Source organism: Corvus cornix, chromosome 5 (genome assembly GCF_000738735.6).
Source record: "Corvus cornix cornix isolate S_Up_H32 chromosome 5, ASM73873v5, whole genome shotgun sequence".
NCBI classification, from domain to species: domain Eukaryota; kingdom Metazoa; phylum Chordata; class Aves; order Passeriformes; family Corvidae; genus Corvus; species Corvus cornix.
In genome coordinates, this window is record NC_046335.1 from 47385241 (window position 1) to 47610765 (window position 225525).

General features: G+C 48.4%; 8 protein-coding genes and 2 long non-coding RNA genes across 37 annotated transcripts; 5 read left to right on the forward strand and 5 right to left on the reverse strand.

Moving 5' to 3' along the window:
- Nucleotides 1–1924: 1924 nt before the first annotated feature.
- On the reverse strand, nucleotides 1925–12759 carry IFITM10 (interferon induced transmembrane protein 10). The gene is made up of 3 exons (XM_010397903.3): nucleotides 12674–12759; nucleotides 11275–11689; nucleotides 1925–2826 (listed from the first exon to the last, which is right to left on the reverse strand). Exons 1-3 carry the CDS (start codon nucleotides 12697–12699, stop codon nucleotides 2677–2679), a joined length of 591 nt encoding a protein of 196 aa, XP_010396205.1. The 5' UTR covers nucleotides 12700–12759; the 3' UTR covers nucleotides 1925–2676.
- A 4276-nt stretch (nucleotides 12760–17035) lies between these two features.
- Nucleotides 17036–32997, reverse strand: CTSD (cathepsin D). Its single transcript, XM_039552233.1, has 9 exons — nucleotides 32644–32997; nucleotides 32046–32202; nucleotides 29585–29708; nucleotides 27838–27956; nucleotides 24064–24263; nucleotides 22799–22921; nucleotides 21505–21649; nucleotides 20462–20560; nucleotides 17036–19807 (listed from the first exon to the last, which is right to left on the reverse strand). Exons 1-9 carry the CDS (start codon nucleotides 32703–32705, stop codon nucleotides 19646–19648), a joined length of 1191 nt encoding a protein of 396 aa, XP_039408167.1. The 5' UTR covers nucleotides 32706–32997; the 3' UTR covers nucleotides 17036–19645.
- An 8299-nt stretch (nucleotides 32998–41296) lies between these two features.
- On the reverse strand, nucleotides 41297–51911 carry LOC104688024 (cytosolic 5'-nucleotidase 1A-like). Of its 3 annotated transcripts, XM_019285497.2 has the most exons (9): nucleotides 51826–51911; nucleotides 48583–49004; nucleotides 47196–47254; nucleotides 46358–46525; nucleotides 45863–45992; nucleotides 45227–45349; nucleotides 43970–44148; nucleotides 43094–43435; nucleotides 41297–41563 (listed from the first exon to the last, which is right to left on the reverse strand). In XM_019285497.2, exons 3-8 carry the CDS (start codon nucleotides 47238–47240, stop codon nucleotides 43133–43135), a joined length of 948 nt encoding a protein of 315 aa, XP_019141042.1. In that variant the 5' UTR covers nucleotides 47241–47254; nucleotides 48583–49004; nucleotides 51826–51911; the 3' UTR covers nucleotides 41297–41563; nucleotides 43094–43132. The 3 variants fall into 3 exon arrangements, with proteins under 3 accessions (XP_019141042.1, XP_010395692.1, XP_010395767.1); XM_010397390.3 differs by lacking the exon at nucleotides 41297–41563 and having other exon boundaries at nucleotides 42678–43435; XM_010397465.3 differs by lacking the exons at nucleotides 41297–41563; nucleotides 48583–49004 and having other exon boundaries at nucleotides 42678–43435; nucleotides 51826–51909.
- On the forward strand, nucleotides 50944–55885 carry SYT8 (synaptotagmin 8). Its single transcript, XM_010397573.4, has 9 exons — nucleotides 50944–51124; nucleotides 52624–52746; nucleotides 53111–53268; nucleotides 53414–53509; nucleotides 53743–53910; nucleotides 54145–54312; nucleotides 54508–54625; nucleotides 55019–55152; nucleotides 55241–55885. Exons 2-9 carry the CDS (start codon nucleotides 52641–52643, stop codon nucleotides 55472–55474), a joined length of 1182 nt encoding a protein of 393 aa, XP_010395875.3. The 5' UTR covers nucleotides 50944–51124; nucleotides 52624–52640; the 3' UTR covers nucleotides 55475–55885.
- Nucleotides 55886–65143: 9258 nt separating this feature from the next.
- TNNI2 (troponin I2, fast skeletal type) lies at nucleotides 65144–70759 on the forward strand. Its single transcript, XM_010397278.3, has 8 exons — nucleotides 65144–65252; nucleotides 66959–66988; nucleotides 67175–67181; nucleotides 68946–68987; nucleotides 69276–69404; nucleotides 69788–69877; nucleotides 69991–70167; nucleotides 70484–70759. The coding sequence occupies exons 2-8, from the start codon at nucleotides 66981–66983 to the stop codon at nucleotides 70580–70582; spliced, it is 552 nt and encodes a 183-aa protein (XP_010395580.1). The 5' UTR covers nucleotides 65144–65252; nucleotides 66959–66980; the 3' UTR covers nucleotides 70583–70759.
- A 667-nt stretch (nucleotides 70760–71426) lies between these two features.
- LSP1 (lymphocyte specific protein 1) lies at nucleotides 71427–120081 on the forward strand. Of its 2 annotated transcripts, none has more exons than XM_010397159.4 (11): nucleotides 71427–71575; nucleotides 96225–96377; nucleotides 98542–98631; nucleotides 101853–102036; nucleotides 103004–103135; nucleotides 106289–106332; nucleotides 106505–106586; nucleotides 106953–107093; nucleotides 107880–107960; nucleotides 108835–108949; nucleotides 118694–120081. In XM_010397159.4, the coding sequence occupies exons 1-10, from the start codon at nucleotides 71496–71498 to the stop codon at nucleotides 108922–108924; spliced, it is 1077 nt and encodes a 358-aa protein (XP_010395461.1). In that variant the 5' UTR covers nucleotides 71427–71495; the 3' UTR covers nucleotides 108925–108949; nucleotides 118694–120081. The 2 variants fall into 2 exon arrangements, with proteins under 2 accessions (XP_010395461.1, XP_039408195.1); XM_039552261.1 differs by lacking the exon at nucleotides 71427–71575 and adding an exon at nucleotides 83323–83491.
- LOC109144132 lies at nucleotides 78917–84672 on the reverse strand. Its single transcript, XR_002044674.3, has 3 exons — nucleotides 83810–84672; nucleotides 83648–83718; nucleotides 78917–82985 (listed from the first exon to the last, which is right to left on the reverse strand). It is a non-coding gene; the product is annotated as an uncharacterized LOC109144132 (long non-coding RNA).
- On the reverse strand, nucleotides 114603–129577 carry LOC120410041. Its single transcript, XR_005601960.1, has 3 exons — nucleotides 129413–129577; nucleotides 123613–123748; nucleotides 114603–114672 (listed from the first exon to the last, which is right to left on the reverse strand). It is a non-coding gene; the product is annotated as an uncharacterized LOC120410041 (long non-coding RNA).
- A 967-nt stretch (nucleotides 129578–130544) lies between these two features.
- On the forward strand, nucleotides 130545–161534 carry TNNT3 (troponin T3, fast skeletal type). Of its 25 annotated transcripts, none has more exons than XM_039552264.1 (18): nucleotides 130547–130711; nucleotides 135445–135479; nucleotides 136593–136606; nucleotides 137272–137289; nucleotides 138927–138938; nucleotides 139813–139830; nucleotides 143722–143736; nucleotides 147471–147482; nucleotides 147867–147884; nucleotides 151998–152016; nucleotides 152815–152860; nucleotides 153650–153766; nucleotides 154108–154185; nucleotides 154430–154543; nucleotides 154745–154854; nucleotides 155701–155791; nucleotides 158634–158674; nucleotides 161138–161534. In XM_039552264.1, exons 2-18 carry the CDS (start codon nucleotides 135460–135462, stop codon nucleotides 161184–161186), a joined length of 792 nt encoding a protein of 263 aa, XP_039408198.1. In that variant the 5' UTR covers nucleotides 130547–130711; nucleotides 135445–135459; the 3' UTR covers nucleotides 161187–161534. The 25 variants fall into 25 exon arrangements, with proteins under 25 accessions (XP_039408213.1, XP_039408219.1, XP_039408198.1 ...); XM_039552263.1 differs by lacking the exon at nucleotides 138927–138938 and adding an exon at nucleotides 146272–146283; XM_039552262.1 differs by lacking the exons at nucleotides 138927–138938; nucleotides 147867–147884 and adding exons at nucleotides 141468–141485; nucleotides 146272–146283 and having other exon boundaries at nucleotides 130548–130711.
- Nucleotides 161535–163395: 1861 nt separating this feature from the next.
- On the forward strand, nucleotides 163396–174156 carry MRPL23 (mitochondrial ribosomal protein L23). The gene is given in 6 exon segments (XM_039553208.1): nucleotides 163396–163421; nucleotides 163538–163610; nucleotides 163612–163661; nucleotides 164307–164389; nucleotides 166257–166330; nucleotides 173794–174156. Coding segments are annotated over 6 exon segments (471 nt in total). The 3' UTR covers nucleotides 173959–174156.
- The last annotated feature ends 51369 nt before the right edge of the window (nucleotides 174157–225525 follow it).

The following is a 225525-nucleotide window of genomic DNA, read 5'->3' on the forward strand; positions in this document are numbered from 1 at the left end:
CCTGGTTTATTAAACCAGCATCCATTTTCCTGCAGATAAGATGGTCCGTCAGGGGAAGGGATGATGATAACTCATTTGTCACACTTGTTAAGTGTAGAAAAGGCTGGCTTTGGGTCACTTCCAGTTTTGTGTCAGCTCTGCCTTTATCTGAGCAGCCCCATGCCTGCATGCCAAGCAGGGTGGCTCTCTCCTGCCTAGCACAGGAGATGGGAACGGTGGCATTGTTCCTGCAAGATTTACTGGAGCTGGGGGTGGTGTCTCAGTGCAAAAGCACTTGCAACATGGCTCACAGGAGTCCCAGTTCATAGGAATGCACTCATTATTGCAAGAGATGCCATTGGTCCCTCAGGTATCTATGCCTGCAGCCTGGAACCCCTGGCACTGCACACATGGCAACCCTGTCTGAGATATCCCCCGAGCCCATCCAGCTCCACTTGTGTTTGGTCTGCAAAGCTTGAGAGGTTTGATGGGGAAGGATACCAAGCCAAGACCTTGGACACAGCGAACGGGAGCTTGGTGCAGGTACAGGGGGCGGGAAAAGGGGTTACAGCCTGATCTCTGTGCCTCTCCTAACCATGGAGGACCTGGGGATGGTTGGTCTGGGTCTTGCCTAGGGTAGCACTGTCCCAGCAGGATATAATTTGCTCCAATTACCAGGTGCCAGTTCAGGGTGGCTGCAATGTGAGTCATTTTGGCTCTACCCTCTTTGGGGGCATTGCCATCATGACAGGCCACCTCCTTCCTCAGCCTGGGATGAGGACTGGCTGTAGCCCTTACATGTGTTAGGATGGCCATGACCACTCCGGTCTTGCTTCAGGGAAGGGAGCAAGAAGCAACCAAGAGAGGCTGGGAAGAGTATAGACCTCTGGATGAGTGATCACAGAGCAGTTCATGGCTGAGATACTTTCAGGGCACCATACATTGCACTGCCAACTGAAACTTCGCTGCAAAACAGACTCCTGATCTGGTCTGGTATGGAAATGCATCCAGTGAGTGAGGAGCAGGGAGGACTGCAGGTCTTCCTGCCCATAGCTCCCTTTATAAATGAAACCCAGGATGGGATGAAGGTGTGGAGACCTGAGCAGGAAGGAGGTGACGTCTCATGATGCTTTCAGGAAAGCATCTTCATGATCAGTCTCCACATCTCACTATGGCACATCCCTCACTGAGCACAGCCTGCTGATTTAACCATGCACTCAGCAGATGATGAAGTGTCCCATGACAGCCTGTCTGCATTCCCCATCTCTTGCTTCACCTTTGCTTTCAGGGTGGGTGCAAAGGTGGATCCTGGTGCCTTCTCCTGGCTCCATGGCTGGTCTGCAGTGATTGGTGCCCCTTGGCATGAGGTCATCTTACAGCTGGAAAAAGATGAGGCAGCTGTGGCACATGAGATGAGATGAAGGGTCAGAGGGGCTGATAGGCTGTATTTTAGTTCTGGTCTTGCCATTAATTTATGGGTGTTTTCAAGTCAGGGTGTGTTGATTTGCAGCACAACAGGCAGCCGCAGGCAGCTATCGGGCAGGGCTCTGAGCTCCTGCCTATTTCAGTGGCAAACGCACGTCGTCTCCGAAATCTGGCTCTTCGTAATGACCCTGGGAAGTGCTGCAGTAGCAGCAGGTTCAGACTGCAGCGATTTATTTCTCTCTTCAACGTTGGTCCTAGCAGGGGAGGGGGGCCCTGCCTGCTTGGCTGCCTTTGCCTGCTTGCCATAGATCTTCCATCAAGGAAGTCACCGAGGTCTCTGCTCTTAAATCTGGGTCTGCACTCTCCTTCACGGCTGCATGCGGCCCTGACCTACAGCAGCATCCCTCACTCCTGCTTTAAATCTCTCCCGAGCAGCTGCTGGTGACATTAGCATTTTCTCTTGCCAGCCCATAGAGACCAGGAGCTCAGCCCTGCTAAGGAAGGAATTAGCCCAGCAGCATCACGTATCAGAGGTATCTTTTTATTGACTGTTTACAGAAATACAGTAGCACTCCACTTAGGTGGCTTAGGCGAGTTCTCCAGAAGGTGCCTTCCTTCTCAGCACTGCTGGGAGATCCCAAGGAGAAACCTGCCCTTTAACACTTTGGGGCTTCTCTGGAGGCTTTGGAGCTCCCCAGCATGAACTTCCTAACACCTTCAGCTCTCCAGGGGTTGGAAGTTGTCTGAACCAGTAGATGAAATTCAAGAGAAGAAAAGGAAAAGAAACCCCCCACAAGCTGGGGGTGGTGGGGCGGTCTGAACACACCTGATATGTTGTGAGCCAGCCCTGCCATGATCCCCATCCATCACTGTATGTGTCTCCAGCTCCACAGGACCCCCCTGCTCCCCAGAGCTCAGCTGCCTGCCACCAAGTGTGCGTAGCTCTGGGCTTTGCACGCTCTTTTCACACAGCTTGTTGGCCATAAAATAAATAAAATAAATATTTCTTGGTCTATTTTTCTTCCTGTACATGTGTAAGAGTGAGACCCTTTCCTTCAGCTCTTCACATACCATTTCAGGGCAAGAAGGGTATGCTCAGCTGGGCTGATAAACTAATTTAACTTTTATTTATGTATTTAATCAACTTTTTTTTTTTTTTTTTTGGCAATCAGGGTGTAGTGGTTGGTTTGTTTTGTGTGTCCTTGCTACAAGAAACTGCAGACACTTCTGGCGTAGAGGCATTTTGGCGGCAGCAGCTGCTGTTGGCCTCACTCAGTAGTCAGTGAGAGGGTATCGCAAGAAGATGAAGATAAGGATGATACAGAAGGTGGCAAGGGCTGAGCTGGTGATGTTAAAAAGCCGGGCTGTCTTGGCATCTTCAACTGCTCCATTTAAGTCATTGAGGAGTTTCTTATCCCGGACCTGAGACAAAAAGATAAATAAAGTAATTGCAACACATATGAAAGACATAACTTGTCTCAAGCAGCAGCCACAAAACCCAGTGCAGCTGTACGTGGTTACCTGTACAGCAGATGAGGGCTGGGCTGGGCCTCTTTGTATTTGAGCACGTCAGGTGCCATAAAACACCTTGAGGTGAGGTTTGCACCCCATCTCTGCTATGGGTTGAGCTTGTGAAACCAAGCACTGTAATACCTGTGGGCTGGAAATTCCTGGAAGCAGAGAAGACCTGAAAGAGTGACCCATTGCTGTTACCAACCAGGCAAACCAGGGCCCCATGGTCCCCGGAGTGGGGCAGTGCCATTTGGAGCCTGAGGGTGCACAAAGGAACTGCGATGCCATTGTGCACCCCAGGCACATGGGCACTAAAGCACACTTCCCACCGTGTCACGGCCCCCTGGCCCTGCAGGCCCTGCAGGCTCAGCCAGCCCAAAAGGGAGAAGGCTGGCTGCAGTTTCGGTGTGCATCCCCGTGCCTCCGCCTGCACTGAGGGGCTGAGCGGGTGAAACCTGGCATGGCACGCTACTGCAGCTCCCGGGCTGCGCACGAGCCTCCAGCATATTAAGTAGTCCTGGGTTAATGAGTTCCTTTCCTTTTGCAGGTCTTATGCGGATTGTGTAGCATCCCTGCCACAGGCAGTTTTCTATTCTGACAGCACGGTCTGCTCCCTTCATTATGCTGCAGGCTGGGACTTTTATGGGCTTTCCTTGGGACAGCTCTGCAGTGGGCGATGATTGTGCACATCCATGTCACTGGCCTGTCCCCACCTCCTCCGGGCTGCCAGGCAGTGCATGGCACTGCCAGGCAGCAATGCCACTAGCAGGCATTACCGACGTACTAGCGACAGCATTACCAGGCAGCAGATGGCACTGCAAGGCAGCAGATGACACTGCCAGGCAGCAATGGCACTACCAGGCACCATGTGGCATTACCAGGCAGTGGATGGCACTGCCAGGCAGCAGAAGGCATAGCCAGGCAGCACATGGCACTGTAAGGCAACGATGGCATTGCAAGGCAGCAGATGGTACAGCCAGGCAAGGATGCTGCAAGCAGGCAGAGATGGCACAATGAGGCAGTGAATGGCACAGCCGGGCAGTGACAGCACAGCCAGGCAGGCAGCGATGGCACGGCCAGGCAGCTGATGGCACTGTCCACCAGCAGCAGCTCTGCAGTTTGATCCCAGCAGAGGAGGGGTCAGACTCCATTGCTTCCTAGCAGGGATATGTCCCTGTCCCCAGGCTGCCCCTTCAGCCAGCACTCAGCAGACTCGGGCAGCTGGAGCCACAAGGATGTGGGACAAAAGCACCAGGACACTTGACTCTCATCCATTTCCTGTATCCAAGCGGGGTGCTCAGGGTGTGGCAGGGCCTGCCCCATTGCCCGCTCTTGGGTGGGGGCTGTGGGCAGCAGGGCTGCGAGCCCTTTGCCTGCCCTGCTGCCAGCAGTGAGAGCCCCGCCGGGCACTGCCAGCCAGACACCGGATGCTGGTGGCAAGCTGCAAAAACCTGCACCAGAGTCAGACCGAGGAATATTAAAAGGCTTTTATCGATCAGGAGCTTTCCAAAAAGACTCTGCGACGGATTCAGACCACATCTTACGGACTTTTCTCTCCTCCTCCTGCAGCACTTACCCACGGGACTGTCCTGAAAGCCTTCTGCAACTTGCTGGACATGGGGAAGGGTTGCTGAACCCCTCATTCCCACTGAGTCATGCTGGTTCATGGGGCATCCAAAACTGCATCTCAGACCCTCAAGCAGCACTGCTCTTCTCCATCACACCAATGAGGACCTCTCTGCACAAGCAACCCCTGATCTTCTGAACTGTGGGTAGGGAAGCTGCTGTTGGCATGAGGCCCATAGGATCTGGTGCTGGCAGGCACATAGGCAAGAATGAGACTTTTTTTCATACTTGTATTAAATCAAACGGTGCCAGGTCTCAGCCTCTTGATGTGCCCTACTCATGGGAGCTTGCAGCTGGAGCTGGGGCCATCTACCCATTGCTCTGCTGTGGAGTGCTTAGCTCACCATCCTTCTGGGATTGAGAAGAAGGGACAGTCACAAACTGCATGTGTCTTTGGGGCATGCTTGGCTGGAGCTCTCAGCAGAGGAGATGATCTCTGGGAAGGCAGCAAGCCAGCAGCACGGGAGCCCACATGCCTTTCTGTGTCAGCTGAATGTCTGGCATGACTCACATTTGAAATTATTCAGTAAGTTTTAACATCCTCCCAAAACCCCTGGGCTCAGCAGCACCAGGCATTTGGCACCTCCTCACGAACTGGTGAGAAGCCCCAGAGGGGCTGGATTCAGGCCAGAAATCCCGATTGCTGCTCCCAGCAGACTCTTTGAAGCTCTTACACACTTCCCTCTTCCCAGCGGTGGGGCTGCTTCAGGCAAAACCTACATGGAGCAAATGCCTTTTGCCCCATCCTCCACTGCAACCCAGTGCTCTTTGCCACAAGCAAGCTGGCGTTTGCTGCCAGTGTTTGCCAGGCAGACAGAGGTTTCTCCAGCAGACCTGCACAGCCAGCACACCGAGCTCTGCAACCCTCCCACAGCCAAGCTGCTTTACCTTTGTGAGGCCAGTTCCTCTTGGCCCCAGGAGCTCCCTCCTGCTCCTCACCTCCTGTTCCTCCTGTCCCTGGGGCGCTCTACAACCCTAATTTCCATGCTCAGCCTTCTCCAGTGCTCCCAGCAGCCTCTCCCAGTAGCATCTCCCATCTGACACCAACTCACACTCGTGACCAGTGCTTTAGCCCTTTCCCACGACACACTTCAGCAGCGCCTCTCCTTGACTTTCCCATGGCTCTCCCTTTGGCCCTGCTCCTGTCGTGCTGCATCTGTGGTGAGGGGTGCCTGGGGCTGCCCTCTCCCCAGTGACACCATTCCCTCACAGTTCCTTTTTTTTTTGTTCCTTCCATCTCTTCTCTTTCCTGTTGTTTGGGTCCAAACAATGGTGCAATGGCTGCCTTTGACTCCTACCAAAGGACATCCAGCTGCCTCCTCTCCCTGCACCTCCAGCTGGTTCCACCCACACATTCCTGCCAACCCCTGTGGCTTCAGTGGTCAGCCTCATGAAAATCATCCCTGATTGCCCATAATCGTTTATATTGAAATGGAGCCTCTAAGTGCCAGACAAATGCAAGGGCCCCTGTGGCACAAAAGTGCAATGAAAAGGAGTTTCTCCTTACAAACCACTCACAGCTCCAGCCTCCCACATCTCTCCAGGGCAGCCTCGCCTCCTCCTGCACAGCCTTGCACCCCCAGATGCTTCCAGATGTCTCCCTTTAATGTCCTGCTGTGGCAACTGAGCCAGGCTGTGGAGGAGCTCTCCTGGAGAGCAGGGAAGTGTTTCAGCTCCTTCCCTGCTTTGTCCTTAAGGAGACGCTGGTGTCTTCCTTATAGCCCAGCTTCAGCTTTTCCTATCTTCATGCTCCTGTGGCCACTGTCATCATAATGTGCTGGCAGCTGGTGCACGAGTTTCTGGGAGCCCTGGAAGCTGATTCCTTCCATGGCCAGAGAGATTAATCATGGTGAGGGACAGGTCCTCAAGGTCACAAGGCTGAACCCCCACCCCAGACCCAGGTGTGGTGTTTTCTTAGTCACAGGCTCTTCTCATCACTTTGACCCTTCTTACCTTGCCTAACACTAGATGGGGATTTTTGGCCCTGCTTTGCAGTGAGATGATGGGTGTGAGGATAACTACATCTGCTGACTGGGGTTTCCCTGGGCACCTCCAAGCACTGCGTGGTGGCCACCTTGGAGTTTCCCTCCTGGACAAGGCAGAGCTCACCTCTGATCCAGGCTGGCAACTTACACAATTTCTTTCTTCTTCCATGCCTGTCCTTACATGAAACACAGCCAGCTTTTGTGCTCTAACATGGAAACCTTTCTCCTCTCCTTTCCCATCAGCAAAAGGAAAGGTATGGCCTTTCTATCCAACCATCCCTACTTGCCTGTCGCCTCCCTGCTGCTCACCTTGTCTTCCAGTATCTCCATCTCACTGTCCTCTGCCTCCAGTGTGCCAGTGCCCAAGGGTTCTTTCGCTCCTCCCTCTCATCCCTGTCCTTTGTTTCCTTGGTTTTTTTCTGCTTCCTCTCCACGTGCTCCCCTTGGCTCCTACCACCCCACTGCCTTCCCCAGCAGTCACCTCCCCTCTCTCTGCCCTGAGGATCAGCCCCTCTCATTTTTGGGAGCAGCAAACTTGCTGCTCTAGTAAAAAGTGCTGCCTCAGCTTGCAGAAAGAGACGAATGGTTTGTTGATAACGAGTCTAATGAGGCTGTTTTTAAGGCAAGGCTGGAAGTCCACAGCTGGTTGTCAGTAAACCCATTTCTATGCAGAGCTCCATGTCCCTACACAGAAGGAGCTCTGGAGGCGATCCTTGGATTTATTTGCTCTGTGGATTGCTCAAGAGCTCTCCAGCCCACGTGCCTCCACCACACCGGCACTGGCGTCACGGGACTGTCACCCCTGCATTTCACCCACCTCCATAAACCATTGCTCCTTCTGAAAAGCAGGGTGAGAGCCTGCCTGAGAGCTCGGGTGTGGCAGCTTCTCAGGGTTAATAAATAGCTGTGGATTTGTTCTGGTCCGCTTCAACTCAAAACAAGGAAGATCAACAAGTGGCAAGAGGGGAAGGCAGTCGTGCCCACAGCTGTGTGCTAAGGGCTGGGCAGAGAGTGGGCAAGAGAACTTGGCATACTTCCATGACCTCAAAGGGCAAGAAAACTCTGCAAGCAATGCTGTGGGCTGCTGGTGAGGCTTAAAAAGCCAGCAAAGCTCCTTGGCATCTTCATGTCTATAGAGCCACAGCGAGGCATCCGTACTGCGGCTCATCTGAGATCCCAGCTCCTCTGATCTACTGCCTCATGGCACAATGGGTACACAGAAGGACTTGGCTCACCCCGACAGTCTCCAGAGACGAACCTCTGAACAACTGAAGTGAGATCTCCTGCCACCAGGCACTGATGCATCATTCATTACCACTTGGAGCTGGGAAAGGGGAAGGGAGGGAGCTGCTGAATATCAGACCACAACATTTGCTTCTGATCAAAACCAACTGAATCCAAAGTGTTGCTGTTGGAGTGATACTTTTATCTGTGCTCGGCTGGGGTTAGGGTTACTTCAGGTTTTCTAACTTCTCTGTTCCTGCTGTTGATCTCTTCTCCCCCAGCATCCAGCACACACAATTAGATGCGAATGCCTTGCTTGCACTCCGGGAGACTGACCTTGAGAAGCTTGAGATGTTAGAAAAGACCCCTGGAGGGATACATGAGTTGTGTGACCCCATTGCAGCCCAGCAAGCTGTGTTTGCTGAGGATCTGGCCTGCTATGGGGGTAAATAAAGATGAGGCGTGCTGGCACGGTCCTGCTCAGAGTTCTTGGCTGTGACATCTGTCACACACAGAACCTGCCTTGTATGTCAGTTTCTGCCCTCACCTGACTTCATGTGTTTCTTTCTTCACAAATTCTTTGGTGCTGGGGTGGGGGATTTTGGCATTTTTTAGTAAATGGTTGTCACCATGAAATAGCATTTCCCTGCAGAAAGAAATCTAGAAGGCTGTAGCTAGCATGCAAAAGGCCAGGCAGACATGCCTGTTTTCCCAGATGTGACTGAAACCAATAAAATAGGGCATGAGGAAGGAGACAGCTTTACAGTAATATTCAAGTGCACCAAGGGTATATCTGTCTTCCAGTGTGGGCATTATGCTGCTGAAACCAGAGAAAATGCTAGGGTGTGCTAAGATATATACTGACACATCTCATGGACTTGGGACACAAAGGAGATACTGCTTTATTAACAGTATGAATCTGTCAGATGCAGGTGACCTTTATGACAGGGAATTGAAAATGCTATTTCTGATAGTGAAAATTGTAATTCTTGAAGTTGCTGGATGTTTCAGTTATTCAAAGGAAGTGTAAAAGCTGTAACCCAGCTTAACTTAACGGCATCAGTGCACTGATGGCCCTTGAGGAAACCTGTGTGGCTGAGGGCTCTGCTGTGAGGGGTCCCAGAAGAGGCTCAGGGAGGGGAAGGTGCAGCTTCACTCCTCTCCCACGTACATAGAACCTAAGTCAGTCCCTTCAGAGCACAGACATGCTAGAAAGGCCAGACTTAAATGCCTACTGCTCAAATGTCTTTACATTTAATTGCAGAGAAACAAGAGAAGTCTGTTTAAAGGGGTATCTGTCCTTAGGGCATTTCTTGCTCCTGTTTTCTCTGAACTTCTGGGAAAAACATTATTGACGGTGAAAGAGAAGAAAACATGCTTCTGGAGAAATAACCATAACACCCAGCCTGGCTGGGGTGTTGGGAAGATCCCTGCAGTAATGTGGGTAAGGAACACAGCTGCCTTTCTGAACATCCCAGTCTTCCCCAGGACAGACCTGCTATTGCCCCAGCATCTGCATTGCCTCTCACCACCCACCCCAACAGCAGCTCATGACAGCACTCCGCATCCCTTCAGCCACTTGCTAGCTTTGTCCTCTGCCTCTGAGGGACATTTTGTTTCTATTTTCCCCTTGCCACAGAGTCACAGCCACTGGGGAGCTCCAAAACCAGAGCAGAGTTATTTCTACCCGCTCAGTGCTACCTCTGTTTGGGTACCGCGGTTACATCCCATCAGCTACCGCCTTCTCAGCCTGAAAGCCAAGGCTTGTTTTTGACAGCCATCTTCTATTCTCCTTTCTCTGTTTTGGAGCAAATTTGCCCATTTGCCTTCCCTCACTACTGCCTCTTCTTTTCATGCTTGAGTTTGTGTCCTCTAGATCTTTGCAGACAGATGCCGAGCCTACGCCTCTATTGTGGTGCAAGGCCCTGGGTTACTTCTGGGCTTTGCCCTTCCTTCCACCCCATGTCAAGGATAGTGAAGGGTTCAGCCTCTAAAAACTTTGCAGGTAGCAGACACTACTCTATCCTGTCGCCTGGGGATGGGTCAGCCCTGTCCTCAGGCTGTCCTCCCCCCACTGCTGCAGCAGCAAGGGACCACATGTACCCAGACAGTCATGGTAGTCTCTTCCACAGGAAAGACGTCAATCGTTAAAGGCAAATACAGACAGGAAAGGCTTAAAAATAAGGAGGAAGCCAGTTTTTTCTTCCCTTGCTGGATCAAGGTGTGGGGGGTGCTAAGGGACTTGCTCCCCCCACTCACGTAAGGCTGCTGCTGACTGGATTTGCCCTTTACTCATGGTGATGCTTTGCCCCAGGAAGATTTAAGTTATTAAGTGCCTCACTCAGGCAGCAGCAGAGCCTCCTGCACAGGCAATGGATGAGAGCTCGCCTCCCATCTTGGGGAACGAGAAACTGAGGCAGGCACCACAGGGCCAGTGCTGGGTGAGCCCAGGACACGGGGCCACAGACTTGTCCCTGAGCCTTTCTGATGGAGACCCTGACAGCGTTGGGAGCAGCCTCCTTGTGGTGCTGGGTGCTCACAGTCCAGCTCACAGGAGCTGTATGGGTTTAATTGATCTGCTTCTGTGACAAAGTCCGTCTGCACCCTGGCCTTCCTCTAAATGCTGCCTGCCAAAACAAATCAGCCAGCTCCTCTCCGGGCCACCCAGCCGCCCCAGGCTCTCTGCACATCCATTCAGTTAGTTTTGCATCTGGCAGGCAGGGAAGGGGAGGGCAGCCCAGGCCCCTCTCTCCTGGCAGCTGCCAAGGGGCTGCCTGTTTGCCAAGCACCATCCCTGCCGGGCTGCTCTCCCCTGCAGCTATCAGGAATAATAACCTGGTCCCATTCCCATCATGGGCTGTGCTCCACGCCATCACTCTCTCCAACAACACAGCTCTCTATCCCTCCAGCCCCGACACTGTGGGAAGCCCCCCACACTCTCTTCCACCTCCTCACCATTCCCATGATGCTGGCAGGTCTCCAGGACTTGTTTTGGGATTTATAGGGCTTGGGGTGGGGGAAGCTGGCCACGAGCTCTGGTGTTTTAATTAGCGAGAGGGCAAGAAAGAAACAGGCAGGATTGCCCTGCACTTTGTAAGCTTCTTACCCCCTGCAACTTGCCAGCTGATGGCTGATCCTGGCTGGCTGCTTCTTACTGTTCCTGCCTGACCATCCAGTGCTGCTGGGTCCTCTCCTGATGATCTCTACCAGCCAGGATCCCGAATAAGGGACCTAGTGCCAGCGTGCCTGCAGGTGCAGCACGAGCCAAGCCAGCCCTGTGTTGCCTGCTTGTCACCCTGCCGCCACGGTACAGAGGAGCCTCTGAGGGTACCTGGAGCAAGTGAAAGCACCTCTTCCCCACCTGAAGTAACATCCCAGGCTCCTCAGCTCTTCCCGTCCCCATCCCCATTGTCTGCAACCTCTCATTTGGGTGGCAAAGATGTGTTTCACATCAGGCACAACCCCCAAACGCTTCCCCCCTGCCCGGTCGCCCCTTACCCCGTGCCTCGTGCTCAGTACTCACTTTCAGTGAATAGGCCAAGGCGATGAAGCCGAGGCAGCAGAAGTTGAGGTATACAAAGTTGAAGATAGACCAGAGATAGTAGTCGTTCACCTCGGTGGTGTCAGGATAGATTTCGATGACAGTGGTGGGGTTGGTCATCGTCTTCTTCTCCACCGAGTGCTTGCACGGGACCGCTGGCCGCAGACTGTCCCCTTTGCAGCTCTTGCTCTCCATGAGATAAACGGCAGAAGAAGGAGACAGGATGGGCGAAGCTTGCCGGAGAGCTGGGGGCTTGGCGATGCAGGCGAAGCAGCCCTGCGGGGGGCCTTGAGGGGGTCTCGGGGTCCAGGCCACCCCCTCAAAGGGGCATGGCGGGCCCAAGGGGGGGTCCTGTGTCCTCTCCGTGGTGGCTGCCGCGGCGTCACCGCGCTCTGCCCTGGCAAAGCAAAAAGCCCCCCCGTGAAAAATGGGGGTGAGGGGATGGAAAGGCTGGGGGCAGGGGGAGAAGAGAAAGGGGGCAAGGAGCAGACAAGGGGAGACGTGGGGGGAAGGCAGGAGAGAAAGAGAGGGACCGGGAGACAGAGGAGAGAGCGGGGAGAGGAGTGAGGGAGTGGGCAGAGGAGAGAGGGAGGAGAGTAGGGCAGGCAGGAGGGGGAGGAGGGAGCACCGCTACACCCGGGGACCACGACGCCGCCGCCTCGGCGCGGAGCTGCCGCCGGCCCCGGCCCGCGGCGGGGGCAGAGGCGCGGGCAGGGCGGGCAGCATCCCTCCCCCTCTGCCACGGCCTCCCCCGCCGCTGCCCGCTGGCCTGCGTGACCCGCGTTCCACTCACCACGGGGGAAATAATCTTTTTTTTTTTTTAAAAAGGAGACAAATAAAAGCAGAAAGAAACACTTGGGAGGCGCCGGGGGGCTGCGAGGGAGTTGCCAGCCGGCCGCGCTGCAGCCCCCCGCAGCCCTGCCCGCCCGCCTCTGTCTGTCGGTCTGTCGGGGCCTTCTCCTTTCTGTCCCATGCCGGGATGGGAGCCGGTGGCTCGGCTGCGGACGGAGCGGGTCTCCCGGTGCGGCAGAGCAGCCCGCCCCTCCGCCCTCCCTCCCTCCCTCCTTCCTTAGTGGAGTGGGTATTTGGGGGGGGGATTTTTCTTTTCCTGAGTCCTAGTCTCTGCGGGATTCCAGATGTGATTCCATTTCCCGGTCCCTTCCACCTGCCAGCAGGTTTCCCATACCCCCCTCCCCCGCCCTCTTTTTTTTTTTTTTTTTTTTTTTTTTTTTTTTTTTTTTTTCTTTTTTTAGGATATCGTGGCTGGAGAGGAGGAGGAAGAGGAGGAGGGGAAGAGAGGATGAAGACAGATGATGGGAAAGGGGATATTGGAAGAAGTTCCCCTCCACCCTAGCTTTGCAAATAGGAGAGACTAGTCCACCTCTGGCTGCCCGTCCGTCCGTCCATCGGTCTCCTCCGAAGGCATCAGGAGAAGCGAGGGATACTCACAAGGAGGGATGCGGGGAGTCGCTGCATATCCGGCTCAGCACTGCCTCCGGCTCGGCTTCCTCGGCGCTGGAGTTGAAGGAGGAGGGGAGGGCGGGGAGGGGGCACCCATGGACTAGGGGTGGGCAGGGACGGAGTTAGGGGATGGGAAGGTCAGCCTGCAGCCCCCTCTCTCCCCCCGAACATGCTTCACGCAGGAGAGCTCCTCCGTGTCTCAGCCTTTCTCCTCGTGTCCCCCCCACTGGGACGTCACCTCCTGCTTGGAGCATCCTGGTATCGCCCCGCTGGAGAAGGGCATCTCCTGGGCCCCGGCCCAGAGGCTTCCCCGAGCATCAGAAGGGGATGCTCGGCCCTGTTCTCCCCATTATCACCCACAGAGACCTTTGCAGCGGGGACTCGCTGCAGCCTTGTTTGCGGGTTCACTCCTATGGACCTGGGTGAAAAACTAAAACAAGTGTGTCAGGAGTGCCTGGGGAACCGGAATTAACAAGGGGAGGTGGTGGTGATGCAGTGCTGTGGGGAAAAACGGGTTCTGATCTTGAGGGGATGAATGGAAAGGGGATAAATCCTGTGTATGAGGTAACAGATCCTGCTGGCACGGAGCAAATCCCAGTGCAGGCAGGGGTGGGAGCACTCCGGCAGCAGGATCCACGGCATGTGGCTGCTTTGGGGGAGGGGGGTGGGGGTGTCATGAAGGCTGGTCAAGCCCGGGAGGATTTGGCCGTGCCCAGGCTTAGCACAGGATCAGGGATGTGCTTGCTGCCTCCCATTGTTAACACTCTGGAAGCTGCATGGAATCCCAGTCCTAGGGTGCTGCAGTAGCGTCCCCCCAGGGACGTGATGATGGGAGAGCAGCTGGTGCCGTGCAGGGACAGCCTGCAGGTCATTCAGGAGGATGCAGCCGTGGCACAGGGAGGGTGAGGACAGAAGGACACTCCATGTCCCCCCGCAGTGACATAGCCTGGCGCAGGTGGCCTTGTTGCAGCAGGCAGTTCAGCTGTGGCGCTGGGGAAGGGTAGCAGAGAAATCCCCAGGGCAGTGGAAACACGGTGGGTAAAACAAAAGTTTGTGTGAGCAGAAACTGCAAGAGAAGGGAAATCCTCTGGAAATGCCTTAAGCCTACCCGCAAAGTGCTGAGCTAAGAAATAAGGATGTAATACACTCAGCTCTTCACAGGCAGGTTTGGCTCCAGTGTAGGGGCACCCATGCCGTGTTCATCCCCCTGGGCTGGTGTGATGTGCGGGAACTTCTTGCACATCCACAGGTCTCTGAGGCTGGAGGGGGTACAGTTTCCATGAGACCAGTTTAATCCTTCTGCAGGTGCCTGCATTGGCTAAAAAAGGACAAATTGCCTTCTGGTTCAGGATTTATTGCTGCTGGAGTGGCGTTGGGTCCTGCCAAAGTAAAGGAGGTTTTATTAGTGCTACAGCCTGTGATGAGACCCAGGTCTCTCTCCAAGAAGCTGCTAAGAAACAGAGGCAGTGCTAGGGTGAGACTGATACTCCTGTGGGATTAAGAGGTTTGCAGGAGAGGCAGAGCCATGGCCAGCTGTCGTCAGCTTTTCTGGAGGGCTTGGACAAACTCAACTGTGCAGAGTATCCTCCCTGCAGGCTCAGGAGGAACAATGAAACCCCGTCGATGCAGACTGGAGCTACTGATGAGCCTGCTGTTCGTTTGTCTGGGGAAAGTTGTGTGGGTAGGGCTGCTCCTCTTCTTAAGGTAGGGGTAGAGGGTGAGCAGAGAAAAAGGTCAGAGGGGGTTTCAAGAAGGCAAGATGAGGCAGCAGAGTGGTGTAGGGGAATGTGAGATCAACAGAGACAGTCACGTTCCCTGGTATGAAAAGGACTGAAAGGTCAGGGAGGTTGAATGGCTGCTTTTCCTCTTCTCCAGGTACCAGGTCATCCCTACAGTTTGTGGAGCACTTTTTGGTCTTTGGGGGAGTGATTCATCATCTTCCTCGACATTAAGTGTGAGTGGTGAGAGGTTTATTATGTAGACCACAGTGGCATACATGCAGCATCACTGGTTCAAAAACCATTCATGTGACCCTTCCCCCAGGGAACTGACATAAAAATGATGCAAGGAATAAAACCCCTCAATATTCTGCATTATTTTAACTCTCCTCCAACTTTCTGGGGATCTTCAAAGGTCATGCATGCACGCCCTCAACCATACGGTCTAGGACTACTTTCCTTTCAAATAAAAGGTGGGGTGAGTATGAATAATCACCGGCATTACTTTGGCATCAAGGCTGGCTTCCCCTTGTGGTAAGCACGGGACAAACAGAACAGAAGGATGTTTCCTGCCCCAAAGCCAATCTCCCATAATCACGTTAGAGACATGTGGGCTGTAGCATAATCAAGCGCTGTAAGACCTGTGAGAAAATCTTCCGTCTCAAATCCTACTCAAGCTCTTCAGAAAACCACTAGCAGAACCTGACCCTGATTTTTTTTTATTTCTGAAGGAAAAAGTCCACAGCCTCCTGAATGCTCCTTTCCTATTACCCCTATAAAATTCCTCAGTAGGTTGCTAAGTTCCATAAGCAGTAAGGCAGCCTGAGACTCAGAGGGGTAAATCCAATCTTCCCACTCTCCCTTGATCTCTGTCTTCTGTTCTCTGAGCTTTCATTCTGCATTCCGCTTCTCTTCCCTCCCAAAGAAACCTAAAAATAAATAAATCCAAGAAAGAGCGGAAAAAGGAAAAGCCATCAGCCCCCAAAACGATGTGCTTAGTCATTCATGGTGAGTAAAAATAGTTTCCCAAATGAACAAATTGCTGAGCCAACCAGATGAGCAAGTCATTTCCATAAACAAGGGGTCTCATCCTCCCTCTCCTTGGGCAGGTCCTTGTGTTAACGGGCTTTTGGTAAAGCCCTAAGCAGAATTACTTGGAGAAGGATCAGGCCCATGAAGACAGCCCTGGGGGTCAGAGCCAAGCACCCTACTACTTAAGGGGATGTGATGAAAAATTTTATGTTCTTTGCATCAATGGAGACATTTAATGAAGAGTGAGATCCCAAATTGTCATGTGCATGGAGTTCTGCAGAGATGGCGCAGTAAACAGGGAGGCTGAAGTAAACCTGAGGACTTTCTGAGCAAGATAGTGTGGGGCTGCATTCAGGCTACTCCCGGGGCACGGACGTGCTTTGCTCCCTGCTGGAAAAGAAGGGGTGGGCATTTCCGGCTCTTGGCTTCTCTAGCTCTTGGCCAAGATCAAGCCTGTGATTGTTCCCACTGGGATGTAACATTCAGTACACAAGGCATGACTGAAGACTTAGGCAGAATCCCCCCAGCAGAAACAGGGCCCTCATATTCCTGTCAATAAGTATTTGGCAGCAAATGACTTTTCTCCCCTTGGGCTATTGAGGAACAGTGGGCTGCATGATTGGTTTTCAGGATCCAGCCAGCCCTTTTGGGTTAAATCCCTCTCTTTAACATAGGAGAACAGCTGATTGGGGAATTTAGGCATCTGGGGGGAACAGAGGCTCAGGACATGCCAGTAGGGAAATCAGCTAAGCTCTCTCTGTGCTTAGATCTGCGCTCAGAAGATGGGATGGGACTTGGCTGCATCCATCTTGCTTATGTAGATGATGCTTTTTTCAAAGTAGGGATTAGCTCTTATCTTCCACCTGGCACATGGGGCCTTCATTCTGCTTCAGAGTCTCCAGCTCTCATACAGCAGTGCTAGGACTAAAAATTACACAGCTAGGCAAGAGGGACGGATTTTTCCTACATTACTGAAAAAACCTCACACCATGTTCATCACTGGGCTCCGGGACTTCCCCAGACATCACACCTTAGTGGATTTTAGGCCAAACTTAGAAGCTGAAGTTCCACTTGGCTGCTTCAGGACCACTCCAAAGCCTAAGCAGGAACTTGTTCTAACCTTAAACAGGAGCTTGTTCTAACTGGTCCAGAGGACCAGGGGACAGCCTGAGTTCCCTGTTAATGGACTACCCTTGGCAATACTCCACTGGGGAAGTGTGGTCCCAGGAGAAGGCTGTAGGCTAGCAGGGATGCTGGGAGTGCTCACTGCCCCAGTGGTGCTGGGTCAGGCAGGTGGCACTGTCATGTCACCTTGCGGAGGCTGTTACATTTTAATCCATTGCAAAAGACAAATCCAACAGGCTCCTAGCATGTTTCCTTATCAGAGAGAAGGGGAGGAGCTCTTCTGAAACACACGAATCCACACAAGTGGGCAACCAGTTGTCCAGAGACAATAGATCAGGGAGACAGTCTCTGGATGCTGACAAGGAGTTTGGTATCTCAAACTGCAAAAAGAAAGACCACTCTCAGAATTAAAGGGGAAAATACTGTATTTTCTTTTCAATTTTATATGAAGAGACAATTCTGACAGCAAAATAATTTTAAAGAACCAGTCACACGATTAGACATGGGTTTAAAAATGCAAATAAAAGAACAAGGGGAGGAGACCCATTCAGGGAAGACTGCAGTGAACTGGTCCTCCAGCTTATCCTAAAGTGTGTTGCTCGGGGCATCACTCTGGGCTGTGCTCTTTCCCCAGGCAGCCGCCTCCTGCCTGCTGACACACATCAGCCCACCTGGAGTTACTGTGCAGGGACCACGCACGCGGCGGGAGGCAGCGGACACCCAGCACAGCCATGGCCCAAGGGCTCCGTCTGGGGCTGTGCTGCACATCCCTCTTAAATCTGATGCTATTCAAAACCCACTGCCAGGTCCGTGTCAAGCTTCCCCCTCACATCAGGTCTGTTTCAGCAGGTACCCAAGAGGCTGACTCTGTGATGCCCTGCTGAAGAAATCCTGCGGCTGGGAAGCAATGCAGCAGAACTTGCAGGAGCTCTGAGCACTTAACTGGTGTGAAACTGAAGATCTCTGGAGAGGTGCTGAATATTTGCTGATTTTGGAGTAGCTAATGAAGATTACTTTTTTTTTTGGTAATATGCTACTGTTCTCTGGCCAGTCTACAACAGATGTCCTTTGGTGTCCAGATGCAGAGTTCTAGGTGAAGATTATGAGCAGGCAGAAGCAAGCTTTGGGAGCAGCATTTGTCACATCTGCGGCTGTAGGGGACGATGCATGTGTGTCATGTGTGCCTATGCCTGTCCCCCTGTCCATGCCACACCCCTCCAAGGTGAAGCATGGTTACAATGCCAAATTTATTTCATGGGGCAAAACTGTCTTATTCACTCACTGCCCAAAGACCTTTCTCAGAAAATTTCTTGGCCCCATTGCTACTGCTGGCAGGATTATCAGTGAATTTTGGGTAGCCAGGATTTTGCCATCTGTTTAGCCTGGTCTGGGGTCATGGCTGCTGCTTATCTTATCCTTTCGCCACTCTCAGCTTTGCTCCTTATCTGCTGCCACTCCCGTAACTTCAGGACCTGATCCAGCACACTGGGAAAGTGAAGAGAGTCTTACTCCCAGCACAGGGGCTGGGATTCTTGGCAGGCTCTCTTTGGCTTTCCAGCACTGCTTAAAACTCATTTTATCATCCTCCCAGCTCCACCAGTGTTTGCCTACCAGTGCCAGCCCAGCAAGACACCAAGGCTCCGCATGCGCAGATCCCGGCTCTCTGGGAGGATCTGTGTGCACAGCTAAATCAGCTACAACCTCTCCGAAGCAGGACTGTGCCTCACTGTGTCTGCAACACAGCTGGACACGAACAGAGCTCACCAGCGTTAGTAAAGTGGAAAGCAGGTACAGAGGGTGTTAAAGGCAGCTGGATTTTGGGACAGGGCAGCAGGGAAAGTGAATGCAAATCCAGCAGCTGCCATGCCATCCTCCTGCCCAGGAGGTTTGCTGGCTCTGCCAACTGTCTCTTGAGTTTTGGGCAGCTCAAAATGCTGTGAATCATGTTTCCAAAAGGTCTTATGAGGCTGACAAACATGGATTTTATCAGTATGATTTCAGCTTGTAGATCACTTAGTTGCTTTAGGAAACATTATTCTCAACTGACTGGCTGTGGATGAAGCTGGGAAGATTTGCTGTTTGGGGAACCTGGGAGAAGGTCACTAAACTCGAGAGAACTTGTGCCACATGACTTTGCTCAGCAGCAGGCTGGACCTTCATGGCCCTGAATTCAAGTAACCTCTATTATAACCTATCTTGACCCCCTTAATATTCATACTGACTGAAAAGTCCCACTGGCTAGAGCCCCCCTACAAACCCTTGTCCCGTTAGGTCAGGCACGTGGATGTCATGCCTCCCAGCTCTCTCACTAGTGCCATCACTAAACAAAACAAACCACCAGAGCCCTCAGGCTCTGAAACTCATCCCCTGGGCACACTACTGTGCTTCCCCATTGCTCCAGCCCAGGACATGCTCTCCTAGGACCAAACCATGACAAACTCCTTGAGAAATGACCTACTGGTCACTGCCTTACCTGCCAAGTAGGGGTCAAAAAGACAGATTCTTCCCTGCCATCCATTCCCCCACTTCATGAGTGAAAAAGCAGTAAGAACTAATGTGCAAGACAGCCTTCCCTTGTCCCTCTCCCCCAACACAGAAATCCAAACCCAAGAGCAGTAGCACAGCCTCTCTGCAGGAACAGAGGTGCCAGGGGCTGGCTTGAGCTGCCCCCGCCCCCCCCCCCCAAGGAAGGACATCAGTGCTGGGAGATGTGAGACCTTGTTCAGCTCTGAGAATCATTCTGAAAAAGAACTACTGGAAGAACTAGCAGTAAAGCAAGGGACTACTCCAGCTGGAGTTGTCAGCTAGAGACCTCCCAGCACCACTCAACAGAGTGGAAAAAGTAGCTAGCAGGGCACTAATGACTATTTTCCATTAATTTTAAATCTAGTTCCATTTCTTTTTCCTTTTTTTTTTTTTCTCCTTTCCACTCACTGGGTTTCTAATACTGGTAACCTTTGTCTACGGCTCCCGTGTGTGTAAGTGCGTGTGTGGCAGAGGCAGTGGGGGTCAGGTGTTTAGACACTTGGGGCAAAGCCAACACGGTTGTTATCACGGTCAAAGACGCTGTAGTAGGGTCCAATAAAGACATCTCCCAGGATCCAGAGAGGGCCCCCAGGGGGTGGGATGTCCAGGCCTGAAAAGCCACTTAGGCATACTGTCTCTGATCCTGAAACAACCTAGAAAGAAGAGTGAGAGCTTCAATCTAAGCAGGTCGTTCCCTTCCCTCAACCTTGCAGGCTTGGCAAGAACACCTGCAAGGCTGCCTTTGCTTCAGCCTCTCCCAGACTGAAATCCACAGATTGCAAAGGTGACTCCCAACTCACTGCTTCTATGGCTCCAAACCCAGCTCCCCCTCCCTTAAGCACTAAAGCATCAAGCAAAGCTGCACATGACCATAAACCTCCCAGCCCACGCAGCTCTGGATTAAAGCCATTGGTGAAGGTCTGCACAAGATGGTCCTTGCAAGCTGATTCTGATGGCTTAAATGACAGGCTGGTGGTCTCTGCTATAATAAGGCTGGTCTCAAGGCACCACAATGCAGCAGGAAAGAGCTAAATGTTTGTAGAAAGTGATGCAACAGCTTGCCTCCCCTTCCTCAACCATTCTGCTATCCCTCACAAGCATTATGTAGGTCTCACTCCTGTGAGACTTCAATGAGGTTACCTGGATCCACCTGAAGTGCCCACCACCCTGACACCCCAACCCTTCAGACTTCTTCCCAAGCACCAGCTCCAGCATTGCTTCGGCTGCTCTTGTGTTTTGGAGCAGTGGAAGCAAAAGCCAGGCCTTGGGGAAGAAGCGTAAGGCTGGAAAAATCTGGCTGGACATACCTTGAGGACATACTGCTCTCCTGTGAGCTGGAAGGCCTTCCCTCCTAGTGTCATTGTGACGTTAGGCAGTGTTGGCACTTTTTCACAGGGGATCATGTACTGAAATTGCAACAGTAAAGGCTTTAGATTGGACCTCCCACACTCTCAGTCTTCCTTGAGCACAATCACATCTTTGCTGTGGTTTTCCCCAAAACCAGCTCATCTCAGGGTGCAAGAGAAGCTTGAGCTGGGGTAGGCTGCTGCCTGCCTAGGGCTCCAAGCTGAGGGGCAAGAGGGCTTTATGGATAGGCATGGAGCCAAAGATGTTGGATTCAGCTTCTGGCTCCGCTGAGTCCCAGGATGCCACAGCTGATGTGGCATGGCTGGCGGTTTTTACCAAAGGAGAGGCAGCTGGGGCTCAGTACACAGGGATTCACCGTGTAATGAACAAAGCCAGTTGTGTGAACAATGGCAAGTCTTGGGGATGCTGGCAGGTCTAAGCCAACTGTTGCTGCAGCTGGGGGGCTCTGACACTGCAGAGCCCTACAAGTGCTCATGGCTCTGATCTGGGAGGGCTTTCAGAGCAGGGCATTTTTTTCTACAGGGTCTTTATAATCCATATTCTTCCACAATTTTAGGGAGGAGAGAGAGCCTTGTGAGATTAGCTTTGATGGTTGAAAACTTGGCAGGAAAGGGTTGCCATTTGCATGAAATAAACTTTTATCAAAGTGTCTCTGGACTCACATTAATGTGAATCCTTGGTCTCAGCTGCAACTCAGATCCCTTCTCTTCCACCTCCCAGAGATGGGTGGCAGAGGTGACTCAAAGCTTCCCAAAATGGGACCTGGGCTTTCTACCAAGCATGAGCAGAGTGGTGAATGCTACCCAGGGTCAGAAGATGAAGGGGTCCCTGCAGTGCCAGTGGCTTTTCCAAGAGCACAGGGTGGGAACAAAGATCAGAGGGAGCAGAAGAGTAGGTCTCAACAAGCATCTGGGTACAAAGTAGGGTGTAAGCATTGATACTGTGATGGGCACAGACTCTCACATTTCCAGCCCGGCCTCACCTCGCCTTTTATGAGTGGTTTTGCACCAATGGCTTCCTGTATCTTCTTCACCTCTTTGGTGGGGCCTGTGATGAGTGAGGTTCCCGTGTCCACGATGGCCTCGCAGCCCCCCCGACACGCGCTCGCCCCGTTGGCAACATCCACCCTGGGGAGAGATGCTCAGACATTAGACAACCCTTAGAGGCCTCCCAGTGAAGGCTGCAGGAAGCAGTACGCAGGCAGGCAAGGGAGGGCTGTGACAGACACCCAGAAAGGACAGATGCTCAGAAACACTGATGCAGCACGAAGTCAGTGCACAGCCGCCCTGGCTCCCTCTCATCTGCTCATGACTGAGCAGGTGCCTTAAAGTGTAACTGCATTTCTGCAGAGAGCCTGCATGCTGCCCGCGTACCCTGCCTGCTACCTGCACACAGAGCTAGCGCCGCAGCCAATGGACATAGGAGAGAGGGAAGGGCAATGAATTACGGACTTGTATGGCCTGTGCTACTGCAGAAGAAGGAAGGGTTAAAGGGGTGGTGAGACAGCCATGGGCAAGGGAAGGGCTCCTGTACAGAGAAAAGGCAAGCCAGGGGCTGCTTGGCTTCCTCACCTGCATCACATTTCACAGCAGTGCAGACAGACAAAGCCTTCTAGCCAAGGGTCTGCCATACTCTGCCGATGCTGCAGGACTGGGGGAAAATGAGAACTAAAACGCCGCGCTGGGGAGGGATGCAATTCCCAGGAAAAGGACACACTCTGATCACAGGCCACTTTTAAGTTCCCATCACGTGGGAAAGCTCAGAATAGACCGCGGGGCTGGCGGCCGTCAGCTCAGCCTGCTCTCCTCCCCTCTGCCTCCAACAATGTGTGCTGATTGCTGTGCCGTGCCCTTCAGTCAAGGGCTGGCTTCCTGAGGCCTCATCCTGCTCCTCTGGAGCTGTGTGCAGGAGAGCCATGCAGCTCAGGCCTTGCTGAGAACTGAGCAAAGCTGGGGTTCAATCTGTGGGGCTCGCCCTGCCTGCAAGGAGACACACTGGCATTTTTCCCCGCTTCGCACGGATGCAGTAGGCATTTTCAAGGGTCAAGCCATAAACAAGAGGAAAGGATTTTGCAGAATATCTCCCTATGGCTTCTGCCTTTCGTCTCCTTCCAGCAACAAACAACCCAGCACTAGGGTGGGATTTTAATCTGCTATTTTTGGTGTGGATGTGTTGTAGAGATGATTCCTTTCCGAGGGGGGTCTCAGCCCAGCCTCAGGCATACGCTGTCTGCACATGTGACCGCACGCATGCAGTCAGGTGGATGGGGAACTTACGCGTCCATGTGGATCTGCCAGTAGGCTTTGCGTGTGACATTATACCAGGTCAGTTTGCCCTTGTAGTACTTGGGGTCGGTCCCTCCCAGGAGCAGCTCACCACCAGGGACACCAGAGGGGTCTCTGAAAAACAATACCCAAACCTGTGAACATCAAGGGCAGGGCGAGAAAAACCTGCTTCAAGTGCCCCCAAAATACTTGCTGGGGTGCTTGGGGGGTGAAGCATAGCATTAACAGTATTGGAAACAGACTTACGTTGTGCTATGTTATGTCACTAGAAGGGCAGATACTGTGAGATAGGCTGGGATGGGGAAATGGCCCCAGCCAAAGCATCCTGCAGCTTTCCACCTGGTACTTTCTCAAAAAACCTGAAGAAACTTGTGGCAGAGAAGGGGGATGGCAAAGGGGAACTGAGCACCGACACAAGGACTTCCTAAATGAGCCTGTAAAAAGTGCCTGTGCAGGGCTGGACACAGCTGATGCAGGGTTAAGTTATCTGCACTCAACTCTGCCAACCAGCAGCCTTGGAGTGAATCCTCAAGGTTACCATCAGGTAAGAGCTCACTGCTGAGCAGATGGGAAGAAATATGGTGATGGGGGAGGGCTGGTGCTTGAACGGCCAGCAGCAGCCCTCTCTGCCCTCCCTACTCTTGGCATGCTACTTTTTGGGCTGAAGTAGTTCGGAGTGGCTGCTGCAGTGCCAGAAAAGTGATGGGGTGTCCTGCGGGGAGCAGCAGTGGGTGGGAAGGTGCTGGCAGCTGCAGAGGAGGATTTCCCAGGGTGGTGAGAGAGCATTAGACTCCTCATTAGTGATGACTGATGGGGGGCACCCTTGCCTGGGAGGCAACACGGTAGTGACCACATGGCTTATGGATTTTGGCAGCAGACTGGGGCTGTTTACCTCTCTAAAGGGGACTGCACTAGCAGCAATCTCATGATCACAGCCCTATTTATTTTTACTCCTCTTTCCTCTAGAAACATCCTCTGTCTATTCATCAGTTAAGAAATCTGGTCACAGATCCACCCAGCTTTTTATCAGTAAAAGAGCTGCATTTCTACTTCCCTTCTCCTTACTTCAGAGCAACAAACATAAGAGATTTTGGCCTGGCTGCTCCTGCAAGGCAGAACTTGCTGAGACTTCCCCAACTGGGAAGTGCTGTCCAGAGTGTAAAACAGCAGATGACAAGAGGTGCTACTGGGAAACAGAGAAAAGCCCACTGGGCTTGCCCTCACAACCAGAGGTGTGCCACCAAACCCAACACTACCTGTTTAGGTAGAAAGAGAATACATTTTTGCTGACCAGCCGCTGTTTCATGATGTTATCGAAGAAAGGCTCAACTTGCTCCACAGAGATCCTTGGATATGCCAGGCCCAGGATGCCATCAAACTTGGCAGCAATGAATGTCATGCCTGGCTGCTTCGTGGCCTCCCCAAAGGTCTGATCCGGGATTTTCAAATCACCAAGCTGTGGGGAGATAGGGAGGGAAGGGAAAAGCAGATTGTAAGGAAAACTGGCTCAGGGGACCTGGGTGGTAACAGAACCTCATCGAACACAGGCTGTAGCACGTCCCTCAGTGTGCTGCCACACTCCTGCCTGCTTTCACTATTGCATTTGTAGGCAGCTGCAGAAACCAGATACCCTGGTGCCGCTCTTGTCAGGGGAGTGTTTGAGACTGGCAACTCTGGCTCAGTGGAACCTCCTGAGTCCCTGCAAAGTCCAGCATACTTCTAAGGGCAGGAGAATGCTTCAAGCCTTTTGCAGTGTCCTGGCACTGGCCTTGCTGCTCTGCAGCCTCTCCTCTTTGCACAGAGGACCCATATCCATTTGTCCTTCCTACATCTCCTCCCCTATAACCTACTTCACCGTTTCCTCCTAGTCTCAAAAGCTCTTGCACTGTGCCTTTAATCCCCTTCCCCACTCTGGACATCTTCTAAGTCATCTGTGTATCCTACCTCCTTGGGTGCTGCACCCATCCTCAGTTGGGAGCACAAATCCCTCTCACCTCTGCCCACAAACCCCTGTGATCTCCCCTAGATAAGAAACATCCCTGGGATATTGCTGAATCTCTCGGAAGAGCCACCAGCCTGCAGAGACCTCCCGTGAAAGGGGAGCAGACCCAGCCAAGAAAGCGAGGTTGAGCCTGAAGCACAAAAATAGCAAGCAGAGTACTGAGAATTCAAAGGTCACCTCCCTTGCCAGCCATGAGAAGGATTGGCATTCCCCACTAGAAAGCTGAAACGCCTTGGGAGAGCAGATCCCCAGAAAGAAAATGATCAGATAAAGGAGGATAGCTCTGCTGATGGGGAGCAGGATGCACCTGCTAGCTTCTGGCTCTAGCAGTTCAGGAGGCTTGTGAGCTTCTGACTGACCACAGGCAATTTTAGCATCCATGCTAGGACAATTTCAGCCTCTCAGCCTGCAGCTAGCAGCCCTGTAGTGAGCCAGGCTGGACTGACAAGCTGGCCTCTCCTACCTGATGGCAGATAACGATCCCTGCAAATTACTAATATCCCCCTAGGGTTAGACAGTGCAAGGCTGGGACAGCAGTGCTGCCTTTAATGGTATTGGAGGATTGCACTAGGAAAGGGCGATCGAGCCTTGCGAAAGCTGAAAGCCACAGGACAGGATGTGGGGGGAAGGAGCACATGGCAATGCATCCGCTCGCCAGCGCCTGCCCCAGTTGTACACTCCAGGTTTACAAAAGCCACCCCTCAGCACCACTGGTCCTCAGCAGCCCAGAAAGTTCAATGAAGCTGCTACTTAAAGAAAAGTAAAATGCAGTGGACTGATAACACTGAGTGTCAGGTTTGTTTGAATATTGCTCTGCTTGCACATCCCAAGGGGGAGGCAGATTTCTGCCCAGTCATGGATTTTCAGCAGACCCTGCCTGCACTTGGTCCTCAGCAGGGCTGAAACCCAAGACCATCTTTAGCAGAGTGCTCCTGCCAGGTGACAGATCCTTTGTCTCTGTCCCTTGGCTGGCTCGTGTCCAGACACTGAGCAACCAAAAATCATGACCAGTGGATGGCCGTGTGGTGGCCACCCTCCAGCACTTTGCAGATGGGTGTTGGCACTCCGCAGCTCGCCTAGCTTCCTTGTTAGTGGCCTCAGCCAGGAGTTAAGCACTGGAAGGCAAAGGCAGGCCAAGAGGTGAGGGCCTCTGTAGCACAGCTTGCCATCAGGGCTTGGGGTACAGAGGCACAAGGGAGAGGCAAGGAAAGTCATCTCCTGTGCAGTGTATCTGCACTGCAGTCACGGGAGAGACTTTGTGCCCCACGGCCAGCTAAGTTTCCTCTGCTGTCCTTGAAGGACATCTGAAGGTTGGGCTGTGATAAAGGGATGAGATGCCTGAGCAGCAGAGGGCTGGCTGAACCCGCTCTTTGGAGAGCAAGCAGCACTGCGGAGTGCGGTGCTACAGGGCATCGCTCCTCCACAGAACAAGAGAGCATGTTTGACATGAGCTCATCACCCTCTCGAAAAAACATTCAGGGCTGAGGGACTCAGGACTACCTGCCAACAAGCATCTTTTGGTCAGATGTCAGTGCTGCCAGAGGTTGCTGTGCCTGCTTCCACCCACCAGAATGGCTGGAACCAAGAGGGTCGCCCTGAAGGTTATTTCAATGTCTTTAAAGACTACACCTGACTGGGAGCTTGCCATGACATGTTGTGCATCAGAGGATGTGTCCTGGTGTCCAGGACACATCCTCTGATCAACAACATGTCCTCTGAAGTTCCCTGACCCTCAGAGTCACGCCTGCTCCTGCCTACTACAAGAGGGACACTGCTCAGCTCCATGCAAGAGTTTTCTCTTGCTTCTGTGCGGACAGAAACCAAATGCTACAAGCTGTGCTGTCTGCCAAAAGCCATCCCCACTTCCCAAACAAACCGAGGCACAAAATCCTTCCTCTGAGCTGCCGGGAAGTGAAGAGCTAATTAGCAAACAGGCACTATGGTGAAAATTACAAACCAAAAAAAGAGAAAAAACTGCAATTTTCTTTCTGACTCATTTCAGCCCTTGCATTAAGCCCACACTTCCCAAGGACAATGAAGTTTGCTGTTTGCCATCTTTGGATGCAGCATAGAGGCAATAGCTGATGCTTCCAGGCTAGCCTGAAATCTTCATGCTGTAAGGATGGGCTAAAGAGTGCATCTTGCAAGAGTCATACACTTTTAAGCTTTTCTTGGATATTTTTGATTCTGATGAAATTGGTAAGCCAATACTCTTCAGCTGAACCTAAACAGAAACCTCCAAATCTCCAGATTTATGTGCTTATTCAAAACTTTTGCTTTGTTTCTTCCCCCCTGCAAAGCAAACATATGCTCTTATCCCTGCCAGGAGAGCGAGTAATCTGAGAGCACATGCACCCCTGACGTTTGGCAGCTGGCAAACTCTCCCAAGCATCTGTACCTGGGAGGAAGTCATGAAAGGCACTCGTCCTTCACAGGACAGAAAGCTCAGCCTTTGCTTGCTGAAAAGCAAACTGTGAAGCAACCACCACCCAGCTAACTCATGCTGCACCCTGAACACTGCTGGGGAACCTTCCCCCACGGTGTTACCCAGCCTTTACAAGCATAAGCACGAGTTCTTGATGCGAGACCAGGATGGGTCTGTGTTTGGGCAGCTGCCCATGTGGGCATCCACTAGTGTGTGGATATTGGCCAAAAACAAGCTGGGCACCACCAGCAGTCTGTGAGTGGTGTTGGCATGTGCTTGGGCTGGTAAGTTTTTGGGGTCACCAGGAAAAGGGTGGGAGGGATGGCCAGAGACCATGTTTACAAGGGCACCATGTGACCAGTCCCCACTCCCAGCCTGCTGACCAGCAGATGAATACCTTCTCCCTTCTCAGCCTGCCATGGTTATTGTTACCTTAAGAGTCATCATTACCATGTAATTTCAAAGGACTTGGAAACACAGCACTGAAGGATGTTCTGTCTGAGCAGGACACTCAAGAAAGGAGACCCATTGAAATCTAACAGCTCCGAGCACTCTACTGAAAGCAGTCTGGGGCAGCACGGGGCAGGGGCAGCTGTAACTCACCGTGACTGTGTCTTGGCTCAGGAACCCAGAAAGTCTCCCTGTCCCATAGCGGATGGCAAACTCGGTGCCATTCTTCACATAGCTGCTGGATTTAGAGGAGTCATACTTGTGGTGCAGCACTGCAGCCGGGAAGGGGGACACAAAGGGACACACAACATTAGCACTCCTTTATACCTACAGTTCCCCAATACCTAACCCCACACCACCCAGCTTATCTGGACAAAGGGACGCTCAATGATGTGAAGGTGGGCCTGAATCCAGTGCTTGCCAAGCCTAGACTGCTTAACAAAGCACTTCCAGTGTCTGGGGAATCAGGTGGGCAGATCCAATTCAGGCTGTTAAATCCGATTTGGCCACTGGGTATTAAAAGCCTAGAGGTTATATGGCTGGTGTGGTGTGCTAGTCAGCAGAGCAAAATGTATTCCTCCCCAGGCCATGGAGAACCAGGGTGGCTTTAAATATAGGCTGCTCTGGGCATGAACGTTTTCACCTCATAGACTTATCTGTTTCTTTTACTAGGAGCAGCTGGAAATTTTTCATACATCGTTTTTAGTACAGAAAGAATTCAAAGTATTCCTTTATTTGCAGAAGAGAATGGCTTTCCCCTAGTCTAAGCTGCTTTTCCCCTTGGATGGTTTGGAGCTGTAGGCTATCCCTGGTTTTATGGCCAGGCAGATTCCTCCTTCACAGACTCCTCCCAAGTCATGAGCTGGCCAGTGCAATCCCATGGCTGGTTGCTGAGTGGTGCAGACAGCAGCTGAGGATGAACCAGCCGAGCCCTACACAAAGCGACAGCGCTACACAAGGAGTTTCCCAGCTAGGCTGTCTGGGTTCCAGTTTGGATTCCAGTCTGGCAGGAGGTTAAGCTCTTTGCATATTCATAAAACGAGCCCTTTGGTCCCAGCACCTCTCGAGGCACTGCCTTGAGAAACCAGCTCCCTGCTACAAACAGGAACCCCCTAGGCATACCAGGTCTGGACCTCACCACCCTGCTGGTGTCCTAAATCTCATTTCACATATGCAAAAACAAGGTCTGTCTACAAGAAGTCCAAACTTCCACTCTACTCCCAACAAGCACTGTGGAATGCCTTTCATGGTTGCATTTGTTCACTCCACAGGTTTCTTCACTTTGCTTAAGCAGCACAACCAGTGGCTTTTAAATAGCATTTTGCCACAGCCAAGTTTGACATCTTCAGCTGTGGAGGTTTATTGCATAGGAACGCCACAGAATAAAAAAAAAATTGTAGTCCCTAAGACATTCTCATTTCATTATGCCTACCTGGCTCTCGTTAACTATAACTCCATAAACATGCACACACATGCTCTGTGCAGCAATAAACCAGAAACTAGGACAGTTTGTATCAGATCTGGCAAGAGGCTGACTTAAAAAAAGTCAGCCTTGCGCAATGGGGTAACAGCAGCATTGGTCTATAATTGGGGTCTATAATCTACTGGGGAAAAAAACCACAACTGATGATGCTGCTCCCCTGCTGTAGGGCTGAAGCTGTTGGAAAAGATTTGGCCCTGTATGGGAGTGACTTGGAAAAGAAAAAATCTAGGAAAGGACTAATTAAAGATGGGTGCAGGAAGCTGGGATTGTATTTCTAGCTCTGACCCTAAAAAGCCCATCAGCCTCTGGCAAGTCCTTTCATGCTGCTGCCTCAGTTTCTCCTCTTGCAATGCAAGGCTCTGCATTTTGCAGGGAAGGAGAAGCTGTTGAGTGGTGTCTGGCACCCGTGACACTTACTGCAGGCGATGTCCAACATGGAACAGTGCACGGATGGCACCCAGAGGTTGGAGGAGCCAGTGTCAAAGATCACAGTGAAATTCTGCGGGGGTGTCCCAATGCCGATAGGACCATAATATTGGGCCTGCAAAGGAGAAGAAGGAAGCCATGAGCAGAGGCAGCTGGCCAAAAGCAGGGATTAAAGATCAAAAAATCTCTTAAAGGTGAATAGAGGATCAGCTTCTTATCTAGACATTGCCCTCCTCTTGCTTTTGGCACCGATAGGTTCCCAGCCTTTGTCCTCTGGAAGGGAGGTTCCCCTTCAGTGTTCACAACTCATTACAGCGGGTGTGAAAAGGATAAATCGAGGACAAGTGGGATGGGTGTGCGCGGGGGAGGACATTTGGGGCAGGGAGACAGGGAAGAGAAAGGGGAAGGTCTGCAGGCTAACATGCAGTTCTCTACAAGGATGAGAAGAAACGATGGAAGGAGGCCAAGCAAAACAACTGCGTTATTGAAAAGCTGAAACTGGCTGGGAAGCTGCTTTGCTCGTGGTTTCGCAGAGAAACTGTGGGTTGCAGTGAGCAGCAGCACTGCCCACTGCAGGTGGAGGTACAGCTGCTGGGGGTTTTGGTGCTTGCTGGTGAGCTCTGGCAGTGGGGAGGAATAAACAAATGCTCAGAGAGCTGGAAGACTGGGGGAGTGGTGAGAGTAAAGAGCATCAGCAGCACCACCAGAGGTGGATTTAGGCCTGCAGGGTGAAAGACTGGGAGAAATCCCTATAGCACAGATGGATACCCCTCTGCTCTGAGACTATATTTCTGCTGGGACTGGAAGAAACCTGAATGGCTGAGTTGTTGGCAAAGTATCCCTCTCTCCACAGAGGAGAGGATGAATGGAGAATGCTAGGCAGGTGCTGCATGGACTCATTTTTCCCCAGTCCTCCCAAACAGGCAGGGAGCTGTGTCCTGCCTGGTGAGCAGCTGGTTCAGGGTCCTGGAGAGAAGGCTGCTAGCAAGGGATGTCAGCCAGTAGCCTTTCCAAACCCCCTGTGTTCTTAATTAAGCGGGGGGGTGGGGAGCAGGGAAGAAAACAGGATTATCAAAGCTGTTCACCTCCTGTGCGCTTAGTTTGCAAGGCTTGCTCGCTGAGTAATTAACAATCCATTGCAATTAGCCATAATGGGGAGGCAGCACTTGCTTCCAGTCGTTCTGTAATTATTGCTGGGGCTTGAAAATTAACCCCCAGTACAGCGGTTCCATTTGTCACATACATAGACCCATGAAGGGTCCCAAGGGCTGGTAGGAAGCATACGAGGCAGGCTAATAGGGCTTGTCCCAAGAATTCCTTTGGCAGCAAAAGCATTTTCAGCCAGGCCGGGAGGGACCCAGTGGTCCCTTATCTGCCACCACAGGTTGGGTTGGTGGCCCTGTGACAAGGGAAAACAGTGCTGCCCTGAGCAGCAGTCTGAGCTGTGGTTGCAAGAGACAACACCGTGACACAACCGCTTGCCCTGGCTTTCAACACTGCCAACTGAAACACCGGTGATCCTTCCCAGGAGAGGACGGTGCTGGTTGGGTGACAAGAGGCCCTGGGGAAGGACAGCAGGGGGAATATACCCTGAATTAATGCCGAAATATCCGGGCCCAGCTTCGTTCTGCCAGCTAACGCTCACATCCGACACTGCCCAGTGAAGAACCCTGAAATAGCAAACTCCACACATGTCTGGCAGCAGGGCAAGGGCAAACTTCATGTCCTTTATCTGGCTTCTGTTTCCGCCACCACACAGGTTCCTTTGCTCCCTAAGTTGCTGAGAAGAAAGTGGAGGTACGGGGTGGCTTTTTCCAAGGCAGCGCAGAAGACGAAGGATAGTGAGAGGAAGGGTCCTGCATTCCCGGTCCCATAGTAAGCTAGTACCCAATCTGAGCTTTCTTCCCCTATCCTGTGCTCACTCACTTATGACCCAACACCTCAAGGAGTGGAGCATGATTTTTATGCCCCTGTCTTGCAAAAAGTAGAGTCCAAATGGCCAGAAGATGCTAGGAAGAGTTGTAAGTGAGGCCCCTATTATAGATTATAATAATATAGATTATTATAACATAGCTATAATAAGGCCCCTATTTATGATTGTTAATTAGTGACAAAGGGGAAAGGAAATAGGTCACAAACTGAAAAGCTCCTGCTTGGGTGGCAGCGGGTTGGTTGTTGTTGTTGTTATTGTTATAATTACTAGAATTAGTATTTTTAGTTTAGTAATGATGGGAAGCACCTTTTGGCATGCACTCACTAGGCCATGGGGGTGCATGAATCTGTCCTACAGGATCAACATCTCTCCCTCCTTTGCCTTCCTGGTTGGTGGCAGGCTGGCATGTCTCACCACCCCCTGGGATGGGTACCCTCACAAGTGACAGCCACTTGCCCAACACTGTGCTGGGGTCCGCTGCAGTGGGGGGGGTGGTTTGAAGGGGGGACTGTTACTCACATCCATGTAGTTCTTCAAAATCTCCGGAGTGGGCTCACCCTCCTCGGCAAAGCCCAGCTTGAACTTGATCGCCTGGGTGATGGAGTTCATATCTGGGATCTCACTGCCCGCCTCACTCAGGATCCGCCGCATGGAGGGGAACTTGGTCAGGGGGATCCTGTGTGGGGACGGCAAACACACACCTGTTAAAGGGGATATGTAGGGGAGGGATCCCTAGGGAAGGGGGGCAGCAGGGCTCAAAACAGGGGACGCGCCAATACGAGGTGGGTGAGGTTTGGGCTCCTGCCAGCACCCTACGCTAGATCCCCCTCGCCGTGCTGCGTTCAGTGTTTTTCCCAAAGCCGGAGGATAGGGGGAAAGGCCGGGGGGCTGCTAGAGGTCACCACATGTAAGGAAAGCTGGGGTGAGGCCCCTTAATGGGCAGGATGGGGGGGCGGTAGGGGAGCCCCCTCCTTGCTTTGATGGAGGGGGAGCCGCCCCGTATGGAGGGCTGTGAGAGGAGCTCAGAGGCCACCGCTGCAGCAGCACCGGGGGTGCATGTCCCACGTCTCCCCCAACCCGGGGGCTCAGCAGCCCCTGAGGAACCCCCTCGTCTCACCTGACGAGGGCGGCGCAGGACCCGGCCAGGGCGAGCAGCAGGAGGAGGCCGCGGGGCCCCATGGCGGCGATGGCACTGGTGGTGGCGGCGGCGGCGAGGGGTCAGAGGCTGGAGGTCCCGAAGCCGACAGGCCGCGACGCAGCTCCCGCTTTCCGTCCCTGTTTTTGTAGGCAGAGCGGCCCCTCTCCACGGATTTCTGGAGTCAGCTGACGGTCTAAAATTGCAACCGGCGGCGTCACGTGAGGGCGGGCCGGGGCGGGGAGCGGGCGCCGGGCCGGGGGCGCCGCCTCACGGCCCCCCCGGGCTGACCCCCGGCGCCTCGGGCCGTGACTCAGCCCTCGGGAAAGGGGAATAAACACTGTGAAATCAGTCACGAGATGCCTGCCCGGCCGTGCGTGCTTCTTCTGGACTGCCTTTAACTTCCTTCTGCTGGATGGTTTTTTTTGCTCTTTCCGGGCTTTCTGGCTTTTTTTTTCCTCCCAGGGGAGTGGAGTGGGGGGGAAGAGGGGGGACACACGCACAGCCCCAGGCAGCCGACCCCGAGTTCCTCGCAGGGCTCGGCTGCTCACGGACCTCGGCCGCCCACCCTCTGTCACCACGGGGGTTTCATTGTGCATCCCCGCCCAGGGGGGCCGTGGCAGCTCCCCAGCCCTGTGTTTCTCCCTGGCCCCAGGACACCTCCAGTTTGGGGGACTCATCCCTCCGAGCTGGGCGTTTCTGGGGAAGATGGGCATATGCTAGGCCACTGCTCTTTTGGGAGGTGCGGTGGGGGCGGGGGATGCCAAGCCACATCTGCCACCCTTCAAAATGCACTGAGGTGGTACTAGGCCACCTGCAGCCATCGAGAACGATGCTGGTGCAGGGCAGAGCCCGGGGGGGCACCGGCCACCAGCATGCCCCGTGTTCTGCCCCTCAAAATGCAGACTGAGCATCGAGGACTACTGGGGTGGGCTCTTTGCCACCACCGGGGTGAAATAACAGGGCTCAGAGGTATCACCCCACCAACTCAGGAGGGAGCGGCCACAGCTAATCTCTGCCCAGTTTGCCCCAGCCAAGCTCTTACAAAGCCACGAGACCTGCTGGAAGAACAATAAAGATTAAATTGGATTTACAGACATTTTCCCTTCCAAGTCCTGAGGGCTAGGGAGAGCTCGTTACCTGTTCCTGCTTGTGCCCAGTCACAGGGATGGGAAAGCAGCGACCTGTGGGATGAGCTGGGCACTGCTGGAGTGGGGGACTTTGCATAGCTTTGCAGTGGGGTTCCTGTCCCTCTCCTGTCACATTCATGTTCATGCAACTTCTGGAAAATTGCTGGGTCATGCCACTGGCACCTCACTTGCGCCATCACCTTCCCACACTGTGTCCCTAAGCCTCTTCTCTCCTCCCATGGCCTCACGTACGATCCTGCTGCCCTGTGTCCATGCATGCCATCCCCCCAATTGTGATCCATGCCGAGTATTTTTAGGGGGCATTTCTGCCCTGGGCTGTATCTTGTCCCATGAGCTCTCCAAATTGCCAAGCCTCAGCAAAGCCGGTGGGCTTCAGGAAACCTGCTGCCTCCCTGTGGGAGGGACCCAGCTGCCACTGGGATGAGGTTTCCTGGAGCGATGGCCGGAGGCATTGGTTGAATCTGGTGGGTCCCGTTATTTTGGCTGGCATCTGCTTCCCTCCTGCCCCTGCGGGTGTGTGGTCAAGCTGAATGCCACTGACCATGAGTCAGCAAAACTCGTTGCCCTCCTGGCCCTGAGGCACTGGTGTGACTCAGCAAAAACCCTGCGTGGCTCATTCGGGCAAGGGCCCAAGGCATAGCAGGTCCCCAGCACTGGTAGCCTGACCCCAGAAGCATCGCTGCTGCTGCTGCTGCTGCTGTTGCAGGCTCCATCTCGCGGGTCTCCTCCCCTCGTCCCCCTGGGTATCCACAGGCAGGAGTGGGTCAGACATAAACCAACCTGACCACGGCCCCATCCAAGCAAACCCACCCTCCCCAAGGGCTCTAAACCCCTTTGCAAATGTGCTTTGCAGACAGAAAGGACAGTCCTGACGCCAGGCCCAGGCCTCCACTACATCCCTTATAGGCTTTCCTGGAGCCTGTGGCAGAGCAAGTGAAACACCAGCCCTCCTCCCTTCTCTTTGAAGTGGCTGGGAAACTGTAGCTGGCTAGGCAACCTGCACCTTGGGCCCCAGGCTGGGGCACCTAAGGCAGCTCTTCCTTGAGCATTTCCAGTCTGGCCAGTCTCTGCCAGAATTCCGTGGCTATGGAGTGGGCTCCAGTGTGCAGGGATAGGCTGGTGAGGACAGCATGCCATGCTAGTCACGTACCATCACACAGTGCACACCAAAGTGCTTCAGCAGAGTAAAGAACTCTGGACCCAGGCTGTGTCTGGGTTTTTTTGATTCCAAGGGATTAAAGGCAAACAAGCTTTGCTGTTATGAATGAGCCTTTGCTTGAGCTTCATGGCAGCAAGGCTTGTGTCCTCATCTGAGACTGCTCTCATACCAGTGCAAGAAGGTTGCTGCTTTTAGAAGGCTGTTCTAAGTGACTTACATGTCCCATGTTCCCAATGGTTTATTGGGAAAAAGGAAGAATGGGGCTGTGTCAGGGAATGTTACAATGCTGGTCCTCTCCTGGGTGCCTGCAGGATGGGAAGGGACTGGGGGTCTTATCCCAAGAGTTTTGAATCCGTCTCTATCCCTTGGCACCAGTGGTTTTAGAGCTGACACGCCAGTGCCTGCATGCTGGGGGGCCAGTGGCTCCAGCAAGGAGCCAGGATTTCTGCATTCAGGCTCCCTTAGCACCTCTGTGGAATGTTTGCCCTGATGTTAAAGCCTTGAGAGGTACAGTGGGTATGTTTAACCAGGAGCTGGGAGCACGTCTGGGTATTTATAGGCTTGGACCATGAGAGTTGCACCATATTATCTTAAAAAGATAGAGTGGCACGAGCCTGGGCTCAGGGCTTTTTACACATTTTTCCTTGTTTGTGGAGCAAACAGGGAGTGCTGTGGCTGAGGCATCTAGAGAACGTGTGAGACACACTGGAGGACCTATCCCTCCTCACTCCTGTTTTTGTCACAGTGGATGAACCCCTTTCCTTGCTGGTCTGTCTCCCTAGCCCCCTGCATCCCCCGTGGCTCAAAGGGGTGAACCAGAGCATTGTCCCCTTCAGCCGCAGCTGTGGGTGTGGGGTGACACGCCCCTGGGGCCTGGCAATGCTTTCGCAACCTCGGTGCCTGCTTGAGAGGATTCCCAAGGTGGGGTCAAATGACTCAGCTTCACTAGCTCCAGTTGGGAAGAGCACCCCAGCTCCCGCTCTGGGAGATTGGGGTCTCCTCTGCAAGTGACACCAGGGTGTCCCACCTGCCCTTTTGCCACACAAGCAGGGATCTGATGCACCTTAGTTTATAAACATAGAATCCTTTAGGTTGGAAAAGACCTGTAAGGTCATCGAGTCCAACCATTAAGTCAACACTGCGGAGTCCACCACTAAGCCATGTCCCTAAGTGCCACATTTGCATGACTTTTAAATGCCTTCAGCGATGGTGATTCCACCATTTTCCTGGGCAGTCCGTTCCAATGCCTGATCAGCTTTGCAGGGAATAAATGTTTCCAATACCCAGTCCAGAGCTTGCCTGGCACAACTTGAGGCCATTTTCTCTCATCCTGTCATCTGTTACCTGGGAAAAGAAGCCCTCACCTCACTACAGTCCCATTTTACGCAGTTGTAGAGAGCGATGAGGTCTCCCCTGAGCCTCCTTTTCTCCAGGCTAAACACCCCCATTTCCTTCAGCTGCTCCTCATAGGACTTGTGCTCCAGACCCTTTCCCAGCTCTGTTGCATTCTCTGGACATTCTCCAGCACCTCAATGACTTTTTTGCAGAGAGGGGCCCAGAACTGGACACAGCACTTGAGGTGTGGCCTCACCAGTGCCCAGTACAGAGGGACAAACGCTGCCCAAGCCCTGCTGGCCACACTATTTTTGATACAGGCCAGGATGACATTGGTCTCCTTGGCCACCTGGGCGCACTGGCTCATGTTCAGTTTCAAATGCCTTATTTTAGGGGGGCTCTAGCAGGTCTCCCATTTGCAGTTTGGCAGCCCTCTGCCAGGGTTGCTACAGTGGCCTCTTTGTCCTTACACATGGCTGTGTGTTTGCCTTCACCCCTTCCTCAACGTTTTCTCCTAAATTTATTTATCACAGTGGTACCAGTGTCGTGAACTGCAATGACCTACAGGGCAAGGAAAGCTTCAGCTCAGAGATGCAAATTATTATTTTGCCCAGCTGTGGGTGGGATTTTTAGAGGACATCTTAAAATTCAGAAAAAATGCATTTCTGATTTTGAAGCTCATTGCTAAAAGAGAAAATTATTCTTCCATCTGAGCTGAGCAGAGCCTACACTACAGGTGCACAAGCCTGGGCAAGTCTGGTTTCAAACACCCTGCCTCCGCTGGTGCTGGTGCCGGTGTGAAGGTGCTGGATGCAGCTCATTAGTGGAGCCTGATTCACCCTCCCTGAGATCCCAAGTGAAGCAGTGGTAACTTTTTCCCGGCATGGTGCCAGGATCTCGCCCACTCCCTACACCGTTTCCTAAACTGATGTACAATTTACAAGGTGAGGGTGCGTTTTGCAGTGGCACTGGCACATCCCAAGCTACACCCTTTTTCAGGGTAACACCCACAAAAACAAGCCAAAAAGGTAGTTTAGTAGCAGCTCTGGGTGGTGGGAAACCTGGGAGCAGAGGGGGGGTTGCACTAAGCACAACAAAGTGATTCATGCAGGCCCTGGCCATCCTGTCCCAGCTCTGTGGGCACTGGGGAAGATGTCCTCGGCATCATGGGTGGTGGGAATCCCCAGTCCATTCATGCTGGCTGGGTGAGGCTGGTTTGGAGGCAGAGCTGGCCTGCAGCTGTCTTAAACATGTTCTGGCTGCCATCATGGGCTGCAGTGACCTTGGGGAAATGCTAAGTGGAGCTGCAAAAGGCCAAGGCTAGGTGGTATTTTTTCCCTTGGTGTCCTTTATGCTGCAAACTGTGATCCTGGTGTCGGGTGAGGGTGGCTCACCAGTGGCTGCGTGACACAAGTGGATGTCATAACACGCAGGAGACCTGAGCATGGCTCCATCCTCATCAGGGCCATTTGCAGCAGCCTTTGAACATGGAGTGTTTTCACCCCAATGGACTTCTCCATCACATCTTGCTCTTCCATCTTTTCCCTAGCTATTAAAAAAAAAACCAAAAAACCAGAAAGGCTTTTGTAAGTCAAATATACTTATGGTCTTTAAGATGCTCTGGTGTCTTCACTAGGGTTTACTTACACACTACCTTGCCTCAGTGGGCTGCTGCCAAGCTCGACATCTCCTGTCCCTGTGTCCCACGCACTCCATGGCCCTGCCCAAATGCTTGACGCCCCCACACCACCTGCCCGCTCCTGACCCTGTTCGGCATTGGATGTTCTTCATCATCCCCTGGCTCATCCTCCCCCACGGCTGGTGACACACCTGGCAACCACCTTGGGGAGGAGGGCACCTACCCCTCCCTGGCTGCTGGTACTGTCTGCTCCTCGGGGCAGGGATCTCGTGTTGTTTGCCTCACCTGAGTTATTTTGCAGCAGGCTGAAATTGCCAGGGACAGGCAACAACAATCCTGGCAGACACTGGCAGCAGGCAGCGTGACCTGCGGCTGATGGGATGGGGTGCTAAGTGGCAGTGATGGTATTGATTCATCCCCACCCACGCCAGGATGTGATGGGGAATACAGGGACCCAACTCACCTTGTCATCACCTTGGGCAATTCCTGCTGCTGTCCCCCACGTGAGCCTGGCTTCAGATGGGGGGGGGTATTGGCATGCTGGTGGGGTTTCCATCATGATGCAGAGAAGTGCCTCCAGCCACATCCAAGCACACCATCCATTTAATTTTCTTTGCCAGCACTAGATGTCATTTAATTATTTCCTTTAGTTTCCAGCAGAAACTGCCCTAAGAGGACCATCATTTATGCAATCATGTCTCCTGCATGTGACAAAACACTGAAGCAATTGAGACTTCTGATCCTGAGAGGAGTATGGACTCAGAAAGATGAGGGTCAACACCCAATTGCAACCCAAGGATCAGCTTAAAAGTTGCAATGTGTTTTCTTGGAGTGGGAGCAACCAGCTCTCACTGGTGATTTGGTGAGTCGACCTGGACCTCCTAGGGCAGTTTCTGCTGTGTCACTATTTCCACAAAGGCTCTGAATTCTAGTTTATTGTCACCTTTCTGCTAAGCTCCATCTTCACTTGCTACCACAGCCACTATTTTCAGTGTGACTGCCTGGGGTTAAGCTCTTGAAACCAGTTTTAAGCACACTGGCAAACAGTCTGTGGCTTCACACACCCTCCCTCTGACGTTCTACATGCAGAACAGCCTGTTAATAATTTTTTGTAGCGTGGGACGTGGCATCTCGGCTTCTCTGGCTGAGAACTCCAGAGTGTTTCTCAAGGTACACTGCCACCAGGGTGACTTAGGGTTATGGTCAAAAATGTAAAGATGCCTTGCTCAGTGCTCGTGACCAAAGGTGCTTGTAGGTTAGGGAGGTGTGGGAGCATCCTTGGCAGACACTGCAGCTGCGCCCAGGTCCTGCAGCCTCCAGCATCCTCTCCCGCTGCAGCCAGGAGTCAATGAAGCTGAACAGCTCGGACACTGCCACTGCAGATCTCTATTAGCAGATAAATACCTGCCAATCTTCCCTCCCTGCAGTACCACCATTTCATAAAACCCTTTCTCTTGCTTAGCACCGAGCTGTTTTGTTTTTAGCATTGCAACCCTAAATTGACTAGTGCAGTGAGTCGGGGATTAAGGGCATGGTCCTGGGCAAAGGTCTCGCACAACTCCTCAGGGCCAACCAGCTGCAGCCTCTGATCCCTGGGGTCACGCGCCCCACCCCGAAACAAGGGCTACTTGTTTGGCATTGCTGGCAGAACTGGGCCCTGCAGAGGAGGGAGCTGGCCTGCCTGTGGCTGAGCAGAGCAGGGGCCCACCTCCTTCTCTGGACCAGGAGGGTGTCTCAGAGGGGAACCCAGACACCAGGCAGCTTTGGCTGGGGTCACGGGGGGTTGTTGGAAAGCAATGGTCAGAATCAAGTGCAGGTCCTCAGAGCCCCCTTTGCACCCCTTTGCACTTCTTTTCCCGGAGTGGAAAGGTGCAAAACTCAGCAGGCTTCAAAGGGAGCCTATCTGTGGTGGTGACACGGCAGTGTGGCCTGCTCCTGCCTTGCCCTGGCCAGCAAAACCTGAAACGGGTGTCAGAGAAGCATGCCACGACCAGCCCCAACAGCTAAACCCTCTTCAGGCTGCAGCAGCAGCATGAGAGCCTGGCGCATCAGCAATCCCTTCAAGGAGGGAGCTTAAGATGTCTCAGAAAGCCAAAACCTGAGGAGCATCCCAAGCATTAATGAACTTATTACAGAGGCCTCTAAGACAGAAACAGCAAGTTTGTCCTTGCAGCAGGGCATGAAGCTGCAGCAGTCCTTGACAGAGGGTGTTTTTGATGCTCCATCTTTGGAGCAGGACAGAAAAGGGCGGTTTTTGATGGCACATCATTGGAGCAGGGCAATAAGGGCAGTTTTGATGCTACAAGCTTGAACCATGGCCTCAAGCAGCTGTACTTGGCCCTATATGATGCAACCCCACAAGCTCGGAGTTTCCTTCCTTTTTTCCCATTTTGGGCATGTTTTGCCCTGTCATCCCCCATTGTGCTGACAGTGCTGGAGGAAGGCATGTGGCGCTTTCCTCCTGCCTCAGCATCCCACGCGCTGCAGCAGCTCACATGGGCCTGTCCCCACCACTCTTGACTCAGCTGATTTCCTCTCGCCCAAGGCGGTGACCAAGCTCCTGCTGGCCCTGTCCAGGCATCAGCAAATGAAATGGGTTGGAGTGGTGGATGCCCAGGAGCATGGTCACCCCCAGCACTGGGTCCATGTCCCCAGCACCAGTTGCCACAGAAGCAGGGGGCTGTGCCTGGTGGGCAGGGCTGTGGGTGGGCACTTGGATCATACTGCTGAGCCTGGTGGTATCTGACCTGCATGAAAGTGGGATGAATGTCTGCACCTGCTTACTGGGCATGTTTGGAGCATCCTGTAATTAATGTTTGTTCAGCTGACGGCTGCTTAGCATTATTAGTGAATGATGAGTGGCTGATGTTGTTGATGTTGCTACCTCAAAACATCTAATTTCAGCATCTGTACTGAGCAAAAGGGCCAGGGGCCAGACTGCTGGTGCCAAGACCCTGCCAGGCTTTGCTTCCTTGGAGGTGGATTACCATCATATCTGTGCACATGGGCATCCCTGTCCTGCCCTAGCAGCCTCGAGTTTGGACCCACATGGTTGCCACAATGGCAGGGACAGGACCTCTGCCAGTGGCATGGCAGGGCCAGCAGCTCCCCTTGCTGAGGCAAGATGTGCAGAGTCCCCATGCCCAAGGTAGCAGGAGTGAGCTTGGGGACACAGATACAAGATGACATTCAGGGGCCTAATCCAAAGCCCACTGAAGATTTCTTGTGTATTTAAGCCATTTTGATGAACATGTCTAACACCTGATAAATAAATGAATGTGTGTAAAGGAGCACTGAGTTATCCCACCCTTCCTCCCACACTGCTAGACACAGGCAGGAGGAACAAGCATGCACACTGGGATACTCGGTTATTTATTTATTGTGGGGAAAAAAGCTTTGGTGAGAGCAACACTTGTGAAGCCTTTAAAAATAATTATTTTCTTATTACACTGAGATTTAAAAAATGAAGCCAGCATCATCTTTATCTCCTTGTCCATAATCCCGCTGCCGCCTGTGCGGCCAGTTTTTTTATGAGGCGTTTCCGGACAGTGGGCAGGGATTTGAGGTGCCCTGTCCCCAGGCAGCACAGTAGCCTCTAGTGGCAACTCCCATCCAGCCCTGGGGAAAGAAAACCTGCAAATGAAACTTGCAAGTTGCTTGGTCCCCAGGAAAATTAGGAACGGAGTCCAAACTGCCAAAGGAAAGGCATCCCTGTACGGGGGGGGGGGGGTGTGATGTCAGGCAGGGAACCTAGCACACCCACATACCCCATGTGCAAGGAGCAGTTGTTCCTGAGACCCCCACCCATGCCCTCCACCCATGTGCCTGGAGATCCATTTAAGGTTGGCCGCAGCACCCAGTCCTGCCCCAGCCCCTGCAGTGCTGTCTGCAGCCCCGGCCCCTCCATGGCTTGCGCTGCAGACAGCCCATCTCCAGTGCCCTCTCCTGGTGGGACATTAGAGCTGTTCCATCTCCTGGACGGACCTCAGTGCTGGGTTGTAGCCTTGTCCCTGTCTTGTGGCTCCAGGAGCTGAGTGTGCTACAGGTCTATCTCCCAAAAGCACTCTGTGAGCAGTGTGCATGCCTAAAGAAAGCTGTCTTGTGCTATAATCTGTTTTATGAGGAGGAATAGCTTGGGCTGGCTTTCTTCAAACCTTCTAAAAGGTTTGTAGGTCCTTTACAGTTTTGAAGTCTTTCTCCCTCTTCTGAGTTTGGCTGGAGCTACCTGAAGCACTCACTAGCACATCAGTCTCCTCAGGAAACCAGGCTGAGTGTGTCTGGTGAGGCAGGGTCTTGAGTGCTCCCTTTAGGCAGAGATCTTGGGAATAAATCATAGAATCATAAAATGGTTTGGGTTGGAAGAGACCTTAAAGATCATCCAGTTCCAGCCACCCTGGTGTGAGCAGGGACACCTTTCACTAGACCAGGTTACTCAGAGCTCCATCCAACCTGATTTAACACTCCCAGGGATGGGGCATCCACAGCTTCCCTGCGCAATCTATTCCAGTGCCTCATCACCCTCACAGTAAAGAATTTCTTCCAAATATCTGATCTAAACCTGCCTTCATTCAGTTGGAAGCCATTCTCCCTTGTCCTGTCACTACATGCTCTTGTAAACCGTCCCTCTCCATCTTTCCTGTAGGCTCCCTTCAGGTCCTGGAAGGCTGCAGTTAGGTCACCCTGAGCCCTTCTCTTGTCCAGGCTGAACAATGACAATTCTCTCAGCCCCTCCTCACAGGAGAGTTGCTCCATCCCTTTAATCATCTTGGTTGCCCTCCCCTGGACTTGGCTCAACAGGCTGATGTCCTTCCTGTGCTGCTCCATCTTGGAGACTGTCTGAGCACAGCCAAAACTAGCATTTTTTTCTTGCTTCCTTCAGCTTGTGTGGGTGGCATTAGCTTCACTTATTTCTTTGAGAGAAGTCCCCAGGTCCTACATGGCATAGCTGTAGTCCTCAGTGTCACAGCAAAGGTGTCCTTCTGTCCCAGAGCAGCTGTCTTTTGGCTTTATCCTAAGATGCAGAGGACCTCTTATCAGGAGCAGAAATACACATCAAGCTTTGCATGGGAGTCCATGCTCTCATCCCCTTTCCCTGAGATTTGCTTGCTGCATGTTAGGAGGTCTTTCCTTCTCCACCAGAAGTTTTACCTGTGCTGCTGGGAGGGAGGACTGCCGGCCTGCAGCCCATCAACAGCAGGAGGGGACCCAGGCAGAGGGTACCCCCACATTTTGAGCCCCTTGGATGTTATGAAGTCCATCATCAAAGAAAATGTGAGGCTGGATCTGGGCGAGGATGGGGCCCTTGGGAGCCCCATCCATGAAGAAAGCCTCGTCGATGGGCAGACCCCATTCCCGAAGTGTCTTGATGGCCCGGATGCCCATGTCCCGGCCGCTGCGGGCTGTCACCAGGTAGGTGCGGATGGGGGATTTTTCCTGGCCGAACTTCTTACGCATCTTCCCAAGGTGCATGGCAAAAGCCTTCAGGGGACCCTAGAAGCACAGCAAGACAGTTGGGAGTGTGTGGGAAATAAGGAAACACCTACTCTGCCTGTACAAGCCACTTGTTCTTCTTCCACGGTTTGTCAGGGCTGTGCAGAACACACAATGCCTGTGGGCTGCAGGACTGGGCAGTGCTGGGACTGGTGCTGTGCACTGGGGTCCCTGGGAGGAAGGTGAGCCTTAAGGTGCTCATCCTAATCCCAAAGTGACCAGCAAGGTATATCCCAGCAAGCAGTGCCTCTGGGTCTGAGTCCTGCAGGAACTTAGACAGCAAGAGGTCACAGCCTACAAAAGGTGATGTTGGGAGTAACTACAATCCTAGATATTTAGGAGCTGATGGTCACTTACAGGAGATAGCAGTTCCATTTCCAGTGAGACTCCAAATCAGGCCCACACCAGGGACTGAGTAGTGGATGCATAGGGAATCTGCAAGGATTTGTGCTTTTTTGACCGCTCATGGCAAAGCCCTAACGGGAGAGATTGCAGAGCCTGTGGGTGCCCATGAAAGCAAGGTGGCATGCTCACGTCTCCTATGGGGATGGCCTCCATCGCCCGCTCGTACTGCAGTGCCCCCTCCAGCCCCTGCTCCTGGAAGATCTGGTCCGTCTCGTCGGAGAAGAGCACGGCATCCCCATCAAACACCACGCGCAGTGGAGTGCTGGGGGCCTGCACCTCCTGCTGGAAGACGAGCGCTGCTGAGACCCCTGTGAGACAGAGCAAGGTGGGGTCAGGAGGGACACCCCTCCCTGGGGCAGCTCATGCATGGCCAGCTGCTCCCTACACATCTGCTGTGGCCCTGTCCCACATCGCCATGCCAGGGCCTCCAAGCCAGGGAGCTTTCTGGGGGAATCAGCCCAGCCTTTCCACGGCTTTGTCATCCCCTGAGAAAGTGCTGCTGATTGGAAACCGAGGTCTGGGGAGATACTGAGGTGTGGTAAGAGATGGTGGGTGGTTGTCAAGGCATGAGCAGCCCTCCTCCTGGTGCCTGCTCACCCTGCCAAGCCTCAATCTTTAATGCCCAGATTTAGCACTCTGTGGTGTGAATAATATGGGCTGGCATCTCCATTGATTGCGGTAATTGGCTTAATTACAGTCTCTTCCTACAAGCTGTTCCCTGCCCACCCTCATATGTGGACCCAGGCTCCCAGATGGGAGACACTTGTCAGGGCAATGATTCTCTCAAGGAGGTTCCAGGAATGTGCTGTGTAGTGAAGGAAAGTCCAGACTGCAGATGGCTTGCTCCTGACCTTGAAGGACAGTGGCCAGCTGATGTGCTCATACCCAAGTAAATTAATAAGAAGGTGATTAACCCCATTAGACAAGATGGGGAGACTGCACTCCCTCCAACTGAGGTCAGGCATGTGCTTATATCTATCACTGAACACACAGTAACTCTGCATGTACCAAGACAGCAAATCTCTGTGGCATCATCACAAAGTCCTGGGAATCACTGATAAACTCTCATTGATGAATGGAATTGCATCTTTGGTTAGAAATGCTTAAATGCCAGGCAGGGAATGACCAGCCCATGGCAGAGCTACGTCCAGAATGATGCATAATGCACTCAGTGACTTGTGAGGGCATCTGAGCAACCCTGGTGTGTTTGCAGGCTACTGGTAAGGACAGAAGAGGAGACTGAACTGTTCAGGATTGTACTAGTAATCAATGTGGCATTTACCCCTTGTCCCTGTGAAATCACAGGTTCTGGTGCTGTCTCTTGGTACTGAGCTGCTTGGAAAAAGTGTGGTGGGTTTGGGGACGTGGATGGAGGGGAGAACTCACCTCTCCGGAGGGCATTGCAGACATCTGTCCTGTCAGCTGAGAGGAACAGCTTGACGCCGTGGGACTTCAGGTACTGTGTGGAGTCCTCATCACTGACGAAGCAGAACTTGGAGATCTCCAGGCCTTCAGGACAAGGGATGTGAGTGAAGTCTTATGGAGCAATATCCTCCTCACAGCCCCTGACACCCTCCGGGGGTCTTGGTGTGCTTTGCGAGAGCAAGAGCTCAGAGCAATGCATTTTCCACTGGTGTATGGGGAACCTGCCTGTGTCCTTGCTGCATCTTCTTGATCTGTTGTTGCTCCTATAAAACTGCAGAGTGCAGTTAAATATTCCCTCCATCCCTCCCTTAAATGAGCATTCCTCATGACAGCACTCTGGGATTTAGGGTGTTTTTTTCAAAGAACTGTTTTTATTTTCAGTAGCTGCCTGAACATGCCTGGGCCGTTGCAAAATGCTGCCAGACTTCCTGGTCTGAAGGACGTGGCTGAAGGGAGCCGGGCTCCAGGAGAACCCCTTCCCCCCTTCCCCTTGTATCCCCTGGCTCTCTGTTTGCCACTGATGATCCACTGTGGTGCCTGATCTGCTCTGCAGCCTCCCAGGGGAATCAGGCATCACCGGGGATGGGTCCCCCTTACCATAGTGCTTGGCGCTGTTGATGATGCGCGTGCCGCTCTCTGGGCTGTTGTTGGAGAGCACCAGGATGTCAAAGAGGTCCCTCTCTGCTGGGTTGTTCTCCAGGATCTTCTTGTTCACATACTGCACTGCCTGTGAGGAGAAGATGGGACTCTTTTAAAGAGGCATGACTGCAGTGGCTTTGCAGGAGCTCTTTTGTAGTTAAGGTTAGTGGTTTGTGCTGCATCTGTCAGCTATGGCACTGCTGGCATGTTATGGAGAGACAGACAGAGCAACCATCCTGCAAAAGCCATCATCAGGAGGGCAGAGAGCAGGATACCTCACCAGGGGGGAGATAGTCTGGTCAGGAGCACAGGTCTCGATGCCCTGCAAGGCCTAACTGCACCTAGGCCTAACTGCACCCTGTGACTGAAGTTGAGACTTAAAGCTGGGAAAGCGGAACTTTCACCCCATGCTGTGAGTGTCTGCATGTGCCCCTAGCCAGGTGTGGTACTCACCTGGATGAAGGCAAACGCTGTGCCTGGTGGCAGGGGCTTGTCCTGGTTGGCCTGCTGGTGCCTTGTGTACTCCTCCTTGCCCTTCTCCAGGTAGAGCTTGTGCTCCTCCTCCAGACTGAAAATGGCTCTGGTGGTCACAGCAATGACCAGTGCTGTGCTGGGATCCTTCTGCAGGACAGGGAGGAAAGAGGAGTCAGGGGACATTAGAGAAGGAGCTCATGGAGGTGGGGTGAGCAGGGGGCACCAACCAGAGTGGTGGGGTTGGGTGCTGGAGGTATCACCCCGTGTCACAGTTCCTGATGCCAGAGGTACCACACCCAGTCTTCATTTTCAGGCCACCAAGGATGGGGCTGGCAGTTGTGAAACCCTAACCTGTCTGATAAGTGCCACATGCTCCAAGGACAGCTCACACAGAGGGGATTGCTTCATAATTTTGTTGTTTGTGGGCACAGCACAGCCACAATCATCTGTTCGTGCTGAGCTGGGTACTGCTGGGTTTCTCTGCACGTACTGGTTGTTTTACCCTTCGTTTGTGTCTGTTCTGGACAGTCAGATAAAGTCTCTCTGTGTGTAGAGAAGCTGCTGCTTTCTCCCTGGCTGCTCCAAAATTTAAGTGTGAGCAAATGTACCTGCCCTGTCCATGCAACTGGGAAATCACATGGACCTCACTGGGACCAGGTGCCCAGCAGCCCTGGAACAGGCCACTTCTGCTGAAACCCAGGCATGAGCAATTCAGGCCACCACAGTTCTGGGCTGTGGTGTGTTCTCTCCTGCAGTGGCATTTCAAAACCTGGTTTGGAAATACAGGATGTGTGTTTTGTAATGAACAGCCTTTTACCTGTTTTACATTGGTGTTTATGACTGTGCTTTCCGGCTTTGCCATCTTCAAATCTCAGCCTTTAAGAGAAAATATAAAATTAAACTGACAGATTATAATATAGTCAATCTAGAGAGGGGAAGAGTGGAAAGGAGACAGGAAACATCCTACACGCCAAGTACAGCAGCCCAAATGAACCTATTTCTGCTGACAGCAGCTTTGCTCCGAGAAAAACTGTTCTAATAGTTCCAATTAAATGTGATGGAAAAGTGGCTTTTCAAACACAGATCACTGCTTTATTTTTACGTTTGTTTTTCTCAGAGTATTTTTCTCTGTGTGGAACTGCTGAAAGTTGTTGTGGAGCTCTTTTCCATGCAAACTAAGGCTGTCTTTAAAAGCCAAAATAGGTTAGATCTTACAGGTAGGTTTCTAGTTCACATCCTTGTTGCCTTTTTTGCTACATTTGCTTGAATGGTGAATTTGTATCTACAAATGAAGGAGTTCACTGCATCAGCAGCTCATTTGCAGCTGTAAAAGGCCAGAGTAAGTAGAGATGTGTGGTGAGGGCTTGGATACAGGGTGAGACCCCCGCGATGGCACTGGTCTGCCCCTCCACAGCCCTGTGAGCCCTACCTGATTGCTGTGCTGGGGGGCTGTGCAAGCAGAGCTCAAAACCAACATGCAGTGTAAAGGACAAGTCAGGGTCTCCACAGAGACCTGTCTTTTGCCCCAGTTTTATTTAATTAATGTTTATTGTCAGGGACAGCAAAGTGGTGCCTGGGCCAGTAGGCAGCACACTTGGCCAGCCCTGAGAGCCACAGCCTTGCCATGGGGGGCTCAGTGCTTGCATGTGCACTCCCCGACTGCCCGAGGAGTGGAAAGTCCTGCAGCAGAGCTACTCTCCCAGCCAGGGGTGCCTGGAAAGCCAGGAGATGCTGAGCATCCCTCTGCTTCCTCCACCCCATGGCCCATGCTGGGAAGGGGTCTCCTCCCAGAGAGCAGGGCAGAGGGTGGCAAACACCCGCCCAGCTGAGCGGACAGAAGCTTTCTTCTGCCAGCATCTCAGCCAAGTATTTTCTGAAAGTCAAAATTAAATGCAAGGAGGCAAAGGAGCTGAGCAGCCCTTCCTGGTCGGAGAATGCACCTCTAATTTCTGCTTCGCTCTTCCGAGCGCTGCAAAACCAAGCCCGAGTTCTCCCTCCCATCCCCCTGCCCAATAAGCCGCAGTGCTGTTCGCATACAGACACACGGATCTGCACAGGCACGCGTCTCGCTGCGAGACCGCAGGAAAACATTCCAGCCGGGTGCTGCCGGTCCCCGCAGCTCTTCCTACGGCTGCTTAGCAGGGAGCAGATGTTACCCCCTGCCCACAGACAGGGTTCTGCTGGAGAGAAAAGCCCAAACTCACCCCGAGCGCTGCCTCTGCTTCCCGTCACAGCCTGTCCAGCAGCAGCATCCCAACTCTGCCCAAGGCGCCGCTGTTTATATTTCCCCCTGCCCGCGCTGCAGGAAGCAGGCAGGAGCCGGGATGGGGCGCAGCTCCGCTTCCCGGCGTGCTGGGATTTGTAGGCAGCCAGCTGGTTGGCGTCGTGCCCGGGCCAGACTGCATTTCCCAGCGTGCATTACACAGGATTATGGTCGCCTGGCCCTGGCTTGGGACACCGCCGCGGTCACCCTGGCGAGGGGACTCGGCGCTGTTCGTGCATCCGGAGCTCCCTGGGAGCTTGTGCTCAGTGGCTGATCACTGTCCACAAGCGCTCCCGCGATGTCTTATTTCTGCAGCCGGAGTGTTTATAGCATGCCTCTCGAGGTCCTCTCAGTTCCCAGCCCCTGAATGGTTGTATTTTTGACCGGAAAAAATAAGGGTACCCGGTCCAGAGTGAGTCGCAGCATGTGCAGGGATTCGGGGAGCAAAGGCAGGTGCAGAGCGTGGCTGGGTGCAGCGCATTTGCAATTTTACCGTAATGGCTTTGGGTCTCTTTCCCCTTCTTTTCTGAAAGCCATCTCTCACACGCTGTCCTGAGCAAGGTTGATTTTGGGGTTAGGATTTTACTTTTCTGGGTAGGCTGTGTGGCACTCAGCCCTGTGGGGCTCATGGTCTTGGCATATTTCAGCACCCCTTTTCTCTCCAAGAGTGCGACCGTCAGGGGTGTGGGGGGGTGTAGTGGTTTGGTCTAACCTATGACAGGGGGAGAGGATGACAGGAGGGGGGCTGACACAGAACATCATCCTGCAGCTTTTCCCTTTCCCCACTGCTGGAAGTGGTCCACTGCTGCAGCCTGCCCAGCCTGGCTCTTGCCAAAGGAGACCAAGCTCACCTCCACTAAGGCCAAGCAGTTGTCCCCCTACATGACACCAGGCTGTCACCAGGATCACCACATCTCCTCCCAAAATAAGGGAGGCCCATAGAGTCCTGTGCAGCTTGGTCTCACTGAGATCATAGAATCATAGAATGGTTTTAGTTGGAAGGGTCCTTAAAGATCATCTAGTTCCAACCCCTTCCACCATGGGCAGGGATGCCATGCACCAGATCAGCTTGTTCAGGGCCCCATCCAACCTGGCCTTCAGCTCTTCCAGGGATGGGGCCACAACTTCTCTGGGCAACCTGTTCCAGTGTGTCATTACCCTCTGAATAAAGAATTTCTTCCTAAGATCTAAATCTCTTCTCTTTTAGCTGTCTCTAGCAAACACCCATTGAAAAGGCTACTTATGTGCTTAGCTTTTAGTGTGCATATGCAGACACCCTTTCTCTGGAATTAAAATTCCCTGGAATTTTAGTATTCCCTATTCCCCCATCCCCATAATGTGTTTTTCCCATGCATCCTTTGGGACTTCCAGTTTAGAGCAAAAAGTTCCCTTGGAGGTTTACTGCAGCATCATTCCTGCAGCATCATTCCTGCCTCTCCTGCTCCTGGAGATGGTGCTTCTCTGAGCAGCAGGAGTGCAAGGCCCTTGAGAGTGGGGCTGTGTTTTGGGTGGCTGAGGGGCAGCCCTAGCCCCTCTCCCATGGCTAGGCACCCACTGTGGCAATGCCTTGGTGGCCATGTGAAAATCTGGAAGGACTGGTGGCCCAGAGCTGGGACAGGTCTGGTTTCCACGGCATCTCCTCCCATGACTACGTCAGCCATTAGGCACTGGCAGTTTTGCAGCATTGTTCCCTGCTTCTGACACCACCCCGAATTTACGTGGTGATAAGGCAGGTTTGGGGCAGACTTTGCTGAACTGGCAGCAAGGGAAAAAGTTTACAAGCATAAATTTAATGCAGTGGAAGCCTGTGAAATTGCTCCTGGCTGTGTGCCTGGTGCTTCTCTTGGTGCTGGAGGATGAAACCACTCAAGCAGTATTGTCTTGTCCTGTCTGTCCTCCCTGCTGGGTTGGAGCGGGGCATTCCCATTCATCCACACACACATTTCACAGGCCCTCACACAGTGCATGCCCTGTGGGCCAAGGAGCTGGGCTCCCCAAGTGCAGAGCTCGCCAGTGATGGATGCAGTCATGCACCCATCCCCTTGCAAGTGTCCATTCCCTTGTGCTAAGTGCCTGCAGCCACACAGTCCAGCCCAGTATCGCTGCAGGGATAACTTGGAGAAGTGAATTTCCCAGTGCACGGAGCTGGGCAGCAATGCCCTCCAGCTTCTTGCAGGTAGGAGGGCAGGTTTTGCTTCCTGGTCCAGCAGGGAGTTCCCCGCTGGCTTTTCGCCTGCATGAGCACCGCTTGGGTCAGCAGCGAGGTGGGGCCGGCGGAGCTGCTGGGGCCACCCGGTTCCTGGGCTGGCAAAGCAGACTTTCCTGTTTCGGCTGTGCAGTGCAGCCACCATCCCGTCTGCACTCTCAGCTCCGTGCCCGGTGGGTCCCATCTCAGCCCACAACATGCCCCTGCCACACGTGGTGGCTTAACTGGAGCCTGCACAGCAGGGAAGGGAGACTGACACTGGGAAGGATACTTGTCGGTAAGTCGGGATTCGGGAATCCAGTCAGCACAGGGTGGGAGCAAGAATCAGGGTTCTCCCTGCCCCTTTTCCAGGAGCATGGATGCTCGATGCTCCCTGCAGACTGCCCACTGAGACTATGCCTCCTGTTCTGCACCGCAGCAGGGCTGTCCCCATCGTTCCCAAAACGGTGGCTCGGTTCATTCTTCAGGGTTGGGATAAAGAGTTTTTTTTAAACCAGGGTCAGTGTTAAACTAATGTGACACAAGCAAAAGGTACTGACACCCTTAATTCTGTGTTGAATGGGTGCCTGCTCGCCTGTACTGTCCTGTCCACCCTTCACTCCAAAGCTGCAGCCTGGCACCTCTTAAATACCTGAGCTTCGGGTGTCCAATGACACAGACGTCCCAGGTGGCCCTGGATAAGTCATTTAACCTGCACCGCATTGTTCCAGCCATGCCGCCGCAGGGATGGCTCCAGCCCTATGCCCACATGCAGCAAAGCACACTGCTGGAAAAAGAAAGGGTTCTTGCTGGCTTCGCGGGCTCAGCCAGGGGAAGTGCAGACGTGGTTTCCTCCTCCCCGGGAAGATCCCCATGCAAGGAGCACCTTGGGATGGGCAGAGCGTGGGCAGAGCGCAGGCAGAGCGAGGCGGAGTTGGCTGCTTGAGCAGGGACCCCCTGGGACGCGGAGCAGGAGGCTGGGGCAGCAGAGGCACATACCTGGCAGCCCGGGTACCGGGGCTGGGTGCCAGCCGTGCCGTGGTGGCTGCAGACCCGCTCACCGCGCAGCACGGCTCCGGGCACACCTCCCCGGCTGACGCGAAAGGAATTTGGCTATGAGGAAGCGTTCATGCTAGAATAAGAGCCTTGCCATGGGGAAAGCAATGCTGTAAAAGCATCCTGCTTTAAATTTGAAGCCCTCCCTTAGGCTGTGTCAGCGTTGCCATGTGCTCAGGCCAGGCTCACGGAAAGTTTCCGAGCCGCTGTGACCCCAGCCTGTGGCAGCACTGCCACCGGCAACGAGGGCACCAGCCCTGCTGCAAGCCCAGGAGCAAACCTTCCTGTTCCTCAGCCCTGCGACAAGAGGGAAAATAGCCAAAAAGGGGTTTTAGCTGATGATGGGGGTTTCCTGGAGCTGAGCAAACTCTTCAGCTCAAGCTGCTTGGCCAAGGGAGGAGCCAGCACACAACAGCTCTTGGTTTTGTCCCCTGCAGACAGGTGATTCCTCTGTTCAAAACGCCCTCGACCACCCCAGTCTTTCCCCTTTCAGTAAGCAGATTTGCAAGGATATGAAGGAGAAGGCTGTATGGGAGGGGCCTGCTGGCGTGGAGCCCTCCCTGCCAGTGGCTCCCTCCCGCTCCATTTCACATCTCATTGTCAATGTGGCCAAGCTCTAATCGCTTACCCTGGGCTCTATATTTTAATTGTGTTTGCTCTCATTAAAGCCTGGGGCCACGGTCAGCACACATGCTACCCTAAAGGAAATCTCCACCCTGTTAATTTTACCTGTGTTCCCAGGTCACCCCAGATTAGCCATGGCAGTGGCAGCCAGGAAAGGCAGGACTACGGCCTCCCCACACACCAGCATCACCACCACAGCTTGGCCGGGCTCCCTGGACAGCTGGCTTAGCTGGATCCCATGTGAGTACAGCGTCTCTTGCCCTGCTCTCTCAGGCAGCATTATCTGATGGAGCTGCTGGACTCTGAGGCTGTGTATTCACTTCACCCTCCCTTCAAATTCCATTTTCTAGTGGGCTCCATCAGGGTGGGAATACTGCAGAGTGGTACCATGCTGCTTCAGGAGCAGAGGGTATCTTTGCTACCTATTTGGGGAATGGTCTTCAGCCTCAGTCTCCCTGCATGGGGTCTGTCCAGAATTCTAGGGGCAATTTTGAAAGTACAACTCCTTAATGCTGAAGCACCAGGAAGGGGTTTAAATGTGCTCTAAATGATTTGCTTGGTTTTAACTCTTCTATCCAACTCTGCTCCCTGAACATCGCACCAGTACCCAAATGGGCGCTCATCACCGTGGCTGTAGCAGGGGCCGTTCTCCTCCTTCTCTTCCTCATCTGCATTGTCAAGTGCTGCTGTAGCAAGAAGAAGCACAAGAAGAAGGAGAGAATCGGCTTGTGTGCCGTCAGCAACTCCACCACAACCAGCCTTGTGCGTCCTGCCTTCCCCTCAATCCCACCTCCCTCCTCCCTGATAGGTTTGCTGCTGCACTGCCCAGCCCCAGGGTTGGTGGGAGCACGGCATGGCAGGGACATGGCTGAGTGCATCCTGAGGGTAGTGTTGCTCTCTGCTGCAGGTCCAGCCTGAGATGGAGGACCTGGAGCGGGGAGTAGAGCAGAAGTGGCGAGGAAAGCTGCAGTACTCCCTGGAGTACAACTTCCGCAAACAGGAGGTGGGGATGCTCATGGCCATGGCACAGCAGGGAAACAGCTGTGCTCTTGTGTGGTCCCTCTTGGCTGCCCACTGAGGTGGGCATACCCTCTCCCACCTGCGTGCAGCCCACCAGCTCTCATGCCTGCTTGGTGTAAAGGCGTTCCTCACTGTTGCACTCACTTCCCACTGAGCCCCCAGCTGCCTGAGCCCATCCTCCTCCACCCAGTGACCTTGTGCCTCACTCCTCTCCAGCTGAAAGTTGGTGTGAAGCAGGCAGTTGAGCTGAAGGCCATGGACAGCGGAGGCACATCTGATCCATATGTGATCGTCTACCTAACGTCTGATGTGAAAAAGAGATATGAGACCAAGGTTTACCGCAAGACTCTGAACCCCATCTTCAATGAGAGCTTCACTTTCCAGGTACAAAACTATAGCCAATGATGTTTTTTTGCTCCCATCAAGAGTATTGCATAGACAGTGCTCCCTGAGCAAAAACCTCTCCAGACAGGGAGATGCCTGTACAACCAGGATTGGAAAATGTGAGAGAGTATGTACAGTTTGTACAACGTACCTGTTGTTGTATCTGCCACTCCATCCCATGAGGCAGGGCTCCCACTGAGTAGTGAGTCTGGGATTTTGGGTCCTTCCCTGCAGGTACCCCAGGCTGAGGTGTCTGAATCCACGCTGGTGATGCAGATCTATGACTTCAACCGCTTTGCCAAGCATGACATCATTGGTGAGGTCAGGCTGCCCCTGGCCAGCATCGACCTGCAGCATGTCATCGAGCAGTGGAGTGACCTGGCAGTGGCCAGTAAAGTGGAGGTTGGTCCTAGTGGGTGTGAAGCTCTGCTGGGAGGGATGTGCTGTTGCTTGGCTTGCCACCACCCCAAGAAGCAAGCCCTTAGGGGCAAGCATGAGAGTGGGGGAGGCTCAGGAAATCTGGGGCCAGCCTGGTGCTCCAGCCTCAGGTGAGCTGACTCCTGCCTGGTACTAATTGCTGGCATCTCTCCATCTCAGGAGGAACATCTGGGTGAGATCTGCTTCTCACTGCGCTACGTCCCCAGCACTGGCAAGCTGACGGTGCTGATCCTGGAAGCCAAGCAACTGAAGCGGATGGATTCTCATGGACTCTCAGGTCTGTTGGGGTTGCTTGTGCTCAGACTTTCCTACTCCTGCCCAGGCCCCAGTGGTGGCACCAAGAGCTGCAAAGCCTTGAAAGCTCTTGGTGCTAAGACCTGCTTCCTGCTGCCACCACCATACCCAGCCCTTGGCTGACTCCCAGCCTCCCTCAGCACAGATACTCCAGCTTTGGGCAGTGCTGGAGGTATCTCCCAGGAGGAGATGTCATGGCTGGATCGTACAGGGAGCTTGGCAGGAGGAGGTGAGCTCTGAGGTGGCTGTCTCACCATGAGGAGTGACAAGTGGGCTGCCCTGATCTCCTTGGGAATGGCTCAGGAAAGCTGTTTTGTGGCTGAGTTCTTCAGTCAAAAACTGTCATTTGTGCCAGGTGTGTCCTCTCTCTCTTCAGATCCTTTTGTCAAGGTGCATCTCATACTGAACAGGAAGAAATGGAAGAAAAAAAAGACAAGTGTGAAGAAAAACACCTTAAGCCCCTACTTCAATGAGGTGTTTGTTTTTGAGGTGCCTTTCAGTCAGATCCAGGTGGGTTTCCCTGAAGTGCCCAGGGCTGAGCAGGTCCAGACTGCAACAACCCCCTTCCCACTGACTCTCTTTCTTATGTCCCCCCTAGAATGTGGATGTGGTCATCTCCGTCTGGGATCATGACAAAGTGACCAAGAATGAGCCCATTGGCAAACTCTTCCTGGGCTGCCGAGCCACGGGCAACCAGCTGCGGCACTGGTCCGACATGCTGTCCAACCCACGCCGGCCCCTCGCCCAGTGGCACATCCTGCAGCCCCCAGAGGTGGTCGACAAAGCCCTGGAACTGAAGTCCCACCTCAAGCTGCCCCTGCACTCCAGATAGTGGGGGTCTCCTCCACCCAGAGAGCAGGATGGTGGGCTTGTGGAGGAGTGAGTGGCTTCTGCTCGCAAGTTCTAGACATGTTGGTCCCAGCTCATTGTCAGCAGAGAGGGGACCGGGACTGCTTCTGGCCAAGAGATGATCTGGCTGCTGGTGCAGCTCATGCCCTGTGTAACATCTGGGACAGGGCAAGGCTGGACATGGAGGAGAGGGTACTAGAGGGAATGGCATGGGCGCAAGAGCCAGCTCATCCCAACTGCTCGTGGGCTGGGGGGCAAATACACAGAGCTTCAGGCTCATCCAAAACCAGCGTCCATTGGTATTTATAAAGCAGAGGGTCAATGTGCCGGTGGCATGGGTAGGAAGTTTCTTTGGTTGTGAATAACTTGGCAAGAAGTGTGTTCTTGGAAAGGCTTTATGTGTCCTGTGAAGGCTTTTAAACAAGACCAAGGTATTGAAGCATGTAAGAGGCTTGACAAAAGGAATACAGGTGGATGAGGAAGGTGTTGGAGACACAGGAGTAGCTCTTTAGTGCCTCTACAAAGTGTGCTCTGTGTCCTGGCTAGAGGCTAAATGGGAAGCAATGTGGCTTCACACTTAGCCTGTTCTCAGCCCATGATGATTTGTGCACACTGAGATGACTCAAGCTCTGGGACTCACCAGTGACCATCCCCATGGACCACAGAGATGAAGATGCACAGTGTCAGTTCCATTCACCTCACATGGTCCTACAGGAGTGGCACAGCAAGCTTTGCACCTCTGGCATGTGGAGGTCCTGCCAGGGTAGAGGGGCTGAGGCTCTTGCTTTCACACTGTGATCACACCACCGTGGTAAAGGCTGGCTTGCAGCCCTCACATCACTTCTGAGCAGGTTTCATGTTTGATCTGGGAGGTTTTTGTGGCCACGTGTCCTGTCCCACCCTGCTTTGTGGGGCCTTGGTGTGGGGCTACGTAAGTAAAGATCACTCCTAGAAAGATGAGGGCATTGGAGTGGTGCCCCTACATGCCCCTGAGTACGCTGCAGTTTGGGGTGGCTCCAGAACAGCTTCTCTGAGCCATCTGCAGGAGGAAGCTCCTGGCATTGGGCTAGAGGAGGAGGGAATTGCTTCTGCTCTAAAATACTTCTGCTACAAAGCAGCCACAGAACGCAAGGTCTCGGCTCATACTGTAGAATTTTGGCCCCAAAGACAAAGTCCTTTTCACCACAGGGAGCTGCAGGCACAGTGCTAATAGCTATTGCCTGGGCTCTGGAGGGGAGAGAGCCTGGCACATTAATGGAAAGCTATTAATATTAAAAAGCAATTAATCTGTGATTACCCAGAGCTCCACAGAGCGACTATCCAAGAGTTAAACAAACATGAAGCTGAGGAAGATTATGAAAAGTCTCAATAGAGATTAATGACCTGAGCTTAACCATAAAAAGCTGCTGCTGTGTCTGCCTCTTGATAAATATTCTCCAGGCTTCGTTGTGGCCATGAGGAGGGGAGAAATGACAGGGTGGTTTTGAGATGACTGTAACAAGCGAAGTGTGGCTTCTGCTGGGGAAACAGCATCTGCTGGCAGCCGCTAATGAGATGGAGGAGGAAATCAGTCACCTGAGAAAGACTTGTAAAGGGATGTTTTAAAGCCTCAGCCTTCAGTCTCAACCTTAGAATCAGCCTAAAACAGGCTGTGCAGAAGGGAACATCTCTGGATTGGGTTTAGGGTTCCAAATCTATTGCCAGGTTGGGTTTTGGTGATGCTGTTGTGGTGATTTAGGGCCATGCAGCATCGAGAAGGGCTGTTGGAGGTGTTTGGAACAGGCATTTCTTAATTTTCTGTGTGTGTGTGCTTTTTCCTTTTTTGAAGTCATAGCCTTGAGGTTCACTGCATAATTTATGGGGCTGGGCATAAAAGTATGTGCATATTACTCCCAAAACAGGTGCATTTGAAGGAGGTGCAGAGACAGCCCCTCCCTGAGAAATGTTACCCCCCATACCAGCGCCTGCCCCTTCTCTCTCCAGGTTTGGCCCTGCTCAGTGCCTGGATCACCCACACAGTGCTGGGTGAGCAGAGCTGGAGAGGGAAGCCCGTGGTGCTTTTAGGGGAAAGGCCAGGGGATGTGGGAGCGAGCACCCGGCTGGACTGGCTCTGGGCAACCTGGAGTGAGCCTTTGTGCAGTAAAACTCAGCAAACCGAGCTGTTTGTTCAGGAGGGAGAGGCGAGCAGGTGGGGATGTTCTCCACCCAGCTCCAGTTTTTAATGCACCGCCAAGGCTGCTTTTTCCCTCCGTCATCATTTCTCCTTCTCAGTAAGCCGTGTGTGCTTACAGCATGGCTTTGAGCACTCTCTTCCTCTGGCAGGATCCTCTTAGTATCTGCTGGCAGCTGTTTGAAGCAGGGCTGGTGGATCTGGGCTTCATTTCATGCCTTATTTCACCCCAAATGAACACAGCCTGCTCGGGAGCCTGTTTGCAGGAAGGCAGACAGCCCTGTCTTGTGTGCAAGCCATCTCCTTTTCACCTCCCTGTGGCCTTGGCGGGGATGGCTGTCCCTCATCCATCAAAGCCAGATGTCTGAGCACCTTCTGCCTCACCAATGCTCCTCCTGCACTTGGAGGGTGGAAGATGCAACGAGAAGTAAAGGAGGGGGAAAACCAACTCCTCAGCTTGTGTCTGTGCTGGATTCCCGTGTCTGCATCTAGAGGGCAGGGCAGTACGTGCTCTGAGCTGCGTCTCTGTGTCATCTGGTCTGTGGCCTCCGATAGAGCCTCACCAGCCAAGGCTTCTTCTTCTGGAGATGGAGCCCGTGTGCGAGAGGGAGAGAAGGCAGCAGCGCTGTGCGAGCCCGTTCCCATAGCTCCAGGCCCAGTTGCTAGCCACGTGGCAATGCTGGAGGCGTCCGAGTGGCTTTTTCCAGGAGGCAGGAGCCAGCCTTTGCCTGATCCTGCATCACAGAGGCAAAGCGGGTTTTGCTGCTGGGTTAAGGGGGGCAAAAGCAGGTATCCAAAGCCATCCAAGGTGCCCAGGTGATGGATGGGGAGTTTGTCTCTCTGCATTTAATTACCAGCTTTGCAGCTCAGTGGCAAGGCAAAAAGCAGGGCTTGGGCCAAGTAGAGGTCTGTTAAAAGAGACAAGAAGCATTGAAAATTGAGGTGTTTGTTTGTTATTAAGATTTATAATTTCAATTATTTACGTCCAGATCCAAGACTTCTGACCTCCGGAAGTCCCCCTCAAAGTGAATTATTCCCTCATTCAGTTATTTTTTTTGGTATTTGTCCCTGCACTCAAGGAAATCAAATGGGAGAGCTGCACAAGGAGAAGGCTGAGCCTCATATGTGCTTGTCACCAGTCGTCTGCAGTGAGACAAAAATGATTACGGGCTGTCATCGTTCGGCCTGGGTATGGGCTGGCGGTCCTCCAGCCACAGATTTTTTGGCTAGTCTTAAGAGTTTTTGAGAGCTGAAGAGCATCTAAGCTCTTCTCACTAGGAGCAAGCATGCCTGCTTTATAAATATTCCTTAGCTAGCATCTTTATGCCTTGCAATTTTATGAGCAAAATGTGTACTTTTGTCATGCATGGGTTTATTTTTTAAAAGCTCCAGCTCCTGGATCCTAATCCCTAATTCCCTTTTTCTATCCCCTTTTTCCTACCCTTTTCTCCCCCTTTTTCCTGCTCCCTTTTCCCAGCCCCTTTCCCATGCACCGACTGCTGCTGGGGCTCTTGTATCTGGGACTGTTCCTGCCCCAGGTTGGGCTTGTTTTGCTTCTAGATACAGAAATATTTTTTGGAGGACTTTACATCTCAATGCACCTTGCCCTGCCATGGGCAGGAAGGGTGGGGTAAAAGCCCCAAACAGTCCAGTCTGAGAAGCTGGAATAATAATGGGTGCCCAGAGGTGCTTCCCAAAGTTCCACTTTGAACTTTGTGGGCAGACCTGGAAAAAACAGACTTTCCATTTCTCCATATTTCAGGTCTAGGCAGGATGGAGCCAAAGGAGAAGCAGCATGAGGATTTCATAGCTTTCGTGCTGCTGGGCAAAAAGTGCTCCCCGAAGCAGTTTGGCATTCTTGGTGAATGTCATCAGTGATCACTTGTTGCATGTCAACAAGATGGGAATTTCTCAACCAGCTTTTCTGACTTCACAGAGAGGTGATGAAACCCCTGCAGGCACTTATTGCCACTCAAATTGAGCAGAAGCAGGCACAGAGTCAGTTAGGAAGAGGTGTTTAACTGAGCAGAAAAGGGGCCTTGACCTGCAAAAAACCCAACCCACATTGTATTTTACGTTCTGTGAGCAGTATCTGGAAAGATGGTGGGTTTGCAAACAAGTGTTTCATGACCCTGCTTGTGAACACAGACATTGCAGATGTCCTTGTCTGAGCCCAAAAAGCTCTCTGTGGGAAATGGGCACTTTGAGCTGTGAATCAGTCATTGTTGACTTAGTATGAGAAGCATTGCCCCCTTGGAAGAAAGAGCTGGTGAAGAGCCCCGTGCCTGTGAAGGAGGTGGCTGTCTCACGTGTGAACCAGCCCAGCTGGCATCTGGTATTGCCCTGGACAGAGAGCATTTTCATCTTAACTTTTACATATGAGTCAGAGCAGTTTAGACATAGAAGCCTGAACCTTGGCATGAAGGTTGTCACTTAAGACAGTCCAGTTAAAACACTTAGCTTTGGTGTTCACCCTGGATGTGACAAAGGATGTGTTCATATCTGCAAAGGCCTTTGCTGAAGGTTTCTCTGCTTTGGATGCACTCATCCCACACCACCCCCAGCTTTTGCACATGTGCTAAACTCAGGTCTGCCTTCATAAAAGAAAATTCATGTCTCAGATACCCTGTGAATTAATTGGCTTTGGGGATGTTCTTGAGAGATGCTCAGTGGGGTTGGGTGTTGAGTTTTCCTGGTGCAGCCCTCTCCTACTCTGAACTCATCCCCTCCCTTGCCAAACCTGATTGAGAAGCACCTCCAGAAGAGCTTCCAGAGGCCCATCTCCTTGCAGCTGTCTTCTCCCAAGGTTTTCTCAATGTGTGCAGGTAGGTGAGGCTGCAAAGGGTCTTTGCAGCTGACAGCTTTTTTTTGTAAAATGAGGTGTCTGGGGTCACACAGCATTTTAAAAAAGCCAGTGTGCTTGGATAAATTCTGGCAAATCGTTCCTTGCATGGCTACTGGTTTGTAGAGCAATTGCTAATCTTGGGGAGAGAAGAGCTTTGTGATTTATCAGTTTGGTTTTTTTTTAAACTAACACCATGTTCTTGCTGATGCTTTGTCTTGGCACAGAGAACATGAAAGACCTTTTGAGAGCAAAGACATGTTTCAACCATACTCATTTGAGCACACAGAAGTCTCAGCTTGTTCTCCAGACACGTTCTGGGTCATACCCTGGTCTTAACCAGGCTTTGAGGATGTGCATATACATGAAGGATTGTGATCAGGTGTTGGGTCACTTCGGTAATACTATCCAGGGGCAAGCTGGGTGGAAATTCCAGAGGGATCACCTCCTGGACACATTAAATGCTGAAGGCCTGGGCACAGGCTAGTGCTGGTCAGAGGCGTTCACTTTCCAGCGGACTGCCAGCTCAGCCTGGGGTCGTGGAGAAGGGGCCACACTGTGGAAGAATCCAGGCTTCTGGCCCTGGGCAGAAGTGAGAAAAGCTCCTGAGAGGTTTGTGCCCAGGGCTGAGCTGGGAACTGAGCGATCCTAACCCTGGCTTATGAACACAGACTCTCCATCACTGGAGACTGAAGCCCCTGTGTACTACCATGGTCTGAAGGGGCTTCATCCAGAGGAGTTTTCTGATTTTTGCCTTCTCCCTGAAGCCTCTCTTCACCCCTTTGTGTCTTCATTTTGAAATGTCACGCTTCCTCCAGGCTCCAGCTTTCATTGAGTTGCAAACTCTTCCAGAAGCCCACACCAAAGAGTGCCCCTTTGGAGTGGAAGGGATCATTAAAATGCCTTGTTTCTCTTCAAGGCCAGTGTTTATATGGAAAGCAGCCATGTGTGAGTACTTATGTGTGTCCATGGGAAGCTATTCTGTTCCTATGGGCACTTGTCCAAACCTGGTGAGTATAAAAGTGAAATGCATGAAGAGAAGGGTGGGGAAGTGGTGTCCATAGTCCTGCAATGTGGCAGGATACCCTGGTCACTCTTAGCACCTTGCTCGTGAAGCTGGAGAGATGAGTTTTCACGGTCTCACCAGTCCTTTATACTCTTTGGCAGATGGAAGAGGCTGAGAGCAGAGGGGCAGTCCACAACATGGGGTCCCTGATGCAGGCCCACAGATCCAGTCCCACCCCTGCTCCTCCCCTGCCTTCTCTAGCACACTCCCCTTTAAGGCCGAGCTCTCCAGTCACTTGTCCCTCTTTTGCTGCTGTTGTGGGGCTCTGAGCCCTATTCCAGTCCCCTGTACCACACGCCAGCTCCAAGAAATCCCTCAGGGAGAACTGGGAGAAAAAGCCACATCCCGAGGAGCCCACTGGTCAGAAACCTGTGTGTTGCCCCTTCACAGGCCCCATGATCACTCAGATGACTGACTGCATCCTCCTGGGGAACATCGGCAGTGGGCAGGGGCTGTGCATGAACAGCACTGAGAGCTTCATCAGTGACAGCTTCATCAGTGACATCTTCACTGACATGAGCTGCCTGCCCAGTGATGGCAGCCTGAGTGTCATCACCTTACATCTGCCACGGGGAGGGTTCTGCACACGCCTCAAGGCTCCATGGGGATTGTCATGGAATGGGGCAGCCCTGCTTCTGGGACACTGATGAGTGCATCGAGGTCTCACTGGAGAAAGGGAATTGTGTCCTCATCCACTGCTGGGATGGCTTCTCCTGGGGTTCTACTTGCATCATTGTGTAGCTGATGGTCAAACACAGCACAAAGTTGCTGTCAGCTTATGCATTCGTGAGGTATCTGCTGAACATTGAGGAGTGTTGTCAGGACCTGCTGGTGGGTTTGGAGCCTGAGGGCATGAACATCCTGTGCCCAAAGCACTCCCTGCCAAGGAAGATAGCATGGAGCTACATGGACAGGGTGGGTGTGTTGGTTGGCAGCAGCCCTGAATAGGAAAACCCAAAAACCTTAACCCCATTTCATGGCAGACTGTTGCTGTGGGGTGTAGGACAGCACTGGCACAAGATGTGAAAGTGATGGCCTTCCTTTGGAGAGCTCCTAGAGGCTGCTGTCAGCAGAAGAAGAGCATGGAGAGCTCTTTTGGGGATACATTGGAGAGAGCAGGTATGTCCTGGGCAGCATGGGAGCCGTGTGCTTTGCTTTGGTCCTATGTGATTTTGGGAAAGCAAAGGGCAGTCAGACACAGGTTTCCCCAGTGATATTGCCCGAACTTTTACCATGATTACAATTGCTGCTGAGCAGAAGGCTTGTGTTTTGCTAACAGTGTCATCCTTGGAAATAAGACATAGTGTCATCTGGTGTCATGTCACTCCACAGTGCCTGTCCACTTGACACTTGTGGGATGTTGAAGAGGAGGCAAGGTGTAAAGGTGTAGGAGAGTGCCATGAGGGACATCTTCATCAGCCTCATCCTTCCAACATGTGGTGATTCTGTGGAGAAGCCTGGTCCAAAAGAGCCACACCTGAGTCTCTAAAACATTGTGCAGAACCTCCTGTCTGTGACAGGTCTTCCCTCTGTCTGACCTCGCAGGATGGTGGAAGTGCTTTGGGAATGGTGGCCCACACCCATAATGCATTCCTCTAGCCCAAGTGGCAGGAAATGAGGGAAGGGAACAAGGTCAGATGCTCCATAGGAAAGTATCCAAGTATGAACAGTGCATCCATTCTGGCCCCTGTGGAATACCCTCACTTACACCTAATATTCACAGAGCCAGACACCTCTCTGAAGAATGTACTGGAGCTTCCTTATGCCTTCCTTGAGCTTTTCTGCAAGAAATTTGTTCCTTCATCACTCAAACATTTACGTAATTCCTTTGGAAACTTCCGTCTTTCTTAATGTTAACCATAGCTTCTAACTTTGACACGGATTTGTTTTTCCGTTCTTCCTTGTGCTCACTGGGTTTCTTCCTTGTGGCATTTAGGTCTGGGGCCTCTTTCTTTTTCTGGGAGAGTTGCCCTACAGCTTAACCCCTGTGCAAGGCAGCTCCATGGAAAGCCTTCTGCAGACTTGGAGGCTCGACCTGCTCATCCTATTACCACACCTCACCATCCACTCCTCCCATATCCTACGAACACCTCTGTTGGCCAGTATTTTGTTCATGGGACTTCTTTCTTTGAACTTCTTTTTTCCAACATATCAGGCCAACACTTTCCTGTCACAAGGTGAAAACCATATCCTTGAATTCTGAGCAGATCTCTTTTGCTGGGCTCCAGGAGGTTCAGAATATCTTCACCTCACATTGCTGAAGGAAACTCCCTGGCTGTGGGAAATTTTGAATGGAGAACTGCCCCAGTTTTGATTCCTCCACCAAGAACTGAGCTGCTCTCTGGAGGACTGATGGGCCAGCAGAGGCCAGAATGTGTAGCTGCAGCATTTCAAAGGGACAAATCCCAAGTGGACCCAGCCTTGCCCACACTAATGGTTTCCCCTCCTCCATGTGCTACCATGGCAAACCCCTGCAAGACACCATTCCCATCCCAAGGACTTGCTCTTCCTTCAGCAGCATCTGCAGCACTATTTGCGTGGTGCTGAGGGTGGTAAAACAGGAAGCCTGCAGCAAGGGATTTGCCACTATCTATATAATGTCTGGGAGTCGCCTGGAAAATATTGTCAGGGCCATGTCTGAATCAGCCTAAAAAATCCCAGCTGGAAGAGGAGGGAGCGCCTGGCCTGGGGGAGGAGAGCAGGAGCTGTTTGGGTCCCTGTCTCCATGGGATCCCCTACACACACACACTACATGTGCTGTGACCAGGGCTGGGGAATATTTCCAGCTACGTTTCCACCTGCTTCTCCTTCAGATCCATGGAGATATGGGTCTGGGTCATCCCACAGAGGGGATTACCCTTCTTGCTGTCAGCGTGGGGCTGCTACCCCATGCTCTGCTGCCTTTCTCCAGCCCCTGGCTGGATTTGAAGCTTGGGGCTGCCTGCAGCAGCTCCTCAGATTGTTTTTCAAAAAAACGGAGTTGTGTTAAAATATTTCGCACAGGGAAGAGCTGAAAATATTTCCTGTGTGAGGGAAATAAGTGAGGTTAAAAAAGCTAGTGCTGGACGGCTTATTATGGGATTGCTCTTGCATATGCTGTCGGCAGTGGATATTTGGGGTGCAAGCTCTTTCCTCTCTTCCTTCCTTCCTGAAGAGCAGAGCTGTTCCCAAGCCCTTGGAGGCAAATTGAATCATGTCCTTGTCCATGGATAAGCCACTCTGTGTATCCAAGGGGAAATTTTAATTAGAGGCCTTGCAGATGGATGGCTGTGTGCAGGGAGCCTGGGCTCCCCAGAGATTCGAAGCCGTATCTATTGTGACTGGTTGGTGGCAGGAGGAGGGAGAGGAAGGCTCCCTCCTTGGCACTTCTGAGGAAAAACACCTCCCCAGCTCCTCCAGACCCCATGGGTAGAAGATGTTCTCCTCCTCCCCACCCCTCCTTCCCTGGGGGCTGCCCTCTCCTGTTCTCCTGCTGGCCTGGCCTGCCCCAGCCAAGGGAGGTGCACAGGGGACTCTTGCACATCATTGGTCTGAGAAGGTCTCCATGCCCTTAAAGAGAAGGTGGATTTTCTGCTGAGCCACCCGAGAAGCCCTTTTATACCTCCTTACTCAGCCAGCTGCCTGAGGCTCGTCTGTCCATCCTGTCCAGCCAGCACGACTCTGATTTTCTCCTCCAGACTTGGGTGAGCCTTTTTGCATATCTCTTAATGACCCAGCTTGCTCTTAGGGAGTGATGGGGGAGCAGATTTGCTTACCTGAGTATTCAGGAGATAAATACCAGGTGGGGGTGGCCTGCTGGGAGAAACAGGGGTGCTAATAAAACTTCCTCCATCCTTTGCTTGTCAGAGAGGGTCTGTGCACTGGAAAGGTTCCCTCTGTCTCTTCCAGTGAGCTTTTTTCCTTTTGATTTCATGCTTTCCCCTCCCTTGGCTGGTTCTGCTCTCAGTTTGAGTGGCGAGGGCAAGTGAAGCCTAACGCTGACCTCCACAGGGCCATGGGATTCAGGATCCTTGCCTGCTGTGACTGGGCTACGCTCCCTGCTTACACCCCTTCCTCCAGTTCCCTACCCGACCCTTGCAGTGCCTTCCTCCCCAAAAACACCCTTGGACAGGCACCGACATCCAAATTTATGGTGTCCTCCCGGCAGAACAGGTGATTCAAGCCCACGTCGCGGGCAGCGAGCTGCAGCCCGGCGTTGTCCCCTTGGTTGCCCGGCGTCGCTGCGGCCGAAGCGGGAGCGTGTGCTTGCGGGGCAGGGATGGCAGTAAAAATAGCCGGCGTTCCTCGGCCGCCCCGGCTGCAGCTCCGCCACCTGCGGCGGCTTGTGCTGCGCATCGCTCCGACCTCCCTGAGTCACGGGGGCTGGCACCGGGGAGAGGCTGCCGTCCCAGGAGACAGCTGCAGCTCCTTCTGCAGCTCCCTGGCCATTTTTAGAAGCACTTTCCCCCCCTCCTCTCTGAAGTAATGTGATGGGCCTGCACATTTTCCAGGATAATGTTTCCTTGGCCCTGCAAGCCGTGCCTCCTGCCTCGGGCATGAGCCCCCGTTAATGCTTCCCCTCCTGACGGAGCCTCCCAGGTCTGCAGACGGCTGCTTTTGGGGGCCTTGTCTGCCCTGCAGAGGACTGGCTTGGGAGATGCAAGCAGCAGATATTGCTCTGCTAGAGAAGCAAAATTCTATTTGTGTGGAAATCATTTACAGCAAAGGAAAGGTGCTCTTCCATCTCTTCCCTAATAAGCTGCGTTGTACGTGTAAATTTTCCACTTAAAGCAAATGCAAGGAATTGTCTGGGGATTTTTTTTTTTGTGCCTGTATCAACTCAACCACAATTTCCAACCCTGCTCTACATCACCTGTGCTGAGGTTGCTGCAACAGGCTCCCCTGTCCCACAGAATGTGTGCATACACTGGCAGCAGCACCCTCTGAAGTCCTTCCTTGTCACCTGGAGTCACTGCCAACCCTTTGCAGGCTTTGAGATATTTCTTGTTTATGAACTGAAGTAAGGTTGAATGGCAAAGTAAAGCAGTAAACTGAAAATAGCTTTTACCTTTTCTTTCTTCATTGAATAAAATGGTTTTCTGGGGGTCAAACAAGAAGCATACCTGCAGGAATCACTGTCACAGATCTCTCTTTTTCTGGCTCAGCCCCACCTGGTCTTTTCCAGAAGTCCCTTGATGCTAAGGTTTGTGTTGCTATGAGGAAATGTTTGCCTCTTGTCTACAAACTGCAGCCTAGTTCCCTATATGATGAAAAATTGGTGAAGTTGGGAAACGAGAACAGACCTGTTCCTCATTTTATTTTCTAGAGGAGTCTTCCTTTGTTTTTAAACCCAAGAAAGTGACCACCAGCATGAATAGTTATGAACTTTTTTTCTTGGTTTTCATTTCAGGCTCACAACCATCTAAACCAAGATGTCTGAGTAAGTTCCCGTTTTTCTGTCTCCAATATATTGTTGGCATTTAAAAACTTTTGTTCAACCATCAACTTTTTATGCTTGTTAAAATTCTTCTGCTTGTTTTCAGTTAGGATGCTAACTAACTGCCTTTTTTTCCTCTTTCCCCGTTCTCTTCCTTCCTTTCCTTGTCCATCTGCTTTTCCTGAACAGTGAAGAGGTAAGTGTGTTTTGCTGGGGTTTTCCCTTTAGCGATACTCATGGCAGCAGTCCTGGTTTCACTGTTCCTTCCTAGGAAAATCAGCTGCTGGGGGTGTGTGTGGGAGGAATGGCTCATCGTTATTTTCTTGCTGACTCCTCCTGGCAAACACGTGAAGGAGAAGAAAAATCCCTTTTGAAAGGCTTTTTTTTGTCTCCTGGCTTGGAGTTAGATGCTTTTTTTCCTCCATTCCTGCTTCTCCAGCCGGCCACGAGATGGTGCTGGGAAGGCAGTGGTCCAGAGCCACCTCTCCTCCATCATCCATCCACCATCCCGCCCTTGGCCTAGCATCCCATCCTCTCCTCCTTCCCCACGTCTACCCCTTCATTTTCTACACACTGAGCACTGAAAAATCACTTCTAAAAGCCATTCCAAGGAGATCTGGATCCAGGGGAGTGTGAGCAGGGTGGAGGTTGCATTCTTAGCAAGTTTTCCCCGGCTTCTGGCAGAGCCAGGTGGGGCTGGGGGCGCCTGGAAAAATGCAGGGGAAGGTGTGGGAGGATTGTTCGTGGCTTTGTCACTCCACATTTCCTCTTAGCAAATTGCTCCATCCTTCATTTCTGCTTGGCATCTCCCCATATGTCTGAAACACCACAAGCTCCAGCTTGCTCTCACCCAGGGAAAAGAGGATGTCAGGGACACATAGAAACACCACAAAATGGTGCTGATATCCAACACATTCTTTTACTCCCCATCAAACCCAGACCTCCCAGAAAAGGCTGGGAGGACACTCTTTGCTAAGGTACCAGTTTTCAGATGGAGAATAAGCCCTGGACTAACAGCCCTCAAGGAATCTGATTACCTGATGGTTAATGGTGTGCTGCATCTCTGAGCATGGTGCCTTTTCTCTGCAGAGCCCTCCAGCCCTGTCAGGAGGGCCTTGGCACCATTTGCATATGCAAGACATGTCATATTTTGTTACATTTCACTCTGCACATCCTTATCTACTTCCTCCTCTATGCAGCACAGACCCACACCCAAGTGCTGCTTTCTACTCCCCGCCCCTCAGCATATCAGATGTGTTTCCCCTGGGCTAGCCCAACTCAGACGTGCCCTGTCTTCTGGGTGAAATGCTCAGGAAACAGCTGAAATGCAGAAGTTGTGGGTTTTTTATAAATAGGAGCCCTGGTCCAGCATGACAAGTACAGAAGGGCAGCCTGTGGTTGTGTCTGTCCTCCATCTGTGATGAGCCCCTGCTTCAGTATCACTTGTGCTGGGTCTTTTCAGCTTCAAGAAATTACACAGCCTTCATGTTTTCACCTGTCTGGCTGTCCTTGTCACCAGAATGTCAGAAGGATACGTGCCTTGGACTGCTCAGAAAGACATCCCACAGCTCCTGAGTGCCCAGGGACATGGGGGTCATTAGCTTGAGCACAAAGTAAAACACATCTGAGTGAAGAGGAAGTTAGAGAAAAGGCTAAAAGTCCCAAGAAGACAAGTTTGAAGTCATATTCTATATATATATTTTCAAGCTCATCACCCTTGTTACCTCTTCCTGAGGGACTTTGTAGGTTTTAGCTACCTGAGGCTGGCAAATCTGGGTTCAGCAGGGAGCCTCTTCCTTGAGTGCTGCTGGTTTGGGGACCAACTGTATGTCAAGCTGTCCATCGTGGCTGGAGCCATCTTGCAGGTCCTTGGTGGACTGTGGCATTGCATGGGGAAGGGCAATGGAAAGGGGAATGGGGGCCTGATAACCTGCTTTTCTCTTGTTTCTTCCACTTGCAGAAAAGGAGGAGGGCAGCCACTGCCCGTCGGCAGCACCTGAAGGTACGTGGCACTGCTGTGGCTATGTGATGTGTGTCCCGACCTTCCCATCTTCCATCCCAAGCCAGCCAGCTCTCAGCACTCTCCCTACTAGAAGAGGCCACAATGCACAACGTGGGGGCCCCCCCACCCCACTTACTGGGTCTCCACCATGTCCCTTGCTTGGAAATGGTGGTATTGATGGGAACTCCCCAAGCTGCCTCTCCATCAGGACTCCCACTCCCCTGACGACCCCCCTGCCCTCCTTCCTTGCCTCCACCCAGTGCTGACCCTTCTCCTGCTGCCTTCCAGAGTGCTATGCTCCAGCTGGCTGCCACTGAAATAGAAAAAGAAGCAGCTGCTAAAGAAGTGGAAAAGCAAAACTACCTGGCAGAACATTGCCCTCCTCTGTCGCTCCCAGGATCCATGCAGGAACTTCAGGTAAAGGCTTCTTTAACCCCCTCAGTGCTGGAGCAGAAAAGATTTGACTTCATCAGTCAGCCTGTTGGATCTAGACCAGCCTTCCCATCCTTCCCATCTTGACCCTATTCTCACCTGTGTTGCCCTGGAGCCAGATGGACCTGCAGCTGGCTTGAGAGGCAGATGGGGTCTCTCTACAAAAAAAAGGGATCTGGCTGGCAGGAAATATGTGTTTTAAATGTTGAGGCAGTAGCACGGAGATTAGGAGATGGCTGACAAGCCATTCTTCACCTCAATCCCCTCTAGTCTTCTGGACTGAGGGCTTTCAGAGCCAGAGCAGTCAGGAGAGAGGTATTGTGTGTGTGGGTCCTAGCAGTCAACATCCCTCTCTGCTTTCCTCCCAGGAGCTGTGCAAAAAGCTTCATGCCAAGATAGAGTCAGTGGATGAAGAGAGGTATGACACAGAGGTGAAGCTACAGAAGACTACCAAGGAGGTGAGTTTACCCTGGAGCCATCCTTCAGGGTAGTCTCCAGCCTATTCCTCATGCCTCATGAAACCTATGCCCTGCTCTCTCTCTGCCCCCCACCCCCATTTCATCCACCCCAGCTGGAAGACTTGAGCCAGAAACTCTTTGACCTGCGTGGCAAGTTCAAGCGGCCGCCGCTGCGCAGGGTGCGCATGTCTGCTGACGCGATGCTGCGGGCCCTGCTGGGCTCCAAGCACAAGGTCTGCATGGACCTCAGAGCCAACCTGAAACAAGTGAAGAAGGAGGACACTGAGAAGGTATCCTTCCCTCTTCCCTTTTTCCCTAACAGGAGTTGGCCCCCACCCTTCAGGGCTCACACTTTCCTGTATGATAGACAGGGTTGAGAATGACTCTTTCTCCATAATGTTCTTCTTCTTGCTCAGTATTTCCTCCTCTGGCACCCATGATGTTGAAACAGGAGGGTGCAGCTCAAAAAGATGTATAGCATGGGTGGAACTGTGTTCCTCTAGCTGACGTGGGGGTTTCCACGGGTGGGCTGGTGTGGGGCCCAGGCTGGATGGGTTCTTACCCTGGGGGGCACCACTCGCACCAACGCAACCATCCCTCCCCCAGGAGAAGGATCTCCGCGATGTCGGTGACTGGAGGAAGAACATTGAGGAGAAGTCTGGCATGGAGGGCAGAAAGAAGATGTTCGAGGCTGGCGAGTCCTAAGCACCTGTGTCTCTACACCTGCCCTCCTCTCCCTGCTGTCCCCGCTGCCCCGCTGGGCTCAGGGGCGCTGACTGGGTGCCATTTCTCTCTAGTTTTGCAAAGAGCTGCATCGTGGCAGCAGTGATGTAAATAAAGCTTTGGTGGGAGAGGTGGATGTTGCCTGCCTAGATGGCCAGACCCCGACTCATGCCATGGTGCCTGCAGAGACTTCCTCACTGTGGGAGTCCTGGAGGGGATGGGGAAGCTTTGGTAGGGGCTGTGCTGAGGGGATAGGGGACGTCTCTGCTGTTGGTCCCCTCCAAAGCTGCAGATGCTCATGCCCTTCCCCAGTGGTGAAGAGACAGAGATAACAGTCCAAGACCCAGAGGTGTTGCAGAACCTCATCAGCAGGACGTTGTGGGGAAGAGCTGGGAAGGGGGGAGAGGAGTGGCATCTGCAGGGCAGAAGCAGACCCTTTGGCTCCAGTGGGATTTGGGAGGTGCAAAGTCAGGACAACCTTGGCAGCACCTGCAGCAGCACCCTGGAACTGGTACGGTGTAGGGTGCTGTGGTTTAGAGATGATGGCTGTCACCAGAGTGGCATGGGCAGCTGGGGGGGCAGTGGGTCACTCCTCTCCCTGCCATGGTGGGAATGTCCATGCCACCCACTTTTCTTTTGGGTTAGCCCAGCACTTCCAAATTTCTAGCTGTCGACAAGTAAAATCTTAAATCAGTCTCAACGGTTTTTAGAAAAAGAACAAAACAAGAAAAAGCCCCAAATTCACCTTCCTTCTGCTGTCTCCCATCCCCCCAAACCCTCAGCCCATGAAGTTTCCGGCACAGCTCACTTCTGCTGAGCACAGGAAAAGTGAAACAGTGGCAGCACCCTGGTGCTGGAGCTGTGCGTGCGGCCACCGTGCCAGCCAGGGGAGAAGATGTCAGACTCGGAGGGCTGCCAGGAGGGTGCAGAAGGAGTGAGCCAAGTGGGAGACGAATCCCCTGGGGAGAATGAGAGGTAAGGCCTGGGGACAACACAGCTGCCTTCCAGTCCCGGGATACCGGGAAGCTGGGAAACTGGGAGGGCATGGTGGGAAAGGAGGATGTGCAGCCAGAACAATGATGAACCACGAGGCTGGAGTGGGTCAGATGTTCTGTCAGGCTTTTGACAAGCTTCTCCAGCTAGGAGGAGAGTTAGATTTTCTAAAGGTCTCATCCCCTTTGAACTTCAAAGCCCTTGGGAGGGGGTTGATCGAGTGGGGAACACCAGCTCCAGAAGCAGGCAAGCTCAAGTGAGGGGTCTGGTGACCTGGAGCTGCTCTGTGGCCGAAATCAGCCCCATGTCTAAAGACCTCTCTAATGTGGAGATCAGCTGCCTCCTCTCCTTGCTGGGCACGTCTGATTTCTTGCTGCATCCCCTATGTCTCCAGCTGAATTTACCTGGCAATGTTTCAGGCTGGCTGCTGTAAAGTTATATATCTCCCTGTGCTTCTGCTCTGCTTTATTGCTTTATCAGCAGAGACTGTAAAATTTGGGGTCTCTTCACTCGAATACAGACAACTTTCCATGGGGGCTAAAAGAATACAGATCAGTAGCAGAGACCACATCTGTCTGTGGTGGAGGCAGACAGATAAGCTCAGCAAAAGTGCATCACCCAGAAGTATGGAAGATTTGGACTGGGTTCAGGCTGAGCATCCAGGGAGCTTAGGAGGTTGCCTGATTTTTCACCTCCAGCTTCAAAGCTTGCATTAGCATTTCTCCCGAAGGCTTCTGAGAGCCAGCGAAGCTAATGTTGACAGGAAAAAAAGCCCCTTGAGTGACAATGAGAGGAGAAAGGTGTGTCATCTCCTGTCATCAGTGGTGGCAGTAAGTGCTTCGGCTGACACCTGACAGCAATTAGCCTTGGCTGAAGATTTGACTGGAAGCTTCAAAAGGTGCTGGAAGGCTCTATGCATGACTCACTGCTGAAACAAAGGGGAAGCCTTGGCTGCTGGGGGAGCACAAGGCTTTCCTCAGCACCGGGATCGATGTGATTCCCAGCATTGTCCCTGCCTGGCTGTGTCTCTGCTGCAGGCTCAGCTCACCTCGAGCAGCAAGGAGCAGGTGCTGTGTTTGGCCCAAGGCAAGCAAACCTTCCTGCTCCCCTCTTTCTGCAGTAAGTGCAGGTACCTTGGTGCAGTCAGGGCCACCGGTGGGGTCTGCTGGTGGGGCTGGGTGAGCTTGTTCCCTTTTCTGTTTCCTGCTGGAGTTTCAGCTAAATAAAAGGCTGTCTGGAGGAGTCTGTTCTGTTGCACTCAGACCCTTACAGCCTTGTTTAAAAAGGGTGTGAACACTGACAGCAGGGTGGCGCATCCCTTCCTCTCTAGCTGTGTTCTAGAATCTTAATGAAATAGGAAACTTGATGGCAAAAATAGTGAGCAGAAATGAGTTCCTCTTTGTTTTAAAAATATGAAGAATAACTTTCCCTTACAATTTGTATAATAGTTTCATGTGCAGCTCTAAACTTCTCTTGCTTTTCCTTGTGCTGTTTAAACGTTTGCTAGACTCTGGTGATTTCCACTCCCAAAATGGAGGAAGGAAGTGCTTACTTGCTGTTTTGGGTCTACCTTTTCTCACCCTGTGGCTAGCTTATCTTCCTGATCATCCTCTCCTGGACGAAAAAGCTCTTTTCAAGCTGACCCATGGATGGATGGAGGCAGGATAAGGTTCTAAGGACAGCCTAAAGCATGATGGATGTCAGAGCAACAATCTTGTGATGGAGCTGCCAGGAAAGTGAATCCCAAGGCTCCTGGGTATAATGCACAGTGGGAGATGGCAGGGGAAAAATATCAGTGCTGTGTGTCCTTAAACAATGAACTTTGTCTATTTAACTGTGCCCAGTGTATATAGAAGAGGAGCTTGCATTAGAAAATGTCCTAGAAATCTTAATTTGAACATAGCCTACTCTGTTCCCTCATACAAATTGGGACATACTGGCAAAGTCCTGCTGATGCTGGTGTAACACTGCTTAAACCAGACCAGTGTTATGCTCTCTTCCATGAACTGGACTTGCTATATGGGAAACTGCTGTGGTGTGAGCCTTCCCAAATAAGTGAGAAGCTGGGGGGAGCTCTGGGGAGGTGGCTGCTTAGCTTGTCCTCCCTTGATGCCCAGGGCTTGGGAACCCAGTATGCACAACGTCTGTTACTCAGAGCTCTCTCCATAAAGCTCTGGAGGCTTCAGGTAACCCCTGCCTTTAGTTCCTACCCCCATAGCCGTGCACACCCCTTCGGCTGTGCTCTGCAGGATATCTGTACCTGGGAGGCAGATTGGCTTTTCCCCTGTCTCCTTCCTCCTGGGTCTTCCCTCCCCATGAGCTGCAGGGCAGGGAGCCCTTGGCAGCCCATGTATGGTCACTGCCTGGGGGGAGGCTCTGCTGTGCCAGCAAGCCCCAGGCTTTTCCTTGCCATGTCCATCCCCAGCTGTCTTGAATTCTCCAGATCCTTAGAGGAGCCTCAAGGGTCTTTGCTGAAATGGCTGCTGTTGCTAAGTATACCCATGGTTGGAAGGAGGTTGTTTGGGAAAGCTGATACTTGGAGAGTTTTTGGACCCCTCAGTACACCAGATTCCTTGGGAGTAGAATGGAGGGATGGCTGATCCCTGCTCAGGAGTGACTGGTCACAGTTTGACCCAGCTGGGCTCATTAAAGTGGAAAAATAGTAGGGAAATTAACAGGGGAGGCCCAGATGGATTATTTAATGAAGCCGGGTTATACTTACGGTTTCCAAATTGGATATAGGTGCTCTGGCAGTGGCATTAGGGATAAAGAACTGTCTCTAATTATAGGAGGTATCAGGTGCCTTCACTGTCCTTTTCTCCTTGGGGAAAAAAAAATAAATTAAGCCTGGCTTGCCTCGCCTTGCCTCCGAGCTTATTTTGCTATGTAAAGCTATGGGTTTGGAGGAGTGTGTGTTAAAGCAAGGGATTGCCCAGCAGCCTTCATTTGAATTGCACTTTTCTTTTGAAAACACTAAAGACTCTCTGCTGGCTGGAAGGCTGGCTTTCTTAAAACTCTTGATGTGAAGTCTGGCTCTGAAGCTTGTGGGAATCCCTTGCCCCTGGATTTTGTGAGGTGAACTTACTTCAGAGGGTTTAGGGCTTTTCCCCAAATCTGAAAACCTAGAGATAACTGGAAGGGCTGGCTGTGCAGAAGGGAAGTGCTTAACCCTGGCATGCCCTGGGGATCCTGGGCCCCTCTGCTCTGACCCTCACTGACCTCGCTAATCCAGCCTTGACTGATGCTCTGCCTGCATCCCCCTTTGCATCTGTCACCCCTGTGACCCACATGCCCAACTGTGGGGTCTGCCTGGGGGCTGAGCTGACTCCTTGCTGCTCTGGTGCTCTCCCCAGAGCTGGGCTTGCTCCCAGCTAGGCACTCATCCAGCCTGGCTGCTGCCTCTGTCAGGACACTGACTCACATCTGGACAGACCACCTGGCCAGGAGGTGCTCGTCAGTGCCATGTTTTTGTTGGGAACAGCTTTTTCTTTGAGGGGGGCGGGACTGCTGGCCCAAATAAAGTTGTTGCTCAGGCTCCAGGAGGCCTTGGTATGACCACCAGACTCCTGAAAGTGTAATCTGGCTCTGACTGACTGCAAACCTGCAGTGGTGCTCAGGGGCTCACAGGGAACATCAGAAGGATTTGGTGCTCTCACTTCATCCTTCCCATGCAGCCCTCCTGGCACAGTCCAGCTTTGCAAACCTGCCTGGGAGGGATGGTGCCTGCTCACCTGGAACAGGTGAGGGAGGGCCCTGCTCCCCCAGCTTGCACAGCAGCTTGGACCTCCTGTAGCTGCAGTTCCTGTTCCCTTAATATGAGCCCAATAAACTCCTCATCAGGCTGAGTCTTTGGGGATTACTGAGGAGGTGCTTTGGCATCCTTTGAAGCCAAATGCACGAGGAATGGATCTTCATGCTGTGGTTCTGTTCTTAAGCCTTTCAGGATGAGAAACCTTGGGGATGTATGTCAAGGAAAGGAAGACACAGGGGTGTATTTGTATGGCCTCTTTACCCAGGTCATGTTCTGGATCATGGCCATCTGGTATGGGTCAAAAAATATGTCCTAGGAGGTGTTGCACATTCTGGGAAAGCAGCTGTCCTGCCTGGCATGGATTTGGTATGATCAGTACTACAGGAGCACCCACGGTGTCGCCGTGCTGGGTGCTCTGTGGCTATGCCCGTGGCCTCCTGCCTCAGGGAAAGAGGACAGGTTATCTCTACTGCGAGGTCAGACATCTGAGGTTGAGATGTTTAAGAAGGGGAAGGGACGCCCTGACTGTAGAACTTGCCCACTGTGGGTTTGGTACCCAGAAGAGGTGGTTTCCTAATGGACCTGTGTGACATCTGCCAGGCCTTGGCAGCTGTCTCAGGTAACCCAAGGCATCCCCTGCTTGACACCCATGTTTAGGCACCTGAATTGCTTCCTGGTTTCCCAGTATCATCTAGGAAGCACAGTCCACTAGTGAGATTTGAGCCCAGCTCTCCTGAGGCTTGGCCAGGTATCTGGCAGTTCTCGGCCTGTCCACATGTTCCACAGAGGCTCAGCCATGAGTGGGTTAACCAGCCCACTTGGAGCCCATGGATATTTTCCTTGTCAGTGTATCCATCCTAACACACACCAGATGTGAGAGGCAGCCGTTGAAGTGTCTTAATCCCAGGTTTCGGCACTCAGAGTTGTCTTCCTCATGGGCAGGTCTCCAGTGGCTTTCTGGGGGCTCCACTCCTGCAGCCCTCTTTGTCTGCAGAAGAACTTGCAGCAGGGCAGGACAGAGTATGTTCTGTTATTTGCTACTTTAAACAAGTCCCTCCTGGGATGGGCTGCTAGGGCTGGCAGCAGAGCTCCATCTTCAGTCATACGGGGGAGTGTCAAACCCAGGAACTATTTGGGTTCAGCCCGTCTCACATGAGCAGTGGTGGTTCCTAGCAGCCTGGTGCATGTGGTAACTGTCCAAGGAATACATGGGTAAAGAGGAAGATACACGAGCCAACCCAGCTGGAAATGGCAGTCACTGGGCTTCTACTGGCTTTATTGGTGACTTGCATCCAGTGGTCTGAAAACTTGGGGCAATCTGCAGGCAACTGATCTGAGAAGTGCAAGACTTGAGTTAGTTGGAGCTCAGTTTATTTGGATTTCTCTTGCTATTGCACAGACATGTAGGCCCAAATGCTTTTGCCAGTGTATGTCAGCACCATCCCTCTGCCTGCCATAAAGAAAGCTCTGCCAGTTTGCATCAGCTGGAGGTCTTCGGTTCTTTTGCTTACGTGCTCATTTTGAAAACAGATTTTGTTGTTAAGGATTCATTCTGCATTACCAAGGAAGCCTCTCTCCCAGCTCTAGGTATCTGTTGCTTGCTGCAGCTGAGTAGACAGTTTGTGCAGTGCCTTTTATCAAGTCCTTGCCAGATAGTTTGGAAAATATGATCTCTTCTCCTGTGCTTGTGCATGCTTGTGCTTTTCTGCTGCAGAAGCAGTTTCCTTTCCAGTGCAAGCTTGCTTTGGAGCCATTAGCATTGACAAACCCGGAACTATTGACAGACCCCAAACAATCACGGCTGCCAACTATTTGGGAGGGGCAGGGTTCTCCCCCAGTAAAATGGATGACAATAATAATTTCCTCTTAAAATAAGTGCTTCCTTGCAGTTGCCACGTAGCTTCCCATAACAGGAGCTGACAGCCTTGTGCCCAAGCTGAGCTGTCTTGAAGGACAGACTACTGTGATACACAGGCTGCGCACCCCTGCTCTGGTGGGACTTCTTCCTGGGGCTGGCATTTGTCTCTTCTGCTGCTTCTCCATTCCAGTTGCCATCTTCTTGCATACAGCAGTAGCTGCCCTGTGTGCAGAGAGGCTCCTCTGAGCTTTTTTTTGGGCCTCGCTTTGGAGCATTAATGACTGTCTTCCCCCTTGACGAAGCCACGCGTCTTCAAGCTTTTTGGATACATGAAGATACTTTTGTGAGCCCTTTCAGAACAGCTCCTGTCTTTTGCCCAGCTTCGCGAGGCAAGCATGGATGGATATGGGCAAGCTGATATTAGATGCCTTTCCCTGGGACAAGGAGCAACTTGAAGTGAGGGACACAGGAACTGCCACATGGCGCTTGGGAGTTCCTTCTTATCCATTTAGTCTCCCCTGACCCCAGCTGGAGTAACAGCCCAGCAGTGTAAAGCAGAGATTAATGGTTGCTAAAACTGCTTGTGTTGCACAACACGGTGCTGCATCAGAGCCTGGAGCCAGCTGCAGATGAGCTAATAAGTTTATATTGGGCAGAAGCTGTATTTTACTTCTTGAAAGCTGTGTGGTCAGCTGAGCAGCACGGCTCAACGCGGGGCTGCGCTCGTGCAGTGGAACTCACCTGCACGCCCATCCACAAAACGTGCTGCATGGCTTTGGGCGATGCTTAAATACACCACACAGATGCCACCTGGTGAAGGAAGGTGGTGCCTCTGTTACTGGCTGTGCACCTCTTATACCCAACATGGAAGATGTCTGAAGTGTCTTCAGCTGCCCAGTGTCCATCTAATCCACCTAGTCACAGACCACTCTATTTATTTTAAACAGACATTCAAAATTCAAATCCATTCAGCAGCTTTCCAAACCTTGGTGAGCAGAGACTCATGACGAAGCAATATGCTATAAAAAGGCCTTTTTTCAGACTTTTCCTACAGTGTCTGCTGGGGGAAGACAACCCCTTGGCAGCAGCTGCCTATATCTTATCCATCCTGGCTGGAGTCCTTTGTCCTGCTTCTTGGCCTTGCGGTAGACAAGCATCCCTAAGAGATGGAGCCTGTCTCCTCGGGGCCAATAGTTCTCCTCTTGTCCTGTAATGACCCTCCTGTGTGGGTTGGGAGTATCTTATCTGCAGCCATTGTTTTGTCTTCCTGTCTCTTTCCCAATGGCTTTGTTGATTTAACAAAATATATAGATAGCAGTGCACAGTATCAGTAATGATGCTGGCTCGACATGCTGGACCAGCAGCACTCCTCCAGGGCTTGGCTGAGTCACTTGGCCTTGGCCCTGGTCTGGGAAACCCGGATGGTGGCTCACTGCAGTGGCTCACCATGGTTTCTTGCTGTTTGCACAGCCCTTGGTGCAACGGGGGCTCAGATCTCCTTTAACTGTGCTGGGCTGCCCCATTAATGCTTCTCTCCTTCCCTTGTTCTTTAAATCCATCCTTTGTCCTTGTGTGTATCACCCCTGGAGCAAAAGCATCTTCTCTTACAAGGCTTGTAAGCCTCCCCTCTCACTGGCAAGTGAAGCAAACTCTTGGGATTTTAGGTTTATTATTATTAGGTTTATTATTATATTATTATATATTTTAGGTTTATTATTATTATTTATTATCTTGGTTTTTTAGGTTTAAGTTCCCCAGGGAGTGTCCCTTTTCCATTCTGTGTGAGGGTGAGAGGTAGCAGTGGGGCAGAGGAAGAAGGATGCTCCTTCTAGATCCAGCTTCTGATTCCCTCTCATTTCTGCCTCTTTGGATATCATAGGAAGAAAGTCAGCATTGATCCCACGCCAAATATTTCAGACTTAGTATGACACAGTGTTTGTTGGCTGTTTAGACCCACAATTACACATGTTTTTCATGGTGCTCCTCTGAGCGCGTGGGCCTGGCAACACCTCTGAGCCAAGACAGCTCCCGCCTACAGCCCCCCCTCCCTGAACACCCCTGGGGTCATGTATTGGCTTGGGAATATCCTCTCCTGACTCATGGCCAGGACAGAGGAAGGCTTGCCAGGGAGCATCACTGGACTGGACTCCTTGCCCTGCACCCTGAGCTAACTGCAGAGGTGAGGCGCCCTGCCCTCCTGGCAGCACACTTTGGTGCTTGTGAAGAGCTGTTCTGGTGGGAAGGAGACAATGTGCTGCTTTTGGCTGCTAGTCCTGCTGTTTCCTTGGGATTATCTCTTGACTGCCTGTCTTGGTCTCTGTATTTGGCTGCCCAAAAGTGAGTGCTGGCAGAGTAAGCTGGACTGAGTTAAGTGGGAATTTGGGGTGGAGGTGAGGTGGCCAAACCCTACCCCTCAGGCCAGTGTGTAAACCACACCATCTATGCAGCTGATGTACCAATGGTGTGCCCTTTTCCCTGAAGTGGGCCTCTCGGGGGGCTGGGCAAATGCTGAGGCCTGCCAGGCTGGTTTCAAAGTGGTGGATACATGGGCCTGGTGAAGAGAGGCTGGTGGGATGTTGGGATAGGGAGAGAGGTTTGGGATGGCAGAGGGAAAGATGCAAACCAGAGATGCTCCCCCATCTACTCATTGTCCTAGGAGGCTGCTGGTGGAGGCACAGGGTCTCCAGCTGAGATAGGGCTTTTAGTCCTTGCTGAAGATGTGAGGCTGTCCCTGTGATGAGAACATCTTCTCGGGGTGGGATCCACCACTGACATGCGGGCATGGACCTCTGGAAACCATGCTGGCAGATGGTGGCACTTGTAAAGGACTGGCCCTCGCAGTGACAGTGCTTTGGGGCTTATGCTGGTGCTGGTTTACATCCCAACAGTATTGGAGAGAAATGCTGGAGCTGTATTTCCTCACTAGCAGGACTAGAGTATTTTTGTTCTTTTTTTTTTCCCTCTTGACCATGTGTGAGCCTTCAACTGATTTTGCAACTAGTCCTACATAGCAGAATGATTGTGTAATTAACGGGAACTGGTGCAGCCCTATCTCTCTGGGACTCCAGCCCTCCTTCCCACAGTGATGGAGGCAGACCCACTCTCTCTCCCAGCATCTCACCTCCTCTACTTTCCCTGCTGCTGGGAAGAGCTTTGGGAAACTCCAGTGCCACTCAGGGTTGGCTGGTGCCCCAGGTCCTGTAGTGGGGTGGTGTTTTGCTGCAGAGATTTATGGTGGTTCTTCTATCTTAAACTGTGCCAAAAAATAACAGATGAATTAATTCTTTGTTTTTCTTCCTGTGTCCACTGTACTCCTACCCACTTCCTGGTGGGAGCAGAGGGTTTGTTTCTGTGAAAGGATCCGAGCAGCTGTGGGACTGATGCTGACCTTACTGTTCCTAGATACAGGGTATGATTCACACTGATGCACGTGGCAGTGAGAGGCAGGAGAGGAGAGGGGACCCAAGGCGCCTCTGCACTCTAAAACTATGGTGTGGGATTTCTCCTGCACTGCTCTTTCTCTGTGGGCACATCTTTTGTGGTTTTGAATAGTGGGTTTAAACGCTCCCTGCCCCACAGAGATGGGGATAGGGACTCTGTCCATGTGTCACTTAGTGCACAGTTCCCTCCCTTCTTGCAAGCTGGGGGTCCTGCTATGCTCTCCTCTCCTGTGGTCCTGCCAGACCCTGCTGATGTTGGAGGAAGAATGAGTTTTCTTGTCATATTTAATATCTTTCTCAAAATTGAAAGCCAGGGAGAAAGGCAGGAAGCCTTCCCCAGAGGTCGAGTGACCCAGCCACCTTGAAAGATTTTTCCAGGCAGAGTTCAGTACCAGAAATTTCTCTCCCTGGGAGCAACACAGAGCTCAGCCTGCTGCCTATCGCAGTTAAGGGACACCCTTCCTCACTGCTTCACTTCTGGTGTTTCCAAATTATCTTAGCACCTCAGACCAGTAACAGCTAATGTCATGACCTCTCTCCGGTCCTGCATTTCATCATCCAAGCACGGTTTCTGTCAGCCCTGTTCATGGAAAGCCCCATCTCTGAGAGGCAATCAGTCCTGGAACTGAGGTGGAAGTCTGCCAAGTGCTTTCAAGATGAGGAGCTCATGCTGGCATCCTCCGGGAGTCAAACCCAGTGTGAAGCCAAGGCTCTCTTGCTGGGGGAATTAACAGCTTTTCCCTCTGCCCATTTACACAGAGAATCTCACCTCTGATAGGTAGCAGCGTCCCTTTGCCTCCAGTAGGCTCCTGCCTTCTCCTGGTGACAGTGGCTGCATTCTTCCTTGCCCCTCCTCAGCTCCCTGCGGATTATCTGGAATCTCTGCCTGAACGAAGAGTGCTTGCAGTGATTTCACCCAACCCCAAGTTGCTGCTGGCCCATGGCTGTGAGCTACATCTCTGCCTGCCAGGGCTCCTTCAAGTTGCATCCTTGCCTGGCTCGGACCATGGGAGTCAGTGGCAGGTTTGGGCCGATTCTCTCCAAAAAGAAAACCCTGTAGGTGCTCACTTCATTTCAACTCTGGCCAACTGTGGTGAGGTCAATAGGAATGTTCACATGCTTAAACCTAATTACTCCTGCAAGCACTTGCAGGGCTGGGACAAGCTCTTTTTTAGCAACAGAGATCTTTTGTGGTGGATCTGTTGCATCTTCTCACTGAATTTAGAAAGAAAAATATGCAGCGTGATATCATCTAAGCAGCCCACAGAGTGAGGGTGGCATCAATGTCTGTGCTTTGTGGTTTTTGTTGTTCATAATCACTTAGGTGATGCTTAGTAAATACCTGCAGGGAAAAAAACCAAGCTGTTTTGAAATGAAGAGACAGTGGAAAGGAGGGCAGGCACTTCCTTTTTTTTTTAATTGAGATTTCTTGGTGTATTTCATGGGCAACTTCCCCATTTCAGCTTACCAGGCATCAAGAAACATTTCTGCAGAAGTGATTGAAAGGAAATGTGTAAATGAGATGAGAGGGACTGAAAGCAGAAGGAAGGTGAGGGTCTCAGCAGAATGGTTCCATCCTAACTGCTCCCATTTCGGAGAGAGCCAGAGGAATATTCCCACTTACCTTGGGGAACACGGGCAGGCTGTGCCATGAGCACCATAATGTGCAAGTATATGGCAGGGCTGGAACTTGCTAGGTACAAGTCCAGGCACCTGTTGGTTTGGCATGGTGAAGGATCTCTTTTCACCCCAAAAGCACGTGGACAAGGAGATGCAGGTTAGGGAAAAAGACTCTTTTGTTTTTTCTTCCCAAGACTATTCCCATGAGGAGGTAGCACAAAGAACAACCATCTGAATATGTGGCAGATGGGCATTTTGTTTTAGCAGGTGGCAATCTTAGTCCTTCATCAAACACTCACACACTTCTTTAATCCCCTGAAATATCAGTGTTTCATGGAGGCAAGCCGTATTTAGCCAGATTTTTTTCCTCTTGCCCAATTTGATGGCTAAGAAAACTGAGACATGGGCAAGTTGGTGACTTGGGCAGGTGAGGGGGAATGTTTGAGAGCAGAAGCAGGGTGTAGGTTGCTTGCCTGCCTGAGGCTGCAGCTCTTCCCCCAAAATCCAGCTGCTATCTCCATCCCAGGAGAACATTATTCTCTGGTGTGGCATTTCCCAGTGCAAAGCCCCTTTCATGTTAATCTGACTCTTGGCTCACCTTCGGACGTGTGGGGACTGTTTGGAGGCGAGACCTTCATGCGAGACTTCTGCTGTGAATGGAGCGGGAGTGATTAACAGCCCATCGAGTGCAAGTTGCCAACCTGGATTTCTGCTCCCTGCTTGCTTTGTGTATAATCAGAAAAACAGTGTTAAAGGTGGGAAAAAACAGAAAAAAGAAAGGCGGGGGGGGGGGGGGGAGAGGGGGGAGAGGATGAGGGAGCTGGCGAAGATGAAGGAGAGAGAGAAGAGAGTTAAAGCCAGGACAGAATCCCCCTCGCAGGGGAGTGGGGAGCGCCGGGCTTTGTGCTGCGGGGCCCGCCGGCGGCTGCGCTCCCAGAGATTCTCCCGTGACACTTCCACGAGGCAGAGGGGGAGGAGGAGGAGGAGGTAGAGGTGGAGGAGACAAGCCGGGGGTGTGGAGCAGGGGGGGCTAGCAGAAACAAAAGGAAACCAGCTGCAGAACTTCCTGAAGGCGGAGAGGGGGCCGCGGGAGCGCGCAGTGCCGGGCGGCTGCCTGCGGCGCTGGGGAGGGGGCGGCTGCGGGACCCTGCCCGCCGCGGCTCGGCCACCATGACCAGCGCGATCCTGAGGAGGAACTCCAGCAAGCAGGGCCTGCAGAACCTCATCAGGTGAGCGCCCACCTGCCCGCGGGGATCCGCTCCCGGCTCCGGCTGGATGTGCCCGCGCCGAGGGGCGCGGTGGGGGACGCCGGGGGGGGAAAGGGAGCGTGTGTTTCAGACCGACCGTCTTCGTGTCCCTTTAAATCGGCTGGATTTCGTCCTTACCTTGGTTTTCCAGCAGATCCGATGCATTGGAAGGAAGGATAATAGATAACCCTCCCTCTTCTCCCCAAAAGCTGTATGAGAAAAGCAGATTTGAACTTACTGATGGCTTTTCCAGGAGCTCACAACTGAAATAACTGAGCACAACTGTACTGTGACACTCACCTGAGCCGCTGGTTTCCCCTCTCCCTGCAAGGAGAGGCTCAGTACGTGGCTTTTTGTGTCTCCTGAGTGCTGAACGCTTCTGCCTAGAAAAAGGGTTTTTCTTTTTTCCCCGCAGGAACTGTACGTTGTGCACGCTGTGATGTGCGTTTTTAATTCAGAGATCAGTAAAGGGCTGGATCCTCCCAGGGCTGCAAGCTGACACTGCTCTTTTTTTTCGATTTAATTGATCACAATAGTGCTTTGAACCTTTCTCTCAGAGTATAATTGCCAGGGCAGGGAGGTGGATGGCTCGGTTGGGTTTATTCCCGTTTGTCAGCCGGCGCTGAGCCGGGGAGGATGGCTACATTGTCTGCTGGCTTTGGGATTCCCGGCCATGCGGTCGCTGTGCTCTTCCCTGAGGGCTGAAGTTGCTGCTTCCCTCCATGAGTCTCTGGGATCCATCTCTGGATGATGGTGGTGTGCCATGCTGATGGCTCTGACTGGGCTGAAGAGAGGCACTTCTCACCTCTTCATATTTAATTGAGCAGCTGGATGGGTGAGAGATGGAATTAGGGAGTGCTGGACTCACATTTTGCGTCTTGGGTGCCTCTTGGCTCCCTTGCCAGCTGTGTCTGCTGGTCTCCAGCTGAGAGGTGGAGGATGTCATGGTGGGGTTTATTTCACCATGTATTTTCCAGTCAATTTGGGGTCTCCTTCGTTGATAATGCAGCCTCTAAACCTCATCTCTCAAATAAGTTCCTTGCCTTGGAAGGGAAATGCGTGCCTGCAGCCCATCCAGTCCCTGCCACTCTCTCCCCTTCTGGGCCCAGGGAAGTCGGCAGAAAAGCTCTGACTGGTTGCACAGGCTCCTGGGGTGGGAAGTGAGCAGGAGAAGCTGACTCCTCTCTGTTCATCTTTTGTTTGGCCTGTTGGACCCATTCCCTGGTCTCAGCCCAGGGGGACTGGGATCTCAGTTACATATCCCTGTTTCAGAACAGGGCTTTGTCAGGGGCTCGCAAGGGGTAGGGAAACCTCTGTGGGTGTGCAGAAGGCAGGGACAAGCTCTGATTTGGGGCCAGCTGGTACTGAGGAGGGCCAGGCAAATGAACTGGGGTGGGAATTGCCTGCTTACAGCTGGGTGGCAATTTATTTTGCAGGGTGACAGATGGGGGGAGCAAGGGCAAGCACATGTGCTTCATACAAAGTAAAGGGGTGTCCAAAGAACTGTCCTCAGTACAGCCTAAACCAGGGTGTTTTCCTGTTCTGAATGGCATCTCCAAGTTCCTCCTGCTGTCCCAGAGAGTCCAAAGGGGCTTTTTTACAAGGTAACATTTTTCCTCAGTGGGGTTATTACACTTAACCTGATTGAGGTTTAGCTTTGTGGCTGTATTTTACAGAACTGCTTACAGATGAGGAATGGAGTGGGGTGTGAGGGATTTCCATGGTTTACACACAAAAAGCCTCACTCATGTTCACAGGATTCAACAGCAGAACAGGCAGGATATGTTCCATACACACCATAGCCTGTTTTGCAGTTGTAGTTCTCTCCTGGAGCAGTTTCTCCCAGAGATCCTGAGATCAGCCACGGGGCTGGCTCTGCAAGCCCTGCCACCTCATCTGGAGGAAGGAGCTTCCTTAGTGAATGGCTTGAGGCTCCTGGCTTGAAGATATGTTGCTGTCAAGATTGCTGTGCTCTGCTTTTTTCTGTCCCAAGGTGACTGCAACAGAGTGGTTATGCTGTGTAGGTCCTGGGCTCTTCTGGTGTGTCCGGGTGCTTTGGAGACCTGGAGCACACAAGTGAAAACAGCTGCTCAGAGCCATATTCATGAGCCCTGGGGATATCAGTGTTGTGTCAGGATTTACCTGGCTGCTCCTGCTGCAGGGCATCAGCAGGGACAACCAGGGAATTACCTTCTCTGAGCATTGCTCAGCTGCGGGAGCTGCTTGCCAGCTGTCCAACAGCTGGGTTAAGGGTTCCTGAGCTGAAACCAGTGTAAGTCCTGTGGATTTTGGGTTCAAGAGCTGACTCCCATTGCTTTAAGCATCCTGCCTTGTGCTTGATACAAAACCCCATCATTTCAGACAAAGGGGCCCATGGGCGAAGCATCACCCAAACATCAGTTCCAGGAGTCAGATTTACATGAAATGGCTTTTCCACTGACTGCTGACAGGCTTAGTGCACACTGTGCTCTGGAGTGGTTTGGTGTGCTTGGGAGCACTAGGACGTGTTGGAGACACACGGAGGCCCAAGCACTGAGCCAGCACTTTGGGAACCATCTTTCACCTCTGCCCAGCCAGGAGGTGAACTGGAAAAATTAGCCCTCCTTCTTTCTCAGTGGCTTTGCAGAAGGTGCAGGCAGGGACGTTCCTTTTACATCTGAAAAGTTGGAGGCTGGAAAGAGCCCAGGGTTAGGTCTTGCAACTGCAGAGCACGAGTGGCTGAGTAATTACCTGGGAAAGGTATGAGAAGAATGGACAATTTCAGGGCTATCTACCTTCCCTGCTTTGCCCCGTGTGCCCAGGCACTCCCCTCGTCCAGCATAGTTTCTCTATCAGGATATCACTGGGGAAATATTTCTCTCTTTGTAGCACGTTTACAGTGATGATCCCTCACACGCCCACAAGACTTTGTATTTTTTTAAAGTCCTCTCCAAACATGAGCTGCTTTATCTTGTTATCACGATCTCTTTCTCCTTATCCTTCTAATGAATTCCTATAAATAAGATAGGGATCCAGCACCTGTCATGTCGATTCATTCAGTTCATTATCTGCTCCTGCTGGAATTTTACTCTCCCTCTGTTTATCGAGCCTCAAGTGTTTCACAAAAGAATATGGCTGTTTAATTAACCTACAAATCAGCCTCTCTGTGAAGCAGCTGTGCTGCTCCTTGGAACTGGATTATTGGGCCTCTTGGTTGACACTGCTCCCACGGAGTGCTGTGGTGGCTTGCTGCAGTTGTGTCCCCATCGCTGGGCTGTGGGTGTCTGGCTGGGGCGTGCAGCTGTGGGGGGAAGCGTGCATGCAGATGGATGTGAGCTGGAAGCACTACCTCTCTTGTCTCAGCTGGTTTGGTTTTTATCCAGCATGTGGGTGAATCTGGGGTGCCGTTAGGAAGCGAGCTGTGATTTGTTCTTGGGGAAAAAGGACAGTGTTCTTACACGCTCCAACACCCTGTGCCTCCCAGCACAACAGGGACCTGGTCCAGAACAGGGGCTCCAGAGCATGGTTGCTGCACAAGCAACAAATAAACCAGTGTCTCTAATTATGTCTTTGCAGTGCCATAGAGCCTGAAGTGCAAATAATGCTGTGGGAAAAGGGGGCTGAATCTTGAGGATGGAAAAGCTCAGGGGAAGAAAACAAGTCAGAAAATTTGATCATGGGATAGAGCTAATTATTTACTCTGTAGGATGGGATTTTTGCTTTGTTATCTTCTGTGAAGTCATTAACATGGGAAGCCAAAATGTGAGATATGAAATGAATCTTGCATTTGTGTTTTGGCCTGCTATATGTGATGAGATGCTTGCCACCTCCAGCTGATGCCAGCATTCATGTCCTGGCACCCATGAAGCAGCTGCAGGGCCTCTTCTTTCTCCTTAAAACATGTTCAAGCAATGCTCTTGGTGATGCTTAAGAGTTCCTCAGCACTAGGGGTAGCTTTGAAATTCCCTGGACTCCTTGAATTTTGGTGTGTGTCAAGAGTGTAATATTTAGTTTGATCAGAATATGGGGACTGTGCCCAGCTCTGCAGGATGCCTTCCTTTCTGCCTGCACTCGATGTTTCCCAAAGCTTGCCAGGATGTGTCTCAGCAGGGAAGACGCTACTCCAGTGTTTCTGTCTTGACCTCCTGAGTGCTGAGCTGGGAACAAGGAGCTTGAAGCACTTGGGAGGGCTGGATGGTGTTTAGAAGGGGAAGAACATTTTCTGTGGGGTGGGGGAGTGTGTGGTTGATGCCAGGACGTGGTCTGGGCACAGTTTGTTGCCTGGGAGATAGCTACTGCCTCCAGGGGCTATTGCAGCACCACTTTGCTTCAACTCCCTGGCTCTTGGATAGGTGTAGGGAGCGAGGAATTCTTGCTGTGAAGATGTGGGGCAGCTCTTTATGGGGAAGATGGGGAAACTGAAACATGTAGGAATGAGCCAGTAGCAGAGCTCCTGCGTGGGAGGAGGAGGGAAGGATACCTGCATGGGGACAATGGCCTTCATCAGTGTGATTCATGCTTTGCAATGCTGCCTCAATGTGTCATGAATAGCCTATGGTGCTCCTCTTCTTGAATCTTCCCTATTTTGATGTTTTTATTAGTGGTCTTCATTTTCTTTATCCCTCTGTGTCCCATCATCATGGCCAGGGCAGAACTGATGGACACCTTTGCAGACCCCACAGATGGAGGGCGGATGGGAAGGGAGACATGAGCAGAGGCTGCTGGCAGGGAGGAGTGTCCAGGAGAGCCCTTTGGGCCAGTCTGATGGCATGCCTGGGGGATTTCCACATCCCAGGGTGGCTTCTGTGGTGCCAGCTGCTTGCAGAATGATTTCACCATATTTTGCAAGCCAGGAGGAACCTGGGGATTTGCAGCCCAGCTGAGCTGTGGGGCAGGGTGAGGGTAAGGGCTAAGCCAGGGTGTGGTGGGTAAGTCCCTCCCTGAGTGCCTTGTGGGGTGCCCACCCTCAGCTTTCAGTCCAAGGATAGCAGCTCATTCTATCTTTCCAGCTGAAGCATCTCACCTGGCCCCTCTGAGTACTCTGTGGATCCATTCCCAGATTTTTCCAGCCCTGGGGTTTGTTTGGTCAGAACTCCACCTACCAGTGACCTTTCCCAGAAACCAGTGCATGGCTTTTGTTTGCCTTTAGCCTGGCCTGACTCAGAATTTTACCTGCTCTCAAGCAATTGGATGTTCAGGGCCTGAACTTTGAGCCCATGGAAATTTTGGGAAGCTGTAGTGGGCCTTTGAGCCCCTGAGGGCTGCAGCCACAGGTTATTGGCATCCTCTGATGGTGTGGAGAAGGACCACCATGTGTATCTGAGCGTGGTTCAGCTAGAAGGGGCACTGGATGGAGAAGCTGAGGCCTGAGGCTTTGCAGCTGGGATGGTGTCTAAAAACTAATTTTCAGCTTCCAGATCTATTTTTCTCCTTCTCCTTCCATTTCTAACTCTTTGATGGAGCATCAAACAGGCATGAAATAGTAGCAGCACCGTCCCTCAGCTCCATGGAGGGCAAAGGGCAACTGCGGCAGCCAAGTGCCTCTGTTGCACAGCAAGAAGCTTGGGTGCCAGGCCCTCAAACACAGGGTTGTGGGATCAGTATCTTGGGGCAAAGACTTTTTCCTGATGAAGGTGCTGTGCCTTAGCGCAGCAGGGACTGAGGGCTCGCTGCTGACTCTGATTCCTGCTGCAGCACAGCTCGTCAGCGGTGGCCACGAACACAGAGAGCCTCAGCGCTCCCAGGGAGGGGAGCAGCGCGTTCCATGAACGCAGAGAGCCTCAGCGCTCCCAGGGAGTGGAGCAGCACATTCTCACGGCCTCCCTGCTGCCTCCTCGGCCAGCAAACCCCCTGCTGCTGCTGGGGGGACCGCCTCACCCCAGGGGCTGCCAAGTGAAGGCCAAGCCAGCTGTGCTGTAAGAAGCACCACGCTGATACAAATCTTGCTCTTAATCCCAGTTTGAAGCAGGGGTAAGGTGATTGCTCACCTTTCTAGGCTCAGACTTCTTTCCAGCACGAGTGTGTCAAGAAGGATGCTGGCTGACTGGCCAAGGCAGAGAGGCTGTGGAGGCTTGCTTGCCGCTGAAAGAAGAGAAAAATAAAACACAAAAGCTGGGTAAGGCAATCTGCGTCTCTTTGACAAGTCTATTTTCTCCTCTGACATGCTTCTCCCTTGCAAAAACAGAGCCCAGACTTCCTGCCCTTTAGAAAAAACCCTCCAATTCCTTGAACCTTAGCGTTGAGATGGAGACACCGTGAGAATGAGCCATGGCTCGAGGTTGTACACAGCACTGATTTCTCACACCTACTGAATGCTGCGAGGAGTGCTGCGAGGGCTCGGGCTCCAGCCCTTTCCTCCCCCCTGCCAAATTCCTGACCGGTGATGTTAATACCTTATTGCACCAGCCTATCTGTGTGCTAAGGACCCATGGTCCTGAGGGTGCAATTCATCATCTTGGAAGGGGTTCGTTTGGATTCTGTCTGCTATGATTAAAATCAATAATAATGAAAAGAAACAGTTGTTTCCACTGGTTGCCTCATGCCTCTCTGAGTGGTTGTGCATCACCTATGGTGTCTGGAAGCACAGGGCATTCCATGTACCTTGTTGGAGCTGCTGCCCTGTGAGTGACAGGAGGGGACACACGCAGCTCATGATGAAGGACCAGCCCTGCCTGCGTCCCTCCTCCAGGGTCTGCTCCTGCCATTTGCCACCAGCTTTCTCAAGTGTGTCTTGTTTTGCTTGTGGAAGCAGTAAATTACCATCTTGGGGCTTTCTCTGCCTGTCATGCCACAGTGACAGGTCAATCATTGCAGGGGGTTTAATGAAGGCTAAACTAGACAAGAGTCTTACATGTGGCACTTGTGGTGCATGGCTACACCATCTGCACATCCTTCTCTGGGCAGAAACGGGATGTGCTTTTGTGGAGGAAATCCAAGATCTGTTGAAAAAAAGAAGAGTTGCTTTTATTTCTAAAAGGGAGATGGGTCTCTGCCATGCTGAATGTGGCTTTCCTTCTGTTTCTGCTTGATGAAAGTTTGGGCTGTATCATACTCTGTTCAGATGCCTTGGTGTGTCCTTACCACCCCATACGTGCTGCCTTTCCACACCCCCAGTTCCAGTGGGAGGTGGGGATGGGCTCTACGGCCACTCCTGGGTGTGAAGCAGCTCTACCCTGCTGTTCCCATCCTGAAGGTGACCCATGATTTATGGGAGAAATGGGGAGATGTGGCTGAAACTGCACAGCTACGTGTAGGGTGGGGAAGCTTGGTATGAGAAAAAGGCTGAGGGTGAAGCACACAGATGCATTTTTTTCCTCTCCCCCTGCCCCCCTTCTTGTTCAAACTCTGTAGCCTGGACTCTGAACAGAGCAATGCATCTGAGGAATTACATGAATGTATGGGAGGGAGAGGCTTGTGGAGTATCTCTGGCTGCCTTTGACTGACATGCTGCTGTTTCAGAGCTAGAATAACTCTCCTGAGGCAAGGCTGAAATAAACTTCAGGCTGTGACATAATAATTCTTGATTTTATGTCTTTTCCCAGTCTCCCTGTATCATACCGCTATCCACACGCTCTTCCTTATTCAGTGGGATGATGACCCTGCTGTAATCTTTGCTATCCAGCCACGTTACTCCTAAGCCATGGAAACCCATGACTTCAGCGGTGGCCTGACACCAGTGGTCCTGAATGGCATGAGTGGAGGCATTATCTGCGTATTTCAGCGTACTCGACTCAGTCACACAGAGCTATTATATGCATTAAATTAATACGTGATTAATTTTTTGGCAGAAGGTCAAGTGGGTGAGGGAGTTGCAGCCTTCTGAGGGTGTCGTCTTCCCCTGCGTGTGGCAGGGTGAGCTGCATGTCTCCTGCCAGCAGTCAGGGCCCTTTATAAATGTGTGATAAATGCAATATGAAATAAAGCCTGGCAGCTCTGCTCAGCAGCAGATGAACTTGTTGACAGTCCTAGGCCGTATTCTGCACTGATGTTGTATCTGGCCCTGTGACAGGGCAATGCAGGCTGCAGTGGGTTCCATGGAAGGGGAAGGTCCCTTGTATTGGTTTCTGGCATTTCCCTTTCCCTAGACCTCAACAGAGCAGCAATGGGATGGCTGCCAGTGGAGGCAGGGCTGCCCTTCCCAGTTCTTCTCTAATTCATGCAGCCCCATGGCTTCCAGGGGGTATTTCCAGCTGTGGTGGACGCTGGGTTTTTCACAGGTGGTGTGGCAATGTGTCTCCTGGGGTTTCACATGGCTCCTCCTAAATCCTGTTCCCAAAACCTCTTCCCTCTTGTATCCTGGCTTTGCAGGGGCAACCTACCCAACAGAGGCAGCAACCAAAGCCACCACACTCCTGGCCTGATACCCCGGTGAGCGCAGGAGCCAGGAATGTCCAGTGTGCTGGTAGAGGGTTCCTGAGTTTTTCTGGTGCAGGTCTGTGAAGCCCAAAGCCTCTGGGAGGCATTTGATTTTCCTTTCTGGAATTAGCTTTAGTGCTGAAGGTTGGGTTTGGGCCAGCAAAGCTTCCTTTGAGCCATCAACCATGCAAAAGACTCCTCGAGTCTGCAGAGTTTCCCTTAAACACAGCTCATCTGGTGCCAGAAATTTCCCTTGCCTGAATATTAAAATCTCCTCAAGTGCCAGTGAGGAATTACCCAAAGGAAACGTGACCTTCCCAGCCATGCTGGCTTGTCTGGAGAGGGCGTTTGTGGCCATGTGGAGCAGGGCACGCAGAGTGTGGGTACCTGTGTTGCTGTTCTGCAGGAAGAAGTGTTTTGTAGCACACACAGAAATAAAACCCCTCCCTTGGCTGGGGGTCCAGAGGGAGGTGAGGTCAAGAGCTGGATCTGAAACAGGCAGCTGGCCCCAGTCAGAGCAGAAGTCCAAGCATCCCAAATGCTTGGCAGGCAGCGTCTGTGGGCACAGCTGAACCAAGGTGCTTTCAGCTCATCCTTACACCTGCAGGATGTCCCCAGGAAGAGAGAAGCCCCTTCCACAAAGTGTTTTTGGCTCAACCAGGACCTCCAAAAGGTGTTGGTAGAGATGTAGGGACCGTGTAAGAGAAATGACCCCGCCCTGTGATGAGCTCCTGCTGGAGCAAGTCTTGCCACAGCTCTGGGCTGCTGGGGCCACTGAGGTCTCTCTACCTTTTCTCCTCCCTTCTCCAGTCCCACTAAAGTTTGTGTAAGGGAGTGAATTTCCTTTCACATTGCATGAAAATCCCTCTGTAGAGGGATTTTATAAAGGCACGTGGCTGGATGCAGGAGCTTAGCACGCTGTAGCTCATCTTGCAGCTCCTCAAGCTTCGAGTCTTGCTTTCCATCTCCCTATGCTGTGATGGGTGAAATGAAGTTGAGAACTCTTGGTCCCACAGGCAGCTATGAGTCTGCTTCTTCCCCAAATATCCCCAGCCTGGGACCAGCCTGGAACAATGCTGGCTGGAGGTGAAGATACGTGGGATCAGCCTGATCCTGAAGCACTGGGTAATTATTTCTAGAATTGGGAAAGATGGTTGTGAAATAGCACTGTGGGCTGAGCATGTGGAGTTACTGAATGTGGTTGTGAACAATTAGAGCAAATGGGAGACCATGGCCCCGTTTTAGTAAATGGAACCATTTGGAAATTAAATCTTTCCACCTTTTTGCTTCGAGAGGCAGTTTAACAGCTGACCCCCTGCTCACACTTGTGCTTGTCCAAATTGAAATGGCACATTTTGTCTGTGGTCCAACAAACCCCTGTAGCTGACCCAAACACAAGGACTTTGGCAAGGCTTAGTTTCTCATTTGCTTGTGTTTTTTTGCTTCATTTTGTTTTGTTTGTTTTTCACGAAAGACAAATATTTGTGCTGCTAGGTCAGTCAAAAAGTAATCGTCCTTTTTTCTCTGCTTGTCAGTGTGATTATTGAACCCCAGCGCATCACTTATTAAACCTCACTCCCCTACCAGCCTGTTTGAGCATGACAGAGAGCTCAGAATCTGAAAATAAACTGGGTTTAGCTGTTTGCTGGAGGATGCTGGTATTTTTGAATCTGTGGGGGCTTTATCTGCAGCCCTTACTGCTGAGCGGAGGCATGGTGTTCCCAGCATTGCAGCCCCCCCAGGATGCTCAGAGTGTTTGAGCCACGTCCCAGCACAGCAGCGGGTGACCTGGAAGCTGGAATTGCTCTGTGACAAAGCTGGATTGCTCTGTGGCAAAAGGAGCTGGGAAAGTTATTTCTCTGCTTTTGCAGAAAAATCCTTCTCCCCAAAACGGTCGCCCCCGGCTCTGTCCTCAGCCTGTTCGGAGGATGCAGGGACAGAATAGCGAGCCGGTGAGGTCATGGGGAGAGAGTTAGTCACATCCAACTGGGAAAGGGAGAGGGCTGCCAACCAGTGTTGCTCTCACAGTGTGGAAAGCTCGTGTGGTTCAGAAGGGGACCCCCCCCTCCAGGCTCACTAGAGCACCCTGGCCAAGCTGGGGGTGTTGGTGCAGCACTGCCTCTGCAGCAGCTTCCCAAGGAACTGGAGGAGGGGGTGAAAGATTTCAATTGAAATCTAAGTTGTTCTGGCATAAATGTGGACTTTGATTCTTGTAACTGGGGTGATATGGGCGAGAGGGGGTTAAGAGCCTTTCTGAATTGGAGACTATCTGGGGCTGTCGCACAAGGGAGGGAGATCATGGCAGAGTTTAATGAATGACTTCATTTATATATTAAAAAAAAAAAAAAAAAAAAACAACAACATGGTGGCTTCCTGCCAGGTCCACAGACAAGGGTTTCTATGGGAACCTGAGGAAAAATAATAAATAGGAGTGTGGGATGAGTAGGGAAGGGAGGAGGGGAGCCCAGGCTGTGGTCTGGGTCTGCTTTGTTCCTCATGGAGACCAAGGTGGCCAGGGGCAATGAGGGGGTAAAAAGGGGAAGAGCTGAATTTGGTGCTTGCAAGAAGACCCCACCCAAACTAAGGCAGGCAATAACTACAGAGCAGTGGAGCATTCTCTTGGGCTAGTCCTGGGGTCTGCTTTGTTCCCTGCTCCTCTGTGGGCACAGCAGGGATGGGTGACCTTCCCTCTTTGGTCTCACAACCTGGCTTTGCTGCTTTGGGGCAGGTGGGAGTTTGGGAGGGCAGTGATTTGGGCTCATCCCCAGCTTCCTGACAGGGTGATGGTGGGACCACTGTGCAAAGGGATGCTACTGGGGTTAAGCTCAACAGTCCTGTGGGCACTGCAGAGTACAGTAGGCTCTGAGTGAATCTTCCCTGGAAAGGCTAACAAGGTTCACAGTGTAAAGAGAAAGGCTACATTTTTCATCAATTAATTCCAATGGGCTTTCCCCCCCCCCCATTGCTGGGAGAGGGGCATATCTGTCATGAACCTCAAAAGAAAAGAGTTTTATGATGAGACTCATGGTGAAGTGAGGCCCTCTCACGTGGTTCACAGGCCAGACTGTGGGCAAAGCCAAGCAGGTTGGCAGAGTGGCACTCCTGGGGCCAGCTGAAACCTGCCCCTTGTTCACTCAAAATGGGCTGAAATAAGTCTCAGCTAAGGCATTTCTGTTTGGGTTTTTTCCCCATTTTCCTTTCCAATCTGAGTGATGTTGCACTGTATCTCCCATTGGGCAGGTTCATCCTAAGAGGACTGCAGTTCTCAGGGTGTGCCTGGTGGGGGAAATGCAGGTTGGGCTGGATCCTGCTGCTGGTGGGAGATTGACTCCCCAGCTCCCATGTGTGTGCTTTCCTGAAAAACATTTCTGTAAATCGGCTTGAAAAGGCCTGGGGAAGCAGCCTTTGAGGTCTGTTTTGGACCTGGCTGAGCCAGGGGTGAGTGGAGTGAGGAGGCATCTGCCCCAGCATCAGCCCTGGGTACCGCGAGTCAGACCTGCCCAGCTCCAGCTGCCATCACAGGCCCTTTGGGTGAGTGGTGGCCACCCCATGTTGTGCCCTCTTCTGCCTCAATCTCAGCTGGTGCCACCAGTGCCACAGGAGCTGATCCCACGTGGGGAGCGACTGGACTGGTGTTATCACCAGAGAAGGAATGCGGCATCCGCCTTATCGCTTCCTTGGGGATGCAAGAGGCTGTTCTGCTGACAGAGGCATGATTATCCAGCAGTGGAGATGTCTGGGAGAAGCCAGGGCAGGTTTTTCGTCTCTGCAGGGGTGGAAGGAAGCCAGGCAGGGCAGAGCAGGACAAAGGTGCTGCTCTCTGCCACTGTTTCCTTGGCTCCTGGTCAGGCAGGAGCAGCTCAACTGCCCGAGGAAACTCACCCCCAGGGTACAGATCCTGCCTTCCTTGGGCCAGAGCTTGAGAAGCGGGTGTAAGGTACCTTGCAGCACTGCAAGACCCTTTACAAACCCTTCAGAAATCTTGCAGCATTGCAGGACCATTTGCAAACCCTTCCTGGGTTACAAAGCCATTTTTGCAGGGAATGCTGCTTTCCAGTGGGCTTCAGCCCACAGGAAGGTGGCTGGTCTGGGAGGAAGGGGGTATGTACCACGTCTTCCTTCTAGAGACTTGCAGGCTCTCCTGCAGCCCTCTCCCAGTCCCTATGTCCCACCTTATCCTTGCCCATTGGTCAGTCCCACTGCGGAGCTGTGCGGATGGAGCTGAGGATGCCGCTTTGAGGATCACTGCTCATGGTGGGAGCACTCCTCTGAAGAAGGCTCCTGCTTGCTGGGGGGAGCCCAGACACCTCAGAGGATTGTTACCAGCTTTCACAGGACTGCCTGATGGCATTAAAGATGGGTTTTCCCTCTGGCTTGGCAGGCTGACAGCACAGTGGAGCGTGGAAGATGAGGAGGAGGCGGCGAGAGAGCGGCGGCGGCGGGAGCGGGAGAAGCAGCTGCGGTCCCAGGCAGAAGAGGGCTTGAACGGCACCGTCTCCTGCTCGGAGAGCGCGGCTCTGGCACAGGAGAACCAGTAAGAAATACCCGTGGATAAGTCCTTCAGCAACACACTTTCAGCAAACTTGCAGCACTTGCACTTGCAGCAAACCCCTCCTGCAGCCACTGAGTGTGTGTCGCTGTTGTTTGGGGTGGTTTGGGGAAGATGGGGAAGTTCTCTAATAGGTTTGGGCTGGGGGATGTAGCGCACACTAGCAAATAATGTGCTTTCTTGTTTGGGCAGAAAACCCCAGAAGTCCTGCTTTGATCTTTCTCTTGGCTGGAGGCTGGGGGTTTTACTGCCCTGAGAGTTTACACTGGGACAGCTTGGGACAGGCTGGGCTCTGGCAGAGTCCCCACTGCCAGTGGGTTCAGTGCCTGGTTAAATTTCAACTTGGGAGTCATCCTACACCGAAAATAATGGAGTTTCCTGATACATGCAAAGACAGACGTGCCTGAGGATGTGATGCAAAACCCCAGGCAGATCACGGTGCAAGCAATCACCTATCCTGGCTGGGCCTCCCACTTCTCCCTCAGAGGATGCTGCCCTGGCACTGGGAAGCATGAAGCAGCCCCTGAGCTGGTGCAGTTCACAGCTTCAGGGGTTAAAATTGTGCTTTAATGGGGCAGGTCCTAAATGGAAATAGCTCAGGAGGCATTTACGGAGATGCTGAGCTATGTGCTGTCAAAGAGGAAACATCTGGAGAAGGGATAGGATGACATCCCCAGGATCCCACGCCACATCCTATTGCAGCCTTCCCATGTCCATGGTTCAGCAGCCCAGATGCTGTGCAGCACTGGGGCTAGCACAAAAACTAGTCTGCACTCCGAATTGCCAAATCCTTGTCTCAAAGACCTCAGTCTTACCACTATTTATGTGTTCAACTTATTTTTGAATCTATTGAGCACTATAGAAAAGTGGTGGCAGGATTTGGGGTTATTGTCAGAGAGAAGCAATATCTTCATTTTACTGGAAAAATAGAAAAAGTTATTTATGAAAACCTATTCTTTTTCCATTAAAAGATCTTTTTTTTTCCGAGATACAGCCAAAATTATTCAGGACTTTTTTTTTATTATAGAAGCATTGCAAAACACGTTCACAATCTTTTGTGGAAATACACACGGTGATATTCCGCAGACAAAACCTCTGCAATCTGCTCTAAAAGCAAACAGAAGGTCTGGAAAGTAATAATGGCCATTAGCTTTTCCATACCCCCCTTCACGTGGGGGCTAGGAAATAATTTGAAAAGGTCTTTAAAACAGCAGATGAGATCTCTGGTCTCTGCTTTGCTGGGAGGTGCAGTGAGCAGCTGCAGGCCCAGAGCAGTGTGCAGCAGCCCCAGTAACCCAGCTTGCAGGCTTCAGTCCTGCTGGCATGGGTGCAGCCACCCTGCTGACCCCACAGGACTATCAGCCTTGCCTAAATTTGAGTACTTATGACAAGAACAACTCCTAAAATTAAGGGTTTTGGTCCCTGCTCCATGCTGCCTAAGCTTGCTGGGCCAGGCTCAATCAGAAGGATGTTTCTTCCTCTCTGGCCATTCCCTGGTTTAGTTTAGAGCTGCTGACAGCCACCTGGGCTTGCTCATGCAGCCAGGGTCAGCCCTGGCTATTAATCTCCTGAAAAGCTTCATTCTCTCTTGTGTAAATACTGCCTCCTCCTTCCCCTGGCTCTTCTCCTGCTGGGACTGATCCTATCCATGTCACTCCCCTTAGTTCAAACCCACCCTTGCATTTCCTTGGTCCAAAGGGACAGAGTGAACCTCCTGTTATCCCTTGCCCCCACTAAAGAAAACCAGAAATAGTCTGGAGAACAGAGGGTTTGCAGGAAAGACAGGAGTGTGCTTGGAGCCAGAGGGATGGACAACATCAGCTGACGTGCTGATGATGAGGCTGTGCTGGCTTCATGCTTCTCCTGGGGTTGTGTTTGCAGAGGGACACAGGGAAGCAACCAGTTTTCCAACAGCATTCAGCTAGTCTCCCTTGCTCCCTGGGAGCTTTCCTGTTAGCCTGAGCACACATTTGTGACCAGAGCCACAGATACTGAAATGATTTTGCCTTGACTGTCTTCAACAGTGCAGCTCACCCAAAGAAGAATAAATGGAATAACTGGAAGGAGAGAAGGACTGTGGCTCTTTCAGGCCAGGTTTAGGCCTTTTTGCATGCCTCTCATGCCAATTTTCCTTCTTGCTGTGTTTCAGCTATGACTTCAAGCCATCTGGGACTTCGGAGCTGGAGGAAGATGAGGGGTTCAGTGACTGGTCCCAGAAGCTCGAGCAGCGCAAGCAGAGGTGGGTAGGACACAGATGAACCAAGGGGAGGGGTACCCACATCCCCAGCAAAGGAACTGTCCCTGAGGAGGGGTGACCAAACCGGGTCAAGTCTAGCACGTGTAAGAGTGAGGCCAGAGGCCGGAACATCAGCAGGGCAGAGCAGGCCCTGCACCCGTGGGACAGATGCTCTCCGCCTGCCATTTGGGCTAGCAGGGAGGAATGGCCCAGGGATGGCCCCAAGCTTTGGGGATGTTTGGATTGAGCTTTGTGCTCCAAGCAATGGCAGCCTGCCAGGATGCCTGGGTTTGGAGGAGTGACAACAGCAGATTTAAGCCACCTGAGCTGCTGCAGGGGCTGAAATGGTCTCTAACATAATCCAGGCCAGCCTAAAAAGCTGTTCTAAGTTATTGCTGCTTCCTGGCTCATGTCAGCATAGTGGGTGTTATGGCCCCAGCCCACCTTGTGCCTGACTCCTCTTTGAGCAGGGAAAAACAGGCAGCAAAGAGCCCTGAGAGGTGCTTGTGTGCCAGCTGTTTAGTCCCCATCTCCCGTCACTCCTCCCTTGCTGAACGAAACCAAACTCCTGCCTTAACCACTTCCCTTGGACACCATCTACCTGCACATGAACTCTGTGACTCAGCTGTCTTGGCAGCTTGATTTTGGAGGGAATTTTTGCTGTAGCCTTTTCTTTACCCTGAAGAATTCTTTGCACAGAGAGGTGGTGGATGTCCCTTCCCTGGAAACATTCAAGGTCAAGTTGGACAGGGCTCTGAGAAACCTGATCTAATTGAAAAAGTCCCTGCTTATTTCAGAGGGATTGGACTAGATGACCTTTAAAGGTCCTTTCCAACCCAAACTATTCTATGACTGAAAAAAATGCTTGAGATTAATATTTACTGCTAAATAAATAAAAAGAGCTCAAAGTTTTGTTACTTTTCTCCAAACATTGTGGCTAAACCACACTGCAAGCTGTACCTTTGCAGCCCTGACCCCATAAGCACTGCCTAAGTATCTCCAAGGTCCAGCATAACATGATTATAACATCTGTGGGAGCAATTAGAAATCATCTGCTTTTCGGTTTGCTGCCTCTTATTCCAGCCCCCTTTACAAAGAGCTTTTCTGGAAAGAAAGGCTACTGCTATTCCCTCCTTGGCCTTCAAAAGAGAATTAGTTAGAATTAACGTTATCCTCTCCAGGTATTTCTCCCTGGGTTTTTGTGTGATGCTTGTCTTTATCCTGTAGCTGGAGGGGAAGGTGCTGAACAGGGGAGGTGTTCGTGGCAGGTGAAGCCCATCAGTGAGAGGTGGTGCTTTAAAAGCAGGAGCTGTAGCTGAAAGGCTACTTGGCTAGAGACTGGTTGGGAGAGGGAGCTGAAGGGGCTTAGACTGTGGGCTAGTTTCCTAGCAGGAAGTTGTGCCCTATAAAGTCCTTTCAGCAGCTTTGCTCTTGGGGACCTGTCTCATCCAGAGGACGAGCTTGGAGTGTGGTGTGAGCACAGGTGGGTTGTGCGTCTGCCTGCAATGCCCTGTGCTGTGGTCAGGATTTCCCAACTCCACTCTCTCCTTAACTGAAGATGGAGCAAAGCCTGGGGTTTAAGTGGTGGCTGTGAAAGGGTGAATGGAGACAGCTGCTCTCTGTTGGATGGACCTAAACCAGATCCTGCATCCCCTGAGGGCCTTGGTGCTAAGGCACGTTTTCTTTGTGGTTCTGGCTCTCCTCTTTGAGGTGGGAGATGAACGCTGTCAGCTGTGTGCAAGAAGGTGAAGCTGTGCCAGCCTAGCTCTGTCCCATACAAAATTGCTGTGCTGCAAAAGGTGTCCTATAGGCTGCAATGTGTTTGCTGGCCTTAATTTTTAATATGAGCTTGCACTTGAGCTGGAGGTACTGCTGGCATCCTGGTGGAGAGCTGCTGGCCTTCTGGGCCTTCAGAGCCTGTTTGCTCTTGTGAGAGGATGATGAGAAACAAGTCAAGTGAGCCAGCATATACATCATGTTTTTCCCCGTGTGGCCAATATGGAGGGCTGGATGGAGGCTGACCTGTGAGCTGCCTTCCCAGCAGCAGAGAGGTGGGTGGAAAGGTCTTGTTGGAACTTGTTTTTGTGCTTTGGTGCTGGCTGCTGAGGGAGAAGCAATGAGTCAGGCAGCCTTGCCCTTTGGCAGCTGCCTGCTAGCCAGCTCTCTAGCCCTGCTCTCTCAAGCCAGGCAATTTTCTAAGAACTGGGTGGGAGGAGAAAGCTGTCTTTTGGCTGGGGAAAGTAAGATGGCAATAGCAGCTTGGTGTGTGGCTGTGAGCCAGTGAGAGTTCTTGGGTTCTGTCCTCCCAGTGCCCAAAGGCATGGGCTGCTCTGCTTTTGTAAAGCTGATTGCATAAGCATACTCCTGGGTCTCCTCTTGCAGCCTCGGAGACCTGGAGCAATTCTCTTGCAACAAACCCATTGTGGTTTTTTAAACCCTTAAGCCAAGGGATGACCCCATCTGCTTTGGAGCTCCTTTGTTTTGCTGGCCTATGAGATAAGTGATGTGAGTAGAAGTGTAATTTTTTCCAGTGGGCAAAACTAAGGCTTGGGATCTGGTGTCAATACAGGGTTGCTTGTGAAGCACTGTGCTTCGTGCATGAAAAGATTCCAGGGGAGTGGCTCTGCAGCCTTGCCCTAGAGTTTCGTTTCAGCTTGAGAAGCATGTTCATGTGTTGTTGGTTGGATCCTCCTCCAGCAAGAGACTCTGTTAACAAAGAGGATGAGTTTAGGCAGAGAAGGGCTGTGTTTGGTTCCCCACGTTGAATTGATGCTGGGAACTGTGGGGGCAGCATCAGATTTGTGCTTGTGCACAGGACTGCAGGATGTGCTGGTTCACCTGGGATTTTAGCTGTGACCAGGCAGGGAATTGAGCCAGCATCACACCATGGTAGCAGTGCCCTCTCTGCCAGGGGTTTGAGCAGAGGGCTCTTCTCTGCTTTCCTGTGGGTCTTGCCCATCACGATGCTGGTAATGTGCAGATACCTTCAGCTCTGCCACAGCTCTTAGTTGAGCTGGGTCTTGGACATTTGAAGTGGGGGAGTGAGGTGTGACTGCTCTCACAACTGGGTGCCTAGAACTGGCTATGAGCCCTGGTGTGGAATACCCAGCAAGCTGTAGGCTCAGGGAGTGATAAAATTGGATTTCTAGAGGTCTGAGGTACCTCATGGTGTCTGTAGGCTCATAACTGTATTTTTCTTCTTTGATCTCTCCCCCCACCTCTAGGTCTCCAAGGCAGTCATACAGAGAAGAGGACAGTGGTGTGAGGGAAGCTGAAGTCAAACTGGAGCAGATCCAGCTGGATCAAGAAAGCCCGGAGGAGAACATGGTTATCAGAGAGGAGGAGAGGCTGTGCCAGAAGGAAGAAGAGGCCCAAGAGCAGGAGGAGGGGGAACAAGCTGAGCAAGAGGTGGGATCAGGAAGAGCTGACCTGCTTTCCAGAGGATGGGTGGGAGAGCTGATGCTGGAGGCTGCTCTCCCATGTCTTAGCTCACCATTGCTGCTGGAAGTTGAGCCTACATAGACATTAGATGTGCTTTCATGGTGTAACCTGGGGCTGGTGCCACCCTTGCCTGTGTGCTGTGCCTTCTCGTGGTCACTGCAGGCAGCCTCTGCCCATCTGTGAGGGTGGTGTGTTTGCTTCCAGAGTTTGTGGTGGCTTCACCATGTCCCTGCCATATTGAGGAGGAAAGTGTTAATTCTCTGTGGCTTGGTGGGCACTGAGTAGCTTTACAGGAGAACTCAAATCTGAATTATACTGCTTGTTTTTCTCTCCCCAGCCTTTATCACACCTTTGGAGCACCTTGTCTTGATAGATCTCTGAGCCTTGCATTGCTCCCAGCTGAGGTTTTTTTCTGTTCTGATAATTCCTGGTTAAGGGAGGAGAGAGAGAGAGACAAAGCTGGAATTCAAATGGTGTGCAAGTTAGGGGGCTAACCTTCAAATATCATTTGTTGTAAATGGATTTTGACTGTCTGGGCCTGGTAAGATTTTTGCATTTGAACTGCGTGTTACTCTTTCCAACCCTTTATTCTAAAGACAGCTTCTCTCTCTCTCCTTTTGGCCTCTAAATGAGAAATCAATGTTTTCCTACCTCAGTTGTGGTAAGAGATCTTTGTAACTGATGCAAGGACCCCTTTTCATACCATTTGGGAATCTTGAACCGTCAGAATTTCTGATTTCTGCCCTCCCTTCCAAATGACATATGAGCTTCTTCCTGAATGTTTCCAAATTAGATAATGTTAACTCAAAGTTTCTGTGCTTTTGTGTTTACTTAGTGTAAAGCAGGAAGCCTGGGAGACGGGAAAAATCACTGTTGTTGCATAATAAGCAATTTGACCAACTCACTTCCTGGCTTGTTCCTTTTCTGGACTCAGGAAAAGAAGAGAAGGAGAAATGATGGGGAGAAAGAAGAAGAAACACCAGAGAAACGCCAGAAGGCCCCAAGTGTTGCCAGCCTGGAAGAGGAGGAGCTGTGCTCTGACCACACTGCAGTGTGCTCCACAAAGGTTTGTGTTCCTGGGGCCCCTCTGGATGCATGGCAACCGTCACAACACCCTACTAATGATGAGGAAAGATTATCCAGGGCTTACAGCAATGTGGGGTGTCAATCCCATTATCCCTTCTGCTACAAGCTGAGACAAACCGCTTGAGCCACTTGCCTTGTCTTTCATGACTGTCAACCCCCTCTCCTCCTACTTTGCCTTCTTGAGCTGTTGGAAGCTGTAGCAATCCCTCTAAAATTCCAAAGTTCAGTGATGACTCCAGGGAGTATTGTAATACTGAGATACCTGTGCTTTCAACTTGTGAATTTTGTTAAAGACTACACAAGAACCTAATGAAATTTCCCTTCCAAAGGGAAAAAACCCCAATCACTGAAACAGTGGCATTTCCCTATCTTACTGAGAACAAAATGAATGACTTAAGTTGTTTAAACAAATGGGGATTCCTGATCTCTGAAGCATTGTGTCCTTCCCAATCACGTCTGTCTGCATTGATGCTCTTGTGAAACTTCCATTACTAATGCCACCTGAACTGCACCTTGTGACTTGTCTTGCATTTACTACAAATCCTCAGTTCTGCACGTGTGCTCTTGAATACAGTAGATATGGATAAATGATTCTGTACTGAATGGGTTTTTTTTTTCTTTTTAAGCCCTAAGCTTTTTGATTGTAGCAGTGAGGGAAATGGTGAGGAGTCTGTGTAGCCTGTTAATCTGCTGTTAGTGCTATCTTTGCTTTTTTTTGCATTTAGTTTTGTGCTATTTGCTGCTTACTCAGTATTTCCTGATGGGGGATGATTGTATGAGTACTTCCTTTTGCATTGGTAAATAGATGGCAAGAGGAAGGTTTCATCATCTACAGCCATCAGATTTTCACTCTTAATGGAGAATCCTTTTTATAGTCAAATTAAAAGAGAGGAGACAGGGTGGGTTCGGATGCAGGCTCTGTGCTAATGCCAGGCTTGAAAAGTGTGGTGGGGGTAGCCAGAGCATATTCCTGAAGTGGGACTGGTAGGAAAATGCAGAAAACGCTTTCAGCAACTTTTATGTGCTGAGACTTCTGTCTTTACAACCCCAAAACACACATAGCTTCTTGACTTCAGCTTAACTGCTGCTGCTAGGATTAGCCCAGGGAAAGGTATAGAAATACAGTCTTTCTGTTTCATAACAGTGATGTCAGAGCTCACCTGCACACTAAACTGGATGTAAAGCTGTTTGGGAAAAATCTGGGCTTGGAATCTTTCCAAAGGGAGGATGATATTTACACCCCAGCTAGCCAGGCTCTGTGAACACTGAGAACTAAACACACTGGCCACCAAGAAGGTGTTTTGGCAGAGGAAGCTCAGCAGAAACCCTGCTTGTAGTGGAAAGACAAAAGTGTCTGCAGTTGGTGGTGTGTTCCCCTGCCAGATGTGGTTGGTGGAGGCCGGGTACACATTTGGGGCAGGCTGATGTTGGGTTGTAGGGTGATGGGCTGTTTGGGGCTCAGAGGGCCAGTGTGGCCTCAGGGCTGAAATAGGGGTGTATGGAGGCAAGGGGGAAGTCTTGTACCAGTCCTGTTTTGTCCTAGGCTGCTTGTGAGCCCTGAGTTTTGAGGCTGGCTGAGTGAGCAAAATTTCTTCTGACCTTCAGAAAGTGCTTGGGACCAGGGAAGTGCACAATTCTCACTGCAAGGAAGTGCCAGGGGTGGGGGGGGGGGTGCTCCAAATAGCAGAGTGGAAGTTTGTTCCTACCTAGACTGTCATGCTGAGATACATTGCCACTTACAGCTTTTTCTAGTCCCAATTTAACCTGGTGCTCACTTAGGACCTTTCAGAAGTGCTTCTGTGTGGTTTGCACCTGCACACCATCTCCCTGGCAGGGTTGGCAAGGCTTTTTCCTATTGACATGTACTTGTGGCTGAGAAGCTGAGGCAAAAATCTACCAGATTCCCCTTTCAGGTTGGTGCTGTGCCCTGTGAGGTACCAGCCTGCCCATCAATGAGCAAGGTGGTCAGCCCAGCCTCTGAAGTCATGGCTCAGAGGGAAGCAGCAGCTCCTGCAGCACCAAGCAAAGGAGTGAGCTGACAGCAGGCAGACAGCCTGCCCGGCAGACAGAGCTGGCTGATGGGCTGCTGCCATGCTGCTGTGGGGGGACCCTGCAGAGTGACTCTCCCCAGGTCATCTCTATTAGCCAGGGTTGCACTGTTTGGTTGTTCTCTAATGGGCCTCTTGCTCTTGGGCACAGCTGGCAAATGTGTCCTCTATGTGACACTGTCTTGTCTTCTGTTTAGCTAAAATTTAGCACTGGCATCCTGAAAGCTTCTTAAAGGATCATTTAGTGCTGTTTTTTATCTGCTAACTTGGTAGGTGATGTTTCCTGTGGCACAGGCAGCAGTTTTACAGGGGGAGAAGGCTCCTTTTTACTTGGTTGCTGCTCCTTGACTCTGTGGGAGCTGGTGTTAAGAAAGCCTCCCCTTTGGCTTCAAGGTGAATTTTCTCTCTGTATGCTTGTTTTCTGGGGCATGAAAGAGTTGCGAGGTTTAGCAACATTTCAGCATTCCTTTCCTACAGTGGTTGTGCAGTGTTTGCTTGCCTTCCTGTCTTGGCCAAAGAGTTATTGCACAGGAGCCTCTGGTGCAAAACTCTTTCCTGATGGCTTGACATGAAGAGCTGCCTTGCAGGTGGCTCCATGTGCTGATTTACCCTGTCTGTGTGCTTCTCTGGCGTGGATAAGTTGACCTAACTCATGCCTATGCTGCTCCCATGCTTGGCTTCTCTTCTGCAGATGTGGCCTCTAGTTTTCCCCCTCGTCTTTCTGTACTTGCCATTTCCCCTTTTGTGTCTGGTTAGGAAGCCAAGGGTCTGAGAGAGACCTTCTCCTTCAGCAGAGGGAGTAGAGAAAATGGTCTTGGTTGGTGTTTCAGCTGTCAGTCAATTTACACGTTGTTGGTTTGCCCCTGAAATTGGTTGGGATTCTCTTCCCCTGCTTGGAAAGAAGGAGGAAAGGGAATGCTCACTGTCTCTCTGATCAGTAGGGGAACATGGGGGCCGAGTGAGGCATTTCTAACCAAAATATGGATGAGGGGTCAGGGCCAAGAAAGGGTCAGCTAAGGTGACCTGCATCCATCTGAGGTCCCTGGACAAAAGTTATATCTTTGTCTTCTTTCTCCTCCATTCAGATCACAGACAGAACCGAGTCGCTGAACCGCTCAATACAGAAAAGGTATTTCTAGGGTTGGCCTCAGGGTAAAGCAGGTCACTTGCTGCAGGTGGAGATTGTCAGCAGGTCCTGCTGTGGGGAGGGGCAGGAGTGGCAGGCTGCCTGTGGCCCTCAAAGTCCTCCCTTCTGCCTGAGGCACTGGGGGAACACCTTAATCCTCCTCTCTGTTCTGCAGTAACAGCATAAAGAAGAGTCAGCCTCCTCTCCCTGTGTCGAAGATTGATGACAGGCTGGAGCAGTACACACAGGCTATTGAGGTGAGTTGCTGTGTTGTCTCTGCCCCCACCCTCCCAGGAGCCCTCTTTGCTGATGTTGCTCTCCCAGCATGCCTCTTAGCCTTACCATCTGGGAGATGACAGCTAAATTGTCTTCCCTTGGGTGGGAGCACTCCTTGCTCCTGTCTGTAGCTCCCTCCACAGCATAAAGTAGGTTTCTTTAGGAAGCTGTCCCATGCTTGTTTTTTCATGTTCTCTGCTTAAAGAGTGATGGTATCTGACAGGAACTAGTAGGACTCTACTAGTCTCCTTTTACAACCCCTTATCTCCAAGGACCTTCCAATTACAGGGGTTAAAAATTAACAAGAGACACACTCTGATGGTGAACTGTCTCCATTTATTTTCCAGACCTCCACAAAGGCTCCAAAACCTGTCCGGCAGCCCTCTCTTGACCTTCCTACCACGAGCATGATGGTGGCCAGCACAAAAAGCCTCTGGGAGACTGGGGAGGTCACAGCTCAATCTGTCATGAAGCCCTCGCCCTGTAAGGTACGGCCCCTTGGAGGACTTGCCTTGCTTGTGCTGGAGGCAGGGGCACAGTGTGCATTGTCCTTGTTTATCCTGTTGGTACGTCTTGTTTGTTGGGCCTACAAGCTCCAAAGGTGTCTATACTAGAGATCTTCCAACATGTTGTAAGGTTTTGTACATTGGAGATTCAATTTTTTTTTGGTAGGGTCCCCCACTGTTCCTTGGTGGTACATTTAGGAAAACCTCTGTGATGCTGGTTGAGGCTCTGATTTGAAATGGGAATAAAATCAGCTGGTGGGGAGAATGCATGTGTCTCCTGCAGGGGCTTGGGCTGAGCTCCAGTTGTCAAGCATGAAGTTGCATCTAGTACCAAAGTGAAAAATCTTGTAAACTTGGAAAATGCAGAGAATGTTATATATTGCTCTCAGTGATTTCACTTTCTGGTTGTTGTGGGCGAAGCTGGTTCTGTAACAAGTTGGTTGCAAATCTGTGTTTATGAGAGCAGAATTCTTTACAGTAGAGAAGCCTTGATGTTTACATGTCCTAAATAGTTAATGAACTTAAGAAAATAAACATCTTGGAGCTAATTCAGACTCTTGTGGAAGAGTGATAAGAAAACATAGGACATACTGGGAACAGGAAGACATTTTCACAGTCATGGATTTTAGCTGCAGCTGTTATAGGTCAGATGATGTGATATTATAAATAAAAAAAAGGAGGTCAGATGTGTGGGTTGGAAATGGATGTGAACAAAGACACGTTCAGCAGCATTGGCAGTAAAGAGTAATGAGAGCATCATTTTCTCAGGATATCGTGGCCGGAGACATTGTGAGTAAAAGAAGCCTTTGGGAACAGAAGGGCAGTCCCAAGCCTGAGAGCAGTATCAAGGTGAGTTAGTGCCTGTGGGTGTGAGAGCACTTGCTCTGCTGAGAAAGAAAAGAGCTGGTGGCTGGGTTGGAAGTATTGAGAAGATGTTCTGCAGGGACAAGGGCTGCCTGTATCTATCAATGCAGTTGCATACTTCAGAGCTCTTCCTAACAGTGAACTGCTATTGGTTCAGCTCTAGTGAAAATGGGGGCAAAATTACTTTTATATCCAGTTATTCTGAAAGGTCTCTTGAGTAGCATGTTGTTCTCAGCCCATGAGCTGGGAGTCCCAGCCTTCTAGGCTTAAATCAAACTGCAAATTTGGGTAATTTTGCTCTTGTTATGCTTTTTAGCACTGAGAGTAAACAAAAGATGCAAAACTAAGTGGAACTGAACCTAAGACAGTATCACTTGCAGATGGATCTGGGGTTTTGTGGGAATGTTTGTAGAAATGTCTTCTAAAATGCAGCAAGCAGCTACTGCTTGACCCTGTCTAGGCTGGGAGAGGAAGAGCAAAGTATCTTGTCAGTTCCTGTGTTGAAACTGCCAGTATCTGGTGAATCACACAGTCTCTTACCATGGATAAAAACAACCCTGGCTTGGGGGTCTGGGCTCTTACATGAGCCCTCCCTCACAATGCCTGCATTGCATCTTCTTTCCTATTGCATATCCTGTTCTGCTTGTGTTACCTTGTGCTTGTACAAAGTGGTGATGGATCTGGGCAGAGAGGTTGTGTGAAGGGGGCAGGAAGGGAGTACAGAACAGGCTGTCTCCAAGCTCCCTGGGATTAAAGGCGACTGCATCGTGTGCTCCTCTGGCTTCAGTTATTTGATTTTTGACTGCCTATTTAACGGAGAAAAATGCTGACTTTGGCTCTTCCTTTCTCTCCTGTTCAGTCCACTCCTTCCGGCAAAAAGTATAAGTTTGTTGCAACAGGCCATGGCCAGTACAAGAAGGTGTTGATAGACGATGCTGCAGAGCAATAGTGTGTCTGGAGAACTCATTAACCAGGTAGGTGGGATATGACTCTGCACTGTGTATCAAACTCCTGGGCTGTTCTGGCAGGATGCTGGGGTTGTTTCTGCCAGCAGCACTTTGGGTGAGTTGGAAGGTGCTGTATGGGAACAGCTGGAGCCTTGCTTCTGGGCCTGACTCTCTGGGCTGGAACGAAATGGGTACCCAGCAGGGGTTGTTTTGGTCTCTGCCTTTCTGATCCTGCTAGGAAGCAGGATACCTCTGTTAGTTTAGTCTGCAGGGCAAGTCCCTGAGCTGCTGCTGTTTGGGTGAAGATGTGTTTGCCTTAGCTAGCTCAAAGGAACAGTCTCTTCTTCTGTCTTTCCTTATGGTCTCTTAAATTGCAAGGAGTAGATAGCTGAAGGTCATTCTGGCTGAGCGTGGGGGCTGATGTACTTCTGAAATTCAAATGTTTCTGGGGTTTAATTCCCAGATTTACTGAATTAATCAGGGAGAAAATGTCTAATGACTTTGGTAACCTCTTGGAAGCAGTCTATAATAAGGTTGTAGCAGGAAGGATGTGAATATCTGCTGTACTGGGTAGACCAACAGAGCAGAAAGGACTGTTCTCTGATGTGCAGCAAGGGGAAGGCAGAGCTGGGTTGCTGTCTCTGTGCTCTCTTGGAATGGTCTTTGGATCTCATGCTCCTATTGTGTTTATGCTCATAGATATCCTGGTGTTATCTTGAGTGGATGACAGTAGAGGGTTGTGGAAATAAGGAGGAATGGTATAGAGGGAGGAGATAACTGGTTGGATCCAACTGGGCAGCATCTGGCACAATGAGTGGAGAGGAAGTTGAGGGTGAAAACAAGCTCATTCTCTTTTTTTCCTACTATAAAAAAGAAGCTTTATTTCATTGCCAAGGTTAAAATAGCTCTGCCTGCTACAAAACACCTTTTGTTTCTGAATACTTCAGGGGCCTGTGTTCCTTCTTTCCCCTCCCTCCCCCCCACCCTTAAGGAGCTGGTTTCTCAGTGTTGCATATTGTTGTGTTTGTTTAGGCTTGTTTTTTTTCCTTTTGTAGTGCCCATTTAGAGAAGATGCCCTTTTGAATGCTGCTTGGAGATGGGCAGCAGTACAAGCCCAAGACTGCCCAAAGCTATGTTTTTAGCCCACAGAACTTGTATCCTCAACTTGCTTCTCTGCCTGTCACTTCAAGAAACCTATTATAAGGTTTCCCCTTTGATCAATCTCCTCTTTTTCCTGAAGTCTGTTTCAGTGCACCAGGTGGGAACCTACTGAGCTTCAGTTCTCTACAGCAAACAGGTTTTGTTAGGTTGTCAGCAGGTTTTGTTTGCCCTACCTGAGTTTCTCTAAGCAGCTCAGATGAAAGTGCCTTTGGCTCTGGTCTTTGTCCACCATCCTTTCTCGAAAGGCAGGATGTCACAGGATGTCCTCTAGGATCCATCCAGCACTCCAGGCAGCCATAGCACAACACTGTTACCTTATGGGTTTGTTCACACAGAGGTATTGGTTTTTTTTTTTTACTGTAAATAGCAAAATGGCTGTGACAGCTGAGGGAGCTTGGCTTGTTTCTGTTCTTAGGTTCTTTGCTGTCTGTTTTGTATGCTGTGAGCTCCCTGCTCTCCAGCTCCTCCTCACATCTGAGTTACATGCATCCTTTTTCCCTGCTACTGGATCACTGTCATGGCCTTTTTGCTCCCAAACCCTTCTGGCTCACCTCTGTCACTTGCTTTACACCACCTTACCAGCTTTCTAGTTGCTTAAACACAGGTGTGGTTTTCTCTCCTCCCCTCACTTCCTGAGCTGCAGGACCTCACTGCAGGCCATGGAGCAAGGGTTTTTCTGTAAGTATCAGTTTGGGGTCTTAGCAACTGCTTGATGCTGTTTGGCATTGAAAAATAACCAAACTCTGTGCCCCGTAGCATTCCCCTTCTCTGTCTCAGCACAGCAGCTCAGGCTGGAACACACTGCAGTGACTTCCAGTGCACAGCCTTTGGTGGAAATCTGTTGCTTACAGGGATATGTCCTCCCCTTTGTGATACTCTGATGTCAGGGTCTGTCTCTGCAGGACTTGCCATGCTTGCTGTGCGCCTCTGCCCTTTGCTTATGGGGTAAAAGTGCTAAACCATGCACCCAGACCTGCCTTCCTCTGTCTCCTTCGTTCTGCTTATGGCAGTTGCTCTCCCCAGTGGCATTTCTGCGTCCTTGATCCATGTGTAGTGGGGCTGGGGTGTGGATGCAGCCTCACTGGAAGCCTAGCAGATGCAAAAGCTAAGCCTTAGGTGAGAGTGCTGATTTGCTCTGGGTGGTTGTCCTTGCTGCAGGACAAAAGCTGTTTTAAAGCACAAGTGCTGCTTAAACCACCTTCTCTGGCCAGATTTCCCTTAGCCTTCCAAATGTCATCGACATTGGCTGTTCTGCTTCATGCCAGTACTGTGGCTCTTGTGCATACAGGCCTTTGTGCAGAGGCATCCATCTGGCCATGCTGCAGCAAGGTGCCATTTATCACTCTGTGATAAAGGTTGCCTTTATCTGCATTACGTGTTTTACACTGCACTCTTTAAATTTTTATGTTTGTGCTGCTGCGTGGATCTTTCTCTGTAGCCTTGTCTTGCAGCAATGTTAAATTATCCTGCAGAGGCTTACCTAGGATCCACTTGTGGTTACTGGCACATTTCTAACCTCTTCTTATCTTTTTCTTTGAAAACTGGGGGTTTGAAGAAATCCCCACTCTAGATAATTGGGTTATTCTTCCTACTTGTTTTTTGCCCTTTGGGTAGGGAAGGGGTTACAAAATAGAGATAAGACTGGCAAAGTGAAAACTTAAGTGAAGGTTTGTTAACTGAAGTGCTCTTATAGCATCACTGTGAAATAGGAAAACTTCAAAAAGGCAAAAGGGGCTCTTTGCTTTGTTTCTAAGTCTGCTTGCAGTTTGGCTTGAGGAAATATTGGTCAGTTCCATATCCTCTGCACATGAAAAAGGAAACTCTGTACACAGCTCTTTATACTCTATTTGGACTAAACACAGCAATCTTATATTAGCTGTATAGGAACACCCCAGCATATGACCAAGTCCCTTGTGAAACAGAAATAACTGATCTCCCAGCTTTCATGCTCACAGGCCTGCTGGCCAGTGGAGTTGCAAAGGGTGACTGTAGTACTGGAAAGCACAGCTGTCCCTGTGGATGGGCAGAGTTGGGGATTTTCCTTTAAATAGCCTTTTTTCAGGACATCAGGGACAAGCAGGTATGCAACTGTCATGATGTTCACCCTGAAAATGAGACTACATATGGTTAGCAGAACCCCTCAGAAACCAGCACCTTGTTAAATACAGAGTTGGATACCCACATGCTAAAGCAGGGTCTTGTTGGTTATCATGGAAACATTAACCATCAGCTGTTGTGGAGAAAATGTGGTAAAATACGTAACAGAACTTGACTAGTGAAAAAAAACTATTCTTCTGTGCATTATTATATTTAGTAGACTGGCCTAGGAGGATGTCAAATGATGACTGTTTTGTTAGGCAGGAATTGCTTGGTGAGAGCAGGATGTCTTCTGCTGTCTCTTGTGTGTACCTTGGGTGAAAGAATGAGTTTCCATTTTGTTCTCAGCAAATGGGTGTGGGTACACTTTGAGTAGAGAAGATAAAATGGATTATATGTATCCTTTTCAAGTTTGGTGTCTAAGACTCCCTGGAGATGTGGAGCAACCCAGATTCCTTCCTCTCATCTGCAACTACTGCTGTTTCTAGCATCTATCTCTGTCTTAGATAAATGCAACAAAAAAAAAATCAGATTCCATTATCCTCCTCTAAACTGGTCTTTCTTTCTGTAGGCAACTCGTCCTTTTCACTGTGTGCCTCCCCTTCCTTCACCCTGTTACTGTGTCCAGTGATTGTTGCTGACTCTTCTTAAAACAGGTTCCTGTTTGTTTTCCTGTGACCTGTGGATGTGGTAGTTACGCATTTAAGCTTTTAAACATATGGAGAGTAACCCCTAAACCTGCAGCATGGGGCTGCTGGCTTGGAGGGGATTTATTTAATTTCCTTTTTTCCCTTACACTTGGCTCCACTGGGCAGTAAACTCGGTCATAGGTGCCCTCTTGCTTGGTGCCCTGTAGGAACCTTGAGGCGTGGAGCTGCCTGGCTTCAGTTGACTGACCATCCTGATGCCGTTCTGTTGAAGCTCTTGGTGTGCTCCTCGGCCACGTTGGGTCGGAAGCGGCTCACCTCAAACACAGTGCTGATCTTTGTCATGGGTTTGGCAGCCAGCTCCTTCAGTTTCCGGGCATCAAAACGTGGCTTGTGTAGAAGGATGGGTAAGCGGCGGGGAAGAAAGACTCTTTCTTCCTTCTGTGCCTTCTTCTCTTCTGCTTGCTGCTTCCTCTGCTTAGTGAGTGTCACCTGGTATAAAATGGCATCCCACATTCTCATGGCTTTTGATTTAACCAGCATGCAGTCTTGCTTGATGACTGCTTTAGCAGTGTCCTCTTTATTCCCTTCCTCCTGTTCCAGCTTTTCTGGCTTGGACTCTGGGAAGTTGGTTGCTTCTGGCTGCACCATCAAGTGCTTCCTGAGGCGATGCCAGCCACTGGCACCGGTTCCAGGAGGTCTTGCTGCTTCTCCTGATGATGGTGCTGGCTCAGCCTTGGGAGGACAGCTGGTGCTGGGTAAGCTGGGGGTCAGCTGGGGTTCGGTGCCATGTTCTGCCTTGGTGTCTGGGGAGGTGGACCCGGTCCCATCAGCTTGTGCTGGAGTTGCTGGGTGTGCTTGCCTCCAGGGAGTGCTGGATGTTGATGGTTTTAGCATGTCTTTGTCTTTCTTGGGTAATTCAGGAGCTGTCTCTGATCCAGCTATTTTGGCATCGCTTCCATGAGTTGTAGGCTTATTGGTGTGGGCATCAGAGGTGCTGGGCTTCTCAGTAGGAACAGGCTTGAGAGCTTGATCAGGAGGCTCTGCCTCTGCAGCAGGAAGGAGGGGAGGTTCCAGCAAGGGGGGAGTGTTCTTGCTGTCTTTAAGTGAGGTGGGTGTCTGCTCTGGAGATGGTTCAGAGCTCCTTGTTTGAGGTGCTGGGGAAGTAGGCCTTTTGTCTTCGTGGCTGACAGTTCCTTGGGTCGGGTTTGGTGTGGGAATCTTAGCCCTGGGTGGCTTGACACTGTGGAAGTAAGTGTTCACCTTGGTGGCATAGGTAACATCTGGTGCCCTTTCTTTACTGGGTGTACTGGAAGAAGGCTGGGGGAAAACAGATACTGAAGGGTTGGATGGAGAGGGAAGGTGGGACCCCATGCCTTCAGGCTGCTGTGGAGTCTCAGGAGGTCCTGGCTTCTGTAGCAGGGGCATGGCCGAGGAGGTTGTGAGCTTGACATGTTCAGCGATGCGCCGCTGCTCGGTGACCTTCAGTGCGAAAGGCTTCCCCTTTCGGAAGGGGGAGGGGGCGCGGTGGTTGACGGGCCTGATGGAGAGGGGGGTTGGCAGGGGGTCAGAGGGGGGTGCTGTGGTTTCAGGGGCCTCTGCTGGGGCAGCGCTCTCAGCACACTCTTGGTCGGGGCTGGCTTCGTTCACAGGCGAAAGGCTGGAGCGGAAGGCCTTCCCCTGCTCTGAGGTGAGGATGGCGTTCTTCCTGGCTGCCTTCTTCAGCAGCCGCTGCAGCCGCACGTTGTCCTTCCTGGGCTTTGGTAGGGTGGGAGGGGGAGAAAGGGGGTGGTGGATGGGAACAGGCTGGGTGGAGGATGATACTGTTATCAGCATTGTCATTTCCTGCAAGAAAAGACCCAAGTTTAGAGTTGGTGTGGGCTTAGCCCTGGGCAGGATTCGGAAATATTTATACACAGGTCCTCCTCTTCCTCTCTCTAAAAGCTACGAATATGGAGTCAATACTGTGGGAGAAGAGCATCAGTCTTGGCTTTGTTACTCTCCTGAGGTAACCTCAGCTGGTCTTGAGGGTGGGTGTGGCAGGGCAAGAAACGTCCTGGGGGGAAGCTGTATTGCCAAACCTGGAGCCCTCCCGCTCCTGGCATTAGCACAGGGAGAGCTCCTGGGAACCCCAGATGTTCATGTCTTGGCAAGTCCTAATGGGATTTGGAAGGAAATGTCAAGGGAAACAAAGTGGGTTTGAAATTTTGAAGCTTTGAAACATCTCCAGAGGCAAAAAGCAGGAATGTTTCATGGCTTTCCAAATTTCGGTTATTAATACTCTGATACAATGTTACATACAACAGAACAGCCATAAACTACATGTCATTTGAATCAAAGTCAACACTGGCTGATTGATTTCAGCTGGCATGAAGACACCCCTGTGAAATGCAGGGCTTCTCAAAAGCTCTGTTTATCAGTGAGGAAGTGCTTTGTCACAGCACTGACTCTGGCTGGTCTCTTCTTGCTGCATGAAGCACAGGGACAACATTTTCCTCCAAGATAAAACCAAATTTTCTCTTTCCCTTGGGAAGCTTTGCCACTGTCTTGCCTTTATCACTCATTCTTGAGTGAAGGAGAAATGGCTTGTGCTCTGGGTCAGGTCTTAGCTCCAATGGCATCTGCAGCCCTTTGGCCAGCACTGGGCTGCTCCTTCAGGGGTGCATGGCTGCTTTTCCTGCTGTTTGTTGCTAACTCATCACCGCCTCCTTTCTCCTGAGTACTGGTCAGTGGAGCTCAGTGACCACTGTTCAGGTGAGCACAGTGGAGCTAAGGGTCTGTGTTGGGGATAGAAAGATTAAACTAGTCTGTTCTCTCCTTTCTCTTCCTAAGCAAGCTGGGGAGCACCAAACAGCCTCTGACCTGCAATGACTCTGGCAGCCCCAGGAAGGAAATCTGACTCTATCCTGGATCCTGCTCAGCACAGAGTTGCTGAGTTTTGCTATGAAATGAGGCATAAATCACTGAGCCCCTTAATCCCTGGTGCTGGGTGCAACTGAGCATCCTGAAACAAGGAAGAGGAGGGCAGGGTGATGATGTCAGGCTTGCCCAGGGGGGCTGTTTATTTCATGTGCTGTGTTCTGTTCTTCGTGGCTCCTAGCCTGCTTAATGTGGGTGTGTAACATGATACCTACTGTTCGGGAAACTATCCTGAATAGAACTCTGAAAAGTGCAGAACAGCTATTTGTGCTTGAGTGCCCAGTGCTGGCTTTGGGCTTGCAGTGCTGCTGTCAGCACTGGGCTGGGAAGGTGATCCCTACCCAGCAAGCAGGTGGTGTGTCTGCCAAAACTGGTTGGGGATGGGGCGAGAAGGATGACTTTTATTTTTTAAAAGCAGCAGCAAATAAAAGCACTGAAGAAGTGGCATGTTGAAGTCAAAAGCTTCAAGGTCAAGCCCTCACCATGGTAGATGAGCTGCCCTCCAGAGCAGAGGCTGTGGTGGGCAAGGTATAGGCAGTGTCTAGCAAGTGGTGCACTCAGTACCAGAAAGACATGGATCTGTTGGAGCAAGTCCTGAGGAGGACCACAAAAATGATCAGGGGGATGGAACACTTCTATGAGGACAGGCTTGAGAGAGTTAGGGTTCTTCATCCTGGAGAAGAGAAGGCTCTGGTGAGACTTTATTGTGGCCTTTTAATAAGAGGGCTTGTAAGAAAGATGGGGAAAGGCATTTCAGTAGGGTGTGTTGCAATAGGACAAAGGGTAAAGCTTTTAAACTAAGAGGGTAGATTCACACTAGATATAAGGAGGAAGTCTCTTTTTATGATGAGGGTGGTTTCCCAGAGAGGTGGTGCATGCCCTGTCCCTGGAAACATTCAAGGTCAGGCTGGATGGGGTCTGAGCAGCCTAATTTAGTTGCAGATGTCCTTGCTTATTGCATGGGTGTTGGATTAGATGACCTTTAAAGGTCCCTTTCAACTAAAGGTCCCATTCAAGCTATTCTATCATTCTATGATTTACTTTAGCTGTAGGCATGAGAGACCTGCTGTTTCTGTGAGGGGGCTTGGAGGGGATTTGTGTCAGCTGGGGGTGACAACTGTTGGGCATTCCCAGTGTCTTATCAGCTTCATTCCTTAGGCACAAGGCCGTGATTAGGATTTGCTTTGTTCCAGGATCTACTCTTAAAAGCAAGACTGCAGTGTCCCAAAAAAGGCTGAGAGCCTGCCCATTCCTTTTTCACATACCTGCTTTCCTCCCCAGCCTCATGGGTATTTTAGATTCTTCTGGGTCAGAAAGCCAAAATCTCTGTTTGGAGGGACATGTAGGTATTTTTGTGTGACGCTACTCTGACTCTGTTTGTGTAGAAATTGGTACTTGCTTGTGGGGTTTTTTGTGCCTTTTAAAAAAAAAATCTCCTGAAGGGTGAGCAAATACCTACATCTGATGGTAGGTTTTATTGTGGAATGACTTAACCTGTTCCTGTTTAATGTGGTCCCATGGACAGCCTGTACTACAAGATGAGCTATGGTCCAGCAGCACTGGTAAACCAGATTTATAAGGTTGACCTGCTTCAGGCTTGTGTTGGGAATACTAAAGAGGCAGGGCAGTGAACTTCCCAACTGCTCATCAGCTCTTGGAGTGTTTTCCTTGTCCTATGGACTGCTGCACTCCAGAAAAATGCAGCTTCCCACATGAGTCAGAGAAGGATCTTGCCTGGGATTTGCTACAAACTGCCAGATGCTACTGAGGAGGGCATGGGGGCTCAGAGTGGAAAGTTTAGTATGCACACACCAGGAAAATCCCTCTGCTCCCAAAGTCAGAGGCTGCTTCATGCTGTATAGCCTCAAGATTTGTTGTCCCTTACAATAGTCTGTGCTCTTAAAATGACTCTTGCTGCTCTCTCAGCATCCCATCTGACTTGAAACGTGCTGTGCTATGGGTGTTGGAGACCTTATGGGCGCTAACTTCCATGGCATGTGACTGTATTGGAATCTGTGTGCTTGACTAATAGAGCAGTGAGATGCTAAGAGACAGCAAAAGGAAATCAGCTGTTAATTTATTTGTCTTCCCTGTCATGCCTGGCTTTGTTTTGAGTCTCCTTCAGAACTTTGTGTGCTCAGGAGAAATTCTGCAACAGGGAATATTTGTCTTCCCCTTTGCCACCTAATGAAGCAAAAGTAAAGGGACAGACTTGCTTTATTGCCAGTGGAAAGGTTGGAGCTGAAAACCCAGGGACAACAAGGGAAGCACTGCCTGAGAAACTTGTGTGGGTTTGTGATAGGCTAGAAGGAACTGAACCTAGAAGTCAGGAGGCTTTCAAAGGGTTAAGTTTGCCTGCTGCTGGTTGAGTTCCCATGGGTGGATGGGTGCTCACCTACTCTTGGACCCCAACTGTTCCCCTGACTTGGCTCCATTTGCAATCAGCCCCAAATCAGGAATAGTGGGGAGAGTGTCAGCATGCAGGAGTCATTTATCAAGTGATGGAAAAGTCATTTGTGTGCTGGAGTCCCTGGGCTGCACCAGCTGTCGTGCGTGGAGCAGATGGAGAGCTGCAGGAACCCAACACCGCTGCAGATGGTCCCAAACAGAGCTGCGGCTGCCAGGGGCTGTGGGAACACTCTCTGCTTTAGTGGCTTTCTTGGGCTTGGGAGGAAGCCTGCTAATCTCCTTCTTGGGGTGGCAGACAGCGTGGCAGGAGTGCAGCCGTGACCTCTGCTGGGTGTGCAGCCCTTGGCATCTCCTCTGCCATGAGCATGGCTCATTTATGCCAAAGGCTTACGGGTGGCCTGATTCACAGGGCTTTGTGAAAATGGGTGGGAGAAACCCACCTGTAATTGCTAGAGAAGATACAGCTTCTGTATAGCCTGGGGTATTGCTCATGAGAGGCCAAATGGTATCTATAACCTTGTGTTTTCTTGTCTTGCAGCTGAGCTTGGTCCTGGCTTGATGCAACCCTCCATGCCACTATTTCCTCTGCTTCACAGAAGATAATTGAAGGATGTTTCTCTTCTCCTGACTGCTGTTAGTCTGTTTTGGGTACAGCCTGACTCCTCTTGGGGTTTGAGCAACACCCCACACTGCCTCCAGATGGATGAAAGGAACTCGATCAGCTGGCAAAACTCATCATAACTTTCTATGTGACTCTTTGGCTTTTTTTTTTTTTTTTTCTTAAGTGTCTCTCTGGTGTGGAGATGAGAGGCTGTATCTCTGTTCCCTCCCCTTAAGTGTTGGAAGAGAGGGATCTGCTGCCCTGCTCAGCAGGCAAGGGTTTTGTTATGTGATTAAGAATTTCTCCTTTTGTGGCCCTTGGTGGCTGGGTGGTGGCAGCGAGAGAGCTCAACAAAAATCTGGTAGAAGAATTGGTGTTTGAAAGGAGGGCAGTGGGCAGGTCCTGAGTGTGAGAAGACTGCAAGGAGAGCGTGATGAGAGTGCAAGGACTACTTGTCACCCTGTTGGTGCCAGCTGTGGGTAAAGTCTTCCCCTGTTTATGATGCAGCCTCTGTCCCTCTACATCATCTGCTTTGAGGGACTTCCATCTACTGGTCTCTGTGTACATCAAATTGCATTCAACTTAGTCTTTTTTTTTCCTTTAGTTCCCAGATCATTCTTTAATCACAGTTATGTACCCATGCCAAGATGTTTCTGCCACTTTTCTGTCTCAGCAGGACAATAGCAGCTTTGTTTCAAATAGCTGCTGCCTTCCTCTGCCTAAGATGGATTGGAGGTTTCCTTTCTCAGGTGAGGAGTGCTGACCACTGGTATTATCTCCCCTCTCTGGGAGAGTGATTTGCTTATTCTCTAACCTGTGGGCTCCAGTGCCAGTGACTGAAACACTTCTAAAAGTCAGATGTGGTGGCATCTTGATCACTTGCCAGCTGTGCTCCTGAAGCTGAGCAGGCTATCTGGGAAGTGGGTGCTGCTCTTGTGCTGGAAGCTATCTTGGTGAAATGGCATCCCAGTGAATTGTTTGTGGAGACCAAGGCTTGCTGTGAACTTGAGGAAACTGAGTCCCAAGAGTGGCATTTCTGGCCTTGGGCCTGAGGTCTGCAAATCAGCTTCTAGGGTTGTTTCTGAACTCTCCCATGTCTTCATATTTCATGGTGTTAACATGTCCCCCAGCCCCTCTTTAAAGTCTCATTCCTACCTTACTCCCATGTCAACATAATTTGCAACTTGTTTCTACCCTCCTGGAGGGAGGGCAGCTTGTTTCTCCTCCTGCATCAGTGTGCTTTCTGCTTAAAACTTTCTGGCCCCAGATTTTTTTTTTTTGTAAGCATTTAATAAAATTTGAAGAAGATGTTGTAATGATGGCAACTCTGAGAATTTTGTTCATATAGGAGTCTCTGCAGCAAAGCTGTCTTCCAAGACCTTGAAGCTCTCTGCTTGAACGTGAGGTGGAGGAGAAGCATCAGTCTGAGTGACAAGAAGAAAAGGAAAGGGGCTTTCTGTGTGCCTGCCCCATTTAGATCCTTGTTATTTTGTTGCATTTTTCATTGGGGGTAATTGCCTCTAAAAGGGGAAGGAGTAGTGCTTGGGTGCAGCCTGCAGAGACTTCCTGGAGAAGCACAGAGTTTAGCTCCCCAGGTAATAGAGCTGAGCAACATCATGGGCTTCAACCAAAATCACTGATGTCAGCTATAAAAAAAAAAAAAAAAAGGAAAAAAAAATTTCCTCTGTATACTGCTAATCCAGCTTTGATAAGGTCAGTATAGCTGTCTGTCCTGGAACCCAGCACACAAATGAGCTGATGACTCCATCTACCTTTTTATGGAAAACCTTTTTATGGGGGTGACCTTCCAAGTAATAACACTTTTATGGTGTAGAGACGATGAAGAGTTTCTGCTATCCTAACACTTCAGGAAAGCGTAGGTAAGGAAGGAGATAATTCCAATGTAGCTTCTTGCTCTTATCTTTCTGCGGATTGGTACCTTTGTTCTCTCCATCCTGTGCTTCTGAGAGGTAGGAATTCAAGGAGTCCTGTGTTCTTCAAAGCACTGAGCAGCATGGCTCCATTTTCCTCCCTTCAGCCCTTCCTCTGCTGTGCTGGGATTTTCAGGTGAGGCTGGAGCAGGAGCAGTGTGGTGCACGGAGATGTTCTGGCTTGAGGTGAAAACAGCACTACTTTGCATGTGTGCAAACTGGTTGCACCAATTTTTCAACACAGTTCTGTATCTGGGTGGGTGGAAATGATGGCTGAAAACTTCTCCAGTTACTATTCCTGTGCCCTGCCAATTTTGAGAGGGCAGAGAAGGCCCCAAAGGCAGTTTGTGTGAGATTCCTTCTCTAAGGAGGGTTAATTTGCAGAGTGTATTTTCTCCACTTAAAGCCCACAGGGACCTAGATGTGGTTTCAATAAACAAGTGCTGTAATTCAGGATCTGGTCACAGCAGAGAAGTGAGAAGGTTGTGGGAGACCAGAGCTCTCTAGTGGTAGTCAGGAACAAGGGAAAGAACTGTCTCGGAGCAAGTGCGTGCAGCTCTTTACAAGGTACTTATGTCTGCCAGGGGAAGTGTTTCCCCAGCTAAACTGGCTTTATGATGTGCTGTTTCTCCTCCCAAAGTAACATGGTGGGTGTGCACAAGGTGGTGGGAGTGGCAGTGGGGTTACCAGAAGGGTGAAACCTCCCCAACAAGAAAAGAAGGGATGCTGCAGCCCAGATACGCTGGATGTGCATCTTGGGCAATGCTAGGAGGGGATGAGGGGAATGGAGGCTCATCTCTTCCCTCAGCAGGGAACTCTAGGGACGTGGGGCTGATTTTGTGAGTGAAGGAGAGCAGGCTGGTGCCACTCTGCAGCAGTGACTGGCCTGGTGTTAGTCAGTAGCTGACTGCTTCCTGTCTTTGTTCATTTTTCACAGCACTGTGGTTTTTGCAGCACTGGCATCTCAGAGGCTTTTGCTATGAGACCTTAGCTCTGTCTTCTCCTGAGACTGCTGCATTTTGAGCATAAGGACAAACTGTCACACTGAGTGAGTCTTGCAGGATTAGTCTTGCTCTCAAAGCCTGGTGGAGAGGAGTGATGCTTTCCTGGTCCCTGTATCTGCTGGCTGCCTGCATCCCCTATGCTGCCATGCTTCCCCAAATTACCATCCTGTTGGCAGTGTCCAAAAAGAGGGACTGGGAACCTCTGTGTGGGCTGTCAGTGCTCTGAACTGGGGGCATACCTTGACGCGTTGCTTCACTACAATTTCTTCTTTACCCATCTTGCCTAGATTATGCAGAAGGGGAAACATCATTTTAGCAGCATTGACTCTGAAATAAATCTTTGGGGGTTCCGGTGATACTGAAGTGTGCTGCTTGTCTTTCTGTGGCAGGCTTCAGGGCTGCTTTTTCACCAACAGGGTTTAACAGATGATTCTACATGAGTGTATGCAAGATGGGATTGAAAAATGTGGTCCACGACCATTGCAGTGCCATAAAACAGCATTATTTAAACTTGGGGGAAACTTAAATAATGAAAAACTCGAGTCTGTTTTGAGTGTTATGTCTTCATGTAGCACTTGTTCTGCCTCGAGACTGGGGGCTGGACTTCATCTGGTTCTTTCCAGGTATAAAGTAATGATAGGCTCATTTTTACATCCATCCTAATGTATATGTGTGCATGCTAATTAACAGATCTCTGCTCAGCCCTTGCTCACAGCTCTGCGCTGGGCCTCCTCTGCACTGGACACAAGAGTCTAGAGTTTCCAAATGACTTTGTTCCTTGAAATGTGTCTGCAGCTTCTGCTCTTTGAAGGAAAGGTCAGCCTTGGGGACACCTGAGCCTGAATGTCAGAGCTTTGCCTCCTGCCACCACCACCTTTGGGAAGGAAAATAAACAAGCTCAAAGAGCAGGGTGGCTATAAATACTGAGGTGGCAGCTGAGACGCTGCTGAACAAGGTTCTGAGGCTGGTCTGTTGGTAGTTCCTTGCCAGCTCAAGACACTTTCCCTGATGCTGCATTTTATATATATATGTACACACACATATATATCTGTATATAAGCAGGGTAAGAGGAAAAAAAATGTATTTCACATTGGCGAAAGTGCAGTTGGAGCTATGATTTACTTCAGAAATGGACCCATTGCAAGGATCCTGATGATGAGAAAAGACAGGTGCTTTCCCTGGGATTTTGCATGGAGTCCCCTGAGGGTTTTGCAGTGGAATAATTTGATTTAGATCAGAAATTTTCAGAAAGGTGTTTCATCTCTTCCTCAGAAATAGTGGTTTAGCAGTGCTAAAGGCAGGCATTAAATAAATAGCAAAAAGTGTCATGGGCTTGGGACTTGTGAGAATGATGGGAAGAATGGGGAAAGGTTGAGGAAAAGTAAGGGGAGGGTACCACTGGGGTTATACACGTGAGCACTTTAAGGTATCAGAGCAGCAAAGTGCAAGTGTAATTATTCAGTCAGAGGTGCTTGGCTGGGTAGGTGGGTCTTCCCCAAGGTCGTGGAGTGACTGTGAGTGCTTGTTGTGAGCACCTTGACTGGTCTCCTGCCTTGCTCACCTCCTCTGGGGACACAAAACAGCAGCTTCAGGCATTGGTCCTGACTCCCATCCTGTTGCTCAGTCATCATCCTCACTGCCAACCTCTCTCAGCTATTTAGGTGTAAATAGCATGAGGATGAGACCCAGCCCATATCTTGGATGGCCAAACCTGATCCCTTATCTTTGGAGAGACATCTAGGCTAGATCTAGGGTGTCCAACCAGGACCTCCTGAATCCCACAGGGATTGTGCCTTAGTTGTCTAAAGCAGATGCAGCAAAGGCATGTCCCAGAGCAAACAAATGAGTGATGGCGGAACAGTCTATCACAAAAATCAGAAATCAATATTAACTGAAAAAAAACAAGAACTGCATTACTTACTGATGTGTAATTTGTTTCCATCTGAAATCATTTGTGTGTTGGGTGGATCATGTTACTCAGGCTGGTTTACAAAATTAACAGGTGATTGTTCCTTTGAGATCATGTCAGGTGCTGGTTTCTTGTGACTTCTGGAGCCCTGTAGGTAAGTTCAAAACATCAGATGGAAAAGTGTTTATAGTAGCCGCTAACTACAAGAGGTTTCTCAAAAATAAATAAAGGGACTTTTTTAAAAGCATGAAAAGTTCCATCACCTAAAATTAGCGTGAAGAGGGGCTATCGAGTAACACCGTTGCGTGCTCCCAGCTTTGGCCCTGCAAAGTTCGGCATCTCAAGTGCTGGGGAGGTGAAGGGCAGAGGATGGTGATGCTGCCAGGACAGCTATTCTAGCAGAGTAGCTCCAGGCGATGAAACCAGTTGGAGGCTTTTCAAGTTGGCTGGTAAGATTTACTGTTTTGCAAAAGTCAGGGTTGCAAAATGCAAATTTGGAGCTGTGCTTTGATCGTTACCTTCCCGAGAGAGGAAGAGAGCAAACTCTGGCTCTGTGTTGACTTGTTCCTGGCGAGGGACATGCTGTGTGCAAAGGATGCAAGGGTAGAAAATGCTGTGCTGGGAGCTGAGGGGTTTGGAGTTGATTAGTTTGGTGAATTTTGATTGAGGGGTTTATGTGCAGTTTGACTTGAAGATCTTGGCCAAGACTGCTCAAGTGAGCTGGTAAGGATGGCACCAAGGCCTGCCTTTGTTCTGGGCAACCTGTGAGCTGCCCAGGCACCATGCAGGTGTTTACTGCCTCTCGGCCTTGGGGCATTTCGTCCCTTTTTCCAGCTGACATCTCGGGTTCTGCTTTCTCACAGCCTCTCAGGAGCCTTTAAGTGTGAATGCCATGGTAGCTGGGGGGTAAACATGCCCCCAGGAAGATGGGGGCATGTGAGAGCAGTTTCCTGGAGGTCTACAAAGCAGCTTTACACCCAGATTAAGCTTGGCCTGTTTCATATGGCTTTGGAGATGCTGGTGAGCTATGCCACAAAGCCAGCTCTGAAGGCAATTACCTTCTGCTTCTCCCTGCTAAGCTTTGTTGCTCGTTGACTCCTCTCTAACCTGACTTGGAGTTACTCTGTCCTGGATCAAGGTAGCAAAGCTCCTCCTGCATCCATCAGGGATCTGGTCCACCTGATGACACTGTTCTTGTGGGAAGGGAGGTATGTGCTGGTGTTTTGGGGTAGGTGCCAGAGGCAAGCTCTCCATTTGCTTTCTCCCTCTCTGCCTGATGACTGGCGAGATCCTGCCTGGCTCTGCAGGACGCGCTGCTCCTTATTGCAGTGCAGACTTTTGGAGGAATTTGGGGTAGGCGCTTGATCCTTCATACAAATACCCTAATGCAATTCATTCCTCTTTGACTGACAACTTCAATGTCTCAGAACTTGTCTTTTAGGAGTGCTAGTGACTTTGTGTGTCCCCAATACTGAAGATGTTGCTGGAAAAAAAAACCCCAGGCAATAACAACCAGGGCCAACCCAACTGGAAACTTAGGAAAAGAAACATCACATGATGGGATAAGAATACTTCAACAGATTTTAGAAAGGCCCAAGGACACCTTGTACCCTGCTGTGCCACAGTCACCACCAAGACCACACCAGCCTAATGCATGTATTTGCAGCATGCTCTGTGTGAATGATGCAAAGGGCTGGCTTGTGTTGGCACACACTGAAGAAGGGAGTGTTCAGATCCCCTCCTATTTCTTACCAAAGATGTAGAGTTTCTGTTCTTACAGGCTAAGATGGGATAAGACAGGCAGATATTTCTACCAACTAAGTTTCACAAAAGGGGTGACACAGTAGAGACCTCCATGGAAGTGCTGGTTCTCCCTCCCACCAGATGCAAGGAGGAGAACAGCAGCACCAGGAAGGTAAATGGAGGTGTACGTAGGTAATGTGGTCATTAATAAGAGAATGCTTGTTTGTTGCCTTTTATTCTCCTTTTTATGCCTCTGAACATTTGTGATTTCATGAAGCCACCACTAGGAGAAGGTGTTGGCACCTTGAGGTTCCCCAGCCACTTTCCAAGATTCAGGTAGGTGAACCCACAGCTTGGCATGTGTTTGCCCTGCCTGTATCTGAGGGACTGCTGCAAGAGGTGCATCACTGGGCATGGCAAACACTGTACCAGGTCACTTCTGGGGAAACGAGAGGCAACCAAGGACAGAGATCCTGAGCCCAAGGGCCAAGTGGGTGGTATTAGAGGAGCCAGGGAGGAAAGATGGATTTTGCTTGGCCCCTTTGGGTTGTTTCAGATTCCCCAGGATCCTGTTATCACCAGTAAAATGACAGTGAGTGGTCTGCTGATACTTAGAGGAGCTGGTTATAAAGCTTAAGGCTATTCTGATCTCTTCTTGACTGGCTGCATAAAACAGGTCATTGGATTTTGCCCAGGAACAGAAAATAATTAATTATATATATTTATTTTCTGTCCTTTCTCTGAATGGACTTACTTACCCACTATCTGATCTGCCTTTTTATTGACAGCTACTTCAATTAACTTGGAAAGAGTGTTCAATGAACATAGGGCATCTACTCTAACCTTGAACTGCTGATTAAACCCCCCTGCAGAATCCTTTTCTCTGGGGTGGGATAAAGAGAAGAAAGGGTGTAGAAGAGCTGTATAAAAATTTACTTTCTTAAATGGCTTTTTGTGGTTCCCATTTCCCCTCTGCCCTGAATCATGGTAAAAGGTTTATAACTGAATGTCACAAAACAGAAAAACACATCCCCACACTTTCCCAGTCAGCTTAATACATTTTTCTGGATACTTTCAATTATTTCGAGGCTGATATCTGTAGAAGCAGACAAACATGCCAAAACCAAAATATCTGTATCATGCAAAAGAGTAAAAAATGTTGTTTTGAAAGCATTCAAACATGACTCTGGAGAGGAGGGGATATGAAGAATCATTCAGACTGTGAAATCAAGTAAAACACATTTTCCTCATAACTAAATTCACTTTGGATAACTTAACCATTTTTGAATGACAGAAGGTGTCAGTGAAAGTTCCTCTGTAGCTCTGCCATGAAGGTCTAAGTGCAGAGTTGTGGGCAAGTCTGGGTGAGGAAGGGCCTCAGGAAGTCTTCTTGCCCAACTTGTGGGCCAGAGCAAAGTCTGCTTTGGAAGTAAACCTGTTTGTTCAGTGTTGGAGAGTAATGGGTGGATAGGGATAGGTATTGCTTTATCTCAGAAATTGGATCTCTCCTGGGCTGTGAAAGAGTGCCAGTTTTATGGGAAGGATGTAGCTGATTTTATTTAAAAACTCTGTAGTCTTTTATGAACACGTAGGACTTCAGACTTCCAGGGTAGTACAGGTTTTCAGATGAACTTTTCCAGTGCTTTTTCAGCTCGCTGGCTGAGTATTAAACAGCCATGGAGGCAATGATCCATGAAAATGCTGCCTGCTGACTGGTGTGCAATGAGCACAGGGAAAAGATATTTAAAAAAAACAAACCCAAGCAAAACACACACACAAGCATTTGACCAAAGTGCCCATCTTTATGCAGTTTGTAAAGTTATCAGGGCTAATGTGTGTGTACTGTGTGTAAAGGCATCTACCCTGAGTGCACTGGCTGCTGAAATAGGTCAACCAAAAGCCAGAAAAGATGAGAAGAACTGGTTACAGCTTCCCTGCAAGTGGCCCAGCAACACAATAAATTCCTCATATAGCCAGTCTGGGTGCTCCTGCCTACCAAGAAGAAATGCAGCGTTGGGCCAGGCTACCTATGGAAACTTGTCTCGATCTCTGCCCCAGCCTCTAGTTCCTGTTCAAGGAGAGACACTGGTTTGCTGTTCCCTCTCCCAGGTGGAGATGCTGTCACAGTAAAAGCATGCCAGGCTCTGGGCTGAGGTCTGCTGGCAGATGGACTTTCTGTGGTTTGAGACCCTGCTTCATATCTGTGACCTGCCCCTGTGCTCTTTGGCCTTGGTGTTGTCTCCTAACCTGGCAGCTGGTGGGAGAGAGGGGCTTCTGCCACAACAGGTGCTTGCTGCACCCTCACCTAATGAATTTGGGTAGCTTTTGGTAGCTGTGCAGGCACAGCTGGGATCATCTCTCCCATATCTGGTCTCTGTGATCAGTAGGGAGTGTGAGGTACTTGGTGGTGGTTTGCTCACTCTCTAGGCTGGCAAGGCTGCACTGTGGCAGCTCAAAGGAGAGCCCCAGTAACCTTGCTGCTGGTGCAGGGAGAAGAGATGATGTCAAGACAGCACAAAATACATATCCTAGAGCAGGAGAGTCTACAGTAACAAGAGACAAAGCTGATGAGGAAAATGTGGCAGGTTGTGAATGAAACTGCTGTGTGATGGAATCAAGAGATGAAGTAAGGACTTGACATAGAATGTGTGAAAAGCACAGGGTCTGCAGCTAAGGTACGAAACAAATATTGGAGAGGCCTATAGTTATATGCTGAAGTGGACAGAGAGACCCACAAAGGCAAGAAAGGACAAACATAAATTGGGCTGTGAGGAATGAGCCTTGGTTGTGAACCAGCTGACAGCAGAGCAAATGTAAGATGTGTGCATCAGACAAGCCCTCTTTACTGGGGGCTGGAGAAGGTACCCTCAGTCCCATAGGAAGAGGGATTCAGATAGTGCTGGGACTGGAAATAAGATGCATGACATGGACATGAGTGCTCTGACAGAGGCAGCCCATAGCATGCACAGATGTCCTTTGGGACAGTACTAAGCAGAAAGGCCATGCTCCCAGGGTGTGGTGGTGGGGAAGACAGAGCATGGCCATGACACATGATCTAAAGATGGATGTTGTCTGGAGCACTTGTCTGACTGTCCAGGAACTGAGCTGAGTGCAGGAACTGAGAGGATACTGCAGGCACCAATGTTTGCTTCTCATCTATTTGAAAATGGAGCTGCAGCAGAGAAGTCTGATTACCTGTCCCTCCCATCACTTGTACCAACCTCACGTTTGTCAAGATGCTTGGAGTGAAATCTGAGTGATGCAAGCACTCCCCTGCCAGTGTGCACAAGTGGCCCCACTCTGGTGCAGGCTCTGCAGCCCTGCAACGTGCTCACGCTGCTCCTGCCACATGGCTGGCAGCAGATGGGCCCGTGGGAGCGTTCGGGCCCGCATCTGCTGGGAAGCACCATGCCGTAAGCCCAGGCTTCACATGCACTTGCACACACACACACTTTCTTTTGAAGGGATTGATCCACTCCTTGGCGTGACAGGCCTGAGTTGTGGTGCCCCATGGGCAGCAGGGACAGTCCATAGCTGGCAGGTGGGCACAGGAGGCTGGTGAATGCCACTGCCAAACTGGGCCCACTGCAAACATGAAAGAAACAGCTGGATCCCTCTCCTCCCATGCATCCCCACTCTGCTGCTGGTTTGGGCAAATATGGTATTTCTTGGAGGCTTGCCCAGCTGGTGGGGAGCTTGAGGGAAAGGAGCCAGTGGAAGAGAGCAAAAACGCTCGGTGGTTCCGAAAGCACAGCGTGCAAGCCGGTTTGCTGTGTTAGTGCTTTGGGCAGAGCTGTAGGGGGAGTGGAGGTGATGATACCAGGTCTGGCCATGTGTTCCCATGCAGCTGCTGCTCTCCTCAGCAGCACGGGGTGCCCACCCATCTCCCCCATCCAGCAAACTCCCACATGAAGCCAGGGTGCTGAGGATGGATGCACTGTCCCCCTCCCCCCGACAAGCGACAAAAGCATTGGCTAGAGGGGGGTTGCAGGAGAGAGGCGAGGGGATAAGCTGCCGGACAGCTGGAAAAGACAAGCGGGACAGGAGATTTTTAGCTCGTGCGTGTTACCTGGTGACTGGGAGGCTGCAGCACTGTGCTCCCACTCCACGGCTTTAAAAGCTTAACTCTGCATCCTCAGATGGGGACCCTTTCTTGCAAGCAGCAGGGAAAGAGTGGGCAGGAATCAATCTGTGACCTGAGCCAAAAATATCGGCTGCCCCACAGTTCCTGAAGTTCTCCTACAGGCGGGGAGGAAGGGGATGCTGGAGCTGCCAGGCCCGCAGGAGGCCACATGCTGTGTTGCTGGGGAGCCCTGCCAAGGGGAGGGGGGGGGGGGAGGGAGGAAGGGAATGGGAAGCTGAAGCCTGGGATATTTAGTGAAATGGAAACCGTGAACCAGAGGATTGTGTGAGGCACTGCAATCCTCTGCTGGAGTAGTCATGCAACTGTGCAGAGTGCTCTGGCAGCAAAACCACTCCAGGCACCCAGGCTCCAGCCACCTGCAGCTGCCCTCCCTAAGAAGTCCTTATTTAAATAATGCTTTCATATCATGCTAAGAAAGGCTTATAAACTCTTTTGCTGTGTTCCTCCTCTCTTTCTTTTTGTTCCAGGTCCCCTCAAGCCCTGGTGCGTGGCAGAGCCCTGGCAGTCTCTGAGAGGTGGGTGTGTGCCACACAGCCCTCGAGCACAGACACACTTGAGGCAACACGTGTGCTAAGTGCCTCTGCTTTCTCATGTGCCTGTGACTGCTGGTTTCAAAGAGCTTTCGACATGGGAGGTCCACAGGCCTTCCCCAAGCTCTTGCCCTGCAGCACAGCCAAAACCCTTTGCATGTGGAGTGGCGGCTGGGAAGAGCCCCTGCCCAGAGGGGAGAGTGGGAGTTGCTGCTGTGTGTTGAGACTGTGAGATCCAGGGTGCCACAACCAGGTTTTTAGCAGTGATCATGCACCATGGAGCTATGGGCCCCCCTAATTTGTTTCTGAAGTGCCTTTGCCTCAGATACCCCTCTTTGAGCCCTGCCTGCCTGCCTGGTTGTAAATATAGAAACATAAGCCCTGGAGGTTTTTTTTCTCCAAACATGTCCCTCCCATCTTAGCATCATCTGTGCAATTCCTACAGCTGCTCCTATACATGGTATGACCTTTTTTTTCCCCTTCCCTTCCTTCCCCCTCCATCTCATCCCCTCCCCGCCTCATCCCAGCTCCCTTCCCTTCCCTGCCCAGCTCAGGGAGTCTGGGGCCAATCGGCTCTTCCAGACGATCAAATGTCACTATAAGTTGAGAGCTGCATCACCTTGGGACGCCTGCAGATCCCAGCCTGCCCGTCCCCTCTGACAGGGACCCTGGTGCTTCTCTCCACTCCTCCCGGGTAAGTGGGATCTCTGGCAAGGGGTGCTGCTGGGGGGCAACACTGTGGAAGGAATGAGCCTTGGTTTGAATGGAGAAGCACCAGGGGAGGGTTGGGGTCCACAGGATCTGGGATCTGACGCAGGATTCTAAGGAAAAGGCACTTCTTCCTGGCTTTAGTTGGGCATCTCACAAGTCTCACGTCACCCACAGAGGTTTGGGTGCTGTGAACTCTCAAGGATTAGTAGTGGGACAATAGATCCTTCCAAACCAACATGTGGGGCTGGAAATTAAGTGTGATCTCTAGAGGCACTCAGCAGCAGGAGAAAAGTGCTGACCTTCCCTCCCCTGTCACCCAGAGAAAGGGATGGCTGAGGCAGGATGTATGAAGGGCAGGACCATCAGGCAGCTTCTGGTGGGTGAGGAGGCTGTAGGTCTAGAGGGAGATCTGAGAAAATAAAATGTGGTCCTGGAAAACTGCCCCCGCCCACAGGAAGAAGAAAATTGTGAGTTTTTCGTGGTCAGGCCAGCGAAGTGAAGGAGTCTGAAGTCATGAATATGGGGAGCATCCCATCACCACTCTGAATTTACCCCTCTCCTCCTGCCCCTCCACTCACACAGGGAATTTCTCTCACAATTTTCTCATTTTCTGTGGGAGTGGGAAGTATTCCATGACTGTATTTATGTTTCTTGGATCAGCTTCTTGCTCTCAGGTGTTGGGTATCCTATAAGGGCAGGAGGGACACCAGTACAGGTGACTCTGGTGCCAGCAATTTGGGTGAGAGCTGTGCTGCTGCTGTGGGGGAGCTCCAGTGAGGCTGTAGGCAATTGCTGGGGCAAGACCCAGGGAGGTGGTAGGGTCCCCAAGAGATGTTCGAGAGGCACCTGGGTGATAGGGTTGAGTGGTTCAGGGGTTACAGTGGTAGTGCCGCATGGACAGTTGGACTGGATCATCTTGTTGGTCTGTTCCTACCTTGGTGATTCTTAGACCAAGGAAAGGCAGGGGATATAAGCTAAGTGTGGCCATTGGCTTTTGGTCCTCTGTCTCAGCCTTGATATCCCTAGAAAACCCCTTGCAGGGATCAGACAGCTGATATCACCCTGAAGACAAGGATAAAGCATACGTTTTGGGACAGGGATTTGGGATTTTGCTCTGTGTTAGTGGACCCTGCAGCAGTGCTTGAGTCCTGCTACTCTGTTTCAGTGTTGGAGAGAAACATATGCATATGTTCATATATTTACTAACATAATATATTAATAGATATAGATAATACACGTATCGTTTAATATGATGTGTACGTATATTGAAAAATCCATGCAGTGGGTTTGCAGCAGCTACTGCTGGGAAATAGTGGCCATGTGGTGCTTGGTGGATCACAGCCCCAGTCCTTACCTGAGAGCTGTCCCTGCCAGGTCCCACAGCCCATGCATGGCCCCTTTTGTCCTGCCCCCTTTCCGTACGGCTCTTGCTACCTTGCCTACCTTGTATGGCCTGGCTTGGGAGGGGATGATTGATGGGTGGGTTATTTCCAGGGGTGGCCTGGAGGTGCAAGGCAGCCCATTCCCCCTCCCGGGTGCATTCTCAGCTGCTAAGAGGCTTCTTGGGATGTGCTGGCTCTGCTCTTTCAGCTGAGGCCAGGAGCATTTGGGGCCAAAAGGGATGTGGTATTCCTGCCCACCTGGGACTGAGGATTGGTGTATTTGTCCTTCCAGTGACCTGCTTGGCTTGAACGAAAAGCAGAAAATAACCTTTTCTTTCACCTTTACAGGGTGAGAGCAGGCAGGAAGTTTTCTGTCTGGTGAAACTTTGCCATGTGTTTTGATTTCCTTCCAAAGGGTGGGCAGTATTAACTAATTGATTTTATTACATCCTTAAACCTCAGTCAAGACCAGAATCCATTTTTCTGCCACTATGCAAACAAAGCCCAATTATTGCCTGAAGGTGCTAACAGCCTTAATCCTGGGCTGCATTTGCTGTGTGTACAGTAATTTCCACCAAAGGGTAATCCCGAGCCAGCTGGAGACTTTCCATTGCCTTGGGGCAAACTTAATCCTAACTGCAAAAACTGCCGCTCTTAACAGATTGCTTTCTTTATTGCCTTTTGGATGTAAATATAGTCCAATTTTGCTAGCTGCTTTGATGACAGAGTTAGCTATGTGGATAGTGCTGGGCATCAAAGAACCTTTCTTGTCCTGGGTGGCTGTAGCTATGACAGTCTGCATTTTGCCCTTGGCTTTAAGGGACCAGATGGCTTTTGAATGCCATGAAGTGGGCAGACACCTTGTTCTTCTTGAAGCTAAACCTTTTTACCTTTCCAGTCAGGGGCAGTGGCAGTCAGCTGCTGCCTTAAATACCAGCTTTTCTTGACAGAGGGACCAAACCTGGTTGATTGTTTGGCCCTTGCAAGGCTGAAATCTGTGATCTTCTCCTGGATTTTTTTGTCCCCCCTGCCCTCTCCTGTGGGGTTCCTGCGTCTGGCTCATCTTTGTACAGAGTCTGCCAATACACTTGTTATTAGTTCATTTTATCTGGGGCCAAGAAACCCCCTCAGGGCTGGGGTCTTACAGTGTCAGGGATGCTGGCATTCTCGCTCTGCTTTTATAGCACACGGACAGATGCCATGCAAAATCCCATTCGCATTTGCAGCGCTTGGATTAACAAATATGGAAGGGGGTAGGGGAACAGCCAATGTGACAACCCTCAGCAAGATGTCCTTAGAGCTAAATTGGAGACTAGATGAGCTCATTCCAATAACTGCTAATGGAAAGCCTGATTGCAAAGACTCCCGTTGACTTCAATTGCCTTGGAAAGAACAGCGTGCGCTGCGCTACGTGCCTGCCCTGCACTGAACAGACGCTCCCTCTCTGTCTGCACACAGAGGGTTCTCTTAGTGGTATTACTCTTCTTCTTACTGGAATGAGAGAGGGGTTTAGCCCACAGCCTTTAAAAAGTCCTCGTATTTTTTAAAATCCTCCACCTTGGGAAGAAGGAAAGCTGTATTTATAAAGGCTTAATCCATGGGAGGATTGGCCATTGCCCTGAGTCTTTACAGAACATGTATTTTGGAAGAAGTCAACAGCTGGGTGTTAGGCAGGTTCCCTCCACAGGCTTTTGCCTGGAGGAGCTCTGCTGTCCTGTTGCATAAACCAACATACTGTCAAGCATTATTACTAATAGCTTGAATTATTTCTGAAGGCTGAAATGAGACTGCTAACATGCTTGCCACTGAGCAGATAGCAAGTGGAAGTCTTCATCATTTCTTTTATGAAATCTAGACTGAAAAGACCAGGGGAGAGAGACCAGCAGTGTTGTAGCATTCAAGTAGTTAACAGAAGAGCAGTATGAATTGGTGAGCAGAAAACTCATTTGAAAGCTGAAATTCCTCCCAAATACAAAATTCCCCCCACTCCCCCTGCCTGGTAGGACTAGAGTCCCCAAAGTACTCCTTGGGATGGCTGTTGTACTCAAGGAGTGGGCAGCCACAGCTACAAAGTTAAAAGCAGCCTAGGACCAAGAGACCACTGAACCCAAATCTCACGTGTCCTGCCAGTAGATTACCCCTCCCATCCAGCACCTCAGGTCAGGTCATAACACAGCCACTGCTGGCACTACTTCCAGGGCAATGCTGAATTTCAGAAAGAGAATAAATGAGGAACTAGAAGAAAAAAACATTGGCTGTTTATCTCTCCTTGCAACATGGGGGTTTTAAATCCTGTTGATGTTAATGTATGGTGCCCAAGGTCATTGCTGGGGAATGGAGAGAATCCCTTATAGGGCAGGGTTGGAGCCTGTGGGATTACTGCCTTCCTCTGAAATAGAAAGCTGCTGAGCTGCAGTTGTTCCTTTTGAACTTAAGTCAGCCCACCTGCTCCTTCAAGACATCTCTCATATATCAGCTGAATAATGAAGTCATGAAAGTTGGGGTTTGGGCCAGCAAGGAGAAGTCTGGCTTTCTAATTTAGGATCTGCTGTGGATTTGGAGAAATTTTCAGGGGCCTTTCCTCATCTTCTCCCCCAGCCTCAGGGCAGCTGATGCTTTTAGGAAAGCCAGAGTGTGTTGCATTACATAGAAATGGTTATATCAGTGTGAACTGCCTAACTAGGCATGTGGCTGGTTTTCATCTTAAACTAATAAAACAATTATTGTTCGCTCACTCATCAGTTGTATAAACCAGACACACTTTTGGGTGCTGACAAATTATCTCTAGGTATACTGGTAGTTCCAGTTATTTTTGTAACTCTGAATGCAGCTTTGGAGCTGGCACCATCCCACCTGTGGTAGCATGAAAGAAGGAGAAATTCCTCTAATCTCGCTGGAGCGATGGAAATGTCAGATGGGTGTGGGAGGACACCCTGGCCTTGCCTATCTCCCTGAGCTCTGGGGATTTTGTAATTTAAAGCCAGGACTAGGCAGCTCCTGGGTCTGCCTATGGGAAGCAGCTGAGTTGATGGGATATGTCTTTCCAGATGATCTTTTTCTCCTCCTCTCCCCTTGTCCTCTGACATGGCTGGCAAAGGTTTGTGCTTCTCCCAAAACGTCAGTGTTGGTGGGGAACTGGTTGCTGTGTGGGAAAGCAGGTGCTTGGCTTTTTTTGTCCTCAAATGTCAATCCATCTGCTTCTGCCTTGGTATTTTTTATGAGGTGCACTCACTAATAATACCTTTTTTCTTCTTCTTTTTTTTCCTATTTTTGTTTGTTTGTTTTGTTTGTTTTTTGTTTTGTTTTCCTTTTCTTCTCCTTCTCTTTTGTCTAGCAACTAATTGCCAACATGTCTGATACCGAGGAAGTGTAAGTAGAGAGAAAGTTGTCTGTGTGTTTATCTGCCCAGCTTAGCTCCACACAGCAGAGCGAGGGCACCCCTGCAGTTTGCTGCTCTCTGCTCAGCCTGAAGCCCCCTGAGCTAGTGAAAAAGGGACATCTTGACTTAGAGGGTCAAAGAACCCTTGTGTCCAACACAGGACATCTCCTAAACACCTCCACCCAGCTCAGCCTGCCCTCCATGGTTGTGGCACTGCACCCGGAGGAGGGGAAATAAAATCCACAGCACAGTGGAAAAGATGCTTTCTTCCCTGGTTTAACAAATCTAGAGTAATATGGCCAAACCCAATGGGATCATTTGACACTTTTGCATCAGAAGGTACAGAAGGCAGATTTAGGGCAGTCATGGGATCAGAGGAATCATGGACAGACCTACAGTGATCACTTAGCTCTCTCAAGTTCAACTCAACTTGTATCATTCTGTCCAGCTCTTAAATATTTTTTCTGAGGATGTAATTTGGCACCTTTTTCAGGCAATCCCTAACTAACATGTCTTTCTTCTAGGATGTGGCCCCAGGGTTGCTGTGGGACTTGGGTTTCATGCAAGGGGATGGTAGAGCAGGAGAAGCTGGCAAGTGCGGGCAAGGAATGGGAGCAGACCACGAGACCTGTGTTGCTACAGGCACGGGATAAACATTGAGCAGCACCTGTTTTATGCCAGATTTTGTTAGACAGCCCTAGGGTTCGGGGAGGCTGTAGCACATCTGCGTTGCTGTGGGCCATTGGCTGCAGGCTGGGTTGCCTGGCACACTGGGACTGAGGGCCACTTTTATCAGCCCCTGTGCAGTGCTCGTGTGCGGGTATCATGTCAGAGCTCTGGCGTGGAGGATTATTCCTGGATATAGATCCATACACGCCTTCAGAATCAGGAGCACTATTTAAAATAAACCCAAACCCAGTTACTTTACTACTCTTAAAACCAAGTATCTCCTGGAAGAGCAGAGAAAATGGGGGAAAGAAAAAACAACAGACTTTAAACAACATTGCATTGGGTTGCTTCAGTGTATGGTTTAAAGCTTGACATCAGTACAGAGCGGGATAAATACTTATCTGGTTTCAATATCCTTTTTTCCTTTCTCACAGGGAACAAGGAGAGGGTAAGTCTTAAATCCGTTTGTAATTGCTTCTGTGCAAGCCTGCAACACTTGCTGGCTGTGTCAGCTGGTATGGTTAGACAAATCTGAAGCTTCTTTTTTGTGCTTCTGTCTGTCTGACTGTCACCAGCTTCTGGTGTTTTTACACTACCTGTAGCACCCTGGCCGTGTTCGTGCTGCGGGCAGCCTGTGGGGTTTTAGCCCCAAATTGATGCCCTGGTGGGAGGGGATGCTGCTAGTTTTTGTAGGGGCACTGCCATCTGCTGGCAATTTATTTTGAAGCTTTTGTATGTGTCATATATTCTGGTTTTAAAACATAAATCCTCACAATGTTTATAAGCAATATGCATAGAAACTTTTCTTATATTCAGAGGCACTCTCTGCTACCTTTTCCCTTCTAATGCACGTGTAACCTTGCGTTTCCGTTGCCCAAGGAAAAATTCAATACTTTATCATCTTCTTCCCCTTTTTATAACTCCTCTTTTTTATTTTCAAAGTCATTTAATCTGTTATTTGACTTGCTGATTTGCAAGTGGCCTCTCAGAAACCATCTTGCCCAGCATCCCTCTGAGCACGGAGGGCTCTGCTGTGGGTAACATTCTACTGTTGTATCAAAGCTGATGGCTGATTTGTCTGCTTTTTTTCCCCCCTCTCCCATTTCAATGCAGAGGAGTACGAAGAAGAAGGTAACAAAAAAAGTGGAACGTAATTTATCTTTCTTTGGTTCTTGGTCCTGCTTTTCTTTTGTCTACACTTCACCCTTCTCTTTGGCGCTTGCTGCTAAAGGCGATCTGAAAGACTTTATCAGTAAACCAGTTGGAAAACAAAAAAACAGTCAAGTGTTTTGGGGCTGTGATGTGCAGAGCCTTCATGTTACAGTGAAATGGCGTATTTGTATGAGGGGATGGTTATGATGTAAGCTGGGGTCTAACCTGCCCACAAACTTGGAACATTTTAGGGCAGGGACTGGTGCAGAGTGCACATAACATAGCATCGGTGAAATCCTGCCATTCTCATTTTGGCAGTGTCCACAGACTGAGCTTAAATTTTGAAATTGAAAAGAAGAGCACGTTGTCCAGCTCCTGAGGAGCAGCTGACAGGGCACTGCTGAGGATAGAAAAGGCAAGGCAGAGAACCAACTGGCAAAGATGAAGTTTCTTACCATGCCTTTAGCTGGCAAAATGGGATTTGACAAGCTGTGAGAGACAGAGTGCTGATCTGGAAAGATGGAGCATGAAAAACCCTTCTCACCCAAATTGTTTCACCTTTTGTAGGCAGCAGGGAGAAGATGCTTTTGGAGATGTACCACTGTCTTTACTGGACATTTTTGACACACTGGTTTCAGTTCAGGCAAGTGTAGCTGCCAGTTGTCATCCTTCATTTTCCCAAGGTGTCTGGAACAGAGCTAAGGGCCAAACTCTTGGAATTTCTCCCAGGATCTGCCCTTAGTGTCTAAGGCATCTTTTAAGGGGTTGAAAGAAAAACCCTTTACTGGAGGTGGAATATTTGTATGTGGAGGCTATGAAACCAGCTCGGAGACAGAGAGCTGTCCCTTTTGGGATATCCATTTTGGGGATTTAAACACAGCAGCTTTTTTTTCTTTCTTTTTTTTTTTTTTTTTGGCCCTGGATTCCTCCAAGTTGCTGCAACAGCCAAATTCTCATCAGTGGTGGTGGGAACAGAGGTGCAACTGTGGCCATGTTGAGAATAGTAGTTTCTGCTATAAGGTACATTATCCTTAAGTCACTATTTCCCTGGCATTGCTTCTGAAGGGACCAAGAGCTCCAAAAAAAAGAAAAAAGAGACACCAAATAGGTTGTAGAGCTGCCTTCAGTCATCATCTGTCTCTCTGGTCATGCGTGGAGTGGTAGAGCCAGGAAGGGGAAAGTGTTCTTCATGCTCCATCCTTCATGTCTTGTCAAATGTCAAAAGAGCAAGCAAAGGGTGTTGCTCCTGCAGACAAGCCTTCCTTAAAGGAGAAGCATTTCTTGCCTTTCTCCTTTCTTCCCTAACTGCCTACTTTTTGTTTTCAAGTATTTAATGACTGATATGAAATTAATAGGCAGGTGACTTTCAATTTTTTTTTTAATCTGCATGACTTACTCCTCTGAGGTCTCTTCTCCTTGCTCTATACTTTTGCTTGACCTTTGTGTTTCTTTCTGATGTCATCCATTTCTTTTCCATATAACTTTTCTCCATCACTTTCTAACCACCATTTTTCTCCAGGCCTTAGCTCACCCCCCAGCATCAGTTTCTAACAGTTTTCTGTTTTCATTTTCCTGCTTGCTGTTGCTTCTTGTTCCATGACACTTGCCACCTGAAGCTCAGGAAGAAGGTATGTGACATGGCTCCTGCTTTCCTTCCCTCTCAGTGTGGAGGGAGAATATGTGTGAAGACATCCAGAGCAAATGGTTCACATCCAGTGGCCAGGACTCTGTCTTGAGCCACAGACATCAATGCAATAGTGGACATTGATGTTGTTTATTGAGCTGGTAGGAAATTTGGCCTGTTTTATTTGTTTAAAAAAGCCAAACCAAAACATTTATATATATGAAAGAAAATGCATCTGTATATTAGAAAAAATATAATATACATACATACATAATTTTTTATATATGTGTGTGTATATGAGTATATGTATATGAAAACAAACATACATATATATATATATGTTTTGTTCTACCTTTTTTACTGAACTGCTTGACTTATTTTTAGTACAATGGTGTCAAAATGAATATTATCAAGGGAGGGAGACCCCCTGCAAAATTTATATTCATCTGGTAAAATTCAGGAATGAATTTGTTTGAAATTTCAAAAATTGATAAATGTTAGTGAAACTTTTTCACCATTTGAGAAAAAAATGTAAAGCAAAAGAAATGCAGCAATTTTATTTTTCACTAAAATAAATTCACTAAAAGTTTGGTTTAGGGTATTTTAGCCAGCTCTAGTAAAGAATAAGATATTGGATGCCTTTTTATGTGGTTTTCACTTGTGGTCATATTCCCATATTTCAGTAACATTTATAACCCCATAATGTGCCCATAAAAATGTTATTTTTAATTCTCTCTCACCCTGTAATTCCATCATTGTGTATTCTTACCCATAACGGCCTGGGAGCTTGGCAAACCTCAGGAATGTCCCAATAATGTATTTCCTGTTTTAATTTTCTCCTCCCATTTCTTTTGCTGTGTGACGTTTCCCACCCACAGAAGAGGCTCAGGAAGAAGGTAGGTGAAGCAGCATCTCGGCCGTGCTGGTTCCTGCAGGAGGGCTTGGTGCTGATGTGCACCTCGATTTTGCAAGGTGGTAGAAGAAAGCAAGAGACAAGAGAGATGCTGGGACAAACCATCTGCAGGAAGAGGGCTTTCCTTGTCCCTTGCACAAGTTTCACTGAGGGTACCCATATCCTCGTGTATCTGTGCAGACACCTCTGCTCCAGTTTCGGGGAGGGAGCAGCAGGGGAAATGTGGATACCATCCCTTTATCCAAGACACAACATGCTCTGAGGCTGATTTTTAGCCCTGGGTACTTGTGTGCCATGGAATAACTGAGGTCTGGCTAGGAAGCTTTCTATCAGGTGCCAAGTGGTTTCTCCTACATAGCTTGGCAGATCATGATCAGATGGATTTTGAAGTCAAAATCCATCTGTGGTAAAATACATGCTTAGCCCTATGTTATATAGTACATATGCTATAATATGTCATATTATATGTAATATATCATATATATTATAAGTTTATAAGCTATAATATATCATATGATATATAATATGCATAATACTGCAGAATTATAACCATGTAGATGCTGGTAAGTAACCCCAGCTGGCTCCCCACACTGCACACAGCGCTGGCAAGGCGGAACAGACAGGGCAGAAGGGGGGCTGGAACAGAAACTCACCCTTTGCACTCGAGAGGTTTGGGATGCAGTGCTCCAGGTGCAAGGAGCCAAAGGGTGTGTTGGTTCCATATTTGCAAAGCTTTGTGCTATGGGCATGTTTTAAACAGGGCTAAAGCTGTTTATAGTGCCACGATAGACCCACTCTGAGTTTGCAGAGTTTTTACAGCATCCAGGTCCAGACGGTTTTACATTTCTTGTATCTGTGCATGCTCTGGTCACCCGTCTCCATTTCATCTCCTCCTCTGTTTCTTTATTTCATGTGTCCTGTGCTTTTTTTCGTAAACCCTCTGTTGCATTCACACACTCTTTAGTCTAACTGTTCTCATTTTCCATCTCATTGCTTTTGCTTCCTGCCACATGTCACCTGATGAAGCTCCTCCGGCAGGTACGTGCCATCACCTTCCAAACTGCTCCCTGCTGTCTCCTTGGTGGTGGTAGTGGGGACTCAAGGGTGGTGTAAGAGGAGCAGTACCAGTTTGCCTTTTTCCTTCTGTTGTCTTTGCTTTCCACCTCCCCTCTGTGACTGGCTCTGCCGCTGGCTAACACACAGGAATAATCTCAGTGCAAGATCCGGCAGAGACGGCTCAGTGGTAACCCGGCCCCTCTGCCACCCCTGCCCTGTGCAGGGCTCACCATAAAGCCCATCTGGGCAAGGGCAGGAGCTGTTCCTCTAAAACTGGAAATAGAGAGAAGTTTCAGCACATGATATTTGAGCTTACTGTGAGATTTTCCCTCTTGATATGTTTTTGCCCCTTCCCTTCATGTGGTGAAGTTGTTTCCCAGCCACATGTGCCTCAAAATCCTTTTTATCTCCAGGCCATTAGCACATCCTTTACTGGGATAAAACTTTTCCCTCTGAGCAGATTTTTCAGCCTATGAAGGGTTTTCAGCCTATTTTATCTCATGTAACAATGTGTTTCTCCTAATGTTCCTTTGCATCCTGTCCCGTCACTCTTCACACCTAAAGAAGAAGCTCATGAGGAAGGTATGTGATGTGACTCCTGGATTCCTGTCTTTCAGAGTAAGCTCTGGCTTAGCCAGTAAACCATAAGATGGCAAAAGGAAACAGGAGTTACAAATAGGCATATTAATGCAGACTAAAACTTGCCACCATTTTGGTTTTTGTACTGTCTGCCTTTGTGTTCTGTCTTGACATTGACTACACCATTGATGTACGTGGTAATTGTTGCACGAAAAAACCCTTGAAAACTGCTGGGAAATGTAAACCTCTTAAAAGGATGAACGTTGAAAAACTTTTACTCTGAGATTGGCTGGGTCTTCTTGGGAGGCTTATTTTGGACCATTTGGGGTGGATTTGGCCTCCAGACTATACGCAGAAATGCTCATGATTGGCTGACGTTCTTACAAAAGCCTTTCCACACATCTTTTTTCCAGCTTAAACCCTGTGGGTATAGAGCAAATGGTGATAAATTTGATGCTTTAGCTTTGCAAATGATTAAAGATGGTTTTCTTGTTCATATAATGGAGTTTCTAGGCCACTGTTTCATGGCAATACTTGCAGCCACCCAAAACGTGCTGGCCTCAGGTTGCAAATCCACATGGGCAAGCATCAGGGCTATGAAACAGCGTGCTGCTCCTGGCTTTGTGCAGGACTGCAGGAATGGCTGTATGAGACAAATCATCTGATACGGCCGCTTAAATCAGCTTTATGTTTTTAATATCTCAGACAATTTGCACCCTCACTTCCAGTACTGCTTTTCATATCCATACTCATTTTATTTCCTTGCAACATATTCTCAGTGCTCCCTTCCCCCTCCATTTTGCCCAAGCGAAAAGTTGTTCTGATGTTTCTAACGCTCTCATCTTCCTTTGCATTTTGCTCTGTGACTCTTCCCACACGCTAAAGCTCATGAGGAAGGTATGTGCCATGACTTGTGAATTCCTCTGTTTTTGTCTGGAGCAGTAACTCGTGCAGGAATTCTGGAGGTGGTTGAAGATGAGCCGATGCAAAAAATATCCTCTGCACGGTTGCTTTGCTCTTGTAGGATAAGCAGTGTGATGAGTAATCAGTACTAACTGCTGTTTGAAAACAAAGCCTGAGGCACAGGCTGGGCACTGCTCATGTATTCCCCAGCACCTGATGTCTCTAGCCAGGCTATTCGTATGGACACCAGCTGGTACAGGATAGTGTTCCCCAAACCGTTTCCTCTGGCCGTGTCCCGGGGTTAGAGGCGGGACAGCCATGTCCTGAGGCAACGCTGTGTCCCTCAGTTGGGTGCACCTCTTCCCTCATGCCCCTGCCACTGCACAGAAGCAGAACTCCCTTTTGCAGCAGAGTATGGAGATGTGGGGAGACTTGCACCTGAAGTCATGAGCGTGTCAACAAGTGACACGGTGTCATACCTACTTTTACTGTTGGGGTAAGGATTGGACCAAGTGGCATCATTTTGGTTGGAGCATATTTGAGAAAAGATGCAGTGTGTGCTTTTCCCGTAACTATTGGGATTTTTCTGGGTTAATGTCCATTATGCAAAAGCAGGGGTGGCAGGGTTGCAGTTTTACTCAATTTTGTAACCGGAATTAAAGTCCAGATCTGGTAAGGCAATCTGTGTGATTGACAAAATAGAAGGTCATGCTTATTAAAGCATCAGCCTGGCAGCCCCAACCCATTTACCTTTCAACTGCCCTTCTGCCTGCCCCTCTCTGCTTGCCCACCCAGGCTTCCATGGGATGCTTTGTCCTGCAGGTTGGAGAGCAATAACATACTCGTACTCATCCTCCCACATCGGTGTGCAGCCCTACACACCAGTGGTGAAATCCTGGGCGCCAGAAATCACTGCCAGCTCCTCAGAGCCCACTGATTTCCACAGTGCCTGGGATTTCTATGCACATGAATAAGAGCAGGTTGTCTATACCCTTTTTGCACATTCAAGCCTATGGGTAATGGACTTGCTTTAAATACAGGTAATGTTTTTGTCAACCAAAGGCTACCAGTGGCACTTGATTTATAACATTATGAATATATATGTTAGTAATCTGCAGCTTTTATGTACAAACAACCCTTCCTCTCCACGATTCTAATTGACATTCATATGTGCCCTCTATTTATTACTTAATCTTATTAATGGTTTTTATGCCTTTAACACCCCCTCCACCACCTTGGCTAAGGAAAGTGTAAGGGTTTTTAATTATCCTCTGTTTCTTGCTCTAATTCTCTTATCTTTCTTTGCATCTCCTTCCCTGCTACTTCCCTTTTAAAGAAGTCCATGAACCAGGTATGTGACTTCTGAATTCCTCTGCGTCAATCTGAAGGGTTATTGTGTGCTGGAAATACAATTCCATTTGGCAATTTCACAACTGGGTCATGTGCTGAATTGGGACAAAATGGAAACTTTTCAACCAACCAGAAAAAAAAAAGAGGAACACATTGTTCGACAGCTACTGAAAATTATGGTTTTTATTTAGCTAAAACATTTTCTTCCAACTTTTTTTTCCTCTCTCCTCAATGGAAGATTTCCAAATTTTGAAATGAAAATTTTATTTTAGATGCTTCTGAAGCATTGCCTTTATGGATAATGTGGGGTATATATAGTGTAATGCAAGAACAAATCTGGAATGAGAAGTTACCACAAGACAAAAACTGAAAAAGTTTTCTTCCAGAGATGTTTATATCTCTGCAACCTTTATGGTTGTGAAACGTCTACATTTTTTTAACCACAATCTCAACTAAATCTATGTGAGTTCTGAAATATTGAAATTTAATTGAAACTATGATTTATGTTGGAAAATTTTAACAGTAACTCTAGTATTATACTCAGGAATTCAAAGATGGTGGAAGTAAACATAAAAATCAAATATTAACGATAAACTGTAACTTGCAGCTTCCTCACACCTTTGACCAGTCATAATTTCCTCATCACTCTGTGATGCGTAATAATGAGGATGAAGCTAACTGCTGCATGAAAAATGTAGTAACATTTTTGGTAGACAAACATCTCAATGTATGAGCTGTAATAACAGACTTACTGGACTCGGAGCCATCCTCACAGTGCATATGGGAATGTTATCGTGTTTATTACCTGGAAAAACAGAAATGGAACTTGCAGTGTCCTCTAAACTGTCTGTGAAAATTACTCTGTGCCATTTGGAGTAGCTTTATTAAAGTAGTCACATCTCAGCAGCCTCCCACCCCAGCTACTTCCCTCTGCTGTCCACAGAGGGAGACCAGCCTCTTAGTCCAGAGCAGATCAATGCTTTTGCCAGGGCTGGAGTGAGGTGAAAGCTGATTGATTTTTACATGACTTAATACTTCAGCATTCATCTCTTCACTGCTTCTCATATCTCTCCTGTTCTCATCGCTTCTTGTTTCACATCCTTCTCTTCTCTTTTTAACCATATTCATTTTTGTCTCTTAATCTGCACCTAAGGTTTTTCTGACTTTGATTTGCACAAGCTAAAGGTCATTGCTTCCATCACAGTTGCTTTGCCTGCCTCTGTACCTCTTTTCTATGGTATTTATTGAACTACTCACAACTTGAGAGCTGGTTCTCTAGCACTGACAGATGTAGGAGCTTGAAATTTGTGCAAAACACAAGCTATTAACATAATATGATAAACAATAAAGCCTCCCCATGCTTTATTTTCCCTCAGTAACATAAAGCATCGTAAAACCAAAAGAAAATGTAAATATGACGAGCTTGACAAAAAACTTTTACGTCAGAAGGAGGCTGTCCCAGCTTTTCATGTAACTGCATGATTATTTAGTTTCTGTTATTAATGCTGTCTTTGCCTGCCACATCTTCTAAGTCATAGCTTTGGCCTGCACAAGTTCACAGTTGTTGCTGTTGTGGGATTCCTGCTCTAATTCTTTCATTTTCCCTTGTTGACTCTTTCCACCTAACCAAGCTCATGTTTGTGACATCTAAATTCCTATGTATTAATCTGAAGTGTTCCTGTACATAGGAATTTGAAGATGTTGAAGAATACCAGAATCATGAAGAATCAATCCATTCTTGAAATTCCCTAAAAATGATTTTCCCTATAGAAAAGTATAAATATTGTTTATAACTGAAGGATCACCATCTAAAAAGAACAAACTTTTTTAGTGCCCCTGAAAACTTTTAGGGATGTGACTACCCCACAGCCCTGGCAGAAAGCAGGTACCTGGGCTGCAGAAGCCCAAGCTGCTTATAGCAGGGAGTGGATTGCAGCAGGATCCTGGCACACAAACTCAAGCAGTTTCTAGTCCTTTGCAGCAGAGACAAGCTCTGTGCACAAATATTGCCAGTTCTGCAGAGCTAAGTCCTCAATCTGCCAGCAGAGATTCTTACATGGTGAAGCTTCAAATGCATGCATAGGGATACATCTAAAGCAGTACCTCCTTCAGTAATTCTCACATCCTCATGCAGCTCTGACAGCTAAAAGGGCAGCTGAAACCTAGATAACACTAAATGCTTGTAAAACTCTCAAATTGGGTGTGTTTTCTTTCAGATTTAAGGATCACCAGTGTTACTACACTCGCCCATGGTTTATAAATTTGCATGATTTAAACTGTTGCAAATCATCAACATTCAAATTCCCTTTACCTATTGTTTCTATGGCATCTCCTCCCTATCTACTTCATACCCCACTGTAATTACACTCATTTTCCACTCTTATTAACAGTTTATCCCTATAACTTGGTCTGCAAAGTATACTTCTTCAACCCAGTCTTACCAAAGTTTGAGGTGATCCCTTCCTGAATAACTTATTTCTAATTCTTTTATCTTCCTTTCCTGTGTTTTTCCCCTGACACATCCTACTAAATGAAGCCCCCCCTCCAGGTATGTGATTTAACTTCTAAACTCCCTGGTGTCTGTCTGCTGGGATGGTGTGTGTGAGAAGTGAATACAAGGTGATAGGGGATAACAACCTATCAGTTAAGGATGGATTATAACTTGCATGCCTTTGGGGTGGTTCTATTTTAGTTTAATATTTTTTCTCAGTAAAGTGTAATCAGCAGTAAGGAGGAGGAGACTTACTCCTTGCATGACAATTTCACTAGAAACTGGGGGAACACACATATTCTATTGTGAAGGGGTATCTCAGCAAAAAGTCTCCTTGTGGAACGTGTAAATTCTGCCCTGTGAAACGAGAATGAATGTTTCTTCCTATAGGGAAGGATTTACTTCAGATTTCAGGGTGGAATTTGCCCCATTGATTCCACATGGGGAATATAAACACCATGAGAGATTGTGGGTTTTTTATGCCTGCTTTGCAAAATATTTGGCGGTGTGTGTGTATGGCTGAAAAGCAAAATCTGCCCTGCAAATTCACATTGCTGACCTAGTCTCGCTTTGGCAAAACCCAGAAGAGTGACATGTAGACCTGCACAGACTTCTAATGAACCTTTTCTTCCTCTGAAGTAATCCATTTGTAATTTTACATTGCAAATGGATTTGAAGAGCAGCAGTACGTTTATATAGACATCAAAGTTGTCTTCAAGGAAGAAAATGGCCTGAGCCATAGATCTAGAAGGGAACTGAGCTTCTTTGGAAGTTAGCTGAACGTTGATGATGAGTTATGGCAGGTATTTCAGCAGGTTTCTGAACCACACTGTGTTTATTTCAAATGGCTGAAATACTGCTGTAGTAAAGGATGGGTCCAATAGTGCTTTGAGAGTGCTGGCTATGTTCATGTGCATATTTCCAATCAAAGTAAACTTTGGTACACTGTGCTGTCAGGTTGTGCTTTATATCATATGATGATTAGAAGTGTTTTTTAAGCACTGCACTATTATCATAAATCTGCCTCTTTCACCTTTCCTGTTCTGTGACTTCTCTTTATGTGTTATTTCAAATGTAAATATTTTACCTGTTTACTTCTTAACTTCATTCTTGCCTCTCCTTTTCCTCTCTGCCCCTCCTCCCCATTGGCTCAAAAGCTCTTTTGGAGTGTGAAATAACAGATTTTTTGTTCTCATTCTCTTGTTTTCCATCGCAACTTGTTCCATGACACTTCACACCTGAAGTTCATGAGCCAGGTATGTGACACAACTTCTGATTACTCCACCTAGGTGCAACATGAAAGTGTGTCTGTGTGTGAGAGAGGGAGAGAACAGGAGTCCTGGGCTGGTAGAAGAGAAGAAAACAAGAGAAACAAATATTAACCACAATGATAATTTGCAGCTCTCTTCTCCTTTAACCTTCATGCTTACTGCTACTTTAACATTACAGAATTTTTAAGGCCTGACAGTCTCTCCAGATACCTTTTCTCGCTGCTTTAGTTCACTAATTCCTTTATTTTTTTCCCCCTTCATGCATTCCCTGGTCTCTTTCTCAGGATTCCAAGAGCTTTAAATAACTGTTCTGTTTTTTCTTTCCTATTTCCTGTCCTTCTATCACTGCTTGCACCATGACACCAGCAGAGGAAGCTCATGAGGAAGGTATGTTATGAACCTACAGGCCCTCATCCTTTTTCTCTTTCAGTGCTGGGGAAACTGTCAAAAACACTGACATTGTTCAAGAGAAAAGAGAGTATGGGAGGGAAATGATCTCTCTAGATGGATTTTGATGAACATGGAGAAAGGGCTGTATATCAGCCACATCAAATCACCAAAAAGGTGTTTTTTCTTCTTGTTCCTTCTCTGGAGAGTCCAAGGTTCCCAGCATAACAGGGAGGGAGTGGGGACAGGTGCTCTTAGAACAGTGCCAGTTGTGGATTGACTACTGTGCTTCTTCTCTTTTTCTTTTGTCCTTCAACCTATGGCCAATGAAGAAGGCGAATACAATGATGGTAGCTCAGTGTTATCTTAGGACAACAAAGTCATCCTTCTAACATCTCACTCTCTTTTATGTGTCTGTTTTTGTTCCTCACTTTATTTTAAACTCAGGAACTGGGCCAAAACATCTCTGCTGCAAAGAATCACTATGCATATCCAATCACCCTTGGGGAGTCATTAGTGTATTGAGAAGCCTCTACATCCTCATTAGGATAGTAGATGGTGAAAATGAAGCTCTAGAAGCTTGCTCTGGACTTGTCTTTTAGCCAGAATCTGTTGTATCATAGCTCTCATCAGCAAAACATCTCTATCCCCCCAAAAAATCAGGAAAGAATCTCTTAAATCGTAGTGGCGTATTTGAAAATGGAGCTGAGCCCTGCATAGCCATGCATCCCTCAGTCAGCCTTAGAAGGTCATGGGCTCCAGGCCTGAATCTATAGAAATGTAAACTTCTGATTAAGCCATGCACTTAAAATTGTCCTAAACATTAAATATGTGAATAAATTTATTCAGATGGGTGGAGCTAAATACAGCCTGGTTGTAATATGTGGTTGAGTGGGTGCTGGAGCACACAGGTAGGGACAAGACTCATTTGAAAGGACCAAATCTAAATGTGTGCAGGGTCAGTGTTGCTCTTGTATAAGATAACTTAGCCCCCTCCTCACCCAGTTTAAATGTATAGAAATGTTCTCATGGAGTTTTAGAAGCTGTTGAAGTAACTGGGTTCTTCCTGACTGCCCCAGCCCCTAGAACACCCAGGCAGCTGCTTCAAAAGACAAAGCCCAATGTCTTGAAAACACCCTGCATTTTATGTGTTTCCTTGTTTTATTTTGCTTTTGTAGATTTTTTTTTTTTAGTTGTTGTTCTTTTGTTTTAATTTTCTTGCTCACTTTTCAGGCTTCTTTTTTAATTTAGAGAAATACCCTGAGGACCTTCCTGAGCCTCTCTCTGTCTTCCTTTTTCCCATTCTTTTCTTTTATTTTTAATAGCATATTGATTTCCTTTTTTTCCCAAGGACACAGTGTGAGTAAGACATGTTGCTTCTGAGAAGTGGGATTAAGGGGGAGGGCATTTAGGGATTTCTGAGTGAAATAAAGGCAGTTAAGATGGATTCCCAGAGAAGGAGATCACCGTGTGAATATCTCATAGATTGGGCAGGAGAAAGCAAGGGTGGTGGTATTTTGGTGGTGTATTCTCTCTCTGTGCTAAGCCTTTCAGAAACCAGAAACTCAAAGACTCTCTAATCACCAGGGCAGTGAACTTGGATTTGCAGTGTCTCTTGCCATCTTTTGGCAGGGTTGTGTGTGGGGATTTTGTCTCAGCCCCATGGTTCACAGTCAGAATGACCAGAATGTCAGTCAAAATCCGCCCTAGGAACAGGAATTTGCTATGACAATTCCTGCTTGTCAACAAATTTTGGCCCAGTTCCTTGACTTGGTGTCATGAAAGAAGGGGCATTTCAAAATAAATCCTATCCCTGGGCTGCTTTTGGTTCATACAGTATGAACAAAGGCTGGGTCATGCACTGCAGAGGATAGATTTTTTACTGTTTATTTTTTTAAAAAATACCCCTTTTTCTGGTTTTCTGGAGGTACCTTTAAGAACTCTAACTACAGTTTCTTATTTCAAGAACAACTAACCTTAATTTTTCTTTTTATTTTTACAATTGTTTGTTGGAGTGCTGATTTGTTGGCAGCTGAAACCAAATTCCCTCAGTTATTGACAGACAGGTGTCGATCCTGGCAACCAAGGTCAACAAACAAAACCAGTCATTTCCTGTCTACTCTTTTTCCACCCCCCCCCTTTGAAATGTTACTAACTGGTAGATTTAAGCCAAACAGGAATGTCTGTCAAAATTATCTGGGTATGTCATGAAGAAAGGGAATCCTGTATGTATAACATACCTGATAGACTGGTTAATCACTTTTCCTCTCTCCAGGTAAAAGGCAATTTAAGCTAACATGTTAAAAAGCTCACTGGCTATTTGAAAAGCAAAACAAATAAAAATACAACTGGAGAAATACAGAAGCACACTGTTGGCTAATGGTATTTTTCTTCAGGAGTGATTTGGGACTTCCTTTATAGTGGAGCAGTCTAAAACACATTTGTAATTACATGCTGTTTATTTTCATAGCATTGCTCTGGCATCTAGAGGCCTCAACTGAGATATGTTTTGGCAGGCAGTGTTCTTGCAGTAAATGAGAAAAGTCTACCCCCTAAAATGTCATTAATGAAATTTGTATGGGAAAGAGTGAGAAAAAGGAAATGTTGGTTTCTGATTTTTTTTACATATCTCTCACATCTTTCCTCTTGATTATATCAATAATCCATTTCCAACCACTCTTTCAATTTTTTGTTATCCAACACCCTTACATCTGATTGCTTCAAAAAATGTTTTTCCAGTGTAAGTTTTTTGCTATTTTTCCCTCTTATAATACTTCATTTTATTTTTTCCTAGTTTTTTCTATTTGCTATTCTAAATTTTCACCATCAATCCCAAAACTGCTGGATGCAAATAAGCATTGAAAAAATATAATATCTTTCTATATTATGAACCTGATAACAGGGCTGCACCCACTACTGAAGAGGTTATTTTTACTTGTACTTTACAATTTTTTTTTACCAGATTCTGTAGGCTGTGAGGTTTTTAACCTCAGTTCCTCCCACTGAGCCAACCCAGGGAGAGTCTTGTACCGCAGAATCCATCGGCATCCCTGAAAGTTCAAATGTAGTGTGTGATTATGAAAGTCAACCTGGGGCTCTGAGAGAATGGGCCAGAATAAACACACAGGTTTAATTTATTTCTGTTTGTGAGAGTAACAGCACTGAACTCGCTGGCATTACGCTGGAGTTAATAGCTTAAGTTTTAAAAGAATAGTAGGGAGGGGACTTGACCACAAGCACAAATGTTAAGCACGTAACTCATAAGACCAGCACATGTCCGAGAGCCAGGGAAAGGTCACTTGTTGCAAAAGAACAGTTCTGACTGCTAGAGGGCCCAGGTTGGCAGTCTCTGTGATGGTTTAGCCTGCCTATCAGGGCATTTTGCCTCTCCTGGCAATGAAAAGATCATTCCCATTAATGCCCGTGGGAATTTTGCATGTACCTCAGCAGGAGAGGATGCTTGCTAAGAGAGGATGGCCTTTCCAAGCTGGGTTTGAGGAGCACCACACAGTGCAGAAGAATAAGCATCTTCCCCATGGCACCAAGGTATCTCAGGGACATGTGCCCTAACATGTCTTGGAAGCCAATGAACCTGGAGAAAATGTGTGTCATAAAGGTTTTCCCCTCCTGGCCTCCATGTGAGGCATTTGAACAAAACTGGTGAAGCCTAATTATCACTGAGATATGATACTGTGAATTCAACTTACCTTTAACAAAAAAAGTGCTGATTGAAAAAGGCATCGTTTTCTTCTACCCTCCAGCCCAGCTGGCCTCCTTAGAGCTTTGGTCAGGATGGTTTGAGAAAAACAATTTTGCATTTACACAAAGCCACTGCTTTCCAGATGCTACGTTTGGGACTTTTATACAGTCTCTTGATTATTTTATGCCAAATTCTGTTTCGAGAGTAAAAACAGATTCACTGCAAGCAAAAAGGGTGTGTGAGTGTGTGTATTTCTTTTGGAAGTGCTTGAGATCTAACCAGTGTCTCTGGATGTTTCCCCTAAGATTAAATTTCCCTTCCCTCCTTTTACTTTAGCAGCTGGCGTGATCTCTGTTGTTTTAACTTTCTTCCTCTTTTTCCCTTCCTGTTTTGCTACATCCTTCCAAATACAGAGGAGAAGCCCAGAATAAAGTAAGTGTGACTGGAAGGGTTTCAAAACCCTGGGATCCTTTTCCTGATCTAGCAGAAGCCCTTAGATTCCCTGTTGGGCAAATGGCCACTAGAAGCCTTTATTCAACTCTCCCTTATGCAACATCCATCTGTTTGTTCCTGCACACCTTTCCAGGATGTCTGCTTCCTTCAGAGGATGCCTTAGCAGGAGTTACTGGCCTGGCCTTAAGACCTGTTCCTGGTAGAATCAGACAACTCGTGGACTGCCTGAGATGCAGAGGTCTCACAGTACCCCAAAATATAGGCAGCTCAACAGGAAATCCTCTCTAGGAGGCCATGGCTGGGAAACTGCCCTTTCCATCCAGGATCACTGACAGTGGGAAAGGTGGCAAATGTTGGGCTGGGCTCAGTTGAGCTTTACTAAGGTTTGCCATGGACCTTCTGCCTCTGGGCCCCAGCACCTTCCCTTCCCACTCTGCCAGCTGCCCAGGATAGAGGGTATAGCCCTGCACAGACTCACAGACCAACATCTTTCCATGTGGTAGGGGACGACCATAGGCTTTGGGAATAAAAAGGGGTTTTAGGGGTAACTCCCTGCCCTGCATGAGCTTCCAGAAAGGACAGGGGTCCTTAGTACTTTCCTGGAGTTGTTTTCTGCAGATGTGCTCTTTCACCCCTCTCTATCTCCACCAACACTCCTCCTTGTCAGCGTGGTTCCTGAGGGCAGGGCAGGATGGGCTATTTAAAAAGCTGCATATTCTTTCAGATGAAAATCCTTTATTTTTCTTTTCTTTTTGTTTTGCTTTTGACTCTCTGCAGACTAACTGCTCCTAAAATACCAGAGGGTGAGAAAGTAGATTTTGATGTAAGTATTCCTGAGACTTTGTTTGTCCTTTGTACCTGATAATAGACATGAGTTCAAACCCACATAACTCCTCCTGTATTGGATATTGCTGAGGGTAAAGTCAAAGACAAAAGTATGGTTGATTTGCCACTTGATTTCAGCAAAAGGTTACTCTCTGCTCCCTGAAACTGTCTGAATGCATTCACTGATAATGTCACTAAGCTAAAATCATATATTTCTTTTTTTTGTTTGTCTCCTTGAATCTTTGAAGCTAATATAAGGAGGAGAAAGTAAGTGTTTTAGGGACCTCAGATCCTCTGTCCCATTATTGCAAATGGCTTGAAAGTTGCAGGCCCTCATCGGTTGCTTAGAAACACTAGCTAAAATTACAATAGTAAGTAGAGTTCCAAACACTTTCCTAGAAAGTGGCTAGAGAAATGAATAAATTCTGGTGTTGAAAACCTCCACAGAAATATTTGCTTTGCCCAAAATGCAGGAATATTTTCTAGGTAAGATTTGTATTACAAAGCAAAGAGGAGGCAGCTAAGTATATGAGAAGCGTGTAAGCAAAGCCAGGGATAAAATACTGTGTAGGGGAATGGGAGATTTGGATTCTTTACACTTCTAGGCTCCTGACTGTTGCCTGAATGAGTGTCTGATTGCCAAGAGCCATTTAAGCTAATCCATAGATTTCCATGGAAATCTACAGACACTTTCTACTTTTGTTTCTCTGTGTATGCAGGGTGCTGGGAATGTCCAGGACATAATACTAGAACAATATGCACTTAATGCATTTTTCTGCTCTTCTAGGACATCCAAAAGAAAAGGCAGAACAAAGACCTGATTGAACTGCAGGCCTTGATTGACAGCCACTTTGAAGCCAGAAGAAAGGAAGAGGAAGAGCTGGTTGCTCTCAAGGAGAGGATTGTAAGTCCGTGTACTGCTGTTTCCCTGTACTAGATTGAGAGATCACCTGTAGATGAGAAGCTGAAACCATTAGTCCACTGTCAGACTTCGACAGAAAGCTGTGCTGCCACCTACAGAAGTGACTGCTCAAGTCATCATCAAATGGCTTCTCCCCCCATCTGTCTCCTCTCTTAGCCCCTTGTTTTATATCTGAGAGTTGTACAAGAGACCCTTCTGCATGTTCTAGAAAGAGAGAAGGTGACTCACGCTCTATGAAACAAAGCTCTTGGTAGTGGGGCGTAACAGTGGAGGCAGGTAAAGCCATGATGATGGTCCAATGCCTCTGCTACTGCTCCCTGCAGGAGAAGCGCAGAGCTGAAAGAGCAGAGCAGCAGAGAATCCGGGCTGAGAAGGAGAAGGAGCGTCAGGCAAGGCTTGCGGTAAGTGTCTTTCCTTCCCTCTCCTTGTCTCTGCATCAAACCGGAGAGATTCTCTAGAGACAGAAAAAAACTACTGGTTCTGCCTGCCTCAGTCTGAAGTGACCACCCTCTTAAAGCAAGGGCAGAAAACAGGAGTTGCTAATTCTCATCACTGTACTTCTCTGGTCACATTCCTGGCACTGGCTGCTGGGGAAACTGGGACTCTTCCCCTAGAGTAACCTGTTCTGTGTTTTTCCCTCCACAGGAGGAAAAGGCACGGAGAGAGGAAGAAGATGCCAAGAGAAAAGCTGAGGATGATCTGAAGAAGAAGAAGGCTCTGTCCTCCATGGGTGCAACATACAGCAGTTATTTGGCTAAGGTAAAAATCATGGATCAATGAAAGAAATATGAGAACATTAAACCCTGGGGTTGACTGGGAACAGTCTTCATTACAAGAGAAAACTGCCCAGCTTTCCTTCTTCTGGATCCCCAGCAGCTTGTCTTACTTGCTCTGTCACTGAAATCACTTAATTCAGGCTTAATTTCTGCAGTCTGATGTTAATTGTTATTCTGAAAATAGGCTGACCAGAAAAGAGGAAAGAAGCAAACAGCTAGAGAGACGAAGAAGAAGGTCCTGGCAGAGAGGCGCAAGCCCCTGAACATTGACCACCTTAATGAAGACAAGCTGAGGTAACATGTTTATCCTAATTTATGGAATGTAATCTACTGATATTTGGTTTCACTGTCCTGGAGCCTTCTCTGGTGATAAAATGAGGTAGAGGAGGGGGTCTTCCTTGAAATTCATCATGGGAGACTTATAAGTTGTGCCTTTGCTTAACCTGGAGAATGGAGGAGAGATGGGAATGTAGGGAAGTGCTGAAATGGTTTGGTAGCCCTCTAGTTGTGCTCCTGGCATAGCTCTGTTAGCCTCTCCTGCTAACTAGGATTAATCATTTCCAGGACTAGCTCTGGGATTAGCTGAACAATCTTACAGACTGGTATCTGTAGCATTCCTAGGGGTGGGTTAATGCTGCTAAGGTATGAATATGGATCTCCATGAAGGCTGGAGGTTTGGAAGCTAAGTGCTCTAGTGCAGAGCAGTCATCAGATGATAGTCTGGACTGCACATGTTGGAGTTTACACATGATTGAAAGATGAAGTTGGCTCACCTCAGCCCTGACACAGATGAGATTGCACAATGGCAGCTGCTCTGCTTATCTGGGTGACCTTCAGAGTCCTCCTTCCTTCTTGTCTGATTCCACTGGAGTCTTATCTTTCATTAAGAGTTAGGGGGAAAATTAGAGGAATTATGTTAATGTGTGACACATGCAAGACTGCAAGTCTAAAAGGTTTGAAGGTGAGAGGCCGAGAAAAATGTGACCTTGAAAATGATGAGTAGCTTTCAGGGAACAGAGAGGGTTTACAGGAAGATGTGTGAACAGCATTAAATAAAAATCATTATTAGTGATGTGAAAACCATGGAAAATATCTGATGTCATGTGTTTCTTCCGCCTTCCTTTCCGCATAAACACACAGGGACAAAGCTAAGGAGCTGTGGGACTGGTTATATCAGCTGGAGACTGAAAAGTATGACTTTACAGAGCAGATCAAGAGGAAAAAATATGAGGTGAGTTGAGAGGCCATCTTGCTAGTGGCACAGGGTCCAAAATGTAAAAATCTCTCTGATTCCTCAGGCAAAAGTCATGTTGTGACATTATTTGGGTCTCCAACGACCCTTTGCAATACTTAAGCAGCAAGATGCTTGGAACTGCGTTCCCCTACCATACATACTTGAACTGGATTTCACATTTTAGGCTAAAATTGAATAGAACACTTTTAAGGTTTTTTTTTTTTTTTTTGCCATGGAAAGGCAATCCCAATGGGAAATGGACTCCCTGCCCTCTCCAGAAACATTGTTCATTCTTGTTTATCTATAGGTAACTGTGGCCTGAAAATCCAGTAACTCTCATTTCATGTACCTCCATTGCAAAGTAATATTTTTAGATCCATCTTTGATTTCAAACTTGAACGTTGTAAGTTTATTCCATCCCAGACAGATTACCCGTGGACTGAGCTCTCTGGAGTCACTGAAAACTGTCTCCAGACAGGGCCATCTGACTGAAGTGTCACATGGTAACAGAAAGTGGACATGTTTCCTTCACACGGTCACTGGACAGGGCTACACTCACCCACATTAGGTTTTAGTGGCTGAGAAATCCTACTGGGTCTCTCTCTGTCTCACTCTCCTTTTAATTCCCAATCACACAGACATGCTGGCAGGGAGTGAGCAACACCAACGTAACTATCTCAATCTCTCTTAGATTTTAACAATGCGTTGCAGGCTGCAGGAGCTTTCCAAGTTGTAAGTACAATGAACTTGCCTGTGTAACAACAGCAGCAAAGGCTACCAAATGCATGAGCCTGCCGCATGGTCAGAGTCAGGTGCCAGATGAGAGCTGGCACTTGGCTCCAAGTGCAGAGAGAAAAGAGAAAAATGGATCTTGTGTCTCTCCATCCACTTCCTTTTTCTCTCCCTTTCCATTCTTTGAAAAGATATAAAGTGGTAATTTAGGAAAAGAGTCAAGAGTCCAACAGGGATTTGGTTAAAGAAATGAGCATGCAATCTACTGAGAGCACCCAAAAATAATTTCCTGTCCAAAACTCTGTACCCAAAACCGGGTATTATGTGCATGGGGGCATCACGCTGATGCACCTGGGATATATGCAAAAGCTTAGGGACACATGTAATACCCTGGACTACAGCATATAGAGAATAGTATGGGGTTTGGGAAGCTTCTCCACCTCGTGGCATGAGATCCAAAATACTGGAGAGGGCTGGCTTAAGGATAACAGATCAAGTAGGTGTGGAAAAACAGGAAATAAGGCAGTGCCAGGGGAGGGATACATGCTGTGGTAGTGAAATCTCTGCATAAACAAAGAGGTGGGTGCCTGCTAATGAAAACCACAGAGAGAAAGTACAAAGAATGAACAAAGCAGAAGGAAAATGCACAGCTAAGATGGGGAAAGTGGAAGAATTAAGGGAAGATGATAGCAGGAACAAATTGAGGAGAAAGGTAAGTGAAAATAGGAAAGAGAATGAAGGAGACACAAGCAAGGATGCAAGGGAGAGACAAAGGAAGGAAGTGGGACACACAGAAGTAGAGCCATTCTTTAGCTCTAGTGTCTGTTGCTCTTTGGTGCTTCATTGGAGTGAGTGTCATAGTCACAATCATAAGGTTATGACTGAAGGTAAGTCTTAAGTGCTTGGGTCACACTGAAGACAACTGGTTCTCCTCCACACTTGGGGAAAATACTTGGTTGGAAAAAAGCAATTTAAACTTCTGTGACAAATACTAAAACTTCCACGAGTAAGTACAAAAGCAAGTGATCTGTTGATCTTTCCTTGCTTGTGTTGTCCTGTTCCTGGTAATGTTTCAGTCTCTTATTTTGTTTCTGTTTGCCATGGAAAGATGTGAGCCAGGAATTACCAGTTCTTGGGACAACCAGAATGTATGACTTCTGTTTTTCTTTTTTTGCACGCTGGGAATGTCAGGTGCGACTTTAAATATTCAAAATTTGGGTCATCAGTTCTTGGACCGGCAGAGTCAGTGCAGAATTTTGAATTGCACCAAAAGCAGAAGCAAAGCATACATCTTGGCAAGGACATTTCTTTAGTCCAGGAAAACGAAGCAGAACCCTGACTCAGTTACAAATGAGAAGATGAAGGGGCAAAAGAGGGCCCTCTATCACACCCTAGTGTTTTGTAGGCTTTTCCAGTACCTGACTCCCAGGATTTCAGTAGCAAGCCCAGGCCTAAAGACCAAACTGAGTTACTAAGGCTAGAAGGTGTTTATCCTGTGCAAGGTAGGTGTTTGCTTTCCTATGCATCAGGTCATCTTCTCTTATTAAATGAGTGGCTGGGAAAGAGGTGAATGCTGCAAGCTCCTTGCCTCCTACTCTGCCAGCCAGCAGAAGGTACTCCAGGAGGATGTGATACCCATCTTCCATTCTTGAGGTCCCCATCCAAAGACCACTGAAGACCTGTGGGCTTACACACTTCCTGATGTATAGGAGTAAGGGAAGAGTGAGAAGGTGAGATTGACACATGCAAGTGCTGGAGCCATCCAAGAGCTTTCCAGTAGGCCAAGGTGACACTCATTCAGGTTCACCTGCCTGCAGTTTGACAAGTGAGTTCAAAGGAGATTAATTTCAATGTGTAGAAACTCTTCTAGTAAGGGTTATAAAATTCTAGCTCTTCTGTCCCTTGACATGTGAAGGTGGCTTGCAGATTTATTACCAAGAAGTAACATTTCTCTCCTTCAACCACGGGTGAGATTTTATTTCACAGGAAGTACTAATTCCTACTACAGGCACCTGTTTTGAGCACTTCAGCAGGTAAAACTCCCCTCTCCTTGAGGGAACAAGGTTTCTTTGTCTCTAAAAACCCTGGTCATATATGTTGTTTGCAGATTGTCACCCTCAGAAACCGGATTGATCAGGCCCAGAAGCAGTAAGTATTTATATCCCCTTCCTACCTCCTGGCTTGGGGATATCTTCTCAGTGTTCAAATGACTCACTTCACCCTCAACACTGACATTTTCTTGTTGCAATGAAATGGGGCAAGAGATGGAAGGGCCACTCCCATCCTGCCTCACATTGAGAAAATGAAAGGCAAACTGAAGTGAATGTAACACCTAACAAGAAAAAAATTGTGTTTCTTCACACCCTATCTTCAAAATTTTCCTCTGCTTATTTTTGGGTTTTTCAAGCACCTGTCTGAGGTGCTTTGAATACTTGAGGGAATACAACCCTTGTTTATGAAGGATAAACAAGTGGTTGCTAAGATCATGAGGAATGGTGTGTAACAAGACTAACGTAATGGGATTGTGAGTTCTTTTCACTCATCATCTCTCTGACTTTTCTTCACCACAAGACTATTTCATTACTTTTTTGAGACTAATATCTTTATTCTAGGTATTTTTAATGAATTTATGAGACACCAGGGGTAGACAAAGCTTGAGGGTTAGGACATGTAGAAAACTAACACACACAGAGAAGTAACTTTAGGGAAGCTAGGGAGGAGAGCTCTCCAGTGGTAGGTTTGATCTTCTCTGTGCGTCTGTATCTATTTAGCAAAGTCATGCCAGGAATGAAGCAGTGGCCTTTGGTGATATCTTTGGATGATAGCAGTTACCAGTTACTGCCTTCCCACTTCCCCAGGACACCCTGACTTATCAAATGAATGTAACACTGGGGATTTGGTAGTCTGTAGATGCCAAACATAAGGCTTGACCTTCCCACGGTATTTTCTGTACGGAGCTGTAGGCTGATGAACCTCAGCAGAATGTGCAGCTGCAGGAGGATGCCATGGTTTGTCTGGGTGTTGCTGCTCTTGTGGGACACTACCACACCACCCACAACAGGGCACACTGCCTGCTTGTTCTCCCAAAAGACAGGATACTCTCTCAGGACATCATTTGAAAAGGTTGCACTGAGAAGCCCAGAGCTAATGAGATTTCTGTGTGCTTAAATTTCTATCCAAACTAGACACTATCATTCCAAAGCAGTGCCTGCCAGCGTGTTATACAAGGATCAAATGAGTCTTTTGCTTCAGACTTTATTAAATCTCCTTAAGCACATGATAAATGTTAGGTGTAACATCAAACATCACCGGTGCTTGTGGATATAAAAGGACTCTGCCTTTGTTTGAGGAGCTGTGCAGTTCCTACACTGGGTTTTGAACCTTCAGAAAGGCTGGGAAAAGGGACATAGAGATTAGTTTGAGATAAGCAGAAAGTGCATGCTCTCTTTTATGTAAACCATCAATTTTTTCAAATAGACCAAGCCTGTCTTGGTCAAAGGTAAAGTATCCACTATGTGTGTGTGTCTGTCACTGTGCTACATCCTTCTGTAAATATGGCTGGTGCTCTTGAACCAATCCATGGGCCAGCACAACAAAAATCTCCCCAGATGTGATGTCCCCGTGTTTTTCTTCTCCCTGGAAGAACCAGTGGTTCTGAAGAAAGGCCTCTGTTGACAGCAGCACCTTGTGCTTGGTCCCCAACCCCACACTCTGCCATGTCAAAGAGCTGCCCCCACTTTGCACGTGCTTTGGTTCAAGAAGCAGCCTCATCATTTTGTGTGTGTGAGATGGAAGGGTTTGTGGGTTTGCCAAGCCCCACAAACCAAGGTGCTACTAATGGGAACTAGTGCAGAATCTAACTCAACTAACTTCCTGCCGAGCCCCATTCTGAGTTCAGGCTTCTCAGGCAGAAGGTAAGTGGCTTGCATGTAGGATTGCCCTTCTGTGTGCAAGAACTCTTGGAGAGAGTTGGCCTCAGGTGCTTTGAGTGGGGAGTGTAGCGGGACTGCTCCCACACACCATGAGCAAGACAGGGATACTGATATGAGAGCAGGCCTAAAAAGTTGTTTGGATTGTTTTGGAGGCTCGTGCTCTCATGATATAAACAGCCACTCTGCCTTTGCTAGAGCAAAGCAATTCTTAGTTGTATTTAAATTAGTGTTCAGCTTTTTGCCTCCACTACTGAATAGAGCATCTGGGGAATTTGATCAGAGCTCTTTCATACTGAGCAAATTTCTCTAGATAGAGCTCTAAATCCTAAAATCTAGACCATAGCAGATTTGTATTCAGAAAACATCAAGTCTGTGGCTGCACAGACCTGTCAGTCAGTTTGGAGACCACCTAGATTTCTACCCTGATAATGCAGGAGTCTGGAAGGGTCCACCTCTTTCAGGCATGCACATCCTGCCTTTCACACTAAGAGCCCCAGGAGGAATCTTTTTCCACAATATCAACAATATCTTTCGCAGGATGTGGTCAATGGCAGGTGTACCCAACATGCGAGAAGTGAAAGCAGCTGAAACCTAATCTAAGAGTCAGAAATGCAGAGTGGACACAGACCCCCACTGCTTCCATCATGCTGACATGTTTTTCTTTCCTTTTGCATTGTAGCAGCAAGAAGGCAGGAGCCAAGGGCAAGGTTGGTGGGCGCTGGAAGTAAAGAACCAGGCAGCATGGCCTTTAGTGGTGTGCTGAACCCCTGCTGGTCTCCTCTTTCCTCCTTCACCGATCACTTGTGTTCTCATGCCTCAATGATAACAAAAATCGCATCAGCCTGGATTGGCTATTGCTGCTGCTTTTCTTCCTGGAGGGGTCTGGTGGCTTCCTCAGGCAAGGGGAAGCAGGTTCCCTGTGGAGCTGGGCTGACTCCTTGCTGGCATCTTCAATTCCTGCTGAGCATGTCCCTTACCCTCCTGATAGCTGCCCTATGCTGTCCTGTAGATTGCTGTGTACAAATCTCTGGATTTTGTAAATAAAGCACAACCAGTACCTACTCCAATGTCAGCCCTCTGGAATGGTGTCTTTATTTTATTTAATGCATTCCCATTTTCCAAGGATTTGGGAGCTGGTCCAAACCCTTACTTAATATAATTTGATCTGTCTCTACAATGGGGAATAGGCTCAGTATCATCAGCAAAGACTCAGGATTGGGGGCCTGTTTTAAGCCATCGTAGCCGACTGTTCTCACAGAGCTCGTAATCTGGCTGCCAAATGTAGTTGAAATTGACTTCAAAGTTCGAGTGATGAAGTGAATCAAAGAATCGGGAATAAAGGAACAAATCTCCAGAAGTGGTAGTTTTCAGCACATTGCTTTTATTACATGCAGACAAGTGCAATGGAGAATGATTCATTCAAATATTACATTAAAATATTTATTGAGGCCGTTAGCCTGCATACAATATTAAAGCCCAATACTGAAGTGTGAATTACTTGGTTAATTGTGTAGATGTCAAAGCATAAGTGGCTGTTACTAAATTTGAGGTGTGAGCTGTTCTGTAAGGCCTCTTGTCTTTGCCAACCCTTGAACTGCCCTGGTGGAGAGAAGTCCATCAGAGTCTCTCTCATGTTTCCAAACTTCTGTCTGTTTCTTGTCCCTGTGTGCCCACTCCGGCTCTCTGTTGGCATATGCTGAGGTGTCATGGAGTCATGAGTGGTTTAGGTATGAAGAGGCCATAAAGATTATCCAGTTACAACTCCCCTGCCATGGGCAGGGATGCCTCTCACTAGATCAGGTTCCTCATAACCCCATTCAGCCTGGCCTTGAACACCACCAGAGATGCGGCAGCCACAGCTTCTCTGGGCAACCTGTTCCAGTGCCTCGACACCCTCACAGTAAAGAATTTCTTCCCAACATCTAATCTAAACTTACCCTCTCTCAGTTTACAACATTTTCCTCTTGTTCTGTCACAATATACCTTGGTAAAAAGTCTCTGACTTTCTTATAAGCCCCCTTACATACTGAAAGGTCACAATCAGGTCTCCCCCCAGCCTGCCCTTCTCCTGGCTGCACAACCCCAGCTCTCTGCCTGTCCTCACAAGGGAGGTGTCCCAGCCCTTCCAGCCTCTCTGTGGCCTCCTCTGGACCTGATCCAACAGCCCTGTGTCTGTTGTGCTGGGGTCTCACCAGCGTGGAGGACAGGAGGAGAGTCAGGACAAGACCCCAGCAAAGGCAAACAGCACTGCAGCACCCCACAGAGGTGGTATTTTCACATAATCACAGACTTGTTAGGGTTGGAAGGGACCTCTGGAGATTGTTCGGTCCAACCCCCGTGCCAAGGCAGAGTCACCCGGAGCAGGTGACACAGGAATGTGTCCAGGTGGGTTTCAGTATCTCCAGGGAGTGAGATTCTACATTGTCCCCAGCCGGCCTGTTCCAGTGCTCTGCCACCCTCAGTGTAAAGATGTTCTTCCTCATGCTGAGGTGGAACTTCTTGTGTTTTAGTTTATGGCCATTGCTCCTTGTCCTGTCGCTGGGCAGCACTGAAAAGAGTCTTGGCACCCTCCTTTGAGATACTTGTCTGCAATAATGGGATCCCCTGTGAGTCTCCTCACCTCCAGACTAAACAGGCCCAGCTCCCACCGTGTCTCCTCAGAGGGATGCTCTAGACCCCTCCTCCTCTGCATGACCTTCTGCTGGACCGTCTCTGGTAGCTCCTTGTCTTTCCTGTGCTGAGGAGACCAGGGCTGGGCACAGCACCCCGCGGCTCCTCCGAGGGTCTCTCCTCGCCCCGTGTCCCCTTCCCGTCCTGCGCCCCTCCCCGCGCTCCTCACACTGCCGCGCCGCGCTCCTCCGCGCCAGCAGGGGGCGCAGCCGCCGCCGCCGCCCCGCCGGAGCCGCTCTGGCGCCGCCGCTTCCGCGGGGCTCGGCCATGGCGGCGGGCGGCAGGAGGGCCGTGTGAGCGGGGCGGGCGGCGGGGCGCTGGGATGGGGGCCGGCGGGGTGCGGCGGGGCTCGGTCGGGGCAGCGGGGTGGGGGGCCGGCCGGTCAGTGAGCGGAGGCGTGTCCCCGCAGGTACCCGCTGTTCCAGAGGGGCGGCCCGCAGCTGCGGATCTTCCGTCCCAACTTCTTCATGCTGGCGGTGCGGCCCGGGCGTGCCCCAGCCCGAGGACACCGTCCAGTTCCGCGTCTCCATGGAGTGAGTGCGGGCACGGCAGCTGGGCTTGTGGGCTGAGGGCTGGGAGGGCCGCGTGCCGGGACAGGGAAGGGGCTTTTGCATCAGGGAGACCTTGCAGAGGGCGGCGAGGGCATTGATTTAATGACCATCTTTGCGTGGCTCCTCTCCCCGAGTGTTAGTGAGGCTCAGCCTTCCCAGGGACGGGCTAAGGAAGGAGGAAGTGCTTATGAATTTGATCCAGAGTAAGCAAGGTGGTATCCAGTTACTTGTCAGGACTCTTTCAGCCTGACCAGTCTGCTGGCACCCATTAGAGCCCAGAAGCCTGTAGGAGGTTTTGGTAAGATCAGCAGCTCCTACTCAGAATAAAGAAAGGTGTCTCAGGTTGGGCAGTGAGAAAGCCTGCTGAACACAGCATATACTTGGCATTTTGAATGTTGAGGCTACAGAGGATAAAATATTTGACAATTGTTGCAGTTTATGGATCATAAATCGCTATAGCAGTGTGTGGTCTAGGCTGAGTTTATACTTCCATGTAGTAAATCTGTCTTGGTTAAAACAAGAAGACATTTATTCCACGGTATTAAACAGTCTCTAGTTTATTGTATTTAAATATTTACACTTTTTTTTTCTCTCTTTCTTTCCCCAAAATGATTTTTCATTGCCTAGAATGACAAAATTGGATATCAGGAATTACCTTGAAAGAATATACAATGTGCCAGTAGCTGCTGTGAGGACCAGGATACAGTATGGTAAGTGCAGCAGAGTAATCTAAAGGGATGAATACAGCATCCCTGCACAGACAGAGTAGACTTTACCTTTCAAAAAGTCTGTTAGATTTCAACAGGCTTTGGTTCCAGTGTTTCCAGGTGCTTAGCTGGTGATGTCTGTTAGCTTAGTTGTTTATTCATCCCTTCAAATGAATGTACACCACTTCATATTGGAACGCTTTGATGAAATTATGGTGTAAGTTTCACTCTAAAAAGAAGAATCTGAATTTAAAAAGGCTAATCATCCTGACAGTTATCTAGCTTGTGCTTTTGTAGTTGGTACTGTTTCTCCTTGAAGACCAGTGGGTGTCTCCCTTCAGAAGGAACTGCTTCACGTGTTTGAATGAAAGTAGTAATTAAACTTAATTTCAGCTGTAGCCTGCATTTAAAAAATGAGCTGAGATTAGCTTGCAGGAGGTGTTATGGTCTAACAATAGCCAAAGTTTGTAGAGCAAAGAAAAATACTTTGTTGGACCAGTAGATAATGTCAGAAAAACATCTTGACAAGTTTTCAGGTTTTTATCACCTGTTGTTACCAGATTTCTGCTACAGACTTGAATATTTCCTCTTCTGTTTTTTCTCTTGTACAACCCCTCGAAACAACAACAACAACAACAAACTGCCCAGATCCCCATCAAAACCCACCAAAAACCCAACAAAAAACTAACCCAAGAGAAAAAGGAAAAACGTTCCTAGTTTAACTTATGCTGAGCTCTTGAGTTGGAGCAGAGGGACGAACTTCTAACTGAAATAGGCCAAATTTAGATAATGTCACCTTTACCTATGAATGCTTCCTTCCCCAGAGCTTCTCTGACAGCAGTTTGGGTGCAGTCAGGAATATTTTTCATTTTTTTTCATGTTAATTTACATTTTTGATCACCAGGCAGTGTAATTATTGAGTGGAGAGTAACTTGCTTAGGACATCTTTGATAGCTGGGTTTTTCATTTTTTCGTGCAGTGACTCTAAGAAAGGACTTACGTGTTTATAATGGTAAGGTTAAGGATGATTTTAAAAAGAATAGGAAAAAAGACCTGTAGGAGTGAAAAATGGAGGATGAAAGAAAAAGCTTCAAAATAAGGTTGTAAAACTCAGAACCTATAAAGGAAGAAAAAACCTGGAAGTATCATCTGTAATATGCTTGTGTGAAAAACAGAATTAAATTAAGTCATAAATACCAAACACATATAGTTCCAAACAGCACTGAAAAATATTCATGCTTGTCCTTATAACCATTTTGTCCCTCACTGCTGATTTTAAGGGATGGTATATAGTCAGGAATAAAAGAGGGTTAGAATGCCTAATAAATTGAGAGCTTTAATGTCTGCCTAATCTGAAGTGGATAAGTTGTACATCCCACTTCAGTTGTGACCAGCATCCTTGGAGACGGTTGAGGTGCATTGGTTTGTTTGGATGTGGAGTATAATTTCCTGGTGTATAAACAGTAGATCCAGCTCATCAGCTGAACAGTAAAAATTGTCAAGTTTAAGGCTGTTTAGTGGTCATTTTCTCCTTGTCTTCCTGAAGCTTTGGATGTTGGGAGGACAATTTATCACCCCTGGCCCCTGCTTGGGAGACTTTTCTCCTTGCTTCTTTGCAGACTTTGTGTGTGGCGTGAAGGCACAATGGCAGCAGGCTGGTGGTGCCTTGGTTCTCTGCTTGTAAACGAGGAGAGCATTGTCCAGAGTTTCAGGACGTTTTAATAACTGTGGTGTTGTGCTGGCAGTGAAGGAAGAGTATTTCTCTTAACAATAAATCAGAACTCAGCAAGTCCCCTCTTCAGTTTGGCCTTGCTTTGGAGAACTTGGAAGTCCTGGGAAGTAAAAGGTGGGATTCTCTTCATTTCTGCAGGTGCAAACAACAAGAGGAATCACAGGAATCAGAGAGTGAAGAAGCCAGATTACAAGGTCGCCTATGTACAGCTGGTGAGTTAACATGGATGCTTGTGAGGGAAGAGAAAGGGACTGTTAACCAGCCAAGCTGAAAGTAATGGCCAGTGAGTTGTCCTGGTTGGCTGAGTATTTCTGCCAATCCTCTAATAATGACAGTTTCTTTAACACATTCCACAATGTAAAGAGGTTTAAACGACTTGGTCTAAAGATCAATTTCAAGCAAATGGTTAGTTTTTCAAGCCCCATGTTGGTTTGAGGTCTGTCTGTAGGTTGTGGTCTGATGTCATCGGGTGCTGCTTTGCCAGAGAGTTTCATGCTGACCCTGTACTCTGTGTGCTGGAAGGTTCACGACTTGTGTGGTTGATTGCTGAAATGTCCAGTAAGTGAAAGAATATATTGTGAGGGCAGGGAACTTCTTATTAAAGGTCTTTGAATTTCAGAGAAGACTAAGGCTTATTCCTTGGAGAGCCTTTAGTCATGTCTAAACAAGCGTGCTTTGTGGCTGAACTGGGCTCTGAAACATACATTGGTTGCCCAGTGGAAAAGGAGCTTCATGTTCTTATAAATTTCTTTCATAACAGGAGCACATTATAGTTTAGACTTCTCTTGGGCTTACCTGTCTTTATGCAAAAAAGAAGTGCAACCAGTGACAAAAAAACCCTTCACATACCAAAATTACGTTAAAGAGATGCTATTTATGGTTGTAACACCATAAGCTCAAAATCTGTCTTGGGACAAGGATTCAGTGTTGGGGGAACACTCTGTTATCTTAAAGACTGGCTAAGACTTCATATGGACTTGGGGTCAAACTCAAGAGGCAAAAGCAATGGGAAATCTGATTTTTAATATTTCAAAGTTTAAATATGCTTTGAAGCTTTTTTCCTAAGCCCCTTCTGGGAAGGGGAATAGAAGGAAAAGTGAGGACAGTGTGTTTTTCTAGACAGCCCTTACCTAATTTAAAAGAACAGCGTAATGATACTAGGAAGTAACAGTTGTATTTAGATGAGGACTAACTTTGTTTTATTCTGCTGAAGTTAAAGGCAGCCTCATCTCTGTGAGGATTTTACATTACGATGGCTAAAACGCACATTCCTTTTTCAAGGAAGAGTCTCTGCTTTGGTATACTCGGGGAAGGAGTGGCAAACAGAATGCTTTTGCTGTGTTGGAGCAAGACACTCATTTAAGGCAGTGCCTTTGTGCATTTATTTCACATTCAGCCTCTCAGCCTAGAATAGCAGCCATTACCTTCAGGGTTGCTCGGCAGAGGTGTGGAGATTTACCTAAACTAACTTAGTATTGGAGGCAGGAGTAGTTTGTTCGTTCCTCCAGCCTCCCGTTTTGTCCTCTGGGCGATGCATGGAGCCCTGTTACACTGTGGCTGAGGGCTCTTAGTACGTGGGACAGCAAGAGTCCCTTATTGCCTTATACTGCAGTTGCCATAATAAGTTCTTGAGGAATGCCATGTTTTCCATCTCTCCCATGAGCAGGGTCGGGGACCAGTTTTTGGTGGTGTTTTTCATGTCAAGGGAGGGAATCCTGACCATTTGCTAAACTCTTGCCAGTGAAGCTTGGTCTCTGTGTTTTTTCCTCACCTCATTCCTGCTCTCTGGTCTCTTTTTTTTCCTATTGTTTTTGTGGTCTGTTAATTCCATTAACATTTAGGTTTCTTTATTCCTCCCCCTTTCTCTTTTTCCTTTTGTTTGTTGCTTTTCATCACTAGCTCTGATGTCTCACACAATGAGCTCCCAGCTCTGTGTTCACACCAACTTTAAACAGTGAGTGAAGCCAGAAACCCAGTGTCATTTCTGAATCTAAAGGGTTTGCCTTCGTTCTCATTCATGGTGTGATCAGGCCATTACAGGCCCCATGCAGTCCATTGTTAATATCTGCCTAATTTAGGAAAGTCTTTGCTAACCACTGTAAAATCCTTATTTTCATGAGAATTAGTTTGCATCTGCTGTGAGTCAGAGTAGCTGGGCTTTCCCACCATTTTTACCAGCTGTGTTTTCTCTCATTAATCCAGTTTCAAGTTAAAACTGCTTATGACTGGAAAAATATGGATGTGTTTTTGGAAGGTCTTGGGTTGATCTTTCTGTTGCCCACTAGGTGGAAGTATTGCTCTTTCCAGTGTGACTTGGTGGCGGCTGTGGTGCAGTTTACCTGAATGAAATTGAGTTTATTCTCATGACTGGTTATGTTTCCCTGCTTCATAAAGCATCACCCTATGTTTCCCTGTGCAACACACATACCCATTGACTTTCTGCAAGAGTCTCAAAGGAGGAAGGTATATGAAGTCATAGTCAACATGCCCTTAGGTGTCAGACTAGTGCCCCAGCTGTTCCACATGTAAGAATTGTTGTCCTTTCTTTTCCAAATACTATTTCTTGGAGATTCAGAGCTGTTTGCTTTATTCTCAGGCGGTAACTGGACAAATATGTGATGTGTCCAAGCATAATATTTTCACACTAAAAAAATACCTCAAATCATAGAAGGCTGTGGATCAACAATATCTTGCCATTCCAGAGCCTGCTTGCCTTTTTCCCCCCTTTTGGAATGTAGTGAGAAGGGTTTAAGTTAGAGACTTACGGCCCTGTGTATCAAATGCTACTTTTCTACACTGTTCTATTTTTAAAATTAAATCCAAGTTTTATATCTTTGCAAACTAGATAAAATAACTGTAATACAGCAGCATTTCTCCTTACTCCAATACCGCTATAATTATCATAACGAAAAGAAAAAAAAAGAAGAAAAGAAAGCCGGTGGGAAACTTTGCAGTTGCATTAACAGCAGGGAAATTAAAAAAAAACAACAACATCCCCTCCTTCTCCTCCTTCAGTGTTCTCACTGGTTTAGCTTAACAGGTGTTAGTACCCGTGGGAGCACAACTGTAGACAAGCCTCTGGATTCTAGACCTATTTTTAATTAAACCTGTTTTGAGAAATCTAGTGGAGATGGCTGTAAAAAGGAGTCTGACCTTGTCAGTGTTAGGACTAACACCTATTTAGCTGCTTGAATGATGGCACCGGTGGGAACATTTTTGCAAATGCTTTCTCCTCAACCCCCGTTTAGAGTATCCTGTACATGCACAGTAATTAACCTATTTGCACATCAGATGTGACAGCAGTTGTCTTTTGAATTCAAGGAAACTTGGATGATCCATATGCAGTGTTGTTCCTGAGAGGATTTTTGAAGTTGCTTTCTGTGCTCTTTTGCCATTTGTTTGCCATCAGATGTTACCACTGCAATAGCAGGAGAATTGTTCAAATGCACTGGATTATTAAACTTAGCTGCATTTGCTGCTACTGCTGGACTGAATCCCGTGCTTTTGGGAGTCCAGCATTTTTGTAGTTAGTGATACGATAAACATCACTTTTCTGCTAATTCTGAAGGACAGTAATAAGTGCTTCAGTTATCCAAATAACCAGAAGATCTCAGAGTTGTTTACAGGATCGGTGTTTGCTGCATCATTGCTGCACAGTAATATCTGTGCTGACCTTCCATTTCTAAACTTTTCAGGGGACGCAAAGGTCAGAGAAGTATAAGTGAATTTGTGCTGGATAATCCTCCCAGCAGTTTTCTGACATGAGGCTCAGCAGTGGAAAGGCCAGCACTTGACTTCATAGGCCTAATTATGGTCACTTAACCTCTCATTAAAATGAATGGAGGCAATTCGTACCACTCCATGTGATAACTCCTTAGACAGACTCAAAAGAACAAGGTGTGTTTTTACCCTTTCTAAAGATGAAGGCTTGAAATCTAAAGGGAAAAAAATGTTTGATGCTATGATCACTTTTTATTGTGAAGGATGTTATTAGCATTTAACAAATGAATCCTCATAAGGCCTTGTATGTAACTCACTTCTACATTCAGGTAATGCTGAATTGAGAATTAGAGTTGTGCAAGAGTAGAAGTTTAGTGGGTCCCGTTTCTGTTATCTGAGCACTGGACCACGCATCTCACTTGTGCATAACTTTAGAATTTGTAGGAAAAAGGGAGGTCTCTGGGAAGACCCCAAACTGAGAAGAGCAATGTGTAAAATCATCATGTGGCCTTTATTTTTTTAGGTGTTCGATGCCACCTCTCTGATTTGCTTTGTTTGGGGGTCTTTGATATTTTCTTTTTAGAATTATAAGGCTTCACTTGAGAGTGAGGTGAGCACATTGTGGTAGAGCTTATCCTAACAAATTCCAGAGTATTAGGGGATCACTTCACATTGATGAAAAAGATCTTTTGCTGTCAGTGCACCACCCAGTTCCAAGACAGACTGAGTTATCTGAGCAAAATTACTTTTTTTCCAATGTCTGTCTTTTTTACAGGATTTTCTTTTAGCACAGCTATGTTGAGTAGAAAAGCGGTGTTATCTTCTCCCCCTTTCTCTGTGCTTCTAAGGTAATTATGCTGGCAGAAGTCCTAAAGTAGAAGCAAGTTCTGGCCTTTTTAGAGGTTACTTCAGCTCATGAGAATTTCAGTAATTCAGCAATTAAAAGGATAAATAGCTTGCAAAAGGTAAATCGGTTAACAAATGCAAGGTTTTCAAGTAAGCCAGAATCTTCCTTTCCGGTTGGATATGCCAGCACTTCATGTTCTAGCAGTTTGTAAACCAGATAAACCCTGATGAACTTGGTAAAAATCGTTTGCTTTATTCCAATGAGGATTTCATTCTGAGGATGCATCTATCATATGGTTGTCAAATGGTTGCTGTATAGCAATAGGGAAAACTTTTGCAAAGAAAAAGTGTAAGAAAAAGCAACACTGTGTAAAGGAGTGACAATCCCTCTGTCCCTTTGGTAGGCATTTTTTTGAGGAGTTGGCATATGAGCTTGAACCTCAGTAGCCTCTGGCATTGTGTGGAAGATGCACTGAGTGTAAATATGCCTGGACAGCCTAACAATCCTTTATGTAAGTTGATGCCTTTTGGTATTTTTTAAATTTTGAAATACCCAAGATACAGGCTTCTTCTGAAAACTAGCTACTGAGCATGCACAACAGCTATTTTTCATACAGTTTTCATCACTCCAGAGCCTTACAGTGCAGTATTACTGCAGAGTATTGTTACTTAAGATTTATCAACCTTCAGTTCTCAGGGTGTAATGTCTTGGCTGTTTCGAATCGTGTTTGGCTACCAGCCAAAATCAGAATTTCTTCACAAAACAAGAGCTGGAAAGAGCCAACTTGTCTGTGCTGATTTGATTTATTAAAAGACTCCAGATACAGATTGACATTTTCAGCTCAATATTTGACTTTCACCAGCCTTGAAATGGGAACTGTGAGCACTTTGATAAACAGCTTAAAGGTTTGTCTGGTTTTGCTACAGCCTCTGTGTGTATCTTTTTTTGTTTTCTTCCCTCTTTTTAAAATAATAACTGTTTTGCAATGCTTAGCGAATTACCATGGATGTTGTTAGTATGCTTTAGGGACAGCTTTCCTTCATTCTCCAATAAGGGAAATGCATTGGTCCTGGAAGCATACCAGAATGAAAGTGCTGGATAACAAGAGCAGTCCCTTACTACACTGTTACCAGTATAAATAGTTGTCAGATTTTCAGTGGAGGTGGTGTGCCTACCATGTTAGCCCGAGTTGTTTTCTGACTTGTTTAACTAAAATGGCTTCCTCTCCAGGGCAGGCAGGTCTTTAGTATGGGCCCTGTCTGTTCTGTAGGTACCACAGGGCTGAGTGACCTGCCCACAGCACAGTTAAAACACAGCAATTTTTTGTAATACTACCAAATTCTTTTCCAAATGCTTCAGTGTGCTAAAATCCTGGGCAGCGCTTGGCCTCAAGGGTGCTTGTTGCTGATCCTGCTACAGGAAGAGGTTTAGTAGGCTGCAGCTTTGGGCTTGCTCAAGGACCCTGGTAAGGCCAGTTTCTTTCTGTGCCATGAAATGGGACTGTGCTTTAGCTGTCAAAGGACAGCTGTTAGAAGGATACCTGTTGGTAATTATAAGGTACAAAAGAGCTGAAACCCCAGAGTACACCAGTGGAAACAAAAACCTTGATATGTTCCAGTTGAGCTTATCCAGGCTAGAATCAAGGAAAAAGCAGTGTACACAGCAGCTCCCTTGTTGTTTTTGTAGTATGGTCAGGCTCTTAGGAAACCCCCAAGAAGTATGCGCTACAAAAACAACTGGAGCATTGCTGTGTAGAGTTGGTATTTTGTAGATTCCAGTCTGGATAATCTCATCTGGGATAAGTCATGCTTTTTTCTCTCCAAAGCATATGAGGTTTAGATTTTTTCACACCTGTTATTTGCCAGGTTGACTGTATATGATTAAATGAAACATAGCACACATTCAGCTGGGTCAGGGATGTGGTGATGGTTCTCTTGGATTTATTTATGTCATTTTTCTGATCCCAAAATGCAGTGTAGGTAGTTATGTCAGGGAAAGCTCCTTTCATGTCCTTTGTGGAACCATTTCATAACTGAGCCTCTTGTTTGGTTCTATTTACTGCATAAATTTAAAGACTGACTGATCTGAAAAAAGCCAAACCCACCTGTTTTCATCTGAAGCAGTTAAATGCTTTTCTTGAGATTTCTGCATGCAGAAAGCTGCCAAAGAAGTTAATGTATGGTAATGTTTGTAAGTGTTTTGGAGAGTAATTTCAGAGTTATGGGTGACCAGTTACAAGTTTTATTATGCAGGGTCCCATATAGAATGGAAGGGCTGATATTGTTGAGTTTAATGAAGCTCTGCTTAGAGCAAACGCCACTAAAAATAAGTAGGTAATGTTAATAGAATAGTACATTTCCACAGAAAAATGGTTTCCTGCTGTTAGATAAAAACCAGAGACCAAGCAAATGTTTATTTTCCAAGTGGGAGACGTAGATCTGATGATGATGTTTCACTAAAATGACTTGTCTGTTAGGCAGAATGACTGATGCAGATGTAATCACTTTAATCTCATTAGTGATATATTAGACAGATTGTTCCCACTGTAATTGTTTTACACCATAGTCTTTATGTCTGTTGATAAGAGACCTCTGATATCTGTTATTCTGTATTCCCACATTACACCCTACAATAACAGCTGCTAGGCTCTCTCTTATCCTTAGCTGAGATCTAAACAACTACAACCACTACTCATATCCTGAGTGTTAACATAATGAATGCCTGCTCCACTGTGTATTCCCTGGTGCTGTTACTTTAACAAAATCCCTTAGTTTGCTCATCTTGTTTTTACTGTATGACTCACACAACATCTCTGAGCTGGTTCAAAGTCTTTGAAGAGATGTCCATCTCCTGATCATTCATCTGTAAAAAAAACCAACATGTCAGTATCTTAAGTAGCACACAGAAGAGGAGAGGCTGAAAGTTAGCTTTTGAGGAGAAGGGATGTACATGTATCTTGGGGACATGGGTGGAAAGGGATTTTGGGAGGTCACGAGGTACCATTTTGCACTAGCTGGAAATTCAGGGTGGTCTTTCACTGTAAGTGTATGCATCATAGCTACTGCAGAAAGGCTGGAATGTCTCTCTGACCATTTGTTTTCTCTTTAGGGCCAAGGACAAACCTTTCAGTTTCCCAACCTATTTCCAGAGAAAGAACAAGACCCAGAAACTCGCTCTTTGGATGACTTCAGGGATAAATATATGGAGAAAGAGAAGCAGAAGCAGGAAGGTGACCCCAGACGAGGTGGAGTCCCTGATTGGTTTGGACTTTGATGCAACAAGCCAGCTGCCTTCCTTTAGGCTCAGAGGGATTTTGATTAGCACAACTTGCACTCTTCCCTTCTCGTAATGACTGAATGTTTAGTCTTGTGCAGCCCTTGCTAGCATGTCTTTTTTCTGGCTGTTTGTGCTTGACTACAACAAAATGGCCCTGAAGAAATAAAAAGGTAAAATAAATCTAACTGCACCAGGTCTTTTCTGTGAACTTGTGGACTGTTTCTAAAATGTAGAATTCCTTGTTGTCATTTCTGACTATGAGAGTGTCATTATGTTTACCTTCTTCGTGCTGCTGCGGGTTGTTTTGAGTAGAAATAGGAGGGATTTGATTTCCTAGGATATGTGCAGTTTGTATGGACTAGAATGTATAAAGTCAAGATAGGTTAGTCAGAGGTGAACATGAAAGTGTAGACAACTGGGCTATAGGCTCAGGGTGTAGGGTGCCCTTATTGTCACTTACTGTCCTGCTTATCCTATTGCCTTCCTTGCAGTGACCCCTCCTTTCCTGGAGAAATGCACGTGGTCTTATTGTACTCTTGTAACAGTCATGTGGCATTTTGGGGACAGGGTTTATAGAACACATTTGTGACTGGGCACGTATGTGTTTGATCCCCTTAAGCATCAAGGAACAGACAAAGGTGGTGTGTGTCTCTGCTTGCTGTTGTGCAGTGCAGGTAGCTGCCTTCTGTGACCAGCCTGCTGTAGGAATGTTTACTGGCATGGTTGTGCTGGTATTCCTTCCCCTCTCCTCAGCTACCTTGCAGTGCTGGCAAGTGTCCTGTGTGGACACAGTTGTATTGGCATGGAAATGCTCCTGCCAGTGTAGCCTGTTTCGTGCTGAGGACTAATAAAAAGACTGTTTTTCTGGTGTAACTCCCTCTACTTCCAAGTTGCTGATGCCAGGGCACTGGTAGAACTTTTCTAGGCTGCCTGGGCTGCCACGTTCAGTGTTTTCATTTCTTGGCTCTGTGGCTGTTTCTCCTTGCTCTGATGAGGATATTTCCTCTTTTCCTTAGTCAAGTAATGTGCTCTGCTGTTGTGTCAGAAATAGTGGGGGAAAAGGAGGGCTGCGAAGGACTTCACAGATGGAGAAGGGTATTTTTGCAGGCTGTTTGCTACAACTCAGCACACTCAGGGTTAAATGTATCGCTAATGTTTCCCTGGCTTTTGAGTTCTGCCGCTTGGAGCAATTGGCAGGGTAGTGAATGAGCCCATGCCTTCAGTGCTTCTACCTGGGTGCACTCCTTTATTGTTCTGTGTCTGAACTTCTTGTTTGGACAGCTAGCAAGATGTTTACAAGGAAACAGCTGTTCTCCAGAGAGTCAATCCAAGTAGGATTTTACGTACCCCCTTCTGTTCATTAGTCACCTCTTTCTCCCTGCTACTTCCCTTGTGCACAACAGTCCACGTCCTTCTGTGGTTTGTTGTTTACACCCCCCTCTTTGTCCACTTTCCAAGGGGGATCGTGTATGATCTAAGTTAGCTGGTACTTTAACAGAGAGATGCTCTTAGAGAGGAGGGAGATAAGGGAGGATTTGCTACTCCCAGCCTGCCAGCAGAGTTACAATAGTAGATGTGGAAAAATACTGACTTCACTGAAAACAGTTCATATGTTTGGCGTATCTGCAAAGGCAACGTTTCCGGAGTTTTGTAGTGACATGTAAAACTCCAGGTTAAATCAGGAGCTGCCTGCAGTTTTAAAGTAGGGTGACTGAATTTGGGTGCAAGGGTCTCTGCTGTACACAGCCTCCTCCTCACCCCTCCTTTGTTTTAAAGGGGCTGTTTCTCAAACTCACAGGTAAGTATGGAGACGACCTATATTGCAACTTGGGCTTTGTTCCTTCAATATAATATTATGGAGTTTGGTATTTTTTCTTCACTTTCCTTTGTGGTTATCTCCAATGCAGGTAACTCCATCTTTTTCACCGTGGTTAAGATAGAAAGGGCTCACCTAGGGCTGCCATGTGTCTTCCTAACTCGTTGGTCAGCCTTGAGCAAGCAAACAGTCAGGTATGTTAGTTCTGGATGAATGAAGCAGCATTAGATGCGTTAGGTGTAACAGTAAAGATAGATTTAACCATCAACCTCTGCCTTCCCTGTTAATGGTCAGGACATGTTGGAGTTGCCAGCTTCTGTACTGATGTTGAGGACCCCAGATGAGTGAAATTTATTTGCAGTCCCAAATGTGCTCTAGGCTTAGTGAGTACCAAAAGCCCCTGTGTAGGTCTACCATGCATTGCTACTCTGTTTTCTCCATGGGCAACTAATTCCTAGCTCATGTTCAAGGCAGGTTTCTGTCTAGAGTGGCACAAAAGAGAGGAAACAGATACAAATACACCTGTATCTGTATGAAGTTGCTGTAACCAAATTCTGGCAGATAGTCAAGCTGTGTAAGAGAGCAATTGTGTAATCATGTAGAAAGGTTTGAGTTGGAAGGGTCCTAAAAGATCACCTAGTTCCAAGCCACTGTTATTGGGTAGGGACTCATTCCTTGATGTTACCAGCTACCTCTAAAACAGTGTTCCTGTGAAGTTAAGGTAAGGTTAAAAAAAAAGAAAAGTCCAAGTCCCTGACTCAACATTATTTTGCTTTAATGCTCCCGATTGCCATGGAAGTGGGATTAAAAAGATCTCGAGTCTTTCCCAGTCCCTTGTTGAGCAGTGTTTCTGAGGAAGTGCTAGTGGTTAATATGATCTGGTGCTTCAGTGCTTCCCAAATCCCGTCTCCCAAGATGTACAGGTGGGCTAAAAGATAACAGAGATGATTCTTTAACATGAAAGCGCAGATTGTATCAGAGGTACCGGAAAGAAGTACAGCAAATGAGTTCTGAAACTAGGACAGGGACTCAGAGTTTTTTGTGAGTTTTGTTCAATGTACTGTGCTCCTTCCAGCACATCTTGATGTTTGTTTCGGGTGATGTAAAGGATCAGCAGCTCCTATGAAGTCACATCTAGCCCTGCTGTCTGAGGTGTTGAGCTGTCCTTGGCCATGTCAGGGGCCATACCTGTGGGCCAAGGATGTGAATATACACGTGAATAACTTCTCCAAGGACCAGAGTAATGACTTGGTTGAAGAGTGATGTTCACTGAGGTGCAGGAGGAGCCACGTCCTGCACTTGGCGTGCACAGCTCTGCAGCTGCTGCTTTCTCTGACGTACAGGGGAGATGTTGAACGCAGTTTCTTTCCTCTCTGAACGTGTGCAACCCCCCAAAGAGAGTGAAGTGCTGGAACAGCTGGCAGATGTGCGGTGGGATGCGCTGGCCGGGCTGGTGGAGAAAGGTATCTGGCTATGCTGAGTGAGTGCTATCCCAGCAATACCATCCAGCTATGATGAGCGCTGTCCCAGCAATACCAGGACCCTTCAGAGGGAACACACAATTGCTTCTGGTTTTTTTGAAACCAAAATGAATTGCAGAGACACTGCAGAGGTGACTATCTAAGTGACTCCCCTAACATTACACCTTAGAAATGAGGTTTGTGTTGTAGGTAGGGCTCTGGTGGGTACTAGGGACAGGTTCCTGCAGATAACAAAATTACTGAGTCTTGTAACCATTTGTCATCACCTGAGCCTTACTATGTGACCTCAGAGGGTGCAGCACAGCTGGTAAGTGGTTAGACATAAAGCTGTGGTAGCTTTATCTTCTGTGTTACCCAGATTATAGAATCATAGAATCGTTTGCATTGGAAGGGACCTTTAAAAATCATCTAGTCCATCAGTCTTGCAATGAGCAGGGACGTCTTCAACTAAATCAGGTTGCTCAGAGCCCAGTCCAACCTGTCCTTGAATGTTTCTAGGAATGGGGTGTCTACCATCTCTCTGGGAAACCTGTCCCAGTGTTTTACTGTACATGTAAAAATCTGCTTCCTCATATCTAATCTACATTGACCCTCTTTTAGTTTCAAACTGTTATCCTTGGTCCTATTGCACCCGACCCTGCTAAAAAATCTGTCCCCATCTTTCTTATAGGCCCCCTTTCAGTACTGGAAGACTGCAATAAGGTCTCCACAGAGTCTTCTCCAGGCTGAACAACCCCAACTCTCTCAGCCATTCCTCACAGGAGAGGTGTTCCATCCTTCTAATCATCTTCATGCCCCAGCTCAGGACCTTGCACCTGGCTTGGCTGAATCTCACAAGGTTCCCATGGGCCCACTTCTTGATCTTGTCCAGGTCCCTCTGAATGGCATCCTGTCCCTCAGGTGTGTCAATGAATCTCTCAGCTTGGTTTTGTCTGCAAACTTGCCATGGGTGCACTTGGTCAGTTTATGTCACTGATGAAGATGCTGAACAGAACTGGTCCCAGTACAGACCCCCAAGGGACAGCACTGTGTTAAAGCTTAGGTGTGACCTGCACGTCCGGTGGCATCAGTTTTGCAGTCCTGGCCGTCATTCCCTGTTTGTCAGAGAAAAGAGAAAAGGCTAAATTACAGGAAAGAAGTGAGTACAACTTTGTGGTAGATTCCAGAAAAGGTGTGTGCTAATCCCTTTAACAAATATTCTTGTTCTGGGCAAAGGAAAGGTGAAGCACAGGGAGCATAGATGCCTGGCTGTCGTGGCTGAACATGCCTGAGAATGGGTAGTCCAGAGTTTCTGACACCTGCTCCCATACTGGCACCCCCAAATTATGCATCTGGTGACAGAAACATGTATTAAATGATTTGATCTACTCTTGACCCACTGCCATTAGCAGTGCTGAATGAATGAAGCAGTAGGAAAATTTGGTTTACTTTATCCAAAGTGGATTTGCTGTGGAAAATGTCTTCATGGCTGGGGAATTCCTGCTCCTTCCAGGTTATCCCAATGACATCAAAGTTGGGGTTTTTATTTCAGGAGAACTATTTTACTTATTTGAATTTTCGGGTTGTTGGACAGACTATTGCTTCTTCAGCCCCGGCGTGTTTGTGGAACGGCTCGCAGAGAGCGGTGAGGGTTGGGTAGAGGACGTCTGCTCAGTGCGTGCAACAGGGAAAGGTACACAAAGCAAGCACTATTTTTCCTGGGAGGACTGAAAGCTGTAAAACCGTTATCTTGACAATGCTGCTTTCTCCTGAGCTAGAGTTCAAGGATTGCTCAGAGTCCAATTTAAAGCAGTTGTCTGAGAATGCCTTTCCAGGGCGGTTTTTATGCCAAGGCTCGTAGGTACCATGGCTAAAAAGGAATATTGTGATAATCCCTTTTGACCTCCTGAATGACACACACCATAAAATTTCATGCTGTACTTTCTGTGCATAGGCCAGAAGCTTGTGGTTGAATGTTACCTGAATAGATTTCAAGGCTTGAACTTGAAACATTCAAGTTTGAAACATGAAACATTGCAGGACCAAGTCATTTTCCTTGAATAAGCTGGGCCCAAATGGCATGAAAGTCACCAACATGTCATTTGTCCTGTGAATTACACAAAGTAGTTGTAATGGGAAAAACTGAGCATAGCTGCTCAGGAATCATGTGTTTGTAGAAAAGAGAGGTAATTTCTGTAAATATTATTTTCTTTAAATGCAAAAGGTTTTAGACTAGATAAGATGACATAGTGGTTTGAGCCATTTCTTCTGAAGTGATTTATGACTGTTTAGACAGCATTTAGCTCTTTGTGTATAGTATGGCTTATCAAAGTGTGTGCTGCTGTTGCAGACACACCCAGCTTGCAGAATTTGGGAAATATATCACAGTCACTTTTCTGTGGCTTGGGAACACAGTAATCAGGGCCTGGTGTGAAACTAATTGCTTTTAATTACAAAACAGGACTAATTATCAGTCTCTTACAGCACTAATTATCGGTCCCTTAACCTTTCCTGCCTTCCGCTGTTAGAAAATGCTGCAAATAAAAAGTGATTAAGATTTTGGAGAATTTGCGCAGTGCAGAATTAGGTGGTGTATTTTCTTCTGTGGCGAGTGGGATGTGGGAGAGGTCACACATGGTGTTCTAGGCAGGTAGGTCTTGCTTGGGATCTGGCCCTTAGTGCTATCTGTGTTTCATTTTCCAAAGTTCTTGTTTTAGGAGTCAGACCAATGTCAGTGATTCAAGGCTTGGAAAACTTCCGTTCCTAAAAAAAGGCTTGGGAAACTCCCTCTGTTGATTTGTGATTTAGAAGTATTTTGATTCTTGTCTGTCTGTATGCACCTGGAAAAGAAAAATTTCTCAGAGGCAGAGCATAGTTTAGTGTAGCTAAACAACTGAAATGAGCAGACTAGAAAGGGAATGGCTGGGGGGTGGGCAGGTGTTATGCTCCTAAATGGAGGGAGAAGCCAGGGAGTTGTTCTGGATCATGTCTGTGTGGTGCATTTCTTGTGAGCCTGCACTGAAAACACAGAGCTGTTGAAGGTTTCTTAGGTCACGAAGAGAGCCTGCTGCAGATTGAGCTGTGCCAGCGCTTGCACACATGGCAAACCCAGTGTGTGGTGTCTCACAACAGCTGTCAAAGACTGGTCATCATACCCAGAGTCTCTAAACATCCTGTTTATCCTTGCAAGGAGGAACACTTGATTGAAAGATAAATACAAAAAAAAAAAAAAAAAACCAAAACCAAAACAAAATCCAACCCCAAAACTGGTGCTAGGATCAACATTTGCCCTTGGGCTAACAAACCTGAAAACAAAAGAAAATAAACATAGGATGGAGGCAAACACATTTCCACACAAGCCCAAATTCTAAAAGGGATTTAGGAGCTGAGCTTGTTTTGGCATGCTTGAAAAAGAAAAAGCTGTCTGGATGCCAGGATTTGTAGGGCTCTATATGTGTGCGTATGCATCAGGGTAAGAGCACAGGAAGGGATGGGGTGTCTGTGGTGATCTGAGGGGAAAATGGCAGACACTGGAGCTGCCTTTATGCAGGGTCACCCTTGGGGCATAGCTTGCACTTTTTTTTTTTTTTTTAATTAAGCATGCCAAGAAAAAATCTTCGAGTTGGCAGCAAGATTTTTTTTTCTTCTTCTCCCTCTGTTTGTTGTTCATTTGTCGCTGCACGGGAGGTCTGTTTACTCTGCTCAAGAGAATGAGGGACCCAAGAGACACTGCTCTGCATGCAACATTTTTATGGAAGGGGCTAGAGGAAGAGAAGAAGGAACTTTCGAGCCTTTTGAAACAGAGGTGGACTGTTTCTCGTGCTTCTTTGCCCTGATGCTGCCCTGATGTTGGGCCTGATGCTGCTACTGCTTGTGCAGATGTAGCTGGGCCCTGGACTTCAAAGATGGGTCCTGCTGTTATGGGCTGATGAGGCAAATCTCTACAGGGTCAGTGTGAGGAGGCCAAAGATGCCCTAAGACTTGATGTTGAAACTCTGAGTAGCTCTAACACTGTGGTGTCCCCCACTCTGCCCATGGGATCTCTCCTGGTAGGTTGCTTTAAAACTGGAGATGGTGCTCCTCTCTCCCAGCACCTCCCTATTGACTCTTCTGAATGAAGTGTGGGATGAATTCATGAACATGCCATTAAAATAATCTATTGGATGAGGCAAGGCAGCCCTTCATTCCAGGGATTTAGTATTTTGAAGGGGACTTTTCCAGAGCTGTGTGGCAGCCCGCTGCAGCTGCTCTTTGTTGCTTTTGATGACTCAGTGAACTTCTGAATGCTTCAGTTTCTCCAGATGGGCTTAATAGTGATTGTGACCTGACTGGAGATCCAACAGAGGAGGGAAAGTGGAGATCTGTATTACTTTTGCTTGCTGGCATCTCAGTGGATGAGGTAGCTTTGTCCAGCTGGATCTTCTTCACGTCTTATGGTGCTGAAACAACTCGAAAAGAAACTAAGGGTACTGCACAAGCAGGGTGAATGTCTTTAGATTAACAGGTGGGCGCATCCCTGGGGGTATTTTTTGCATGAGCATTATTCTGGGTTCTGGGCAGTGAGAGCAGTGGCACATGGCAGGCAGAGTTCTGCAGTGTGAGGCAGGGCAAGGGAATGGCTACCGAAAGCAATGGATAATTCCACTGGAGCAGACTTTGGAGCTAATTGGTGTTCAGCCATTTGGAGTTTTCTTATCCTTTTTGGCTGGTGAAAGAGGACAGGGACTGATGGGTCTGCCTATAGTCTCAGTCTTGTGTTCAAAGCAGCTATTTTCTAACCCAAGTCAGTTCTGTATTGCCCTAATGCATCACAGAACAGAGAGGTTTCAATTGACAGAAGGAGTTGACTCCTTTTATCTCCATGTTCCCTGTTTTAATTGATGGAAAAGCTTCTCAGCAATCCCAGGACATCTTTCTGTGTTGCAAAGATTCCCTTAAATACTGGGACACTCCATGGTGTTTTGGCCGCTTTGTCTCCAAGAGGAGGGGGAGTTAAGGAGCCAGCAGTGACTGTAGAGAGAAAGACCCCTTGTGAAAAGACATTGAAAAGCCTGTAAAATACTAATTCTAGAAGAGGGAGCAATGAGAAGCAACATAATTAGAGATGGACTATGCAGAAGTACCTCCCTTTATGATATATGGGAATGGGGCCTGTCAGAGAAACAAAAAAGAAGGCAAGATAGGAACTGACATAAAACGTTTTCACTCAACAGTGGGTTAGATTAGTGTTGTGCAATTCTTTGCCACAAAATACCAGGGCCAAGAATTTTGCTGGATGCAGACACACTCTGACTGTTTCTGTGGGTAACCAGGATATCAGAGAGCTAATGGTAATATTAAAAGAACAAGAATTTTGGGAAGTTGTTGGTGCCACGTGCGTCAAGGCACAAGCTGACTCCAGCAGATGGAGATGGGGATAGGAAGAGACTTACTTATTTCAGAAATGAAATAGTCTGTGAGCTGCCTCTTGCAGGGTTTCTTTTCCTGACCTTTGGATCAGCCTCTGTTGTGTTGCAGAATCCCAGCCGAGATGGAGCTTGGGAAAGACATCAGGCTTGGCAGTTGTCTCAGCTACAGTACATCCAGTTGTGTGGTAGGCCCTGTGGGGAGGTAGAGCACCCTTCTGCATTCTTCAGCTGCCAGTTGTGAATGTCTTGATTTCCCCCTGCCCCTAAAAGAAAGCTCATTTCTGTGGTCTGGGAACCAGGAAGTGAACTCAACTCCCGAACTGTATTTGGCTCAGCTTGCGTCAATTCCATAACATTTCTTTCTGCCTTCATTTTGTGTCATAGAAATTATGTAGTGGTGATCACTCTCCAGTGGATCCCACTTGTCTTTCTGGCTAATATCTGGGCATCCTTAGTGAAAAGTGCCCCCTCCTTTCTCTCTTTGGTTGAGTATGACACACCACACAAAATATTGATGTACTGAGGTTGAAAGCTGGTTTCATAATTTGTTTTGGTTTTTTTTTTTAATTCACTCTTTTAGCTATCTGGAAAAAATAACAGGGGACCTTTGAACACCTTAGCTATAGAGCCATGCTGTTCAGTAACAACTCCTCAGTAAAAGAGCTGTTTTATTTTGTATTTTCTTTTCACTGCTTTTAATAGCTATAAACAACCTCTGTGTGGAGTGTATCTTGAAACTTGTGACCAGCTGGGTGAGGGGCCTTCGTATCAATTTCAAACCCGTGGAGAAGAGAGCATAACAGGTCCCTGACTGCTCCAGCCACTTCCTGCCTGCCAAGGAATGCTGGAAACAGAGGTCATTATTGCACAAGTAATTAAAGGTTCATCAGCCCTACCTCTCTGATTGCTTAAGGCCATTGTAGTAAGGGACGAATACTCATGCTTGCCCACTGTTACTTGTTTTCTACTTGCTGTTTTTTTTGGCTTGAGAAGAGGAATTATGAAGACTCTTGAGTAGGATCTGGGAGTACTGTGGTCTAATGTCTTTGGCTGTGGCCCTGGGTATGTTGTGGAGCACTCTAGCACTGAGAAACAGAGTGCTTTCAGGGCCCATTCTTTTCCTGCTTTTCCCCAAGATCCAGACACCGGAGAGATGGCTCTCAAAAAGCAGGTCCATGTTGCTCAGGCCCTGGCACAGGGTGGGCAAAGAAGCCAGGCTTGGGGAGGTCTGTAGAGCTGTGTCTCTGAATAGCTGAAGTGCATCCTATTCTCGTATTAGCAGACACAGGGATTTTACTCCATCTGATCTGGACTCCAAAAATGTGAGATTGACTTATAGTGGGAGGGTTTCATATGAATTTTCTTAAAGGGATTCATTTCTCTTTCTGTGGTTTGAACTCTGAAGTTCACATTTTTGTATGTTTTCTCTCCATTTCAGTATGCAAGAAATTACTCTGTCTTTTAAATAGATGCTGAGACTCACTTAGGAGCAGCAGCCTCTTGAAAAAAAAAAGAAGTACCAAATATTTTACGTCTTTGACAGCATCACAAGAGCAGGGCAGACTGAGCAACCCACCCTTTAACCATCTGTCCCTCAAGATCTAGAGACTCTTATCTCTGAGGAGCACAGCCCACAGACATGGGAAGTCATGTTTCTGTTCTCCAGATTTTCTTCTGTGGGTGAATGATTGTCACCATTACTACCAAAAGAAATGAGCCCCATTGTGCTGAATCTCCTTGTGCTTCAGGAGCAGTGGAAGAAACACCTGAGAAGAAAAAGAGAGCAGGCTTTTGGCCCCCTTGGTCCAGTAAATTTGTAAATGAGCCTCACAGTATGGCTGGTACAGGGTGGGCATTTCCCTCCCTCCTGGCAGTGTAAAAGGGGATTGAGCTTGGATTGCACCCCAAAAGCCTCCTTGTTGGTGAAGACGTTTTGCCCCTGAGAGCCTGGCTTCAGGGGCTTGGCTGTAGCTCAGAAACAGCACATGTTGGGTAGGCAGATGGAGCGGGTGATGGAGATGATCTGCTGAGGAAGGGGAAGTGTGGAATGAGAAGAGGAGTGACAAAAGGGCAGCTGTGTGGTTGACCCCGTGGGAGTAGAGGAGGGGAAGAACTCATCTCAAAAGGAGCAAGGAGCCAGCAGCAAAGTTGCCTGGAATATGAAGCTGAGGCAGACAAGGGTTGGTGGAATGGTTGGACCTGAGGTTACTCTATGTGTGTGTCTGCGGGGGAGTTGAATAACTCTGTGGTCAGTCTGCAGGGGCTGTCTAATCGACATTCCCGTGCCAGTCACAGCCCAGGGTGCTCCAAGGTAACACTAATCCTTCTGCAGAATGGAGGAATGTCTCCAGAGGTCCCGGGGCACTGCATCTCCACACGTGAATGCAGCCCCCAGTGTAGCAGCCTCACGAGAGACACTGCGTAATGGCCTGTTTTGAATTTGTATTTCATTTGCCTCCCATATGGGATCAGTTTTTCCCTTTTCTTTCTTTTTTTTAATAGCGTTTTTCCTAGTCATAATAATCAGTGTTTCCCTGCCTTCTCCCCTTCATTTTTCACAGCTGGCTTTGATTCGTTTCAGTCCTGCAGATGCTCCTTCGGACCCAGAAGAAGGGGCAAAGGTTCTTTTCCTTTTCAGTGTGAGGCAGACAGTCCTGCCGGAGGGCTGGGGGAGGCTGGCGCTCCCGGACTGGCCTACTCTTTGCTGTGGCCCCAGCCGGCCTCTTGTGCATCTGCTGAGGTTTCCCAAATTGCAAGATAATTTCTCTGCCAAAGGCCTGGGGAAGATCACAAGTTGTTGATGGTGTGCATGCCCCTTCTCTTGCACCGCTCAAAAACAACTGTTCCTGCAAGCAAGAGGGGCAGGATCCCCAAATGCCTCGTGCTCCCAGGCTGTGAGTACAAAGGGCCAGAGTGCATCTGCAGAGAGTGTGCCGACACTGACTCAGATTTCTGTGTCTGTAAGCCATCAGGCTTACGGCAACTGCAGCCCCACGTGTCTGACTGTGCGAGGTCCGTGGTTCTGCGTACGGGGCGTGATTAACCTGTACAACCCCGTGTCGTGCTCCACCAAAAGGAGCTGGCAGGCACACCAGTGGAAAGCACCCTGAGTGCATGAATTGGCATGGGAAAAAAATAGTTATTGGATGGGCAGGCAGATTTTCCTGATTTTTTTAGAGCATGAGTCAAACACGAATCGCGTGGCAGAAAGGAGAAACTTCCCTTGGAGGCAACTTAATCCACAAGTGCCTGATGTGGGGTTTCTAGTGACTTCCTTCAAAGCAGCTTGTGCTGGTCACTTTCAGAGGTGGACGGTTGAGTCGACAGTCATTCAGCTGATCTGTTATGGCTATTCCTGCATTCCAGGCACCATCCAAGAGAATGAGACATAGCATTGCACAAGACCGAAAGAAAGTAAATGTTTACAGGCACAATGCACATTTCAGCTTGTTACATGTTCCTGAGCAGTGAAAGAAATGAAACAATAATTAAAACAGGTCCCAAGTCTCAGTGAGTATCTTGGCTTGCAGCACAGTCCTCTTGGAGCACTGCCTCTGCCTCTCTCTGATCCCAGCCTGAGCAGTACCACTGGGCCATTGCATCCAGGTCAAGGTCTTTCCAGTTACTCCAAGTACGTTCCCTTTCTGAGAACTGCAAAAGCCTTTTGGTGAGGTGGTTTTATGGTCTGTGACGGAGTTGGGTGCTTAATGTTGTCCCAGCACCCAGTCATGCTGGGTGGGATCTTCCAGGAGATGTTTCCCTTGGGTGTCCGAAGTGTCAGGGTAGGGGAAGTTACAGATGGATTTATATTCCTGTGGGAGAAGGGTAGAGAAAGTAGAAGGGCACAAGAGAGGTGGACATTTAAATAATTTATTCCCCGAATGATCCCTTTTTAATGGTCTAGCTTGTCTTTGTGTGCACTCAGGGAAGAAATCAGGGCGCAACAAAGCAGATGTAGTGAAGGGCTGAGTTGGCACGTCTGACAGCTGTGCCAGAAAGGGAGCATGTGAATAGGTACCTCTGCTCTCCTGCTCTGAGCACAAGGCTGGTCACAGCACAGCTCAAAGGGTAGGATGTCTCCTGGCTGGTGAGTCAGGTGGGTGCAGGAGAGAAGAGGGCCTCTGCTCTGCTTGCTCTGCCCCTCTTTTACCAAGGAGAAAAGTAGAGGGCCAGGTGGGGGGAGTTGTTTTGCATGAAAGGGTGAAGCAGTGGAGTCCTCCTCTTTAGAACAAGGAAATGGGGAGAGAGTGGAGGGGTGACTGAAACACCCTCTCCCCACTGTTGCTCTGTGTCTGATGATACCTCCTGCCAAGCTGTGAAGCTCTTGCAGCATCATCTTGGCCTTCAGACCAAGAGAACTTTTGTCACCCTGCAAGGCAGTCCTTGGCAAGGAGAAAGGCCTTTTTAGTAATGATCAGCCCACCATGCACGTGGCACAGAGACACAGACCTCCCTCCATGCGTGCGTTACCCGGGGCTCAGGCGTATACTCGATATCCACATATGAGCAATAGCCATAGCTGCTGACTCACTCACATCACTTTTCTTGGTTCTCTCATTTCAGCAGTGAGCTGGGCAGATATTATTCATTTTATTTGAGATGTCTGCTGAAGGTATAAATGTCTAGGCTTCCTGTAAGGAATAGATGAAGTCCAAAATGCGTACGGTAAATGTGCAACAGACTTTCTCTGAGAGCACACTTACAGCACTGACTAGGGCCCATACATCAGGCAGAACAAACGTCCACAGCCATTGCTGAGTCTGCAAATAGGTTGGATTTGTTGTTTTGTTTGCCACATAAAGGGTACTTCTAAGAGGTGGCAGCTATGTGGCCTCTTGTTTTATGTTACTGAATTATTTAAAGACTGAATTATTTGTTGTTAGGGGGAAATGCTGACTTTTCTACAAGGCAAGTTGCAACCTGCTTCTATGCAATGTTCTGTTACATTTTCTCTATCCTTGGGAAAACCAGGTTTGATTTTAGACTTGCCAGACCATTCCGAAGGCAAATGACAATACTTGAATGAAGTCAGGGGAGAGAAAAAAATAGCTCTTCGGTCTCTAAGTTATGAAAAATTATTCTGATTTAGGAATCTGTTATTTGTGTTCATTCTACTCAGAAACAACTTATAACCAGCTGTTCAAAGTTTTTGCATAGTTAAATCTCCTCAATAACTTGGATAGTGGCTACTGTTGAGAAGAAGGCAAAACACCTGAGCACCATTATAAACACTCACTCTTGTAGAGCGTGTAGGGAATCTGGCCTGGGAGTTAAGGTACCAGAGCTAGTCCTGTCACCAGTGATGGGAAGTTTCCGTGGATGTAATGCACAGCAAAACAGATGGGAATGATGACATTTTTCTAACTGAGATCTGTCAGAAATCTTCCTGTAAAGATTATCTGCTTTGGTCTGACTGGGGTAGTAAAGGCCTGTGTTTGTAAAGTAGAAGAGCCAGCTTTTCAGAAGTCTGTTTTTTACAGACTGCTTGACACACAAGCCGTAATTCTGGGATTCTGGTTCCCTTGTTAAGTCCTCCTGCTTTCAGATTCTTGGAGCTAATTTTCATTGACAATAGGAACATTCCTTGAAAAATGCTGATGTAATGAAGTACGTGCTACTTGAGATTAAAAGATTTATTCAGTGACTCCTTTGTGAAACTTTTGCAAAGTGTCTTAACATTTTTATGTTTCTCCAACTGCCAACAAAATCTCATTGCACCACACAGTTTGCAACATTAGTCAGATTTTGACATGGGCTCACGCAAGAGGCAGTTTTCACAGTCAGGAATCATAAAATGTTAAAGAAATTGCCATTATTTGAAAAGTAGACACAGTTCAGTGAGGCAGATGGACTTACTAACAGTGACTTAGGAGGTCTGTAGCACAGCTGTGTTGACATGGATTAGAGACAATCAAAATTGTATATAAAGTGCATGCCTTAGTTTTAGTTTTAAGCATATTGCTAACATTTAATGAACTGTGTAACCTTATATGGTTTATGTATTTTTGTACTGTAGCTGCAAGTTATGCTAAGGCCTTGACTAAACCTTCCCAGAAATCTGTATTGCTATTTGTAATGCAGGCACACAGACTGAGAGTGCCAATAAGCCTTTGATTGAATCTTGATTAATGTAAATACGTTAAGCCTGTAGGTGCCATTCCAGCCCAGGGAGCTTCTTACAGCTTTTAACCATGTCCACATCAGAGTTAGAGCCCCTTTGCTTCAGATAATTTCCAAAGACCATCTGAAGAATGTTTGCACTCGCTTGCGAAGGATCAGGGATAGAGACATTTTCTGAAGCCCCTGGCTGGCTTGTTTGCAACACCATCCCAATAAAAATTAAGCCCTCAGACACAAACTTAGGAAAGGAAAGAAGAAAACAGAATTCTGATATATTTCACAACCGTACTCTCTGATCTGAGGAGAAAGATTGGGTAAGAAACACTGATCTTTTTTACATATCTGCCTGTTTGCAAAGTTTTCAGTAGTTCTCTTTTACTAGCTAGCTCTCCTGGATTAGGTAAGCAAGTTGCCTAATTGTTTCAGTGCATTGCTTTAACTAAGGTTCTTATCTAAGCAACAGAGAGGGGATGTAGGAGCACAGCACTTAAATGAGAGGAAAATGGGATGTGTGGTGGGAGAAGGAAGGCACCATGAAGTGTGGTAAGTTGTGGGGGGATCTAGATGGGTGAGATGGATCCAAGCACTGAGTTCTCCTCCTGGCTCTGGTGCTTGATAAAATCAGGTGCCTTAGCACCTGTTTTGGTGGCAAAATTTGCAGATCGTAGTTTGCCAAGGAAATGTGCAGAACATGCATACCTCCTTCTGTGTGTGGAATGGGACAAGGCAACTCCGGCATGGGGGCCACCTTCTTTCAAGGTAAATCTTTGTGGAAATAACCTTCCTGATCTACATTTGATGTCAGTACTTACTTGCTAGGAATTCTGCCACTGAGCAAACATTTAACTGCAAAGGCACATGATGAGAAAGAAGAATAACTGAAAGGAAACATCCTTCCTGGTATGGTAATGCCTCTTCAGTGTCTTCTTATTGTAGATGGCTTCTTCAAGGTCAAGATAGTGGACATAATCATGCAGGTTGGACCTATATGCAAAATAAGTTATTTGTATCCCCTTCCACACCTTGCTCTCTAGACTCCGTGGCTATGGTACTATTGCTGCTCCCAGGAGTCTGCCCTTATCATAAAGGGAAAGATTTTAATCTGTCATTCCCTGATTTTACCTGTGGACAATTCCACCTCTTAATGTAGTGTCTTGTAATGCTTCAATAGCAAAGAGTGTGTGGCTTTTTCTCTTTTTTTTTCTTCATTTTTCCCTTCCTTCAATCTTTGTTTTGTTTCCCCTGTCCTATTACATGTTGTCAGAGCTCAGGAGCCAGGGAGAGCCAACTTTGCTGCTTGACTTCTCAAGAATTGCAGAATAGGCCTGTGCAACATGAACCTGTCTGTTTTTAATGGGACCTGTCCAAGGTATAGTTTCTTATCATATCTGGCCTGACTGGATCACAGTTACACCTACCGGTGTATTTTCTGTATCATAATTTTTCTGCTGTTTTCTATGATTTACTGTATGTTTCTCTGGTTTCTTTTTCTTTTTTTTTCTTTTCCCCCTATATTCCAGCTATTCTTGCAACACAGGCAAAAAAGTAAACAAAAATTATTGCAGGACTTGACATGGCTACATGGCCGTTTTGCTGCAATCTTTTCAAAATAAAATTATTTAATATTTAAAAAAAAAAGTAATCCTGTCAGCCTTTAAAACCTGTAATGTCTGTCTTGATTTGTGTTTCCCATAAAATCATGTGTCTTCAGCCAGTGCTAAGAGATTAATTATTGCCTTAAGTGGCAGAAGAAAAGAAAAAATGGTGGAACCTTACTTCCCTCTAACACACGTGTACTGGGGGCCACCAGAGATGTCATACCTGAAGCTGTGTCCCTGTGCTCCCAGCTCTTTATTTTTAAACAGAAATATTATCTCCCAATCTCAGCAAACAATCCAGATAGTGCATTGTGATATATTTTCCATATCTTTCCCTTGACAGCAGCTGCTGGGGTTCCGACTCTGCACATTGGAGGACCATCTCAATTATTTTTGGTTTTGCTCTGCAGGTGTGTCCTTTTTATTTTGAGGAGAGGAAGAAAAAATAGAGACATATGCCAACAGCTTTAGACTATGGCAAAGCTGATGCTGCTGCAGCTGGAAAGGTTTCTGATCATACTTGGTTAATGCTGAGCAGAGTTTGCTCAGCATGCCCCAGCTCCTCCCAAAGATTCAGTCCCTGGCATGGTGTAGGCCAGGGAACAATGCTTTTGAAGCCCTCCTGTGTAGTAGCATTACTAAGGATCCTTAAAAAGTAGTTGTCTCTGGATCAGGTAGATTATAATAGTAACACACAAAGAGCAGAGTGTGGATGAGCTGAATCGTCCTGCATGTGAGCTCTTCTTTGCCTTTTCTGCCCTGTTCAGCGTAACTCGAGAATTTGATCTGATCTCCTCTGTGGCCTATAAAATCATAATAAGAGCTTTAGTGACGCCTCTCTAATTAAAGTTGAATTGAATTTTGCACTTCAAGCATGACTTAAACATTTATTACTCATGAAAAATTATACCATATCCTCTCCAACTTATGCCAAGCATTCTTTGAGTACCAAATGAGAATTTTGTGAGAAATTTTTTTATTTGTTGCTTTTGCAAGTAGGAATTAAAAAGGGATCTGATACGCAATCCATGCATGCAGGGACAAATTTTAAAACCAGTTTGCCTTAAGCCATTAAGAAAATGCATCTCCAAACCTTCTCTCACTGTGCTATCTGTCCACTTCCCGGATTTAACTCCAGGCTTATTGACTGTGATGGGAAGACTCCCAGTTACTTCACTAACTTTCAGGTAGGAATTCCTTTGCATTGAGCTTCTAGCATTCGGCTTTCCTTTGCTGATGTGGAAGAACTGCTCTCATTTCCCAGTCAAAGTCCAAATTTGAGACTGAAATTGCTGTGTGAGCATTGTACTTGTTAGAGGTACCCAAAAGGAGCCTGGAAACCAGGCTGTTTGATTCAGAGATGGACAGTGATAAGGTTGGCAGTGGACACAATTTCCAGAAACAGCCATTTCTGTTAGAGATTAGGAAAAAAGATGCCTGTCATTTCAAGGCTTGTGGAACACATGAGTAGGAGCCCACAGATGTTGTGGGATTGATATCCTTGGGGATATTCCAAACCTGAATGGATAAGGTCTAGAACAAACTCTTCTTAGCTGGCGCTTCTTCAAACAGGACATGGGACTGGATGATTTCAAGAGGTCCTTTGTGGCTTGAAATGGTCTCTGATACTGAGGTGTACCACTTTTTGAGGTGTAGGGGAAGAATGTGATGAGACTATAAATAGTCCTTAATTGCAAAGTTATACAATGTTCAGACGTGGTTGACAATCTTAATGAACAGGATTAAATTGCCCAAGTGCTGAAAGGATGTGAGGGAGAGAAATTAGATAAGCAGTTTTGGACCTATGTTTGAAAAGCCTACACTCTAGGGGTGAAAGGTTGCTAAGAAAAGTAAGGATATTTTCTGTGAACTTCCATTTGCAGAAGACGTGTCTACTGGAAGAACCCTTAGCAGTCAAAAAGGGCTGAAACATAGAGCAGGACTCTTCAGGCTGAGAAACAGTGAAAATGCAACCTAAATTACCTTGGTGAAGTGCCATAGGGGAGACTGTTCTTATGTCCTTTCTTTTTCCCATGGACATGTCTGTCCCTGATGAGTTTGTGATTTGACTATGGGGACAGGGAATAGAGATGAAAGAGCAGAAAGTGTGCTTTTGGCTGAAAATATAAAAACCATGAAAACTGCTCATCCATGTTTTTCTGTTCAGGGGAAATGTGAAAGGAACTTCCTTGGCTGTGCCATGTGGACCTAGATGCAGAAGAGAACCAGGATATTAAGATATACATGAACTAAGCATGGCTGAGAAAATGCAGGGTTAATCTGCAATGCTAAGGGATTAATTTATTCCCATTATTTCTGTTATTTCACTTTATGCTCACTGTGTGCCTTTCTTGCATTTGGTCTCTCCTTTAAAAAAAAACACCACCTTGTAAATTTTTCTAGTGACCCGGAAGACTCTTAATTTTTTTTGTTCTTTAAAGAAAATAGTCTGCAGAATAATCTCCTCTTCTAGGCAAATAAATGTCATCTTCAGAATAAAACATGCATACACGAAGAAATTCCATTGAAGAGGGGAAAAAAAGCTTCCTTGGCTTGGGCCCCTTTCAGCATGATCTGATATGGAGTATTATGTTATCCTTAGCTGATCTGTTATTATCTTCCTCCTCCTGAGCCACGTGCCAGTAACCACATGCGTGTGAGCAGCTGAAACTGTCCTTTGAACTCTGCACTGGCAGACTGACAGCGTGGGCAAGTGGACAGCAGGCTGGAGTTGAGTGCAGTACCTGTCTCAGTGGCTGACCAGCTCTGTAACCTCAGGTAAGTGACTCCGAGTCTCTGCTCCCTTTCCTGTCCTTTGTCTGTTAGATGTGATCCCTCTGAGTGCCTCTGCCCCATGTGATGCCGTGCCCAAGGTGGCTCCAGCCCTTGGAGGGCTGTAGTTGTGTCAGTGTGATACCACAGCTCAGCCAAGCAGCTCAGGAGGCTGGCTGGGCTTGGCTGTGGGCCAGGCTGATGTGGCTCTCCTTGCTCATCAGAGTAATCTGGTCTCTCCACACAGGCCTCTACCACTCTGGCTGGATGTCCCAGCTTGTTTGGAGTCTGCTCAAGGAATCTCCATGAGGAATTGTTGCTCCTGTGAGCTGAGCATGTGAATCCCTGGTGGCCAGAAGGTGGTAGGTGGTTCTCATGGGCTGTTTATTTCTTGGCTTTGTCTTCCAGAAACAAATATATGCTAGACTTGACACACCTGGGCTCGTTTTTTCCACATCTGCATAGCAGTGAGCAACATCAGGAGTGTCAATTACCTTTACCCTCATGATAAACATAAATTACACCTGAAATTTCTCTGTATGCCTATTTTGTAAACTTTGTTTAAATTGAGGGCAGCTACATAAAAGCATTGTCCTGTATTGATGGTTAGCGGGGATCAGCACCAAAGGTGGTGGAATGACAGCAATTGGTTCTAGCCAGACATTTATCTAGCCATCTTTTGGTTAAAGGGGTGTGTTAAGTCATGATCAGAGAAGTCATAGCTAGTGTCACCTAAAATCTACTAGAACTGATTAATAGTCAAGCAGGAGTGCTTAGTGTTTTTCGTTGAGCCCACATCTATATCCCTCAGAAGCCTTTTTTTTTACCAAAACCAAATTATAATGGTGGACTTTGCAATGCTGTGTGTGCATATAAAATGCTCAGCTGGGGAACGATGTGTGTCTACTCTTTGAAGAAGACTCTCAGCTCTGCCATGTACAGCAGAGTTTCCTCACCTTCAACTGGGCAATGAGTGTTCAACTGGGCGTGGAGTTACATTTATGAGTGCACTTGCTTCTTCATGGACTTCCATCAGCTGCCAACGAGATACAGCCAAACTTCTCATGCTGGTGAGGTGTTTCCTTGATGGCTTCAGGCCATATTGGCCTTTCCAGACACTTTTGTTATTTTCTTTCTTCAGAGCAGACCTAAGACACAGGCCCAGTAAGATCTCTGCAAATTAGTCAGCAATTAAAATATATTGGATTTTATGCTAATAAATTAGCTGGAAGGAGAATTCAGCATTTTTAACAAATGGTAAAAATGCCTTGGATACTGGATCACTTTTATTGGCCTGGCTTGAACACAGCATTTTCCAGAAAACAAATCAAACCATTCACTGCCACTGCTGCATGGTTGTTTTGGTTCAGGAATAATTGCTGTCCCCTGCCTTCAGGGAAAGATCTGAGAGTTTGTGCAAAAAAATTTATACTGCTCTGGGCTGCTGCCTTTAAAGCAATGTAACTTCTTGTCATGATGCAGTAACACCAGTATTTCACTGAGAGTACAGGCATAGTCTGTGTGTGCTTGGGATGCTGTCCTTGTACTAGAAACACATCTACAGCAGGGTATGCAACATACAAAGACCTTTCCAGGCACTGGTTAGAATTGACCTATACAAAAACTTGCATTTGTTAAGTGGAAGTCATTATTAAAGAACTCAGGTTCCTGAGTCATACTCTGTGGATGAATCAGGAGATGGTTTGGGCCAAATGGACCCTACCTGGACCAGTCTTTGCCCTGATGTAACTGAACCAATGTGAACTTCTGCATTAAGTGGTATTTAAATTAATGGTTAGGTCATAATACATGTGACTGTGTTTGAACCTCCCTGGAAAAACAATGGGGATAATAAACTGTAGGAAATTTCAAAGGTTTTTGGCCTGTTCAGCTTTGTACCTGTGTTAAGCTTTCATTTGCTGGGACTCCAGTGCAGTTGGCTTTGCTTTGGAGCGAGGGAAATGGTTAAAAATTTGGCTGCAATGTGTGTGTTGGGACTCTTGAGGTCTAGCATTCCCCACGGACAAGGGCTGCCAGACAGAGCTGAGAGAAGAGTTGCCCAGTTCAGTGAGGACAGAGACAATCTGGGCAGGGGAGGTGACTGTTTTTGGAATGCTGGAGATGCAAGGGAAAACCCTCTGTGGCACAACTCCATCTGCTTTCACTTATTTCTTCCTTTCATATTCCACAGAGCTTTGGTCGCTGTTTGCTGTTCTTGTTGTCTAGACCTTCCTCTAGGCTTTTTAAGCACTGGAGATGCCCCTCCCTCGGTGTTTGGGGATGCTCCTCTCCCTCTAGCTGGGAGCATGGCATGTTTCATCCACTGTGACTGGGGATGGGAACCTGCAGCCCCACCAGGGACTGGCATTCCATCCTTTCCCCGGGAGAGCAGCCATGTTGCCTCTGACTTTTGGTGTGCCTGGGGAGGGGAGATCACTTCCAAACCTACAGAACTGTGTGGTTTGGTCTTGCTGTGCCTTCTGCATGATTCTGGTCCAGCATAATGCTCTTCCACTTGTATTTCAGGGTTTTCCCCCTCCTCTCCAGTGTCATGAGTCACTTGTGGAAGCTGTGGGTTCCTCACATTTCAGTACCGTTGCTTTGGGGTCCTGTACAGGTTCCAGTGAAACCTGTGGAGCACTTTACATCGATGGAAGCATTTTCCATTGACAGCAGTAGGGGTAAGTCAGGCATTCGAGTAGCAGAGCCAGTCAAGGGAGAGATGGTGGGTGCTTCTGAAAAATAAGATTGTCTGCATGCTTTGATGGAGTGAGGAGAGACCGACAAGAGGGTTGAAACATTTTTGTAATGAATACTAAAGGTCTTCCCCAGACACCAGCTCCCTCATCTGGGATGAGGAGACCCTCTAGGAATGAGGAAGTTCTCACAGATCACCAGAAGCAGAGCTGAAATGTGAACAGCAGCCTGTTTTTAATCAAGGTCTCACACGCACTCTGGCCCAGCTGCTCTTGCAGGAAGCAGAAACTGCCTTCCACTGCGATGCCTTTGGGTGGGCTGTTGGAGGCAAAGGGTATTCAGTAGCTCCTGCTCTTTGTGGGACAAAAGTTCTTGCTTACACTGTGGTCTTCACTGGACCACCCTCCATCACATGCCATAGTTTCCTAAAGTGTGTATTGATTACCTGCTCCGTGTTTCTGAGGTGGAGGGTGTCCAGTGCCTGGGCTTAGAAAGGCAGGTGAGACTTTCAGGAATCTGAAAACTCTTGTTGTATATTATCTCTTGATGGGTTTCTCTTTTGTGATGGACAACGCCACTTTGTTCAAAGCTCTCCATGCAGGTGAGGTTGTCTTAAATCTTCTATTGTTTGTGTTGCTTTCCTCCAGATTATTTCCAGTCAATGTACATCTTTTTGGAGTTCACTGTTCTGAGACTAGATGGAATACTCTGGCCATGTGGACCAGAGCAGAAGGGTTTCTCCACATGTTTTACAGGCTGGACTCATGTTTGTACAACCCAGGACAAGATTTTTCTTTTGTCAGGAGAGATGGCTGACTCCTACTAAGCTTGCAGTCCATCTCAAAGCTCTCCATAATTTTCTGAGGAATTGTGGACAGTTTTTCCCTATCCTTATCTGTACTGAATGAGATCCAATTTTTTTTCAGACATTTTCCCCACTGTCAAGATCAGAATTCAAGCCTGTCTTCAGGCAGTTCTTCCCAGCTACATAGCAGCTGTGTATTTTACAAGCGTGCAATCTATCTAATGGCCCAAGTTGCTGGAGAAAACTTTGAAGAAATCTGGACTCACAACAAACACAGTACAGCTCTGCTGGGTTAATCCTTCCATTTTGACAGTGACCCATTGATGGTCAGTGCCAAGTATCATGTTTCCAGTCACTTTTGCATCTGCTCTGTGAAAGTTTATTTGAGACCATTTATTTCATCTCTTAGGAGGATGTTATGCATCTGAAGCTTTATAAGTCAAGACATGTAATGGCCTCCCTGCTATCCGTGCAGCCTGTCAGAGAGGGAAATTAGCTAAGTTGGATCCAAATTATTTCTGATTAAATCCATATTAGCCTAAGACTTTGCTTTGTTATCTTCTGTGCTTACGAACACTTTGTGGTATTTATTCATTATTTATTTATGTTTCAGACTTTTTTTCCCTTGGAATTGTAGCTAAGCTGACTATTCTTCCTTTTGCAATCCACAAGTTTATTTAATTTTAGGCATAAAATTTGCTTTGTTCTGTCTGTCATGCACCTCAGACATCCTTGATAAGAGAAACATAGGTAATTGCTAATTGTTTCAGCAAGTCCTATAAATCCTGTGAGTTAAAGTTCATCCAGTCTTGCTTCTTCCCCATTTTAGGGAGAGGTACTACCTCTGTTATGGGTTTTAACTGTGCTTCTTGTACCTGTCTAGAGACAACTGCTGCTAGTAGTCCACACATGTTTCTGTGGATGCAGCGTGGGGGGAAAGTTGCAAGAAAAGTAGCAGAGAGGTGGTGCAGTGCAGCTTCTTGTCACAGTGTGGAAGTCAGGCAGCTCTAAGAGACTGAAAAACCTCTCTTGGAGAAAAGTGTCTATAAACAGGGAGTAGAGGCCTCTTCTTCCAGGCTGGAATGCAGTAGGTAAACAGGGCAATGCAGGTTGAAGGGGAAACCTGTAGCAGCCTTTTAGTTGAAGGTGCTTACACATGGTGGTGGCACAGGAGGCTGTCTCTGGCTGCTGCTCCAGTCCGGAGAGGGAAGTCGGGGCCTGAGAGTCCAGACTGGGGGATGGACAGACAGAGCTGACTTTAGTGTCTCTTACAGTAAAGCAGCCATGGCTTTTTTGTGTGAGCGATTGTCCCTAGTTTTGGTCTGCCTGGGCACTTTTCTGATTGATCCAGTGATCAGAGGTCCTATCTAGCCTGGCAATCTTGATTGAGGAGCCCCTTGTCACAAGGAGCCCCTTGTCAGAAGGGGCTGTGAAGCACTGGGACGGCAAAGAAGCCCCTCCTTTGACTTGTCTTGCTGTTTGAATTGATCTGCAGTTCCCCAGCTCATTTGTTATCCAAGTCATGGTGGCTGAGGCCAGACCTTGTATTCATCAAGGGATATTTGCAGGGCCAAAAACTGGATCTAAAAGGAATGAAGAGACATCTACAGAGCTCCATCTCAAAAGGTTGTCTGGGGGTTTGCACCACACCCACTCTTTTAAGAGCTGGAATAATGTATACCCTGGCAGGCTGTAAATCAAAAGCCAGTACAGAGAAAATCCTACCACACGCATTTCTTTTTGTAGATGTAAGAACTTTTGGCCTCTTTCATGCCTTCTTGTACTTCCTTGCTCTTCCATGCTGTTGGTGATTTTGGGCTCTCCTCTTTCCCTCCACTGCCACATCCCAAAGCTGTCACTACCTTTGCTGTGGCCAGGCAGAGAACAGCTCCAGGGGTAACGTGTAGGATGGCCTTTGTGGCTGAAGGCTTCTTGTGAGTTTGAGACCCATCCCCAGTCTCAGTTCTAGTGTTTGGCCTGCTTCCAAAGCTCATGGGGAAGGTCCAGAAATGTGGTTGTTGCAAAGCTGAGGGCCAGATAAGCAAAATAAAGAGATAACCCTTTAAGAAAAAAATAAATAGAAAACAACTCAGTTCACTGATTAATTTTGCTCTGGGAATCCCTGTAGTCTTAGGTTTCTAGGCCTGGCCTTGTTTCCACTTCATCCTCCCTCTCTGAAGAGGCTTTTTGTCTTTAATTGCAACTATAAATAAATCATCATAGCCAGAAGTAGTATTTTTCCAAGTCTACAACTCTAGTGTCCAAACCCTTCAGTTTCCAGGAATTCACTTCACCTTACCCAGAACTCAGGACAAAGAAGTGAAAACCACATTCTGCCTGTATAATGTTAGCTCCAGTCTAGAGAAGTTTTCCTCTGGGTATTTCTGTCCTAGATCCAGACCTGACCTGCAAAATAGGATGAAGACCAGTTCATTAGCACCTGCCTGTCTCTCTCTAGACCAGTTGCACCCAAAGCTTCCAGGCAGCCCTGTGGGTGTGTTCAGGCCTCTCTGCACCTCTTCCCTGTGGGCATATCCTCAGGAAGCTGACAAACATTGACCATGGGGGACAAACCACAACAATCAACTGAGATGCCAAAGAACTCTGCCCTTGTGCTACCGATGTGTGAGCACATGGACTTACAGGTAAATTCAGTTTCTCACCCACTGTTAACTAAGGTGATAATGGGGGAGGCAGTGCAAAAAGAGAGGGTGCAGTCACAGCCCAGATGCAAAAATATCCAGGTGGTCTTGAACATCTTTTGGGTAGCACATGCTGGTCTATGCTGCTCTTGTTACCTTGCACTGACTGAGGTGAGTCAAAATTTGTGAGCTTGTCCCAGAGGAGACAAACTGTCCTTTTTCAGGACTGAAACAAGTCAAAAAAGAGCTCAAAACTGAGTTTTCAGTGCATGAAAGTCAGCTAAATGATCCAGGACCTGCCCTCACAATGCTGCTGAAGCTCTGCTCTTAGGTTGGCCTTCCCCAGCTCAGAGGAGAGTGGCGGATGCTGTGGACCAGACACAGCCCAGCTGGGAGTCAGAGAGGAGACTGAGATCTTTTGGTGTGGTAGGTGAGTGTTTAGATATCTTCAGGGCAAACTGGACTGATACCAGTCATAATACATTTTCTTTTCTTCTGGTGAAATAATTCATCACTGATGCACAGTTTGCCTGCTTGTGTAAGTAAGTACTTAAGTAAAGAGGGAGCCAAACAAGAAGTGAAAACTGCCTTGTAAGGATAGCATATTAGTCTTTGTTTCAGCCTAATTCCCTCTGTCACAGGAACATATGTGATGGTGGTAGTCATCCTTGTGGATTGTGTGCTTGTTCTTCAGAGATCATTAAACACAATTACAGGAAAAGAGATCTTTGTTTCTGAGCAACACTCAGCTTTTATATAAGTGTTCCACATTTTCTTCAAAATTCTTTACCAATTGTAACTAATTTTAACCATTTGGTTGGCATGAATATAAGACAGCCCTTTTCTGCCAACTGATTCTCATTTGTTTTCATGGGGCTTGAATGTCTGGGTCCTTAAGTCACCTTTAAATATGCCAGCCTCAGGTCGTGTTTGCTTCATGTAGCTTTCTTGCTGTTTAGTGTCTCGGGGTGAAAAACCTCCCCTTTTGGATAGTGATGGTAAATTCCTAGGGGCCTCTGTGAGGGCTGGATTTCTCATGTCTAAACGGAGAGAGGCTCTGTATTAATGAAACCCATCTACTTTCCCCAGCTCTGCTGATGGTCTCCTAGTTAACTGTGGACAAGTAGTTGCTCCTCCATGGACCTCAGCTGGTCCATGTGTGAGGAGGCGTGGGACTGCCTTCCCCTGCCAAGGGGCTTTCAGAGCCAAGAGGAAGATGTGTTTTGGAAGGACTGGACTTGGCAGCACAATAAAAAGGAAGAAAATAGGGCATTTCAGAGCCAGAAGCAGAGGGAGGCATGGTCTGGGCAGGGACTGGATGAGCAGAGTCAGCAGCAGCTGGGGTCTAACTCAGATTTTTCCTGCAGCTTACATATGTCCAGGCATGGACCTGTTGCCTGTATTCATTTGTAAAGTGCCTTTCCGAGCAACAGGGTTTTAGTGATAGTAGTGTTGTCCAACAAAGCCCTCTGTTTAGATGTGGGCTTTCTAAGCTAGTCGAGGCTATGAAAATATAATAATAAAAAGGTATTAAAAACCTGGTAAGGCAAAGAGAGGCAGGGCAGAACTGGCTGGAAAGTGGAAAATATTTCCCATGATGAATTATAAATGAAAATAAATGTGTTCCTGTGCTTTGAAATTTCTGCAGCATTTTTTTCACCATCAGAAATGCTAAAACCTAAAAGAAATTAAGTTAAACAGAAATAAATAAGATCTTAAGCAGCTCCTGCCTCCAGGAAATGAGCTTCTCCATCTCCCTTTTCTATGAAAATATGTATTTAGAAAATAAACTGTTTTTCTGTTTGAAATTAAACTATCAAATATAAAAGGTTGACCAGCTCTAGGAAAGTCTGGTCTTGTGCTTAAGGCACTGATTTTGGACCGAGAGACCTGGGTTTAATTTCCACTTCTGCTACAAACTTTTCCTGTGTGACCTTGGGCTAATCCTTTAATCTCACTTTGCCTCTGTTCCTCATCTGTCAGATGAGGCTATGACTTCCCCACCTCACAGGGGTGTTATGAGAGTAAATACATCCTCTGTGCCCTGCGCCTCACCTTCTAGCCCGCTCCTCTCCTGGGGCAGGGGGAAGGGAGCGGTATGGTCCACACTTTGGGAGCCACTGAGACTGCTCCCTCCATGGCCAGCGGACAGACTGGTGAAGGCAAGGCTGAGTAGGACCCCCAGCAGATCCTGAGTGTCCTTGGGGAGCGAGAGGCAAGGGAACAAAAACACTAAGCACACGTGAACTGTGGGAAGGAGAAATTTGTTGTTTTCTGTCTTGTTTTGTTTTTTCCTAGTATTTCCCTGTGCTTTTTTCCACCCCTCAAGCCAGCACTCACAAAGTGTCCGTAGCATTCTAACAGCACAAGAACTGGCCCTGTGTAGGGCTGGCTGCTTCCTGAATTAGTCTACATTTGCAGCAATTACCTTCTTTCCTTTCTAGCCAAATGTTTCTCTGAGCCTGAGGCCCAGCTAATTTTTTTTGTCAGCTCTAGGTGCGCTGGGCGGCCCTCCCTTCCATACGGGAAATATAGAGATGCCATTCAGGCACCTCTAATCCCGCTTTCACTGCTGCACTCATTAAAACATTCCTTTATTTATTTTAATTTTATTCTCTCCTCCCCACCACCTTTTCTAAACAACCACTTGTATTATGCTTTTAATTGCCTTTAGATTTCCCTAGTGTAACTTCTCCGGCGTCCGCATAGCCGTAGGCAGAGCGCGCAGTGCTGGGAGCCTTGCACGTGGTCTGTGGGCTCGCTATTGACTCAGTGGTGTGCTGTGAATGAGTCAAAGATCCATGGGGATCGCTGGGGGTGGACAAAAGGGCGGTAGGATCGAAAGCTGGAGTGGAGGGGGCACGAGAGGGAAAAGCCAGCGAGACAAACATGCTCCGTGCTCCCTGCATGTTGGTGGAGCATCTTCCCTCGGCACAAGAATGACTTCAGCTGTGGACTGGGAAGCTGGGCTGCCCTGCCAGGGTTGGGGGGCAGCAATGTCTGCATCATGGCTCTGTGAGCACAAGCTGTAATGTGGCCTTATACAGGCATGACTTCATCTGTTTCCATAAGATTGCTTTCTCCCTCTCCCTTTCTTTGGCTGGTAATTGAGAAACGCATGAGCTCACCTCCTAGGAGCGGGAAATGAGAACCGCAAGAGGAAACGAGCTGGAAAGTATACATGGGCCGGAAAAAAAATATAGATTAGGTGGGGGGGAAGTCAGAGATGGCATGGAGAAGAAAAGGGATTCCTCCTGTGTAGGGTCATTGCCATATAGGGCTCACAGCATCTTCCTCTGCACTGCAGGCAAGGGCAGGCCTGGGGCAGTCCTGTTGACATATGTGTAACTCTGCTTGTCTTGAAAGTATCCTCTGGGCACAAGGGGCCCAGAGGCAGAGTGAAAAGATGGCCCAACATGATGGTGGCACCTTGTGTGTGGTTTCTTGGTACAAACACACCCTCTCTCTCTTTGGTGCAGTTTATGGGACCTGCTAGTGAGGAGGAGCGTAGCCCAGGTGTGAATGGGAGCAGAGGATGAACCCACACAGATGTAGGGCTTTAAAGTGCTTAGTGGAGAAAGGGGGGGAGGAAGGAATGGTGTTTTAGGAGGAGTTAATCACTTGAGTGAGGGCTCTGGTGCTGGCAGATCTCACAATGGGGGCTGTAGGTTGCTGGTGGTGGGACAACTGTTCAGTCAGGCCATGCTCTCTGCCATTGGATCTTACTCATGGGCAGGTAAGCAGGGTCCATTGTCGGCCTCCCAGCTCTTTGTTTCTTGTCTCTGTTTTCACCTAAATCAACCTTTAGGATGGGAGAAAATACCTCTGGAGGCAGGCTATTCTCAGTTTGGTTTCCACTTGATTCCTTGTGGGATTTTGCTTTTGAAATGGAGATGTGTGACAGAGGAGGTCGTTTAAAGTGGTCAGATTGGCGAGGAGAGCTTTGCTGCCTTGTTCCTTCAGTACCTTAAGTTTCTTCCCTGGTGCCCAGTTTTCTCTTTCATCATGTGTCCTCTGCTTGCTTTTACTCCCTGCTCTAAAGATGTCTCATACCTTTCCCCTCTGCTGCTGTTGAGGTGAAATTTGGGAGGAGACCAGCTGACCTCTCAGATAGGGTTAGCTGCTGAACACTAATATAATGTCACCTGTCAGGGGGGCCTGTCCCCAGAGGGATGGAAAATGACCAATGCTTCTCTGGAAAGCTGGGCTGTTGGGAGTCCTACACGCAGCCAGGTGCAGCTGAGGGATGGAGAAAGCTAACGAACCAACTGCAGGAGCTATGGAGAATTTGCAGCAGATATTGATACAGAAGGCTACTGTGAGTCACCCAAGGTAGTCTGAGAGACTTGCAGCTTTGCAAATTAGTTCTCTCTTCTTGATCTACATGATCTTGATTTTTGAAGTCTAAGTGAAGGCAGCTCAGAGTTTAGGACAAGCTGTTGTTGGCATGTATATCCATCTCTTTTGACCTGATCTATCTCTTTATGGTGATTCAGGATTTTTTTTTTTTTTTTTTTTTTTTTTTTTTTTTTTGGTGTGTATACCAAAGGAACTTCTAGCTGACGGGAAGCCTGTGCAATGTGTTAGGGCTTAGAAGATCTGTGCTGGCACAAGTGGGGACCCCATGTACGTTATACACTATTTATGTTTCCATTGGATTTTTTCCCCTTCTCTTCACCTTTCTTTTTTTTTTTTCACAGTTTTTTCCTAAGTGAAACACTAATGCAGTAATGTTCAAACCCACAATGTTTGAATGGCCTCTAAATCAGGCAAAACAAGCTTGCCCAACCCTAGTTGAACAGACTGGACTCATTTTCTTATTCATGCACACGCTGTTCATTTTGGCCTAATAAATACATTTCTGTCCTAGACCACGAGCACTGGGGGATCTTGGAAAGTTTGACATGAGCAGGAGAAGAGCAGGTGACCAGGGGAGAAGAGGAGAGACTGGACTGATAGCCATGATTCCTTTAGATATCTAATAGGAAAGGCCATATATTCCAAACTGGTGTTGAGTGCAAAGAAACCCATGTTGGAGATTCAGTAAGAATCCAGTTCCTTGGATGTCACTCTTCTTTAAATGCTTGTCTTTGACTGGAGAAACCTAGCAGGTACTGAAACTAAAGTGTTTGGTGGGGTTTCTGAGAACTCATTGAGCTTGGACTAAACTGACCCAATTTTAGGTCTTGGAGCACAGGTCTCATTTGGACCTGGCTGCTTTATCTTTAATGCAGAGTATCTAAGCACCAGCAAACTTGTTGCTTGCAATGCACATCACTCTTGCTGTAAGGAGTGAATGTTTTTTGTTAAGTGGAGTTTCTTGGGACTCTGAAAAGGATGAAAGTATATGGACTTCTCTTACTTACTTCTCCTAAATACAGACACCGTTGTTATAAGGCTTGTAGCTGTGGCTTGTATCTATGGCTGATCTTAGAAGAGGCTCACGGCCCTAAAAAAGCTGCGCATCCCCGTCCTTGTGTGTGTACCTAAACTGACCTATGGATGCCACTAGTGCTTCTTGTGTTTGCTTTTCTGCTTCGTGCAGGTTGCTTGGAAGGTCTGTGGCCCAGACCTTGCAGTCATCTTTCCTGCTGTTAACCTGGGAGCGGGCCATGAAAAAGACAAATTATTCTGGCAGTGGGAGATCCCTTCTGACTGACATGTATCCCATGGAGAGAGCAGACTGTGCATCTGGTGTGTTACAGGAGTGCTGTGAGCTCACGTTCACACCGAGTGACCTGACTGTGGAGCACATTTAATCCCATTGAAGAGCCATGGAGGGGTTGGGGTACACATCCATTTTCTGCCATGGGGGGAATGCTGCTTTGCCTGTCCTAAAGGGTTCAGCCCTGATCACAAGTGTTTTCTAGGGTTCAGATGCTTTAATTCTAGATATCTAGCTGTTCAAGAAAGAAACTAAATGGTTCTGTCTGTCTTGACTTGAAAGCTAACATGGGTCAGTTGTTGCTGTTCAGCTCTTTATCCAGTAGTGACTTGTTTGTGGGACTCTTGCTGGAGGCAGTACATTGGTGTGTCCTTAATGTCAGTCAGGGAAAAATAGTTTCACTCTGGAGGTGTTTTCTCCAGTGGCCTGGAGGAAGCAAACACAGCTTTAGAGCAGGGTACAGGTCTGTGGTGTAGTCACTACTTGGTGTGACCAGGTCTAGACTGATGATGAACTTATTTGGCTCTGTCTGGCCTCATCGTGAATACCCAAACTTTTCCGTGAAGCACAGCAAACGATAGCATGGCCTAAAATAAATATTTATTTCTGCCTTCCATGCCTGTTTGCCCTGCCTTTCTACCTTCAGGCTTCAGAATATGATTCAGAACCTGTTTGCCTGGCATTTTACATCTTTGCTTTTCTAACCAATGTCTCAATGCCACTGGTTTTGCCCTGCTTTCCTCTTCTTTCCAGCTTGGCATGTCTCTTTTTTTTTTCTTTTTTTTTTTTTTTTTTTTTTTTTTTTTTTTTTGTCAGGCCTTTTGACTGGAAAAAGCAGGCTGTGCCTTCTCCCTTACACACCTGCCCTCATCTGTGTTGGCCACTCTGGTATTTCAGTTTCTTTTTCATTGGCCCATTGCACGTGTGTTGATTGGCTTTGCAGCTGAGGTCAAGGAATTTCCATGTCGTACTTGGAGAGAGGGTTTCCCCTTCACAGTCACTGCCTCAACCAGGCACTGGTTCATGTAGAAATAGCTTGGCTGCTCTTGGAAACAGATCTCTGTGAAATAATATTGTCTCTTTGAGGTTAGGAAAAAAAAATGTCCTTTTATACAGCCATGCATACACTCTTAAAAAGAATTCCACAAAGCTTGGTCTGTTCCCCCCCCCTCACACTCTCCTCCTGCCTTACCTTTTTCCTAAAACACTGGAGAATTCAGTCTTGGAGTCTGACGGCACTGAGCATACAGCATGTACTGTGCCTTTTGAAATGCTGGCTGCACATAAAAGCCTTGCTTAACATTGGACTCTGTTGCTTTATTATGTTGTGTGCACAGTATGTTGGTGGTGGGGTTCCCCACTGGGTGGGGAAGGAGGGTGGGTGGGATTAGGAATAGGAGGTGTAGAGAAAAGCAGCTGGAGCAATAGGTGAGATGTGCTGTGGTTGCTGTGCTGGGCTCCTGCTTCCCAGGCTGGAAAGGGAAAGCAGGAGCAGGCAGCTTGATGTCAAAGGTTGTACAAGTAGCTGTGGGATCATTTGTGTGTTTTGCATCATTGTTGATTTTATTTCTGGTTGTGAAGCTCTGTGCTTCCTGGGAGAAGAGTAGGTGGAGGGGAACACATGGGAGAGGGAGGAGGGAAAAAAGTCCCACTGTCCCAGGCCTATAGGGCAAGTTCTTACCCATCTGCTGTTTCCAAGGCTAAAGACTGGCAAGAGCCATGCCTTTGGAGATGGATGGTCTCATTCCAGGACTAGGACTGCTGCTTGATGTACATTGGTACATCCATTACCATAAATCTGTGTGATGGCTTGCCTGGTGACACATTTCCAGTTTAGGCCCATGGTGGTGTGCCTGGCTAGGCATCCACACCTTCAGTCATGCACAGTGGAGCAAAAACCCCAAGTGCCAGGCCTGCATAAGCAGAGGAAAGCCCTGCAGTGGACATCCCATGGGCACATTGATGGACAGAGGAGCAGGCAACCTCGTGCCCTGTTATATAGTCTGGCTGGGCCTATGTCCTGTGTGATGTTGTGCTTTAATGCTTCCCAACATTACCACCCCAGCTGCTCTTGCTACTGCAGCTGGGGAGAACTTGAGTGAAATCCCTGAATATGAAGGAAAAATTGCTCTATTTCAGTGGCTGAACGGGTCCATTTCTGCTGTCCTTGTCCATTTGCTCACTCTTGAAAAGCAAATTAGAGCCATGTGCAGATCAGGATGACCCTTATAACAAACATACTATCTGAAGAGGTTTTGTTGGCCCTTGTAGTTAAGTACCTGCTCAGATTGTGCACCGTGATGTGCAAGCTTTGCCATAGCAGTGGTATTCGCTGAGTTGCAGGCACCTGATGAGGATTTGTGCTGCCATAAGTCCCTGTGTGGTGGAGAAAACCCCAGCTCTGTACCTATTAGATACACTTAGACTGTGAGGCTCCAGGATGGTGGAGCTGGAGGCACAGTGGATAACCTAGGAAAAAACAGTCTTTCTTCAGGCTGCTCAAAATATGCGCCACTGCAGCCAGTATCTCTATGCCAGCCTAAATCAAGCCATAGACTGAAAATACTCAACGCTGCCTGAAATTCCCCATCTGCAGGATATTCAGATGTTTATTTTGGAAGTTTGAATGGTGAACTGGGCTGCAAAGGGAATGCAGAACTTGCGGATGGACCAGGATATTGGTGTTTGGAGCATAGTACAACAGGGTTGAGCAGGGGAGCCCAGCTGGTTGCAGCTGTAAACATTCACCTGTGGTCAGCATCTTCCATTTTTCCCTTCGTCAGAGGACTAGGGCATATGCTCTGACACAGCCTAGGAGTACCTTAAAAGAACTTCCACTCTAGCACTTGGAGACTGAAAGACGAAATTCCACAAAACACCTCCCTTACCTTTTTCCAGATTATTACATGAGGTTTATCTCCCACTTTCCTTTTCCAGGCATCTTTTTCTCCTTCACCTTCTCCTTGCAGTCCTGCCAGTATCAAGTTCCTCACTGGCTTTCATTGCCCTTGGTTTCTCTGTCTCTTCCTAGCCCCAAGAGTTCAGTGCCTGCTCAGGCACTTCAGCCAGGATGCCTGTGTGTATCTTATACATTTCATTCACTGGTGTGTGATGGCAGCGTGGTGAGAACTTAACTCTCTGGCACCTTGTGGCATCAAGCTCTAGATGTTATCTGGGCAATCTGCAAAATATTGATGAGCTTTCTTTTTCCTGTTGCAATAATGTTTATGGAATGTTTTTAGGTGGCCACCATTTCCTTAGCATAAGAAAGTGAAGGTTTTCCCATTCGCCTAGTCTCACTCATCATTTTATACACTTCTAGTGCAAGCTATTGAACCATTTGGACCTTAATCTTTCTTCCTAACAACCTTGGAAACCTTTCTGTGCCTCTAACGAATTTTTGGCATCCTCCTCTGGCCTCTGTTCCTGTTATCCCTGCTCTGAAATGGGCAAGCAGGCTTCAGCTCATTCTCAAAGTGTGAATGTGTCATTGATTTATGTGGTGGCATTTATAACATTCTTGGTATTGTTCTTTATCCTATTCAACCTAACATTTTTTGGTTCTTTTTTTCCTGATGGCCTCTGTGCACAGAGCAGATGTTTTCATTGAGCTGTCCGCAGTGACGCCTAGATCTTTTTCCTGAGTGGTTACAGTTAATTTAAAACCCATCAGTGTATTACCTCAGCAATCCCTTGATGTCACTGGTTAGAAGATCCCAGCTGGCTGCTGCTCTTAATTCTATTGCCTGTCTGTTTCCTATTATTTTTTATTATGCTTACGTTTACTTGCATGCCGCGCCAGCTTCTCAAGCGAGGTGGGCACACTCATTTACAAGTGGCTAACAGCGGCTCTCAAATTCTTCTGTTCGCGTGCATAAAAGTAATGCTCGTGCTTAGGTGTTTTCACAGCATGGAAGTGCTTCCCCCGTGGCAGATACCACTGAGTAATGCCAGTACAAGGAAACAAACATGGCATATGCTTGCACATGGCCATTTTTGAGAGCTCCCCTCACTGCTGCATGAAAGAGCAGCTTGTCTGCTGTGCCTATATGGATCGTGCCAATGAGTAACCCGTGCTGGGCAGCTCTGAATATTTGGCACCATGCTCTTTCATGTAAAATTGTGTGGCTTCAACGAACTAACAGGGAAGGGGAGGAATTCTGGATGCATGGCAGGCTGAAAACTGTCAGCACAGGCTTAGGCAACATAACGGTGCCCTTTGAGATCTCTGTGTGTGTGTGTGGTTTCATTGTTGATCTGTTGGACAGTTTTGAAGACCTGTAAAATACTGTGTGATACTTTCCAGCATGTAAGATAACCTAAATAATACAAGGAGTCCTACGGTGCTGAAAGTAGCACACCGAGGGGGTGCTGTGGTCTGCTGTGGCTCTGGTGAAGTCATACAGCCTGGAATAGGGCATGCAGGGACATTGCACCAGGTTTGCATTAGAAAACTCCATCCTGGAAGCCAGAGAAATTTCACTCTGCTCCCAGAGGAGCAGTAGTAAACCAGTGTTAATGAGAGATACTGGGAGACTGCAAGAAGGAGCCAAATGCTGTAACTCTGCTTACTGGTTGGAAACATTGTGAAGTCCCCTCTTGCTTTGAATGGCTTTGCAAACGACCTTTGGCAACTGCCATCTCCTGTTTCAGAAGCCATGTGCCTCAGCTACTCTGCCACTGAGGACAGAGTCTTAGGAAGATGGGATGGTTTAAACAGGAAAACAGAGAGCTGCAGTATGACCAGTTTCCTACTGTGAGGAAGCTGAAACCAGTGCAATTTTGCTGAACTGTGACTCGGTTCAGTCCAGAGATTCCAATACCATGCAGTAAATATTACAAGCTCCTTTGAGGAAGGGGAAGAAACCCCCTCTGATTCAAAGGCAAGGGGAGGAAGTACCCAGCAAGAGACAGAGAAGAAATTGCCAGTAATGATGGATGAGGAAAGCTCAGTAGGGTATTGCAGAGCAGGACATGAGAGCAAAAGAGATGAATGGCCCTCAGTGACCAGGCTCCACTGAAATCTGAGGTGGATAAGAACAAAAGCCAGCCACACTCGTCGCCTTGCTGTGGAGAGCTGATGGTGATGCACTGTTGTTTCACTCCACAGAGCTCCTAAGGGGGTGATAGATGATGGTCTTGAAGGATGAAGCTGCAGTAGATTCTTCAGTTCCTGAGACCAAAACTTGGCTGGTCCCTCCCTTCAAAGGGCAGGTGGCTTGTCTGGCTGCATTGGTGAAGCTCATGCCAAAAATGATTGTGTGCTCTGCCTGTTAACCTCGATAGAGGATAGCTCCTGTTGTTATTAAAGTAGAGCAAGAGCAACATGCCTGTTAGGCCAGAGTGTGGAGGAGATGAGCTGATCAAGGGTACATGGATAATCCCAAAGAAATGCCACATTGGAACTGTGAGTTGCAGCAAATTTTCTGAATGTGGTGGGGCTAAGCAGTCCTCTAAGAGAAACAGATGCAAAGGTTTTTCTGCAAGCACTTCAGTCCTTCACGCACCCCAGAACATAGATGGTGATCATGGCAAGCGTGGCTGGTTTGTAATAGCAACCCAGAAGGGTGTAAAATGCTTTCCCAATGCATTTATTTCCAGTAAACTCAACAAGAGGGTCAATGTGAATGCAGTGAGGACATACAGAAGCTTATTGCCTAAGCCAGATCTTGGATGGCAAAAAAATGGAAATGGAAGTGAAGGAATACCTCCTGCTACAAAGAGTATAGGATTACAAGGAGCAGGTAAAAAAGCTCATGCAATTCTGAAGTGCTACTGATGTGGTAAGAATGTCTTCTGCAATGAAGGAACAAGAATGACTAGCAGGTAAATGAGGAAGGAAGCCAGACTGGCAGCAAACAGGTGGGCCAAAGAGCACAGAAATGATCAGAAGGAAACTTCTTTCTCTACTTTACAACCACATTTCCCACTTTTTCACTCCCTGAAGAAAACTAGGCTGAGACTGTAGTGGCCTGAGCCAACCAGACTGTCCATCAACAGGGACAGGAGAGAAACAGATATGCAGTAGGACTGTGTATGGGAAGATAAAAGGTAGTGCAGTGCAGAAACTTGGAGGCAGTGCTGGCTTGTAACTGCACTGGAGGGAATGAATTGGCTTCCTTGCTGACTAAAGGCCTCCAGCAGACCAAGCAAACCTATGTAAGAGATATCACACCAGCCCTGGCAATGATGAGGCTGAACTATGAGGACTCAAAAAGCAGCTGAAACTCTGATGCAGGCCTAGAATGATGCAGTGGGAAGCACTCTGCTCACTTCCAGTCTGAAACTGGAATAAATCAGTAGTCCTTTATCAGCTCCCTTTTCCCATAGACATAACTGATTTTGCTGTGGCAGTTGTTTTGCAGATATTACTGTACCACAGCACGGTTTCCAGTTCCTTGTGTTAAAACATGGGCTCATTTCTCTGTGAATCAGCTCTTTTCTAACTGCTTTGTAAACTGCAGCAGAGCAAACTATTCCTAGCACAGAGCCAGGCTCCTCAAGCAGTTTTCTGGTTGATGACCAAATTCAGAGGCTGTTCCTTTCTGCAGACACCAATCTCTTTGACACCACCGTACTTACTGTCATTTTCTTGTGGGGGAGCTGCTCACCAATCCATTCTGGGATGGCAGCAGCCATTTTCAGCCTGCATTGGAAGCGTAGCGTAAAAAAGGTCTTGCTGTGCTGTTCATTGAAGCAATTTGTCATTTTAGGATTTCTTTGAGCCCAAATCCACAGGAACCTCTCTTCCTTCCACACCTTTGTCTTCCTACTTGATAGGAGCCCTCAACCCCCAAGCTGTGTGTGTGCTTAGCAAATGAGGACTTAGAAGCGCAATACCACTGGGAACAATGTGAACCAGGAATGTACTAAAGCCAGAGGCATTGTAACCTAGAGCAGCACTGAACAATGTGGAAGAAATGCTGTCAAATCTGTGTCTGTGTGAGCTATTATATCCCCAGCTAGCCCCCCTCCAAAAGTTTGCTCAGCATGCTGACTTTCCAGGAGCTTTCTCAGTGCTTGGAACAAGTTAGCTATCTCCTGCCAGAATTGAGAGAGGAACATGACTGGCTGACAAATACCATATGTTCCAGGCTGGCCAAAGGAAACCTAATTGTGTTTTGTTTAGCTTGTGTACTTAACTGGGTTTCTGTAACAGGGCTGAAGTTGGTTGGGTTTGGCTTTTTTTTTTTTTTTTTTTTCTCTCCAGATAAATGGGTCTGATCCCTTCTATACTGTCCTGTGACAGTTCTGTATTTTGCCCTGGAAATGTAGGGCACAGCCTTCTGCCACTTCTCTAATGGAAAGGATCAGGGGAGAGATGAGCAAAGAGAAAGGCAGTTGCCAGCAGGAGTGATCAGAAATTGCAGGGCTAAAATCTCATTTTAGGCAAGGAACATCCAGTTCTGAGGAGAAAACAAAAATGCTTAGACTGACCAAAAGGTTCCCCATCCTTTTTTACTGGTTGTTATATCATCAGAATGGGAAAAGTGTGTTTGTGACCTGGGAGCAGGAGCACAGAACTGTGGATGTCTAATATCTAAATGTACATTTGCTATGTTAAAAGTGGCTTAAAATTGGAGCTGCATCAGGCTGCAGAAGGTAAAGGCTGATCTCTCTTCTGAGACCACCAGAGCAGAGTACTGTCCCTATAAGGCATAAATTACGGCTTGTAGAAGTTGAGGTTGGACTGATGCTGAGCAAGGTTCAGTTCCTAGAGACACCCAACCCTGGATGGAGCTAGAAAAGAACTTACTCCCTGTTCATCCCTCTGTTCCATCAGACTACATCACTTGCAGTTTGTCACTCCTCTCTGATGTATTTTGTTGCCTCTAACTGCCCTAAATGCTTAGGAGGAGGCCTCATATCATGATTGCTCAGCATCTAGCACAACCTCCACTGGAGGAGGTGGAGTGGAGATCGCTGGGCATTGTCGTGTTGCATGCAACAGCTTTGGCTTGCCTAAGACAGGAGCTAGCTGGAAAGCTTGTACCCAGTCTTCTCTTCCAAGTTTTTGGAGCGTGTAGACATGTTCTCCCCAGTTTCCTGGACAACTTCAGCTGTGGTGTTAACAGGGGCGTGCCGCAAACTTTGCATCAGCTAGGAAAGAGTTGTAAGTGGTAACTGCATGCTATTCTGATAGACAAGCAGAAAAGGGTGGGGGCCTTGATTTCTAGCTGAGCAGAAGAGGTGAAATGAAGCTAAAAAGCAGCTGCCACTTTAAATGGATGTCTTCCCTCCCCATCTCTTATTTACCTCATGCCTTCCTGTTTACAGCGTCATTTCCCGCAGCTCCCATCCTGCTCATTTAGAGGTCAGGTCAACCCAAGGTCTGCCCCATTTCTGAGCACCAAATCAGTGCAAGTGTCACCATCTGATGCTACCAACAAGATACAGGCTGTTGGCTGCTTCTCCCCGTAGGCTGCTATGCCACAGCCAAGCCAGGGGATGTCACAGATTTAATGGAAGATAGAAACTGGCACAGTTCTTGGCTTCTTCCTCCAAACACGTCCCCTGCTCTGCTGTGTCCTTTCACTTCTGACATGCTTGTTTATCCACAGGCTGCTTGTGTCCTGATATTCTGCCATGTGCTTTGCTGCCCACACAAGCACGCTCAGCTGCGTGCTCAGCGACCCACCTATCTAGATATTCATACGTGCTGAATCACCCTTTCATGTACACTCATAGCCACGCTCGCAGATGGACTCTGGTTCTCGTGAGCCAGACAGAAACTCTCATTCAATCTGCCACCCCTGTGTCTTCCAGACAGGGGATGCTCTTCCCTCTTGGAGGAAACATAGATCTTTGTAGTGTGTTTGTTTAATTAATTACCCATTTATTCTTGGGTCCTTGGGGAAAAGATGGTTGTGCCTCCAGCCATGTGGAGGGAAAGAATAAATGTTGACACCTCATTCCTCCAGCCTAATCATGCTCCGAGATCTGCTCTTGAAGGCTTGGCAAATATGTTTGAGTCCAGTTCCTCCTTTTGTTGGGGTAAAAGACCATCTCATCACTTTTTCAGGGCTGAATTTCCAGTCTCCTTGCTTGGCCTTCCCAAGGGCTACCATCCTAAGGTGTGTGATGGTCACCATGATAAATTTTGAGGCCAAGCCCTTGCTGGAGTCTCTCAGTCCCACACAAGCACCCAGGGCTGTGCACGGTCCTACTGATGCTGCAGCGTGCTCTTGTTGGACGAGACACTCCCCGATCAGAAACATCTTCAAAACAAAACATCCTGCTGCCTGAATGTCCCCTGTTCAGTGTGGAGTGTGTTAGCTCCCTCCCTGCCCCCCACTCTGATTCCACGTTGGACCATTTAAGAATTAATGAAGGCCAGATGCATGTTCTGCAAATATAGGATCCCTGCATTTTGGAGTAGAAGCTGGCTTGATGCCTCCATGTCCTTTGAATCCGTAGTACATCTAATAACAACCAGAGGCAGCCTCCTCAGTCTGAGGTAGATCCCACCTCAGCAGTGACGTCCCTGTGACCGCAAAGGATTTCTCAGGGACCTGGAGGGGGACCAGCTTTCAGCTGTGGAGCCCCAGGATCTGGTTTCATCTCTCACCAGCATTGGCAGGATGAATTTGGAGTGACTGAGCTGTCCAACAAGAAGGTGGTGAGCTAGGCCAGCACTGGATTTCTGAGGGGGAAGGAAAGAATTCAATGTATTTTGGTGGATGTAAAAATAAGGGGTGGATCATACCAGTGGGAGCTGTCCATGTGTTGAGATAAGGGAGCAGATGTGCTGCATGACTATTGCAGCCTTGTGCTACCAGGCCTCTTGTGAACTGCTAACCCCCCAGGCAGGGATGAGTCAAGATGGAATGCTGCTTTCCAGACTCGGTTCTGACCTGCTAAAATGCCATTGCTGCAGCAGCTGTGCTTCCTTGCTGCACAAGCAGAGCATTTCTTCTTGCAAAGTGTCTCAGCCATCTCTGCTGGCCTATGGATCCCAGAGGTTGTTGCAGAGTTGTTCTCTGGATGTCTTCATGCAAAGAAGACACATGGCGTGTGCTGGGAGGTGTCTGGCTTGGTGTGCATGTCTCTGTGGATGTGTGTGAAGATTCTAGAAAGAGGATGACTTCTACTGGTTGCAAAACTGATTTTGTTGCTCCCTGGAGCAAGAGAGCCTGTAAACTAAATTTTTAGGCCTGAAGTTTGTTCTGATTTGTTTATGGAGCAAGTTTTTGCACATGACTGTTTTACCCAGAGGGGTGCCCCTTGTCAGGAGGCTGGGGATTGGTGGGCATAGATAACCAGTAGTGGAGTGTGATGCTGCATGACTTTACTCATCACAGCTCTGCCATGGACATTCAGAAGTGGTTGGGCCATGACCTTGGTATATGTTAATGGCCCTAATGTGAGCTTGCAGTGATTTATGGGAAGGCCCTGTGGCTGCTTGTAGCAAGCAGTTCATGATGGATATTTCCATCTCCCATCAGCCTCTGGCATTCTGGGACTTGCACAGCTCCCTAGTAGTGGTAGGGATTTCTGCAGGAAAAAACCTCATCCCCAAACAAGCCCAAACTTCTCAGATCTTCAGTACAGAACCTTCTCTCTTTTCCCCTTCTCTCCCCATCCCCTTCAAGCATACCTGTGGGTAGAGGTAGTGTTATTGGAGCAGACTGCTATAACATTTTCCACTCAGATCCATTGACTTCTATTTCATGTTTTCTTTGGATCAACACCTTTTGAGAGCAGTTGAAGCTGCTTGAATTTGAATAGTTGGAGACAGTGTGTCACACTGCTATCTTTTCTTGGTTTCACCTCTAGAAGGCAGTGATGATATGTCTACATACAGACACCCAACTGAAGTGTATGTCTCTATGTCCCTCTCAATGGAGGTCCTTTATCTGTACTCTGCCAAATGTGCTCCAAAGGAACACAGCATGATTTTAGAGTGTGTTTACAGCAAATATATAAAGGAGGCAGGGATCATGATTTTTCTGAGCCCTTTTCTAAGAGAGAACTTTTGATACTCTGATGACAGGAAAAAAAAGGAAGTTTGTTGTTCTAAATGAGAATTGTTCTGTGGTTTTTTTCTCCTTATCTATGATAGTTGGGCAAAAAAAGAGAAAAGAAAAAAAAATCTTTTGGGCAGGGCTGGGAACCCTGAAGCTTCCTCCTAAAACCACTGTCTTGTTGTGAGCCCCCAAAGGTAGGGAGGCTTGGAAGAGCTTGCAGTTTCCCCCACTCAGGGTCTCTTTGTTTCCTAGGAGTTTGCCCTCCAGGCCCCTGTCCCTATATCCATCTTCTGTTGGCTCAGGAGAGAACAATCTAGGGGCACACATGAGCTGACTGAGCAGTAGTAAATTAACAGAAAGGATAAACGCACGTCTCTCGATGCAGCTTTTCTCATTAAGACCATTGCTTAGGTTTTTCTTCTATTGAATTATTTGTTTTCATGAAGCATCAAGGACTAAAGAATTTCAAAAGCAATTAGCAGATAGATAGGATTACACCCTCTGATGTATGGTAAGAAACTGATTTGTTTGTCTAGAAATAGAGTCCCTATAGGAACAGAAAAACAGTCATTGAATTTGAGGTGAAAAAAAGAAAATAGAACCAGATCCAGTGAGGTGGGAATTATCATTTCATGCTTCTAAACATTGGCATCTCTTGTTGAATATCATCGTGAAGCTTATGATGTTTGTGGATTTTATTTGAGCCTTGTGGTCTTTATTTGAGCTCTTGGAATCAAGAGGCTGAATGAGATCCTCAGCTTTCTATTTATTTTTATTTTTTCAGACTAGCATTTCCAGCTCTCTTGATCCTGGAAGAAAACAACTTCACTTGAAAATATGAAGCCTCGAGGGTCCAAATAAGAAAACAGATGAAAAATACTCCAAATACTTTTGGGTTGGTTAAGTCTTATTATTTTGAAGACTATATCATTCTGTTCTAGGGCCACACACAACATTTTTGAAGCTGAAAGCTGGCAACACTCATGCTTGTTATCCAAAGCATTTTGGAAAGTGGGTGAATGTTGGTGGCTATCGTGAATGAGAATGTGTGGGGGTGATCTTCCAGGCGGCGTCTCGCAGGCCTGTGGGCTCCTTGTGCTTGGCAGTGGGAAGTCCCTGCCTTGCAGAGTTCATGAACTTGTCATGGTAGGCAAGGGTGTCTAGAGGGGTGTCTTTTCCCCTCTTCTGTTTACAGTTATCTGTCTATAAGGAGGCAGTAAGCGAATTGCCCGTGAAGCCAAGGAGAGAGGGAGGAATGAAATCCAATTTTCCGCAGTTAGTTATATATGTGACCCATTGACAGAGTGCTGCCATGGCTGTGGGAAGAGGGGAAGGCACAAAACAACGGGAAGGTGCCTCATCCTGTCCTGGGACAGGACATGTGGATGGACATTGTGTGGGGCAGAGCAAGGGTGAGAAGAGATCCTGCAAACGGAGGAAAACAGGGGCTGCGCAGCGTCAATCGCAGACTCTCCTCCTCACCACGGTGGTTGCTGCTGTTGTTGTTTCTGCTTTTAAAACAATATGCAAGGAACCATCCAATATCCTAGGGCTTTTGTTTATCTAGATTTTTATGAGGAAAAAAAACTGAGAAGAGGAGAAAAAGAAATGAGAAGGGAAACACACACATTCCTTCCAACCAGAAAGTCATGAGTTTTGATTCAGTCTAATTACACAAGTGATATTTTTATAACCTCTGTGAAATCTCCTTGCTTTCTTGGTGTGTCTCCATTGTTTATGTGAGAGTGGCCAGGTAGCCAAGACAAAGTAATGTTGCGAGAAAAATTCCCTTGGTCTTGGAGTATGCTGCACTCTGTTTTTGGCTTCATAAACAAGCCTGTTTTCCTGGTTTCAGGCCTCTCTTAGGTTCTTTTGTTGCCTCTTCCTCTAAACTAGAGTTACTCATGTTCTGCCCAGCCATGGGCCATGTTGGCAGCTTCATAGCATCTCTTAAGTAGGCACGAAGTAGTACATAATGGGGCCAGACCTCCAGTAAATTAAATCACTCCTGGTCTCCGTGGTCCCCTTCTGTTTGCAGCAATGAAATAAAACCCATGTTGGCCCCTCTGCAGGCTGGTAAGGGCAGCTCCTGCCCAGGCGTGGCTTTTCTCACTGCAGGCACATGGACCTGGGGGTCCTGGTGGACAACAAGCTGTTCATGACCCAGCAGTGTGTCCTTGTGGCCAAGAAGGCCAGTGGTGTCCTGGGGGGCATTAGGAAGAGCATTGCCAGCAGGTCAGGAAGGTGATCCTGTCCTTCTGCTCAGCCTTGGTGAGGCCATACTGTGCTGAGCTCTGGGCTCCTCACTACAACAGAGACACGGAGCTCCTGGAGTGGGTCCAGTGGAGGGCTACAAAGATGGTTAAGGGTCTGGAGCATCTCTCCTATGAGGAAAGTCTGAGGGAGCTGGGCCAGATCAATCTTAAGAAGAGATGACTGAGTGGGAACTTCTTTAATGTCTGTCAGTATCTGAAGGGAGAGTGTCAAGGGGATGGAGGCAGGCTTTTCCCAGTGGTGCCAAGCAATAGCACAAGAGGCAATGGGCAGAAACTGATGCACAGGAGGTTCCACCTGAACATGAGGAAGAACTTCTTTAAAGTGTGGGTGACTGAGCACAGGACCAGGTTGCCCAGAGAGGTTGTGGAGTCTCCCTCACTGGAGATACTCAGGAACAGTCTGGATGCAATCCTGTGCAATGTGCTCTGGGATGGCCCTGCTTGAGCAGGGAGGTTGGGCCAGATGACCCACGGTGGTCCCTTCCAACCTTACTCCTTCTGTGCCTCTGTGACTCCTTGTATGGGTGGGGCCAGGCTGTTTGGGAGGCTGGAAGATGGAGGGAAGATGTGAGGTGGGTGAAAGCCAAATGCTGTGCTCTGCAGTGCCATGTCTTTCTGAGCAGCCAGAATGTCATCAAAAGGTAGGAGTCCAGCTTCTGCTCTACCCACTCCAAGCATGCATTTCTTGCTCAGTTGAGCAAGCCCCAGCACTTACTCCTGTAGTAACAAATAGCCCAGGTGACAGCTGCACACTGTTGCCTCCTTTGGAAATCTGCTTTGGTGGTTTTGGAGATTGAAGTTTCCTAACACAGTTGTCTGTGCTCTGAGTCAGAATTTAAAGATGCAGAACTAGTCAGGCTCCAGCAGTGGCACAGCAGGGGCCCAGAGAAGGCACCATGAGGAGCAAGGAATTGAAGCAGCAACAGTTTGGGCTCATGGATAGACCTGATGGAAAAAGGTGGATGGAGCTGTTGACTTGCCTTGTATTCTGAGTGGTGGAAATAAGTTTTCTTTGCTTTGACTGGTCTTGGTTTTTTTGTGATGTTCACCAGTACCACGAGCAGTGCTGGCAAGGGCTGTGAGTTGGTTCCAGCTCTTTGGCATTGTTTTTTACCTTCCTGTGGTGCAGGTGACTTTGCTGTGTGGATGTTCAGGTGGCTGGAACTGCATTTAATCACCACAGGGCAGTGTTACTCTGTGGATGTACTGGGGGTTTAAGAGGACCTGGTACAGAGGGTGATAAGAGCTGGAAGGAAGATGTTCATCCCTGCAGATAGCCAGCATTTATCCCACAGGCTGGCTGCTGCTAGTGTGATGGTGGAGAAGTTGCAAGGCTTTTGAAAAAGGTTTCAAAAACTGGCCTTGATTTTGGTTGTTCCGTTATTTAGCATAAAACCTGTAATAAATTGAATATGCTTGTTGCCTCATGCTTGTTGCTCTTGAGATACTGGCTCTTGCCTTGTTAAAACAGACCTTGCTCAGAGATCCACCCCTGAAACGCATCCCTCACTCACAGAGATCCATACATTCCTCAAGTATTTGAGCACTCTGGTCACTAAGGTGATGTGCTTCTTGGACCACCCTGATGCTGTAACCATCATGCTGCTGAGTGAGAGATTTGGAGAGTTCAGAGGTGAAAGGTACTGTCTCTATGCATTTGTCTGCACGGTTGCTTTGATAGCACCACTGTGCACCGACACCACACCAAGCCTCTCCGCCCCCTCCAGCCCTTGTGAGAAATGAAGCTGAGGTCTCAGCTGGTGAGTGATTAGCTCTGGTCTCTCTTGTAAGGAGACTGTCAGTTCCAGTCTAGCACTCATGAGCTCTTCCCACATCCACTGATGTTTTTATGATGGGCTGTCATCCATACATTTAATGTTTGGAACAAGTGGTACTAACTCTCCTCTTGGGTGGTGTTTCAGATGATGTAGAAATAAGTGGATGTTCTCCAAGTGTAATTTTGTCAGGGGACTGCCTGAGGAATGACCTGAAGCTTTTAGCAGAGACATGGGGAGCTCAGGAAAGACTCAGTGGTTGAATAGTTGAGCCCCACTCAAACGGTGGGCTCAGGAAAGAGACAAAGAGGAGAGGAGAAAATTGATTGGTAAGATGCCAGAGATGACACTTGGGTTCTTGGGCTTAGATGTGAGATTGAGGGTGTGTGTGAAGGAAGGCAAAAGCTCACTCAGGAATATGGGAGAAAGAGACTGCTCACCTGGGAGCAAGAGTGCTCACTGTGAGGAGTCCACAAATAGGAAGATTTGAAACAGGCCATGGTGGGAAGAAATGGAAAGATGGTGTGACTCAGAGGCAGGGACAGCCAAATTCAGCACCACTTTTAAGCAGAGGAAACTCCGCTGACATCTTATAGCTTCAGGCAAGGACCAGCAAAAACATCTGGGCTGGATCTTCAGCAGTGTAAATCTGCTTGGGGGCCATTGCCTTCAGTGGTGCCACACCGATCAATGCACATGAAAGCTTTGGGCCTCTGCTTGCCTTCCTGCCTTCAATCCTGCATGCTTTTGGGTCCCGTGGAGCTCTCTGGCTGAATTTGTGGGTGTCAACGCAGGGGGTTTCCTGGTAAATGAGAAAAATGCTGTCCTTCCATCCCGCTTCATCTGCCTGGGATTTCCGACAGAAAGGCACTGACTAATTCCATCTGGCAGGCTGACCATGCTTCAAAGACTGCAAATCCCGAGACTTTTAACTTACAAACAAAACCATGCATTAAAAAAAAAAAAAAAAAAAGACAGCTCTCCCCAGGGACAGTCTCTGCAAAATCCAAAACAAGGTCTCAGCGCCTGCCCTGGTGTTCCGGCTGACACCAGTGTTTTTTCTGTCCCTTTTAAAACCAAGCTGGAGTGTTCCCGACTCCTCCGTTTGACACCTCCGGCTCCCTTAGTCCCCTCGGTGAGTGGGGTGGGGGGGAGGAGGCTGGAAGGGAAAGGCCAGAGCAGAGGAGGAAAGAAATGCCTGGTATTGATCCACCAAGGCTGGCCAGACTGCAAGAAATTCCGGTTTGTGAAAAATGTTGCGGTTTAGAGCATTTGTTTTTGTTCCACAGTGGGATGAAACCAAGACTTTCTGGAAGGAGGGAGGAGCAGGGGGAGAAGAAAAATTGCATTTTTTTTTTTTTTTTTTTTTTTTTCTTTGTGGTTGTTGTTGAGGAGGAACAGCCTCCCTGTGGTACAGATGCCCACAGTGTGTGGCTGGGGAGTCCTCTCCTGACAGCCTTTCCTTTGCAGCCTGTGCTCCTCTAGGAGGGTAGTGCAGGGATTGGGATTAAGCCCCTCTGGGAACGGGTAGAGACCTCCTTCTGCCTCCAGTTCTTCATATGCTCTGGATAGAACAGAATCAAGGGGTGACCTTCAGGACAGTGACCTGCCCCTGTGACAGTCATGGTGCAGCTTGGCTGCAAAACTCCATGAGTTCCCCTGCTTTGTGGCAGTTCTGCCCTTGCTGAGTTTTTATCCACTCAGCTGGGCAAGTTTCCCCAACACTGGTGTGAGGAGCAAGCTGCACAGTTCCTGGAGGATGAAGAGGGTCCCCGACTTTAGCAATGTGAAGTAGGGAGGCTCTGAACCAGAGTTCATACAAAGGGGAATTTGGAGTGATTACCAAAAAGCTTGAAGATGTTGCTCTTGCCTTTTAAAATTAGTGTGTTGGCTTTTCCCACAACTCCCTGGTCTTGCATAATGAAAATTCCTTTCAGGGAAGTGTAGAAGGACATAAAAATCAGAGCAGATCTGGGAGGCTCGAAGATGTCAAAAAGTAGGACATAGACACAGCATGTGGCTCTCTTGCTTCCAGGCAACTGTAAGAGCACGGTGAAGGGAGATCTAGGCTTACCTTTAGGTGAGCAACCAGTGCCTTTGAGCAAGGTAAGTGGTGATCTAGCCATTTTGCATCTCTCCCAAAGCCAGGGAGAAAATCTGCCAGCAGAGCTGGGAAGAGGACGGACAGTACTGCCCTGGAGGGTACTAGGATCTGGAGACACCCTCTTGTTGGGCCTGTGGCCCAGATCCTACCATGTGCCTCCCAGGCACAGCCTGTGAAAGCTTGCTCCACTGCTTGAAGAACAGCTGTGGCATTCTGGTGATTTGCACCCTTTCCCCACACACCCACACCTTGACGCTGGTTGTCGAGACAGGAATGGAAGTTATCCCGTGCTTGCAGCTGGCAGCCCTTGGGAAATGCCCTGCCTGTTTTCTGGGAGGCAAAACCCCTTTTCTGAATGTTAGTCAGCAAACTGTGCAGGGGAAAAGACAAAGGGAAGAGAAGAGAAAAAGAAGTGTCTGCTGTGAGTCAGAAAGAGGGTTTCTCTGAGGCTGTGGTATTACAGGGAGGGTGGGGTGAGGCTGCAAAGCGTGGCTGCTCTAAGCAGACCTACTCTCCAACAAGCCACAAGTATGAGGTGTTGGAGCTCACAGGCCCAGGAGCACAGTGGGATCTTCATTAGCTCTTTCTAAGACAGGAGGGCTTTCAATAAAACCTGAAGTGTCTGGTAATTTGATTGTCAAAGGCCACATCTTCCAAAGCAAATGCTTTGGACCAGCCACAGAGTGTAGAGCCAAGGTTGGTAGGGGAAGACTGCTAGAAGAACAGGTTTATTCCTCCAAAAGAGATTTCTTGGCAAGGGTCATATGCAAAGCTTTTTCACTAGTTGCAAGATTGTCGTGTTGGTGGGTGTTCCCCTCTCCCGGACATCTACTCCTTTCACCCAACACAGCTCTCTGGACTTTTACCCACACACCTCTTGTCTTGCTCTGTTATTGTGCAGCAGAAGTGTTTCAAACCTGCCATGAGCCAGCATCTAAGGATTTCCCGGGTTCTCCACCTTCCCCTGTAATGTTGTTGGGTGTCCCTTCGTGTAGGGGAAGCCTTCCTACTGAAGGAGACCAATTGTGGGTCTAAGAAGGGCTAAGAGGGTTGGGAGCTGAGTCTTGGCTGCCAGAGCAGCTTGTAGACAGCTGCTGTTGAAAGTCAGGGCTGTCCTGCCTTGGCAAGGCATGTGTAAAGCTGTCTGATATTGTCTGATAGCACCCAGAAGTGCCCAGCATGTTGTGAACTTTCCATTTCCTACTAGTAACAAGGGACGGATACCCAGCGAAGACACGGGTAGGACTCACTACTGTGGCTGGGTGTTTTTCTGGGGTATCCTTGGTGCCATCTCCATGAACAGAAAGGCAACAAAGTGGGCTCTTTCTTGCTCTTTGTCTTTTTTGAATTCATTCTAGGAATAGGTTTCCCATAGCTTCTCCTAGCTAGTGCTTGTGTTGCCAATGGGCCAAAGTGCTGCAGAGTAATGCCAAGTATCTGGCAAAGCCATTGCCAACAAAAAACCTGAGCTTAGGGCCAGATCTCCTCTCCTGATGAAGCTGAAGGCAGGGGTGGGCCTGCAGTTTTGCATTTTGTTATTTACTGTACTGACCTAGCTCAGAAGGGAGCAAGGAGGAATGTTGTTTCCTTGGTCGTACTATCTTTTAGTTTCATACAAGAAAAAAATTTCACTCTTTTCCCCATGCTAAAATATGCAGATGTGCTGTGCACCTCTGCAGGCTGTGTTGGAAGGAGTCACTGTGCTCTGTTTTAAATATTTGACAGCCCCCTCATTAATTGTTGGAAAGCCTGCCTGATAATTTGGTGGAGTCTGGAGCCTGCAGAATGTTACTGTGAGTGATATGTATCTGTATATCCTATAGTCCTGGAAGAGCTGTTGAATCTTGTGAAGCTCTTGGCTTTGGAAAGTAGCTTTTCAGGCACATTTTTTCCTGTAACTGAATTCCAAGTTTTTTAGCAACTCTACCTCCCCTTTCTCTTCTCCATCCCCCTCTCAAAAGGGACATTTAAAGGAAAACACAACCATCTTCACACCACCTTCTCTCTGAAGAGAAATGGAGGTGACATTGAAGAAAAATTGCAAATCAAAGCAACGGAGAGTTGCGTCCTTGCATCCTACTTGAGGTGTAAATGGGACTAGTATCTCTTGGGATTTTGTTCAACACTTATGATAAAACACTGTATTCATTTGCTCATGATCCTGCCAATCTCAAACTGTTCTGACTGTCATTTATGGTGCCCCATGTGTGACTCAGGATAGATTTTTCTTGGGATGGTGTAATCTGAAACAGTTCACTCATTTCCAGGAACAAGATGAGGAAAAAATTCCATTATTTTTCCTTCTGTGTTTGAAAAAAGCCAAAATGCAAGAATTTTTTTTTGAATTTTTTTTTTTTTTTTTTTTTTTTTTTGCTTCACAAGGCAGCTGATTTCTTCTTTCTGAATAAGTCTGAGATGTCATTGAGGAATCACCAGGGGGTAGAACTCACCCCTTTTTTAGTGCTGGCTGTTTATTAGGTGTTTATTCCAGGTAATTTGTCTGACCTAAGCTTTCTCTATCCTCTGTGGAGAAAGATGAGGGTGTTCAATCAGCCCATCTGAAAATAGGTACCTAATAGTAGTGAAATGAATTGCATCCTGGGGGTTCATGACAGAGGCAGTTTAGAAAAATTGTTTAAAACAGACTCCTCATTTTTAGACAGATGAGTTCAACTCTCTGAGACTGAGGAAGAGCCTGCTGTTTTTCCTATGAAAAGTTGATTGGTTTCAGCTGTGTTATATGTTTTGGAGAAAAGAAAACCAAAAATATATCTTAGTCTGCTTGTGGTGATGAGAGTCTGGTAAATGCTTTGATGAGTCCACTTGAATAGTGCATCACTGTGGTGCTTATCCCAAAAGCAAGAGCATATTTCATCCCTGAACCTTCCTAATGACTCTCATGGCACCATGATTCTAGGGAGGTGGTGAAAAAGCTGTCTGTCTTTCCTGCAGTCTTGGTGGCTTCAGTTCTGGTGGTGCCCAGGAGGCAGGGAGGAGGTGTGCAATCAGCCTTCAAATGCAGAAGGAGCGCTGGGAGCTGAATGTGGTGGAGAAGGCAGCAAAGGGAGCAGCTGGACATAACAAGAGTGGCATGGGAAGACAAAGGGGGAAGTGAGGACTAGCAGGAGGCCTGAGACTTGAAATGCTACTGAAAGCCAGAAGGGAAGAGGAGACTGATACCAGGAAAGGAACTGTATGGATGGAAAATGAGATGTGAGATGGGGAGTGCACATGTGAGGAGGGAAGGCAACTGAGGCTGTTGATGGGGCAAGGAACTTCAGGATGGTAAGCAGAGGTTCGAAATTCAAGAAAGACAAAGTCCTAGAGGATGAGAAACTAAGTTGTGGAGGCAACTGCACAGAATGAGGCAGAACAAAGGCTGTAGGAGACAGGCAGAAAAATTTGAACTTGGATGGGCGCCAGGGAAGAATGATTGGGGATATCCTGTAGAAAAAACTG

Coding starts and splice junctions, on each gene's coding strand:
- CTSD (XM_039552233.1), bottom strand. CDS start 32,705: ATGGGGCCCCGCGGCCTCCTCCTGCTGCTCGCCCTGGCCGGGTCCTGC. Junction 32,203..32,643: donor TCCTGCGCCGCCCTCGTCAG/GTGAGACGAGGG, acceptor GTCCCCACACAG/GATCCCCCTGACCAAGTTCC. Junction 27,957..29,584: donor CATGTTGGACATCGCCTGCA/GTAAGTGTCACG, acceptor TCCCGGCTGCAG/TGCTGCACCACAAGTATGAC.
- TNNI2 (XM_010397278.3), top strand. Junction 69,405..69,787: donor GATCCATGCAGGAACTTCAG/GTAAAGGCTTCT, acceptor CTTTCCTCCCAG/GAGCTGTGCAAAAAGCTTCA. Junction 70,168..70,483: donor AGAAGGAGGACACTGAGAAG/GTATCCTTCCCT, acceptor TCCCTCCCCCAG/GAGAAGGATCTCCGCGATGT.
- SYT8 (XM_010397573.4), top strand. CDS start 52,641: ATGGCAGTGGCAGCCAGGAAAGGCAGGACTACGGCCTCCCCACACACC. Junction 53,911..54,144: donor ATGAGAGCTTCACTTTCCAG/GTACAAAACTAT, acceptor CCTTCCCTGCAG/GTACCCCAGGCTGAGGTGTC. Junction 54,626..55,018: donor GGATTCTCATGGACTCTCAG/GTCTGTTGGGGT, acceptor CTCTCTCTTCAG/ATCCTTTTGTCAAGGTGCAT.
- LOC104688024 (XM_019285497.2), bottom strand. CDS start 47,240: ATGGCAAAGCCGGAAAGCACAGTCATAAACACCAATGTAAAACAG. Junction 46,526..47,195: donor TAAACACCAATGTAAAACAG/GTAAAAGGCTGT, acceptor CCTGTCCTGCAG/AAGGATCCCAGCACAGCACT. Junction 43,436..43,969: donor AGGCCATCCCCATAGGAGAC/GTGAGCATGCCA, acceptor CTGTGCTTCTAG/GGTCCCCTGAAGGCTTTTGC.
- IFITM10 (XM_010397903.3), bottom strand. CDS start 12,699: ATGGACGGACGGACGGGCAGCCAGAG. Junction 11,690..12,673: donor GGACGGACGGGCAGCCAGAG/GTGGACTAGTCT, acceptor TTGCTTTGCCAG/GGCAGAGCGCGGTGACGCCG. Junction 2,827..11,274: donor CCTTGGCCTATTCACTGAAA/GTGAGTACTGAG, acceptor TTTTTGTCTCAG/GTCCGGGATAAGAAACTCCT.
- LSP1 (XM_010397159.4), top strand. CDS start 71,496: ATGTCAGACTCGGAGGGCTGCCAGGAGGGTGCAGAAGGAGTGAGCCAA. Junction 98,632..101,852: donor CTCGAGCAGCGCAAGCAGAG/GTGGGTAGGACA, acceptor CCCCACCTCTAG/GTCTCCAAGGCAGTCATACA. Junction 106,587..106,952: donor AGTACACACAGGCTATTGAG/GTGAGTTGCTGT, acceptor TTTATTTTCCAG/ACCTCCACAAAGGCTCCAAA.
- TNNT3 (XM_039552264.1), top strand. CDS start 135,460: ATGTCTGATACCGAGGAAGT. Junction 152,861..153,649: donor GTGAGAAAGTAGATTTTGAT/GTAAGTATTCCT, acceptor CTGCTCTTCTAG/GACATCCAAAAGAAAAGGCA. Junction 153,767..154,107: donor TTGCTCTCAAGGAGAGGATT/GTAAGTCCGTGT, acceptor TGCTCCCTGCAG/GAGAAGCGCAGAGCTGAAAG.